The sequence below is a fragment of the Pristiophorus japonicus genome, chromosome 10 (genome assembly GCF_044704955.1).
Source record: "Pristiophorus japonicus isolate sPriJap1 chromosome 10, sPriJap1.hap1, whole genome shotgun sequence".
NCBI classification, from domain to species: domain Eukaryota; kingdom Metazoa; phylum Chordata; class Chondrichthyes; family Pristiophoridae; genus Pristiophorus; species Pristiophorus japonicus.
The window spans coordinates 156,915,829-157,204,186 of NC_091986.1; the positions used below are offsets into that span (position 1 = coordinate 156,915,829).

At 45.6% G+C, this 288,358-nt stretch overlaps 1 long non-coding RNA gene and 1 pseudogene across 1 annotated transcript; one reads left to right on the plus strand and one right to left on the minus strand.

The window, feature by feature from the left end:
- Positions 1–9,441: 9,441 nt before the first annotated feature.
- On the minus strand, positions 9,442–212,849 carry LOC139274836 (uncharacterized). The gene is made up of 6 exons (XR_011595623.1): positions 212,756–212,849; positions 140,167–140,268; positions 139,901–139,961; positions 12,413–12,494; positions 9,748–9,900; positions 9,442–9,537 (listed from the first exon to the last, which is right to left on the minus strand). It is a non-coding gene; the product is annotated as an uncharacterized lncRNA (long non-coding RNA).
- LOC139275406 (5S ribosomal RNA) lies at positions 107,166–107,274 on the plus strand (annotated as a pseudogene).
- Positions 212,850–288,358: the final 75,509 nt, after the last annotated feature.

Consider the following 288,358-nt stretch of genomic DNA (forward strand, 5'->3'; position numbering starts at 1 on the left):
AAAGACAAACGTAGGTCCCCTGCAGTCAGAATCAGGGGAAGTCATAACGGGGAACAAAGAAATGGCAGACCAATTGAACAAGTACTTTGGTTCGGTATTCACTAAGGAGGACACAAACAATCTTCTGGATATAAAAGGGGTCAGAGGGTCTAGTAAGAAGGAGGAACTGAGGGAAATCCTTATTAGTCGGGAAATTGTGTTGTGGAAATTGATGGGATTGAAGGCTGATAAATCCCCAGGGTCTGATGATCTGCGTCCCAGAGTACTTAAGGAGGTGGCCTTGGAAATAGCGGATGCATTGACAGTCATTTTCTAACATTCCATAGGCTCTGGATCAGTTCCTATGGAGTGGAGGGTAGCCAATGTAACCCCACTTTTTAAAAAAGGAGGGAGAGAGAAAACAGGGAATTATAGACTGGTCAGCCTGACATCGGTCGTGGGTAAAATGATGGAATCAATTATTAAGGATGTCATAGCAGCGCATTTGGAAAGAGGTGACATGATAGGTCCAAGTCAGCATGGATTTGTGAAAGGGAAATCATGCTTGACAAATCTTCTGGAATTTATTGAGGATGTTTCCAGTAGAGTGGACAAGGGAGAACCAGTTGATATGGTGTATTTGGACTTTCAGAAGGCTTTCGACAAGGCCTCACACAAGAGATTAATGTGCAAAGTTAAAGCACATGGGATTGGGGGTAGTGTGCTGACGTGGATTAAGAACTGGTTGGATGACAGGAAGCAAAGAGTAGGAATAAATGCGTACTTTTCAGAATGGCAGGCAGTGACTAGTGGGGTACCGCAAGGTTCTGTGCTGGGGCCCCAGCTGTTTACATTGTACATTAATGATTTAGAAGAGGGGATTAAATGTAGTATCTCCAAATTTGCAGATGACACTAAGTTGGGTGGCAGTGTGAGCTGCGAGGAGGATGCTATGAGGCTGCAGAGTGACTTGGATAGGTTAGGTGAGTGGGCAAATGCATGGCAGATGAAGTATAATGTGGATAAATGTGAGGTTATCCACTTTGGTGGTAAAAACAGAGAGACAGACTATTATCTGAATGGTGACAGATTAGGAAAAGGGGAGGTGCAACGAGACCTGGGTGTCATGGTACATCAGTCATTGAAGGTTGGCATGCAGGTACAGCAGGCGGTTAAGAAGGCAAATGGCATGTTGGCCTTCATAGCGAGGGGATTTGAGTACATGGGCAGGGAGGTGTTGCTACAGTTGTACAGGGCCTTGGTGAGGCCACACCTGGAGTATTGTGTACAGTTTTGGTCTCCTAACTTGAGGAAGGACATTCTTGCAATTGAGGGAGTGCAGCGAAGGTTCACCAGACTGATTCCTGGGATGGCGGGACTGACATCAAGAAAGACTGGATCAACTAGGCTTATATTCACTGGAGTTCAGAAGAATGAGAGGGGATCTCATAGAAACGTTTAAAATTCTGACGGGTTTAGACAGGTTAGATGCAGAAAGAATGTTCCCAATGTTGGGGAAGTCCAGAACCAGGGGTCACAGTCTAAGGATAAGGGGTAAGCCATTTAGGACCATTGAGGAGAAACTTCTTCACCCAGAGAGTGGTGAACCTGTGGAATTCTCTACCGCAGAAAGTTGTTGAGGCCAATTCACTAAATATATTCAAAAAGGAGTTAGATGTAGTCCTTACTACTAGGGGGATCAAGGGGTATGGCGAGAAAGCAGGAATGGGGTACTGAAGTTGCATGTTCAGCCATGAACTCATTGAATGGCGGTGCAGGCTAGAAGGGCTGAATGGCCTACTCCTGCACCTATTTTCTATGTTTCTATGTTTCTGTGTTTCTAGGGCTAGCCTTGAGGCCTTGCTGCACCACAATTTATCGAAAGTCTTTTTGCTCGCGCCAATGTCCAGCTCCATTGACACCGGGTGTCCATTTAATTCAACCTTCAGCATTATCGGGGGACACTTTGTGGTAAATGTGTGCACCCATATACCTCTGCCTCCTCGGTCTGAGGCTCTGGCTCGCCGTGATCCGCTGTGGATCTGTCCTCCTGTGCAACATGGTGGTTTGCAGGATTAGCAGGTTTTGCAGCTCGCCTGCACATATGTTGGAGGTGTCCCATTGTTCCACAGCCCTTGCAAACGTATCCTTTGAAGCATCATGAATGGAAATGATGATTACCCCCGCAGCGCCAACAAGGTGTTAATGGCCTGGCACTCATCACCCTTGATGGTGGACTCTGAGACATCTGCGGATGTGAAGCTGCAGTCATGTGAGGCCTGCCCTGTATGCTGCGATTCGAAAACAACATTACTTTGTTCACAGTGCCAGTAGCAGCACTCGTGTGCTGAGAGATTTGCTTGGTATTGTCACTGGTGGTAATGAACGCCTGGGCTATCGCTATTGCTTTACTCAAGGTTGGGGTCTCTACAGTCAAAAGTTTGCGAAGTATCACTTCATGGCCAATGCCAAGTACATGTGCTCCAAATGTCCTTCAAATTTGCAATGTCCTGCAAGGCATCTTAGCTCGGTGACATTGCTCACCACTTCCTGGCCTTCAGACCTTTGTACATGTAAAACCGGTACCTCGCCATCAGGACGCTTTCCTTTGGATTAAGATGCTCTCAGACCAGTATTCACAAATCATCATACGATTTTTCTGTGGGTTTCGCAGGAGCAAGCAGATTTTTAATGAGGCCATATGTTGGTGCCCCGCAAACGGTGAGGAGGATTGGCAGCATTTGCTTCTCCTTCCAGCTCGTTGGCCACAGAGTATTGGTTGAGTCTCTTTACCCAGGTTTCCCAATCATCCCCCTCCGAAAATTTCTCCAGGATGCCCACTGTTCTCTGCATCGTTGTGGTGGGGTTCATCATCTGTATCATGTCGCCAGTTGTTATGTATGAATGAAGAGTCTGACCAGATACTGTGAGCTCAAAGTAAAGCGTGACCGTAGTCTTTTATTACAGGTGTCCAGAGTGCCTATCCAGCCTGTGAGCCCTCCTTAAGTACAGGTTTTCCAAGGGATTGTTGGATCCCTTGGGACTCCAGGGGATGAGCCCTCTGGTGGTTAAACATGGTATTTACAGGTTTACATATATGACAAGAGTGACTTCCAAAGTTGTAGAAATTGCCTGCAAACTCCTGAAAGCAAACTCAGCACAAATGGTGTTAGCAAGAGCCTTTCCTTTCAGCAAGGAAGCAGGTCTGAGGTGCGAGTATTTATGTGATTTTTTTTTTAACTGTCATTTGTTCAGCTCCCACAATGGCCGTCTACTCTCGCTTTGCTTTCACTGGCGAGGTTCAGCAAGCCCGGGAATCCCATGGACAGCCAGTAAAAGCTCCAACAATAGGTGAAAAAGGCTGTTTTTAAATTTCCAGTATTTGCAGGGGTTTTTTATGCCCCGATCTCTGAGGCCAGAACTAAATCTGCATTCTCACAAGACCAGGGTACGATCGATCTTTTACTTCGTTATTTCTTCATTCCAGACTGGTGGTTTGATATTGAATCATGTCATTTTTTTATTTGATCTTTATCCTATGAGCATTTAATATAATGTATAATGCATTTGCAAAAATAACCGCTGAATATATGTAACATTATATATTGGTGTATATTATAATGCCATTATCCATGTCAGTCACTTTCATTGCTTTATTTGATAGCTAAGCTGTAAAAATACCTGCCTTGAAAATGCATTCCAAATATTGCGACGTTACACAAGATAAATATACCCTTAAGTTATGCTTTGATTTTTGAATCCTAAAATAACAGTGCCAAAGAATAGTATGCTTTCAGCAAATAAAAAGATGATGTTTTTGTGAGCTTGAGTCTGTGGAAACCAAGGTATTGTTTCCAGCCCGAGTAATGGTTTAGTTTAACCACGCAGTTTCATAAAAGCCACTATATCTGAGAGTGCTGCAGCCCACTGCATACCTGTCTGTCTGGTCAAAGTTTGACACAGCTCTTCCCTGAAACAGCAAAATCTTATAACAAATACAGACTGTTGGCCCTAGACCACAGTGTAAGTATGGCAGGGAATACTTAAGCAGAGCCAGAGTCAAAAATAAAACTAAAAAAAGGAACTGGGAGTTTATTAAACTAAATATTTAACTTTTGACAGTGTGTCATAGAATAATCATTTGCCTTAATCGCTTTGCCAGTGCTATTATACAAAGTAAGAAACTTATTACTGTTGCCGAAGAATAGGCCTGAGACGAAACAGTTAAACTGCTTGTGCTATTTCAGGTCTGGACCATTTTATCAACCCAAATAATCATTACTTATTTATCTGACTCTTCAGATTTTGCTCAGTGCTGATTTCATTAATTCTTCCGCAATGTGGCCAAACTAACAAGATTTCTTATCGGAAACACTTCTGGGGTTTGATTCTAATCAACACCCAATGACTGTGCCGGGGTATTTGTGTTAGGACAAGAATTTTCCAGTATAGCTGCAACACTGGTGCATTAAGATGCGTAAAGAATTTACACGCTTATTGGACCAGTGGTAATTTATGTTGTGTCAAGAATAAACCAATTTGATTTATGTCATGATCAGACTGGAATTCTAGAATACAATTACCTCACATAATTATAGTAAAAACTCTTTAGAATCATTTAAAATCATCTGCTTAAGCTCAACTTTGAAACTACTACAATATAATGGCGCAGAAATTCTGCTTTCTCCTTCCCGCAAGCGTTCGACTAGATTTTAGAGAAAATATGCACCCGCTCGAGTTCCCGATCCACAGGCCTCCTCTCCCTGCGTGTGCTCGTAGGGACGTCCGTAAGCTGGAGTTGGAGTCACATGGCTCTGGCCAGCCAATCAAGGTACAGTATTTTCTCATTCATAATAATGGGAACTCCGTAAGTTCCCATTATTATGAATGAGAAACCTCCCCAAACACCCAAAACATTAATAAAAAATAGAAAATATGCACTACATATTTAAGATTCATTTAAATTAAAGTTATTAATGTCATAAAAAAAATATTTTCCCGATTTTTAACAATAAAATATGTTTTCATAACTTTATTTGAACATGTTTTTGTGTGTTTTATGCGCCTGCGCAAGATTTTTGAGGACATTTTTCAGGCGCAAGATTTTTGAGGACATTTGCTGGGCTTGACAGATTGGAAAAGCCGGTTTTCAGCGTATGCACATTGCGCGCTGAAAGCCAGCTTTTCCGATGCCTTCCCGGGTCCGTAGAAACTTCGTACCCCATTATTTAAATACAGTTTGATCTATTATAAAGCGTACTTCTGTTTTATAAAAAAACCTTCACTGGCATAATTTGCTTGAACTTATTAAGGATTTACATTACTATAATATTCTTTTATGATGGGGATGTTTGCTTTAAAATTATCGAAATAAGTAGTATGGTAATTGTCTGGATAAATCAACAGGCAATTGGCTTCAGAAAAATAGATTGATACATTACAAAATTTTAATTAGGGCTAGAAATTTGGCAGGTTTGCGCCCAATTATCGCTGTTTTACCGCCGTTTTTGGGCGGAAAAGTAAATTTTTGGGTGGTAAACACGACGTACAAAATTTAGCGCTGAGGCAGAAAATTCTCCAGCGGTTATGCGTGGTAAATCTCCGCCAGCCCTTTTTTCCCGCCATTTTTATGACGGCAATCTGTGTGCCCCGCTATTGCCGCGGGCAGAAAATTCACCGATACCGCCATTTTTACGACCGGCCAAAAAACCCGCTGTGAAATCTCAAGTCTTACCTGCTCTGACTCACATCACACCCAGCGCTAACGATGCCATTTTGAAAAACGGAGCAGAAGTTCAGTGCAAAGAAGAATTTTGAGAGAAAGCTGCGTTTTACACACTGAGTTTTATGTGAGTTCATAGATCGTTTTAAGTCTATTTGAGGCTATTTGAGACTATATTGGAGGACATTTTGAGGACAGTTGAGGACATTTAAAAGAATGGGGGCTATAATATCGCTGCTAATAATGCTGGCTGCTTTTTCTATGCAGCATAGAGCTGGAAGAAGGCTTATTCAAGAGTATTATGAGCGTAATCAAAGAGGTTGCAGTTGTATGGGGAGGAGGTCGTACCCCCCCACGAGTTTACAGGGAACAGCGCTCATACCTGCAGCTGTCTGAGGCACAGTGCGTTCAAAGGCTGTGTTTTCAAAAAGAGCTGATCACAGAGATATGCCAGCTCATAAAGGCAGACCGACAGCCTACAGCGGCAACAGCACTGCACTGCCTATCGAGGTGAAGGTGACTGTGGCATTTGCTTTCTTTGCCTCCCGCTCCTTTCAGGCATCAGCAGAGGACATATGCTGCATCTCGCAGTTCATTACACATAGCTGCATTCGCTAGGTGACTACTGCACTGTACGCAAGCAGGATGGACTTTATAAAGTTCCCAATGACCAGGGAGGCACAGAATGAGAGGGCTGTAGGTTTTGCATGAATTGCTGGCTTCCCCAAGGTTCAGGGTGCCATTGACTGTTCGTACATCACTCTGCGAGTACCTTTAGAGGAGCTAGAGTTTTACTGAAACCAAAAAGGATTCCAATCGCTGAACATACAGATCGACTGCGACCATATGCAGGAAATCATGGCAGTCAATGCCCAGTTTCCAGGTAGCATTCGTGATGCTTTCATCTTGCGTGAGAGTACTATCTCGCGCACGTTCCAGCGCCAATCACAAGGCCAGAGCTGGATGGGGACAAAGGTTACGGCCTCGCCACCTGGCTCATGACCCTGCTCCGGAATGCTCAGACAGAAGCCGAGCATCGCCACAACAACAGCCATATAGCCACACGCAATATCGTCAAAAAGACATTCGGACTGCTCAAGCAGCGCTTCCAATGCCTGGACCACTCTGGAGGCTGCCTACAATATTCCCTTCAGCAGGTCGCTGAGTTCATTGTGGTGTGCTGCGTGCTACACAACTTAGCCATCATGAGGGGACAGGAATTACCAATGGGGACTGCAGGACCAGCTGAGGAGAGAGGGGAGGAGGAGGAGATGGAGAGGGAGGAGGAGGAGGACAAGGAGGAGGAGGAGGACGAGAAGCCTGGTGATAAACCCATGCCACCACCCCCACCATCACGACAGGGGGGCCTCATGGAGCTTTCAGCACTGCAAAAGTCTTACGATAACAGCTCATAATTCAATGCTTTGCTTGAACAGTGAAAGGCATGTTTCACTTTGCCTGCCCACTCTATCCCACCATGTTGATTATTCCCCCTCTTATTCTACAAATGAGACACTGCACAAAAATGGTTACGTTGAACAAAAGAATTTATAAAACATTGCTAAATTTATGAAACATTTGTACATTGTTGAAACTTGGTAAACTTTAATTGTGAAACTTAAATACATTTTTTACTTGAAACAATTTGTAAAACTTTTATAAAATAATCAAAACAAACAGCAACAACAACAACAACAATCCGCCCCCCACCCCCCCCGACACCGAACTATTTAACTGCGGCCACCTTTCCCCCTGATTTTAAACCCCACCCTCCCTCGCTTCTTGCCCCTACCTCTACCCGTGTTGGGACCGAGACGGTGTGCAGCAAGGAGCACAGGGCACTGCTGTTGTTGGGGAAGAGACAATGGAGACGCCATTGGATCCCTGGAGAAGCTCGGGGTATGGAAGCCCGGCTTCTGAGTCGGAAGGCTCTTGTTCTGCCTCCCCACTCACAGGTGCTGTCGGTCTGGGTGGTATGAATCTGGGGATTGCAGTGCCAAAAGTCGAGACCATCAATTGCTGCAGGGCATTGACAGCCTCAGTGTTCTCCCGGATCGCAACAGCAATCGGCGACATGTCCGCAGATTGTGTCGTAGGTTGTGCGGCAATGTTGCCGGAAATGCCACCCAGGGCCTGGAGGAGCTCTCGACCGAGGTCGATGCTCTCCCTTGACAGACCCACCACGTCCAGGTGTGCGTCGGCCTGTCTTTCAGCCGACTGGCTTTGCCAACTCAACATCCGCAGAGACGACATACAGGGTTCAACCCTGGGGGTGCGTTGCTGCACACGACTTGGACCCGCTGCCTCGGATGGGACAAAACCTGTAAGTGTGGCTTCCTCCAAAGAACTTGTGGCCACAGCTAAAAGACATGCTGACTGTATCGCTCTTTCCACCCCCACCACTGTAGGATTCACAAAATTCTGGGACCCCCTACTCAATGGACATGTGTCTGGAATTTAAAAGGGAACTGTGTTAGACTTTTGGAGGAGAAATGTTGACAGAAATATCTCACTATTAGGTGCCTTTGGTTTAAACTCGGGCCTTTTAGATTGAGTTTGGACATTTTAAATTGTATGCTGGGTCTGCATAGGGAAATGGGATCCTTATAGGGCTGCTAACCCATCTGGGAGGCAGGCCCCAGGGAGACATTAGCAATCTAACAAAAGCCCACTTACCAGGGGCCCAGATACATACATATTTTAATAGTTCTTAAAACGGCTATACAGAAAAACCCTGGCATCAGCAAAACACACAATGGACAGTATCAAGACGTGATTACATTCTAACAGCACCATTTGAAAACCCCATCAACACCTTTGGGAATCTTGTATTATGCTGATGCTCAATCAGCCCACCAAAATTCTCACAAAGGGATCACATTAGCATTGATCAGCCTGCCAAAATCACACAAAAGCAGCCATCAAAAATCAATTGTGCACCCGAGTTTTGGCGCGAAAGTTTAAGCAGCCTCTCAGGTATAACTGGGGGCCTTGCTGGTAGCTTGTGTGGTAACCTTTGGGCTGAGGAAACACTTTTGAGGAAACGTACCCAAGAACACTCTGGAAAAGCACTTGGACTCTGGGCTCTTTGACTCTGACTTTGAAACGTCTAACTTGCCACACGAGGTTACTGCAACGCAACAAGAAGAACCCAACAAGAAGCCTCGGAGTCACTGACAAACCAACAATCATCCAGCGCAGACTCAAGGAAAAAAACGTATTTACTATCAGAACGTCGACCAGTGCTAATACCGAAGACACCGCAACCAGCCAAAGAATCCACAAGATTGAGGCGAGAGAAAGCAGTGTGCAACTGGTCTAAACTGTGGAGAAATCCTTTGGTGAGCACAGTCCCTGCAAATTCAGAGCCTAACTTAGTTAGTGTAGTGGTGGGAGGTTTTTTTTTTCACTGCATAACCTCTGTACTTGTTGCGTATACGTTTTCCCCCTTTTTCTGTACATTTTGTTATATGCTATTAAGTCAATTAGTGTGGTGTGCCATTTTCTAAATAAAATATTTATTCTTGCACCAAACAGTTGTCTGTCTACATCTATCACATCCCCTAAATAACTCCAAGCCCTTGAACCAGGGAGTGGGACGATTCGAACCGTCAAGGTCAGAAAAGGCTGACAAACCCACCACCCACCTACACCACCCCCACCACCTCCTCCACCCCCACCAACAACAGCCCCCCCAATCTGCCCCGCTACAGCTTCATGATGTTATTCCTCCCATGGAGGGTCCTCAGCGCGCCCCTCATCTTCCTCTTTGACCCACACACGATGGGCTGAAGTGGAGGCTTGCATAGGACGATGTGGAGCCTCAGAATCCTCATCTGCAAAATAGATAACAACAGATGAGTGGTTAGCAGTAGAGGAGGGGGTAGGGTGACATGAGTAAGGTCACATAGTGCAGGCTTATTTGAAGGACCACCACTACTGCATTATATGTCGTCAAGAGACACTGCATGACGTTACCCGAACCCAAGTCCACAGACACTACATGACATGACCCCAACCCAGACCGGGGATTTTGCAGGACTTACCCTCAGATCTGAACAAGGGCTCAGCACCCACATGGGTAGTTGACCTCCCATGGACACTAATGCCATGTGTTCCTCCAGGTCAGTCAAGGCATATGTATTGGGTTGTCCACCGCCTGTCCGTCGCTGCTCGCGCCGATTATGTGACAGCTTTTTCTGCAAAAATGACATAGGAATGGTGACCAGAGTGCCTTTCTGCTCCTATGGCACACACAGATAGCCATCAAAGCACTTAAACCATACTGTGTGCATTTAATGCAGTCCTCTGGTTAATATCCCTGGAAGCTGCATGTGGTTCATGAAGAAGACATTGAAGTGCAGAAACATCTTTTAAGATCTCAGAAAGCAATCTTAATAATGTGTAATGATGTTTCATGGCAAATAACGTGCAACACTAAGCTTACCTACAGCAACACGTGTCAGATTTACAATTTAAGTAATCAAGGAGTGCATGAATAAAAATATTACTTACTCTCACGACCCTGCAATGGTTATTCCATCTCTTCCTGCATTGTTCGTAGCCCCTGGGAATGTCATCCACTGAGGACACCTCCTCAGCAACAGCGGTCCAAAATCTTTTACAATGGGTGGGGTGGATTTACCTCGACCCCGCCTATTAAACTCTCCCCATCTACTCTCAATAGCTTGTTATAAGTGCCTCATTCGCATCACAGCTAAATTTCCTGGCCCTCTGCCTGCTCTGATTAACATGCTGCATCTTCTCCTGTGTCTGAAAAATCAATGATTGAGAGCTGGGTGTACTGCGCATGCACGGGCGCATCCAGACACTTGACCAGAATCGCAGAAAAAAATTAAATCGGAAAAAAAAAATCGGTGAAAAAAAAACATTTGTGCATGCGCAGAAGGTCTGTTTTTTTTCATATCGCTGAATTTGGCTCCAGCGCACAAATTCCATCATGCAAGACCGGATTTTACCACTACCGCTATCGCTGGTCACTGTTTGGCGAATTTTGCGGCCTATCGTCATAGTGGTAGTCCGGCGGTAAAAAAAATCGAAATCCTCAAATATTGCCCAAAAACCGGTCATAGTGATATTTTCCGAAATTCTAGCCCTAAATCAGTTAGGTAATATTTGGTATTATCTTCTTTTAGTATTAGTGCGTATTCCTTATGCCTTGGAATAATATAACCTGGCAGAAGGTGTGTGAAATCTAGTTACCTGATGGACCATTAAATTGAAGCATCCAATCAATAGCCCGAAGGGAAATTTCAGTTTGTGGATTCAGCATATTGATTCTAAAGAAGTGACCTTCCATTCCCAGATTAGACTCTTACATTGGGGAACCAAATCAAGCTGAAAGTCTCAATTGATTTAGATTGGCCTATGCAAGTCTTCCTTTTTTTTTTAAATAGTCACTGCGATGTTCAATTACTTATCATTCAAAAAAATCTAGGCTGACACTCCAGTGCACTACGGAGGGAATCTTTTGGATGAGACGTTAAACCAAGGCCCTATCTGTCCTCTCAGCTGGATGTAAAAGATCCTATGGCACTACATCGAAGAAGAGCTGGGGAGTTATCCCTGGTGTCCTGGCCAATATTTATCCCTCAATCAACATCACTAAAACAAATTATCAGGTCATTATCACATTGCTGTTTGTGGGAGCTTGCTGTGCACAAATTGGCTGCAGCGTTTCCCACATTACAGTAGTGACAACACTTCAAAAAGTACTTAATTGGCTGTAAAGTGCTTTGGGAATTCCGGTGGTCATGAAAGGTGCCATATAAATGTAAGTCTTTGGGGTGAAATTCGGTATTGGTGTGTTCGGGGACAGTAACATTCAGGAGGCGTGAGGCTTAGTGCCAGGCGCGGAAGTCCCGCCCCTCCTGAAAAATTCAGGTTACCACCCCCGGAAGGAAGTGGAACAAGTGCTTTCTGGGTCGGTAATGGGTTGGTCGCCACAGCAACTGCCAAGTCCAAGGGGCCCTCCCCTCAATTAAAGGCAAGGGCTCACGTTGCCAGCTCTGCAAAAGAAAAAGGCACCTATCGGGACCACCAGGGAGCTGGGATTCCGCACGATCAGCCAGCACTCAAGCAGAGGAACCACATCAGGGGCGGCAACCACAAGATAAGTATTTTTTCATTTGCTATTGGCTACCTCGCCGTTAATTTTCACCCCTGTTGCGTCCCACCGCCCGATGCATGTCCCCTGCAGCTGTTGGTTTTATCGCGGGGCGCAGCTGCAGAGGGCGAAAGCCAATTTCAGGGACAGGGCACTAACTGGGCGATGCGCACGGCAATTATGTCACGATCTCTGGGCGCAGGAGATCGGGGTGCAACGCTGTAGCGCCGCCGCTAAACTCCCGCCAATACGGTGGGCGTCGTTGCCAGTGTCGTACCCGGGTGGTAGGGCATTTGCACCCCATTAGTGCCCCCAGAGGCACTAACGGTAGGTGCAAATGCACCGAATTTCTACCCCAAATTTCTTTCTTTTTTCTTCCGAGAAGTTAGCTTCAGATGCCCCGTCTGAAATCTAATACCAGGAACATAAGAACAGAAGTAGGCTATTTAGCCCCTTGAGCCTGTTCTTCCATTCAATTTGATCATGGCTGATCTGCGACCTAACTCCATATTCCTGCCTTTGCCCCAGATCACTTAATCCCTTTGGTTAACAAAAATCTATCACTCTTAAAATTAACAACTTACCTCGCATCAATTGCCATTCACGGAAGAGAGTTCCAAACTTCTACCACCTACATTACAACATATGTTCCGATGTTCCTAGGATCTGTGGAGAGAACAGATGAATTATCTTTATAGGTGTGACCGATTTGTCAGAAATGGAAGATATTACAGATGATTTTCTAATGGGGGCATTATGAGAGGCAGAAGAAGGTGTAACCACCAACTTGTTCCTTGAGCTGAGGGCTGTGATATTTTCAGTACTCACAGACACACACATAAGCCTTAAGATGGCAGAACATATCAGAACTCAACCTGTTCCCTTTATTATAAACAACACTGGCTACAGTGCCACAAGAGTCCACAGGTGGAGCTATATATATTACAACTTCTCCCTCCTTAATGAAGAAGTAATTATAACAAAATAAGCATCATACATAACTTGCATGGTTATACATAACAAAGGATATGGACTTATTTTGCCATATTTACAAATCAAGCTTAACTACTTGTTTCTGTTTCGAAGAGGATACCTTCACTCTCGAACAGAACCTTCCAAACATGGTGCCGAATTTAAACTCATTCAAGGCTGATTCTGAGGAAAATTTTCCTCCAGGGGATGCCCTTGATTTCCATTTGAACTCACTCTAACTTCAGACTGTTTGTCTGCCTGACTCGGACTCAGACTTAAATTCTGACTTTCTCTTGGATTTGTTTCCAGTACATTGGATGTAGGATATGCTACTGGTGTATCAAAACTATCTGATGAGTCAGAAATAATTGAATCATTCCCACATTCAACTACTTCCATGTCTATAGGTAAAATATGATCAATGTGAACAAACCTAACCTGTTCATGATAAAACATTTTGACCACATATTTTCACCACTCTTCCTGGTAACCACTTTAACGATTTATGGTGATGGTTCTTCACTCTCACCTTCTGATTTAATTTCACACTTCTCTCTTTTACTCTACCTCTATCATGATTCTCTTTCTGTCTTAATTGTGTCTCTTCTATGGGCTGTGCCAAGTTTGGTTTTAATAACGAGAATCTGGTTCGTGGCTGTCGTTTGAGAAACAACTCTGCTGGTGTTCTACCAGTAGTTGTGTGAGGAGTATTACGATACGTAATTAGAAAATTAGCCAATTTGTGTTCCAATGACAACTGTCATTTCTTTGGATTTGGATCCAACATCTGTTTGATGAGGGCACGTTTTACAATTTATACAGTGCGCTCTGCTGCACCATTTGAAGCAGGGTGGTATGGTGGAACCTTGGTATGTTTCATACCATTTTTGCTCGTGAACTGTGCAAATTCTTCTGAACGAAATTGTAGTCCATTATCAGAAACAATTTCTTCTCGGAGGCCAAATGAAGAAAATAATCTTCATAAAATGTCTAATGTTTTACTTGTTGTTATTTTCCACATTGGAAACACCTCGACCCACTTCGAATGGCTATCAATCACAATGAACAATTGTTGTCCTTCTAGCTCAGCAAAATCAATATGTAGCCTTTGCCACATCCTGGGAGGCCATTTCCATGGCTGTAATGGCACTGATGGTGGTTTCTTCCTTACCGATTGACATGTCGTATACTAACTGACGACATACTCTATATCTTTATCAAGACCTGGCCACCATAATAACTGTGCAAAACTCTTGGTCAAGCACATTCCCAGGTGCTGGTCATGGAGGTCTCCTAATAATTTGGACCTGAATTTATTTGGTATAACTATTCTTGCACCCCACATGATACAATCTTTATTGACTGATAATTCATTCCTACGAATGAAGAATGGATGAATATCTTTGTCTGTTACCTGATTTGGCCAGCCATTTGCAATATAATCATACACCTTTGACATAACTGGGTCACGTTTGATTGCTCTACCAATCTCTTCAGCTGTGACTGGCAGTTCATCAATGTATGAAAAATAAAACACTTCTTCCCTATCGGGTGTAACTTGTGATAGGGAAGGCAATGTAGACATAGCATCAGCATTACTGTGATCAGCTGATCGCCTATATTCAATATCATATGTATATGCTAATAAAATCAAAGCCCATCTCTGCATTCGGGCTGCAGCTAATGTTGGAACTCGGACTTTGGATGGAGGATTGCTGTCAGGAGCTTATGGTCCGCAATGATGGTAAACTTACGACCATACAAGCATTTGTGGAACTTCTTGACCCCAAAAATTAATGTCAAAGCTTCCCTTTCGATTTGCACATAATTACACTCACTGGCACTGAGAGTGCGTGAAGCGAAAGCAATTGGTCTCTCATCCCCATTACGTAATACATGAGAGATTACTGCCGCAACTCCATAAAGAGAGGCATCACATGCTAGCTTGATCTTCTTAGATACGTCAGTGAACTAACATGGTGCTCTCCACCAATTTGCTTTTACACTCCTTGAATGCTGTATCGCATTCTTCTGACCACTTCCAATGGACCTGTTTTTTCAATAGTTCATTCAGTGGATGTAATACTGTAGCCAAATTTGGTCGGAACTTCCTATAATAGTTCAAAAGACCCAAAAATGATCGAAGTTCAGTGGCATTCTTGGGAGTGAGTGCATTTCTGATTGCATCCAGCTTTCCCTTGGTTGGATGTAAACCATCTTTGTCTACTCTGTACCCTAAGTACTCCACTGAGTTTTGAAATAACTCACACTTGCGAGCAGACACTCGTACTCTGTGCTTCTCTAGCCGTTTGAGGCTGAAATTAGTATGTCATCTAAATAACATACTACCCCTTCAATACCTTGCAAAATCTGGTTCATCACCCCTTGGACTATGGCACGGGAAGAAGACACTCCAAATGGTAGCCTATTAAATTGATATAGGCCTAGATGAGTATTTATAGTTAAGCATGACTTGGACTCCTCATCTAGTTCAAGCTGTAAGTAGGCATTCGTAAGGTCCAGCTTTGAGAAGATTTGACCACCTGTCAGTGTTGTGAACAAATCTTCTACATTTGGCAATGTATTAGGGACATTACCCTCTAGAACCTGGTTTACCGTTACTTTATAATCACTGCACAATCTTACCTTACCATTGGACTAAGGTACAACAACAATGGGTGCAGACCAATTACATCGATCTATCTTAGAAATAATGTTCTCAGTCTCTCGTCTTTGTTCTTGCTCAACTTTCTCCTTGAGAGCATATGGTATGGAAAGTGGCTTGCAATAAACCGATCTAGCGTCCTTCTGTACCCTGACACTCGCCTTGAAGCCTTGGATCAGACTGCCTGTTTCGCAGAACACCTTTGGATAATTCTTGATGACGTCATCCTTTGATGCAAATCTCATTTCAATACGAAAAATCTCACTCCAATCCAGCTTCAGAGATCCCAACCAATTTCTTTCTAGTAAGGCAGGCTTGTCTCCTGCCACTACTAATAGAGGCAAGCTCTGAAATTGATCGTTGTATTTTACCGGTACGGTGATACGACCTACCACAGGAATGTTCTCTCCCGAGTAGCCTCGCAGCTCTATCTTGGATTTCTCCAATGGGAAATCACACAATTTATCGAGGTATAGCGTCTCCAGTACTACACTCACGGATGCACCAGTGTCGATTTCCATGGGTATCTTGGTTCCTGCAACATCTATGTGGATTATGATACTTTTCGAATCGCTGTTTGTTAATTTCATGCTCCTGATGATGTTTAGCTCTAAAATCTCCTCGTCCTGTTGTTTTTCTTCAATGCTGTGTAGTCTCTGGGAATTTCTACTGATAGCTTTGAAAGCTGGTTTACCCTTCAGTCGGCATGCCTTTGCAAGAATGCCCAGTTTTCCTGCAGATGAAACATTCTGTCTTCACATATGGACAACTTTGAGCAATGTGTTGTCCCAGGCACTGATAGCAGGACTTCAATGCTCTGCTACCATTGCCAGGTTCTGAGACTTTGGGGCCCGACTGCCTTTTACTTTTAACCTGCAGGCGATTCACCTCGGTTGTCTGATGACTGAAAATAATATGAAATTCTCAGGAATATTGGTCGGCCATGTTCATTGACATAGCTGTCTGACAAGCTAAATCAAAAGTCAAGTTAGGAGTTGTCAATAACTTTCTTCTGATCGCATCATTTTTCATCCCACAAACACAGTGGTCACGCAATGCTCGGTCCTGAAAGTTTCCAAAATTATAGTATTCCAAAAGTATTCCAAAAGTGAATAGATAGCTTTTTTAATGCTACAATATGCTCACTGATATTTTCTTCAGTTAACTGATCTCGTATTCCGAAACGATAACTTTCAGCAATTTCCAGGGGCACCCGGTTATGGTATTCATCATTGGGGACTTTGATGATATTATTTGCGGTGAAAAACATTTCTAACCGCTCCACATATGTTCTGAAACTTTCACAGTCGTGCTGAAACTCCCCCAAATGTCCTATTATTCCCATAGGCACAGTCATCTGGACTCTGGCAGTTCAAAAAAGTGTGTTTGTAATTTACCTCAGATTTGTAGCTGTTAATCAAAACAGAGAAGCTCTCAAAATCTCTCTGTCGGTTGGCTGAATCCTCCACCGACAAAAATTTCAGCTTTTTTTCCCCGATAATTCCAGCCTTGTCGCCATTGTGATATTTTCAGTAGCTCACAGAAACACACACAGCCTTAAGATGGCAGAACATACTGGAACTCACCAGTCAGGTGACCTGTTCCTTTTATTATAAACAGCACTGGCTGCAGTGCCACAGGAATCCACAGGTGGAGCTACATATATTACAAGGATCAAAAATGGAGAGGTACTCATCAAGGAGAGAGAAGCAATCAGTGCCTGCTGGAAGGAGCACGTTGAGCAAACTGTTGTATCAGGCAGCGATAGCAGGACTTCAATGCTCTGTTACCATTGGAAGGAAGGTAGTGCAGGGGTCCCCTGCGGTCATCCCCCTCCAAAACAGATACACTGTTGGGGGGAATGACTCATCAGGGGAAGGCAGCAGCAGCCAAGTTCATGACACCATGAGTGGTTCTGCTGCACAGTTGGGCAGGAAGAAGAGTGGGAGAACTATAGTGGTAGGGGATTCTATTGTAAGGGGAATAGATAGGCGTTTCTGCGGCTGCGATCGAGACTCCGGGATGGTATGTTGCCTCACTGGTGCAAAGGTCAAGGATGTCTCAGAGCAACTGCAGGACATTTTGGAGGGGGAGGGTAAACAGCCAGTTGTCGTGGTACATATAGGTACCAACGATATAGGTAAAAAATGGGATGAGGTCCTATGAGACGACTTTAGGGAGCTAGGAGTTAAATTAAAAAGTAGGACCTCAAAAATAGTAATCTCAGGATTGCTATCAGTGCCACATGCTAGTCAGAGTAGGAATCGCAGGATAGCTCAGATGAATATGTGGCTTGAGCAGTGTTGCAGAAGGGAGGGATTCAAATTCCTGGGACATTGGAACCGGTTCTGGGGGAGGTGGGACCAGTACAAATCGGACGGTCTGCACCTGGGCAGAACCGGAACCAATGTCCGAGGAGGAGTGTTTGCTAGTGCTGTTGGGTACGAGTTAAACTAATATGGCAGGGGGATGAGAACCTATGCAGGGAGACAGAGGGAAACAAAATGGAGACAGAAGCAAAAGATAGAAAGAAGAAAAGAAAATGTGGAGGGCAGAGAAACCCACGGCAAAAATCAAAAACGGCCACATTACAGCAAAAGTCTAAAGGGACAAAGTGTGTTAAAAAGACAAGCCTGAAGGCTCTGTGCTTCAATGCAAAGAGTATTCGTAATAAGGTGGACAAATTAACTGCGCAGGCAGCTATTAATGAATATGATACAATTGGGATTACGGAGACATGGCTCCAGGGTGATCAAGGCTGGGAACTCAACATCCAGGGATATTCAACATTCAGGAAGGATAGAAAGAAAGGAAAAGGAGGTGGGTAGCATTGCTGGTTAAAGAGGAAATTAACGCAATAGTAAGGAAGGACATTAGCTTGGATGATGTGGAATCTGTATGAGTAGAGCTGCGGAATACCAAAGGGCAGAAAGTAAATGTTGGTCCCTTAGAAGATGAGAAGGGGGATTTAATAATGGGAAATGTGTAAATGGCTGAGACCTTAAACAATTATTTTGCTTCGGTCTTCACAGTGGAAGACACAAAAACCATGCCAAAAATTGCTGGTCACGGGAATGTGGGAAGGGAGGACCTTGAGATAATCACTATCACTAGTGGGGGTAATGCTGGACAGGCTAATGGGACTCAAGGTAGACAAGTCCCCTGGTCCTGATGAAATGCATCCCAGGGTATTAAAAGAGATGGCGGCAGTTATAGCAGATGCATTCGTTATAATCTACCAAAATTCTCTGGATTCTGGGGAGGTACCAGCGGATTGGAAAGCAGCTAATGTAACACCTCTGTTTAAAAAAGGAGGCAGACAAAAGGCAGGTAACTATAGGCCGGTTAGTTTAACATCTGTAGTGGGGAAAATGCTTGAAGCTATCATTAAGGAAGAAATAGCGGGACATCTAGATAGGAATAGTGCAATCAAGCAAACGCAACATGGATTCATGAAGGGGAAATCATGTTTAACTAATTTGCTGGAATTCTTTGAGGATATAACGAGCATGGTGGATAGAGGTGCACCGATGGATGTGATGTATTTAGATTTCCAAAAGGCATTCGATAAGGTGCCACACAAAAGGTTACTGCAGAAGATAAAGGTACACGGAGTCAGAGGAAATGTATTAGCATGGATCGAGAATTGGCTGGCTAACTGAAAGCAGAGAGTCATGATAAATGGGTCCTTTTCGGGTTGGAAATTGATGGTTAGTGGTGTGCCACAGGGATCGGTGCTTTGACCACAACTGTTTACAATATACATAGATGACCTGGAAGAGGGGACAGAGTGTAGTGTAACAAAATTTGCAGATGATACAAAGATTAGTGGTAAAGTGGGTTGTGTAGAGGACACAGAAAGGCTGCAAAGAGATTTAGATAGATTAAGCAAATGGGCTAAGGTTTGGCAGATGGAATACAATGTTGGAAAGTGTGAGGTCATCCACCTTGGGGAAAAAAAAACAGTAAAAGGGAATATTATTTGAATGGGGAGAAATTACAACATGCTGAGGTGCAGAGGGACCTGATCCCAAAAAGTTAGTTTGCAGGTGCAGCAGGTAATCAGGAAGGCGAATGGAATGTTGGCCTTCATTGCGAGAGGGATGGAGTACAAAAGCAGGGAGGTCCTGCTGCAACTGTACAGGGTATTAGTGAGGCCGCACCTGGAGTACTGCGTGCAGTTTTGGTCACCTAACTTAAGGAAGGATATACTAGCTTTGGAGGGGGTACAGAGACGATTCACTAGGCTGATTCCGGAGATGAGGGGGTTACCTTATGATGATAGATTGAGTAGCCTGGGTCATTACTCGTTGGAGTTCAGCAGGATGAGGGGTGATCTTATGGAAACATTTAAAATAATAAAAGGGATAGACAAGATAGAGGCAGAGAGGTTGTTTCCACTGGTCGGGGAGAATAGAACTAGGGGGCACAGCCTCAAAATAAGGGGGAACCAATTTAAAACTGAGTTGAGAAGGAATTTCTTCTCCCAGAGGGTTGTGAATCTGTGGAATTCTCTGCCCAAGGAAGCAGTTGAGGCTAGCTCATTGAATGTATTCAAATCACAGATAGATAGATTTTTAACCAATAAGGGAATTAAGGGTTATGGGGAGCAGGTGGGTAAGTGGAGCTGAGTGCATGGCCAGATCAGCCATGATCTTGTTGAATGGCGGAGCAGGTTCGAGGGGCTAAATGGCCTACTCCTGTTCCTAATTCTTATGTAAAATGCTAGTGGGAGTTGTGTACAGACCACCAACCAGTAGTAGTGAGATTGGGAACAACATCAAACAAGAAATAAGGGATCCGTGCAATAAAGGTACAGCAGTAATCATGAGCGACTTTAATCTACATATAGATTGGGCTAACCAAACTGGTAGCAGTACAGTGGAGGAGGATTTCCTGGAGTGTATTAGGGATGGATCAATATGTCGAGGAACCAACTAGAGGGCTGGCCATCCTAGACTGGGTGATGTGTAACGAGAAAGGACTAATTTGCAATCTTGTTGTGCAAGGCCCCTTGGGGAAGAGTGACCATAATATGGTAGAATTCTTTATTAAGATGGAGAGTGACACAGTTAATTTAGAGACTAGGGTCCTGAACTGAAGGAAAGGTAACTTCGATGGTATGAGACGTGAATTGGCTAGAATAGACTGGCGAATTATACTTAAAGGGTTGACCATGGATAGGCAATGGCAAACACGTAAAGATCACACGGATGAACTTCAACAATTGTACATCCCTGTCTAGAGTAAAAATAAAACGGGGAAGGTGGCTCAACTGTGGCTAACAAGGGAAATTAGTAATAGTGTTGAATCCAAGGAAGAGGCATATAAATTATCCAGAAAAAGCAGCAAACCTGAGGACTAGAAGAAATTTAGAATTCAGCAGAGGACGACAAAGGGTTTAATTAGGAGGGGGAAAATATAGTATGAGAGGAAGCTTGCTGGGAACATAAAAACTGTCTGCAAAAGCTTCTATACATATGTGAAGAGAAAAAGATTAGTGAAGACAAACGTCGGTCACTTGCATTCAGAATCAGGTGAATTTATAATGGGGAAGAAAGAAATGGCAGACCAATTGAACAAATACTTTGGTTCTGTCTTCACGAAGGAAGACACAAATAACGTTCTGGAAATACTAGGGGATCGAGGGTCTAGCGAGAAGGAGGAACTGAAGGAAATCCTTAATAGTCAGGAAATTGTGTTTGGGAAATTGATGGCATTGAAGTCCGATAAATCCCCAGGGCCTGATAGTCTGCATCCCAGAGTACTCACGGAAGTAGCCCTAGAAATAGTTGATCCATTGGTGGTCATTTTCCAACAGTTTATCGACTTTGGATCAGTTCCTATGGACTGGAGGGTAGTTAATGTAACACCACTTTTTGAAAAAGGAGGGAGAGAGAAAACGGGGAATTACAGACCGGTTAGCCTGACAACAGTAGTGGGGAAAATGTTGAAATCAATTATTAAAGATGAAATAGCAACGTATTTGGAAAGCAGTAACAAGATCGGTCCAAGTCAGCATGGATTTACGAAAGGGAAATCATGCTTGACAAATCTTCTCGAATTTTTTGAGGATGTAACTAGTGGAGTGGACAAGGGAGAACCAGTGGATGTGGTGTATTTGGACTTTCAAAAGGATTTTGACAAGGTCCCACACAAGAGATGAGTGTGCAAAATTAAAGCACATGTTATTGGGGGTAATGTATTGACGTGGATAGAGAACTAGTTGGCAGACAGGAAGCAGAGAGTCGGGATAAACGAATCCTTTTCAGAATGGCAGGCAGTGACTAGTGGGGTGCCGCAGGGCTCAGTGCTGGGACTCCAGCTCTTTACAATATACATCAATAATTTAGATGAAGGAATTGATTGTAATATCTCCAAGTTTGCAGATGACACTAAGCTGGGTGGTGGTGTGAGCTGTGAGGACGATGCTAAGAGGCTGCAGGGTGACTTGGACAGGTTAGGTGAGTGGGTAAATGCATGGCAGATGCAGTATAATGTGGATAAATGTGAATGGGAGGTTATCCACTTTGGTGGCAAAAACACGAAGGCAGAATATCATCTGAATGGTGGCAGATTAGGAAAAGGGGATGTGCAATGAGACCTGGGTGTCATGGTACATCAGTCATTAAAGGTTGGAATGCAGGTGCAGCAGGTGGTGGAGAAGTCAAATGGTATGTTGGCCTTCATAGCTAGGGGATTTGAGTATAGGAGCAGGGAGGTCCTGCTGCACCTTTACAGGGCCTTGGTGAGGCCTCACCTGGAATATTGTGTTCAGTTTTGGTCTCCTAATCTGAGGAAGGACGTTCTTGCTATTGAGGGAGTGCAGCGAATGTTCACCAGACTGATTCTCGGGATGGCAGGACTGACATATGAGGAGAGACTGGATCGACTGGGCCTGTATTCACTGGTGTTCAGAAGAATGAGAGGGGATCTCATAGAAACATATAAAATTCTGATGGGACTGGACAGGTTAGATTCAGGAAGAATGTTCGCGATGTTGGGGGAGTCCAGAACCAGGGGACACAGTCTAAGGATAAGGGGTAAGCCATTTAGGACTGAGATGAGGAGAAACTTCTTCATTCTGAGAGTTGTTAACCTGTGGAATTCCCTGCCGCAGAGAATTGTTGATGCCAGTTTGTTAGATATATTCAAGAGGAAGTTGGATATGGCCCTTGTGACTAAAGCGATGAAAGGGTATGGAGAGAAAGCAGGAAAGGGGTACTGAGGTGAATGATCAGCCATGATCTTGTTGAATGGTGGTGCAAGCTCGAAGGGCCGAATGGCCTACTTCTACACCTATTTTCTATGATTCTATGTCTTTGTTTCTATGTTTCGAATATCTCGGCTCCATCACGCAGCATGCTACCCGCCAGCAACTCAGAACAGCGCCAGCCCGGCATGAGGTTGAAAAGACCATCCAGCAACTGAAGAACAACAAGGCCTCAGGAGCAGATGGAATCCCCGCCGAAGCATTAAGCATGGCGGAGAAGCACTATTGGTATGAATCCATTAACTCATTTCTCTTATTTGGAAGGAGGACAGCATGCCAGGGGATCAGAGAGACGCTGTAACCGTGACCATCTTCAAGAAAGGTGACAAGTCCGATTGCGGTAATTCAGAGGAGTTTCCCTGCTGTCTGCCACAGGGAAAGTCATTGCAAGAATCCTCCTCAATCGCCTTCTCCCAGTGGCTGAAGAGCTCCTCCCAGAGTCGCAATGTGATTCCGCCCATTAAAGGGCACAATGGACATGATCTTACCATGCGTCGAATGGAAGAAAAATGCAGGGAGCAGTACCAAACTCTGTGCATGCCCCTATTTAGAAAAGGAGGCAGACAAAAAGCAGAAAACTATAGACCAGTTAACTTAACATCTGTGGTTGGGAAAATGTTAGCGTCCATTGTTAAAGTAGCAATAGCAGGACATTTGGAAAAGCAAAATTTGGTCAGGCAGAGTCAGCATGGATTTATGAAGGGGAAGTCATATTTGACAAATTTGCTGGAGTTCTTTGAGGATGTAACGAACAGGGTGGATAAAGGGGAACCAGTGGATGTGGTGCATTTGGGCTTCCAGAAGGCATTTGACAAGGTGCCACATAAAAGATTACTGCACAATATAAAAGTTCACGGGCTTGGGGTAATATAGAGGATTGGTTAACTAATAGAAAACAGAGAGTCGGGATAAATGGTTCATTCTTTGGTTGATAACCAGTAACTAGTGGGGTGCCGCAGGGATCAGTGCTGGGACCCCAACTATTTACAATCTATATAAACGACTTGGAAGAAGGGACTGAGTGTAACATAGCCAAGTTTGCTGACAATACAAAGATGGGAGGAAAAGCAATGTGTGAGGAGGACACCAAAAATCTGCAAAAGGACATCGACAGGCTGAGTGAGTGGGCAAAAATTTGGCAGATGGAGTATAATGTTGGAACGTGTGAGGTCATGCATTTTGGCAGAAAAAAATCAAAGAGCAAGTTATTATTTAAATGGAGAAAGATTGCAAAGTGCCGCAGTACAGCGGGACCAGGGGGTACTTGTGCATGAAACACAAAAGGATAATATGCAGGTATAGCAAGTGATCAGGTCGGCCAATGGTATCTTGGCCTTTGTTACAAAAGGGATGGAGTATAAAAGCAGGGAAGTCTTGCTACAGCTATATAAGGTATTGGTGAGGCCACACCTGGAATTCTGCGTGTAGTTTTGGTTTCCATATTTACGAAAGGGTATACAGGCAACTCTCGATTATCCGGGTCCCTCGGGAATCGGGCTATTCTGGGTAAACAATTTTACTGCTCGGGCGAGTGCACATCTCAGAGCTGAAATTTGAAGGTGATAGAACCAACCACGAAGACTTAGTTCGTGTTATTATAGCGTGAAGGTAATAAAATACATGACAATGGATTCATATCGTCTGTGTTAGTTATGTTTTATTTTTAAATGCCCCTGAAATTTGACTGTTCAGTACTTGGCGAGAATGTTTGGGTCCCAAATTTGATCCGCGGTCTTTCACATGGAGAGAAAGTAAAACCACGGAGAAGGACACGGTGAAGCCTATTGTGTTGGAAGCGGATATTTTTAAACTCTCTGGAGTGGGAACATTCAATAAATAATTCATTGCACCCAGGGCTGTAAGAGCGCGTTAAAGACCAAAAATGAATAGTTTGGACAGGAGCTTTGCGCTGCATTCTGTTGCACTTGGGATCAGCTTGTTATCCGGTGCTGAGATTAGAAAAACAGCGAAAGGTCCATCTCGGTGCAGCTGTACACGGGACACTATCATGTGTATCGGAACTTCATCTATCTCAAGGATCCCCCCCAATGATTTAACCTCCCTGTAAATAACCAGAACCGACTGCAGTATATGTTTTATTTTTCATCTGTTCCTGACGGGGGACGAAGTGACAACCCTCATTAATGATCTTATAGATTGGTGGTGCAGGCTCGAAGGCCGAAATGCCTACTCCTGCACCTATTTTCTATGTTTCTATGTTTCTATGTCAGCTGGTATTCACTTGTGCGACAGTTTTTAAAAGTGCCGTTGCAGCGGGTTCTCTGTTAGATCCGTGTACGGATAATCGAGAGTTGCTTGTACATGCTTTGCAGGCATTTCAGAGAAGGTTCACTCGGTTGATTCTGGGGATGAGGGGGTTGACTTATGAGGAAAGGTTGAGTAGGTTGGGCCTCTACTCATTGGAATTCAGAAGAATGCGAGGTGATCTTATCGAAATGTATAAGATTATGAGGGGGCTGGACAAGGTGGATGCAGAGAGGATGTTTCCACTGATGGAGGAGACTAGAACTGGAGGGCATGATCTTAGAATAAGGGGCTGCCCATTTAAAACAGAGCTGAGGAGAAATTTCTTCTCTCAGACGGTTGTTAATCTGTGGAATTCGCTGCCTCAGAGAGCTGTGGAAGCTGGAACATTGAATAAATTTAAGACAGAAATAGACGATAAGGGGATAAGGGGTTATGGGGAGTGGGCGGGGAAGTGGAGCTGAGACCATGATCAGATCAGCCATGATCTTATTAACTGGTGGAGCAGGCTCGAGGGGCCGTATGACCTACTCCTGCTCCTATTTCTTATATTCTTATGTTCTTATGTTCTTATGGCCTTCTTTGACCTCAAAAAGGCTTTCGACACTGTCAACCGGGAGGGATTATGGAGTGTCCTCCTCAAATTCGGCTGCCCTCAAAAGTTCGCCATGATCCTCTGCCTGCTTCACGATGACATGCAAGCTATGATCCTGACTAACGGATCCACCACAGTCTCAATTCACGTGCGGACCAGGGTCAAGCAAGGCTGTGTCATCGCCCCAACGTTCTTCTCGATCTTCGGAAATTAACGCAATAGTAAGGAAGGACATTAGCTTGGATGATGTAGAATCTGTATGGGTGGAGCTGTGGAATACCAAGGGGCAGAAAATGCTAGTGGGAATTGTGTACAGACCACCAAACATAGTAGTGTGGATGGGGACAGCATCAAACAAGAAATTAGGGATGCGTGCAATAAAGGTACAACAGTTTTCATGGCGACTTTAATTTACATAGAGATTAGGCGATCCAAACTGGTAGCAATACGGTGGAGGAGGATTTCCTGGAGTGTATTAGGGATGGTTTTCTGGACCAATATGTCGAGGAACCAACTAGAGGGCTGGCCATCCTAGACTGGGTGATGTGTAATGAGAAAGGACTAATTCGCAATCTTGTTGGGTGAGGCCCCTTGGGGAAGAGTGACCATAATATGGCAGACTTCGTTATTAAGATGGAGAGTGACACAGTTAATTCAGAGACGAGGGTCCTGAACTGAAGGAAAAGTAACTTCGATGGTATGAGACGTGAATTGGCTAGAATAGACTGGTGAATGATATTTAAAGGGTTGACGGTGGATAGGCAATGGCAAACATGTAAAGATCACATGGATGAACTTCAACAATTGTACATTGCAAAAATAAAACGGGGAAGGTGGCTCAACTGTGGCTAACAAGGGAAATTAAGGATAGTGTTAAATCCAAGGAAGAGGCATATAAATTGGCCAGCCAACCTGAGGACTGGGAGAAATTTAGAATTCAACAGAGGAGGACAAAGGGTTTAATTAGGAGGGAGAAAATAGAGTATGAGAGGAAGCTTCCTGGGAATATAAAAACTGACTGCAAAAGCTTCTATAGATATGTGAAGAGAAAAAGATTAGTGAAGACAAACGTAGGTCCCTTGCAGTCAGATTTTTAAAAAAGGAGAGAGAAAGCAGGGAATTATAGACCGGTCAGCCTGACCTCAGTAGTGGGTAAAATGATGGAATCAATTATTAAGGATGTCATAGCAGCGCATTTGGAAAATGGTGACATGATAGGTCCAAGTCAGCATGGATTTGTGAAAGGGAAATCATGCTTGACAAATCTTCTCGAATTTTTTGAGGATGTTTCCAGTAAAGTGGACAAAGGAGAACCAGTTGATTTGGTATATTTGGACTTTCAAAAGGCTTTCGACAAGGTCCCACACAAGAGATTAATGTGCAAAGTTAAAGCACATGGGATTGGGGTTAGTGTGCTGACGTGGATTGAGAACTGGTTGTCAGACAGGAAGCAAAGAGTAGGAGTAAATGGGTACTTTTCAGAATGGCAGGCAGTGACTAGTGGGGTACCGCAAGGTTCTGTGCTGGGGCCCCAGCTGTTTACATTGTACATTAATGATTTAGACGAGGGGATTAAATGTAGTATCTCCAAATTTGCGGATGACACTAAGTTGGGTGGCAGTGTGAGCTGCGAGGAGGATGTTATGAGGCTGCAGAGAGACTTGGATAGGTTAGGTGAGTGGGCAAATGAATGGCAGATGAAGTATAATGTGGATAAATGTGAGGTTATCCACTTTGGTGGTAAAAACAGAGAGACAGACTATTATCTGAATGGTGACAGATTAGGAAAAGGGAAGGTGCAACGAGACCTGGGTGTCATGGTACATCAGTCATTGAAGGTTGGCATGCAGGTACAGCAGGCAGTTAAGAAAGCAAATGGCATGTTGGCCTTCATAGCGAGGGGATTTGAGTACAGGGGCAGGGAGGTGTTGCTACTGTTGTACAGGGCCTTGGTGAGGCCACACCTGGAGTATTGTGTACAGTTTTGGTCTCCTAACTTGAGGAAGGACATTCTTGCTATTGAGGGAGTGCAGCGAAGATTCACCAGACTGATTCCCGGGATGGTGGGACTGACCTATCAAGAAAGACTGGATCAACTGGGCTTGTATTCACTGGAGTTCAGAAGAATGAGAGAGGACCTCATAGAAACGTTTAAAGTTCTGACGGGTTTAGACAGGTTAGAAGCAGGAAGAATGTTCCCAATGTTGGGGAAGTCCAGAACCAGGGGTCACAGTCTAAGGATAAGGGTTAAGCCATTTAGGACCGAGATGAGGAGAAACTTCTTCACCCAGAGAGTGGTGAACCTGTGGAATTCTCTACCACAGAAAGTTGTTGAGGCCAATTCACTAAATATATTCAAAAGGGAGTTAGATGAAGTCCTTACTACTCGGGGGATCAAGGGGTATGGTGAGAAAGCAGGAAGGGGGTACTGAAGTTTCGTGTTCAGCCATGAACTCATTGAATGGCGGTGCAGGCTAGAAGGGCTGAATGGCCTGCTCCTGCACCTATTTTCTATGTTTCTATGTTTCTATGAATTTATAATGGGGAACAAAGAAATGGCAGACCATTTGAACAAATACTTTGGTTCTGTCTTCACGAAGGAAGACACAAATAACCTTGTGGAAATACTAGGGGACCGAGGGTCGAGTGAGAAGGAGGAACTGAAGGAAATCCTTATTAGTCAGGAAATTGTGTTAGGGAAATTGATGGGATTGAAGACCGATAAATCCCCGGGGCCTGATAGTCTGCATCCCAGAGTACTTAAGGAAATGGCCGTAGAATTAGTGGATGCATTTGTGATCATTTTCCAACAGTCTATCGACTCTGGATCAGTTCCTATGGACTGAAGGGTAGCTAATGTAACTCCACTTTTTACAAAAGGAGGGAGAGAGGAAACGAATAATTATAGACTGGTTACTCTGACATCAGTAGTGGGGAAAATGTTGGAATCAATTATTAAAGATGAAATAGCAACGCATTTGGAAAACAGTCAGCATGGATTTCTGAAAGGGAAATCATGCTTGACAAATCATCTGCAATTTTGTAAGGATTTCTCTAGTTGAGTGGACAAGGAGAACCAGTGGTGTATATGGACTTTCAAAAGCTTTTTGACAAGGTCCCACACAAGAGATTGGTGTGCAAAATTAAAGCACATGCTATTGGGGGTAATGTACTGATGTGGATAGATAACTGGTTGGCAGACAGGAAGCAGAGAGTCGGGATAAGTGGTTCCTTTTCAGAATGGCAGGCAGTGACTTGTGGAGTGCCGCAGGGCTCTGTGCTGGGACCCCAGCTATTTGCAGTATACATTCATGATTTAGATGAAGGAATTGAGTGTAATATCTCCAAGTTTGCAGATGACACTAAGCTGAGTGGTGGTGTGAGCTGTGAGGAGGATGCTAAGAGGCTGCAGGGTGACTTGGACAGGTTAGGTGAGTGGGTAAATGCATGGCAGATTCCAGTATAATGTGGATAAATGTGAGGTTATCCACTTTGGTGACAAAAATACGAAGGCATAATATTATCTGAATTGCGGCAGATTAGAAAAAAGGGAGGTGCAATGAGACCTGGGTGTCATGATGCATCAGTCATTGAAAGTTGGCATGCAGGTACAGCAGGCGGTGAAGAAGACAAATGGTATGTTGGCCTTCATAGCTAGGGGATTTGAGTATAGGAGCAGGGAGGTCTTACTACGGTTGGACAGGGCCTTGGTGAGGCCTCACCTGGAATATTGTGTTCAGTTTTGGTCTCCTAATTTGAGGAAAGACATTCTTGCCATTGAGGGAGTGCAGCGAAGGTTCACCAGACTGATTCCCGGGATGGCAGGACTGACGTATGAGGAGAGACTGGATCAACTGGGCCTGTATTCACTGGAGTTTAGAAGGATGAGAGGGGATCTCATAGAAACATATACAATTCTGACAGGTTAGATGCAGAAAGTATGTTCCCGATGTTTGGGAAGTCCAGAACCAGGGGACACAGTCTAAGGATAAGGGGTAAGCCATTTAGGACTGAGATGAGGAGAAACTTCTTCACTCAGAGACTTGTTGATGCCAGTTCATTGGATATATTCAAGAGGGAGTTGGATATGGCCCTTACGGCTAAATGGATCAATGGGTATGGAGAGAAAGCAGGAAAGGGGTACTGAGCTTAATGATCAGCCATGATCTTATTGAATGATGGTGCAGGCTCGAAGGGCCGAATGGCCTACTCCTGCACCTATTTTCTATATTTCTATGTTTCCTTGCTGCAATGCTCCATCTCACCCTCAATAAGCTCCCCGCTGGAGTGGAGCTAATCTGCAGAACAAACAGACAACTGTTCAACCTCCTTCACCTCCAGTCCAGATGCAAGGTCGTCCCATCCTCTGTCATTGAATTGCAGTGTACAGACGATGCCTGCGTCTGCGCACAATCGGAGGACGAACTCCAAATCATTGTCAACACCTTCACCGAAGCGTACAAGAGTATGGGCCTTGCACTAAACATCCGTAAGACAAAGGTTCTCCACAAACCTGCCCCTGCCACACAGCACTGCCCCCGATTATCAAAATTCATAATGAGGCCTTGGACAATGTGGACTATTTTCCATACCTCAGGAGCCTACTGTTAACAAGGGCAGACATCGATGACGAAGTCCAACACCGCCGCCAGTGAGCTAGTGCAGCCTTCGGTTGTCTAAGGAAGATGGTATTTGAAGACCAGGGCCTCAAACCCAGCACCAAGCTCATCGTCTACAAAGCAGTAGTGACACCCGCCCTCCTATATGCTTCAGAGACATGGACTATGTAGAGCAGGCACCTATGCTACATCCACAAGACCCTGCAAATCCATTGGCAGGATAGGCACACCAACGTCGGTGTTCATGCTCAGGCCAACATTCCCAGCATCGAAGCGTTGACCATGCTCGATCAGCTCCAATGGATGGGCTACATCGCCCGCATGCCCAATACTAGACTTCCAAAACAAATGCTCTACTCAGAGCTCCGACACGGCAAGCGAGCCCCAGGTGGGCAGAGGAAACACTTCAAGGACAGCCCCAAAGCCTCCTTGAAAAAGTGCAACATCCTGGGAATCCTTGGCCCAAGACCACTCAAAATGGAGGAGAAGTAGCCGGGAAGGTGATGAACACCTCGAGTCTCTTCCGGGAGCACATGGAAGCCAAGCACAAACATCAAAAGGGGCGTACAACCCAAGCACCCCACCCACCCATCCTTCCAACCACCGTCTGCCCCACTTGTGACAGAGGCTATAGGTCCCGCATTGGACTCATCAGTCACCTGAGAACTCATATTAGTGTGGAAGCAAGTCATCCTTGACTCCAACTGCCTAAGAAGAAGAGATGGGGGACTGAAATTTCCGGTCTCAGAAAGATCCGTTACTGCCTGTTTGCGGCGGCCATGCGGCGGAATCCAGTGGCCACTGCTTTGTGGTCAATTGGCTGCCCCGATCCAAATTCAGGTCGGGGATTTTTCGTCATCGACATGATTCCACCCCAATGCTGATGACCACTGCAAGTGCGTCATCAAGACGCACACCGCCGCTCTCCCTCACCTGAAAAATTCAGCTTAACATATCGCTGCCCCACCGCGCGGTGTCCCTGACAGCTTTCTCTGTCAGTGCACCTTATCTGGATTGTGTGTGGCTCAGCAGTGCGGTGGCCCTACAAGGGGAGGGTCCACTGCCGCGGCCTCCATGTACAGCCGGCAAGATAGTATCCACGGGTTCGGCCGGGACACCAATGGGCAGCCTGGCACCCCCTCTTGGGTGCCAGGCCGCTGGCCCAGCCGAAACTCTCCCTGGTGGCCCAGTGGCCGAAGATAAAAAATGACTGATTGTCTTCCCTTTAACGGAGGGGAGAGAGCGTGATGTCAGCACCGCTCCACCGTTGAGTGACAGTGGCGAAGTCCCGATCCCAACCCAAATTCAGCCCCTCAGCTTGCCTTTCTGTCAATCTCCCGCCCCCACTATGACCGACTTCTGATCCGACTTTAAAAAAATGTCATAGTCCTGAAAATCGATCGGAAGGGTTCCTTCCCAGCAGTAAAACCAGGTAAACAGTCATAGGTGCGCCAGCTTTCTGGTGTACCTGAATTTCGGCCCCAGGAAGTGCCAATTGGGCAGGAAGACAGATTAAACTGAATAGTGCATTTATTCTGTGGCACTAGAATATAAAACAAATATATAACTCTTGTTTGCTAATACTGTAATATTTATTTTGATGTCCTCTTGAAAAAAATTGAATAAATCAGCATTATAACTTTGGTAAGAACTGTGCTAATAATCTTTCTGTTTCTTCATTCTGTAATGCATAACAATAAAACAGCTAGAGCACAGCAAGCTACATCTTAACCTTGACTAGTCTTCACATCAACAGCAGGTAGGCAGGCCATTTTTGGTACGCAAACTCTTTTTAATCAATTTAGCGCTGCATTCACTTTGTGCAAAATATTTTTGCAAACTTTTTATTTTGTTTTAGGACGAAGGCGAATCAAAAGAACCATGTAACATTTTCTCTGTAAGTGATGCGACAATATATTTTGTTGCAACTTCTGTCACTGCCTTGATAGTAAAGAAAAATGTGTTGCCAAGCATCTTTTTGCTCGAAGATGATAGCCCTTTAAAATTAAGATGTAAGCATTTCAGAATTCCCTGCAGACAGCTTAAGCAGTGAGAAGCAGAGTCGCCAATGCTTGTCAGTAACATACAATGTTGACACGTGTAAAGTCTCCCTCCCCATCTTTTAATGGATACAAAAATACTCGTATGACAAAACTAATAACACTTTATTTTGTCATTGACATTGAAACATTCATTTAAAATATATAGTTTCCTGAAACTCAAACAATCATGAAAAATTAGGAATATAGATTGTTTATGTATTTTGTTTAATATATTCCAGGCTAAAGATGAGAAAATATGAAAAATTTAAAAAACCTACAATTATGAAACAGTCAGTATATTTTGTTATATTGCTCCAAGTTTGTTTTTGCAGGTGTGTTGAATCCAATAGATGGAGGAATGGGCAGGCTTCAAGAGGCAAGGCTCAGTCTTTAAACTTAATTACTGTTATCATGGTAGCAGTTCTCAGAATTTGAATGGTCTGAAAAAGTTACCTAGTCATCAATTTGAAAGATCTTTTATTTATATTTTAGAAGTATTTTGCTTAAATGATCTAGTCCCAGTGAAGCTTTCATTCCTTCAATGTATGTCTCACTTCCTTTTGTGACATATTTGTTATAAAAAGCCAAGGTTCTTACCCTGTGCTGTTTGTGCTGGCAACACTTCAAAAGAGCGCAACTGCTGTACAACCATGCCAACTGCTGTTTGTGGTAGCGAGTAAGAAGTTCTCTCATCAGTTCATTTATATCAATTTAACCTTTTAATATAGATCTATTTCAACACTTCTCAAAGTTCAGCAGCATGATTTTAGAAAGCGTGGATGTTGCAGGTTGTTGAATTATGTAGAAGTGCTCCCTCTAGTGAAATGTCGTTATTTATTGTCTGGCAAATAACGTCCAATTTTAAAATACTTAAAGGGAAGGTAAATCTTTATCTAAATGTATGAATATTTTTGGTTTACCTGAATTCCTGTTTGCGCTAGAGCATGATTATCATCAAGATCCCTTGTATAACACCAGTTGCTTTTGAACATTATTTATTTGTTATTTCAGCAGCGATAAACTTCTAAGTCATTTCTGAATTCATACTTGATCTAAGTTATATGAATGTGAATTTAATAATATTTGATCACAATTCTTTCCACTTTATATCCTTCCCAGCTGCACCCTGGATATAGACTAAGGTGAGAAACAGGTGCTGTAGCCATCTCACGATGGTTCTGGAATGAGTATCGAAGTGCAGTCCAGGTTAGAATTGTTGCCAATTTTACTCCTTCCACTTGACTACACAGCTTTACCAGCACGGCACAGGGCACTAACCCACTGCAAACCTGTAAAACTGAAACGCTGACGACGAAAACCTCCAACTAATATGAATTTTTGCAATGTTAAGGAAACTGGATTTCGATTTAGATTACTGAAAAGCAGAAACAGAAATACAAATTCAATTAGGAGTCACCCAGAACAGCCCAGAAATGTTCTGTTTTGCCCCCCTACCCCACCCTCCAGCAAAATTGTTTTAATTTCGAGAATTGTTTGACATCATAAAATGGGTCATGAGAGTTATGGACTGGGGATGTTGTTAGACTGCGGTGGTTCATTGGAAGGAAGTGCCCACCACCCTAAAATTCCTTCTGGCAGACTGCTGTCAATGTTGATTTCATTAGAAGGGGCTGTATCTAATAGCAGAGGGAGAGCGGCGGTGTGCGTCTTGATGACGCACTTCTTCTTCTGTGCTATTGGATCATAATGCAATAGTGATAAATCCAAAATATGCACAACTTTACTTCAATTTGGAGAATTTAAAAAAAATCTCTTGTTAAAACGTAAAGTTCATGGTGAGACCAAAGTCCATCATTAATAATACCAAAGTCCACCATAAGTACATAATCAATGTTCTTTAGAGCCTGAAATGTATATTAAGAAAAGTAGGAAGAATTAACTTGGAAAGCAACTGTGTCAATATTACCTAAACTTCAGACAGGCAAAACCCAATTATTCATTCGTAACCTGGGAAGATTGTGATGGAACTATCGAATGTCAGTAGTGGAGTTTGGAGTGCATATTGACAGAACTGAAGCATCAGCTCAGGTATGACTATTGGGTTAAATTTAAGATGGAGGAAGCTATTACTGGAGAATTAAGTAATGGAGATGTGGAGGTTAAAGTAAATAAATAAATAAAAATAACATAATTTTTTTTTAAAGTGCTTATGGGACGGGGACAGAGAACTATTACCTGTGAGGACACCCGCTTTGACCTACAGTACCACCTCAATTCATTATGCTGTTCCAGCAGCAGCAATGCTGGCATTTTGGGAATACTGTTAAGAGCAGTAGTGACAGGAATTGTGAAAAGCCCATTTTCAGCATGTTTGAGAGATTTTGAATAGTTTCACACAGGTACAACTGTGTCTTAAATCCAGGACCACTTGTTCATCTGAGCACACAATGGAATTAATTGCTATTGTAGTTGATTTGAACAGCACCTAGGAGTAAAACATCTTAGCTAGACCACCAGAGAAATCTAGGATGATACTCATGATGTACCCAATCACGTTATCTTGCGGACGACACTCCAGCACCAACCTGATTTATGATGCTAAATAGTTATTGTAAGCAACGGGAACGAAACCATATTGATAGCTGTCACACTACAACCACATATCAAGGAGCAAGAATTGCTGCATGAATCATGAAAGCAGTTATATTTAACTCAGCAGTGGGAAAACTTGTAATGAATCAAAAGTCTCATTCAGTATTTTGTTAACCAAAGCATTGTAATTTATACTTACTGTGTTATTTGTTTCTGGCTCGGAGCACGTTCCCACCTTGGGACCGTCCTCTCCCGTATCCGTCCAAGCAGCGCTTCAGCCATCACCATCGCCCCCCCCCCCACCCCACTCAATGCAGCATCGCCTGAGGACCTCCTCGGCCAGGCGGCTTTGAGTCAGGAGGGGAAGGGGAAGGGGTAGGTAGAGGTGGGGAGGTGGGGAGGAGGAACGGGGCTTCGGGGGTGGGGGAGGGGGGGAAAGGGTTGGTTTGTACAGAAATACTGATGATTTCAGACTAATGTTCGGTTTAAATGTTTTTTATTTAACAAAACCTTGTAGTGCATTGGCTCAGATAGCTGCACCGTTACACACTGGTGATTCCTTAACATCAAAGGGTATAATCACACTTAACTTCAATCAACTTAAATTTTAACTGTCACCAAGGCGATGCCCACCATTGATGTATGACCTGCACACCCAGCAGTGTGTCAGCCTTTTAAATAGCACCAACGTTCTTTCAGGCAAAGCGATCATTGATGAGCTCCTGATGTAAGGCTCTTGCAGCTATCATGCCACCACAGGCCCTTTCATGCAGTCTACAGAGGGGTGGGGGCATGGCTTCAGCATCAGCCTGATTGTGTGGGCCGATGTCAGCGTCCGTCTCCTCATCCTCCTCTTTCTCTCTCTGGTGAGGTGGACTGTCAGACTCATCAGGCAATTCTTGTCCCCTCCTGATAGCCAAGTTGTGCAGCATGGAGCACACCACCACGAATTGAGCTACCTGCTCAGGGTGGTATTGGAGCTCACCTCCTGAGTGGTCCAAGCATCTAAAGTGCTGCTTCAGCACTGCAATGGTTTTCTCCACCATATTGCGAGTTGCTCTATGGTTCTCATTGTATTGCCTCTCGGCTTCAGTGTGAGTGTCACACAGGGGGGTCATCAGCCAGGTGGCGAGGCCATATCCTTTGTAACCAAGCATCCAGCTCCAGCATTGACCTCATGACCCATTGTTAAACAAGTCAGAAACAGCACTCTCACGCAGGATGTGAGCATCATGGATGCTGCCCGGAAATTGAGCATTCACTGCCAGTGTAATTTGCTGGTGGTCGACAACCAGTTGGACATTCAGGGAGTGGAAACCTCAGCATCCTGAAAAGGTGCCCACATCGCGATGTGCATACAGTCTATTGCTCCCTGCACCTTGGGGAAGTTTGCAATTCTGGAGAATCCTAGAGCCCTCTCACTCTGTGCTTCCCTGGTCATAGGGAAGCTGATCAAGTCCCTCCTCACTGGTCTTCAGTGACCTGTCTAATGCAGTGATGTGTGGCATGCTGAGAAAGTCCGCAAATATCTCCAGCTGTGGCCTGAAAAGAACCTGAGGTATAGAACGACAGTGCTGTGGTGACTTTGACCTCGATGGACAGTGCAGTACTGATGGTGCTGGCAGGCTGCAGATCTGCCCGTATCAGCTGGCATACCTGAGTGATAACCTCTTTATGGAAGCGCAGTCTTCGAAGGCAGGTGGTGTCGGGCAAGTCAAGGTAAGAATGCTTCTTCTTGGACTTGTGGGGGGGTGTAACGTCTAGTCCTCCTCATCTGTCTGTCACGTCTTACATTGGGCACATAATGCAGTGGAATGTTCCTTCGATGATGTCGAGTCTGCTGCATGTATTTGGTCACTAAGAGAGGGTGAGAAAGGACAGGCCCCATTGCAGTAGCTCTTTGTTTGTTTTCCACCGATTGGTCACAAACAAGGAATGTCCCAACGAAGACACCTATTCAATTCCAATCGGTCACAGTATGGTCAAGATGTTTTTGCAGACGTTCATATCAACTCCAACGACCTGCAGAGTACATCCGAACTCCGCCGAGGTTGAAGCACAGCAGCCTTTTAAAAGACGCGACATGTGATGTAGAATATGAGGTCCATAACGCTGTGATTCGTTCAGGTTAGTTCCACTTTTTCTGGGCGTTTTTTTGGGCGAGTGCTATTGTGGGCGATATGTATGCGAGGTGGTTAAATTGACTCTGGGCGATCTCATGGCCGCTAGTTTCGGTAAATATGCTCTTTACGACAAAAAAAAGTGGGCGATCGTTAATATTGAATCTCGGCGTTAAATCCGTGCGGAAAGTAACGTTGGGCGATATAATGGGCGTCGAATTCGCCCATTCTGATGATTCCGCCCAAAAAAAGTGGGATGGTGGTAATATTTTTTCCCGGCGTTAAGCACATGGGGAAATTAACGCTCAGCGATAAGTTTCCAAAAAATGTCCGCCAGTTTCCATTTTGTGCCAAAATGGGCGATATATGGATATACGTCATTTCAGCGGTAAAATGGGCATTAAGTGGGCGTTAAGCATGCAAAAAAAGTGGAGGTTCTAGCCCTACGTCCCCTAGTTCTAGTTTCCCCTATGAGTGGAAATATCCTCACTGCATCCACCTTGTTGAGCCCCCTCATTCTCTTATAAGGGAAATTTATTTTGATATTTGTGCTGTCAGTGTTCTATACCATGAAGGTGCTGCAAACATTGCAAGCACTGTACAAAGGTGCAGGGCTGCACCCAGGCTCTCCCATGATTCCCATGAAGTTACTAATCTTTCATCACAGATGCCATTGCATACCTACTGCATTGAGCATCCTGGTGCTTGATACATGCCATGACACCAATCAGCAGCAAAAATAAAACAAGGTGAAAAATTAATAAAACTGTTCCTTGAACTCCATAAAATGCAGTAATGATACATGAGAGTAATTTCAAGATAGTAGTTCCATTATGTACTCCAATGTTTAAAGTTGAGGTTGTAATGTCATCTGAATTGTTTACTGATATTATTGCCTTGAAACCACTTGGATGTCCATTGTTGGCTATATAATATCTAAAGATTGTACATTTGAACCAACCTGTGTACTGGCTCCGCATGGGGGCCATTGGAATTGATCAGGCCCCGACTGGCGAGCTGCATCGTGATAACCAATTGGCATCTGATGCTCGCCGGTTTAATGCAAATAAGACCCAAGGGCCAATTTCGACCGAGCCTCAAGCCCATGAGCCTTATATCTTCAGACACAATCAAGTTGTCCATTTTGCACCAGAAACTGGCGTGCTTTGAATTTCTCTGCCAAGGTTGTAGAAAGAAATACTTTTACATTAAACATATATTCACTAATAACTGCCGGCATGGGCCTCTTCCATGCGTTAACCATTCTATGATTCTCAGAATTTATCTTTATGTTCGTTCCATAAGCAAATGGAGGGAATCATGGGAGAGCCTGAATGCGGCCATGCACCTTTGTGCAGTGCTTGTCAGTGTTTGCAGCACCTCCATGTTGAGCGAGCCGAATAAGCCCAATTGGGAAAATCGTTTTTTAGCGCGGGCTGGAGCCAACAACGAGGCCGGGACGTCGCCCACCATGAACCCGCCGAGATTGGTAAAATCCAGCCCAGAGTTAACGTTTCAGGTCAATGACCTTCCGTCAACTAGTTTACAAACTAGTCGACACAAATTAGTCACTCCACAAAAATATCATGCAAATAAGGTCATGAATTAAGTTTTAATCTCTGTTTTTGTTCTGATTCTTCTCCTTAAATGGATGCTAACTTCTTTAAAATTGTACATATTGGAACCTCAACCAGTGCACTGAAAATAATGCCCAATAGAATTTCAAGACCAAACTAAAACCAATGTGTCTAAGAATTAATGGTGGCAGCACTACTTCACTCTATAATGGAAAAGGGGTCTAAATATGTCATAGGACCTCAATTTATTCATTAAACTCCCACCTGTTTCCGGCGAGTGCGCTGGCCGCCTAAATTGAGGACTGCCTGAAAATCGCATTGGGTAGGTCTCGGGTGGTAAGTCGTAATTTTCCTAATGCGATTTTCAATCTGCTACTGCCCCATTCAAACTGAAAAATAGGGCAAAAGCGAGACAAAACCTGCCCCAATGTTTTTTTTCATAAGGAACAAAGCACGCAAAGCAAATTGAACAGCATGTAACGAATGGAAACTCTTGCCTTTCAAGCTTTGCAAAGTATTCTTTTTATTCCCTGTAAATAACATAATTATAGACAGACCTATACTAGATAGTATCTGGCTAGTAACAAGTATTTGGTTCCAAGCCAGCACCTGTAATAGTAGGCATTGGTACTAAGCAACAAACCCTGGAGATACCAGACTGCATAGAATTCCTTTTATATATTTCGTATATCACCTGTGGTCTTTAAGTGGGAATTAGTCACTACAAAAGGAGCATTTCTTTATGTGTCCTATATTCGCAAAGGCTTGGAATGTGGAAAAAGTTTCATATATCCATAAAAAAAACATAGGGATGAGTTCCTTGCATCTGCGGCTAAGTGACCTGGACCACCTGGGTGCAGTGCATATTAGAAAATTGGTCAGGTAGGAGTGCACTCTGTAAAGGAATCTACTTAATTTTCCTTTCGCTCATTTAAATAGAAGCAAAATCTGGTGGTTTCCTTTACAGGCATGGACTTCGACGTGCCCAATTTTCCAATCGTTACTATGCTCAGCCCATCCAATGTACCTGGACATAGGTGGCTCAGGCCATCCAGTGTACCTGGGCATAGGTGGCTCAGGCCATCCAATGTACCTGGGCATAGGTGGCTCAGGCCATCCAATGTACCTGGACATAGGTGGCTCAGGCCATCCAGTGTACCTGGGCATAGGTGGCTCAGGCCATCCAGTGTACCTGGGCATAGGTGGCTCAGGCCATCCAGTGTACCTGGGCATAGGTGGCTCAGGCCATCCAGTGTACCTGGGCATAGGTGGCTCAGGCCATCCAATGTACCTGGGCAGAGGTGGTTCAGGCCATCCAGTGTACCTGGGCATAGGTGGCTCAGGCCATCCAGTGTACCTGGGCATAGGTGGCTCAGGCCATCCAATGTACCTGGGCACAGGTGGCTCAGGCCATCCAATATACATGGGCAGAGGTGGCTCAGGCCATCCAATGTACCTGGGCAGAGGTGGCTCAGGCCATCCAATGTACCTGGACATAGATGGCTCAGGTCATCCAGTGTACATGGGCATAGGTGGCCCAGGCCATCCAGTGTACCTGGGCAGAGGTGGCTTAGACCATCCAATGTAACTGGGCAGAGGTGGTTCAGGCCATCCAGTGTACCTGGGCAGAGGTGGCTTAGACCATCCAATGTAACTGGGCACAGGTGGCTCAGGCCATCCAATGTAACTGGGCACAGGTGGCTCAGGCTATCCAGTAACCCTGGGCATAGATGGCCCAGGCCATCCAATATACATGGGCACAGGTGACTCAGGCCATCCAATATACATGGGCAGAGGTGGCCCAGGCCATCCAGTGTACATGGGCATAGATGGCTCAGGCCATCCAGTGTACATGGGCATAGGTGGCCCAGGCCATCGAATATACATGGGCATAGGTGGCCCAGGCCATCCAATATACATGGGCATAGGTGGCCCAGGCCATCCAGTGTACCTGGGCAGAGGTGGCTCAGGCCATCCAATGTACCTGGGCAGAGGTGGCTCAGGCCATCCAATGTACCTGGACATAGATGGCTCAGGTCATCCAGTGTACATGGGCATAGGTGGCCCAGGTCATCCAGTGTACCTGGGCATAGAGGCAGGAAAATCGGCCCCCAAATGACTGCTAAATGATCTTCAGAGTTGGATCACTTAACAAGTTAATTAAATGGCAACGCATTTATATAGAAATTCAAATTACGATTGAATTGTTTGTCTGGCATAGATTTTATAATCATTGATACATTCAATGAGTTACTGCAAATGGAGATCATGAAGTAAACTCACATTGATTTTTTTTTTGCATCTATCTGAAATGATCATGTAAGAGACTTAAACAAAAAAGAACTAGAATGTCATTAAAATGACTGGAAGGGAATTTTTAAAGCTAAATTTGTAAATAAACAAGATACAGTATAAGATGCAATTGAATGGATTTAGCTCTATTTAATTTGTCCACCAGAAAAATTGCAAGTTATTCAACCACATTTCTAGGTGGTTTATATTTCTTTTACGATGGAGCTCATCTCCATTGTGTCACCTATACTGGAGCAAATTAACATTAGTGGAAGTGCAAATAAAACTGATACTTTGTAAATGTGTTACTACATCACGGGGGGGGGGGGGGGGTGAAAATGATGACCTCTCATCTTCTCGTTTTGGTAGATCTTTATTTAAAGGCTTCATTTATTTTTGTTGTAATCAGGATATATTAGATGAAAATGCTTAACAAGGTTATTTTGTTTCAATGGGCTTTCCTGATAACTTAATCAAAATGTTGATTATCTATTGTATAAATAGTCTTTTGTGAATTGTCCGTATACTTCTCATTTTTGAATTAATCTTGGTACTTTTCATTGATGGTCTTGATCATCTTGAAGACGTACATTAGATAACTTTGTAGTCTAATCCTTTCCAATAACAACAATCCTCAACCTTTCCTCATGACCCACAATTCTTGAGTCCTGGGATGACTTTGATTGTTCCATCCTCTACCCACTGTAATATTTTTCTCTGGCATAGTGATGACCATTGGTGCCATTTCATGGCTTCCTTTTGTGGCTTTTATGGGTGAGTGAAGGCTCCAAACTGATTCCAAAAGATATCCTGTCACTTCATGACTTTATTCTGGAGTTTAGAGTCACACATGCTGTGGCCCTGCTTGAATCACTTTTTATTTGAATTTGTTTGCATGTTATTTATGGATTTATTTTCATTGGCTGGCTTTATGGTATTATAAACATGCAGCAACGACTATATGTCCCGATCAGATGATGCTAACTTGGGTAGATTTACTACCTAAAACACGATCACCCACTGACCGGACTCCTTTGCCAGGAATATTTCAGTATATTTGTAAATAAAGAAATGTCATGTTGAGGAATGGACTGACTTGGTATAAATGTGAAACTAGTACATTATGTATAAAGTCACCTTACTAAGGTAAAGGTACTTTCAATTGGGAAAGAACCATCTTTTAATTTGTGCCTTTGGCTGTCCTAACTTTTTCCATTATTCATTTTTATCTCCAGTTTAGTGCCCATTATTTTTCTTAGCCCTATAAAGCACTTTGTGACATTTATCTGTACTAATGAGCACTGTAGAAATAACATTTCAAAACCTTTGCTGTCTCCCATTCCAGATGTTCCTCCTGGCATGGCCCCATCTTCACTGTCTCAACTCCAAGGGATGTAGACTTGAGCATATCTGACACACAACTGGCTTAGCCATCCATCACCAGAACTGGCTGATCAAACTCCAGCAGGCCTTACTCTCCTCTGCTAAAACCACCCACCAATTTAGGATCATCCTGAAGAGCAAAGGTAACCCAGCTTCGTTCTCCATCACTAAATATTTCCTTAAACTTCTTTCTCCACCATCTCCACTTTCATCTTGAACAAATGCAAAAAGCTGATTGTTACCAAGATAGAGACCGTCCATTCAGCTTCCTCTGTGCACCCCAGCCCTCACCCTTGCCCACAAAGTCACACATCTCCCCAGACACTCAGTACTCGAGCCCTGAACCACTGTCACTTCTTTCTCTCCTAACTCCCCCACATTTCCTCTCTAAGTTCATATTATCTATGAGGCCCACTTCTTGCTCCCTCGAACCGATTGCCACTAAACTGCTGACCATCCAACTTCCCTTCCTGGCCCCATGCTAGCTCACATTGTAAATGGTTCCTTCTCCTCGGGCAGTACTCCCCTCCCTTTCAAAACGGCTGTCTTCAACCCTTCTCCAAAAAGCTTGAACCTTCTGTCCTTGCAAACTACTGTCTCATCTTCAACTTCCCTTTTCTCTGCAAACTCCTTGAATATATGATCACCTTCCAAATCCATGCCAATCTCTCCTGCAGCTCCCTGTTTGAATCCCTCCAATAGGTTTTCCCCTCCCACGGCATAAACAGCCCTAACCAAAGTCAAAAAAGAATTCTCTCTGGCTTTGGTGCGTTGTTGCTCTATGACTTCTCTACAGCCTTTGACACTGTCATCCACACCAACCTCCTCCAATGCCTCTGCACTGCTGTCCAGCTCAGTGAGACTGTCCTCATTTGTTTCTACTCTTACATCTCTGATTATAGCTAGTGCATCTCCAGCAATGTAATCTATTCCTGCCCCCACATCATCACCTCGGGATTTTCCCAGGAATTCATCCTTGGCCATCTCCTCTTCCTTATCCACATACTGCCATTTGCCAGCATCATCGGCAGATATGGGGTCAGCTTCCATATGTAGTCCAATGACATCCAGCTGCACCTCTCCACTACCTTGTTCAACTCTTCCCTGCTGCAGTGCTGCCAAGCTGTTTGTCTAATATCCAATCTTGGATGAGCTAATAAACATTGGGAAGAGCAAAGCCATCATCTTCAGCTCCTGCCACAAACTCCGTACCCTTACTGTAGACTCCACTTCCCTCCACAGCCACTGTCTCAATCTGAATCAGACCAGCTGCAACCTTGATGTCCTATTTGACCCCATCTTATCTTCCGACCTCACACCATCTCCCTCACAAAGATTGCCTACTTCCACCTCTCTAACATCGTCCGCCTCCAAGATCCTGCCTCAGCTATGACAACAACTTGCTTTTAATAGCGCCTTTATCATAGGAAACGTCCCAAAGGCACTTAATGGGAGTGTAATCTCACAAAAAATGAGCCACTCCAAAGAAGGAGATGTTAAGAAGGGTATATAAAAGCATGGTCAAAGAGATGGGTTTTAAGGAGGTTCTGAAAGGTGGAGAGGGAGGTAGAGAGGATTAGGGAAGGAATTCCAGAGCATAGTGCCTAGATACCTGAAGGCACGGCTGCCAATGGTGGAATGAAGGTCATGGGGATTGCACAAGAGGCCAGAGTTGGAGGAACATAGGGCTAGAATTTCCAAAAATACACCACCGCCGGATTGTTGCCCAAAATACCGCTAAGATTTTAAAATTACCGTGGGCGAAAAATTCCACAAAAAAAAGAAAACAAATTCCGCCTGGTGGAAAAACTGGACTTTACACCTCGATTCTCGGCGGCAATCCTGGGCCGATTGGGCGAAACTTAATCTAATTGGGCGGTACTTACTAAAATTTAGACCGAGGCTGCGGGTTGGGCCTAGGGATGGAGGAAAACACTAATAATAATTTTTTCAAAATACAAAAAATAAATAATAACAATACACTCTCAGGCCCCTTTTACATATAATCGCTGAAAAAGAAAGTGAAAGAAAACTTTAACTTATCTTTTTTTGCAGGGCTTCATACTTACCGCCCAGCTCAGGTTGGTTTCTCAAGGGCGTTTTTTTTACTTACCTACAGGTCACCACTTGGATGGTGCTCGCCGGCGGACTGCTCCCCAGCGGTACTTTGAAACCACCGGCAGAACTGTTTTCCGAAATTTCCGCCGGGTGATTTTCCTCCCAAACCGACCAGTACTGCCGAGAAACCGGGCGGAGATGCTGTGGAAATTCCAGCCCATGGAGTTTTCGGAGGGTTGTAGTACTGGATAAGGTTACAGCAGTGGGAAGCGGCGAGGCCATGAAGGGATTTAAACACGAGGTTGTGAAATTTAAATTTGATGCATTGGGGGACTGGGTGCCAATATTGGTCAGTCAGCACAGGGGTGATCACAGAAGAAGAAGAAGGGATGGATGAGTGAAATTTGCTGTAGGATAGGACATGGGCAGCTGAGTTTTAGATGAGCTGAAAGTTAAGGAGAGTGAAAGATGGGAGGCCCGAGAGGAAAGCATTGCAATAATTGGGGCCGAAATTGGTGACGAGCAAGGGGCGCCCAAATGCCGCCGAGGGTGGAGTCGGGCCCATGGAGGGTCAAAGAGCTGCAAATAAAAAGCATAAAAGAAAAAACATCGGAAAACTTTCAGGGGACCCCATCAATGTAAGTCGCTGTAAAGAAAAAATGTTAAAATTGTTGACTAACCTTTTTTTTCAGCTCTTCATACCTACTGTCAGGGACAGACCAGCCTCCTTGCAGCGGTCCACCTCCGTTCTGGCGCCAACTCCTGCCGACTCGCACCCACACCAATCTGGAATCTCGGCGGGCGAGAGTCAACTTACGCCACTTGGCTGTCAGCAGGCAGTTCCCGGCGGTTCTCCCCTCCCGCCCGCTCCAGCCCAAATCGAAACTGGCACTGGGCGCAACTCGAGGAGGAATGTCGGTGGCAGTGGGCAGAAGTCGGTGACAGTGGGCGGTAAGGCCATCAATTTCCGCCCCATTGAGTCTGAAGATACATCTGTTTTATATGGGAAGAATGAGTACATCACACATAAAGATTTCAATTTTGTGGGCTTTCTTCTTTCATCAATATTCTTTCATATAACAAACACAAAAAGGCTAATCATTGCAACAGAGTCATTAAATTGTTGGCCATTAGCACTCAGTTGCTGCCAATGTAATCTTTTACACCGACAGCAATGTCTAGGCTATAATCTAGAAATTGTCTCTGCATTGATACCACAGAAATGGTTAAAATGATGGTATAAAAATGTTGCAGAAAAGAATTATGTCGTGTGCAATTCTTTACTCATGAGACATGATGGACTGAGTCAGAACATAAATCTTGTGCGATATCATAACCAGTAATTTATTGGAGGGAGCTAGTCTAACTGTGGAGCTATTCATCATATCTGATTGGTCTATTTATTAGCATAACAACCTTTAACACATGATTTTATAGGATGTTTTTTCCTGAAAATAATGTCAGCTATACTAAGGATATTTGAATGTTACTGTGTGAGTGTAATCTGTCTGCAGGAGGGTGTGTGAGAGTAACCTGCGTACTTGAAAATGTGAAAGGTTCTTTATTATGGTTGTTTCCTCAATTTTCTGCAATGGTTTCAGTGTTGGTTTGTGGCATTTTTTTTAATGTAGCTTTATGCATAAGATGCACATAATAATGCAGACATGTGCTGTATTTTTTTTGGTTTAGCCTGAAGTGCAGCTCATGATTTGCTTCACCTGTGTGGATCTGTACATAGATTTGTAAAGTTATTCCAGGCTCTATCAAGTTTGTTTTGTGGGTATGTTTATATTACCGTATGAAGATGCTTGTGAAACTGTTTAACCAGTTATGGAACTGTATTAAATATATGGCAACAGCATCAGTATTTCTAAAATCTGCATTAATTTTAATATCAATGACCAATAAAAGAGAGTAAGTAATTCTGCTGAGGGGTGACATTCTGATTTGATCATTTACTAGCAATTGCTTGTATAAATGCCATGCACTGATATAATAAGGCTGACATCCAATAATGTTTCAATATTTCTTATGGCTTAGATGTTTCCAATACAACTAAAACATTTATAAAGATAAATTGTCCCGCGCTGTATTTGAGGCGGTCATTTCGCTGAAAGTGATTTTTTTTGCATCAGCCCTGTTGCGGAAAGCACCACCCCCGTCATGGATTTGGGCTCTTTGATGAAAAAAAAAGTTGCCTGCAGTAACGGAGCGTTCCGCCGGTGTTCCCCCGGCAATCCCGCGGTGCTCGCGGGTGAGACACTCAGCGCCACGCTCAGCACATCAGCGCTGCACTGATGATGTCACGCTGACGCCTCACAATGTCCCGTCTCTTGAAAAGAACTTTGCAGCCTCTTTAGTGGCGCCCACTGGGCCACCAAGGAGAGTGTCGGCCGGGCCGGTACCATTATCGAGCTGACTGAACAGTCGACCGACAGAAAGAAGATGGCGGCCGCCGCACTATTACCAGCCGGGATACCACAGCCACCACTGCTTCTCGCACCAAGAAGCTATCGCTGGCATCGCCCCTCGCCAACCTCGCGTCCCTGAGGCAATTTCCCCCGAGGGGTGCAACGGGGTCGGCGCGCATGGCGATGATGTCATCACCATGCCTGCACCGTGCCAGTGTTCTAATCATGGGCCGCGTGCAAACAACTTTACGCCAGCGGAGCCCCAGAGGCAATTTTGCACGAGTCGATGTGGCCGCTCCGCCCACGTACTAATTCATTAGCGCTCTGTTAATGCCGGCCAGCAGTGCTAACTGACCCTGCGCAAAGGGGCAATTTCGGCCCCATATTATATTTTGTAAGGTACTTGTGTGATTTGCAATCAAAAATTGATTTTGCTTCATCCTATTATTCTGCTTTCAATACAATCTTTATGAGCAGGTTTTAAATTGCCATTCCCTCTAAAATGTAGTGCTCAGGAATTGTGTTTCAGGGAAACCTTGAAATGTTGTAATTGTTTGATGGCCTTGATGGGGGCTCAATTTTCTCACATATTTAAAAACACAGATTTTGGGAAAAGAAAATTCCCAGCCATGGTTGCGTCAGCTGACAGATTCCCACCAGCATCCCTGTGCCAGCTGGGTTATGTATTCATCTACTCCTTGGCCAGCACTCAAGTACAACAGAAAATTTAAGCTGCAGGATTAACCTGCAGATTCTTACCAAAACCTCTGCATCTGGTTTTCAGGAATGGAAGGCTGGCATTTAATTACTCCTTAATCAAATAAAAGGAATAGCTAGCTGCACTGTAATGAATTGGAGTTATGGCATAATAACGACTAAAGGTTTATGACTCTATACACCTGATTGAAGGTCTTATTAATATGAGTCAAACAAAAAAATTGTGAAGCATTTGTATAGCATTTCTTTTGGAGACACATTATTCCTGAGAAACGCAAACCAATGAAACTGAACCCTTGCAGAATTAATTGACTTGCAGTATAATAACAAGCATCAAAGTTGTTTCCTCAAATAAGAAAAACCTGTTCTGCGAGAAAGGAATTCCTTTGGCAGTAAGTCTTTTAGCTTCCAATTTAATTTTGCCTCCAAGCACGAAAACAGCAGTAGTTAACTTTCTCAAAAATGTCACAGTCCCCTCACTCCAGTGTCTGCCTGTAATGTAGAAATGAAGGCCATATGTCTCCCCATTCACACTGTACAGTGGAGACCAGATGTTTGAACACATTACCAACACAGGGACATCTCCAAAACAACTAGCAGTGTTAACTGAAGGGATATATTAGTATTTTAATGCCTGACTCTATTGTATGCGGGGCATACTGACTTCAAGAAAACTATATTGATATTTTTTGGGAATCATAGATTACTCACAACAGTCTTTGTGCTACAGGTAATATATAAATTTCAATGTTGAGCTATGGAAATTGCACAGCATTGAAATGCACACTTAGAATGTTAGCTATGATACTTTTTCCCCACACATTATGAGATTTCAAATCTCCACAAAAGGAAGTAACATATTTATATATGACACTTATCTAAGGCAACATATTAATATCCGATCCTCCAAAAAGAATATTAGTTTCAATTTTAGTTGAAGACAAATTCCTATCTTCTGGTGTTAATTAGGTAAGCTTTGGAGCTCACCAAATTACTACCTGCAGGAGTGCCTGTTATATATTTTAATGAACACTTTCCTTCAAACATTTCCCTGGGTACCTCAGGAAAATTCCAAGCCTTCATTTGAAACAATAAGCCCATTACAAAAATAACAGTATTGACATTTGACAATGCACAGTATTTCAACAAGGATACATCATTGAACCAAATATGTGTGAGTGATGGATAACCAGTTATTAAGCCTTGAGAATAATCAAATCTGATTTGTGATATGGAACCAGATTTTAATACTTTAAAAAGAATCTGATACAGGGGTACTTGTCTAATTCTGAGTGGCTGCACATGTGCAGATGTAACCCAAGAAGACCTAGGTTTTTGATTATTTAAGTAACTGAGAAGTGTAAGGACTCACATGTCCCGAACTCAATTTGGAAATATTGGGCCTGGAATTTTGGTGCAAAAGTGGTGTAGTTCTGGTGTAGGAGACAGAAATTTGGGGCATAAGTCAGACATGCCAGAGTGACACACGTTCTTAAATGCTTGCAAATTCCAGTAGAATTCAATGCTGGCTGAAGCTGCTCCCACCCCCAAAGTGGTGCATGGACACAAAAAGGCAGGATAAGGTCAAGTTGGAAATTCAGCCATTTACAACAAAGTTCCACCTGACTGAAGTTTGTAGAAATGAGGAGTAAGTTACGTGCAAGGCTTTTCAAACCAGGAAGAAGATGAGTTCACAGGCAGAGCATGAGGAGGAGGAACAGGAAATGACACATGCTACATGAAATGAGAGAAAAAGCACTCTTTCACCAGAGTCTAAAGGCCATACTGCTCTCTTTAGGCTGTTTCAAAAAGATCTGCTTAAGAAGGCAGCCATTGCAAACTGAGCTCCAAATATCCCATCATACACAACAAACAAAGAACAGAGTAGCTTCAGAACACTGGGCTTCCTATTACAAAGTGGTTTTACTGAGCATATATATATATATATAGTGAGTGCTTCTTATTACTATCGTGCTTACTGCAGTACCTCATAAACCTATTCTGGTGCTGTGCTGAGGTGATGTCTGAGAGCCAGGGATGCCAGGGATGCCAGGTATGCTTGGTTTCACTGCGGTGAACTCATGAGCCTCTTTTGACCAAGGCAGACCTGCCTCCTGAAGGTTCTGAGTTATGGGAGGGCTTCTCAACAGGCTGCATGGGCAGCCTAATCCTGTAACTGAGACGGCTAACTAGAAAGGTCACACAAGCTACCATCAGGAAAGAGGACGGCATCTTGAAGGAAAATTCTAAACACCAATCTTATGTTGGGTCCTTGGTCTGAGTGCCCACAGATCAGCAGGAGGGAATACCTGATGGTACTAGTTAGATCTTGCTGACTCTGAGAGATATTGGCCCAAAGCTCTTGGAGGCTGATTTCCATCCTCTCCAAATGGTCTCCCAATACCTGAAGACTACTAGTTAAGGTATTCGGATCTAGTGGCCTCTCTGTCAAGGGGGATGGATGTGGATGTTTGTGGTGCCACCACCTGCTCTAGGTAGCACTGCATTCTGTTGAATTCTTCTTAGATATTGGCACTGAGGATGGCATTGGACTTTGCCATGATCCCATGCCATCTGTCTCAGACCCTCCGAGATAATCCTCGGTGTCTCCATCTGAGTCTGATGTTCATTGACCGTCGGCTCTAGAGCAGATCCCCAGAAATCTAAGACCATAGGCTGTAGAGCTGGGGGCTTAGAAGCCTCTGCTCCCCACTTTCAGATTCCATTTTCATCTCCGACTCCTCTGGCACATTCAAGCCAATGAATAAAAGAGTACGACACATATAAAGAGCCTATGAGGAAGGAGCAGAAAGAGCAGATTGCTTACCTTGGCTCTGTGAGAATGTTAAACATTTTCCTGCTCTGCAAAGGGGTCCTGAGTTTCAAGGAGTGACATCCCTCCACAAAATGCGCGCCACCCTCTTGTTGGGTCTCTGGCCCCTGAGCCCAAACAGGCCACCTGTGCATCTCCAAATCTCTGTTATGAGCCATGCAGGTCCCGTTCCATTAAATTTCTTGCTCATTTCTTCAATCCAGCTGTCTTTTTTCTCACCCAATTTGCCCAATTCCTCCAGTGCTACTTTCGCCTCTTTTAACAGCAGCAAGCTTCATATCCTGCTGTCACACCAGGTGACTGACTTAACTGGATATGGACGCGAGTCGCAGAGGTGAAAGAATGATACTACATGCCGTTATCCTGCCAATCGTAGAATCATACAGCACGGTAGGAGACCATTCGGTCTATCGTGCTTTTGGTGACTGCCTCATCTGCCTGCAGAAATCCCACAGGTTAATATCGGAGATGAATGGGAAGGGTCAAGGTCCGAGCTGGTAAGTCACCTGCATCTGGTTTTGAAACTGCCCACCTGCCTGATTTTTGCCAGACAGGCAGAGTTAAAATCGACCCCAGTGTCTCCTCTACAGAATTATAGGGCTCAATTTTGGTCAGGAGTTGCTCCATTTTTTTTGGAGCAACTTGATTTTTCTGGAGTATCTTAAGAAAACCCATTTTGCACATTCAATTTGTGCCAGTGTAAGTGAGTTAGTTAGGAATTTTTTAGTTTTGTTTTTTTTCTCAAAAGGGGGTGTTACCAGCCACCTACGCCAGTTTTGGCCATTTAGGCCACTTTGGCCAGCTAATAGTTACTCCAAATCTACTTAGGCCAGCGTATGTGGCCACTTCAGGAAACCCTTGCGGAGAGTTAAGAAATCAGCGCAGGTCGGTACATCAGAGGCCAGCAGAACTTAATGACTTGACTAAAAAATGTGCATAGGATCAAACAGCGGTACACGACATCATATGACAAACTTCACAAAGTTAATTTATTATACAACAGAAGCATTCATGGAAGCTTAAACTACAAAAATAAAAGAAGTAAAAGATAGTTGAATTAAATTGCCCTAATATCACAACTAATTGAAACAACTATTTGTTTGCAATGATTATACTGGGCCAAAATTGAGCCCATATTATCAAAATAAAGTCTACTTCAAAAATAAGATATTCTCTCAGTGTTCCTCCGTCACTTATGTTCTTCTTTCACAATAGCACCAGATGAATAGGCTTGACAAATGGTCACCGCTATTCACAAGAGACAAAACATATTTACATAATTTTTTCAAAATATCCATAAGTCCAGGAAAATGACAAGCCATTAAGAAAGTTTAAAAATAGCTACAGGGCATAAAACTTCAAACCTGAGGTCGATCGCACCGGGAGGCCACTCAGCGGACACTCCACTGTGCATGTGCAGACGTCCCGGCACTGCTTTCAGCGCAGTTCGCTGGCTCCGCCCCCGGCCCGACTGGCCACGCTGCGCAAAGACCGAGGAGAGGCCGGGCAGCGGCCAAAGTGGGGAGCGTTTTTTCAGCGCACTTATCAACAGAGAAAAGCAACGCATCTCCGGTAAGTGCACCGAAAAAGGGGGTGGGCCAAATTTGAGCCCATTGAATCATACAGCACAGAAGGAGGCCATTCTGTCCATTGTGCCTGTGCCGACTCGCTGAAAGAGCTCTCCAATTAGTCTCAATCCCCTGCTCTATCCGCTTTGCCCTGCAATTTTTATCTTTTTAAGTATATATTTCATTTCCTTTTGAAAATTACTATTGAATCAGCTTCTACCACTCTTTCAGACAGCGCATTCCACATTATAACAACTCGCTGAGCAAAAACATTTCTCTTCATCTCCCCCTGAATTAAATTTCCCAACTTGCCATGGTGGGATTTGAACACACAACCTCTAGATTTCTAGTACTATAACCACTAGGCACCGTGCCCACTTAGTTCTCTTAGTTTTATTAACACACTGCAGTAAAATACAAGGAGCTAATTTTTCATCTTTTTGCAAAAAAGCATTAAATGCCCTTTTTTTTAAGTATCAAATAACTTCCTCGAAAATGTGGGAGCAAGCACGTTCCTGCATGTGTTTTGTGAAATCAAATTTGTTAGCAAGAATGATGAAAACCAGACAATGATGACACACATGTCATAATGCTCCTTTCACACTTGTCAAATAGCTGAATAGTCACTTAACAGTTATATCTGACAAAACATTCTGTAATCCAGCTGTCCAACACACAATGTTTGTGTATAATACTTCCATGAAAATGGAGAAAATGACAATTTACGCACGAGGCTGAGTCTTCAGTAAAAGGAAGTTCGAAGTCTGAAACAATTGTGTTTCCCAGTGCAGAGAAGCTGTTCTTCAGCCTACTGGATACAGTCTGATGGTTGTTTTCACACACCAATGACCACATGCATACTTTTTCTCTGGATGATATGGAATCTATATGGGTAGAGCTGCAGAACACCAAAGGGCAAAAAACGTTAGTGGGAGTTGTGTACAGATCTCCAAACAGTAGTAGTGATGTTGGGGAGGGCATCAAACAGGAAATTAGGGGTGCATGCAAGAAAGGTACAGCAGTTATCATGGGTGACTTTAATATGAATATATATTGGGCTAACCAAACTGGAAGCAGTAAGGTGGAGGAGGATTTCCTGGAGTGCATAAGGGATGGTTTTCTAGACCAATATGTCGAGGAACCAACTAGGGGGGAGGCTATCTTAGACTGGGTGTTGTGTAATGAGAGAGGATTAATTAGCAATCTTGTTGTGCGAGGCCCCTTAGGGAAGAATGACCATAAAATGGTGGAATTCTACATTAGGATGGAGAATGAAACAATTAATTCAGAGACCATGGTCCAGAACTTAAAGAAAGGTAACTTTGAAGGTATGAGGCGTGAATTGGCTAGGATAGATTGGCGAATGATACTTAAGGGGTTGACTGTGGATGGGCAATGGCAGACATTTAGAGACCGCATGGATGAACTACAACAATTGTACATCCCTGTCTGGCATAAAAATAAAAAAGGGAAGGTGGCTCAACTGTGGCTATCAAGGGAAATCAGGGATCGTATTAAAGCCAAGGAAGTGCCATACAAATTGGCCAGAAATAGCAGCGAACCTGGGGACTGGGAGAAATTTAGAACTCAGCAGAGGAGGACAAAGGATTTGATTAGGGCAGGGAAAATAGAGTACGAGAGGAAGCTTGCAGGGAACATTAAGATGGACTGCAAAAGCTTCTATAGATATGTAAAGAGAAAAAGGTTAGTAAAGACAAATGTAGGTCCCCTGCAGTCAGAATCAGGGGAAGTCATAATGGGGAACAAAGAAATGGCAGACCAATTGAACAAGTACTTTGGTTCGGTATTCACTAAGGAGAACACAAACAACCTTCCAGATATAAAAGGAGTCAGAGGGTCTAGTAAGAAGGAGGAACTGAGGGAAATCCTTATTAGTTGGGAAATTGTGTTGGGGAAGTTGATGGGATTGAAGGCCGATAAATCCCCAGGGCCTGATGGACTGCATCCCAGAGTACTTAAGGAGGTGGCCTTGGAAATAGCGAATGCATTGACAGTCATTTTCCAACATTCCATTGACTCTGGATCAGTTCCTATGGAGTGGAGGATAGCCAATGTAACCCCACTTTTTAAAAAAGGAGGGAGAGAGAAAACAGGGAATTATAGACCGGTCAGCCTGACATCGGTAGTGGGTAAAATGATGGAATCAATTATTAAGGATGTCATCACAGCGCATTTGGAAAGAGGTGACATGATAGGTTCACGTCAGCATGGATTTGTGAAAGGGAAATCATGCTTGACAAATCTGGAATTTTTTGAGGATGTTTCCAGTAGAGTGGACAAGGGAGAACCAGTTGATGTGGTATATTTGGACTTTCAGAAGGCTTTCGACAAGGTCCCACACAAGCGATTAATGTGCAAAGTTAAGGCACATGGGATTGGGGGTAGTGTGCTGACGTGGATTGAGAACTGGTTGGCAGACAGGAAGCAAAGAGTAGGAGTAAATGAGTACTTTTCAGAATGGCAGACAGTGACTAGTGGGGTACCGCAAGGTTCTGTGCTGGGGCCCCAGCTGTTTACACTGTACATTAATGATTTAGACGAGGGGATTAAATGTAGTATCTCCAAATTTGCGGATGACACTAAGTTGGGTGGCAGTGTGAGCTGTGAGGAGGATGCTATGAGGCTGCAGAGTGACTTGGATATGTTAGGTGAGTGGGCAAATGCATGGCAGATGAAGTATAATGTGGATAAATGTGAGGTTATCCACTTTGGTGGTAAAAACAAAGAGACAGACTATTATCTGAATGGTGACAGATTAGAAAAAGGGGAGGTGTAACGAGACCTGGGCGTCATGGTACATCAGTCATTGAAGGACGGCATGCAGGTACAGCAGGCGGTTAAGAAAGCAAATGGCATGTTGGCCTTCATAGCGAGGGGATTTGAGTACAGGGGCAGGGAGGTGTTACTACAGTTGTACAGGGCCTTGGTGAGGCCACACCTGGAGTATTGTGTACAGTTTTGGTCTCTTAACTTGAGGAAGGACATACTTGCTATTGAGGGAGTGCAGCGAAGGTTCACCAGACTGATTCCCGGGATGGCACTACTAACATATCAAGAAAGATTGGATCAACTGGGCTTGTATTCACTGGAGTTCAGAAGAATGAGAGGGGATCTCATAGAAACGTTTAAAATTCTGACGGGTTTAGACAGGTTAGATGCAGGAAGAATGTTCCCAATGTTGGGGACATTCAGAACTAGGGGTCACTGTCTAAGGATAAGGGGTAAGCCATTTAGGACTGAGATGAGAAACTTCTTCACCCAGTGGTGAACCTGTGGAATTCTCTACCACAGAAAGTTGTTGAGGCCAATTCACTAAATATATTCAAAAAGGAGTTAGATGTAGTCCTTACTACTAGGGGGAATCAAGGGGTGTGGCGAGAAAGCAGGAACGGGGTACTGAAGTTGCATGTTCAGCCATGAACTCATTGAATGGCGATGCAGGCTCGAAGGGCTGAATGGCCTACTCCTGCACCTATTTTCCATGTTTCTATATTTCTATAAGGTCATTCATTCTTCAGATTGCTCCTGGGCTCATGGAGAGAGCCTGTGATTTGCTATTAAATATGGCTGTTAGAAATAGTGTCAACCTGCAGTTAGACTCTCCTAAGGGTTAAGTTATCCTGTGTTTGAGGTAATACTCATAGTTAGTGTGTACGAAGGAGTAGTAATGTTGGGTGCTAATGAATAACCTTTCCTCATGCTTCTAAAATTACTCTAGGGATTAAACGGCATTGTTAATGCAAAGCCCCTGTGTTAACCTTTTGTTGCTTGTTAAGCAGCAATTAACTAGATTTACATGAAATGAATCAGGCTTGACTTCAATTCTGCATTGTAGTACTGAAACCTGAATAAAAGTTGATGCTCAAACAATGCAGAGAGGTGGCAGAGGCTCAGCATGGAGTAAAGCAGTAGGCCTTCAACTGTTTCAGTGCACACAGGAACAAGTGAGCAGTGAGCTCGCTCGGCTGAACATGTTGGAGAAAGTTGAACAGGAACAACAGGGAATGAAGGCCAAGGAGGTTCAAAGTCATAGGAGAAGGACCACCAGGACTTGCTGCTGCCTCGGCAACATACCTAAAACGGATAGCAAGACTACCACAACCTCTGAAGGATACTGTGTTAAAAGAGGTTACGCCTCACCAGGGATACCACTGAGAAACTGTGGCAACTGCTGGAAGTTGCATTTATATAGCTCCCTTAATATAGGACCATGTCCTAAGGCTCTACACAGTGGTATGAGGAAAAACAGATAATAAGCCAAAGATGGAGAGATTTCGAAGGGTGAATCAAAGATGTGGGTTTTATGGAGGATTTTAATGGAAGAGAAGAAGGTGGAAATGCAGAGTGGTTTAGGAAGGGAATTGCAGAGAGTGGGACCTAGGTGGCTGAAAGCACAGGTGCCAGTGGTGGGGTGAAGGGAAGGTGGGATGCACAAGAAGCTGAAGCTGGGGGTGCGGGAGAGGTTATTGGGCTGGAATACAGAAATAGGGATAGAATGGAGCTTCAGTCAAGAAGCAATGTCAACTCTATGCTTTCAGTTTGTTTATGTCACTGACTGTTAATGCCATAAAATTCTTCAAGGTACCACAGGAGATCTCAAAGTGATCAGCCAGTTAGTGGTTCACTCCCCCGCTGCCCCGCTCCCCCCCCTCTGCATTACCAAAGTCGGACATTTCCTGCTTTGATGCTGGGATGCGGCAGTAGCTGGGGGTGCGTACAGGATTCTTTGAACCATGTGGCACTCAAATAAAAGGGATACTACTACATGAATATCCAGACAACTCTCCATGCTAATGTGCCTCTCGAACAAATGGGCAAAATATCTGCATCTTTGGAATTTTGGGTTCATCATGTAGTCCACGGTGACTAGAGGGTAACTGCTTGACATGTCAAAGATTCGGGTTAACAACTTGAAAACTGGCTCATGGCATCACTATGCAACCCCTCTCCCTCGTCCTGTGACAAACGGTAAAGTAATCCACTTGCAAGAGGCAGAAAAATATTGCAAACAGACATTTGGCCTGCTCAAACAATGATTCAGACACTGAATTTAATGGGAGTGCCCTACAATCTGCTTTGGGGCAAGTTGGCACAATGGTACTGGTTTGTTTCGTGATGAATAATCGTTCCATGGAAAAAGGTGCGTACTTGGTGCTGCATCAGAGCAGCCACAAGCCAGGCCATAGTAGTAGGAGGAGGATGAGCCAGCAGAAGCAGAGAAGCCTTGAAGGCAGCAGTATGGATTCACCACTCTATTATTGATGAGTTTTCCATTGAGACTTGCAAAGGAATTATCAAGAGTAATGTTATGAACTTCCAAACATCTATTTTTAATTTCACATTCTTTTGTCATTATTAACTTATGGTTTTCAACCATTTCATTTTTCTTTTGTTTAATCTAATAATGATTAACAATTTTCAATTAATATGAAATTATTTTAATTAAGTAATTGAATATCTAGCATCTGCTTTAATATAAACTGCCAAGCTTTCCCTTATGAAACAAGTACTAGTTTGCAATGACCTTGTCACTGTATTACTTTCAAGTGATGGTTTATTGGAAGGAGGGTATATTCAGGCTTACTGACAGATTTCCTAATGATCTTCTAGTAATTGTGTTAGCTGCTTATTGCTACATGTTTTAAATCTGGGAATTTTGCCTTTGTGCTAGGGATATTGTGAGAGAAATTGGTCAGTGTTGCACCAATTTTCCAGATGGAAAATGTTGTGTATGAATAAAGAGTCTGGTCAGATACTGTGAACTCAAAGTAAAGTGTGACCTTAGTCTTTTATTGCAGGTCTCCAGAGTGCCTCTCCAGCCTGTGAGGCCTCCTTAAGTAAAGGTGCTCCCAAGAGATTGTGGGATCCCTTAGGACTCGAGGGGATGAGCCCTCTGGTGGTTAAACAAGGTATTTACAGGTTTACATATATAACAAAACTTCCCCCCCAAAGTCAATAGTGTAACTATTTATAAGGCGAGTCGATCTGGGGCCTTTCTTTCCCTGGTTGATCGTCTCGGTGCAAATGCTGGTTTTAGCGAGTCGTTTGTTGGGCCCTCGCTGGGCTGCTGTGCAGCTGGCCTTGCTGGGCTGCCTGGTGTGGTGAGTCCTGCTGGGCTGCTGCGGGTGATGGGTTCTGCTTCATGGTCAACCGCTGTGTCGGTTGCCACTGGTGTGTGTGTTGGGGGGTCAAAAAAGGTAGGGTCTAATGTGGGTTGCTCTGGATAGTCCGTGAATCTGAGTTTGGTTTGGTCCAAGTGTTTCCTGTAGATGAGTCCATTTGAAAGTTTGACCCGAAACACCCTACTCCCCTCTGACCACGACAGTGCCACGAAGCCACTTGGGACCTTGTCCATAGTTCAACACAAATACAGGATCATTAATTTCAATTTCGCGTGACACATTTGTGCTATCATGATATGTACTTTGTTGAAGCCACCTGCTCTCTACCTGTTCGTGTCGATCAGGGTGGACTAACAAGAGCCTTGTCTTAAGTGCCCTTTTCATGAGCAGTTCAGCGGGTGGAATCCCAGTGAGTGAGTGGGGTCTCGTGTGGTAACTAAGCAGGACTCGGGATAGGCGAGTCTGCAGTGAGCCTTCAGTTACCCTCTTCAAGCTCTGCTTGATTGTTTGCACTGCTCTCTCTACCTGACCATTGGATGCTGGTTTGAACGGGGCAGGTGTAACATGTCTGATCCCATTGCGGCTCATGAACTCTTTGAACTCGGCACTGGTGAAACACGGCCCGTTGTCGCTCACAAGACCATCAGGCAGGCCGTGCGTGGCAAACATGGCCCGCAGGCTTGCAGTGGTGGCAGCGGACGTGCTTGCCGACATTATCTCACATTCAATCCATTTGGAGTACGCATCTACAACCACTAGGAACATTTTACCAAGAACGGGCCTGCATAGTCGACATGGACCCTAGACCACGGTTTGGAGAGCCAAGACCACAAACTTAGTGGCGCCTCCCTGGATGCATTGCTTAACTGTGAACATGTGTTACATTTGTGCACGCAGAACTCTACGTCCGCATGGATACCGGGCCACTACACGTGGGATCTGGCTGTCGCTTTCATCATTACAATGCCTGGAGATCACTAATGAACGTGTCCCTGCCCTTTTTGGGTACCACGGAAGGCAGTCTGCCCGTATAGACATTTCATCTTTGCACCACTGGTACGGCTTTATCTCTTCCTGCATTTCTAATGGGACACTGGACCAGCTCCCGTGAAGCACACAGTTTTCTCCTAAGGACAGTAAGGGATCCTGGCTCATCCAGGTTCTAATCTGTCAGGCAGTAACGGGTGATTGCTCACTCTCGAATGCTTCCATTACCATGACTAAATCTGCGGGCTGTGCCATTTCCACCCTCGTGGTGAGCAATGGCAGCCTACTGAGAGCATCAGCATAGTTTTCTGTGCCTGTCCTGTGGCGGATGGCGTAGTTGTATGCGGCCATCTCTGGATGTGAGCCGATACATTCGTATTTATCCCCTTACTTTCAGAGAAGAGGGATATCAGTAGCTTATGGTCAGTTTCTAATTCAAATTTGAGCCCAAACAGATATTGATGCATTTTCTTTACTCCATAAACACACGCTAACGCTTCTTTTTCAATCATGCTGTAGGCCTTCTCAGCCTTAGACACATTTCTGGATACATAAGCAACCGGTTGCAATTTCCCAGATTCATTAGCTTGTTGCAATACACACCCGACACCATATGATGACGCATTAGTACCAAATGCTTACATGGATCATACAACACAAGCAATTTGTTTGAGCATAACAGTTTTCTAGCTTTTACAAAGGCATTTTCTTGGCTTTTACCCCATACCCATTCATCTCCTTTATGCATTAAGGCATACCATGGTTCTAACAGTGTGCTGAGACCCGGTAAGAAGTTACCAAAGTAGTTCAGTAGTCCTAGAAATGACTGCAACTCCGTCACGTTCTGTGGTCTCGGTGTGTTCTCGATTGCCTCCGTCTTCGAATCGGTGGGCCTGATACCATCCGCCGTGATTCTTCTCCCCAGGAACTCCACTTCAGGTGCCAGGAAAATGCACTTCGAGCATTTTAGCCTGAGCCCCATGCGGTTAAGCCGACTAAGAACCTCCTCCAGGTTCTACAGATGCTTGATTGTGTCCCGACTTGTAACCAAGAAGTTGTCCTGGAAGACCACGGTGCGCAGGACCGACTTCAGTAAGCTTTCCATGTTTCTCTGGAATATCTCTGCGGCTGATCGAATCCCAAATGGGCATCTGTTGTAAATGAAGAGACCTTTGTGCGTGTTGATGCAGATGAGGCCCATCGATGATTACTCCAGCTCCTGCGCCATATAGGCCAAGGTCAAGTCCAGCTTCGTGAACGTCTTTCCTCCCACCAGCGTCGCAAATAGGTTGTCTGCCTTTGGAAGTGGGTATTGATCCTGCAGGGAGAAACGAATGATAGTTACTTTGTAATCACCACAGATTCTGATGGTGCCATCTCCCTTGAGGACTGGAACAATCGAACTGGCCCAGTCGTTGAATTCGATCGGCGAAATGATGTCCTCTCGTTGCAGCCGGTCTAGCTCGATCTCCACCCTCTCTCTCATCATGTACGGCACTGCGCTCGCCTTGTGATGGATGGGTCGCACCCCCGGAATTACGTGGATCTGCACTTTTGATCCTTGGAACTTTTCGATGCCTGGTTCGAACATCGAGGGGAACTTGTTGAAGACTTGGGCAGATGAAGTTTTGTCGACGGATGAGAGCGCTTGGACGTCATCCCAGTTCCAGCGTAAGTTTCCCAGCCAGCTCCGGCCGAGCAGGTTGGGACCAACGCCCTGTACCACCCAGAGTGGTAACTTGTACATCGCTCTATTGTAGGAGACCTTTACAGTAGCACTGCCAACTATGGGAATCAGTTCCTTTGTGTAAGTTCTCAGTTTAGTGTGAATGGGAGTCAGGACTGGCCTTGAGGTCTTGCTGCACCATAATTTATCAAAAGTCTTTTTGCTCATAATGGACTGGCACGCGCCTGTGTCCAGCTCCATTGATGATGGAAGTCCATTTAATTCAACCTTTCACATTATCGGGGGACACTTTGTGGTAAATGTGTGCACTCCATATACCTCTGCTTCCTCGGTCTGAGGCTCTGGTTCATCATGATCTGCCGTGGATCTGTCCTCCTTTTGCAACATGGTGGTTTGCAGGATTAGCAGGGTTTGCAGCTCGCCTGCACATATGTTGGAGATGACCCATTGTTCCACAACCCTTGCAAACGTATCCTTTGAAGCATTATGAATGGAAACGATGATCACCCCCGCAACACCAACAAGGTGTTAATGGTCTAGTATTCATCACCCTTGATGGTGGACTGTGAGACATCTGCAGATGTGCAGCTGCAGGCATGTGAGGCCTGCCCTGTACGTAGTGATTCGAAAACAACATTACTTTGTTCACAGTATTGTAGCAGCACTCGTGTGCTGAGAGATTTGCTTGGTATTGTCACTGATGGCAATGAACGCCTGGGTTATCACTATGGCTTTACTCAAGGTTGGGGTCTCTACATCAAAAGTTTGCGAAGTATCACTTCATGGCCAATGCCAAGTACAAAGAAGTCCTTCAAATTCGCAATGTCCTGCAAGGTGTCTTAGATCGGCGATATAGCTCGCCACTTCCTGGCCTTCAGACCTTTTGTATGTGGAGAATCGGTACCTCGCCATCAGGACACTTTCCTTCAGGTTAAGATGGTCCTGGACCAGTGTGCACAAATCATTGTACGATTTCTCTGTTGGTTTTGCTGGAGCAAGCAGATTTTTCATGAGGTCATATGTTGGTGCCCTGCAAATGGTGAGGAGAATCACCCTTCGTTTGGAAGCATTCGCTTCTCCTTCCAGCTCGTTGGCCACGAAGTATTGGTTGAGTCGCTCCACGAAGGTTTCCCAATCATCTCCCTCCGAAAATTTCTCCAGGATGCCCACTGCTCTCTGCATCATTGAATTCGTCATCTGTATCTCGTCGCCAGTTGTTGTGTATGAATAAAGAGTCTGACTAGATACTGTGAGCTCAAAGTAAAGTGTGACCTTAGTCTTTTATTACAGGTCTCCTGAGTGCCTCTCCATCCTGTGAGGTCTCCTTAAGTACTGGTGCTCCCAAGGGATTGTGGGATCCCTTGGGACTCCAGGGGATGAGCCCTCTGGTGGTTAAACAAGGTATTTACAGGTTTACATATATAACTGAAAGCAGGGGCAAAAATGTCCAATTTTGGAGAGCTATGCCTTGCCCGTCAAGGATGCCTGAACAATATAGCTTCAGACAATTTTCAGGAGTCCCTGCATATACTATTGAGGGGCCCAACATCTGTTTTAGAACCCTCTGAAAAACTCGGCCTGTTCTGCTCAGGCTGTACTGGCATGGATATGGCCTAGGAGCCCGCTGCCACTGAAAAGGTAAATGTCAATAATTTGTTGTTACATTCATGTAGAGTCAGGAGGAGCAGGAGTGTACTCCTGCCAACTGCAATCCCCACTCTCTCGCTGTCCTTCTCCCTGCCACTTACCTGGGGGCCGATTTTGGCGAGGCAGGCAGCCTGGAATTTGCTCCAGTGCCAGCACCACGGTGAGCTGCCTGAGGTGGCACGACCGGCACTTGCAGCTTGTCCGGATTATTTAGTTGAGTCCTGAGACCCAAAGGTGGTGGTGGGCTTTCTTCTTGAACTGCTGCAGTCCCTGTCATGAAGGTGCTCCCACAATAATGTTAGGTAGGGAGTCGACGATTTTGACCCAGCGATGGTGAAGGTGTTGCGATCCATGTCTTCCCCAATTTCTGCCAACTCACCACAGGCGGCATTTGCTTCCTCACTCAGAGGCACCAGCTCAGATTCTTTTACCCTGGGGGATTAGATAGTGGTAATGAGGATGTGCGAAATTACTGCCCTTATTCATATGTTGCTGCCTGGATATTTTTTAGCTGGTGATAAATTGCATGAAAAGAACAGCTAGTGCCCCCCAAATATAATTATTTCAAGGCCAACTTCCATTTTTTTAATAAGTAAAAAGCAGAATGATTACTGTTATGGGCATCAGCTAATGCCATCTGGGTACATCAGGTTTCCCGAAACTTTTACCTGAGCCAGTCAGAACGCAAAACGTTAGAGGATTACACACTACACAGGAAAATTAGTCGACTTATGAAATTTTGAGTCAATTAAATGTATCATTAACAGTCTAACAAGTGGCTCAGCAGCTATTCTGCAGGCACATTCTGACTGGCTCCTGTGCTGATTGCAATGTATCCTACCTCACAGAAAAGTGCATTGAGTAAAGTCACATGGACCTGCCTGTCTGCTAAAACAAAAGAAAGAAATTAGCTCTTATTCAATGCACTCTCTGCGCTATGAGGAAATAAAGCCCAAACCATCCTGTCATGTACCATAAACTAAATAAGTATCTTTTACATTCAGAGTGAGAAAACAAATAAATCAATGGTTATGTAACCGGACATAGAAGGACATAGAAAAAAGATATGTATCAAAATGTTTATGAAGCTTCAATACTGACTTGAAATGGACTTTTTTTTCATTCCCATTCTCCCCGCCACCCCAAAAGATAAACATTCGATTGTGACTGAAAGTAGGTGTGTAGGGGTCTAGCATGTAGGGGTGGGTGTGTAGGGGCAGGTGTATAGGGAGTGAGTGTGGAGGGGTGGGTATGGAGGGGGTGTGTGTGTAGGGGCGGGTGTGTAGGGGGTGGGTGTGTAGGGTGTGTGTGTAGAGGCGGGTGTGTAGGGGTGTGTGTAGGGGGTGGGTGTGTAGGGGGTGGGTGTGTAGGGTGTGTGTGTAAGGGGCGGGTGTGTAGGGGGTGTGTGTGTAGGGTGTGTGTGTAGAGGCGGGTGTGTAGGGAGTGGGTATGTAGGATGTGTGGGTGTAGGGGCGGGTCTGTAGGGGTGTGTGTGTAGGGGGTGGGTATGTAGGGCTGGGTGTGTAGGGGGTGGGTGTGTAGGGCTGGGTGTGTAGGGGGTGGGTGTGTAGGGTGTGTGTCTAGAGGCGGGTGTATAGGGGGTGTGTGTGTAGGGGGTTTGTGTGTAGAGTGTAGTGTATGTAGAAAGAGTCAGACTGTACACTATGAGCTCAAAGTAAAGTGTGACCTTAGTCCTTTATTGCAGGTCTCCAGAGTGCCTCTTCAACCTGTGAAGCACTTTTACATACCTGTGCTCCCAAGGGATTATGAGATCCATTGGTACGCCGGGGAATGAGCCCTCTGGTGGCTGTACAGAGTATATACAAGTCCAGATACATAACATAAGGGATGGATGTGTAGGGCTGGGTGTGGAGGGGGTGTGTGTGTAGTGGATGTGTGTGTAGGGGTGGATGTGTAGAATGTGGGTGTGTAGGACTGGGTGTGTACGGGGTGTGTGTGTAGGGGCTGTGTGTGTAGTGGGTGGGTGAGTAGGGGTGGATGTGTAGGAGTGGGTGTGTAGGAGTGGATGTGTAGAATGTGGGTGTGTAGGGCTGGGTGTATAGGGATGGGTGTGTAGAATGTGCGTCTGTAGGGGTGTGTGTGTAGGGGTGTGTGTGTAGTGGGTGTGTATGTAGGTGTGTGTATGTAGGGTGTGTGTGTGTAGGGGTATGTGTGTAGGGGTGTGTGTGTAGCGGTGTGTGTGTAGGGGTGGGTGTGTAGGGGGTGGGTGTGTAGGGGTGCGTGTGTAGGGGTATGTGTGTAGGGGCGGGTGTGTAGAATGTGGGTGTGTAGGGGTGTGTGTGTAGCGGTGTGTGTGTAGAGGGTGGGTGTGTAGGGCTGGGTGTGTAGCGGTGTGTGTGTCGGGGGTGGGTGTGTAGCGGTGTGTGTGTAGAGGATGGGTGTGTAGGGGTGGATGTGTAGCGGTGTGTGTGTCGGGGGTGGGTGTGTAGGGGGTGTGTGTATATGGGTGGGTGTGTAGCGGTGTGTGTGTAGGGGATGGGTGTGTAGGAATGGGTGTGTAGTGGTGTGTGTGCAGGGGGTGGGTGTGTAGGGGTGGGTGTGTAGGGGTGGGTGTGTAGAGGTGGGTGTGTAGGGGTGTGTGTGTAGGGGTGAGTGTGTAGGGTGTGTGTGTAGGGGTGGGTGTGTTGTGGGTGTGTGTGTAGGGGTGGGTGTGTAGGGGTGTGGGTATAGGGGCAGGTGTGTAGGGGCAGGTGTGTAGGGATGTGTGTGTAGGGGGTGTGTGTGTAGGGGTGAGTGTGTAGGGGGTGTGTGTATATGGGTGGGTGAGTAGGGGTGTGTGTATAGGAGCGGGTGTGTAGGGGTGTATGTGTAGGGGTGAGTGTGTAGGGGGTGTGTGTATATGGGTGGGTGTGCAGGGGTGTGTGTATAGGAGCGGGTGTGTACGGCGGGTGTGTAGGGGCGGGTGTGTAGATTGTGGGTGTGTCATCACCATAGGTGGTCTCTCGAAATCGAGGAAGACTTGCTTCCACTCCAAAAGTGAGTTCTCAGGTGACTGAGCAGTCCAATATGGGAATTACAGTCTTTGTCACAGGTGGGACAGACAGTCGTTGAAGGAAAGGGTGGGTGGGGAGTCTGGTTTGCCGCACGCTCCTTCCGCTGCCTGTGCTTGTTTTCTGCATGTTCTCGGCGACGAGACTCGAGGTGCTCAGTGCCCTCCCAGATGCTCTTCCTCTATTTAAGGCGGTCTTTGGCCAGGGACTCCCAGATGTTGGTGGGGATGTTGCACTTAATCAAGGAGGCTTTGAGGGTGTCCTTGAAACATTACCTCTGCCCACCTGGGGCTTGCTTGCCATGTAGGAGTTCCGAGTAGAGCGTTTGCTTTGGGAGTCTTGTGTCCGGCATGCGGACAATGTGGCCCACCCAACAGAGCTGGTCGAGTGTGGTCAGTGCATCGATGCTGGGGATGTTAGCCTGATCGAGAACACTGATGTTGGTGCGTCTGTTCTCCCAGGGGATTTTCAGGATCTTGTGGAGACATCGTTGCTGGTATTTCTCCAGCGATTTGAGGTGTCCACTGTATATGGTCCACATCTCCGAGCTATACAGGAGGGCGGGTATCACGACAGCCCTGTAGACCATAAGCTTGGTGCCAGATTTGAGGGCCTGATCTTTGAACACTCTCTTCCTCAGGCGACCGAAGGCTGCGCTGGTGCACTGGAGGCGGTGTTGAACCTTGTCGTCGACGTCTGCCCTTGCTGATAATAAGCTCCCGAGGTATGGAAAGTGGTCCATGTTGTCCAGGGCCACACCATGGATCTTGATGACTGGGGGACAGTGCTGTGTGGCGGGGTCAGGTTGGTGGAGGCCCTTTGTCTAATGGATGTTTAGTGTAAGGCCTATGCTTTCGTACGCCTCGGTGAAGATATTGACTATGACTTGGAGTTCAGCCTCTGAACGTGCGCAGACGCAAGCGTCGTCCAACGTACTGCAGTTCGACGACAGAGAATGGGACGGTCTTGGATCTGGCCTCGATGTGACGAAGGTTGAACAGGTTCCCACTGGTTCTATAGTTTAGTTCCACTCCAGCGGGGAGCTTGTTGAGTGTGAGGTGGAGCATTGCAGCAAGAAAGATTGAGAAGAGGGTTGGTGCGATGACTGTGCAAGGTCTTGGTCAGCCTCGAACAATCCTTGTCCCGCATCCCTACGGATGACAAACTGATCCTCCTTGGCAACTTCAACACCAGAGTCGGTGAGGACACAGACCTCTGATGAGGCGTGATCGGCAGAGAGCGTGTAGGGAAAACCAACTCCAGCGGTACCCTGCTCCTGACAAAATGCCGAGAACACAACCTTGTCATCACCAACACCTTGTTCCGCCAGAGGGACAAGTACAAGGCATCGTGGCAACAGCCTCCGTTCCAAGCATTGGCACCTGCTCGACTACGTCATCGTTCGAGCGAGGGATCGTAAGGATGTGCGCATCACCTGCGCCGTGACAGGAGCCGACAACTGCTGGACGGACCACCGCCTAATCCGTTCCATCATTAACATCAATATAGCCCTAAAGCGACGACGGCAACAGAAGCAGTGCTACAGAAAAATCAACGCGGGGACACGCAAAGACTCAGCTAAGAGAGCCCTATACAGCCAGCACCTCACCTTGATGACCCCGAGATACAGAGTGCCCACAGCATTTGGTCTGCCCTCCAGGCCACCATAACCAGTGCCTGTGAAGAGAAGCTTAGTCACTCAATCAGGTGGGTGTGTAGGATGTGAGGGTATAGCGGGTAGGTGTGTAGGTGTGGGTGTGCAGGGGAGGGTATAGGACACTGCCCTGAGGAACTCCTGCAATGATGTCTTGGGGTTGTGATGATAGACCTCGAACCACTACAACCATCTTCCTTTGTGCTAGGTATGACTCCAGCCAGTGGAGAGTTTTCCCCTTGATTCCCATTGACTTCAGATTTACTGTGCTCCTTGATGCCACACTTGGTCAAATGCTGCCTTGATGTCAAGAGCAGTCACTGTCACCTTACCTCTGGAATACTGCTCTTTTGTCCATGCTTGGACTAAGGCTGTAATGAGGTCTGGGGCCGAATGGTCCTGGCCGAACCCAAACTGGGCATCGGTGAGCAGGTTATCGGTGAGTAAGTGCCGCTTGATAGCACTGTTGACGACACCTTCCATCACTTTGCTGATGATTGAGAGTAGACTGATGGGGCGGAAATTGGCCGGATTGGATTTGTCCTGCTTTTTGTAGACAGGACATACTTGGGCAGTTTTCCACATTGTCGGATAGATACCAGTGTTGTAGCTATACTGGAACAGCTTGGTTAGGGGCACGGCTAGTTCTGGAGCTCACGTCTTCAGTACGACAGCCGGGATGTTGTCGGGGCCCATAAACTTTGCTGTATCCAGTTCACTCAGCCTTTTCTTGATATCACGTGGAGTGAATCGAATTAGCTGAAGATTGGCTTCTGTGATGGTGGGAACCTCAGGAGGAGGCCGATATAGCTGAAGATGGTTGTACTCACGCACTGGGCTCTGCCATCATTGAGGATGGGGATATTCATGGAGCCTCCTCCTCCTGTTCGTTGTTTAATGGTCCACCACCATTCACGACTGGATGTGGCAGGACTACGGAGCTTTAATCTGATCAGTTGGTTTTGGGATCTCTTAGCCAGTCTGTAGCATGTTGCTTCAGTTGTTTAACATGCATGTAGTCCTGTGTTGGATGATGGTTAGCACAAACCTGTGCATAGATGCTTTTAAAGTGGGAAGGCCGGTGCACAGGGGCGGTCCCACTCTCTCCTCCGCAGAAGCCGGGTTTCAGTGGCTCAAAATTTGGTATAACTGAAGACTTCGTTGGCTGCAGTGGATGGCCATGACGTCTTTCATGCTCTGCCATGCCCTATATACTCCACTGTGCATTATTGCTGTTCCACCTTCGTCGCTGTTGGATCAAACTTGATTTCCTCCGCCCAATCCACCGCAACAGACTTCACATGCTGGGGTGAGCAAGTCCCGAAAGTCACCGAGAGATAATACCCATGGGCTACCCTCATCTGGTTTAGCCTGCCTGTCGAAGCAGTTTACCGGGGTGTGGCCGCTGTGCATGCTACAGCTACTTGGAGCCACAGATGAGAGTTGGATGCCAGGTGGGGACCAAGGCAGAGGAACTACTCCGAAGAGCATGACAAGTCCACTGTCAGAGGTGTTACCCCTCCCAGACACCCCAGACACCACCGGCCTTCCCACTTTAAAAGCATCTATGCACAGGTTTGTGCTAACCATCATCCAACACTTCAAGTCCTGCGGTGATGGGGGAGGGACGAAGCGACAGGTGGAGGTGATCATTGGGAGTCGTAGCCTCAAACCTGCACGTAGGCAGCCTGCGAGCAAGTGGTCATTTGACTCTTGTATCCAGGGCAGCAGAGGAACCCGGCAGCAACCCAGGCGACTGAGCAGCCCTCTTTAGGACAGCACTGCTCACCCTTTATAAGGGAGGGGCCTAGAAAACGTGGCCCAAACATTGCCTGCCCTTCCATTAACTGACCAGTATATCGCGGCTGGCAGTTCAACCCTTTCTGCGGTCGAAAATACAGCAACAGTCGAAAATTTCATAACACAAGAAAACTTCTTCTCGGACAGTGGAACGTTCGCACACTCTTAGACAGAGCTGACACTACAAGACCGGAAAGAAGGACTGCCCTTATTGCAAGAGAGCTGCAGCGTTATAACATCGATATAGCGACTCTGAGTGAGACAAGACTTGCAGAGGAGGGCTGCGTGAGTGAACTAGGTAGCGGCTACACCTTCTATTGGAAAAGCAAGGCAGAGAATGAGAACAGGATCCACGGAGTTTGCATAGCAGTGAAGACTTCTCTGATGCCAAATCTGCCTGAAGGGATTAACGAAAGACTTATGAAACTGCGTTTCCCCCTGAATGCCAAGCGCCACATCACCATTATAAGTGCTTATGCACCCACCCTTCCAAGCCCCGATGAGATGAAAGAGAGGTTCTATGAAGATCTAGACAGACTGTAAAACCGATGTTGTGGATTGGTCGGCCATTATAGAAATTGCTTGATCTTCATTGCTATTGATTTCCATCCAGTGGTTTCTATGACAGGTGCCCAATCCACAACTCCAGTTTTACACCCAGGCAAAAAGTTGAAAATCTACCCAAAAATAACTTGCATTTATATAGTGCCTTTAAATAGCAAAACATCCCAAAGCACTTTACAGGTGTGTTAGCAAACAAATTCTGACACTGAGCCACAAAAGGAGATAGATGATCCAAAGCTTGGTCAAAGAGGTGGGTTTTAAATAGTGTCTTAAAGGAAGAGAGAGAGGTAGTGAGGTGGTGAGGTTTGGGAGGGAATTCCAGAACTTAGGGCCTGGACATCAGAAGGCACGTCCACCAATGGCAGGGCGAAAGAAATCGGGGATGTGCAAGAGGCCAGAATTGGAACACGGAGACATCTTGGAGGGTTGTCGGGCTGGAGGAGATTACAGAGATAGAGAGTGGCGAAGCCATAGAGAGATTTTGAACACTACTAATCCAGTAGCATAACCAGGCTACCATAAGCAGCTTTTACAGGCAACCCTTGCACTGTGGGTGGACTATTGACTGAACTTTTAAACTTCATGGCCTAAAACTTTCACACTGAATGTTAATATTTAAATGCTTGTTGGTCATGTGGCTCCATTACTTGGCCCTAAATATTGCTTTGTAAAATTGGCCATGCAACAAATTGATTTACCGCTAGATTATGGCATTGTTTGGAAGGAATGAAAACATAGTAAATTATTTAAGTCCATCTCCAGTTGACAGATCCAGGTCACAGTAATGTTTTATGATGTTTCGATTTCCCTGTAGTCAGGAAGTTGTGTGATAAGCAGTGAACACGATGCTTGGACAAATCTTTGTGGATTCACTTCACCGATGGAAAATATACAGGACATGAACAAGCTAGCTCACCTAAAGTATTGAACTGAGACCCGAAGCCTAATTTTGGGCTGGTCTCAGACCTCCCTGTTTGGGGCATGGGCTCCATGTGCACTGTCAGTTACGGATCCAAAAACAGGCCATAACCAATTTCCACTCCATTATCTATAACTCATTCTTGTTTATACATGAGATCGGTTTTGTTGCTCTTTGTGTCCCGACCAGTTACAGTGGAGCTCTGCACACCCATGATGAGCATCGAAATTGGAGCGAGGGTACTGAAAAAGGCCTGCTTTCCAAAATAACTCCGGAGTACAAATCAAAGAAAATTTAACTGTGGGTCTGCTAATCCAAGCTTTGGAAATTGGTTCTAAAGGGCGTAGTCGTTAATCAGACCAAGTGACTCTTCCTAAATGCTGTGGGAAATATGTTTGATTGATTGAGCACGTTTTTACACAAGGGTAGGTTCTAAAATGTATGAAAGCACTTAAGGCAGACTGACACCTCCCCCTTGAGATATAGAAAAAGAAAAAAAATGCTTCTCTTTGATCTGCCGACATTATGAAACACTTCGCTTTCTCCTCTGTCATGCACATACATTTAAAATCCCAAATATCAATGATATCACATCCTTTTCCAATAATTGGAACAAAACTAGCATCTAGTTGCACACAAACTCAATTATCAACCTAGTTTAACCTCCTCAGCTGCATTTATTCCAACTCCAGCTGACCTTCCTCTAGCTGATGGCTATTCACATGCTCATTTCTCAGCACTAATGTGGTATTTTGCATGAGTAGCAGCCACACTATCATCCCTTACACATCCAAGCTGGCACCATTTATTTTTTCCATGGCCGCAAATTTCCTTGGAGCTGTCCTCTCTCCGCGGAGTTTCCGCCGTACTTCCAACGAAGTAACGGTAACGTGGCGGGAGCAGCTCTAAGGAAATTTCCCTTTCACAATGTAGTTCAAAGGCTAACTTCCATCCATACCCTTTGGTAAAAAATGCCCTTTATCCTTAAGCATTGATTCAGTCTATTTCAGCCTTTAGCATCACATATTATAGAAGAAAGTTAGCCTGTCTCATGAAACAGAAGATGATGGACAGTCACATCAGACTGGATACAACCATTAATTGGGTTGGTAGTATTTCAAGTATTATTTTTTCTGCTGTGATAAATCCTACTCATAGTTCCACTTGGAAAGTTCGACAATTCTGTTTATTTATAACAAAGATCTTTTTGAAATCAATAGCATTAAAAGATCTATGTTCAAAACAATCACAGAAATAGTATGTTGCTCTTTATTTTACGGGTGTTCATCATCCTGTGCTCTGCAGCTCTGATATTATGGGCTGGATTTTCCTCAGACCGGCAGGTTGGTGGCGAGGCCAGGCTTCCAGTCCTGGGATACGCCTTATTCGAGGAGAGTTTGGAGTGCTAAAACTACTTCTCATTGCATAACCATTGTTGGGAGGGAGAGAAACTGCAAAGGTTGAAACGCTGAAGCTCCTTAAAAGAGCACACTTTCTTTGGGAGAAAGCAACAGCAAAATGCAACAATAAACCAGGAAGGAGCAGTCTTGGCAGAGCAGGGTCTGCAGTAGTGAACAGCCCCAAACCTTTCACGTGCACCAATTGATGACTTACATGAAGGGGGCAACTCCTGGAGCCTGAAGATAGGAAGCTCCATAAGAGGGGATGCAGACTTTGTGGAAGGAAGTGGCTGATGTAGTTAGTCAACCATCACTCCAATTTCTGCCACACATTGCAAGGAGATGTTTAATAACCTTACAAGCATGACTTGGGCACATTGTGTCAGGATCATAGATGCATGCCTTAACTATCACACTGTGCCGTTAACTGGGTGAAATGAAAACAGCACTATTCACAAGAAACCTCTCGAACTAATAATGCACATTTTGACTATGTGCACACTGATTAACTGCCAGAAGAGGGTTGTGCTAATTTCAAAGGAGAGGTGATTAAAGGGAGCCTACACTTACAAGCATTATAATCATGGTAGAAAATAAATTGCCAATCTGTGGGCAAGTGGGAAGTAGGAGGCAAGAAGATGATGTAAAGACAGGGAAAGGGTACAACAAATTTGGTTTCTACTTTATGTGGAATTTCAGAGTACAGTTTGATTATGACTCAGTTGCTATTTGTTCAACAAGATGTGTCTACACAGCGGAAACAATATTAAATATTTTTAACGTCCGAGGGGATTCCATGGAGTAAGAAGAGAACTGCTCAGATGAGCAGCCAGGATTATCAGGCTCCACAAATCCGGCCCCATGCACACTAATTCTATCAGGGCAGTTGAGGTATTCCAGCACCAGCCCAGATAGAAACATAGAAACATCGAAACATAGAAACATAGAAAATAGGTGCAGGAGTGGGCGATTTGGCTCTTCGAGCCTGCACCACCATTCAATAAGATCATGGATGATCATTCACCTCAGTACCCCTTTCCTGCTTTCTCTCCATACCCCTTGATCCGTTTAGCTGTAAAGGCCATATCTAACTCCCTCTTGAATATATCCAATGAACTGGCATCAACAACTCTCTGTGGCAGGGAATTCCACAGGTTAACAACTCTCTGAGTGAAGAAGTTTCTCCTCATCTCACTCCTAAATGGCCTACCCCTTATCCTTAGACTATGTCCCCTGGTTCTGAACTTCCCCAACATCGGGAACATTCTTCCCTCATCAAACCTGTCCAGTCATGTCAGAATCTTATATCTTTCTTTGAGATTCCCTCTCATCCTTCTAAACTCCAGTGTATAAAGACCCAGTCGATCCAGTCTCTCCTCATATGTCAGTCCAGCCATATCAGTCTGGTGAACCTTCGCTGCACTCCTTCAACAGGAAGAACATGCTTCCTCAGATTAGGAGACCAAAACTGAACACAATATTCCAGATGAGGTCTCACCAAGGCCCTGTACAACTGTAATAAGACCTCCCTGCTCCTATACTCAAACCCCCAAGCTATGAAGGCCAACATACCATTTGCCTTCTTCACCGCATGCTGTGCCTGCATGCCAACTTTCAATGACTGATGAACCATGACACCCAAGTCTCGTTGCACCTCCCCTTTTTCTAATCTGCGGCCATTCAGATAATATTCTGCCTTCGTGTTTTTGCCCTCAAAGTAGATAAACTCACAATTATCCACATTATACTGCATCTGCCATGCATTTGCTCACTCGCTTAACCTGTCCAAGTCACCCTGCAGCCTCTTAGCATCCTCCTCACAGCTCACACCGCCACCCAGTTTAGTTTCATCTGCAAACTTGGAGATATTACACTCAATTCCTTCATCCAAATCATTGATGTATATTGTAAAGAGCTGGGGTCCGTGCACTGAGCCCTGCGGCATCCCATTAGTCACTGCCTGCCATTCTTAAAGGACCCGTTTATCCTGACTCTCTGCTTCCTGTCTGCCAACCAGTTCTCTATCCACGTCATTAAATTACCCCCAATACCACGTGCTTTAATTTTGCACACCAATCTCTTGTGTGGGACCTTGTCAAAAGCCTTTTGAAAGTCCAAATACACCATATCCACTGGTTCTACCTTGTCCACTCTACTAATTACATCCTCAAAAAATTCCAGAAGATTTGTCAAGCATGATTTCCCTTTCATAAATTCATGCTGACTTGGACCAATCCTGTCACTGCTTTCCAAATGCACTGCTATTTCATCTTTAATAATTTATTCCAACATTTTCCCCACCACTGATGTCAGGCTAACTGGTCTATAATTACCCGCTTTTTCTCTCCCTCCTTTTTTAAAAAGTGGTGTTACATTAGCTACCCTCCAGTCCATAGGAACTGACCCAGAGTCAATAGGCTATTGGAAAATGATCACCGATGCATCCACTATTTCTAGGGCCACTTCCTTAAGTACTCTGGGATGCAAACTATCAGGCCCCAGGGATTTATTTGCCTTCAATCCCATCAATTTCCCTAATGCAATTTCACGCCTAATAAGGATATCCTTCAGTTCCTCTTCTCACTAGACCCTCGGTCCCCTAGTACTTCCGGAAGGTTATTTGTGTCTTCCTTCATGAAGACAGAACCAAAGTATTTGTTCAACTGGTCTGCCATTTCTTTGTTTCCCATTATAAATTCACCTGAATCTGACTGCAAGGGACCTACGTTTGTCTTCACTAATCTTTCTCTCTTCACATATCTATAGAAGTTTTTGCAGTCAGTTTTTATGTTCCCTGCAAGCTTACTCTCATTATTTTCCCCCTCCTAATTAAACCCTTTGTCCTCCTCTGGTGAATTCTAAATTTCCCCCAGTCCTCAGGTTTGCTGCTTTTTCTGGCCAATTTATTTGCCTCTTCCTTGGATTTAATACTATCCTTATTTCTCTTGTTAGCCACGGTTGAGCCACCTTCCCCGTTTTATTTTTACTCCAGACAGGGATGTACAATTGCTGAAGTTCATCCGTGTTATCTTTAAATGTTTGCCATTGCCTATCCATCGTCAAACCCCCAAGTATCATTTGCCAGTCTATTCTAGCCAATTCATGCCTCATACCATCGAAGTTACCTTTCCTTAAGTTCAGGACCCTCGTCTCTGAATTAACTGTGTCACTCTCCATCTTAATAAGGAATTCTACCATATTATGGGCACTCTTCCTCAAGCGGCTTCGCACAACAAGATTGCTAATTAGTCCTTTCTTATTGCACATCACCCAGTCTAGGATGGCCAGTCTATTTGGTTCCTCGACATATTGGTCTAGAAAACCATCCCTAATACACTCCAGGAAATCCTCCTCCACCTATTGCTACCAGTTTGGTTAGCCCAATCTATATGTAGATTAAAGTCGCCCATGATAACTACTGTACCTTTATTGCACGCACATGGGAGGATTTGATGAGCAAGTCAAAGCAATTTACACTGGGTGAAACTCCGAGTACCAGTGAGCAGGAGGGCCTGGAGATGGAAGAGAGTCATCAGGAATTTCCGGGAGGCGTTCTCCCGATCGGTCACTATAACTTCGTTTAAGTATCTATCCAATGTTTCCCCATATCTCTCACCAAAGGTACAGTAGCTGATCGGGAGAACACCCAAGGAAATTCCCGGTGAATGAGAGTCATTCATTCTCAGAGGGTAGAGAAATTACCATCCTTGGCTGTGGAGTTTGGAATCCAGAACACAGGGGCCGAGTCTTGAAAAGGACAATGATTTGGTTTGATTGGTCTCATGTTCAGGCCGTGGATTCCATGTATGTGGTTGAGATTGTGGAAAATGAGAGGAGCACAGTGCAGGAAGTTTTTCATGGCCTGCAGAACACACAGAGACTGGAGAGTGTGGCAGTCCAGGAGATATAATCGACAATACCCCACAGGAGGAGGTAATAAGGATAGTGGTGGTTTCTGGAATGGCAGCTGCAACAGCTTCAATAGATGCTTTAAAACAACAACTTCACAAGGTTTTCAGGAATAATTTGGACCATTCGATCTGTTCTCACACTGACCAATAGCACATCTGAGCCCGAGCCTGGCGCCAGTGGACTGCAAAGAGTGGTCATCCCACATGTTCTCATTTTGCTGTGATTGGTGTTAATTGTTAGATCTGGGCCACTCAGTGTGGCAGTGAGCAAGATATATCAGTTCATAAGAGATGCTTAAAGCAGATGTGTTTAAACTGTTTAAAGGACAAAAATACATGAGAAGAAGCCTGAACCATAATAGTGTGAGCACTCCTGGCTGGCCTCCCACGCTCTACCCTATGTAAACTTGAGGTCATCCAAAACTCGGCTCTCCATGTCCTAACTCACACCAGGTCCCGCTCACCCATGACCCCTGTGCTCGCTGACCTACGTTCGCTCCCGCTTAAGCAACGCCTTGATTTCAAAATTATTATTCTAGTTTTCAAATCCCTCCATGGCCTTGCCCCTCCCTATCTCTGTAATCTCCAGCTCCACAACGCCCGAGATATCTGCACTCCTCTAATTCTCCCCTCTTGAGTATCCTTGATTATAATTGCTCCACCATTGGTGGCCATGTCTTCTGTTGCCTAGGCCCTAAGCTCTGGAATTCCCTGCCTAAACCTCTCTGCCTCTCTACTTCTCTTTCCTCCTTCAAGATGCTCCTTAAAACCTGCCTTATTGACAAAGCTTTTGGTCTTCTGCCTTAATTTCTCCTTATATGGCTTAGTGTCTAATGGTTTGTCTTATAACACTCCTGTGAAGTGCCTTGGGACATTTTACTATGTTAACGGTGCTATCTAAGTACAAGTTGTTGTTATGTGAGTAGTTCTGTTTAGGAGGACAAGGAATACTATTGAAGGGTAACTTATATCAGTGGAATGCACAGAGAAGTAAGGAGGAGTGTTTAGGTGTTGAACAGTTTCAGTTTGGAAGCACGTGAATCCTCACCTGAAAATAAACATCGTAGAAGTTACCTTTTCTCTTTTCAGATGCTGATAGATATGTTGTGCATTCTAAATGCTTCAGCCTAGATTTTCCACTTTGGTTTGTTTGCCTCCCTGAATGGGAAACATCCCTGAAACAGAGCTTATGCAGCTCATACAAAAGCAAAGTATTGCGGATGCCCCACTTTTCGGACAGCAGGTGTTGGTAATGATTCTGCTATTCCCATTTACACCTCTTCCAGACCCATCTTTTGATTTTTTACTTGTTCCATTACAACCCCCTTTTGCCTTGCACCATCAAACCTTTTTGTCATGTATCTAACCTTTATGTAACAACACTGCAATACTGTATATACGTAAGAAATGCACACCTTGACCACAGGGGGTGAACTTGTTGGAGACACTTCTCACCTGGTCATCCAGGTATATAAAGGGAGGTCCCACGCAGGGTCATCACTTCTTGGTCCTGTGAATAAAGTCTCAGGTCATGGAGTGACCATGTCCATAGAGTGTGCCTCGTGTGGATTTGTGGTATTGTGTAAGGACTTTACAGTGGCGACGAGAAACGGGAATCAACGACCCACGAGAATGGCCACTGGCAGCACAGATGAACGGTACTGTGTTGGTGAAGACTGGGACGATTTCATTGAGAGGCTTCAGCAGAGTTTTGTCACGAAGGACTGGCTGGGAGACGCAGCGGCCGACAAGCGAAGGGCTCATCTGCTGACCAGCTGTGGACCTAAGACTTACGCACTCATGAAAGACCTGCTAGCACCCAAAAAGCAGGCGGACAAAACCTTTGAAGAGTTCAGCAAACTAATCGGTGAGCACCTCAAACTGGCGAGCAGTGTACACATGGCCTGACACAGATTCTATACCTGCCGACGTCGGGAAGGACATAGCATACCGAATTTCGTTGCGGACCTCCGGTGCTTGGCCAGCCTCTGTAAGTTCACAGACGCCTGCAGGGGGGAGATGCTAAGGGATTTCTTTATTGAGGGTATCGGTCATGCTGGGATTTTCAGAAAGCTAATTGAGACCAAGGATTTGACCTTGGAAGCGGCGGCGTTGATGGCTCAGACTTTTATGGCGGGGGAGGAGGAAACCAAGATAATATACGCGCGCTATTCTGCCTCCAACGTGGCGATGGGTCAGGGAGTCAATATCATAAACGCAACACAGAGCCCCGCAGGCAGGCAAGGGCAGTTCGACACACCCCAGGCAGCAATAGACCCAAGAGTAAGTCTCCAACAGAGACAATGGCAGGCTGTACGGACATTTACACCCCCCAGTGGACAATGCAGCCCGGGATGGGGCCATTGACACCCACTAACATGGTGCTCAAGATCAGTCAAAGGGACAATCAGCGAGGAATGCCTTGTAACAGCTCTTTTGTTCACAACAATGGAAATCTCAGTTCATGCTGGAGGTGTGGGGGCAGACATGCTGCTAGGACATGCAGTTTTCAACAGTTCGTCTGCAGAAATTGTAACCTCAGTGGCCATTTAGTCAGAATGTGCAGAAAGCCTGTAACCAGGCTGCTATACAAGGCGGATGAACCAGATAAGGGGTCTGCGAGGCAGGATGACGTTTGGGGAAAATCAATGGACGCTGAAGTTCAGCGGGTTCATGTGGCAAACATTCACAGCTCATATACCAAAACGCCACCCATGATGATGAAAGTCCTATTAAAAGGCACCCCTGTACTCATGGAGCTGGACACGGGGGCCAGCCAGTCACTCATGAGTGTTCAACAATTCGAAAAGCTGTGTCTACTCAAAGCCACCAGACTCCAGTGCTAGGCAGTGCAATGTTGGCAGTCACACACAATGGATCAGTGAACCGGCTGCCACTCTGGATTGTCCCAGGCAATGGTTCCGCACTGTTGGGGAGGAGCTGGTTAGCTGAGATGAACTGGAAATGGGGGGGGATGTGCACGCCATGTCATCTGTGGAGCGAAGTTCATGCTCGCAGGTCCTACAGCAATTTTAATCACTATTTCAACCTGGCATCGGGACGTTCAAAGTTACCAAACTAGTGGTACGCATCACCCCGGACGCCAGACCAGTGCACCACAAAGCCAGAGCTGTGCCGTATGTGATGTGGGAGAAAATTGAAAGCGAGTTGTACCGGTTGCTGAGAGAGGGCATCATCTCGCCCGTTGAATTCAGCGACTGGGCGAGCCCCATCGTTCCCGTCCTAAAAGCAGATGGCTCGGTCAAGATCTGTGGCGACTACAAGGCCACTATCAACCGGGTGTCCCGACAAGACGAATACCTGCTCCCGAGAGCAGAGGACCTTTTGCCACGTTGGCAGGCGGCAAGCTGTTCACCAAGTTGGACCTCACTTCAGCCTACATGACCCAAGAACTGGCTGATGAATCAAAACTACTGACCACTATCACCATGCACAAGGGACTGCTTGTTTCTAACAGGTGTCCATTTTGCATTCGATCAGCGGCTGCGATTTTTCAAAGAAACATGGAAAGCCTGCTCAAATCCATTCCCGGAACAATTGTATTTCAGGACGACATCCTCATCACCGGTCGTGACACCGAGGAACAACTCCACAACCTGGAGGAGGTGCTACGCCGACTGGACCGGGTAGGCCTGCGACTCAACAAATCTAAATGTGTGTTTTTGGCTCCCAAGGTCGAGTTTCTGGGCAGGAGGGTTGCTGCAGATGGGACTCAGCCTACCGAATCCAAAACGGAGGCGATTCGATGAGCGCCCAGACCCTGCAACACATCGGAGTTTCTGGGACTCTTGAACTATTTCGGGAATTTTCTGCTGAACTTAAGCACATTGTTGGAGCTGCTACACGTGCTCCTTCGTAAGGGTTGCGATTGGTTTTGGGGGGACTGTCAGGAACAGGCTTTCAACCGGGCGCGGAACCTACTTTGTTCAAATAAGTTGTTGACCTGTACGACCCCCGTAAGAAATTGGTTCTTCCGTGTGATGCATCGTCCTATGGGGTTGGGTGCGTGTTGCAGCATGATAATGCTGAGGGCCAACTACAACCTGTGGCTTATGCCTCCAGGTCGCTCTCTCAAGCTGAACGGGGATATGGGATGGTTGAGAAGGAAGCACTCGCATGTGTCTATGGGGGGAAAAAGATGCATCAGTACCTTTTTGGCAGGAGGTTCGAATTAGAAACGGACCACAAGCCGTTAACATCCCTGCTGTCAGGCAGCAAGGCTGTCAATGCCAATGCGTCAGCTCGCATACAGTAATGGGCTCTTACGCTCGCAGCGTATGACTACACCATCCGGCACTGGCCCGGCACCGAAAACTGCGCTGACGCACTCAGCAGGCTTCCACTGGCCACCACTGAGGGGACAGCGGAGCAAAGCGCTGAGATGGTCAAGGCTGTCGATGCCTTTGACAGCGCAGGCTCCCCCATCACAGCCTGCCAGATCAAAATCTGGACCAACAGAGATCCCCTCCTAACTTTGATTAAGAAATGTGTCCTGACTGGGGATTTGGCGCCCGCACACGGAGCATGCCCTGAGGAGGTCAGACCGTTTCACAGATGGATAGATGAGCTCTCCATCCAAGCTGACTGCCTACTATGGGGCAGCCGGGTAGAGGGGCAGGGAAGCATTCATCAGGGAACTCCACAACGAGCACCCAGGCATCGTGCTGATGAAGGCCATTGCCTGGTCATATGTGTGTTGGCCGGCAATTGATTCAGACCTGGAACACTGTGTTCGCAGGTGCACAACGTGTGCCCAGCTAGGTAATGCCCCCAGGGAGGCCCCGCTCAGCCCGTGGCCCTGGCCCACCAGGCCATGGTCACGTATTCACGTAGACTACGCGGGCCCATTCATGGGAAAAATGTTTCTCATTGTGGTTGATGCGTACTCGAAATGGATCGAGTGCATCATTTTGAATTCATGCACGACCTCCACCACCTGTGGAGATTCTGCGCGCAGTCTTTGCGACCCACGGCTTGCCGGACATCCTTGTTAGCGATAATGGCCCATGTTTCACAAGCTACGAATTCTGGGAGTTCATGTTGGGTAATGGCATTAACCATGTCAGGACTGCACTGTTCAAGCCGGCCTCTAATGGCCAGGTGGAACGTGCGGTCCAAATCATAAAACAATGCATGCTCTGGATTCAAGGACCCTCCCTTCAATGCCGCCTATCACGCCTCCTCCTGGCCTATAGGTCCCGACCGCACTTGCTCATGGGGGTCCTGCCTGCGGAGCTACTCATGAAACGAACACTCAAAACTCGGCTGTCCCTCATTCATCCAGTCTTGTCCGACATTGTTGAGGGCAAGCGCCAGTCCCAAAACGAGTACCATGACTGAAATTCAAGGGGGAGATGTATAGAAATTGATGTCCCCTTTTTGTTCTCTATCACGCTTTGTGGCCCAAATGGCTTGAGGGTACTGTAATAGACAAAGAGGGGAATCGGGTCATAGTGGTTAAACTTAACAATCGGCAGATATGCCGCAAGCATCTGGACCAAGTAAAAAAAAGGTTCAGCATGGACACTGAGGAACCTGAGGAAGATCATGAGATGGTATTCACACCACCGTCAGTGAACAAGCAACAAGAACATTCAGCAGCATGCACAGTCCCTGCGGTCAGCCCGGACAGGCCGGAATCACCACAGGTGACAGACACGCACACCAAGGCTCAACAACCAGAGCCCCAACTGCGGCGCTCCACGAGAGAGCGCAGACCACCCGAGAGACTTAACCTATGATCCCAATAAGATGTTGAGGGGGAGTTGATGTCATGTATGTAACCTTTATGTAACAACACTGCAATACTGTATATATGTAAGAAATGCACACCTTGACCACAGGGGGTGAACTTGTGGGAGACACTCCTCACCTGGTCACCCAGGTATATAAAGGGAGGTCCCATGCAGGGTCATCACTTCTTGGTCCTGTGAATAAAGCTTCAGGTCATGGAGTGACCTTGTCCATAAATGTGCCTCATGTGGATTTGTGGTATTGTGTAAGGACTTTACACTTTTGTTGTTTAATCTCTCCTGCCTTCCACCCTTCACAGACCTCCCTTTTGTTGTTTCCTCCCTTTGCCCCTTTCCCTGCTTCTGCACTTGCTTAAATCCTGTTACATCTCTAACTTTTTCCAGTTGTGATGAAAGGTTAAGTTTGTTTTTCTCTCCAAAGATGCTGCCTGACTTGCTGAATATTTCCAGCATTTTCTGTTTTTATTTACATATCTCATAGTGTGTATGGTGGTGTTCTTTAATGTGGGTGAGTTGGGGAAGAATAACATGAAAGGCTGTTACTAGCCCGGAGCTTTGGGGAATCCTCTCGACTCACTATGGTCTATGTACATCTTCTTCTTAGGCGGTCCCTCCTTTCGAGGATGACTTGCTTCCACACTAAAAAGGGATGAGTTCACAGGTGTTTCGATGAGGACCTGATATTCCAGGTCCCAAACTACGTGTTGAAGGGTGGAAGATGCCTGTGCGTGGATTTTTTTTAACATGTGGTGGCCGTTGCACACCAGCCACCACATGGGCTTGACAGAGCTAGGTCATGGTCCAGTGGCAAGGATTACCCAAGACAACTGGAGACCTGCACTGCTGCACGAACTTAGTTCGCGCACACACTGCAGTGTGGGCTGACCTGTGCTGTCCCTGGGCCACACCTCTTCAGGGCCCCGAACTCATGCATCTCCTGAGCCCCGATCATGTTGCTCGTGGGCCCCAATCTCTCGCCGCACCTCCGCTCCGATCATTCGTTGCACCTCTGCTGTACCTGGGCCCGCCGAAGTTCCTGCCCATGCTCCAATTGGTGACCTGGGTTTTGGTGATGTCACCCAGTCACCCTCCTCGAAGCCGTCACCCTCCTGGAATGGCTCACGCGGTATCTTAAAGTGGCTACTCCTCTTATACCCCCGACATGCGGCTGGTGTTTCCTCGCAGGTCGGGGTGCGACATAATGATCTCATGTCCCACTATAACTGTTGTATATGAATAAAGAGTCTGACTGGATACTGTGAGCTCAAAGTAAAGTGTGAACTTAGTCTTTTATTGCAGGTCTCAAGAGTGCCTCTCCAGCCTGTGAAGCCTCCTTAAGTACCTGTGCTCCCAAGGGATTGTGTAATCCCTTGGGACTCCAGGGAATGAGCCCTCTAGTGACTGTAAAAAAGGTATATACAAGTTTACATACATAACAACACTCCCCGCCAAAGTCAACAGTGTAACTATTTACAGGGTGAGTCGATCTGGGGCCTTGCTTTCCTTGGTTGATCGTCTCGGTGCAAATGCTGGTTTTGGTGAGTTATTTGTTGGGCCCTCGCTGGGCTGCTGTGCAGCTGGCCTTGCTGGGCTGCCTGGTGTGGTGAGTCCTGCTGGGCTGCTGTGGATGATGGGTTCTGCTTCGTGGCCAACCGCTGTGTCGGTTGCCACTGGTGTGTATGTTGGGGGGGTCAAAGAAAGTAGGGTCCAAAGCTCTGGATAGTCCGTGAATCTGGGTTTGGTTTGGTCCAAGTGCTTCCGGTGAATGAGTCCATTTGAAAGTTTGACCCGAAACACCCTACTCCCCTCTTTGGCCACAACAGTGCCGGTAAGCCACTTGGGACCTTGTCCATTAGTCAATACAATTACAGGATCATTGATTTCAATTTCGCGTGACACATTTGCGCTATCATGATGTGTACTTTGTTGAAGCCGCCTGCTCTCTACCTGTTCATGTAGATCAGGGTGAACTAACAAGAGCCTTGTCTTAAGTGCTCTTTTCATGAGCAGTTCAGCGGGTGGAATCCCAGTGAACAAGTGGGGTCTCGTGCGGTAGCTAAGCAGAACTCGGGATAGGTGAGTCTGCAGTGAGCCTTCAGTTACCCTCTTCAAGCTCTGCTTGATAGTTTGCACCGTTCTCTCTGCCTGACCGTTGGATGCTGGTTTTAACGGGGCAGATGTGACATGTTTGATCTCGTTACGGGTCATGAACTCTTTGAACTCGGCACTGGTAAAACATGGCCCGTGGTCGCTCACAAGGACATCAGGTAGTCTGTGCGTGGCAAGCATGGCTCGCAGGCTTTTAGTGGTGGCAGCGGATGTGCTTGCTGACATTATTTCACATTCAATCCATTTGGAGTACATATCTACAACCATAAGGAACATTTTACCCAAAAACGGGCCTGCATAATCGACATGGACCCTGGACCACGATTTGGAGGGCCAAGACCATAAACTTAGTGGCGCCTCCCTGGGTGCATTGCTTAACTGCGAGCATGTGTTACATCTGTGCATGCAGGACTCTAAGTCCACATTGATACCGGGCCACCACACGTGGGATCTGGCTATCGCTTTCATTATTACAATGCCTGGGTGGGTACAATGGAGGTCACTGATGGAAGTGTCTCTACCCTTCTTGGGGACCACAACCCGATTGCCCTACAGAAGGCAGTCTGCCTGTATAGACATTTCATCTTTGCGCCGCTAATACAGCTTTATCTTTTCCTGCATTTCTACTGGGACACTGGACCAGCTCCCATGAAGCACACAATTTTTTACTGGGGACAGTAGAAGGTCCTGGCTCATCCAGGTTCTAATCTGTTGGGCTGTGACAGTGTTTGCTCACTCTTAAGTGCTTCCAAACCATGACTAAATCTGCAGGCTGTGCCATTTCCACCCCCATGGTGGGCAATGGCAGCCTACTGAGAGCATCGGCACAGTTTTCTGTGCCTGGTCTGTAGTGGATGGCATAGTTGTATGCGGATAACGTGAACGCCTATCTCTGGATGCGGGCCGATGCATTCGTATTTATCTCCTTACTCTCGGAAAACAGGGATATTAGTGGCTTATGGTCCGATTACAATTCAAATTTTAGCCCAAACAGATATTGATGCATTTTCTTTACCCCATAGACACACGCTAACGCTTCTTTTTCAATGGTGCTGTAGGATCTCTCAGCCTTAGACAGACTTCTGGATGCATAAGCAACCGGTTGCAATTTCCCAGATTCATTAGCTTATTGCAATACACACCCGACGCCATACGAAGACGCATCACATGCTAGTACCAAACTCTTACATGGATCATACAACACAAGCAATTTGTTTGAGCAGAACAATTTTCTCACTTTTACAAAGACATTTTCTCAGCTTTTGCCCCATACCCATTCGTCTCCTTTACACAGTAAGGAGTGCAGGGGTTCTGACAGTGTGCTGAGACCTGGTAAGAAGTTACCAAAGTAGTTCAGGAGTCCGAGAAACGACCGCAGCTCCGTCACGTTCTGTGGCCTCGGTGCGTTCTCGATTACCTCCATCTTCGAATCGGTGGGCCTGATGCCGTCTGCCGCGATTCTTCTCCCCAGGAACTCCACCTCAGGCGCCAGGAAAAAGCACTTCGAGCCTTTCAACCTGAACCCCACGCGGTTGAGTCGACTAAGAACCTCCTCCAGGTACGGCAGATGCTCGACTGTGTCCCGATCTGTAACCAAGATGTCGTCCTGGAAGATCACGGTATGCGGGACCGACTTCAGTAAGCTTTCCATGTTTCTCTGGAATATCGCTGCGGCTGAACGAATTCCAAACGGGCATCTATTATAGAAACATAGAAACATAGAAAATAGGTGCAGGAGTAGGCCATTCGGACCTTCGAGCCTGCACCACCATTCAATAAGATGATGGCTGATCATTCACCTCAGTACCCCTTTCCTGCTTTCTTTCCATACCCCTTGATCCCTTTAGCCGTAAGGGTCATATCTAACTCCCTCTTGTATATAATCCAATGAACTGGCATCAACAACTCTCTCCCGGTAGGGAATTCCACAGGTTAACAACTCTCTGAGTGAAGAGGTTTCTCCTCATCTCAGTCCTAAATGGCTTACCCCTTATCCCTAGACTATGTCCCCTGGTTCTCGACTTCCCCAACATCAGGAACATTCTTCCTGCATCTAACCTGTCCAGTCCCGTCAGAATCTTATATGTTTCTATGAGATCCTCCCTCATCCTTCTAAACTCCAGTGAATACAGGCCCAGTTGATCCAGTCTCTCCTCATATGACAGTCCAGCCATCCCGGGAATCAGTCTGGTGAACCTTCGCTGCACTCCCTCAATAGCAAGAACGTCCTTCCTCAGATTAGGAGACCAAAACTGAACATAATATTCCAGGTGAGGCCTCACCAAGGCCCTGTACAACTGCAGTAAGGCCTCCCTGCTCCTATACTCAAATCCCCTAGCTATAAAGGCCAACATACCATTTGTCTTCTTCACCGCCTGCTGTACCTGCATGCCAACGTTCAATGACTGATGTACCATGACATCCAGGTCTCGTTGCACCTCCCTTTTTCCTAATCTGCAGCCATTCAGATAATATTCTGCCTTCGTGTTTTTGCCACCAAAGTGGATAACCTCACATTTATCCAGATTATACTGCATCTGCCATGCATTTGCCCACTCACCTAACCTGTCCAAGTCACCCTGCAGCCTCTGACCATCCTCCTCACAGCTCACACCGCCACCCAGCTTACTGTCATCTGCAAACTTGGAGATATTACACTCAATTCCTTCATCTAAATCATTGATGTATGTTGTAAATAGCTGGGGTCCGAGCACTGAGCCCTGCGGCATCCCATTAGTCACTGCCTGCCATTCTGAAAAGGACCCGTTTATCCCGACTCTCTGCTTCCTGTCTGCCAACCAGTTCTCTATCCACGTCAGTACATTACTCCCAATACCATGTGCTTTAATTTTGCACACCAATCTCTGTGTGGGACCTTGTCAAAAGCCTTTTGAAATTCCAAATACACCATATCCACTGGTTCTTCCTTGTCCACTCTACTGGTTACATCCTCAAAAAATTCTAGAAGATTTGTCAAGCATGATTTCCCTTTCATAATCCATGCTGACTTGGACCGATCCTGTCACTGCTTTTCAAATGCGCTGTTAATTTCATCTTTAATAATTGAAGAGACCTTTGTGCATGTTGATGCAGGTGAGGCCCTTCGATGATTCCTCCAGCTCCTGCATCATGTAGGCCGAGGTCAAGTCCAGCTTCATGAACATCTTTCCTCCCGCCAGCATAGCAAAAACGTCGTCAGCCTTTGGCAGTGGGTATTGATCCTGCAGGGAGAAATGATTGATAGTTACTTTGTATTCACCACAGATTCTGACAGTGCCGTCTCCCTTGAGGACTGGGACAATCGGACTGGCCCACTCGTTGAATTCAATCGGCAAAATGATGCCCTCTCGTTGCAGCCTGTCCAGCTCGATCTCCACTCTTTCTCTCATCATGTACGGTACTGCTCTCGCCTTGTGATGGATGGGTCGCGTCCCCGGAATCAAGTGGATCTGCACTTTTGCTCCTTGGAACTTCCCGATGCCTGGTTCGAACAGCGAAGGGAACTTGTTTAAGACCTGGGCACACGCAGTATCGTCAGCGGACGAGAGCGCTCAGACGTCGTCCCAGTTCCAGCGTATCTTTCCCAGCCAGCTGCTGCCGTGCAACGTGTGACCATCGCACAGTACCACCCAGAGTGATAGCTTGTGCACCGCTCCATCGTAGAAGACCTTTACAGTAGCACTGCCGATTACGGGAATCAGTTCCTTTGTGTAAGTTCTCAGTTTCGTGCGAATGGGAGTCAAGACTGGCCTTGAGGCCTTGCTGCACCACAATTTTTCAAAAGTCTCTTTGCTCATAATGGACTGGCTCATGCCTGTGTCCAGCTCCATTGAAGTCCAGGAGTCCATTTAATTCAACCTTCAGCATTATCGGGGATACTTTGTGGTAAATGTGTGTACCCTATATACCTTTGCCTCCTCGGTCTGAGGCTCTGGTTCGTCGTGATCCGCCGTGGATCTGTCCTCCTCTGCAACATGGTGGTTTGAAGGATTAGCAGGGTTTGCAGCTCGCCTGCACATACATTGAAGGTGTCCCATTGTTCCACAGCTCTTGCAAACGTACCCTTTGAAGCGACGTGAATGGAAACGATGATCACCCCTGCAGCGCCAACATTGTGTTAATGGCCTTGCAGTCATCACCCTTGATGGTGGACTCTGAGACATCTGCGTACGTGCAGTTGCAGGCAAGTGGGGCCTGCCCTGTACGTTGCGATTTGAAAACAACATCACTTTGTTCACAGTACTTGTAGCAGCACTCATGTGCTGAGAGATTTGCTTAGTATTGTCACTGGTGGCAATGAACGCCTGGACTTTACGCTATGGTCTTACTCAAGGTTGGGGATTCTACAGTCAAAAGTTTGCGAAGTATAATTTCATGGCCAATGCCAAGTACGAAGAAGTCTCTGAGCATGTGCTCCAAATGTACTTCAAATTCGCAATGCCCTGCAAGGCGTCTTAGCTCAGCGACATAGCTCGGCACTTCCTGGCCTTCAGACCTTTTGTAGGTGTAGAACCGGTACCTCGCCATCAAAACGCTTTCCTTCAGGTTCAGATGCTCCCGGGCCAGTGTGCACAAATCATTGTATGATTTCTCTGTGGGTTTCGCTGGAGCAAGCAGATTTATCATGAGGCCATACGTTGGTGCCCCGCAGACGGTGAGGAGAATCGCCCTTCGTTTGGCAACGTTCGCTTCTCCTTCCAGCTCGTTGACCACGAATTATTGGTCGAGTCTCTCCCCGAAGGTTTCCCAATCATCTCCCTTTGAAAATTTCTCCAGGATGCCCACTGTTCTCTGCATCGTTGGGTTCTTCCCCTGTATCTCGTTACCAGTTGTTGTATATTAATAAAGAGTCTTTCAGGAGATGGTGAGCTCAAAGTAAAGTGTGACCTTAGTCTTTTATTGCACATCTCCAGAGTGCCTCTCCAGCCTGTGAGGCCTCCTTAAGTAAAGGTGCTCCCAAGGAATTGTGGGATCCCTTGGGACTCCAGGGGATGAGCCCTCTGGTGGCTGTACAAGGTATATACAAGTTTACATACATAACAATAACCATGATGGCTTCCTCATATTGGCTGAGGATTCAGGGTTTAATACACGAACAAGAAACTGGCAGTAGTCTGCATACGTTGCCCATCTACTTCATATAGAGCAATGCTGACTTGCCTTACCGTGGCAAACTGCTATTAAGTGCTTTTCTCACCTGCCCCCTCCTTGATGTAGGAGACTGCAGTTACTGTGACAGCTGCCTCCTGCAAAGCAATGAAACATTTCTTCTGAGAGGGGATATGATGCCAAAGAGTGCAACACTCCTTTGATACATTTCTTTGAAGTGAGCTTCCAAATATCCATCGAAGATTGGAGCAGAGTTACCCTTTCCTTGAGTCGTTCTTCTTCTCTGCCCACCAACAGTTAAAATGCCCTTAAAAATAAAAGGCTGCACACTATTTTTCATTCCCCACGCATTGCAAGTTCCCACAGGCAAGTCTAATCTGGGCCAGAAGCTCTCCATGAATATGCAATAAGGTTGATCTCTGTAACTCCTGTGAGATCAGCCCAACACAATTTTGGTGAATATTATATTAATTATTTCAATACCTTCCTGTTTTAGCATCCTCAACCAGGCCAGCAGGAGGGCAGGAAAAAGAATGGGAGAGCGATAGTGATAGGGGGTTCAATTGTAAGGGGAATAGATAGGCGTTTCTGCAGCCGCAACCGAGACTCCAGGATGGTATGTTGCCTCCCTGGTGCAAGGGTTAAGGATGTCTCGGAGTGGGTGCAGGACATTCTGAAAAGGGAGGGTGAACAGCCAGTTGTTGTGATGCATATAGGTACCAGAGATAAAGGTAAAAAACGGGATGAGGTCTTACGAGACGAATTTAGGGAGCTAGGAATTAAATTAAAAAGTAGGACCTCAAAAGTAGTAATCTCAGGATTGCTACAAGTACCATGTGCTAGTCAGAGTAGGAATCGCAGGATAGCTCAGATGAACACGTGGCTTGAGAAATGGTGCAGAAGGGAGGGATTCAAATTCCTGTGACATTGGAACTGGTTCTGGGGAGGTGGAACCAGTACAAACCGGACGGTCTGCCCCTGGGCAGGATCGGAACCAATATACTAGGGGGAGTATTTGCTAGTGCTGTTGGGGAGGAGTTAAACTAATATGGCAGGGGGATGGGAACCTATGCAGGGAGACAGAGGGAAATAGAAGGGGGGCAGAAGCAAAAGATAGAAAGGAGAATAGTAAAAGTGGAGGGCAGAGAAACCCAAAGCAAGAGCAAAAAGTGCCACATTACAGCAAGATTCAAAAGGGGCAAAGTGTGTTTAAAAGACAAACCTGAAGGCTCTGTGCCTCAATGTGAGGAGTATTCGGAATAAAGTGGATGAATTAACTGTGCAGATAGCAGTTAACGGATACGATGTGATTGGCATCACGGAGACATGGCTCCAGGGTGACCAAGGCTGGGAACTCAACATCCAAGGGTATTCAGCATTTAGGAAGGATAGATAGAAAGGAAAAGGAGGCGGGGTGACGTTGCTGGTTAAAGAGGAAATCAATGCAATTGTAAGGAAGGACATTAGCCTGGATGATGTGGAATCGGTATGGATGGAGCTGCGGAATTCCAAAGGGCAGAAAACGCTAGTGGGAGTTGCGTACAGACCACCAAATAGTAGTAATGAGGTTGGGGACAGCATCAAACAAGAAATAAGAGATGTGTGCAATAAAGGTACAGCAGTAATCATGGGCGACTTTAACCTACATATAGATTGGGCTAACCTAACTGATAGTAATGTGGTGGAGGAGGATTTCCTGGAGTGTATTAGGGATGGTTTTCAAGACCAATATGTCGAGGAACCAACCAGGGAGCTGGCCATCCTAGACTGGGTGATGTGTAATGAGAAGGGACTAATTAGCAATCTTGTTGTGCGAGGCCCTTTGGGGAAAAGAGACCATAATATGGTAGAATTCCTTATTAAGATGGAGAGTGACAAAGTTAATTCGGAAACTAGGGTCCTGAACTTAAGGACAGGTAACTTCGACAGTATGAGGTGTGAATTGGCTAGAATAGACTGGCAGAGGATACTTAAAGGGTTGACGGTGGATAAGCAATGGCAAACATTTAAAGATCACATGGATGAACTTCAGCAATTGTACATCCCTGTCTCAAGTAAAAATAAAACTGGGAAGGTGGCTCAACCATGGCTAACAAGGGAAATTAAGGAAGGTGTTAAAACCAAGGAAGAGGCATATAAATTGACGAGAAAAAGCAACAAACCTGAAGACTGGGAGAAATTTAGAATTCAACAGAGGACTAAGGGTTTAATTAAGAAGGGGAAAATAGAGTACGAGGGGAAGCTTGCAGGGAACATAAAAACTGACTGCAAAAGCTTCTATAAATATGTGAAGAGAAAAAGATTAGTGAAGACAAACGTAGGTCCGTTGCAGTCGGATTCAGGTGAATTTATAATGGGGAACAAAGAAATGGCAGATCAATTGAACCAATACTTCGGTTCTGTCTTCACAAAGGAAGATACAAATAACCTACGAATATACTAGGGGACAGTGGGTCTAGTGAGAATGAGGAACTGAAAGATATCCTTATTAGGCGGGAAATTGTGTTAGGGAAATTGATGGGATTAAAGGCCGGTAATTCCCCGGGTCCCGATAGCCTGCATCCCAGAGTACTTCAGGAAGTGGACCTAGAAATAGTGGATGCATTGGTGATCATTTTCCAACAATCTATCGACTCTGCATCAGTTCCTATGGACTGGAGGGTAGCTAATGTAACGCCACTTTTAAAAAAAGAAGGGAGAGAGAAAGCGGGTAATTATAGACTGGTTAGCCTGACATCAGTAGTGGGAAAAATGTTGGAATCAATCATTAAGGATGAACTAGCAGCCCATTTGGAAAGCAGTGACAGGATCGGACCGAGTCAGCATGGATTTATGAGAGGGAAATTATGCTTGACGAATATTCTAGAATTTTTGGAGGATGTAACTAGCAGAGTGGACAAGGGAGAACCAGTGGATGTGGTGTATTTGGACTTTCAAAAGGCTTTTAACAAGGTCCCGCACAAGAGATTGGTGTACAAAATCAAAGTGCATGGTACTGGGGTTAATGTACTGACATGGATAGAGAACTGGTTGGCAGACAGGAAGCAGAGAGTCGGGATAAATGGGTCCTTTTCAGAATGGCAAGCAGTTACTAGTGGGGTGCCGCAGGGCTCAGTGCTGGGACCTCAGCTCTTTACAATATACATTAATGATTTGGATGAAGAAATAGAGTGTAATATCTCCAAGTTTGCAGATGACACTAAACCGGTGGCGGTGTGAGCTGTGAGGAGGACGCAAAGAGGCTGCAGGGTGACTTGGACAGATTAGGTGAGTGGGCAAATACATGGCAGATGCAGTATAATGTGGATAAATATGAGGTTATCCATTTTGGGGGCAAAAATACGAAGGCAGAATATTATCTGAATGGTGGCAGACTAGAAAAAGGGGAGGTGCAACGAGACCTGGGTGTCATGGTTCATCAGTCACTGAAAGTGGGCACGCAGGTACAGCAGGCGGTAAAGAAGGCAAATGGTATGTTGGCCTTCATAGCTAGGGGATTTGAGTATAGGAGCAGGGAGGTCTTACTGCAGTTGTACAGGGCCTTTGTGAGGCCTCATCTGGAATATTGTGTTTAATTTTGGTCTCCTAGTCTGAGGAAGGACGTTCTTGCTATTGAGGGAGTGCAGCGAAGGTTCACCAGACTGATTCCAGGGATGGCTGGGCTGTCAGATGAGGAGAGACTGGATCAACTGGGCCTTTATTCACTGGCATTTAGAAGGATGAGAAGAGATCTCATAGAAACATATAAGATTCTGACGGGACTGGACAAGTTAGATGCGGTAAGAATGTTCTCGATGTTGGGGAAGTCCAGAACCAGGGGACATAGTCTTCGGATAAGGGATAGGCCATTTAGGACTGAGATGAGGAGAAACTTCTTCACTCAGAGAGTTGTTGACCTGTGGAATTCCCTGCCGCAGAGAGTTGTTGATGCCAGTTCATTGGATATATTCAAGAGGGAGTTAGATATGGCCCTTACGGTTAAGGGGATCAAGGGGTATGGAGAGAAAACAGGAAAGGGTACTAAAGGAATGATCAACCATGATCTTATTGAATGACGGTGCAGGCTCGAAGGGCTGAATGGCCTGCTCCTGCACCTATTTACTATGTTTCTATGTTTCTATCCCCAGCACTGAAGAACTGATCACACTCGACCAGCTCCGCTGAGCGGGCCACGTTGTTCACATGCCTGACACAAGACTCCAAATGCAAGCGCTCTACTCGGAACTCTTACACGGCAAGCGAACCCCAGGTGGGCAGAGGAATCATTTCAAGGACACCCTCAAAGCCTCCCTGATAAAGTGCAATATCCCACTGACACCTGGGAGTTCCTGGCCAAAAACCGCCCTAAGTGGAGGAAGTGCATCCGGGACGGCGTTGAGCACCTCGAGTCTCATCGCCGAGAGCATGCAGAAATCAAGCGCAGGCAGCGGAAAGAGCGTGCGGCAAACCTGTCCCACCAACCCCTTCCCTCAACGACTATCTGTCCCACCTTTGACAGAGTCTTTGGTTCTCGTAGTGGACTGTTCAGCAACCTAAGAACTCATGTTAAGAGTGGAACCAAGTCTTCCTTGATTCCGAGGGACTGCCTATGATGATGATGTTTTAGACAAAGAGGGAGAAATGGACTCTTTTTATAGCACCATTAGTGCCTCCAAGGGAACATAAGAAATAGAAGCAGGAGTAGGCCATTTGGCCCCTTGAGCCTGCTCCACCATTTAATAAGATCATGTCTGATCTGATCATGGACTCGCTCCACTTACCTGCCGGCTCTCGATAACCCCTTATTCCTACAAGATCCTACAAATCCCCTGGCACTAACATTACTGTCCTCGACCAAGCCAACATCCCCAGCATTGAAGCACTGACCACACTTGATCAGCTCCACTGGGCAGGCCACATCGTTTGCATGCCAGTCACGAGACTCCCAAAGCAAGCGCTCTACTCAGAACTCCTTCACGGCAAACAAGCCAAAAGTGGGCAGATGAAATGTTACAGAGGCACCCTCAAAGCCTCCCTGAAAAAGTGCAACATCTCCACTGACACCTGGGAGTCCCTGACCGCCCTAAGTGGAGAAAGTGCATCCGGGAGGGCACTGAGCACATCAAGTCTCATCGCCGAGAGCATGCAGAAATCAAGCGCAGGCAGCGGAAAGAGCGTGCAGAAAACCTGTCCCACCAACCCCTTCCCTCAACGACTATCTGTCCCACCTTTGACAGAGTCTTTGGTTCTCGTAGTGGACTGTTCAGCAACCTAAGAACTCATGTTAAGAGTGGAACCAAGTCTTCCTTGATTCCGAGGGACTGCCTATGATGATGATGTTTTAGACAAAGAGGGAGAAATGGACTCTTTTTATAGCACCATTAGTGCCTCCAAGGGAACATAAGAAATAGAAGCAGGAGTAGGCCATTTGGCCCCTTGAGCCTGCTCCACCATTTAATAAGATCATGTCTGATCTGATCATGGACTCGCTCCACTTACCTGCCGGCTCTCGATAACCCCTTATTCCTACAAGATCCTACAAATCCCCTGGCACTAACATTACTGTCCTCGACCAAGCCAACATCCCCAGCATTGAAGCACTGACCACACTTGATCAGCTCCACTGGGCAGGCCACATCGTTTGCATGCCAGTCACGAGACTCCCAAAGCAAGCGCTCTACTCAGAACTCCTTCACGGCAAACAAGCCAAAAGTGGGCAGATGAAATGTTACAGAGGCACCCTCAAAGCCTCCCTGAAAAAGTGCAACATCTCCACTGACACCTGGGAGTCCCTGACCGCCCTAAGTGGAGAAAGTGCATCCGGGAGGGCACTGAGCACATCAAGTCTCATCGCCGAGAGCATGCAGAAATCAAGCGCAGGCAGCGGAAAGAGCGTGCAGAAAACCTGTCCCACCAACCCCTTCCCTCAACGACTATGATATTTTCTTATCGCTCAAAAATCTGTCTATCTCCGTCTTAAATATATTCAATGAGAACACCTCCACAACTCTCTGGGGCAGAGAATTCCACAGATTTACAACCATCTGAGAGAAACATTCTTCCTCATCTCAGTTTTAAATGGGCGACCCCTTTTTCTGAGACTATGCGCCCCTTAATTTTAGTTTCCCCTATGAGTGGAAATATCCTCTCTGCATCCACCTTGTCACCTTGTTGAGCCCCCTGATTATCTTATATGTTTCGATATACTCCAATGAGTATAGGCCCAACCTACTCAACCTATCTTTGTAAGTTAATCCCCTAATTTCCGGAATCAACCGAGTGAACCTTCTCTGAACATGCAAGTATATCCTTCCTTAAATAGGGAGACCAAAACTGAATGCAATACTCTAGGTGTGGCCTCATCAATACCCTGTACAGTTGTAGCAAGACTTCTCTGCTTTTATACTCCATCCCCTTTGCAATAAAGGCCAACATTCCATTTGCCTTCCTGATTACTTGCTGCACCTGCATACTAACTTTTTGTGTTTCATGCACAAGGACCCCCAGGTCCCTCTATACTGCAGCACTTTGCAATTTTTCTCCAATTGATTTATAATTTGCTTTTCTATTTTTTCTGCCAAAGTGGATAACCTCACATTTTCCCACACTGTACTCCATCTGCCAAAGTTTTGCCCACTCACTTAGCCTGTCTATATCCCCTTGCAGATTTTTTGTATCCTCCTCACAATTTGCTTTCCCACCCAGCTTTGTATCAGCAAACTTGACGACATTATATTTGGTCCCTTCATCCAAGTCATTAATATAGATTGTAAATAGTTGAGGCCCCAGCACCGATCCCTGTGGCATCCCAGTAGTTACTGTTTGTCAACTGGAAAATGACCCATTTATTCCGAGTCTCTGTTTTCTTTTGGTTAGCCAATCCTCTATCCATGCTAATATATTACCTCCAATCCCATGAACTTTTATCTTGTGCAGTAACCTTTTATGTGGCACCTTGTCGAATGATTTCTGGAAATCCAAATACACCACATCCACTGGTTCCCCTTTATCCACCCTACTCATTACATCCTCAAAGAACTCCAGCAAATTTGCCAAACATGATTTCCCTTTTTATAAAACCATGCTGAATCTGTTTGATTGAATTATGCTTTTCCAAATGTCCTCTTACTGCTTCCTTAATAATGGACTCCAGCATTTTCCCAACGACAGATGTTAGGCTAACTGGTCTATAATTTCCTGCTTTTTGTCTGCCTCCTTTTTTAAATAGGGGCATTACGTTTGTGGTTTCCCAATTCGCTGGAATCTCCCCAGAATCCAGGGAAGTTTGGTAGATTACAACCAATGCATCCATTATCTCTGCAGCCACTTCTTTTAAGACACTAGGATGTAAGCCATCAGGTTCAGGGGATCTGTCCGCCTTTAGTCCCATTATTTTACAGAGTACTACTTCTTTAGTGACATTGATTGTATTAAGTTCCCCCCTCCCTATAGTCCCTTCATTATCCACTATTAGGATGTTTTTAGTGTTTTGTACTGTGAAGACCGATACAAAATATTTGCTCAACATCTCTGCCATTTCCCTGTTCCCCATTATTAATTCCTCAGTCTCATCCTCTAGGGGACCAACATTTACTTTAGCCACTCTTTTCCTTTTTATGTACCTGTAGAAACTTTTACTGTCTGTTTTTATATTTCATGCTAGGTTACTTTCATAATCTATCTTCCCTCTCTTTATTATTTTTTTTAGTTGTTCTTGGCTTTTAAAAGTTTCCCAATCCTCTGGCCTCCCACTAGTCTTGGCCACATTGTATGCCCTTGTTTTCAATTTGATACCATCCCTTATTTCCTTAGTTAGCCATGGATGGTTATCTCTTCTCTTACAGTGTTTCCTTCTCATTACGATATATTTTTGTTGAGAGTTATGAAATATCTCCTAAAATGTCTGCCACTGCTCATCAACCGTCCCACATTTTAATCTATTTTCCCAGTCCATTTTAGCCAACTCTGCCTTCATACCTTTATGGTCTCCTTTATTTAAGCTTAGGACAGTGGTTTGAGATTCAACTTTCTCACCCTCCAACTGCATTTGAAGTTAACCATATTATGGTCACTCATTCCTAGAGGATCCTTTACTAGGAGATCATTTATTATTCCTGTCTCATTAAACAGTACCAGATCTAAGATAGCCTGCTCCCTGATTGGTTCTGTAACATACTGTTCAAGGAAACTATCCTGGATATACTCTATGAACTCCTCAAGGCTACCCTGGCCAATTTGCTTTATCCAATCAATATGAAGGTTAAAATCGACTATGATTATTGCCGTTTCTTTTTTGCAAGCCTCCATTATTTCTTGATTTATACTCCGTCCAACAATATAGCTACTGTCAAGGGGCCTATAGACTACGCCCACCAGTGACTTTTTCCCCTTATTATTCCTTATTTCCACCCAAACTGATTCAACATCTTGGTCTTCTGAGCCAAGATCGTTTCTCACTAACACACTGTTCTCATCCTTTATTAACAGAGCTACCCCACTCCTTTTCCTTTCTGTCTGTCCTTCTGAATTGTCAAATACCCCTGAATATTTAGTTCCCAGCCTTGGTCACCTTGCAACCACGTCTCTGTAATGGCTATCAGATCATACCCATTTATATCTATTTGTGCAGTCAACTTATCTATTTTGTTACGAATGCTGCGTGCATTTAGGTAAAGAGCTTTTAAATTTGTTTTTTTTACCATTTTTTCCTGCTTTGACCCCACTTTCTGATTCACTCTTATGTTTATACATTCTGTCCCTTCCTGTCACACTCTGGTTTTCATTTTCCCCAGTGCTACCCTGCTCCATTGCCTTGTCCTTATTCTGTGACTTTTAAAATTTTCGCTCACCTGAACTCTCGCTCCCACTAATTAGTTTAATTCCCTCTCTACAGCCCTAGTTATTTAATCCGCCAGGACTCTAGTCCCGGCACGGTCTAAGTGGACCCCGTCCCCATGGAACAGCTCCCTCTTACCCCAGTACTGGTGCCAGTGCACCATGAACCAAAACCCATTTCTCCCACACCAGTCTTTGAGCCACGTGTTTAACACTTTGATCTGATTTACCCAATGCAAATTTGCTCATGGCTCAGGTAGTAATCCAGAGATTATTACCTTTGTGGTTCTGATTTTTAATTTGGCCTTTAGCTGCTCATAATCCCTCAGCAGAACCTCTTTCTTTGTCCTATCTATTGTCGTTGGTACCCACGTGGACCACTACAACTGGATCTTCCCCCTCCTACTCCAAGTTTCTCTCCAGTCCAGAGGAGATGTCCTTAACCCTGACACCGGATAGGCAACACAGCCTTCGGGACCACGCTCTCGGTTGCAGGGAACAGTATCTATCCCCTTAATGATACTGTCCCTGACCACTACAATGTTTCTTTTTACTCCCCCACTTGAATGGTGCTGTGGTAAGTTTGCTCATCCTCCCTGCAGTCCCTGCTCTCGTCCACACAGGGAAATATAGAAACATAGAAACATAGAAAATAGGTGCAGGAGTAGGCCATTCGGCCCTTCGAGCCAGCCCCACCATTCAATAAGATCATGGCTGATCATTCACCTCAGTATCCCTTTCCTGCTTTCTGCTTTCTCTCCATACCCCTTGATCTCTTTAGCCATAAGTGACATATCTAACTCCCTCTTGAATATATCGAATGAACTGGCATCAACAACTCTCGGCGGCAGGGAATTCCACAGGTTAACAACTCTAAGTGAAGAAGTTTCTCCTCATCTCAGTCCTAAATGGTCTACGCCTTATCTGAAGAGCCTCAACCATGGTGGGCTGAGGCTCCTCCATCACTACAGCCTGGATCCCCATACCTTCCTCACTTGTAGTCACACCCCCCTGTCCCTGACCACGTAACAAATTTGAATTAATTAATCTAACTGGTGTGACCACCTCCTGGTACGCAGCATCCATATAACTCTCCCCCTCCCTGATGTGTTGCAGTGTCTGCAGCTCGGACTCCAGCTCCTCAACATGGAGCCAAAGTTCCTCGAGCTGCACGCACTTACTGCAAATATGGTCGCTGTGGACCTCAATGGGGTCAACCAGCTCCCACATGCCATAGCAGAAAAACATCTCCTCTCCTGCCAGCCTAATGTATTTCATTCAATAAGTTTTCCAGTTTTATTTTTAGTCCCAGCTCTTCATTCAAACCAATGCCCAGAAAAGAGAGAAAAACTCACCAACCAATCACTTACCTTCTTTTCTGTGAGGTTATGTTTTGATTTTGGTTCTTTTAGTTGTGTATCTGTAAAGCATGCACTCCCATGTTCCACCACCAGGGAGTGCATCCCCTGAAGTCCCAAGGGATCCCAGCATCCCTTGGGAGCACTGCATATAAGCCGGCCCCTAAGGCCCGTTCCTCACTCTGGAGTGTCTTAATAAAGACTGAGGTCACTGTTACTTTTACCTCCCTGTGTACAGCCTCATCTGTGTTAGGAACACAATAACTGGCGATGAGTATACGAATCCAACACAAAGATGCAGCAAACTGTGAGCACCCTGGAGAAGTTCTCGGAGAGTGAGGATTGGGAAGCCTATGTCAAACGGCTAGACCAGTACTTTGTATCCAACGAGCTGGACGGAGAAGGAAGCGCTGCAAAAAGGAGAGCGGTCCTCCTTAAGGTCTGCGGGGCACCGACCTACAGCCTCATGAAGAATCTTCTGGCTCTGGCGAAACCCACAGATAAGTCGTATGAGGAGCTGTGTACACTGGTTTGGGAGCATCTTAACCCGAGGGAGAGCATGCTGATGGCGAGGTATCGGTTCTACACGTGCCAGTGAGCTGAAGGTCAGGAAGTGGCTAGCTACGTCGCTGAGCTAAGGCGACTTGCAGGACAATGTGAGTTTGATGGCTACCTGGGGCAAATGCTCAGAGACTTTTTTGTACTGGGCATTGGCCATGAGACCATCCTACGAAAACTTTTGACTGTTGAGACACCGACCCTCAGTAAGGCCATTGCGATAGCACAGGCGTTTATGTCCAGTGATAACACCAAACAAATCTCTCAGCACACAAGTGCTAGCAATGTTCATCAATTAACTGGAACTGTGTTTGCGAGCAGAAATGTACAGGGCAGAAACCACGAGTCTGCAAATGCCAGCAGGCCTCAGGTGACCCAGATGACCCAGAGTCCGCAACAAAGGACGAATGCAAGGCAATTCACACCTTGTTGGCATTGTGGAGGCTTCCATTCAGCCTATTCATGCCGCTTCAAAGGGTATATTTGCAAGAGCTGCGGAACAATGGGGCACCTCCAACGAGCTTGCAGACGAGCTGCAAATTCTGCAAAACCTGCTAACCACCATGTGGCAGCGGAAGATCGATCCATGGTGGATCAAAGCAATTTTGAACCTCAGAGAGAGGAGGCAGATGCTGAAGTACACGGGGTGCACACATTTTCGATGAAATGTCCACCTATAATGCTAAATGTAAAATTGAATGGCCTACCCGTAGCCATGGAACTGGACACTGGCGCTAGCCAATCCATCATGAGTAAAAAGATGTTTGAGAGACTGTGGTGCAACAAGGCACTCAGACCAGCCCTGAGCCCCATCTACACAAAACTGAGAACGTACATCAAAGAGCTTATCACTGTCCTGGGCAGCGCCATAGTCAATGTCACCTATGAGGGCACGGTCCACGAACTGCCACTCTGGATTGTCCTGGGAGATGGCCCCACACTGCTTGGAAGGAGCTGGCTGGGCAAAATCCGCTGGAACTGGGATGACATCCGAGTGCTATCACATGTCGATGAGGCCTCATGTACCCAGGTTCTTAACAAATTTCCTTCCCTTTTTGAGCCAGGCATTGGAAACTTTTCCAGGGCGAAGGTGTGGATCCACTTGGTCCCAGAGGCACGACCCAACACCACAAGGCGTGAGAAGTACCTCACATGATGAGGGAGAGAGTGGAAATCGAGCTGGACAGACTGCAACGCGAGGGCATCATCTCCCCAGTGGAATTCAACGAGTGGGCAAGCACGGGTGTTCCAGTACTCAAAAGTGATGGCACGGTCAGGATTTACGGCGATTATAAAGTAACTATTAATCGTTTCTTGCTACAAGACCAATACCCGCTACCTAAGGCAGACGACCTATTTGCGACGCTGGCAGGAGGCAAGACGTTCACCAAGCTCGACCTGACTTCGGCCTACATGACGCACGAGCTGGAAGAGTCTTTGAAGGGCCTCACCTGCATCAACACGCACAAGGGACTGTTCATCTACAGCAGATGCCCGTTTGAAATTCGATCGGCTACAGCGATCTTCCAGAGAAACATGGAGAGCCTACTCAAGTCGATACGACACACGGTGGTTTTTCAGGACGACATATTGGTCACGGGTCGGAACACCGTCGAGCACCTACAAAACCTGGAGGAGGTCCTCCAGCGACTGGATCGCGTAGGGCTGCGACTGAAGAGGTCGAAATGCGTCTTCATTACAACAGAAGTGGAGTTTTTGGGGAGAAAGATTGCGGCGGACAGTATTCGGCCCACAGACGCCAAGACAGAGGCTATCAGGAACGCACCCAGGCCACAGAATGTCATGGAGCTGCGGTCGTTCCAGGGACTCCTCAACTATTTTGGTAACTTCCTACCGGGATTAAGCACCCACTTAGAGCCCCTACATGTGTTATTGCATAAAGGTGAGAACTGGGTATGGGGGAAAAAAAACAAGTAATTGCTTTTGAGAAAGCCAGAAACATTTTATGCTCCAACAAGCTGTTTGTATTGTATAACCCGTGTAAAAGACTTGTGCTAGCATGTGATGTGTCGTCGTACGGATTCGGGTGTGTATTACAACAAGCTAACATTGCGGGGAAGTTGCAACCTGTCGCCTATGCCTCCAGGAGCCTGTCTAAGGCCGAGACGGCTTACAGCATGACTGAGAAAGAGGCATTAGCATATGTGTACAGGGTAAAGAAAATGCATTAGTACCTGTTTGACCTCAAATTTGAGCTGGAAACCAATCATAAGCCCCTCATATCGCTGTTCGCTGAAAACAAGCGGCTAAATACTAATGCCTCAGCCCGCATACAAAGGTGGGCACTCGCGCTATCAATGGATAACTATACCATCCGCCACAGGCCAGGCACCGAGAACTGTGCGGATGCTCTCAGTCGGCTACCATTGCCCACCACGGGGGTGGAAATGGCGCAGCCTGCAAACTTGTTGATGGTGGCGCAGCCCGCAGACTTATTGATGGTCATGGAAGCGTTTGAAAATTATAAATCACCTGTCACGGCCCGCCGGATTAGGACTTGGACCAGCCAAGATCCTCTGCTGTCCCTAGTAAAAAACTGTGTACTGCATGGGAGCTGGGCCAGCATCCCCGTTGAAATGCATGAGCCAATCAAGCCGTTCCAGCGGCGAAAGGACAAGCTGTCCATTCAGGCAGACTGTCTGTTGTGGGGTAACCGCGTAGTGCTACCAAAAAGGGCAGGGAGACGTTCATCTTGGATCTCCACAGCACACACCCGGGTATAGTAATGATGAAAGCGATAGCCAGATCCCTCCTGTGGTGGCCCGGTATTGACTCTGACTTAGAGTCCTGTGTAAGGCAATGCAGCGTGTGTGCTCAGTTGAGCAACGCGCCCAGAGAGGCACCACCACATTTGTGGTCTTGGCCCTCCAGACCATGGTGAAGGATCCATGTCGACTATGCGGGCCCGTTTCTCAGTAAAATGTTCCTGGTGGTGATGGATGCTTTTTCAAAATGGATTGAATGTAAAATAATGTCGGGAAGCACCGCCACCGCCACTATTGAAAGGCTGAGGGCCGTGTTTGCCACCCATGGCCTGACTGACATACTGGTCAGTGACAACGGGCCATGTTTCACCAGTGCCGAATTTAAAGAATTCATGACCCGCAATGGGATCAAACATGTCACCTCGGCCCTGTTTAAACCAGCCTCCAATGGGCAGGCAGAGCGGGCAGTACAAACAATCAAACAGAGCCTTAAACGAGTCACAGAAGGCTCATTCCAAACCTGCCTGTCCCGCGTACTGCTCAGCTTCCGCACGAGACCCCACTCGCTCACAGGGGTGCCCCCGGCTGAGCTACTCATGAAAAGGACCCTTAAAACCAGACTCTCGCTGGTTCACCCCAACCTGCATGATCAGGTAGAGAGCAGGCGGCAGCAACAAAATGTAAACGATGGTCACGCCACTGTGTCACGGGAAATTGATCTGAATGACCCTGTGTATGTGCTGAACTATGGACATGGTCCCAAGTAGATCGCGGGCACGGTGATCGCTAAAGAAGGGAGTAGGGTGTTTGTAGTCAAACTAGACAATGGACAAATTTGCAGAAAGCACCTGGGCCAAACGAGGCTGCGGTTCACAGACTGCCGTGAACAACCCACAGCAGACACCACCTTTCTCGAGCCCACAGCACACACCCAAAGGATCAACGACACCACCCCAGATCAGGAAGTCGAACTCATCACGTCCAACAGCCCAGCAAGGCCAGGCTCACCTAGCAGCCCTGCAGGGCCAACAACATGCCAACCCAGCGAGGGCATAGCCAACACACCAGAACAGACATTTGTACCGAGGCAGTCCACCAGGGAAAGAAAGGTTCCCGACCGCCTTATCTTGTAAATAGTTTTCACTTTGACTTTGGGGGGGAGTGATGTTGTGTATCTGTAAAGCATGCACTCGCATGTTCCGCCACCAGGGAGTGCATCCCCTGAAGTCCCAAGGGATCCCAGCATCACTTGGGAGCACTGTATATAAGCCGGCCCCTAAGGCCTGTTCCTCACTCTGGAGTTTCTTAATAAAGACTGAGGTCACTGTTACTTTAACCTCCCCGTGTGCAGTCTCATCTGTGTTAGGAACACAATACTTTTTACTTCTTGTTTTCAGCTCCCATTCTGCCCTGCTGGGCCATGCTACTCTCCTTCTGTCAGCACTGGCTCTCTTTATGATCCGCTGGGCTCTGCTGCGGATGCCAAGGGAGGGTTGTGCTACCGCCTCCCGGAAAATTGCCCATGACAGTGCCACACCCCACGGTTAACACCCCAGGCCGTCACGCAACCAGCGATTACATCATCGCCGTGCACAGTGACCCCTCACCATCCTGCGCCATCCCCTATCTGCTCTGCGGGGGAAACTGCCCCGTGGGCAGCGAGGCTGGTGCAAGCGGATGTCAACACCATCTCGCGGGTCACGAAGCTGGCCGACATCCGCTCTGGTGGCGGTACTTAAAAGGAAGGACGCCAGCGCCCCGGGTCGCCAACTCTTTTTTGTCGGCCGACTCTCAGGTCAGCTCAACGATGACGGCCCTAGTGTGGTCTGGGCCATCATAATGCAGCTCGGCACTCTGTCTTGGGTGCCAGGCTGCTGGCCCGGTTGCATGCTACTCTGGTGGCCCAGTGGAGTCCATTAGAGGCCATGCAGAGTGCCCTCCCCTTTAATTGAAGGGGAGGGGCGTTGAAGCGCGACAGCTCTACATGGAGCATCCGTGTGCCGCTTGACTCCCCATCCCAGTAGTGACCCGGGAACCGCCCCCAAAGGAAGTGGTGTACAGGAGATTGTGCTCCCCTTCCTTTCAGGGGCGGTAAGAGTAATTCTGCAGCGGGGGCGAAACTTACTTGTTGGGCACTAAAAATCCCAACCCCAGAAGGTTGCCACCCCCAATCAGGGCGCAGGCCAATTTTGCCCCCAATGTTTATGGACAATCAAAAGCTGTAAATTCAATCATTTCCTGGTTTGACAAGTCATGCAGGTAACTCACTTTTTTCTACAGACTGAATTGCAATTAGCTACAATTCTGGTAGAATTTCTCGGACAGCAGCTTTGGCCCTCTTTCTCCAGTTATTTTCATACATAGACACGCACCATTATGGGGGCTTGTGGATCTTCTGCCAGCAGCCAGATCTACCAGTGTATATTTTAGAACAGGTCCAACTCTGGCCGCTCTGACTTACACCCTAAATTTTATCCCCATCACCACTTTTGCACCCAAAAAATTTTATTTAAAGCCCATTCTATGTTATGTGGATAGGACATATCTTGGAAATATTTACATTGTTGGGTGGATACCAGGGTCATATCTGTACTGGAATAGATTAGTTAGGGAAGTGACTAGCTCTGGAGCACAGGTCTTCAGCATTGGAGCTGGGATGCTGCCAGGGTCCGTAGCCTTTGTTGCATCCAATGTACTCATCCACTTCTTAATGTCATGTGGAGGGAAGGAAATTGGTCGGACACAGGCATCTTTGAAAATGGAGACCTCAAGAGGAGGCTAAGTAGGATTATTCACCCAGCACTTTTGGCTCGAGGTGCTTGAAAACACTTGAGCCTTGTTTTTTTTCACACACATGTGGCGATCCACCATGGTTGAGGATGGGAATGTTCATGAGTCTCCTCCTGTTAGTCCATCGTTCTTGACTCCAGTGCTTAGCTCTGATCTGCTGATTGTTTGCCTCGGTCTATTGCCTGCTGCCTTTGGTGTTTTTAACATGTAGGTTGCCCTGTGTAGTAACTTCACTAGGTTTATGCCTCATTCTAAGGTATGTCTGAACATAACAACATAAGAACATAAGAAATAGGAGCAGGAGTGGGCCCCTCGAGCCTGCTCCGCCATTTAATACGATCTTGGCCGATCCAATCATGGACTCAGGTCCACTTTCCTGCCCACTCCCCATAACCCGTTATCGGTTAAGAAACTGTCTATTTCTGTCTTAAATTTACTCAATGTCCCAGCTTCCACAACTCTATGAAGCAGCAAATTCCACAGATCCACAACCCACTGAGAGAAGAAATTTCTCCTCATCTCAGTTTTAAATGGGCGGTCCCTTATTCCAAGATTATGCTCCCTAATTCTAGTCTCCTCCATCAGTGGAAACATTCTCTCTGCATCTACCTTGTCAAGCCCCCTCATAATCTTATTCATTTCGATAAGATCACCTCTCAATCTTCTGAATTCCAATGAGTAGAGGCCCAACCTACTCAACCTTTCCTCATAAGTCAACCCCCTCATCTCTGGAATCTACCTCGTGAACCTTCTCTGAACTGCCTCCAAAGCAAGTATATCCTTTCGTAAATATGGAAACCAAAACTGCACGCAGTATTCCAGGTGTGTCCTTACCAATACCCTGTATAACTGTAGCAAGACTTCCCTGCTTTTATACTCCATCCCCTTTGCAATAAAGACCAAGATTCCATTGGTCTTCCTGATCACTTCTTGTACCTGCATACAAACCTTTTGTGTTTCATGCACAAGTACCCCCAGGTCCCGCTGTACTGCGGCACTTTGCAATCTTTCTCCATTTAAATTATAACTTGCTCTTTGATTTTTTTCTGCCAAAGTGCATGACCTCATACTTTCCAACATTATACTCCATCTGCCAAATGTTTGCCCACTCACTTAGCCTGTCTATGTCCTTTTGCAGATTTTTTGTGTCCTCCTCACACATTGCTTTTCCTCCTATCTTTGTATCATCAGCAAACTTGGCTACATTATACTCAGTCCCTTCTTCCAAGTCATTAATATAGATTGTAAATAGTTGGGGTCCCAGCACTGATCCCTGCGGCACCCCACTAGTTACTGATTGCCAACCTGAGAATAAACCATTTATCCCGACTCTCTGTTTTCTGTTCATTAGCCAATCCTCTATCCATGCTAATGTATTACCCCAACTCTGTGAACTTTTATCTTGTGCAGTAACCTTTTATGTGGCGCCTTGTCAAATGCCTTCTGGAAGACCAAATACACCACATTCACTGGTTCCCCTTTATCCACCCTCTTCGTTACATCCTCAAAAAATTCCAGCAAATTTGTCAAACATGACTTTCCCTTCATAAATCCATGCTGACTCTGCCTGACTGAATTTTGCTTTTCCAAATGTCCTGCTACTTCTTCTTTAATAATGGACTCCAACATTTTTTGGCGCTATCTGGCATTCCCTTCTACACTCCCCAATGAACCAGGGTTGGTCTCCCAGCTTGCAGGTGATCGATGAATGTGGGATGTACCAGGCCATGAGGTTACAGATTGTGGTGGTATACAACTCTGTTACTGTCACTGGCGCACTATTGGGACGCTCGGTCTGTTCTTCATCTGTCCACTTAGCACAGTGGTGGTGTCACATTGTACGATGGAGATGGGACTCTTTCTAATCAAGGACTGTGCGATAGTCATTACTGTTAGATCTCATGGGGTTATAGGACAGTTATTATATTGGGCAGGTAGCTGCTTGAAATCAGGTAAGCACATGAATGTTTGGGGCCGGGTTGCAAGCCGAGTTCTGCAAGGCTCTATATTAGGGCCATTGCTATTCATTAATGATCTAGAGGGAGGCTTAGATTGAACCACTCTTAAATTTGCAAATGTTAACAAAACTATGCCTGGAGTTTAGTGATTCAAAATCAATTTAAAATAGGTTCCGGTTTGATTTAAGGTCTCTGTGAACAATGCAATCATGCACTTGTGGTTAGGAAACTCCAGGCATATTAACTCCATGCAATAGTACCTATTACATGTAATGGAATAAGGAAGAGACCAGTATGTCATAGGTAAGCACTTATTGTCGAAGTTTAGCCACTGCAAGGCTACAACAGGAAAAGCAAATAGGCTCTTGTACTCAGTGGTCCTTGTACATTGTAAGGCTTTTTCACACTTGGAGTAATTATCCACTTCTGGATCCTGCACCTGGTGAAGGATATTAAAGACTCTGTTGGTATCTCAGCCTACGGCCACACTAGTCTGAAAATGTCTGATCTCGGAAACCAAGCAGAGTGAGGCCTGGTTAGTACTTGGATGGGAGACCGCCTGGGAATACCAGGTGCAGTCGGCTTTTCCTCTCCCTGCGTTTGTCACCAAGATACAGAAGAAGCTGGTGGACTTCTTCTGGAACAACAGGAAGCACTGGGTCTCTGCCGTGGTCTTGAGGCTCCCACTTGGGGAGGGCTGTCAGTCGTTGGTGTGCGTCAGCACCCAGCTCGCGACTTTCCATCTTCAAACCCTGCAGAGATACCTTTACGTCGAGCCCCCTCCTAGGTGGCGTGCTCTGGCGACGTATTTCTTCCGCCAGCAGCACGGCCTCAACTACGACACGCAGCTCCTGTTTGTGAGCTTGGGGGGCGTCAGGACCGCCTTCCAGGAGCTGCCTGTCTTTTACAAGGAACTCACCAGGGTCTGGGACAAAGTCTCCATCAAGCGCAGCTCTCCACCGGCTGGAGTGGCGGCTGTCCTGCACGAGCCGCTGCTCGGGAATCCGTACCTCCACTACCGAGGTGTTAGGTGGCAGTTGGACGAGAGGGCTGTGGCTGGTGAGGTGACTAGGGTCAGGGACCTGCTCGATGGCGGAGGAGCGGGCTGGATGGCGCCAGACACGCTGGCACGGTGCCTAAATACGGCCGACGTCCGCCGCGCGGCCGATGCCATCGAGTCGCTAAAAACAGCTCTGGGCCCTGACTCCGTTAGGTGCATCGAGGAGGCTCAGGCACGTGGGGAGATACCGTCCGAACTGACCCCCGTCCGGACGGAATTCCTCACCGGCGCCAAACCCCGAAATCTCCCTCGGGAGCCGGCGCCTCACAACTTGAGCCGCCTCAGGGAAATCCCCTCCGTGCCTTTCAGTTCCGCGCGGAGGGGTTTCCTGTACGGGCTGCTCCTGCACACCCTCATTTTGCCATCCTTGCCTGCCGTCCGGACATGCCATGGCGTACCATCTTGCCGTCCGGAGGAGGCGAGGGCCCCAATGGAGGGCACTTTACGCGGGAGTCCTCCCAGTATTTATCGGGGACTTGGCCTGGAGGGTGGTGCACGGAGCAGTGCCGTGCAATAAATTATTAAGCCGGTTCACGGACTCCCAGGCCGCCTGCAATTTCTGCGGTCTGGAAGAATCCGTGTTCCATGTTTTTATCGAATGCACAAGGTTGCAGCCCCTGTTTTATTATTTAAAGGGGCTGCTCCTGAAATTCTGGCTGTACTTCAGTCCCACACTCCTGATCTTTGGGCACCCTGTGCGGAGGGGAGCGGGTAGGTCCGAGGGCCTCCTCGTAGGACTGCTCCTGGGCACGTCCAAGGGTGCCATCAGCCGGTCCAGGCAGCGGGCAGTCGAGGGGGTCGTTCAACCTGACTGCCTGCCTCTCTTCCGTGCGTACATCCGCGCCAGGGTGTCCTTGGAGATGGAGCACGCGGTGTCCACTGGTACGCTCGTGGCCTTCCGCGAGAGGTGGGCACCGGAGTGACTGGAGTGCATCATCACGCCCGGCAACCAAATTTTAATTTGATTTTATGTTTTAAAGTTTAATTTGTTTTAATTGCCGGTGTTTTTAGTGTCCCCCTCCCCTTTTATAGGGGGCACATGGAGAAAAAATATGATTTTAGTGCCCAAAAAAAAACTTAAAAAAAAAACACACAAAAATAACAAAAAAAAAACACACAAAAAACCCCCCAAAAAAACAAAAAAAAAGAGCCTTGTAAATGTTTGGTGCGTCCCCCAGATCGGGGGGCCACGATTTAATGTTTTTGTTTCCTCCCAAAAGAGTTCTATTGGTATCTCAATAGTAATTGAGGTAGGACAATAGACAATGGAGGGGAGTGCATTGATCCACTTTATTTTGTGCATATGGACAGACTGAAATGTATTGGGTTAGACAGGCACTTAAGCGAAGTTCTTGTCAATTAGAGCCTGCCTTAAAATTCTTCCTGTCCTTAACTCGGGTTCAGCAGGCATGTCTTCAGATTCTTTCTCAGTATCCCCTTCTCTCAATGGATGTGACTGAGCATCCTCTTGCACCTGTCCCATGGTAATGGTTCTATGTATGAAAAAGTGGCGCTGGAGGGAGTGCATCGTTACCCCCGGCAACCAAATTTTTATTTGATTTTATATGTTTTAAAGTTTAATTTGTTTTAATTGCCGGGTTTTTAGTGTCCCCCTCCCCTTTTATAGGGGGCACTTGTAAATTATGGTTTTAGAGCCCAAAAAAAAAACAACAAAAAAACTAGAAAAAAAAACAAACAAAAAAAAGGGCTTTGGAAATGTTTTGAGTGTCCCCCAGATCGGGGGGCACGTGATTTAATGTTTATGTTTGCCCCAAAAAGAGTTGTATGAAAAAGTGGCGCCGGAGGGACTGGAGTGCATCGTTACCCCCGGCAACCAAATTTTAATTTGATTTTATATGTTTTAAAGTTTAATTTGTTTTAATTGCTGGATTTTTAGTGTTCCCCTCCCCTTTTATAGGGGGCACTTGTAAAATATATGGTTTTAATGCCACCAAAAAAAAATCCTCCAAAAAAACACAAAAAACAAAAAAAAGAAACAAAAAACATTTTAAAAAAAGGGGCAGTTAAGTGTCTGGAGTGTCCCCCAGATCAGGGCGCACTTGATCTAATGTTTATTTTGTTCCCCCCCCAAAAAAAAAGTTGTATGAAAAAGTTGTGCATCATCATCATCATAGGCAGTCCCTCGAAATCGAGGAAAATTGCTTCCACTCTAAAAGTGAGTTCGTAGGTGACTGAACAGTGCAATATGGGAATTACAGTCTCTGTCACAGGTGGGAAGACAGTTGTTGAAGGAAAGGGTGGGTGGGGAGTCTGGTTTTCCGCACGCTTCTTCCGCTGCCTGCGCTTGCTTTCTGCATGCTCTCGGCGACGAAATTCGAGGTGCTCAGCGCCCTCCCGGATGCTCTTCCTCCATGGCCGTCTCTGGCCAGGGACTCCCAGGTGTCGGTGGGAATATTGCATTTTTATCAAGGAGGCTTTGAGGGTGTCCTTGAAACGTATCTTCTGCCCACCTGGGGCTCGCTTGCCGTGTAGGAGTTCCGAGTAGAGCACTTGCTTTGGGAGTCTTGTGTCAGGCATGCAAAAATTGTGCAGTATGTAACAGACTACCAAGAGGTCTGAGATTTTGATGTGGCTACAATTCAACAACCCCCTGAACTCTTCAAGCATCTTTGTTTAATTATTCCATTGATACATTCCACCATGTTCCTGGTGGCTGCATGTCCTTCATTATATTGCAGTTCATTCTTTTGGCCGTGATTTTGCCTACCGAGGTGGGTTCAGTGCAGCCGAGGTAGATGGCGGGTTGCAACCCGCTCCTGGTTCCATGCTGGCTTACCCCATGGCTTTCCCCTGATGGGGCGTGTTAACCCCCCCGCCCCCCAGCAAAGTTCCCATCCAATTAAAAGGAAGTGGGTCTGATAACGTAATTTGATGATGTGTCATCAGCTGGTTTCCTTAAAGGGAGCATAGCCACATTGAACTTGACAGTTGTGCTATCAGTGTTCTACAGCATTGAGGTGCTGCAAACACTGACAAGTACTGCACAAAGGTTGCTCTCAGGCTCTCCCATGACTCCCTCCATATGCTTATGGAGAGAGTCACAGCACACAGGGAGGTTCTCTTCCCTTCCAATGAGAGGAAGAGACATCCCCAGGACACCACGCAGCCTGGTTGCACACTGCACAGGAGGGCACAAGCAGAGATGTCATTAGGAAGAACAGACTGCAGTGGCGCAAACCTTTCAATGATCTCAGCAGATCACAAAACGTTACTGCAAAGCCACTCTCAACCTCAGCCTACCGTGCCACTCATCACAGTCCCATCACTCTGCCTTCCCTACCCTACTCCTGCACATTCTTACTCACACCAACTTACCTTGCACCTCCACCCATCCCTCTCTCTCTATCTGCATTACTTCCCCATCTAACGAGCCACCCCTCACACTCAACCCCATCCTTGTCCAATCATACCAACTAACAACACACAAGGGTAGGAACTTAGCTAATGTTCATGTCGAGTTTCTGCTAATGTGTTGTCAAACATTGAAATCTTTATTTTGAATACTTTTCCTTCTTGGGCAGATTTGTATGCACCTTTGGAAGTGGCGTAGTGAGTTGTAGTGAATTGTGAGACATAAATGTAACCCCTGAACGGTGATGAATGTGAAAGAAATGGCTTGGGCATTGGTGTTGGTGAGGGGTGGTGCCAACCTGGCGCATAATGTGGCAGCCATGGTGTGCAGCATCAAGTGAAGTAAATCTGGCCATGGGAAGGCCATCCCTGTTCCCCCGGGCAGCAATGTGGTCATGTGCTGATGCCCTGTGTCTTGTGCAGCATCAAGTGATTATGGAGAAGGTTGGTGGTGTTGTTGGTGCTGCTGGTGTGCCTGGTGATGTTGGTGTTGGGGCTGATTGTGGTGAGATTCTGAGGACCAAGTTGAAATTGTTTCAAGGACAATGATGCTGCTGGAATAGATGGCAGCTGAGGTGGAGATGACAGAAGCGATCTGTCAGTGGTGAGAGAGGTTGCTCCAAGGAGGTGACACTGGATAGAGACTTTACTCCAAACACTTCCAACCTTCCTGAAGCTGAAAAGTGTATTCCAAATCCTGAAGGTTCCAGCTTCTAACATTGGAAACGGAATATCTGTGAAATGGTAGCATTTATGCCACTTTTGCAGCTGCCAGCTATTCAGAGGAATGGAGAGTCATTGAAAACCCGAGCTATGTACCTGATGTGATCCCCAAGCACCATGAAACTCTTCAAAAGCTGCAAAAATGGTAAGTTGATAGTAAAATGCTGTTTAAATACCTTTAAACTATCTCTTAACTATGTCAATTGGCTCGCCTGCCGCTTGATGTCGGGTCTGTAAAGCGCTGGTAGACCTGGCACTTGTGAAACTGACACGGAGGCGGGTTCACAGCGGGATCTTGACCACTGTCAATCTTTTAGATTTTGACAGTGGACCCGCCTCCGAGCCCACCCTCTAAGCGCCGGCAAAATCCCAGCCATTGTGTGGCTGTCTCATAAGCTAGGGCTGAATAGGATATCTTTGGTATCTGAGGAGACACCTGGCCCTTTGAGTTGAGTGATACCATAGACTGATATAAATTAAAGGCATCATGACTGTACCAAAGTGGTGGGTATTCATATGCATAATTTTGTGCATGTGGTCACAAGCCAGTTGCAAAATAATGGAATGACATGTTTTTATGTTTTTGAAGATTATGGGATTGGGGCTAGGAGCCATTGTGGCCACATCCATGCCATCAATAATTTGGGAAAACTTGCCACATGAACAAAGTGCAGTGCTATGTCATGTTGTTGGCAGCTATCCATGAGGAAAATGATGAAAGAGTTTGTTATGTATGCAACTATGTAATACTTGCCACCAGAGGGCGCGACTGTTGGAGTCCTAATGGTCACCTGCATATGTGCAGGGCCAGTATAAAAGGTTAGCTGCCATGTTGTTTAGGCACTCTAGAGTTGTAATAAAGAAGTCTAATGTCACACTAAGTTTAGCTCACAGTACTCAGCCTCGTGGTGTCCTTGTATACATCATAATTGGTGACGAGTAACAGAGTATGAACCTTCACGCAACCATGGCTGCCATTGGAATATTAGAGAGATTCGTAGAGGGTGATGATTGGGAAACCTTCGTCTAGCGTCTCGACCAGTACTTCGTGGCCAACGAGCTGGAAGGAGACACTAACGCGGCCAAGCGCAGGGTGGCTCTCCTCACTGTCTGTGGGCCTAAAATATACGGCCTCATCAAGAATCTGCTCGCACCGACAAAACCAATGGAGAAGGAATATACAGAGTTGTGCACGCTGGTTCGGGACCACCTGAAGCTGAAGGAGAGTATCCTCATGGCCAGATATCGTTTTTACACGCACCATCGCTCCGGGGGCCAGGATGTGACGGATTATGTCCTGAGACGCCTCGCGGGACCTTGCGATTTTGGAGCTGCGTTGGGGCAAATGCTGCAGGACTTTTTCTTGCTGGGCATCAGCCATGAGGTTATTCTTCGAAAGCTGCTGGCTGCCGAAACCCTAGACCTGAGCAGGGCCATCGCGATCGCCTAGGCATGCATGGCCACGGACGATAACACCAAACAGATATCTTCTCAACATCGAAGTTCACCGGCAAGTACTGTGCATAAAATAACGTCGCTAGCAGGCCGAACTGCATATGGCAGGGCTTATACGTCTGCGGCTGCAAGACCTATGACGACTCAGAGTCTGCCATCGTGGGTGAATGTGAATCCATTAGCACCGTGTTGACACTGCGGGGGTAATCATTGGGCCCATCAATGTCGATTCAAGCACTACATGTGCAAAGGCTGCGCAACAATGGGGCACCTCCAGCGAATGTGCAAATGTGCTGTGGCACACCATGTGGCAGAGGATGATTGATCTGGCGTGGATCACGCAGCACAGGAAACTCAACCTGAGGAAGAAGTGTATGGGGTACATACCTTCACCACCAAGAGCCCTCCATTAATGCTGAAAGTCAAATTAAATGGAGTACCAGTATCCATGGAGTTAGACACGGAAGCAAGTTAGTCAATTATGAGCCAGAAGGCTTTCGAGAAACTGTCAGGTAATATGGCACAAAGGCCCAAACTGAGGCCGATTAATGCAAAGCTGCATACCTACACCAAAGAGCTCATACCAGTCATTGGAAGTGCGGCAGTGAAGGTATCATATGATGGAGCTGTGCATGACCTATCATTGTGGATTGTTCCAGGCAATGGCCCAACGCTGTTCAGCAGAAGCTGGCTAGAAAAGATTAGATGGAATTGGAACGACATCAAAGCACTATCTTCAGTGGATGATGCCTCGTGTGCTCAAGTGTTGAGCAAGTTTCCCTCAATAATCAAACCAGGCATCGGCAACTTCACAGGCGCCAAGGTACAGATCCATCTAGGCCCCGATGCACGGCCCGTCCATCACAAGGCTCGGGCAGTTTCGCACATGATGAGGGAGAAAGTCGAGATTGAAATGGACAGACTCCAACGTGAAGGAATCATATCACCAATCAAGTTCAACGAGTGGACCAGTCTAATTGTTCCGGTGTTGAAAAGCGATGGCATGGTCAGAATCTGCAGAGACTACAAGGTAACGATTAACCGAGTCTCACTACAGAACCAGTACCCACTGCCCAAGGCAGATGACTTGTTCACAACGTTAGCGGGGGGGGGGGGGGGGGGGGGGAACGTCGTTCACCAAGTTGGACCTAACCTCCGCCTACATGACACAGGAGCTGACTGAATCTTCGAAAAGACTTCAACACACACAAATTGCTGTTTATATACCACAGGTGCCCTTTCGGGATTTGCTCAGCTGCAGCCATTTTCCAGAGAAACATGGAGAGTTTACTGAAATCTGTTCCGCACACCGTTGTGTTTCAAGACGACATCCTGATCACCGGTCATGGCACCATTGAACACTTACACAACCTGGAAGAGGTTCTAAGTCACCTGGATAGAGTGGACTCAGGCTGAAACGCTCCAAATGCATTTTCCTGGCGGCAGAAGTCGAATTTTTGGGGAGAAAAATTGTAGCAGACGGCATCAGGCCCACAGACTCAAAGACAGAGGCCATCAAGAATGCACCCAGACCACAGAATGTGATGGAGCTGCGTTCGTTCCTCGGACTCCTCAACTATTTTGGTAATTTTCTACTCAGGTTGAGCACGTTGTTAGAGTCTTTGCACATGTTGCTACGCAAGGGTGATGACTGGGTTTGGGGAAAATCTCAAGGCACAGCCTTTGAGAAGGCCAGGAACTTGCTATATTCAAATAAGTTACTTGTACACTATGACCCATGTAAACGTTTAGTGCTAGCTTGTGACGCCTCATCGTACGGGGTCGGCTGTGTGTTACAGCAAACCAATGTATCGGGCAAGCTCCAACCGGTTGCATACACGTCTGTGTAAGGCTGAGGGCCTATAGAATGGTCGAGAAAGAGGTGTTAGCATGTGTATTTGGGGTTAAGAAAATGCACCAACACCTATTTGGACTTCGGTTTGATTTGAAACTGACCACAAGCTGCTCATTTCGCTGTTTTCAGAGAGCAAAGGTATAAATACCAATGCTTCGTCCCGCATCCAAAGATGGGCGCTAACATTATCCGCTTATGGCGATGTTATCCGCCACAGACCAGGCACTGAAAACTGTGCCGATGCTCTCAGCCGGCTACCATTACCCACCACTGGGGTTGAAATGGCGCAGCCCGCAGACCTGCTACTGCTCATGGATGCTTTTGAGAGCGTTGCTCACCTGTCACGGCTCGCCAGATCAGGACCTGGACCAGCCAGGATCCTGTGCTATCATTAGCAAAGAGTTGTGTCCTAAATGGGAACTGGCTGGCCATTCCCAGGGAAATGCAAGATGAAATTAAGCCGTTCCACCGAAGCAAAGATGAAATGTCCATCCAGTCAGATTGTCTCTTTTGGTATAATTGCGTGGTTTTGCCAAAAAAAAGCAGGGAAATCTTTACACGCGACCTACACAGTACCCACCCAGGCATTGTCATGATGAAGGCAATTGCCAGGTGGCATGTTTGGTGACCCAGCATTGACTCGGACTTGGAGTCATGTGTGCATCAGTGCAACATTTGCTTGCAACTGAGCAATGCACCAAGGGAGGCTCCACTGAGTCTGTGGTCATGGCCCTCCAAACCGTGGTCCAGGATCCACGTAGATTTTGCCAGCCCCTTTCTAGGAAATATTTTTTTAGTAGTGGACACTTACTCCAAATGGATTGAATGCGTAATCATGTCATTCAGCACGTCCACAGCCACCATTGAAAGCCTCCGGGCCATGTTCGCCACCCATGGCTTGCCCGACGTCAACGACAATGAACCGTGTTTCACCAGCTCTGAATTCAACGAGTTTATGATCCGCAATGGCATCAAGCATGTCAGGTCTACTCCGTTAAAGCCCGTGTCTAACGGTCAAGCAGAGCGGGCAGTCCAAACAATCAAGCAGTGCTTGAAACGCGTGACGGACTGCTCCCTGCAGACCCGCTTGTCTCGCATTCTGCTCAGTTACCGGACGCGACCCCACTCGCTCACCGGGGTTGCCCCGGCAGAATTGTTAATGAAGAGAGCCCTCAAAACCAGGCTCTCCCTCGTCCACCCGGATCTTAATGATCACATGGAAACCCGGCGACACCGGCTGTTTCACGTGACATTGATGTTAACGACCCTGTATTTGTCCTGAATTATGGTCATGGTCCCAAGTGGTTTGCTGGCACTGTTTTGGCCAAGGAAGGGAATAGGGTGTTTATAATCAAACTGTTAAATGGCCAAACGTGCAGAAAGCATTTAGATCGGAACAAATTGCGATTTACTGACAACCAGGAACGACTTGAAGAGGACATCACCATCGACGATCCACCAACACACACCCAACCAGCAATCGACCTCGCCGTCAGTCATGAGGATGAACCCACCGTTCCTGACAGTCCGGTCAGACCAGCCGCGGTGCAGTGCAGCAATGGTCCGACCATCTCACACACGCCAAGGTTTGAACTTAGGCGATCAACCAGGGAGCGAAAGGCACCGGTTCGCCTCAAATTGTAAATAACTTGTACTGAAGACTTTGGTGGGTGGGGGGGTGGGCAGGGAGCTATGTTATGTATGCATCATCATCACAGGCAGTCCCTCGGAATCGAGGAGGACTTGCTTCCACTCCCAAAGTGAGTTCTTTGATGGCTGAACAATCCGATACAAGAGCCACAGACCCTGTTACAGGTGGGACAGACATTCGTCGGGGGAAAGGGTCGGTAGGGTTGGAGAGAAAGCAGGAAAGGGGTACTGAGGGAATGATCAGCCATGATCTTATTGAATGGTGGTACAGGCGCAAAGGGCCAAATGGTCTACTCCTGCACCTATTTTTCTATGTTTCTATGTTTCTATGTTTCTATGGCGCGCGCTCCTTCCGCTGCCTGCGCCTGCCCTCTTCATGCTCCTTGCGTCGAGCCTCAAAGAGCTCAACGCCCTCCCGGATGGACTTTCTCCACCTCGGGCGGTCTGCGGCCAGGGTCTCCCAGGTGTCAGTGGTGATGTCGCACTTTACCAGAGAGGCTTTGAGGGTGTCCGCTGTTTGGCTTGTTTACCATGAAGGAGCTCTGCATAAAGCATTTGCTTCGGGAGTCTCGTATCTGACATGCGCACTATGTGGCCTGCCCAGTGAAGCTGATTGAGTGTGGTCAGTGCTTCAATACTGGGGATGTTAGCCTGGTCGAGGACACTGATATTGGTGCGTCTGTCCCCCCAGGAGATTTGCAGGATCTTGCGGAGACATTGTTGGTGATATATCTCCAGCGACTTGAGGTGCCTTCTGTACATCCTCAGACCATACAGGAGGGTGGGTATTATTACAGCCTCAGACCATACAGGAGGGCGGATATTACTACAGCCCTGTAGACCATGAGTTTGGTGGTAAATTTGAGGGCCTGGTCTTTGAACACTCTTTTCTGCAGGCGGCCGAAGGCTGCGCTGGCGGCCTGGAGGCGATGCTGAATCTCCGCATCGATGTCTGCCTTTGTTGATAAGAGGCTTCCGAGATATGGGAAATGGTCCACGTTGTCCAGGGCCACGCCGTGGATCTTGATGATTGGAGGGCAGTGCTTTGCGGCGATGACAGGTTGGTGAAGGACCTTTGTCTTACGGATGTTAAGCGTAAGGCCCATGCTTTCATATGCCTCAGTGAATACATTGACTATATCCTGGAGTTCAGCCTCTGAATGTGCACAGACGCAGGCGTCGTCCGCATACTGCAGCTCAATGACAGAGGTTTGGGTGATCTTGGACCTGGCCTGGAGGCGGCGTAGGTTAAACAGCTTCCCACTGGTTCTGTAGTTTAATTCCACTCCAGCGGGGAGCTTGTTGATTGTGAGGTGGAGCATGGCGGCGAGGAAGATTGAGAAGAGGGTTGGAGCGATAACGCAGCCCTATTTGACCCCAGTCCGGACATGGATTGGGTCTGTAATGGATCCGTTGGTAAGGATCACGGCCTGCGTGTCATCGTGAAGCAGGCGAAGGAGGTTGACAAACTTTTGAGGGCATCCGAAACGGAGGAGGACACGCCATAGTTGCTCCATATGTATGCAACTATGTAATACTTGCCACCAGAGGGCGTGACTGTTGGAGTCCTAATGGTCACCTGCACACACGTGCAGGGCCAGTATAAAAGGTTGGCTGCCATGTTGTTTAGGCACTCTGGAGTTGTACTAAAGAAGGCTAAGGTCACACTAAATTTAGCTCACAGTGCTCAGCCTTGTGGAGTTCTTGTATACATAATAATTAATAGAGTTTGTGTTGGCAAACAAGGCATCTATCACCTGCTTTGCATATCAGTGCACTTCTGATTGAAATATTTGGCATCCATCCCTTGGTGTTGCTTGAAAGGATTCAGTAGTGTAAAAGTCCAGGACTGGACCATCAGTAGAGGTGTCCTATAGTGGAATTTATCTGAAGGTCTGGCTTGAAGACACAGCATAATCTAATTAACTGACTTCCTGGTGATGCGTAGACGGTGAAAACAGATCTCATCAGAACGATTTAAGCAGCTGTGCTTTCGTCTATAGACATTGTGGTGCAGGTTGAGGCAGTACACCTCGGATGTAAACAGACCTCTCCATTATTTATCCCTCAGATCCTCCTTTTCCTTCTCCAAAAATAGCAGTGAAGCTATACAGTAATGCCAACTCTTGCGAGTTAATCGCGAGACACACGATTTTTGATGAAAATTCACCTTAATTTATGATCTTGCGATTTGACTGTGAAATGTCATGATTTTCTCCTACTTTATTAATCTTTGTTATGCCTCCTGGTCATTGGCTCCTCTGGGACACGTGGGTTTGGTCAAGCTAATTAGCTGTAAGATTATTTGATTGTGCTGTTCACAGGTCTGGTAGTTAATTGACAGCAGAGGGAACCAATCACATGGTGAAGTGATGTGGAGTAGCCAATGGAAGTGCAAGGAACGCGGTGTCGCGGCCACCATTTTGTGAATTGGGGGCAGTTGGAGTCAGGCTCTGTGTTTCTCCCTTCCCCGGGCCGAGCTGTGTTGTGCATGGTGAGGATGATGAAGCTCTTCATGGGGAAGCTGCCCCCAGAGGTGCGGCAGGATGAGGTCCAGCCATTGTTCGAGCAGTTCGGCAGAGTCAGCGAGTGCGATCTGGTGAGGGTGAGAGTTGGGTGGAAGGAGGAGAGATGGTGGAGAGTGACAGGGAGATGGGGTAGAGAGAGAGGAATGGGAGAACAATGGAGGTAGAGAGAACGAGCTGGGGAAGAGTGACAGGGTGAAAGAGTTAGTAGCACAGAGAAAGATGGGAGAGGTAGGCAGAGAGATGAAGGTACCGAGAGAGAGAGAGAGAGTGATGGAAAAGAGTGACAGAAAGTGAGAGAGAGAGATGGAGGTACAGAGAGAGAGAGAGGGTGAGACATTGGGGAGGGAGGAAGAGATTAAGACCAGTGGAGGGGGAGAAAGAGAGGGATGTAGCAGCGAAAAGAAGAGATTAATGCAACTGGGGGGGGGGGGGGGAAAGAGTGTGGGAGAGATTAGGGTAGTAAAAGAGAGAGACTGGGCAGATAGAGAGAGGAGTGGACATGGAGGCCAAGAGATAGTGAGATACAGGAAAAAGAGGAAGCGGAGCCAGTGGTGGGGGCGGTGGTGGGCAGAGATGAGAGAAAGAAACAGAGCTAGTGCGAAAAGACTGAGAGAGACAGGGGGAAGTGATTGACGAAGAGATGTGAGAGAGAGAGAATGGATGGAGTGGACAGAGGAGAGAAACCAGAGTGGTTGGGGATCGAGACCAGAGCCAAGGGGGAGAAAGAAAAGGGAAAGTGACAAAGGGGGGAGGGGAGAGAAGAGATGGAGAAGGGAAGAGACGGATAGCTGGATGGGAAGACAGGGAAGAGGAGGGCAATGAGGAGTGCGTTGAAGTTTTTAGTCTGCACCAGATGGTTTTCCTGAGTGCAGTGACAAAAATCATTCCTGTAGTTAAGCCCACATGCCCAGTTAACGGAAGTGACTTTATCGGCCAATATCCGGTAGCATTGCCCAAGGTCAATCAGAACACTGATTGTTCAGTGGGTTGTTGTAATTTGCTAATTGGATAATGGAAGAATAATCCAATGGTTTTCAAATTGGGGTCCCCGCAGAGAGTCCTGTAAACAGCAGAGGGGGAAGAAAAAAACCCTGATGCACTCAGCAGCTGTGCAGTGGGTAGGTGGGCGGTGGAGAATTACATGTGAAATGGTGCCTGTGTCCCCAACCAGAGCCACTGAGCATAATCCCACTCCAGGAAGAGCAGGGAGATGTCGTGCGGTGAAGTATTCAACAGGTCTGTTGTAGCTGTAGGGTTGCCTTTCAGCTGAGGGAAGATAAAGATTTTCACATCAATGTTCACTGGGGGTGACCATGACTCCTGTCTCCATGGGAAGGTGCTTCGAATTTTTTTTCCCAAAACTTACCTTTGGTTGGCAGCTGTAGGGTGGCAGCTGTGGGATGGTGATTGTGTTGGGGACCAGGGGAAAGGTGGTGATAACGGGTAGGATTTTTTAAAAGGTTTTTTGTAATGCATTTTCAGATGCAGTAATCTAGTTTTACTAAAGAGCTGTGACTTGTTAGAAATTAAATAAAGCCACTAATGAGGTTTATAAACCATAAACTAGCAACTCATGATTTCATATCAAATCTCATTATTTTTAATAGGTTGTCACATGACTTATGAGATGGTGGGGTTGGCAATAATTTTGGATGAGACATTAAACCAAGGCCCCATCTGCTCTCTCAGGTGGCACTATTTTGAAGAAGAACAGGGAAGTTATCCCTGGTGTCCTGGCCAATATTGATCTCTCAATCAACATAACAAAAACAGATTATATGGTCATTATCACAATGCTGTTTGTGGGAGTTTGCTGTGCGCAAGTTGGCTGCTGCATTTCCCACATTACAATAGTGATTACACTCCAAAAGTAAATTTGCTGTAAAGCGCTTTACGACGCCCGGTGGTTGTGAAGGGCGCTATATAAATGTAAGTCTTTCTTTGTTTTCCTTTACATACAATGAGGAATACTGATCTTCTGAACTATGGTCGTGCTGCCACCAAGTCAGAGATGGAAAATAAGCTCTGTAAATGAATTCAACTAAAGCAAAAACCAGAGCAAAAGGCAAACTGGCAGTAAATATGATGACACAAGCAATTCAAAAATGAGCACTGCAGCAAAACACACCTCTGCAGCTAATAATGACACTCACTTTAAGAGTGCAATCTGCAAAAGGGCTGAACATACCTTAAATCAGTGCTCTGTTTAAATGAGCGCTGAAGAACTTCAGTGTAGTCCTGCTAAAACAAAACACCAATTGCAGGTAACAGGTAATTTATAGAGTAGATTTTACAAATTTACTCTTTGAACTTCCTGTTCTGAGAGTGCGTGACAGGAATTTGGGTGGGATTTGGGGGTCAGTGGGTACCCAAAGGTTTGCCTGTCCATTACAGAAAATCCTGCCGAATCTGCTGACCTTGTTGTCAGAACTTTCAATATCTGCTGCTGGCACATAAATTCAGAAAATCTACGCTTGCATGCATAGAGTTTGATGGTAAAATGAGGCTATTGTATCAAATGCGTAACAGGCTTCAGCATATGATATAGGGCCTAAGTAGACGATACTGCTCTCTGTGTATCAGGTGAGAAACAGGTCAAAGGCTCCCTTAGCTGACTCTCTTACCTTGAGTTGCCCGATTGGTGTGAGTACTCTCCGTGTACGTGATTGGGGAATCAACCCTCATATCATAACTGTGTAGAAATCTGCTCTTGGCTTCTTGTCAGTGCTACTCTATAATCAATGGTGAGAAGATGGTGCTCCAAAACTAGTTCTTAAATTCTCAGCCACTAGTATGAGGAAACGCAGGGTTAATTTTAACCTTACTTGCTCGGTGTAAACCAATTTGGTGGACAGTTAAAAATGAACAGATGATTTACCAGCTCCAACCCAACCATTTCCAATATTAACCTGCAGAGTTTTGCAGGCAGGTAAGATGCCTGCCTAAAGTATGTGGGAACCTCACAAATTTACAGGAATTGGGGTCCTATTATGTCAATTATACCCCGATGCAGTTTTGCAGCTGATTTGCGGACAGAAGAGGTGCTTCATGGAAGCTGATGCTCCTGTGGACACCACAAGGAAAGGCCCAGCCTTCCCTGCCCCAGGATCCTCCCCCAATCCCGCCCACAAGACTCACCCAAAATTCCCTTCTTGCTACTTAGCCGGAAGTAGCCAGGCGGCCAAAGATTTTCCCGAGATTCGTCTGCCGGCAGCCACTCTGCACCCTCATTCTGGTTGGGTGGTGGACCACAGCATTTAAATGGGGGTTTGTCATTAACATCACCGTAGCCTCCTGCTGCATCTGTCGGGCGGGAATCAACTTACTGGAACAATTTTCTGCTGGAAGCTTGCACCGTTAAAATCCACCCGAGGAGGAATTTTATCACCTATGTGTGGAATCACAGATGTGAACTCCATTCCTGCATTGGAACTCTACTGCACTGCATCACCATACCACTCAACAGGTTAAATTTAAATATCAGAAAGATTGTTAACTACTTTCTATTTAATATGTTATTTTTCCCAGCAGGGTATACCCATCCTTATTGGCCACTGCCCCTCCCCCATACCACATGCTAATCTAGCAACCAGAAAACTCTTTCAATCTGTGTCTAATATCTAGATTTTCCAAACACCCAAGCAGCATACTAATTTGGAAGTTGTGTCAGCTGCTTCTATCAATAGTTAATCTAAGACTGAACCTAAAAAGATTTCCATTTGCTCACCTTAATCAAAATGCAGAAACTCAGATTGAATCCAGGGCTCATCTAATCATGTATCTCACATTGCACGAGATCAGAATCAACGTTTGGAAGACAACTCAAAAGGCAATTGTGTTAAAAGGAAAATACCAGTGGAACAAGATTAATAATAATCGGCAAAGCAAAGCAAGTGAGACTAGAAATTGCTTTGAGCTAAATGGATGTACTGGGCTCATTTTCACCAGCACAATCTGTTTCACACTGCGCATGGTACAGTGTTAAATATTCATATTCTGTGCCAGTGAAAACTATTAGTGCTGTTCTTATCTGCTGTAATTTGTGGCATCATTTTTTTAAATAGGAATGGGACACAAAGCACTTTCATTTTGTTAAAAAAAAAGCTGACTAAAAATACTGAAAGAATGAAGCAGCAATGCTTGAAAATATTTCATACTTTACAAAGTTAGAATATTCATGCTACTTTATCAGAGAAAACATTGATTTATTTTTCAAGTGTTAATCAATTGTTTGTCTGTTCTTACCTAACCACATAGCTGCACTGTAATGCCTCCCCCCTCTCTTACATCCTTTTGCAGTGAGAATAATTGACTGAGCTAACCAGCTGCTCTCTGTGCCACCCGATGCTGGAATCCCTGGTACAAACGCACATTCTACCAGGCTGTGGCACTGTGTTTCACAGCACTCATGTTCTCTGCCATTGGACAGCCCTATAAAGGCTCTCCCTCTGCCAAATATATCAGTTCCATTTTATTCAGATGTAGTGCCTGATTGATCAGGAACAAAGGAGTGGAAAGTACAAACTGTGCAACTTCATTGCAAACAGATACTGACTTGTGCTTTTTTTCTGTGCGCATGTGCCAAAAATCAAATCTTTTGTACTGAAAATGTGTGGCACAATTATAACAATTTAAATTGGGCCCACTGTGTGCAATGCTGGTGCCCCTATGCACGTACCAATTTATTTCTTGTCTGGCACTCTTATGCATATTATGTCATGGTAACAACACGTAAACAAACAGAGTAGCCAATTTCTGCACACAATAAAAGATCCAATCGCTCCATACATCCCCCACTATGCACAACACCTGGTGCATGAAGTCATCAAAATCATATACTTATTCCATTAGTGACAGACTGGTACCATGGTTGACTGCTCCAGTCTGTTCTGGTACATTTTATTTGCGTAATAAACAGTAGATTTTATATTGGCATTAGCCATGCATCAATCTACCTCAATTATATAGCCATGAAAGGACACTTCAGATGACCAGTATACAAACCTAACATGCATGAAAGAAGAAAAAGGTAGGATTTGTGGAGCAATAACCCACTACCAGCATATCCAATACCAGAGCCAGTGGAGCTCTTTAGATCTGTGCCAGCCACTATACTGGTGATATCAGATAAGAACATCGTGTGTGGCAAATCAATCAGCCAAGAAAACAAAGTTCCTTTGATCAACTTGAATGTAATTTATTGAAGTAAACCTGTACCAGGATTGTGGAAATGTCCTTAATAAAGAAAAATGGATTGATGTTGAAAAGGAAGCTTTTAAATAACTTATTTTTAAGGTTATAAAGTAGATCTGTACACAGTTCATTTAGTTATTGACAAGACAAGTGCTAGAAATAAGACTATGAGTTTAGAGTTTATTTTTTTGATAATTCAGGCTGAGCAGGTGACAAGACTTAGCCCATCTCTGGAGGAACACAGCAGACAGGACCAACAACAAAACAGCAGAGCGTAGGCTGTGGAATTTTACGGAGCTTAGTTGGCACGCACAAGAAACGGACCCACCAGGGACTTGGCACCACTCACTGTTTTATGTCTAAAATCATTTAAGCAAAACAAAGATCATTAAGTTGAAGGGCACAATTGCTAGAAATTGGCACAGGCACGGCCTCTGTAAGGTTTGAGTTGCTTCTCGATTTATGATACGCTAGAAGTTGCACAGTATTGTCACTCTCAGGAGCTGTCACTCTGACCACATTAACCAATTTATAAGTCCAAGTAAAGTAACCATTTATTGTAATGGAAACACAATAAGTCAGGTTTTTTATAACAATCATAATAAACCAAGAAAGGCATAGTAGCATCAAAAGGATCCTTAAAAAGCACTGTGCCCTCAAAGTCTGCATAACTGTGCCAACAATCTGAATATATTCCCCGACAAGTACTGTGCGATAAAACTTAATGTCGGTAACTTTCTGAATGAAAATAATTTTTAAAAATTGTTGGTGTATTACTTGCCAGTTGACCTGATTAAGACTCATTTGCCGATGGACACTTTCACATACAACAGAAAACAATGCAGGAAATGTGTGCCTTTGTGGATTCAAGGGTGGAATTAAGTGCTGAAGAAGTAATCAGACAAAGTGAATTTATGAGATAAAGCAATCACATAAACCAAGGACTTTTAGAAGAGAAAAACACAGTTTCTTTCAAACGGCTATGAATGTTGCCACTAATTGGTGACCACACAAAAACCTTGATATTAGAAATGGCCTTCAGTTCCATACATTTCTTCTGTCTTACGTCAAAATTTCAAGCATCGGTTTATTAGAAATTATTTTTTATGCCAGAAAATGTTCATATTTGGGAAGCTGTTCAGTATTAAAACAATCAGGATTGCTGTCCAATATGGAGGGGGACCAGAATAAAACTCCAGCCAACTTAGTTATTGGTTTAAAATGATACAGATGGTTAAAGACGTTTCAAGCCATTTTCCTTCAATGGCTTAACATTCTGTTTTGTAATTTTCAGCATGGTGGCGGAACATTTAAAAGCAATAGAAAAAGCAAGTTCAGGATAGCTGTTTGTGGATGGTCCTTTCTATTATTAATTCACGGGATATGGGCATTGCTGGCAAGGCTAGCATTTATTGCCCATCCCTAATTACTCTTGAGAAGGTGGTGGTGAGCTGCCTTCTTGAACCGCTGCAGTCAGTGAGGTGAAGGTACTCTCATGGTGCTGTTAGGAAGGGAGTTCCAGGATTTTGACTCAGCCACGATGAAGGAATGGCAATATATTTCCAAGTCAGGATGATGTGTGACTTGGAGGGGACCTTGCAGGTGGTGGTGTTCCCATGCGGCTGCTGCCCTTGTCCTTCTAGACGGTAGAGGTCCCGGGTTTGGGAGAAGCTGTCGAAGAAGCCTTGGTGAGTTTCTGCAGTGCATCTTATAGATGGTACAAACTGCAGCCACGGTCTGCCAGTGGTGGAGGGAGTGAAAGCTTAACATAGAAACATAGAAAATAGGTGCAGGCCATTCGGCCCTTCGAGCCTGCACCACCATTCAATAAGATCATGACTGATCATTCACCTCAGTACCCCTTTGCTGCTTTCTCTCCATACCTCTTGATCCCCTTAGTCGTAAGGGCCGTATCTAACTCCCTCTTGAATATATCTAATGAACTGGCATCAGCAACTTTCTGCGGCACGGAATTCCACAGGTTAACAACTCTCTGAGTGAAGAAGTTTCTCCTCATCTCAGTCCTAAATGGCCTACCCCTTATCCTTAGACTGTGTCCCCTGGTTCTGGACTTCCCCAACATCGGGAACATTCTACACAGATCTAACCTGTCCCGTCCCGTCAGAATCTTATATGTTTCTATGAGATCCCCTCTCATCCTTCTAAACACCAATGTATAAAGGCCCAGTTGATCCAATCTCTCCTCATATGTCAGTCCAGCCATCCCGGGAATCAGTCTGGTGAACCTTCGCTGCACTCCCTCAATAGCAAGAACGTCCTTCCTCAGATTAGGAGACCGACTGAACACAATATTCCAGGTGAGGCCTCACTAAGGCTCTGTACAACTGCAGTAAGACCTCCCTGCTCCTATACTCAAATCCCCTAGCTATGAAGGCCAACATACCATTTGCTTTCTTCACCGCCTGCTGTACCTGTATGCCAGCTTTCAATGACTGATGAACCATGACACCCAGGTTTCGTTGCACCTCCCCTTTTCCTAATCTGCCACCATTCAGATAATATTCTGTCTTCGCGTTTGTGCCCCCAAAGTGGATAACCTCACATTTATCCACATTATACTGCATCTGCCATGCATTTTCCCACTCACCTAACCTGTCCAAGTCACCCTGCAGCCTCTTAGCATCCCCCTCACAGCTCACACCGCCACCCAGTTTAGTGTAATCTGAAAACTTGGAGATATTATACTCAATTCCTTCATCTAAATCATTAATGTATATTGTAAATAGCTGGGGTCCCTGCGGCACTCCACTAGTCACTGCCTGCCATTCTGAAAAGAACCTGTTTATCCCGACTCTCTGCTTCCTGTCTGACAACCAGTTCTTTATCCACTTCAGTATATTACCCCCCATACCATGTGTTTTGATTTTGCACACCAATCTCTTGTGTGGGACCTTGTCAAAAGCCTTTTGAAAGTCCAAATACACCACATCCTCTGGTTCTCCCTTATCCACTCAACTCGTTACATCCTCAAAAAATTCCAGAAGATTTGTCAAGCATGATTTCCCCTACATAAATCCATGCTGACTTGGACTAATCCTGTCACTGCTTTCCAAATGCACTGCTATTTCATCCTTAATAATTGATTCCAACATTTTCCCCACCACTGATGTCAGGCTAATCGATCTACAATTACCCGCTTTCTCTCTCCCTCCCTTTTTAAAAAGTGGTGTTACATTAGCTACCCTCCAGTCCATAGGAACTGATCCAGAGTCGATAGACTGTTGGAAAATGATCACCAATGCATCCACTATTTCTAGGGCCACTTCCTTAAATATTCTGGGATGCAGACTATCAGGCCCCAGGGATTTATCGGCCTTCAATCCCATCAATTTCCCTAACACAATTCCCCGCCGAATAAGAATTTTCTTCAGTTCCTCCTTCTCACGAGACCCTCGGTCCCCTAGTACTTCCGGAAGGTTATTTGTGTCTTCCTTCGTGAAGACAGGACCCAAGTATTTGTTCAATTGGTCTGCCATTTCTTTGTTCCCCATTATAAATTCACCTGAATCTGACTACAAAGGACCTACGTTTGTCTTCACTAATCTTTGTCTCTTCACATATGTATAGAAGCTTTTGCAGTCAGTTTTTATGTTCCCGGCAAGCTTCTTCTCGTACTCTATTTTTCCCCCTCTTAATTAAACCCTTTGTCCTCCTCTGCAAAATTCTAAATTTCTCCCAGTCCTCAGCTTTGCTGCTTTTTCTGGCCAATTTATATGTCTCTTCCTTGGATTTAACACTATCCTTAATTTCCGTTGTTAGCCATGGTTGAACCACCTTCCCCGTTTTATTTTTACTCCAGACAGGGATGTACAATTGCTGAAGTTCATCCATGTGATCTTTAAATGTTTGCCATTGCCTATTCACCGTCAACCCTTTAAGTATAATTCGCCAGTCTATTTTAACCAATTCACGCCTCAAACCATCGAAGTTACCTTTCCTTAAGTTCAGGACCCTAGTTTCTGAATTAACTGTGTCACTTTCCATCTTAATAAAGAATTCTACCATGTTATGGTCACTCTACCCCAAGGGGCCTCACACAACAAGATTGCTAATTAGTCCTTTCTCATTACACATCACCCAGTCTAGGATGGCCAGCTCCCTAGTTGGTTCCTCGACATATTGGTTTCGAAAACCATTCCTAATACACTCCAGGAAATCCTCCTCCACCACATTACTACCAGTTTGGTTAGCCTAATCAATATGTAGATTAAAGTCACCCATGATAACTGCTGTACATTTATCGCATGCATCTCTAATTTCTTGTTTGATGCTGTCCCCAACCTCACTACTACTGTACACAACTCCCACTCGCGTTTTCTGCCCCTTGGTATTCCGTAGCTCCACCCATACTGATTCCACATCATCCAAGCTAATGTCCTTTCTTACTATTGCATTAATTTCCTCTTTAACCAGCAATGCCACCCCATCTCCTTTTCCTTTCTGTTTATCCTTCCCAAATGTTGAATACCCCTGGATGTTGAGTTCTCAGCCTTGGTCACCCTGGAGCCATGTCTCCATGATGCCAATTACATCATACACATTAATTGCTGTCTGCGCAGTTAATTCATCCACCTTATTCTGAATACTCCTCGCATTGAGGCACAGCACCTTCAGGCTTGTCTTTCTAACACACTTTGCCCCTTTAGAATTTTGCTGTAATGTGACCCTTTTTACTTTTTGCCTTTGGTTTCTCTGCCCTCCACTTTTACCTTTCTCCTTTCTATCTCTTGCTTCTGCCCCCATTCTACTTCCCTCTGTCTCCCTGCATAGGTTCCCATCCCCCTGCCGTATTAGTTTAACTCCTCCTCAACAGCACTAGCAAACACTCCCCCTCGGACATTGGTTTCGGTCCTGCCCAGGTGCAAACCGTCTGGTTTGTACTGATCCCACCTCCCCCAGAACCGGTTCCAATGTCCCAGGAATTTAAATCCCTCCCTTCTGCACCACTCCTCAAGCCACGCATTCATGTGAGCTATCCTGCGATTCCTACTCTGACTAGCACGTGGCACTGGTAGCAATCCTAAGATTACTACTTTTGAGGTCCTACTTTTTAATTTAACTCCTAGCTCCCTAAATTCGTCTTGTAGGACCTCATCCCGTTTTTTTACCTATATCGTTGGTACCTATATGCACCACGACAACTGGCTGTTCACCCTTCCTTTTCAGAATGTCCTGCACCCACTCCGAGACATCCTTGACCCTTGCACCAGCGAGGCAACATACCATCCTGGATTCTCTGTTGTGGCCTCAGAAACGTCTATCTATTCCTCTTACAATTGAATCCCCTATCACTATAGCTCTCCCATTCTTTTTCCTGCCCTCCTGTGCAGCAGAGCCACCCACGGTGCCATGAACTTGGCTGCTGCTGCCTTTCCCTGATGAGTCATCCCCCCTCAACAGTACCCAAAGCGGTGTATCTGTTTTGCAGGGGGATGACCGCAGGGGACCCCTGCACTACCTTCCTTGCACTGCTCTTCCTGTTGGTCACCCATTCCCTATCTGGCTGTTTACCCTTTACCTGCGGCAAGACCAACTCACTAAACATGCTCATCACGTCATTCTTAATGTGGTGGATGGGATGCCAATCAAGAGGGCTGCTTTGTCCTGGATGCTGTCGAGCTTCTTGAGTGTTGTTGGAGCCGCACTTATCCAGGCAAGTGGAAATTATTCCATCACACTCCTGACTTGTGCCATTTAGATGATGGAATGGCTTTGGGGAGTCAAAAGGAGAGTCACTCGCTGTAGTATACTCAGCTCTGCTCTCGTAGCCACAGTATTTAAGTTAAGTCTCTGGCTAATGGTGACCCCCCCAGGATGTTAATGGTGGGGTATTCGACGATGGTATTGCCACTGAATGTCATAAGAATATAAAAAATAGGAGCAGGAGTAGGCCATTTGACCCCTTGAGCCTGCTCCGCCATTCAATAAGATCATGGTTGATCTGATCTTGGCCTCAACTCCAGGTCCCTGACCGCTCCCCATAACCTTCCACTCCCTTATCATTCAAAAATGTGTCTATCTCCACCTTAAATATATTCAATGACCCAGTCTCCACAGCTCACCTGGGTAGAGAATTCCAAAGATTCATGACCCTCTGAGAGAAGAAATACCTCCTCATTTCTGTTTTAAATGGGCAACCCCTTATTCTGAAACTATTATCCTCTCGTTCTAGATTCACCCACGAGGGTAAACATCCTCTCTGCATCCATCCTGTCAAGCCCCCTCAGAATCTTGTATGTTTCAATAAGATCACCTCTCATTCTTCTAAACTCCAATGAATATAGGCCCAACCTGCTCAACCTTTCTTCATAAGACAACCCCTTCATCTCAGGAATCAACCTCGTGAACCTTCTCTGAACTGCCTCCAATGCAAGTATATCCTTCCTTAAAAAAGGGGACCAAAACTGTACGCAGTACTCCAGATGTGGCCTCACCAATACCCTGTGCAGTTGTAACAGGACTTCGCTACTTTTATACTCCATCCCCCTTGCCTTTCTAATTACTTGCTGTAGCTGCATGCTAACTTTTAGTGTTTCATGCACAAGGACCCCCAGATCCCTCTGTACCACAGCATTTTGTAATCTCTCCCCATTTAAATAATAATTTGAATTTTTTTTCCTACCCAAGTGGATAACCTCACATTTTCCCGCATTATACTCCATCTGCCAACGTTTTGCCCACTCACTTAGCCGGTCGATATCCTTTTGCAGATTTTTTGCATTCTTCTCACAACTTGCTTCACCACCTATCTTTGTGTCATCAGCAAATTTGGCTCATGGTCCCTTCATCCAAGTCATTAATATAGATTGTAAGTAGTTGAGGCTGATATCTGTGGCACCCCACTAGTTACAGTTTGCCAACCTAAAAATGGCCCATTTATCCCAACTCTCTGTTCTCTGTTAGTTAGACAATCCTCTATCCATGCTAATATATTACCCCCAACCCCGTGAGCTCTTATCTTGTGCAACAACCTTTTATGTGGCACCTTATTGAATGTCTTCTGGAAATCCAAATACACAACATCTACTGGTTCCCCTTTATCCACCCTGCTCATTACATCCTCAAAGATCTCCAGCAAATTTGTCAAACATGATTTCCCTTTCATAAAACCATGCTGACTCTACTTGACTATATTATGATTTTCTAAATGTCCTGTTACTACTTTCTTCATAATGGACTCCAGTATTTTCCCAATGACAGATGTTAGGCTAACTGGCCTATAGTTTCTTGCTTTCTGTCTCCCTCCTTTCTTAAATAGGGGTGTTACGTTTGCGGTTTTCCAATCCAGTAGGACTTCTCCAGAATCCAGGGAATTGCGGTAGATTACAACCAATGCATCCACTCTCTCTGTAGCCACTTGTTTTAAAACCCTAGGATGCAGGCCATCAGGTCCAGGGGACTTGTCCACCTTTAATCCCATTAATTTGCCTAATACTTTTTCTCTAGTGATTGTTTTAAGTTCCCCCTCCTAATAGTCCCTTGATTATAAATTATTGGGATGCTTTTAGTGTCTTCTACCGTGAAAACCGATACAAAATATTTGTTCAAAGTTTCTGCCATTTCCCTGTTTCCCATTATTAATTCCCCAGCCTCATCCTCTCAGGGACCAATGTTTACTTTAGCTACTTTCTTCCTTTTCATATACCCGTAGAAGCTCTTACTGACTGTTTTTATTGTTCTTGCTAATATACTCTCATAAACTATCTTCTCTTTCTTTATTATTTTTTTAGTCGTCCTTTGCTGGTTTCTGAAAATTTCCCAATCCTTTGGCCTTCCACTATTCTTCGCAACATTATATGCCTTTGTTTTCAATGTGATACCAACTTTTACTTCCTTAGTTAGCCATGGATGGTTGATACTTCTCTTAGAGACTTTCTTTCTCATTGGAATATATTTTTGCTGAATGTTATGAAATATCTCCTTAAATGTTTGCCACTGCTAATCTACTGTCTTACCCTTTAATCTATTTTACCAGTCCACTTTAGCCAACTCAGCATTCATACCTTTGTAATTGCCTTTATTTAAGTTCAGGACATAAGTTTGAGACCCAGCTTCCTCACCCTCAAACTGAATTTGAAATTCTATCATGCTATGATCACTCATCCCAAGAGGATCCTTTACATGAAATCATTAATTAATCCAGTCTCATTACACATTACCAGATCTAAAATAGTCTGCTCCTTAGTTGGTTTCATAATGTACTTTTCTAAGAAACCATCACAACTACACTCTATGAACTCTTCCTCAAAGCTACCTTTGCCAATTTAATTTGTCCAATCAATATGAAGCTTAAAATCACCCATGATTTTTTGATTTATACTCTGTCCTACAGTGTAGCTACTGTTAGGGGGTCTATGGACTACTCCCACCAGTGACTTCTTTCCCTTATTGTTTCTTATCTCTACCCAAACTGATTCTACATCTTGATCTTCTGAGCCAATATCAGGCTTGGGCTGATAAGTGGAAAGTAATATTCGCACCACACAAGTACCAGCCAATGACTATCTCCAACAAGAGAGAGAGAGAGTCTAAACATGTTCCCTTGACAAGTTGTCCAGGTCTTGCTGCATGTGGGCACCAACTACTTCATTATCTGAGAAATTTGCCTCATACTTTTTCTCTAATGACAGTGATTGTTTTAAGTTCCCCCTCCCAATAGTCCCTGTTGTCCAGGTCTTGCTGCATGTGGGCACGGACTGCTTCATTTTCTGAGGAATTGAACACTTGGCAATCATCAGCGAACATCCAATATCCCCACTTCTGACCCAATGATGGAGGGAAGGTCATTGATGAAGCAGTTGACGATGGTTGGGCCCAGAACACTCCCCTGAGGAACTCCTGCAGCGATGTCCTGGGGCTGTGATGATTGATCTCCAACCACCACAACCATCTTCCTTTGTACTAGATATGACTCCAGCCAGTGGCGAGTTTTCCCCACTAATTCCCATTGACTTCAATTTTACTAGGGCTCCTTGATGCCACACTCGGTTAAATGCTGTCTTGATGTCAAAGGCAGTGATTCTCACCTCACCTCTGGAATTCATCTCGTTTGTCCATGTTTGGACCAAGGCTGAAATGAGGTTTGAACCGAATGGTCCTGGTGGAACCCAAACTGAGCATTGGTGAGCAGGTTATTGGTGAGTAAGTGCCGCTTGATAGCACTGTCACTTTGCTGATAATTGAGAGTAGGCTGATGGGGTGGTAATTGGCCAGATTGGATTTGTTCTTTTTTTTTAATGGACAGGACATCCTGATGTGCATTCCAGATTTTAAAAATTGGCTAGTCTGGAATGTGCACAATAGAAATTGTGCCAGGATGCCACACCAGTACACAGTGCCATCCCGTTTTAAGCCCTATCTCTTGTGCTTTTGTTTAGTAAATCTAATTTCACAATAATCAGATGTTGTGTAAATGAAAAGCATTTAAAACAGGTGCGGATTCAAATTAAATTTCAACCAAAGGTCTTCTTAAAAAAAATCAGTTAGAGATGCTATGAATTCTCAAACACACCTGCAGATCTTCAGTCTGTCTGTCTATTTGTCTGTCTATCTATCGATCTATCTTTCGATCTATCTATCCTTGTTTGATGAGGGTAACATTTTTGTTATTTCTCCCTTTTTCCCAGTTGTCTTCTGTCTGCGTCATACACTTCATTCCCAGCCTAGCTCTATGTATTTGCCTATGTTCTTTGGAAATAGTCACTAAAAGAAAGAAAGACTTGGATTTATATAGCACCGTTCACAACCACCGGACTCAAAGTGCTTTGCAGCCAAAGAAATGTGGTCACTGTTGTACTGCTGGAAACACCATGTACAGCAGACACCTCAAGCCCCTGGTGATATATCATCAACGATCTCTCCGCAAGATCCTACAAATCCCCTGGGAGGACAGGTGCACCAACATCAGCGTCCTTGTCCAGGCTAACATCCCCAGCATTGAAGCACTCACCACACTCGATCAGCTCCGCTGGGCAGGCCACATAGTTCGTATGCCAGACACGAGACTCCCAAAGCAAGTGCTCTACTCGGAGCTCCTTCATGGCAAATGAGCCAAAGGTGGGCAGAGGAAAAATTACAAGGACACCCTCAAAGCCTCTGAGATAAAGTGCGACATCCCCACTGACACCTGGGAGTCCCTGGCCAATGACCGCCCTAAGTGGAGGAAGTGCATCCGGGAGGGCGCTGAGCACCTTGAGTCTCAACGGCGAGAGCATGCAGAAATCAAGCGCAGGCAGCGGAAAGAGCGTGCGGCAAACCAGTCCCACCCATCCCTTCCCTCAATGACTATCTGTCCCACCTGTGACAAAGTCTGTGGCTCTCGTATTGGACTGTTCAGCCACCAAAGAACTTACTTCAGGAGTGGAAGCAAGTCTTCCTCAATTCTGAGGGACTGCCTATGATTATGATTAGAAACACAGCAGCCAATTTGCGCACAGCAAGCTCCCACAAACCGCAATGTAATAATAACCAGATAATCTGTTTCTGTTATGTTGATTGAGGGATAAATATTAGCCGGACACCGGCTTTTCTTCGAAAGAGTGCCACCTGAGGGAACAGATGGGGCCTCGATTTTGCATCTCACCCGAAAGACGGCACCTCCGACAGTGCAGTGCTTTCTCAGTACTACACTGGAGTGTCAGTCTAGATTTATGTGTTTAAGTCCCTAGAGTGGAACTTGAACCCACAATTTTCTGAATCAGAGGCAAATGTGCTACCCATTGAGCCACAGCTGACACACCAGGATGTGTGTGAGAAAATAGTACATGGAAAATGGACTCTATCACTTTACTTCTCATTGCTGCACTTGGTCTCTGCTCAGTGAGTCCCACAGCAATGAATCTGAAATTGGTAACTCTGCATTAGAAGATAGTGGGTGGGACTCATATCCTGCTGTTTGGGGTGCCAGCATGGTGCTTCATGCTTTGCCTTGCCGTACAGCCCATACCGAATGTTAAAAACAGAGTATATGTTAGGTAAACATATATATTGCTCTGCACAAAGGATTAGTTAGGAAATAGTCACTATATGTGTTTTTTTTCTTTTTTCTCTCATTTTCAACAGTCCTGGATTTCAATTTATGTCAAACATATCACAGTCCCTTATCAGTACTATCACCGTATGTCTTCTAGAAAGTTCTCTGTGATATTCTTGGCATAAGAGCTCTCTTTTCTGCAATTTTGGAGCAAACTACTTGATATATCAAGAAGCTCATACTTTACATACTTTACATGAAATAATGTCATTTGTCATCAACGGTAGATAAAGAGGGAGAGAAGAGATAAAACCCCTTGGTTTATACAGATAAGGTGTGTGTGGCATTGCTCATTCCTCCGGTGCCTGGTTCAACAGACTGTCAGCCATTGACAGAATTCAGCTGCTTGAATCCAGCATTAGTAAAGTGTATTTGAATAAAGAGTCTAGAAAATAATATTTCTGAAGAGATTTAAACACAGATTACACAGGCCACATTTAAGATGAAAGAAAACTGGAAGTACTCTGGTAATAAAATAAAATATTGGTTGCATTAATTATGCAAAAAACAGACTTATTAAATCAAATTTATCTAATTTAATATCATTAATGTAAAGAAAGTAATGGTTTTCGCATTTTCTTTGGAGTCTTTCCCGGCTATTCTGCAAAACCTTCAGAATAGAAATGAACCCAAGGTTAGGATGATCTCACTTATGTTGTTCAAACTGGAAGCTCAAACTCCCTTCATAACATTTTCGCTGAAACTTTTAAATGATGGAGCTGTTTGTATCAAAGGCAATCATTGATATATGCATTTTCCCGGGGGAATCACAGTCGTTTGTCTAAATTCCAATCATGTGACATAGTTGTTCTGGGGAAATTACAATCATATAGTCTGGCTCTCATCTCTAATGCAGTATGGTAAAACTTCACCCAGGGCTGTCATGATCCACTTAAACTAAAAAAGAAGGGGGAACTGGAAATCGATTACATTGCAGAATGTAACTAATAAATCCAAGCTTGTAGAAATATATATAAAAATGAAAAAATCCCCACAAATAACAGAAACTAATCAACAAACAATATATTCACACACAGCATTCAAATACAGCGGTCATAATCCACAGTGGTACAAGATGACTTCAGACTACCATTACCATAGCAACCACACCACAAAATGAATAATAACGTAGAAAAGGAGCACAAGATAACACTGTTATGTCTTAACCCTTCTTACTCTAGATATTTTTGGCTTATGTGTTTCAGACTTTTGTAGATGAGCCCTTGCTCCCTACATCCTCAAGAGTATTTGCACTTGGCCTGATACCTAGACAAGTTTTGTAGAAGCACCAGAATATTAAACAGAAAATGCTTCTTTGATTGCTTTAGCTAACGATTCTATCCTATACCTCCAAAGGATCTTCCATATCTTTGAGAAGTGGGAAAATGACAGATTTATAGGGGAGAATTTCAACTAGTGCCACAGGCTTCATTTGCATTTGTCAATTGAGCATCCTGATGCAGCTTGCCTGTCGGAGCCTGACCAATTCTGGCTAACTCTGGTGCTGTGCCAGTCTGCAGGTAGGTCCCGGGGAGGGTGAGGGAGGCAAAGTGGAGGGTAACAGGGCCAGGCCAGGAGCAACCCATAGTATTGTTGTGGAGGCCAGAGGAGAAACCTGCTCCACCTGGCTTCAGAGAAATGAAATTATTAAAAGGTTTGCTCCCCTTTTTTGAGCATCTCCTGTGGTCTCTCTGCTTTGTGCCTGGGGAACATTCAATTCCTGGGCAAAGGCAGCGAAAAAAGGGGTGGGGACATGTAACGTTGGATTCCACCCTCTTTCCTTCCTGGAGATTTCCGTGGTTTCTTCTGGGATGGATGGAGGGCTTGGGGTAGAGTTTCTGCTAGGTTGCGCTATTTTCCCAGTGCAAGTCACCTGAATTCGGCCAAACCAGCGCAAAAGATCAAGGAATTTCAAATTACCTCCAGCACAAATCGATTTTCCGCGATCTTTTGCACTGGTTTAAAAAACATCACATTGGAAGCTAGCCCCACCCACAAAACTGGCCCTGCTGCCAGATTGAATTAATCACCATGGTGAGTTTCCACTAATTGTGCCCATTTGTGGCCCTTCAAGGAGGCTCTTAAAATTAAGCTTTAATTTTGGGTGGCAGGGCACTAATAGGCATAACAGTCTTCACCGACTGAGTGATAATCTGGTTCGTATACCTGACACAAGACTCCCAAAGAAAGCGCTTTACTCGGAACTCCTACACGGCAAGCGAGTTCCAGATGGGCAGAGGAAATGTTTCAAGGACACCCACAAAGCCTCCTTGATAAAATGCAACATCCCCAAAGACACCTGGGAATCCCTGGCCAAAGACCGCCCTAAGTGGAGGAAGTGCACCTCGAGTCTCGTCGCTGAGAGCATGCAGAAAACAAGCGCAGGCAGCGGAAGGAGCGTGCGGCAAACCTGTCCCAGCCACCCTTCAAGGACTGTCTGTCTCACCTGTGACAGAAACTGTAATTCCCTTACTGGACTGTTCAGTCACCTAAGAACTCACTTTTAGAGTGGAAGCAAGTTTTCCTCAATTTCGACGGACTGCCTATGATGATGATGGTAATCTGGTAGAGCAGATCGTCTGCCCGTTATAGAACCCGCCAAAAATCAATACAATGAAAATCTACCCCATGGCATCCAAATTTTAAGATGCAATCATAGCCAGCATCAATCCATTTACACAATAATTATAGGCAAACATGATGGCGGGATTTACAATATGCATTAATGATTTAGATGAAGGAATTGAGTGTAATATCTCCAAGTTTGCAGATGACACTAAGCTGGGTGGCGGTGTGAGCTGTGAGGAGGACGCTAAGAGGCTGCAGGGTGACTTGGACAGGTTAGGTGAGTGGGCAAACGCATGGCAGATGCAGTATAATGTGGATAATGAGGTTAGCGACTTTGGGGCAAAAACATGAAGGCAGAATATTATCTGAATGGCGGCAGATTAGGAAAAGGGTGGGTGCAACGAGACCTGGGTGTCATGGTTCATCAGTCACTGAAAGATGGCATGCAGGTACAGCAGGCGGTGAAGAAGGCAAATGGTATGTTGGCCTTCATAGCTATGGGTTTTGAGTATAGGAGCAGGGAGGTCTTACTGCAGTTGTACAGGGCCTTAGTGAGGCCTCATCTGGAATATTGTGTTCAGTTTTGATCTCCTAATCTGAGGAAGGACGTTCTTGCTATTGAGGGAGTACAGCGAAGGTTCGCCAGACTGATTCCCGGGATGGCAGGACTGACATATGAGGAGAGACTGGATCGACTGGGCCTGTATTCATTGGAGTTTAGAAGAATGAGAGGGGATCTCATAGAAACATATAAGATTCTGACGGGACTGGACAGGTTAGATGCAGGAAGAATGTTCCCGATGTTGGGGAAGTCCAGAACCAGGGGACATCGTCTAAGGATAAGGGGAAAGCCATTTAGGACTGAGATGAGGAGAAACTTCTTCATTCGGAGAGTTGTTAACCTGTGGAATTCCCTACCGGGAGAGAGTTGTTGATGCCAGTTCATTGGATATATTCAAGAGGGAGTTAGATATGACCCTTATGGCTAAAGGGATCAAGGGGTATGGAGAGAAAGCAGGAAAGGGGTATTGAGGTGAATGATCAGCCATGATCTTATTGAATGATGGTGCAGGCTCGAAGGGCCGAATGGCCTACTCCTGCACCTATTTTCTATGTTTCTATGTTTGTATGTTTCTATGATTCTGAAATCTCTTAGATGACCATTGTTCTATGCTCCGACAAGCATGTGGGCATCGTGAGAAATTGACTTCCAACAATGGCATGAATGGGGTGACACAGAAGTAGCTTAACCACACTCATATACAGCAGTTCTGGGTCATTCCGTAGTTCATATAAATGACAGTAGGCATTGCATATGGAAGCAATGAGCCCCGAGCGATTGCAGCTCTGAAGCAGGTGCATGTCGTTTAATCACAGATACAGAACATGGCCCTTCTCCATTCTCGGAAGCTCAACATATGGCTGCGTAGTCATCCGTTTCAGCTATCCCTTCACCACAGGGATCATTTAGTAGAAAGACATGTGTACAAGATGGAAAAGTTCATTGCACATGAGGGCAAATGTGCCAATAAAATATATTGAACATGTACACCACAAGCACTGAAAAAAAGTATCCTAGTAAATCTTGTGACATTGTTAATATATACAAGTTAAAAAGAACATAAATAAATCTGTGCTACTCATGCATCCCAGTTAAGTAGATGAGTAAATGTTCATTCATATCATTACAAAACTAAAGACAAAATTAAGTAGTAAGTAAGTATCAACTTAGCTCAGTTGTTAGGATTCTCACCTATGAATGGGAAGGTTGTGGGTTCATACCGAGGTGTCTAGGCTGACTCTTCAATGGGGTGCTACATCATAGCATAAATATAAGAAGAATCACTTTAGGATAAGAAGTCAAATTGAAACCCTGCTTATTCAAGTATCATTTAAAGAGGAGCAGGAAGTTTTCCCAGCATCCTCTGCTATGTGATCTGCATGTCATTCCCAGTTATGCTCTTGAGCAGAAGATTTCTCAGTATAATTCACTTTTTTAATTGCTGTAGTGATACTTACAAATGTTCCTTTTCTCGCAGCAGCTTTGACCTGGAATTTAATACTCGCTTGTTGATTTGATTCCGCAGCTTCTGAATGTTTCATGGGTCCATCAGTAATGACCTTTAATATGCAAAAAATTGACTTTTTAAATTCATTTCATCATTGTTTGTAAATTACCTTTTGGTGTGGTAGAAATCAGAGCCAAACACAGGCCAATTTTAGCATGTTCTCTCTTTTTACTTTTCACTCACGTCTAAAAGTAGCGGAGAAAAACGATGGTGTTTGGTGTCACTTTGTGGCTGGTTGTGTGCTGTGGACTTGTGCACATAAAGAATAAAGAATGGGCTTAAGACTGCCCAACCCTATTTCAGTATTAGAACTCTTTCATCTGGCAGAAAGAGAAGACTTTCGATATACCAGCCAATGATGAAGTTAAGCTAAAGTGCCAGAGCTGAATGAAAAAGGTGCAAACTCACTACACCTTGCAGTCTTTTGCTTGCACAGAGATCAATTTAAAGAATCCTTATAAACAGAGAAATGTGCAGCTTGCACACCATTCCTGATAAATATGCAAATTCCAGAGTATCCAGCAGCTTCCTATCTCTTCAGTATCCTGCATGATCAACATTTTTACATTATGTTCAAAATGAGTTTGCTTTTGTCATGAACAACACCTTTGATGAATGTGCTTGATTCAAGCACCATTTACACAGCAGTTATGTGAAGAATGCTAGTGGGAGAAAGGTACTGAAAGAAGGGATCAACCAATAGTAAAAATAATGCTGGTGTTGCTTCTTTTGATTGTGGTCTAACCAAAGGCAGATACAAATACTGCACTTCCAGCAAAGAAAATCTTGTGCTGTCCTAAAAAGTGTCTGAAAGCCTGTGGTGATTCTTATCATTGGTTTATTATAATTAAAAGGCAGGGGTGGAGGTTGAGGTGAATGTGCAGCAAGTAAAACTATGTCAGAGGATAAAACCCATCCATAAATGTTCCTTTTTAAAATTTCCCCTTCATGTGTATGATCAGTTGCAGATGTTACTTTGCTAAGTATTTCAGCACCTTTTTTAAAGAGGCAGTGCCATCAGTTTGCACTCAGCTCATAATTGGAATTTAACTGAATAAATGGACATTTATGTAGCATGTTAAATCTTTTCGGCACTGCGGCTCATTGTGAGAACAAGACGTTGGTCCGTTATCAAGCCGAAAGCTTTTTGGAGTACCTTGACACTGTCAAGATCTAATCAAATTTATTTCCCTTGGCTGGAAGGAAAGTTCTTTTGCACTCCTTAAGCAGAATTCCAGAACTTCCAAACTTGTTTTTGGCATGTAGTTTTCCATTTTTAAAGATTCTCAAAACATCAAGTGAAACCTGTGATTTGACATAAAAATTTCAAAAGATATTTGTGTGCAATGTTTTCATACAGTAATGTATTACATTAGCCAAACATGCCACAAGCTCAATAGCATATTGTTTACACTACCTGAGCAGTAGAGTGAAGTGGTACCTGACACCTTTAAATGAATCCTATTTCATGTTGAGTTTGTCACCTCAAGGCTGGGATTCTGGATGGAAGTAGGTTATGCAAAATATCCTCCCACACCATCGGTTTTGTCCTGCTTTAATCATGGTTCTTGGTGGATGAGTCACACAGATTCATTGCAATTAGAATCATGGAAAAGCTTATGGCCTGCTCACTATTCCCTCCTCAAACTACCGTAATTCAGGATAGGAATTATAAAAGGAAGAAAATATTTCATAAAAATATTGATTAAAGCCAAGTTTTATCAAAATAAGATGCAGTATAGTCTGCTGTGACAGCTTACTAATAAGGATGAAAACTTTGAACCAAAGGAAAAAAGTATTTTAACCCAAAAGCCCATTTCTTTTTGATCAATTTCATCCCCTCCAACCATACCCCCCACCATATCCTTCAATCCTTTCACTTTCCAGGAATGCATCTAATTATCTCTTGGAGCCGACTTATACTGTAGACTCCAATGACCTTCCCTGGTAATTGGTTCCATAAGTGTATTCCCTTCAGAATAAAGCGTAATTTGCCTGATCTCCCTACTCGAGACCCTGAGCACAGGCTTGTCTATGGAAGCTTCGGCAGCACTCACAAATAGAATATTTGGAGAGGGTACGAGTTGAAAAAATAAGATTCAGAATCTGGATTTCAATAGGGAGAGGAGGGCAGTGTAACAATGTGGTCACACAGGAGCTCTCCTACCTCATCTGTGGGGTGTACTTTTAAACTTGTATCCCATTGGCATGTGAAGCTTTCAACAATTATAAATAATTTTGCCGGAATCACCTTTGTCAGCTCTCCTCATAATCTTGAAACCTTCAAACTTTAAAGCCTCCTAACTTTGAAAGAAAATGAATCCAGTTTGCATATGAGAAAACTTCCATTGAAAGAAAACATTTGTTCAGCTGATTCATTCCCCCTACAGTTGACTGTGTTTGATAACATATGTATTTGCCATGAGGGTGCTCCCCCTTTAAGAGGATTCATTGCGTTCCATCACTTCAGAATGGATGATCCACATAGTCTTTTCTGAATGATTAATTATGAGGAAAAAATGTTTTATTCTGGGAGCATACTAAAGAGTGATGCCACATAACCTATTTTTCTTAGTTCTGTCAGTATAGGGAGTCATTAATACATCATCATGTTCTTAATCAGGAATGTTATGTTGCAAAACACATACTGGGAGCTATTGCACTGGTCTGACATAGTGAGTAAACTTTATACAGTGCACTCGATTCTGTTTATTGTAGAACTGAATGTATGACACTGTTTCTGCACCCGTCAAGAGAGGGTCACTTAAGAGGAGCTCGTAGAATCCTAGGTACAAAAATTAAGGAATTTGATAAATGGCGGTTCTATTGGACCAATTTTCAAAACTCGAATTTGATGGTTTTATTTTAGTGCAACATACTCACTGTGTAGCATAACACAAGACTGTTCAGTTGAACTAAAAGGAATCAGAGGATTGTTAGCATCACAGAACCACACCCTAGCAGGAGTCGGGAAAAAAATTAATAGCTCTGCTAATCCCCTTAAAGGAAAGTGAAGACACCTGTCTGCTCCCCTTAAACGCGGTGTGGCCGTGCACTTCCTTTTCTCATTCTTGGCTTCAACTACAGAATGCAAGCTATTTATCTTTTTTGCAATCCCCTGATTTTATTAATATTTTTCAAGGCTTTGTGTCTTAATGCAAGGAGTATCCGCAATAAGGTGGATGAATTAACTGTGCAAATAGATGTTAACAAATATGATGTGATTGGGATTACGGAGACGTGGCTCCAGGATGATCAGGGCTGGGAACTCAACATCCAGGGGTATTCAACATTCAGGAAGGATAGAATAAAAGGAAAAGGAGGTGGGGTAGCATTGCTGGTTAAGGAGGAGATTAAGGCAATAGTTAGGAAGGACATTAGCTTGGATGATGTGGAATCTATATGGGTAGAGCTGCAGAACACCAAAGGGCAAAAAACGTTAGTGGGAGTTGTGTACAGACCTCCAAACAGTAGTAGTGATGTTGGGGAGGGCATCAAACATGAAATTAGGGGTGCGTGCAATAAAGGTGCAGCAGTTATAATGGGTGACTTTAATATGCACATAGATTGGGCTAACCAAACTGGAAGCAATACGGTGGAGGAGGATTTTCTGGAGTGCATAAGGGATGGTTTTTTTTTTTAGACCAATATGTCGAGGAACCAACTAGGGGGGAGGCCATCTTAGACTGGGTGTTATGTAATGAGAGAGGATTAATTAGCAATCTCGTTGTGCGAGGCCCCTTGGGGAAGAGTGACCATAATATGGTGGAATTCTGCATTGGGATGGAGAATGAAACAGTTAATTCAGAGACCATGGTCCAGAACTTAAAGAAGGCTAACTTTGAAGGTATGAGGCGTGAATTGGCTGGGATGGATTGGCGAATGATACTTAAGGGGTTGACTGTGGATGGGCAATGGCAGACATTTAGAGACCGCATGGATGAACTACAACAATTGTACATTCCTGTCTGGCATAAAAATAAAAAAGGGAAGGTGGCTCAACCGTGGCTATCAAGGGAAATCAGGGATAGTATTAAAGCCAAGGAAGTGGCATACAAATTGGCCAGAAATAGCAGCGAACCTGGGGACTGGGAGAAATTTAGAATTTAGACTGGGAGGACAAAGGGTTTGATTAGGGCAGGGAAAATGGAGTATGAGAAGAAGCTTGCAGGGAACATTAAGACGGATTGCAAAAGTTTCTATAGATATGTAAAGAGAAAAAAGTTAGTAAAGACAAACGTAGGTCCCCTGCAGTCAGAATCAGGGGAAGTCATAACGGGGAACAAAGAAATGGCGGACCAATTGAACAAGTACTTTGGTTCGGTATTCACGAAGGCGGACACGAACAACCTTCCGGTTACAAAAGGGGTCGGGGGGTCTAGTAAGGAGGAGGAACTGAGGGAAATCCTTATTAGCCGGGAAATTGTGTTGGGAAAATTGATGGGATTGAAGGCCGATAAATCCCCAGGGCCTGATGGACTGCATCCCAGAGTACTTAAGGAAGTGGCCTTGGAAATAGTGGATGCGTTGACAGTCATTTTCCAACATTCCATTGACTCTGGATCAGTTCCTATGGAGTGGAGGGTAGCCAATGTAACCCCACTTTTTAAAAAAGGAGGGAGAGAGAAAACAGGGAATTATAGACCGGTCAGCCTGACATCGGTAGTGGGTAAAATGATGGAATCAATTATTAAGGATGTCATAGCAGTGCATTTGGAAAGAGGTGACATGATAGGTCCAAGTCAGCATGGATTTGTGAAAGGGAAATCATGCTTGACAAATCTTCTGGAATTTTTTGAGGATGTTTCCAGTAGAGTGGATAAGGGAGAACCAGTTGATGTGGTATATTTGGACTTTCAGAAGGCGTTCGACAAGGTCCCACACAAGAGATTGATGTGCAAAGTTAGAGCACATGGGATTGGGGGTAGTGCACTGACATGGATTGAGAACTGGTTGTCATACAGGAAGCAAAGAGTAGGAGTAAATGGGTATTTTTCAGAATGGCAGGCAGTGACTAGTGGGGTACCGCAAGGTTCTGTGCTGGGGCCCCAGCTGTTTACACTGTACATTAATGATTTAGATGAGGGGATTAAATGTAGTATCTCCAAATTTGCGGATGACACTAAGTTGGGTGGCAGTGTGAGCTGCGAGGAGGATGCTGTGAGGCTGCAGAGCGACTTGGATAGGGTTAGGTGAGTGGGCAAATGCATGGCAGATGAAGTATAATGTGGATAAATGTGAGGTTATCCACTTTGGTGGTAAAAACAGAGAGACAGACTATTATCTGAATGGTGACAGATTAGGAAAAGGGGAGGTGCAAAGAGACCTGGGTGTCATGGTACATCAGTCATTGAAGGTTGGCATGCAGGTGCAGCAGGCGGTTAAGAAAGCAAATGGCATGTTGGCCTTCATAGCAAGGGGATTTGAGTACAGGGGCAGGGAGGTGTTGCTACAGTTGTACAGGGCATTGGTGAGGCCACACCTGGAGTATTGTGTACAGTTTTGGTCTCCTAACCTGAGGAAGGACATTCTTGCTATTGAGGGAGTGCAGCGAAGGTTCACCAGACTGATTCCCGGGATGGCGGGACTGACCTATCAAGAAAGACTGGATCAACTGGGCTTGTATTCACTGGAGTTCAGAAGAATGAGAGGGGACCTCATAGAAACATATAAAATTCTGACGGGGTTAGACAGGTTAGATGCAGGAAGAATGTTCCCAATGTTGGGGAAGTCCAGAACCAGAGGTCACAGTCTAAGGATAAGGGTTAAGCCATTTAGGACCGAGATGCGGAGGAACTTCTTCACCCAGAGAGTGGTGAACCTGTGGAATTCTCTACCACAGAAAGTTGTTGAGGCCAATTCACTAAATATATTCAAAAAGGAGTTGATGAGGTCCTTACTACTAGGGGGATCAAGGGGTATGGCGAGAAAGCAGGAATGGGGTACTGAAGTTGAATGTTCAGCCATGAACTCATTGAATGGCGGTGCAGGCTAGAAGGGCCGAATGGCCTACTCCTGCACCTATTTTCTATGTTTCTATGTTTCTATGTTTCTATGAAATGTGTACGTGGTGCTTATTTCCATCTGTGAGTGGCTATGTTGACAACACATATAAGTAACAATACTTCTGCTAAAGAGTATTCTGTGGGCAAAAAGGAAGTAGAATTTGATTACTTGAACCTGAATCTGATATATTATTTGACAGATTGACTGCTCCCTTGATCAGACTATTAAAATTTACACAGCGGGTGTGATATTTATACATTTTGATGTCCTGCTGTGCATCCTGATAAAAATGTTAAAGCACACCTTACGCATCCATTGTAAATATGTTTAAAAGTCATTGTTGGAGATAGATTGTAAATCAGAAAAATAAATGCCAAAGGCTACCATTTTCTCATGGTAATAGTAGGAAATGGTCATAGTAACAGGGGAACGGCATTGCATTTGAGCACCAGCAGTAACTCCACAATGTTAGCAAGTATGGAACTTTCTCTGTTCTGACCACTGATGCGACAGAGCTGCCGTTGAGCCCTGATGAACAGGAAGATCGCTGGTACAATTCACAGGTGGGCTGGATTTTAGGCTTTTCTGGTTTCGGGGTGAAAACAGAGGTGGGGCGGGAAAGTTACCGGCCGGGAATAGTCTGCGCTTTGGTAAGCAATTTTCGCCATCTTGGCCCTGTGTCGGGGGCGCAACGTGAAGGAAGGCGTTGTACACTTTTCGAGGCACAAAAATGGGAAACTCGCAAATTAAATTGCCGGGCTGTGTGTGTTCCGAGAGAGGCCTGGGGTGATGGTGGTGGGTGCGGGGGGGACCCACAAAAACATTCCTAAAACATTTTCCACACCACCACAACAAAAATCGCTGAAAAAATGTAAAGAACAAACAATCGCACTTACCTTCGGAGTACTTTACCTTTCTCACCGCTGCCAGCATGGCTGGACTGCACTGATTTCCCAGACGGTGATTGCGGGCAAACTTCCGGGTGGATGGATCGGGCAAGTGGCCAAACTACTGCCGGTATCGCAACGAGAGGCATTGCACACCCCGCACAGTTCTTCCTGGCGGTGCTGCTCAGCGCTGCCGCAAAAACGGATCGGAGGATCGCGACGGGGCGCAGGAGACCTGGATGCCGCATTTCACACCGCTCCAGGGCGAAACCCGGAGTGCAAAGGACCAGAAAATCCAACCCAGAGAGTGCTAAGGAAATGCATTTATCTAACTTCAGTATAAATGAGATGGGAATCCTAATGGCTAAAAGAGATCCACAGAAATAAATTCCCACAGATAGATGATATTTATCGCAGAGTGTTGAAGGAAACTCAATAATCAGTTAGGAGGGTTACAGCCTTTACTCTGGCATGCGAGTACTGTGCAAAGGGCCATCGACTGTGTTTATGCTGCAGCCCTGAGAGGCCAGCAATAATCTTCTGTGCCATGCTTTCCATAGAGAAAGAGGCAAAGCAGAATGACCGAACCTTGGAACTTGTGCATATGCTAAAAAACTTATTTTGCATCAGCCCCCAGGCTCACTGGAGCTGGGAGATGGTCTGACCTGCACAGCCACCTCCTTCCAAACAGCTTGCACAGATGCATTTACAAGGGTATGGCCCTTTATCCCGAGCTTTGCTGCACCTTCCTCAGCAGGACCTGCAAGACTTTGTCAGTCTTGGGTATGTTCCTCCTTCCAGTCAATAATTCTTCCCTTCAGCTATTGCCGTTGACAACCAAAAAGTTTCTCTTCTTTAAGGGCAAGTACCCTCTCTTTAAATATAACCGGTTGGCCCAATTCAGTTTTGCAATTAGCAGCCAGCAAGATTGCAGAACTGCCTGCCTGAACACCTTTTCCTTGTGCTGGAAGCTGAGCCCAATGAGGGGGTCATTATCATAATCGATGCTATTAGAACATAGAACAGAAGAATTAGGAGCAGGAGTAGGCTATTCGGCCCCTCGAGCCTGCTCGGCCATTCAATAGGATCATGGCTGATCTTCTACCTGAACTCCACTTTCCTGCACTGTCCCATATCCCTTGATTTCCTTAATATTCAAAAATCTATTGATCTCTTTCTTGAATATACTCAACGCCTGACCTTCCACGACCCTCTTAGGTAGAGAAGTTCAAAGATTCAGCACCCTCTGAGTGAAGAAATTTCTCCTCATCTCAGTCCTAAATGGCTGACCCCTATTATATATTATTTTAAACTGACTAGTATGACATTGCATTTATCATGAATATCCTTATTTGAGAACCACTTTTAATTAAATCTTGGGTCTCAGTAGTATCTCAACTGTTCATTTGTTTGTGGTTCACATTGGAAAACACCTGGGGCTGGAATTTCCAATGGCTGACTGCCCGGTTTCTGGGCGGTATTGGCCATTTTGGTCACTAAGCAGGTAAGTGGAAAATTCCCTACTTGAGTTACGCTGGCGGTTTTGAGGTATCGCTGGGGAGCGGACCGCTGGCGTACACCGTCCTCAGATTGCCCTGACTTGATATTTGGCTCAGCGGTAACCCGTAGGTAAGTTTAAAAAAAACACCCACGAGGATCAGTGGAGCTTGGCTGTAGGCGAGTATCTCTGCAAGAAACATAGAAACATAGAAAATAGGCCATTTGGCCCTTCGAGCCTGCACCACCATTCAATAAGATCATGGCTGATCATTCACCTCAGTACCCCTTTCCTGCTTTCTCTCCATACCCCTTGATCCCTTTAGCCATCAGGGCCATATCTAACTCTGTCATGTATGTAACCACAATGTAACACCACTGTATTACTGTATACACTCAACCTAGATGCACACCTTGACCACAAGGGGTGAACTTGTGGGAGACACTCCTTACCTGATTACACAGGTATAAAAAGGGAGGTCCCACGCAGGGTCATCGTCTTTGGAGTCCTGTGAATAAAGAGTTAAGGTCACAGAGTGGCCTTGTCCCCAGAATGTGCCTTATGTGGTTTCATGCTGTAGAGTAAGGACTTTACATTGGCGACGAGAAACGGGAATTCACGACCCATGAGAATGGCCACCGGTGGCACAGAGGAACGGTACTGTGCTGGGGAAGACTGGGACGATTTTGTTGAGAGGCTTCAGCAAAGCTTCGTTACGAAAGAATGGCTGGGGGATGCAGCGGCCAATAAGCGAAGGGCTCATCTTTTGACCAGCTGCGGACCAAAGGCTTACACGCTCATGAAGGACGTACTAACACCCGAAAAGCCGGCGGACAAAACCTTTGAAGAACTTAGCAAATTGATCGGGGAGCACCTCAAACCGGCGAGTAGCATACATATGGCCCGACACAGATTCTACACCCACTGTGAAGGACAGAGCATACCGGACTTTGTAGCGGACCTCCGGCGTTTGGCCAGCCTCTGTAAGTTCACAGACGCCTGCAGGGGGGGAGATGCTGAGGGACTTCTTTATCGAGGGCATTGGTCATGCGGGAATTTTCCGCAAATTAATTGAGACCAAGGATTTGACCTTGGAAGCGGCGGCGTTGATAGCTCAAACTTTCATGGCGGGGGAGGAAGAGACGAAAATAATATACGCGCACAATTCTGCCTCTAACGCGGCGATGGATCAGGGAGTCAACATCATCAATGTGACTCAGAGCCCCGCAGGCAGGCAGGGCAGTCCGACACTCCCCAGGCAGCAATAGACCTCAGAGTAGGACTTCAAACAGAGACAATGGCAGGCTGAACGGACATTCACGCCATCACAGTGGACAATGCGGCCTGGGATGGGGCCATTGACACCCACTAATAGGGTACTTAAGAGCAGTCAAAGGGACAGTCAGCGCGGAATGCCTGGCCACAGCCCCTTTGTTCCCAACAATGGAAACTTTAACTCATGCTGGAGGTGTGGGGGAAACACTCGGCTAGATCTTGCAGATTTCAACAGTTTGTCTGCAAGAACTGCAATCTCAGTGGCCACAGGAAGTCTGCAACCAGACTAATATATGAGGCGGATGGACCAGAAGAGGGTTCTTTGAGGCAGGATGACTTTTGGGGCAAATCGATGGACGCCGAGATTCAGCCGGTCCATGTGGTGAATATTCACAGTTCATACACCAAAACGCCACCAATGATGATGAGGGTTTTATTAAACGGTACCCCAGTACGCATGGAGTTGGACACTGGGGCCAGCCAATCACTCATGGGCGTTCAGCAATTTGAGAGGTTATGGCCACTTAAAGCCAGTAGACCCAAATTAGCACGTATTGAGACACAATTACGGACTTACACTAAAGAAATCATTCCGGTGCTAGGCAGTGCAATGTTGGCTGTCACACACAATGGGGTAGTGAAACGGCTGCCACTCTGGATGGTCCCGGGCAATGGTCCTGCACTGTTGGGGAGGAGCTGGTTAGCCAAGATGAACTGGAAATGGGGGGATGTTCACGCAATGTCCTCGGTGGAGCGAAGTTCGTGCTCACAAGTCCTACAACAATTCGATTCACTATTCCAACCTGGAGTCGGGACTTTCAAAGGCACTAAAGCAGTGATACATATCACCCCGGATGCCAGGCCATTGCATCACAAAGCCAGAGGTTGCCATATGTGATGCGGGAAAAGATCGAGAGCGAATTGGACCGGCTGTTGAGAGAGGGCATTATCTCGCCTGTTGAATTCAGCGACTGGGCGAGCCCCATCGTTCCCATCCGAAAAGTGGATGGCTCTGTCAGGATCTGTGGCGACTACAAGGCCACCATCAATCGGGTGTCCCTACAAGATCAATACCCACTCCCGAGAGCGGAGGACCTCTTCGCCACGCTGGCAGGCGGCAAGCTGTTCACCAAGTTGGACCTCACTTCAGCCTATATGACCCAGGAACTGGCCGACGAATCTAAACTACTGACCAGCATCACCACGCACAAGGGACTGTTTGTTTATAACAGGTGCCCATTTGGCATTCGATCAACGGCCGCGATTTTTCAAAGAAACATGGAAAGCCAGCTTAAATCCATTCCTGGAACGATCGTATTCCAGGATGACGTCCTCATCACGGGTCAATACACCGAGGAACACCTCCACAACCTGGAGGACGTGCTATGCCGACTGGACCGGGTAGGCCTGCGACTCAAGAAGTCTAAATGTGTGTTCTTAGCTCCTGAGGTTGAATTTCTGGGCAGGAGGGTTGCTGCAGATGGGATTTGGCCCACTGAATCCAAAACGGAGGTGATTCGACGAGCACCCAGGCCCTGCAACACATTGGAGTTGCGTTCATTCCTGGGACTGGGGAACTATTTCGGGAACTTTCTGCCGAACTTGAGCATATTGTTGGAGCCGCTACACGTGCTCCTGCGTAAGGGTTGCGATTGGTTTTGGGGGGACTGTCAGGAACGGGCTTTTGATTGGGGCGCGAAACCTACTTTGTTCAAACAAGTTGTTGACCCTGTACGACCCCTGTAAAAAATTGGTTCTGACATGTGATGCATTGTCCTATGGGTTTGGGTGCGTGTTGCAGCAGGGCAGTGCTGTGGGTCATCTACAACCTGTACTTATGCCTCCAGATCGCTCTCTCAAGCAGATTGGGGATATGGGATGGTCGAGAAGGAAGCGCTTGCATGTGTCTATGGTGTAAAAAAAATGCATCAGTACCTCTTTGGTAGAAAGTTTGAATTAGAGACGGACCACAAGCCATTAACATCCCTGTTGTCAGACAGCAAGGTCATCAATGCCAATGTATCAGCTCGCATACAGCGATGGGCTCTCACGCTGGCTGCTTATGACTACTCCATCCGGCACTGGCCTGGCACTGAAAATTGCGCTAACGCGCTCAGCAGGCTTCCACTGGCCACCACTGAGGGGGCAGCGGAGCAAAGCGCTGAGATGGTCATGGCTGTCGATGCCTTTGACAGCGCAGGCTCCCCCATCACAGCCCACCAGATCAAAATCTGGACAAACAGAGATCCCCTCCTATCCCTGATTAAGAAATGTGTCCTGATTGGGGATTGGGCACCCGCATACGGAGCATGCCCTGAGGAGGTTAGACCGTTTCACAGACGGATGGATGAGCTCTCCATCCAAGCCGACTGCCTACTATGGGGCAGCCAGGTAGTTATGCCCCAGAAGGGCAGGGAGACATTCATCAGGGAACTCCACAGCGATCACCCAGGCATTGTGCTGATGAAGGCCATTGCCCGGTCACACGTTTGGTGGCCTGGAATTGATTCAGACCTGGAACACTTTGTTCGCAGGTGCATGACATGTGCCCAGCTGGGTAATGCCCCCAGGGAGGCTCCGCTCATCCCGTGACCCTGGCCCACCAGGCAATGGTCACGCATGCATGTTGACTACGCGGGCCCGTTCATGGGAAAGATGTTCCTTATTGTGGTAGATGCATACTCGAAATGGATCAAGTGTATCATTCTGAATTCATGCACGTCATCCACCACCGTGGAAAGCCTACGTGCGATCTTTGCAACCCATGGCTTGCCGGACATCCTGGTTAGTGATAATGGCCCATGTTTCACAAGCTACGAATTCCGAGAGTTTATGTCGGGCAATGGCATCAACCACATTAGGACTGCGCCGCTCAAGCCGGCCTCCAATGGCCAGGCGGAACGTGCGGTCCAAATCATTAAGCAAGGTATACTCAGGATTCAAGGACCTTCCTACAATGCCGCCTATCGCATCTCCTGCTGGCCTATAGATCCCGACCGCACTCACTCACGGGGGTCCCGCCCGCAGAGTTACTAATGAAACGGACACTCAAAACTCGGTTGTCTCTCATTCACCCAGTCCTGACCGACATAGTTGAGGGCAAGCGCAAGTCACAAAACGAGTACCATGACCATAATTCGAGGGGGAGATGTATGGAAATAAATGATCCTGTATTCCTCCTCAATCACACCACGGGGCCCAAATGGCTTGAGGGCACTGTAATTGACAAAGGGGGGAATAGGGTCATCATGGTAAAACTCAACAATGGTCAGATATGTCGTAAGCATCGGGACCAAGTAAAAAAAAGGTTCAGCATCGACACGGAGGAACCTGAAGAAGACCCTGAGATGGAGCTCACAATGCCGCCAGTGAACGAGCAACAAGAGCAATCAGAAGAATGCACAGTCCCTGCGGTCAGCCCGGACAGGCCGGAATCACCACAGGTGACAGACACTCACGTCGATGTCCAACAACCAGAGCCCCAACTGCGGCGCTCCACGAGGGAGCGTAGACCACCTGAAAGACTAAACCTATGATCCCAATAAGACTTTGGGGGGGCGGGGGGAGAGGTAATGTCATGTATGTAACCACAATGTAACACCACTGTATTACTGTATACACTCAACCTAGATGCACACCTTGACCACAAGGGGTGAACTTGTAGGAGACACTCCTTACCTGATTACACAGGTATAAAAAGAGCGGTCCCATGCAGGGTCATCGTCTTTGGAATCTGGTGAATAAAGAGTTAAGATCCCCAGAATGTGCCTCGTGTGGTTTCATATTGTAGAGTAAGGACTTTACAAACTCCCTCTTGAATATATCTAACAAACTGGTATCAACAACTCTCCACGGTAGAGAATTCCACAGGTTAACAACTCTCTGAGTGAAGAAGTTTCTCCTCATCTCGGTCCTAAATGGCTTGCCCCTTATCCTTAGACTGTGACCCTTGGTTCTGGACTTCCCCAACATCGGGAACATTCTTGTTGCATCTAACCTGTCTAAACCCATCAGAATTTTATATGTTTCTATGAGATCCCCTCTCATTCTTCTAAACTCCAGTGAATACAGGCCCAGTCGATCCAGTCTCTCCTCATATGTCAGTCCTGCCATCCCGGGAAAGGTTACTAATTGATTTTTTAATAATTATTTTAAAAATCTGTTGTGGTTATTTAGTTTAAAAGGGTCTTGAGAATGTTGCTTTGATTTTTTTACGTGATGTTTTTTGAAAAATTATTTTTATTGTTTTTCTGCTGCTAGGCCCAACCCGTAGCCTCGGGGTGAATCTTTATTGATTTTTAAAAATTTATCGACCATTTTCTTTAGGAACCGCCCAATCGGCCCTAAATTGCACTCTTTCGCCCAGAATGGGGATGCAAGGCCCATGTTTTTCGCTTGGGGGATTTTTTTATTTTTTGAGGGGAAGTTTTCGCCGGCAATAATCTTCCCAATCTTAGCAGTCTTTTGGGTGACAATTGGGCGCTGGCGGGCTGATAGGAAATTCTAGCCCCAAAAGCCTGACTGTTGGAAAATCTAAATCTAAAAATCTAAATGTTCAGTCTTATTAGCAGAGCTCAAAGTCGACAGCACCAATGTTCAGAGACACTGGGCTCAACGTTTTTCAAATGCATCACAGGATGATCCTGTCCAAACCGTAGGCACACCTGTTTGCACCCAGCTTCACTGGCAATGTAGAAGTCTATTAAGTACTCCAGCTGGTAGACCACAGGAATGAGAATTACACTGTATCATGCTCACAGGTGCCTCCATAAAAAGTTATCACGGTCTTGCTGTGCAGTGATGATATTTTATTTTGGAATAAGATGCTAAGTATTTAAGAAATAATATCTTCCTAAAGCAATAATTTCTACACTCATGAAACAGCCAAAATAAATATCGAATTTACTGTGTGCTATGATAAACAAAAAAACAGAATATCAATTTGCACGTAGCAGATTCAGACAGTCTTACTAAAGCTGATCATCTCTTTCTGATTAACATTCATAGTTTTCATGTATCTCTGTGTTGATAAATGAAGCCCTTTCACACAGGAACAGAACAATTTGCTTCAACTATGCTTTGCAAAGCTATGCTGGGAGCAACTTGGTTACTGTAAGAATTACATTTCAGGTATTCAAATGCCATTGAACATTTTAGGCAATCATCGATATGTGAAAATTTACTTTCTCCACCAAGAGAAAGTCTAACCACACTCCTTGACATTCCGTGGCATTACCATAATTGAATCCTCCACCATCAACATCCTGGGGGTGACCATTGACCAGAAACTTAACTGGACCAGCCACACAAATACTGTGGCTACAAGAGCAGGTCAGAGGCTGGGTATTTTGCAGTGAAAATCCAACTGTTAATCTATTCCGAATAGATCTCCTGCAGCACACGATACACTGGGGTAGATTGCTACTTTCGGTGATGGCAGTATTTGGGATCAGCTGCCAGTTATACACCCTGCCACAATGGAGAATCAGGTCGGGCATGTAACAGGCAACCGATCTGATACTGCCTGTTTTACACCACCATCAGAAGTATAAATCTACCCACTGTTTCTTTAACAATTGGGGTATTTCTGCCCTATATGGGATAACATCAGGACCACTATTTACAGCAAGTGAATAAATCGAATTCCATTAAAAAAAGATCTATATTAGGATTTTCATTGGTGCATTGAGGATTGAATTTCACAACTTTGTCCATTATTCTGTGTAAACTGAAAATGAGTGTCCTTTGTGTTATATATATTCTTTTACCTTATCTGTTTAATTTTTATCTCATATAGAAAGCGCAGGTATGCAAGAGGCACCAATGGAGGTTGATATCTGGGCCTGGACATTCATTGGGCGTGCAACCCTGGCTGTTTTGCTGCTGGGATTGTACCCATCACCGAATTCCATTGATGACCATGCTGATGTTTGCAGGATCAAGGGAAGAGGCCTTTGGCGAGTCAGGGTGGAATTTGTAACAATGCCCCACCGAAGAGACTGAAAACAACAGCCAAAGCAGGGTCTACCACAGAGAGGTACACATTCTGCCCCCCCGAGGGCTGCTTTAAAAATAATATTTTAAAAATTGTATTTCTGATCTTTAGGTCAGGGCAGATTCCTGGTCTAGATGCCAGGTGAGATCCCAGTTCCGTCAGGTATTGATAAGTTGTGCCTGGTGAGATGGTGCACCTGCACCGCTGCTACGCTGGGTCCCGATGGAAAGCCAGAGTGTGGGACCTCCCCACTCTGGCACCATCCCACTTGGGCTGATGGCCTTGTTGGTTGGTAGCCCCAACAAAGCACTTCTGGAAACTTGGAATTAAGGCAACATGATCTGGGTCCTGACTGCACATGAGGCCCTTCCAGCAGACTCCTGCTTAACTTGCAAGGTGTTCAATTCACTCCATGCCTGAGGAAATTTAACATTTTTTAAAGAAGGGTTCTCTTGGCAGTACTGCCCCGTGGGTGACCAGATCTGCTGTGTTACTGCAGGTGCCCGAGGCTTGCAGTAACCATTGTACACCACCACCCCACCTCCCCGCAAATGGGGAATCCCTTGTCTGCCTGGAACATAATACTGAGCTGATACTGAGAAATTCATCGGGGCCAGCGGTGACAATATTGAATAGCTGCAGAGCTCGCATTTGCCACCTTTTCGCTGTGTATCTGACAAAACGAAAAATGGCAGTCACATCTTTAATCTTGCTATCTTTTTAATTTTCTACACTACAGACTTTAACAAATATTTAAAAAATGCGATAGTGATAGGGGATTCAATCATAAGGGGAATAGATAGGCGTTTCTGCGGCCGCAACCAAGACTCCAGGATGGTATGTTGCCTCCCTGGTGCAAGGGTCAAGGATGTCTCCGAGCGAGTGCAGGACATTCTAAAAAGGGAGGGAGAACAGCCAGTTGTTGTGGTGCACATTGGTACCAACGACATAGGTAAAAAAAGGGATGAGGTCCTACAAGACGAATTTAAGGAGCTAGGAGCTAAATTAAAAAGTAAGACCTCAAAAGTAGTAATCTCGGGATTGCTACCAGTGCCACGTGCTAGTCAGAGTAGGAATCGCAGGATAGCACAGATGAATACGTGGCTTGAGCAGTGGTGCAGCAGGGAGGGATTCAAATTCGTGGGGCATTGGAACAGGTTCTGGGGGAGGTGGGACCAGTACAAACCGGACTGTCTGCACTTGGGCAGGACCGGAACCAATGTCCTAGGGGGAGTATTTGCTAGTGCTGTTGGGGAGGAGTTAAACTAATATGGCAGGGGGATGGGAACCAATACAGGGAGACAGAGGGAAACAAAAAGGAGACAAAAACAAAATACAGAAAAGAGATGAATAAAAGTGGAGGGCAGAGAAACCCAAGGCAAGAAACAAAAAGGGCCACTGAATATAAAAGGGCTGCAGGAGGGGTCAAAACTAAAAATCATGGTTTAAAAACTAGGATGAAAACACTCTACCTAAATGCACGCAGCATTCGAAATAAAGTAAATGAGTTGATGGCACAAATCATTACAAATGGGTATGATTTGGTGGCCATTACAGAAACATGGTTGCAGGGTGGCCAAGACTGGGAATTAAACATACAGGGGTATCTGACGATTCAGAAAGATAGGCAAGAAGGGAAAGGAGGTGGGGTAGCTCTGTTAATGAAAGATGATATCAGGGCAGTTGTGAGGGATGCTATTGGCTCCAATGAACAAAATGTTGAATCATTGTGGGTGGAGATTAGAGATAGTAAGGGGAAAAAGTCACTGGTCGGCGTAGTTTATAGGCCCCCAAATAATAACTTCATGGTGGGACGGGCAATAATCAAGGGAATAATGGAGGCATGTGAAGTAGTCATGGGGGATTTTAACCTACATATCGATTGGTCAAATCAAATCGCACGGGGTAGCCTGGAGGAGCAATTCATAGAATGCATACGGGATTGTTTCTTAGAACAGTATGTAACAGAACCTATAAGGGAGCAAGCCATCTTAGATCGAGTCCTGTGTAATGAGACAGGAAAAATAAATGATCTCCTAGTAAAAGATCCTCTCGGAATGAGTGATCACAGTATGGTTGAATTTGTAATACAGATTGAGGATGAGGAAGTTGTGTCAGAAACGAGCGTACTATGCTTAAACAAAGGGGACTACAGTGGGATGAGGGCAGAGTTGGCTAAAGTAGACTGGAAACAAGGACTAAACGGTGGCACAATTGAGGAACAGTGGAGGACTTTTAAGGAACTCTTTCATAGTGCGCAACAAAAATATATTCCAGTGAAAAAGAAGGGCAGCAAGAGAAGGGATAACCAACCGTGGATAACCAAGGAAATAAAGGAAAGTATCAAATCAAAGACCAATGCGTATAAGGTGGCCAAGGTTAGTGGAAAACTAGAGGATTGGGAAAATTTTAAGCAACAGCAAAGAATGACTAAAAAAGCAATAAAGAAAGGGAAGATAGATTACGAAGGTAAACTTGCGCAAAACATAAAAACAGATAGTAAAAGCTTTTACAGATATATAAAACGGAAAAGAGTGACTAAAGTAAATGTTAGTCCCTTAGAAGATGAAAAGGGGGATTTAATAATGGGAAATGTGGAAATGGCTGAGACCTTAAACAATTATTTTGCTTCCGTCTTCACAGTGGAAGTCACAAAAAACCATGCCAAAATTTGCAGGCCACAGGAATGTGGGAAGGGAGGACCTTGAGGCAATCATTATCACTAGGGGGGTAGTGCTGGACAGGCTAATGGGACTGAAGGTAGACAAGTCCCCTGGTCCTGATGAAATGCATCCCAGGGTATTAAAAGAGATGGCGGAAGTTATAGCAGATGCATTTGTTATAATCTACCAAAATTCTCTGGACTCTGGGGAGGTACCAGCGGATTGGAAAGCAGCTAATGTAACGCCTCTGTTTAAAAAAGGGGGCAGGCAAAAGGCAGGTAACTATAGGCCGGTTAGTTTAACATCTGTAGTGGGGAAAATGCTTGAAACTATCATTAAGGAAGAAATAGCGGGACATCTGGATAGGAATAGTGCAATCAAGCAGATGCAGCATGGATTCATGAAGGAGAAATCATGTTTAACTAATTTACTGGAATTCTTTGAGGATATAATGAGCATGGTGGATAGAGGAGTACCGATGGATGTGGTGTATTTAGATTTCCAAAAGGCATTCGATAAGGTGCCACACAAAAGGTTACTGCAGAAGATAGAGGTATGCGGAGTCAGAGGAAATGTATTAGCATGGATAGAGAATTAGCTGGCTAACAGAAAGCAGAGAGTCGGGATAAATGGGTCGTTTTCCGGTTGGAAATCAGTGGTTAGTGGTGTGCCACAGGGATCAGTGCTGGGACCACAACTGTTTACAATATACATAGACGACCTAGAAGAGGGGACAGAGTGTAGTGCAACAAAATTTGCAGATGACACTAAGATTAGTGGGAAAGCGGGTTGTGTGGAGGACTCAGAGAGGCTGCAAGGAGATTTGGATAGGTTAAGTGAATGGGCTAACGGTTGGCAGATGGAATACAATGTCGGAAAGTGTGAGGTCATCTACCTTGGGAAAAAAAACAGTAAAAGGGAATATTATTTGAATGGGGAGAAATTACAACATGCTGTGGTGCAGAGGGACCTGGGGGTCCTTGTGCATGAATCCCAAAAGGTTAGTTTGCAGGTGCAGCAGGTAATCAGGAAGACAAATGGAATGTTGGCCTTCATTGCGAGAGGGATGGACTACAAAAGCAGGGAGGTCCTGCTGCACTGTATAAGGTATTGGTGAGGCCGCACCTGGAGTACTGCGTGCAGTTTTGGTCACCTTACTTAAGGAAGGATATACTAGCTTTGGAAGGGGTACAGAGACGATTCACTCGGCTGATTCCGGAGATGAGGGGGTTACCTTATGATGATAGATTGAGTAGACTGGGTCTTTACTCGGCGTTCAGAAGGATGAGGGGTGATCTTATAGAAACATTTAAAATCATGAAAGGGATAGACAAGATAGAGGCAGAGAGGTTGTTTCCACTGGTCGGGGAGACTAGAACTAGGGGGCACAGCCTCAAAATACGGAGGAGCCAATTTAAAACCGAGTTGAGAAAGAATTTCTTCTCCCAGAGGGTTGGGAATCTGTGGAATTCTCTGCCCAAGGAAGCAGTTGAGGCTGGCTCATTGAATGTTTTCAAGTCACAGATAGATAGATTTTTAACCAATAAGGGAATTAAGGGTTATGGGGAGAGGGCGGGTCAGTGGAGCTGAGTCCACGGCCAGATCAGCCATGATCTTATTAAATGGCGGAGCAGGCTCGAGGGGCGAGATGGCCTACTCCTGTTCCTAATTCTTATGTTCTTATGTTCTTATGTTCTTATGTACAGGACGCAGGAAAAAAATGGTTTTGAAAAAGCTGAGGTTAGTTTGTTTGGGGTGCACATCATACTTTCAATCAGCAATAGCTGCAATCAAGTCTTATGAAGGCCTGTGTAACTCTGCTAGAGTGGAAAGAGGATATGAGAGGACGATATTGTAGTAATTCTAACAGATGGAAATATATTAACAACATTGCAATATTTTTAAAAATTCGTGTGATAAATAAATCTCGTCAGAGGCGTCTCAAAAAGTTACATTATATTTCCTTCCAGCCGGTACTGTAATTAGAACTATAAAGCCTTACATCAGTTTTCATTAAATAGTTAATCTATGATTTGGATAAAACATTAGTTTAATTATGTCAAAATAATTTCTCTATTGAGGCTTTTTATGCAGTACAACCATTATCTTTAACTGCAGTTATTTATATGATACCTTAAACAGTGCAAGTCATGGAGGTGAGATATTTCATCAGCCTTAGATCTGTTGTTTTTGGATTAACAAAGTGCTATTATGTCTTAAACAGGTGAAGGTCTTTATCCTTGTTCTGTTGCTTAACCTGAATTAAGCATAACCTGAATTTTCACTTCTGACTCTGCAAACTGGCTCAATGTCCTTCCAAAACAGATTTATAATGCTCTATAACGATCTATTTGACTGTCATCTACGGAACTTCATTATGAATTTAATTGCATTCTGACAAAAGAATCCAGTTATTTTCTAAACCATAATAATCCATTATTAATGGATTAATCCATTAGTAATAATCCATCATTAATAACCCTTCCTTGTCACCTGGTACTCGTGGTGCATGCCTGCGAACTTAAGAAACGAGCCTTTAGCATTTAATTTCAGAGCTAATCCAATTCCGCTCCTCAGCTAAAATGGAATAGGATTTTCAGTCAGCACTCTCAAACAGAAGAGCGCACTTTGCAAATCTAGGATTTCATACCAAAGAGGCTCGTTGACAGATACACTATTTTGTTCATAACTATAAAGAGAGGATTTATTTTTCTTGTTTCTGGTTCAATAGAAACAAGGAAAACTTTTTAGTTGACTTTCAAAATGACGAGATTTCAGAATTAGTAATAATGATATTAGTCATTATCAAGGAAGTATTTTACTTCTTTGGTCCAGTACGTTTCATTATAAGTCTTTATAGCAGAGCTCACTTTCCAGTGCAAAAGCTAGGATGATACAAAGGGTATTTTACAAAATTATTGGTTCAGAGTGAAGTATTTGGGTTGAGACTATCCGAGCTGTATCCTTCAACAGGATTTAATCTACATTCATAATCAAATTGCCAACTCAAGAACACAGACTTGCTGACTTTGACATTTCATCTCCGATTTTACTTCCCTTCCAAACCTACACAAGCCTCCGTCTGAGCTCGAGTCAGGCAGAGTGCAGTTGAAGTGAGGCTTGCCTGACTTGAACCCACCCGTCTTTGCAGGTTCAGCTAATTTTATTGCCCCAAATGCTCCCCTGAAAATAGGGTAGGAATCGCAGGATAGCTCAGATGAATACGTGGCTTGAGGAGTGGTGCAGAAGGGAGGGATTCAAATTCCTGGGCATTGGAACCGGTTCTGGGGGAGGTGGGACCAGTACAAACCGGACGGTCTGCACCTGGGCAGGACCGAAACCAATGTCCTCGGGAGAGTGTTTGCGAGTGCTGTTGGGGAGGATTTAAACTAATATGGCAGGGGGATGAGAACCTATGCAGGGAGACAGAGGGAAGTAGAATGGGGGCGGAAGCAAAAGATAGAAAGAAGAAAAGTAAAAGTGGAGGGCAGAGAAACCGAAGGCAAAAAGCAAAAAGGGCCACATTACATCAAAATTCTAAAGGGGCAAAGTGTGTTAGAAAAACAAGCCTGAAGGCTCTGTGCCTCAATGCGAGGAGTATTCGGAATAAGGTGGACGAATTAACTGCGCAGATAGTATGATGTAATTGGCATCACAGAGACATGGCTCCAGGTTGACCAAGGCTGGGAACTCAACATCCAGGGATATTCAACATTCAGGAAGGATAGACAGAAAGGAAAAGGAGGTTGGGTGGCGTTGATGGTTAAAGAGGAAATTAATGCAACAATAAGGAAGGACATTAGCTTGGATGATGTGGAATTGGTATGGGTGGAGCTACGGAATACCAAGGGGCAGAAAACGCTAGTGGGAATTGTGTACAGACCACCAAACAGTAGTAGTAAGGTTGGGGACAGCATCAAACAAGAAATTAGTGATGCATGCAATAAAGGTACAGCAGTTATCATGGGTGACTTTAATCTACATATTAATTGGGCTAACCAAACTGGCAGCAATGCGGTGGAGGAGGATTTCCTGGAGTGTATTAGGGATGTTTTTCTAGACCAATATGTCGAGGAAACATAGAAATAGAAAGTAGGTGTAGGAGTAGGCCATTCGGCCCTTCGAGCCTGCACCGCCATTCAATGAGTTCATGGCTGAACAACTAGGGAGCTGGTCATCCTAGACTGGGTGATGTGTAATGAGAAAGGACTAATTAGCAATCTTGCTGTACGAGGCCCCTTGGGGAAGAGTGACCATAACATGGTAGAATTCTTTATTAAGATGGAGAGAAACTAGGGTCCTGAGCTTAAGGAAAGGTAACTTTGATGGTTTGGGGCATGAATTGGCTAAAATAGACTGGCGGGTGATACTTAAAGGGTTGACAGTGGATCGGCAATGGCAAACATTTAAAGACCACATGGATGAACTTCAACAATTGTACATCCCTGTCTGGAGTAAAAATAAAACAGGGAAGGTGGCTCAACTGTGGCTAAGAAGTGAAATTAAGGATAGTGTTAAATCCAAGGAAGAGGCATATAAATTGGCCAGAAAAAGCAACAAACCTGAGGACTGCGAGAAATTTAGAATTCAGCAGAGGAGGACAAAGGATTTAATTAAGAGGGGGAAAATAGAATACGAGAAGAAGCTTGCTGGGAACATAAAAACTGACTGCAAAAGCTTCAATAGATATGTGAAGAGAAAAAGATTAGTGAAGACAAATGTAGGTCCCTTGCAGTTAAATTCAGGTGAATTTATAATGGGGAACAAAGAAATGGCAGACCAATTGAATAAATACTTTGGTTCTGTCTTCACAAAGGAAGACACAAATAACCTTCCGGAAGTACTAGGAGACCAAGGGTCTAGTGAGAAGGAGGAACTGAAGAATATCCTTATTAGGCAGGAAATTGTGTTCGGGAAATTGATGGGATTGAAGGCCAATACATCCCCGGGGCCTGATAGTCTACATCCCAGAGTACTTGAGGAAGTGGTCCAACAAATAGTGGATGCATTGGTGATCATTTTCCAACAGTCATCGACTGTGGATCAGTTCCTATGGACTGGAGGGTAGTTAATGTAACACCACTTTTTAAAAAGGGAGGAAGAGAGAAAGCGGTTAATTATAGACCGGTTGGACTGACATCACTAATGGGGAAAATGTTGGAATCAATTATTAAATTTGAAATAGCAGCGCATTTGGAAAGCTGTGACAGGATCGGTCCAAGTCAGCATGGATTTATGAAGGGGAAATCATGCTTGACAAATCTTCTGGAATTTTTTGAGGATGTAACTAGTTGAGTGGATAAGGGACAACCAGAGGATGTGGTATATTTGGACTTTCAAAAGGCTTTTGACAAGGTCCCACACAAGAGATTGGTGTGCAAAATTAAAGCACATGGTGTTGGGGATAATATACTGACGTGGATAGAGAACTGGTTGGCAGACAGGAAGCAGAGAGTCGGGATAAATGAGTTCTTTTCAGAATGGCAGGCAGTGACTAGTGGAGTGCCGCAGGGCTCAGTGCTAGGATCCCAGCTCTTTACTGTTGTGTATCTGTAAAGAATGCACTCCCATGTTCCGCCACCAGGGAGCTCATCCCCTGAAGTCCCAAGGGATCCCAGCATCCCTTGGGAGCACTGTATATAAGCCGGCTCCTAAGGCCTGTTCCTCACTCTGGAGTGTCTTATTAAAGGCTGAGGTCACTGTTACTTTAACCTCCCTGTGTGCGGCCTCATGTGTGTTCGGAACACAATAACTGGCGACGAGAATACGAATCCAACATAAAGATGCAGCAAACTGTGGGCATCCTGGAGAAGTTCTCGGAGGGTGAGGACTGGGGAGCCTATGTCGAACGGCTGGACCATTACTTTGTAGCCAACGAGCTGGACGGAGAAGGAAGCGCTGCAAAAAGGAGAGCGGTCCTCCTCACAGTCAGCGGGGCACTGACCTATAGCCTCAAGAAGAATCTTCTGGCTCCGGTGAAACCCATGGATAAGTTGTATGAGGAGCTGTGTACACTGGTTCGGGAGCATCTTAACCCAAGGGAGAGCGTGCTGATGGCGAGGTATAGGTTCTGCACGTGCCAGCGATCTGAAGGTCAGGAAGTGGCGAGCTACATCGCCGAGCTAAGGCGACTTGCAGGACAATGTGAGTTTGATGGCTACCTGGAGCAAATGCTCAGAGAATCTTTTATACTGGGCATTGGCCACGAGACCATCCTATGAAAACGTTTGACTGTAGAGACACCGACCCTCGGTAAGGCCATTGCAATAGCACAGGCATTTATGTCCACCAGTGATAACACCAAACAAATCTCTCAGCACACAAGTGCTAGCAATGTTCATAAATTAACTGGAACTGTGTTTGTGAGCAGAAATGTACAGGGCAGAAACCATGAGAGTCTGCAACTGCCAGCAAGCCTCAGGTGACCCAGATGACTCAGAGTCCCCAACAAAGGATGAATGCAAGGCAATTCACACGTTGTTGGCATTGTGGAGGCTTCCATTCAGCCTATTCATGTTGCTTCAAAGGGTATGTTTGCAAGAGCTATGGAACAATGGGGCACCTCCAACGAGCTTGCAAACGAGCTGCAAGCTCTGCAAAACCTGCTAACCACCACGTGGCAGAGGAAGATCGGTCCACGGTGGATCAAAGCAATTTCAAGCCTCAGAGAGAGGAGGCAGATGCTGAAGTACATGGGGTGCACACATTTTTGATGAAATATCCATCTATAATGCTAAACGTAAAATTGAATGGCTTACCCACAGCCATGGAACTGGACACTGGCGCTAGCCAATCCATCATGAGTAAAAAGATGTTTGAGAGACTGTGGTGCAACCTAGGCATTCAGACCAACCCTGAGCGCCATCCACACGAAACTGAGAACGTACACCAAAGAGCTTATCACTGTCCTGGGCAGCGCCATGGTCAAGGTCACCTACGAGGGCACGGTGCTTGAACTGCCACTCTGGATTGTCCCGGGTGATGGCCCCACACTGCTTGGAAGGAGCTGGCTGGGCCAAATCTGCTGGAATTGGGATGACATCCGAGCACTATCACATGTCGATGAGGCCTCATGTTCTCAGGTTCTTAACAAATTTCTTTCCCTTTTTAAGCCAGGCATTGGAAACTTTTCCGGGGTGAAGGTGCGGATCCACTTGGTCCCAGAGGCACAACCATTCACCACAAGGCGCGAGCGATACCTCACATGATGAGGGAGAGAGTGGAAATCGAGCTGGACAGGATGCAACGCGAGGGCATCATCTCCCCAGTGGAATTCAGCGAGTGGGCAGCCCGATTGTTCCAGTACTCAAAAGTGATGGCACGGTCAGGATTTGCGGCGATTATAAAGTGACTATTAATCGTTTCTCGCTACAGGACCAATACCCACTATCTAAGGCAGACGACCTATTTGCGACGCTGGCAGGAGGCAAGACGTTCACCAAGCTCGACCTGACTTCGGCCTACATGATGCAGGAGCTGGAGGAGTCTTGGAAGGGCCTCACCTGCATCAACACGCACAAGGGACTGTTCATCTATAACAGATGCCCGTTTGGAATTCGGTCGGCTGCAGCGATCTTCTAGAGAAACATGGAAAGCCTACTCAAGTCGGTACCACACACGGTGGTCTTTCAGGACAACATATTGGTCATGGGTCGGGACACCGCCGAGCAACTACAAGATATGGAAGAGGTCCTCCAGCGACTGGATCGTGTAGGGCTGCAGCTGAAGAAGTCGAAATGCGTCTTCATTGCAACAGAAGTGGAGTTTTTGGTGAGACAGATCGCGGCGGATGGCATTCGGCCCACAGACGCCAAGACAGAGGCGATCAGGAACGCGCCCAGGCCACAGAACATCATGGAGCTGCGGTTGTTCCTGGGACTCCTCAACTATTTTGGCAACTTCCTACCGGGGTTAAGCACCCTCTTAGAGCCCCTACATGTGTTATTGCGTAAAGGTGAGAACTGGGTATGAGGAAAAAACAAGTAATTGCTTTTGAGAAAGCCAGAAACATTTTATGCCCCAACAAGCTGCTTGTATTGTATAACCCGTGAGAAAGTCTTGTGCTAACATGTGACGCGTCGTCGTACGGAGTCGGGTGTGTATTACAACAAGCTAATGTTGCAGGGAAGTTGCAACCTGTCGCTTATGCTTCCAGGAGCCTGTCTAAGGCTGAGAGGGCTTACAGCATGATTGATAAAGAGGCATTAGCGTGTGTGTTCAGGGTAAAGAAAATGCATCAGTCCCTGTTTGGCCTCAAATTTGAGCTAGAAACCGATCACAAGCCCCTCACATCCCTGTTCGCTGAAAACAAGTGGATAAATACTCATGCCTCAGCCCGCATACAAAGGTGGGCACTCGCGCTATCAGTGTATAACTATACCATCCGCCACAGGCCAGGCACCGAGAACTATGCGGATGCTCTCAGTCGGCTACCATTGCCCACCACGGGGGTTGAAATGGTGCAGCCTGCAAACTTGTTGATGGTGGCGCAGCCCACAGACTTGTTGATGGTCATGGAAGCGTTTGAAAATGATAAATCACCTGTCATGGCCCGCCAGATTAGGACTTGGACCAGCCAAGATCCTCTGCTGCCCCTAATAAAAAACTGTGTTTGCATGGGAGCTGGGCCAGCATCCCTGTTGAAATGCAAGAGCCAATCAAGCCGTTCCAGCGACAAAAGGAAGAACTGTCCATTCAGGCAGACTGCCTGTTGTGGGGTAACCGCGTAGTGCTACCAAAAAAGGGCAGGGAGACATTCATCTCGGATCTCCACAGCACACACCCGGGTATATTAATGATGAAAGCGATAGCCAGATCCCACGTGTGGTGGCCCGGTATCGACTCTGACTTAGTGTGTACGGCAATGCAGCGTGTGTGCTCAGTTGAGCAACGCTCCCAGAGAGGCACCAGTAAGTTTGTGGTCCTGGCCCTCCAGACCATGGTCGAGGATCCATGTCGACTATGCAGGCCCGTTTCTCGGTAAAATGTTCCTGGTGGTGGTGGATGCTTTTTCAAAATGGATTGAATGTGAAATAATGTCGTGAAGCACCGCCACCGCCACTATTGAAAGCCTGAGGGCCATGTTTGCCACCCACGGCCTGCCTGACATACCGGTCAGTGAAAACGGGCCATGTTTCACCATTGCCGAATTTAAAGAATTCATGACCCGCAATGGGATCAAACATGTCACCTCGGCTCCGTTTAAACCAGCCTCCAATGCGCAGGCAGAGCGGGCAATACAAACAATCAAACAGAGCCTCAAACAAGTCACAGAAGGCTCACTCCAAACCCGCCTGTCCCGAGTACTGCTCAGCTACAGCACGAGACCCCACTCGCTAACAGGGGTGCTCCTGGCTGAGCTACTCATGAAAAGGACACTTAAAACCAGACTCTTGCTGGTTCACCCCAACCTGCATGATCAGGTAGAGAGCAGGCGGCAGCGACAAAATGTAAACGATGGTCGCGCCACTGTGTCACGGGAAATTGATCTGAATGACCCTGTGTATGTGCGAAACTATGGACATGGTCCTAAGTGAATCGCGGGCACGGTGATAGCTAAAGAAGGGAATCGGATATTTGTAGTCAAACTAGACAATGGTCAAATTTGCAGAAAGCACCTGGACCAAACGAGGCTGCGGTTCACATACTGCCCTGAACAACCCACAGCAGACACCACCTTTTTCGAGCCCACACCACACAGCCAAAGGATCAACGACACCACGCCGGGCCAGGAAATCGAACCCATCACACCCAACAGCCCAGCAAGGCCAGGCTCACCTAGCAGACCTGCAGGGCCAACAACACACCAGCCCAGCGAGGGCACAGCCAACACACCAGAACAGACATTTGTACCGAGGCGGTCCACCAGGGAAAGAAAGGCTCCTGACCGCCTCACCTTGTAAATAGTTTTCACTTTGACTTTGCGGGGGGACTGATGTTGTGTATCTGTAAAGCATGCACTCCCATGTTCCGCCACCAGGGAGTGCATCCCCTGAAGTCCCAAGGGATCCTAGCATCCCTTGGGAGCACTGTATATAAGCCGGCCCCTAAGGCCTGTTCCTCACTCTGGAGTGTCTTATTAAAGACTGAGGTCACTGTTACTTTAACTTCCCTATGTGCAGCCTCATCTGTGTTAGGAAAACAATATTTACAATATATATCAATGATTTGGATGAAGGAATTGAGTGTAATATCTTCAAGTTTGTAGATGACACTAAACTGGGTAGCGGTGTGAGTTCTGAGGGTGAAGCTAAGAGGCTGCAGGGAGACTTGGACAGGTTAGATGAGTAGGCAAATGCATGGCAGATACAGTATAATGTGGATAAATGTGAGGTTATCCACTTTGGGGGCAAAGGCGCAAAGACAGAATATTATCTGAATAGTGACAGATTAGGAAAAGGGGAGGTGCAACGAGACCTGGGTGTCATGGTTCATCAGTCATTGAAGGTTGGCATACAGGTACAGCAGGCGGTGAGGAAGGAAATGGTATGTTGGCCTTCATAGCTAGGGGATTTGAGTATAGGAGCAGGGAGGTCTTACTGCAGTTATACAGGGCCTTGGTGAGGCCTCACCTGGAATATTGTGTTCAGTTTTGGTCTCCTAATCTGAGGAAGGACATTCTTGCTATTGAGGGAGTGCAGCGAAGGTTCACCAGACTGATTCCCGGGATGGCAGGACTGACATATGAGGAGGGACTGGATCAACTGGGCCTTTATACATTGGAGTTCAGAAGGATGAGACGGGATCTCGTAGAAGCATATAAGATTCTGACGGGACGGGACAGGTTAGATGCGGGTAGAATGTTCCCGATGTTGGGGAAGTCCAGAATCAGGGGTCGGCTATTTAGGACTGAGATGAGGAGAAACTTCTTCACTCAGAGAGTTGTTAACCTGTGGAATTCCCTACTGCAGAGAGTTCTTGATGCCAGTTCATTGGATATATTCGAGAGGGAGTTAGATATGGCCCTTATGGCTAAAGGGATCAAAGGGTATGGAGAGAAAGCAGGAAAGGGGTACTGAGGGAATGCTCAGCCATGATCTTATTGAATGGTGGTGCAGGCTCGAAGGGCCGAGTGGCCTACTCCTGCAGCTATTTTCTATGTTTTTATGTTTCTATTTCACTGATGTTCTTCAGTGAAGCGAACCTGCCACCTCCACCAGGTCTGGCCTACAGGTGACTCCAGTCCCACATGGTTGACTCCTGATGCTCTCAGGGCACCTCGGGATAGGCAATAAATCTGGCCTTGCCAGTGTTGCACACAACCCAAGAATAAAAATATTGAAAGCTCCCTGTGGAAATTCACCTCCTTGGTGCATATCTCACTATATCAGTCTAGTTCTGAGGGATTCTGCATCTTTCACCTCAGTCTTCATAAAAATAAGCGGGAAATGGTGGACAAAAAAGTTACAGTTGCTGGGTTTTTGAAACGAATAACAAAACATCCGAGTTCTTCATGTACTGATTAGTAGCTGGTTGGTGTAGTGCCAACAGTTTAGTCAATTCAACTTAAGGTAATCAGGAATGTATCAGGTGTGCATAATTTGACTCATCCCCATTAACCAGTTTCTTAGGAAAGTTTACGGAAACAGCTTTCCAGTGGAACACCAACGTTGAACAATGCTACTGACGACTGTTGTCAACTAATCATCAGCTGAAATTGTATCGTGGGAAGGAAGCCTTTTAGCATGCACAAAATAAACTGCAAATCTCATTCAACCTTCGTCTGCTGAGAGACCACAGTGACAGTCATGGCCAAAGCACCTGTAAAAACCAGAGTTACTGCTCTCACTCCCTTTCTTCCATACACTTGTTCTGCCGACTATATAAATCAGTATTTAATATGCTTATTGACTAGGTTAAAACCCAAAATGTGACCTGGCAAGATAAGTTTGTGTTGTCATAGGACAAGTGTTTTCGAGGTGCTTGTTCAGCAGTTTGACCTGCACAGTAAGGATGTTGCAAGATCAGCGCCAATTTTCTTTCCAGGTGCAAAGTTGAAAATTTAACCCAAAATGTTATTAGGATAGAAGCATTCCACCAGACCGATCAGAGTTCAATTGTTATTTCGTGACTGAAATATATTTGTAGGTTTCAGAGTCCAGGTCAGAAATATACAACATTGAGTGACTGGCTTTTTTTCTTTTTTGTTTAACATTGTTTTGCATTGGTCAGAGTATGATATGTAGAATATGATGTCTGGAGCATGGTGGACAAAAGACAAATTGGACACAACTGCCAGTATTTTCTGCTGGACGAGGTCCAGTGGAATGCAGTAGGAAATTCTTCAGGAATCTGTTCGACTGATCCCTACTTCCATGTGAACTAGGGATTCTCCCGTGGCCTTGTTCATTCTAAATCAGAGATGGTCATAGAATCATAGAAGATTACAGCACTGAAGGAGGCCATTTTGGGCCATCGTGTCTGTGCCGGCCAACAAGAGGCTATCCAATCTAATCCCACTTTCTAACTCTAGGTCCGTAACCCTGCAGGTTATGGCACTTCAAGTGCATATCTAAGTACTTTATAAATGTATTGAGAGTTTCTGCCTTGCCCACTCTTTCAGGGAGTGAGTTCCAGACCCCCACAACCCTCTGCGTGAAGAAACTTCCCCTCAAATCCCATCTAAACTTCTCCCAATTACTTTAAATGTATGCCCCCTGGTCGTTGACCCCTCTGCTAAAGGTAATAGGCTCTTTTTATCCACCATATCTAGGCTCCTCATAATTTTATACACCTCAATGAGGTATCCCCTCAGCCTCCTCTGTTCCAATGAAAGCCAACCCAACCTATCCAATCTGTCCTCATAGCTAAGATTCTCCACTCCCTGCAGCATCCTCTTAAATCTCCTCTGTACCCTCCCCAGTACAATCACGTCCTTCCTGTAATGCGGTGACCAGAACTGTACGCAGTACTCCAGTGTTTTATAAAGTTCAAGCATAACCCCCCTACTCTTGTATTCTATGCCTCAGCTAATAAAGGCAAGCATTCCATACGTACGCCTTCTTAACCACCTTATGTACTTGGCCTGCTACCTTCAGGGATCTGTGGACATGCACTCCAAGGTCCTTTTATTCCCCTACACTTCTCAGTATCCTACCATTTAATGTGTATTCCCTTTCCTTGTTAGCCTTCCCCAACTCCATTACCTCACACTTCTCTGGATTAAATTCCATTTGCCACTGTTCTGCCCACCTGACAAGTTGATTGATATCTTCCTGCAGTCCACAGCTTGCTTCTTCATTATCAATCACACAGCCGATTTTAGTATCATCTGCAAATTTCCTAATCATACCCCCTATATTCAAGTCTAGATCATTGATGTATATCACAAAAAGCAAGGGACCTAGTACTGAGCCCTACGGAACCCCACTGGAAACATCCTTCCAGTCATAAAAACACCCATCAACCATTATACTTTGCTTCCTGCCTCTGAGCCAATTTTGGATCCAACTTGCCACTTTGCCCTGGATCCCATGGGCTTTTACTTTTGTGACCAGTCTGCCATGTGGGACCTTATAGAAAGCTTTGCTTAAATCCATATACACTACATCATACACGTTGCCCTCATCGACTCTACTGGTTACCTCCTCAAAAAATGTTATCAAGTTAGTCAGATCATTAAGAACCTTTCCCACATCTTCCGGTTTCACACACAGATTACCCTCATGGTCTCTAATAGGCACGACCTTTTCTTTAGTTATCCTTAACAAATCCGTGCGGACTATCCTTGATTAATTCATGGGCTAGAACCTCCACTTTTGAGCTTATCACCCAAAAATGGGCGTTATTTCAGGCATGGGCGGTAAAAAAGGGTTTCCAGGTCGCCGGCTTCTCACCCATTCTCAAAACACCTAGTTTTCTTTTTGAAAATGGACATTACCATAAGCGATATCAAATGGGCGGTAGTGTTAAATTTTTTTGACCTCCTGCCGCAAAATGTGGCCGTCCTTAGCAACGGCATGGCAACGCTCAATTCCCGCGATTCTGGAGGTCAAGAGTCACCATGACATGCGCAGAAGAGGAGACAGAGAGAGTGGGAGCTCAGAGGGACTGAAGGTGTGGCTGGGTGTGGTGTGGCTACTTTGGGAGGAAGGAGGGAGATTTTAGAGCTTCACAGCAAGTAGGCAAACAAAAAGTAGCTGTTACCAGCCACATATTTGACCAAATTTGGCCTATAATGGAGAGGAGGAGCTATCACAGCACGTTGTGGAGACTGACGCTGGAGAGAGCAGTGAGGTGGGAGAGGAGCACATTGGAAGCCGCAAAAGAGCCAGGAGGCTCTCGGACAAGACAAATGCCTCTCTCCTGCAGGAGGTCGAGTCACGCTGGGGTGATTTGACACAGTCCAAAGGCCTACCAGAGGATATGGACAGAGATAGCAGAGGTGGTCTCGTCGGCGACCAACGAGGTGCGTGAGGGCAACCAATGCCGCAAACTATGGAACGACCTTGTGGGATCCGCATTAGTATTACATTGATTTTCATGTACTTATGTTATTTTATATTATTTGATTTGTAACAGTCATGAGTGACTATCAGCAGATGTGAGGTCTTGCACTTTTACCGGGAATGTTTTACTCAAAGCCTGTGGTCACAGTGTACGTCTTTAGATAAAGAATGATAATAATCATAATAATCATGATTACATCTGTCAGTTATGTGTTGTATCAGTCTCTGTGACAGTACCTAGCAATGATATCACGCAATGATCTCATGCCATGTCATCCTGTCACCTTTTACAGAAGAAGCTATCGATGATGAGATCATGCAGAGGCGAACGGGTGGGGAGCCACCAGTCCCCAGCGACATCACAGAGATGGAGGAGTGAGTGCTAGCACTCATGGGGAAGCACCCCCGGACAGCCACGGACGCATCTGTAGACCCTGAAGTGATGCCACGTGAGTAAAGCTTACATCTTTGCGTGATGTAAAGTCAATAGGTGCCACTCCAACTTATATCCGACCAATCATATATGATAGATGATTTCTAAAAGTGTCATCGAAATAATGCTGGCCGAATGAAAATCATTGCAATGCACAATGTGTTAATGGTCATGAAATGTGATGTCTGCGATGATTTTGAGAGCGGTGATGCTTTTGTCATGCATATGCTGTGTGTAGCGCTGGACTCACCTCGTCACCCCAGCACCCCCTTCTTCTCAAACAACCTCATTTGTGTCTTGCAGCTCAGCCAGCAGCGCAGCCCCAGGCAAGGCCACAGAGGCCAGAAGGTGGGGACGCGAACAATCCTACTACATCTGGTGCTGAGGAGCTCCGATTGTCGCCCGTCAATCCGCTGGGTCTGTTCTCGATGGATGAGAGCGCGGACTTCGAAGAACCTGTATCGCCACGCTTCAGAACCCATTCCACGCCCAAGGTCATCTATTGGTCCTCCAGTCATTTCCACCTCCACTCTGGAGGTGCCGGCCCCAAGCACCTCTTCACAGGGCACCGCATTTGTCCCCAGGACAGCGCTGACCCCGCGGAGGTATCATGGACATGGCAGGTCTGTTCCACGAGCGCGACATGACAGCGGAGAGATGGTACAGTTGTCCAGGAGGACTGTAGACATTGGTGACCAGCTTATCGAAGCTTTGGGGAGCATATCCCAATACCTGGCCACCATGACCGAGTACATTCCGCGCATGGTGAAATCCCTGGATGCGATAGCGAGGAACACTGCTGCCACAGGCCTCCCAGTGGTCCCAGAGTGCGGCACTCCACCCCTAGGTTCTGCACCACCATTGCAAATGACAGATGAGAGCAAGGACCAAGATTCTGCTTCTGCATTAGAGAATGTTGCCCCCTCAGCACCCCCCATTCCCATACCCATCCAACCAGCGCATCTGCCTTCATCCCCCCCAATGAGGCACCGCCTGAGGAGCTCCTCGGCCAGGCGCCATGGAGCGAGGAGGGAAGGGGTAGAGATGGGGAGAAGAAGGAGAGTGGGGAAGGAAAGTGAGGTACATGTGCGCAGGTGATGGCTGTGTTATATCTCCATCTGGGTGTATGCAATTTGTTGCAATGTATGGGGCTGGGGACCACGCTCCTGCTTTGCCTTTGTATTCTGTGTTACTGGACATGTTGGACATGTGATTGATGTCAAAGGTGGAAAAAGTGGTATGTGGGCAGGGGTTGGGTGTTATTGGGTGTGATACTTATGATTTCAGTCCAATGTTGGTATTAAACTTTTGTTATTGAACATAACCTTGTTGCACATTATCTCACATAGCTGGACCATTACATACTGGTGATTCCTTACCATGAAAGGGTTAAATACAACTTAACATCAATCAACGTAAACTTTAACTAGCACCAAGGTGATGGGCACCATTGATGTCTGAGCTGCACACACACAGCAGTGTGTCAGCGTTGTCATTCACATCAGTGCTCTTTCAGTCAAATCGTTCCGATATCAGCTCCTCACGTAAGAATGGGAATTAACAAATGCCAGCCACACTGCTGGCGTTCATTCCGATTAGTTCCACTTTTTGTGGGCGTTTTTTTGAGCAAGCTATATTGTGGGCAATATGTGTGCGAGGTGGTGAAATTGAAGATAGGCGATCTCCATGGCCGCTAGTTTGCGTAAATATGCTCTTTACGACAAAAAACAACTGCCGGGTGTTAACATTGAATCTCGGCGTTTATTCCGTGCGGTAAAAAGGGTGTTAAGTTTGATTTAAGCATACAAAAAAGATGGAGGTTCTAGCCCCATGTCTTTCTAATTGAAGATTTATCCTGTCCTTCAGAATTTTTTCCAATAATTTTCCCACCACTGAGGTTAGGCTGACTGGCCTGTAATTACTCGGTCTATCCCTTTCTCCCTTCTGAAACAAAGGTACCACATTAGCAGTCCTCCAGTCCTCTGGCACCACACCTGAAGCCAGAGAGGATTGGAAAATAATGATCAAAGCCTCCACTATTTCCTCTTTTGCTTTGCTTAACAGCCTGGGATACATTTCATCCGGGCCTAGGGACTTAGCCACTTTCAAAGCTGCTAAACCCCTTAATACCTCCTCTCTCACTATGTTTATTTCATTTAATATTTCACACTTCTCCTTCTCGATAGTAGTGTCTGCATCGTCCCTCTCTTTTGTGAAAACAGATGCAAAGTATTCATTAAGAACCATTTCCACATCTTCCGTCTCCACGCACAGATTACCCTCATGGTCTCTAATAGGCCCTACCCTTTCGTTAGTTATCCTCTTGCTCTTAGGGGCCAAAATTCATCACCCCACTGCCCACTGCCGCCGACTGCCACCCACTGCCGCTGGCATTGCTCTTCTTGATCCGCCCAGTGCCACTTTCGAGGTGGCCTGGAGCGGGTGGGAAGGGAGAGCCACCGGAAACCGCCTGCTGACGTCAGCGGACGGCCGAGTGGCGCAACTGACCTCCCGCCCGCCGAGCTCCCAGATTCCTGCAGGCGGGAGTCGGCGGGACTTGGCGGCAGAATGGGGGTGGACCATTGGCTGGAGGCTGGTCTGTCCCCAACGGTGAGTATGAGGAACCTGAAAAAAAGGTAAGTGAACATTTTTTTTAAAATTTCCACAGCAACTTACCTGCATGAGGTTCCCCAAAGGTCTTCCAATAGTTTTTTTATTTTTTACTGCTGCTTTTTTTTTCAGTTCTTCGCCCCTCCATGGGCCTGACTCCATCCTCAGTGGCACTTGGGCGGCAAGCGCCTCTGCCGACGAGAATGAGACCTCCCGTCTGCTGCTGCCCAGATTGGCGGTGTATGTCTTGAATGCACTTTAGGAATTCCGTACCCTCTATAAAATTAATCTGGGCCACTGCTGCCTTGGGACTCCCCATCCTCCATGATTGCAACCCCTCTCCTCCCCTGCAACTTATCTTGCTGACAGCCACCCTAGCCCAATCTTGAAACCTCATTCGAGAAAGTTGCACCGGTGCGCCTGTTTGGCACATCATAGCTCGCCTGCCAAATTTACATCAGGTCGAGGTCTCAAAATGCCGGAGGCCTCTTCACTGCCGGAGCATGTGACCGACCAGCAGCCATCCATCCAAAGGTCAAACTCGACTCCCTCAGGTGCTCTTTGCCCAGATGTTGTCTGTGAGGTAAAAATTGAACAGTGCACAATAAAAAAAGGAGCAGTTGTTCATATTTCAGATGTGAAACTTGCTTGAAATAAAGATTAGAGAATACCAAATCCAGTTTGGTCAAAGTCTTTAGGAAAAAATAAAGAGGCTCATGAATCTTCACAGGATGAGGGCAAACACGGTTTTACTTAAACTGCAACTAACTCATTCATTCTGGAAAATTCTGTAAACTATGCACTTTCAGAATCCCCAGATGTAGTTGGTAACAGCCTTTGTTCTGAAGAAAACATTTCCTGCTGAAGCCCAGGCTTTTGAGATAGGCTGAGGAATCGAAGCAAGAGCCTGACTGAAGTTATTAAAGATATAAAAGGCAATTCAATGGGTACATTTTATCATGCGATTGTGCAATGTCTTGGGAGCAGAATTTCCATTGGCGTTCTCCTGACTTCCTGCTGTAAGTTTGACGGAAGATCAGTGGAAACCCTGGAGATAAGGTATAAATGGCCTTTTATGCTGTTTCTCCATGGTTTCTGGCAAAGTCATGGTGGAAGGGCGAGAGAATTGCACAGGAATTCTACTCCATGGTGTTTTGATTTTGTGTCATTTTGGACATCAAAAATTTGAGTTATTGAGAAAAACAATGGCAAAGAATTTTTCTCAAAATGTGTTTGAACGATTTCATTGGTTCATCTTTCTTTAATTTGCAAATTTGGTCGACTTATAATTCAGAATTGGCTGCTTCCATAAGTCCTGAATAGCTTCTCATTGATCTTCTTCCAGCTACTCTCCTCACTTTTTTGAAAAAAAAAGGAAAGACATTTGTATAGCGCCTTTCACAACCACCGGACGTCTCAAAGCTCTTTACAGCCAATGGAGTACTTTTAGAGTGTAGTCATTGCTGTAATGTGGGAAATGCAGCAGCCAATTTGCACATCAACTCCCACAAACAGCAATGTGATAATGACCAGATAAAGTAATGTTTTTGTTATGTTGATTGAGGGATAAATATTGACTCCCCTGCTCTTCTTCGAAATAGTGTCATGGGATCTTTTACGTCCACCTGACAGGGCAGACAGGGCCTCGGTTTCTTGCGGAGGCAGCGTTCGTGGTACTTCTCCAGTGCTTTGAGGTGCCTGCTGTATATAATCCATGTCTCTGAAGCATATAGGAGGCCAGGTACCACTACTGCTCTGTAGACCATGAGCTTGGTGCCGGGTTTGAGGTCCAGATCTTCAAACACTCTCTTCCTCAGGTGACCGAAGGCTACACTGGTACACTGAAGGCGGTGTTGGACTTCATCATCGACGTCTGTCCTTGTTGACAGTAGGCTCCCGAGGTATGGAAAATGGTCCACGTTGTCTAAGGTCTCGTCGTGGATTTTGATAGTCAGGGGGCAGTATTGTGTGGCTGGGGCAGATTGGTAGATGACCTTTGTCTTCCAGATGTTTAGTGTAAGGCCCATACTCTCGTATGCTTCGGTGAAAGCGTTGATGATGGTTTGGAGTTTGACCTCCGAGTGTGCGCAAATGCAGGCATCGTCTGCATGTTGTAATTCAATGACAGAGGATGGGACGACCTTGGATCTGGACTGGAGGTGATTGAGTGTTGAACAATTTTCCGTTTGATCTGTAGATTAGCTTCACTCCAGCGAGGAGCTTACTGAGGGTGAGATGGAGCATTGCAGCAAGGAAGATCGAAAAGAGCGTTGGTGTGATGACACATCCTTGCTTGACCCTGGTCCGTATGTGAATTGGGTCTGAGATGGATCTGTTGGTCAGGATCACGGCTTGCATGTCATCGTGAAGCAGGCGGAAGATGGTGATAAACCTTTGAGGGCAGCCGAATTTGAGGAGGGCATTCCATGATCTCACACAGTTGACAGTGTCAAAGACCTTTTTGAGGTCAAAGAAGGCCATGTACAGCGGTTGCTGCTGCTCGCTGCATTTCTCTTGCATTTGACGCACGGTGAAGATCATGTCCATTGTGCCCCTTAGTGGGTGTAATCCGCATTGCGACTCTGGGAGGAGCTCTTCAGCCACTGGGAGAAAGCGATTGAGGAAGATTCTTGTGATGACTTTCCCTGTGACAGACAGCAGGGAAACTTCTCTGAAAATACCGCAATCGGACTTGTCACTTTTCTTGAAGATGGTCACGATTACAGCATGCTCTCCTCCTTCCAGATAAGAGAAATGAGTCCATGGATTCATGCCAATAGTGCTTCTCCGCCATGCTTTAGTGCTTCGGCGGGGATTCCATCTGCTCCTGAGGCCTTGTTGTTCTTCAGTTGGCCTTTTCAACCTCATGCCGGGCTGGAGTTGTGCTGAGGTGGTGGTGGGTAGCATGCTGCAGGATGGAGTCGAGGACACTCACATCGAAGACAGAGTCTCGGTTAAGGAGATCTTCAAAGTGCTCCTTCCAACGGGCACTGACTGCCTCTCTGTCCTTGATGAGTACCTCTCCATTCTTGGCCCACAGTGGGGTAGGACCTTGGGTACTTGGGCCGTAGGTGATCTTGACTGCGCTAAAGGATCCACGCACGTCGTGGTTGTCGGCTAGTTGTTGGATCTCCTGCGCTTTCTCCACCCACCATCTGTTCTTTAGGTCGCGGGTTTTATGTTGGACCTCGGCCTTCAGACATCTATAGAGCTGCTTTCTTGCTCTTGAGTTGTGTTTCTGTTTCTGGTTCAACAATGCCTTGCACTTGCGACTTATTAGCTCCTGGATCTCCTGGTCATTCTTGTCGAACCCGTCTTGATGTTTCCTGGTGGAGTGACCGAGCGTCTCTTCACAGGTGCTAATTATGGAGGCCTTGAGGGCAGACCAGGCACTGTGGACACTCTGCCTCTCTTTCGATTTGAATATTAATGAAGTGTCACTCCAGCAGAACAGCAAGAACTTCTACATTATTATCTTTGTGTAATAGGAACTGCTGTGCTAACAAATATATCTGTTTATTGCAGCATAGTATATCAGCAACATTCTGATGGCATATTTGGTGCATTGCAGTACTTAGTGCTGCAATAATGGCAACCATACAGTAGAATGCTCGGGATTTGACAGAATGTTAGGTCCAGTTAGTGAAATCAGCTGGAGTAGGTTGTCTTCATATCACTGCAGGCAAAAAGAGATGCATCAAAGAATAGCCTTCCATGGATAAACAGAGATTAAAAATAAACTGAAAGTTAAATGGAAGGCATATGATAACAGCACGAAAGATAATCAGCCGTGAACCCTACAGTAATGGTAGGAGGCCCCATCTCTCCAGCGCTGACCTGCTCGTGTTTGTGAGGTCAGTTAGAGTGCACCTCATTTGCACGTGCCTAGTAGGTGCTTATTTGCTTCATGCTGCTGATAATCTGAGCACCCTGCTACCATGCATGGGGAGACCCCTCCCCCTTGAACCCTGTTCAAATAAGCCAATCAATAACAGTTTTTGTGCCATGTGGCCTGCAGAGTTGGGTGTCTACGAAGGTTTTCACAACAAACATCTGTGTAGCACTGCAAGACCATCTGACCAACCTGCAGATCACTATGGAGCATGTGGCCACTTTCAGGTCCTCTGCAGTGGACCTTTTCTTGGCTGAGGTCCTAAGTTCAACCAAGGAAGAGGCATATAAATTGGCTAGAAAAAGTAACAAACCTGAGGACTGGGAGAAATTTAGAATTCAACAGAGGAGGACTAAGGGTTTAATGAAGAGGGGGAAAATAGAGTACGAGAGGAAGCTTGCAGGGAACATAAAAACTGACTGCAAAAGCTTCTATAAATATGTGAAGAGAAAAAGATTCGTGAAGACAAACGTAGGTCCCTTACAGTCGGATTCAGGTGACTTTATAATGGGGAACAAAGAAATGGCAGACCAATTGAACAAATACTTCGGTTCTGTCTTCACGAAGGAAGACACAGATAACCTTCTGAATGTACTAGGTGACCGAGGGTCTAGTGAGAAGGAGGAACTGAAGGATATCCTTATTAGGTGGGAAATTGTGTTCGGGAAATTGATGGGATTGAAGGCCGATAAATCACTCGGGGCCTGATAGTCTGCATCCCAGAGTACTTAAGGAAGTGGCCCTACAAATAGTGGATGCATTGGTGATCATTTTCCAACAGTCTATCGACTGTGGATCAGTTCCCATGGACTGGAGGGTAGCTAATATAACACCACTTTTTAAAAAGGGAGGGAGAGAGAGAACGTAATTATAGACCGGTTAGCCTGACATCAGTAGTGGGGGAAATGTTGGAATCAATCATTAAAGATGAAATAGCAGCGCATTTGGAAAGCAGTGACAGGATCGGTCTAAGTCAGCATGGATTTATGAAAGGGAAATCATGCTTGACGAATCTTCTGGAATTTTTTGAGGATGTAACTAGTTGAGTGGACAAGGGAGAACCAGTGGATGTGATGTATTTGGACTTTCAAAAGGCTTTTGACAAGGTCCCGCACAAGAGATTGATGTGCAAAATCAAAGCGTGTGGTATTTGGGGCAATGTACTGGCGTGGATAGAGAACTGGTTGGCAGACAGGAAGCAGAGAGTCGGGATAAATGGGTCCTTTTCAGAATGGCAGGCAGTGACTAGTGGAGTGCCGCAGAGCTTAGTGCTGGGACCCCAGCTCTTTACAATATACATTAATGATTTAGATGAAGGAATTGAGTGTAATATCTCCAAGTTTGCGGATGACACGAAACTGGGTGGCAGTGTGAGCTGTGAGGAGGATGCTAAGTGGCTGCAGGGTGAATTGGGCAGGTTAGGTGAGTGGGCAAATGTATGGCAGATGCAGTATAATGTGGATAAATGTGAGGTTATCCATTTTGGGAGCAAAAACACAAAGGCAGAATATTATCTGAATGGCGGCAGATTAGGAAAAGGGGAGGTGCAATGAGACCTGGGTGTCATGGTTCATCAGTCATTGAAAGTTGGCATGCAAGTACAGCAGGCGGTGAAGAAGGCAAATGGTATGTTGGCCTTCATAGCTAGGGGATTTGAATATTGGAGCAGGGAGGTCTTACTGCAGTTGTAGAGGGCATTAGTGAGGCCTCACCTGGAATATTGTGTTAGTTTTGGTCTCCTAATCTGAGGAAGGACGTTCTTGCTATTGAGGGAGTGGAGTGAAGGTTCACCAGACTGATTCCAGGGATGACTGGACTGACATATGAAGAGAGACTGGATCAACTGGGCCTTTATTCACTGGAGTTTAGAAGGATGAGAGGTGATCTCATAGAAACGTATAAGATTCTGACAGGACGGGACAGGTTAGATGCGGGAAGTATGTTCCCGATGTTGGGGAAGTCGAGAACCAGGGGACATAGTCTTAGGATAAAAGGTAGGCCATTTAGGACTGAGATGAGGAGAAACTTCTTCACTCAGAGAGTTGTTAACCTGTGGAATTCCCTGCCGCAGAGAGTTGTTGATGCCAGTTCATTGGACATATTCAAGAGGGAGTTAGATATGGCCCTTACGGCTAAGGGGATCAAGGGATATGGAGAGAAAGCAGGAAAGGGGTTCTGAAGGAATGATCAGCCATGATCTTATTGAATGGCAGTGCAGGTTCGAAGGGCCGAATGGCCTACTCCTGCACTTATTTTCTATGATTCTATGTTTCTATATTGTCTGTAATGTATTAGCTTCATAGGTTCTTTGCTTAAGAATTGATATACATTGCTATTTAAGAACTAGTTGGTTTTTTAATAAAGGTTTAACAATCACACTACACATTACCAGTTCAGCCACTAGGCTCACAACTGCATACCTCATCGTGGATGACATTGACCAAACTGACTTTGGTTTTATTGAGTCTTGTGAACATCATGTGACTGGCTAAGCCACTCACAATGCAACAGCTCTACAACTCTTTCGTAGGAAACAAAATAAACAGTTAAATCAAGTACCCCCTGATCTGGGGGACACTTCAAACACTTATCAAGGCCCTTTTTGTATTTTTGGGGTTTATTTTTTGTGTTTTTTAAAATGTTTTTTTGGCCAATAAAACCATACATTTACAAGGGCCCCCTCTAAAAGGGGAGGAGGACACTAAAACCGGCAATAAAACAAATTAAACTTTAAAACATATAAAATCAAATTAAAATTTGGTTGCCGGGGGTAATGATGCACTCCAGTCCCTCCGGTGCCCACCTCTCGCGGAAGGCCGCGAACGTACCGGTGGACACCGCGTGCTCCATCTCCAAGGACACCCTGGCTCAGATGTACTCATGGAAGAGAGGCAGGCAGTCAGGCTGAATGATCCCCTCGACCGCCCGCTGCCTGGACCGGCTGATGGTACCCTTGGCCGTGCCCAGGAGCAGTCCTACGAGGAGGCCTTTGGACCTACCCGATCCCCTCCGCACAGGGTGCCCAAAGATCAGAAGTGTGGGACTGAAGTGCAGCCAGAATTTCAGGAGCAACGCCTTTAAATAGTGGAACAGGGGCTGCAACCTCGCACATTCCATAAAAACATGGAACACGGTCTCCTCCAGACCGCAGAAACTGCAGGCGGCCTGGGAGCCCGTGAACCGGCTTAAAAATTTATTGCATGGGACTGCTCCGTGCACCACCCTCCAGGCCAAGTCCCCGATAAATAGTGCGAGGACTTCTGCGTAGAGTACACTCCATCGGGGACCCGCCTCCTCCGGACAGCAAGATGGTGCGCCATGGCGTGTCCAGACGGCAGACGAAGATGGCAAGGTTGAGAGTGTGCAGGAGCAGCCCGTACAGGGCAACAGCTCTACAAACCTGTGAGCATACTCACAAGTGCATACATTGTACTGTCCATCACTGGGGCTGTCGTATACCTTGGGTTTCAGTCTGCCACACTCTGTCTGATATTACTGGGAAACCAGACTGAACCACAAGGCAGATTTCAAAAACCTGGTTGCCGTTTATTGGTCTCTCCCTGACAGATCTCTGGGCATACTGAGGATGTGCCCAGCATAGGAGAATGACAGGACCTTGTACAGATGATGGAGGTGTCTCTCAGGACAACGCCGCATCTGTATAATCCGATATCATCTGAAAACGCAGAGTCAGTTTCCACATGTACACTGACGACACCCAGCTCTACCTCTCCACCACTTCTCTCAACCCCCTATGGTCTTTAAATTGTCAGATTGTTTGTCCGACATCAAGTACTGGATGAGCAGAAATTTTCTCCAATTAAATATTGGGAAGACCGAAGCAATTATCTTTGGTCCCTGCCACAAACTGCGTTCCCTAATCACTGACTCCATCCCTCTCCCTGAAACATAAGAACATAAGAAATAGGAGCAGGAGTAGGCCATACAGCCCCTCGAGCCTGCTCCACTATTTAATACAATCATGGCTGATCTGATTATGGGACTCAGGTCCACTTCCCTGCCCGCTCCCCATAATCCCATATTCCCTTATCTGTTAAGAAACTGTCTATCTCTGTCTTAAATTTATTCAATGACCCAGCTTCCACAGCTCTCTGAGGCAGTGAATTCCACAGATTTACAACCCTCTGAGAGAAGAAATTCCTCCTCATCTCTGTTTTAAATGGGCTGCCCCTTAATCTAAGATCATGCCCTCTAGTTCTAGTCTCCCCTATCAGTGGAAACATCCTCACTGCATCCACCTTGTCAAGCCCCCTCATAATCTTATACGTTTCGATAAGATCACCTCTCATTCTTCTGAATTCCAATGAGTAGAGGCCCAACCTTCTCAACCTTTCCTCATAAGTCAACCACCTCATCTCTGGAATCAACCGAGTGAACCTTCTCTGAACTGCCTCCAAATCAAGTATATCCTCTCGTAAATATGGAAACCAAAACTGCACGCAGTATTCTAGGTGTGGCCTCACCAATACCCTATATAACTATAGCAAGACTCCCCTACTTTTATACTCCTTCCCTTTGCAATATAGGCCAAGATTCCATTGGCATTCCTGATCACTTGCTGTACCTGCATACTATCCTTTTATGTACCTAGCATCAATCTGAGGGTGAACAAGACTGTTCGCAACCTAGGTGTCATATTTGACCCTGAAATAAGTTTCCAGCCACATATCCGTGACATAACTAAAACTGCCTTTTTCCACCTCCGTAACATTGCCCGCTTCCGCCCCTGCCTCAGCTCTTCTGCTGCTGAAACCCTCATTCATGCCTTCGTTACCTCTAGACTTGACAACTCCAACTCACTCCTGGCTGGTCTCCCACATTCTACACTACGCAAACTTGAGATCATCCAAAACTCAGCAGCCCGTGTCCTAACTCACACCAAGTCATGATCACTCATCACCCCTTGCTTTCTGACCTACATTGGCTCCCGGTTAAACAACGCCTCGATTTCAAAATTCTCATCCTTGTTTACAAATCACTCCATGGCCTTGCTCCTCCCTGTCCCTGCAATCTTTTTCAGCCTCACAACCCACAAGATGTCTGCGCTCCTCAAATTCTGGCCTTTAGAACATCCCTCATTATAACTGCTCAACCATCAGTGGCAGTGCCTTCAGCTGTTTGGGCCCTGAGCTCTGGAACTCCCTCCCTAAACTGCTCCGGCTCTCTACCTCTCTTCCCTCCTTTAAGACGCTCTTTAAAACCTACCTCTTTAAACAAGCTTTTGGTCATCTGCATTCATTTTGTCTTTTGTGACTCGGTGTCAAATTTATCTGTTTTGTCTTGTGACACTGTTGTGAAGCGCCTTGGTGATGATGATGGGACGTTTTACTGTGTTAAAGGCACTATATAAATAAAAGTTATTATTTTTATTATTAATAACCCAGCCACTTGGCTCAAATGACTACGGACTTGTCCAGTAGTGCACTGGCCTGGACAATATCCTCGTCAATACCTATGATGTCTGTAGTTGCAGGACAAACTACTGCCATAGCACAAGGAGGTACTGGAGCACCTCCATCTTTAGCAATAGACCTCCAGCTTGCATCCAAGTCACTTCTTCCTCCCAGTAGGGAAGCACGCAGTTAAGAAGCACAAACAGAAGATACACACCTTGCACTGTCAGAAAGGTGACCACTGGAATAAAACACACTGAATACACTTGTCCCACGCAGATAGGTTTAATAAAGTTTGCCTCAACTAGAATTATCATGAGAGTTAATTTGGGAAAAGTGCATATTCATGTCGTATAGAGTGTTACTCAAGTGATCGTGACCATCTTGAAAAAAGGGGACAAGTCCGACTGCGGCAACTACAGAGGAATCTCCCTGCTATCAACCACTGGGGAAGTTGTTGCTAGAGTCCTCCTCAACCGTCTTCTCCTTGTGACCGAGGAGCTCCTCCTGGAGTCACAGTGCAGATTTCGTCCCCTACGGGGCACAACGGACATGATTTTTGCAGAGCAGCAGCTGCAGGAAAAATGCAGGGAACAGCACCAGCCCTTATACATGGCCTTCTTTGACCTTACAAATGCCTTTGACACTGTCAACCGCGAGGGTCTTTGGAGCATACTCCTCCGTTTTGAATGCCCCAAAAAGTTTGTCAACGTCCTTCGCCTGCTCTATGACAACATGCAGGCCGTGATTCTTACCAATGGACCCATTACAGACTCAATCCACGTCTGGACCGGGGTCAAACAGGGCTGTGTCATCGGCCCAAACCTCTTCTCAATCTTCCTCACTGCCATGCTCCACCTGACAGTCAACAAGCTCCCCGCTGGAGTGGAACTAAACTACAGAACCATTGGGAACCTGTTCAACCTTCGTCATCTCCAGGCCAGGTCCAAGGCCACCCCAACCTCTGTCGTCGAGCTACAGTACAGTACTGCACACATACAGAGGCTGAACTCCAGGACATAGTCGATGTATTTACTGAGGCATACGAAAGCATGGGCCTTACGCTAAACATCCGTAAGACAAAGGTCCTCCACCAGCCTGTCTTCGCCGCACAGCACTGCCCCTCAGCCATCAAGATCCACGGCGTGGCCCTGGACAATGTGGACCATTTCCCATACCTCAGGAACCTCTTATCAACAAGAGCAGACATTGATGACGAGATTCAACACCGCCTCCAGTGTGCCAGTGCAGCCTTCGGCCACCTGAGAAAAAGAGGGTTCGAAGATCAGGCCCTCAAATCTACCACCAAGCTCATGGTCTACAGGGCTGTATTAATAACCGCCCTCCTGTATGGCTCAGAGACATGGACCGTGTACAGAAGACACCTCAAGTCACTGGAGAAATACCACCAACGATGTCTCCGCAAAATCGTACAAATCCCCTGGGAAGACAGATGCACCAGCATTAGCATCCTGGACCAGGCCAAGATCCCCAGCATCGAAGCACTGACCACACTTGATCAGCTCCACTGGGCAGGCCACATTGTCTGCATGCCAGACACTAGACTCCCAAAGCAAGCGCTCTACTCGGAAATTCTTTATGGCAAACGAGCCAAAGGTGGGCAGAGGAAACGTTACAAGGACACCCACAAAGCCGCCCTGATAAAGTGCAACATCTCCACTATCACCTGGGAGTCCCTGGCCAAAGACCGCCCTAAGTGGAGGAAGTGCATCCAGGAGGGCGCTGTGCACCTCGAGTCTCATCATCGAGAGCATGCAGAAATCAAGCGCAGGCAGCGGAAAGAATGTGCGGCAAATCTCTCCCACCCTCCCTTACCCTCAACAACTATCTGTCCCACCTGTGACAGAGATTGTGGTTCTCGTATTCAGCCACCTAACGACTAATTTTAAGAGCGGAAGCAAGTCTTCCTCGATTCCAAGGGACTGCCCATGATGATGATGATACTCAAGGGTAATCAAGTGAGGCTGAGGGTAATGGTAGGGTAACTGTTTTTGGGCAGATGATTGTTGTGCATGGGTATAAGCATGAAGATAGCATCAATAAGACCCTGCTTCATGCCTCCTGCAAAGGACATGTATCTCTTCAGTTTCCTGCTGAGAAACCTCTTCTGCCACTGGTTCAACCTGCTCTGGAAACTGCTTCATGGCAATGCCCCTTGGCAGGATGAATTTGTGTAAGGCAAATACATCACAATAATTTTAACCACCTAGACTGTTGTAAGACTCCCCCAGATCTGTCATTACATTGGAACTTTTGCTAGAGCATCCAATAGTAGAGTATGCTCCAGCAGACTCAGGTGGTTGTGTGTGCCTTGTTATGTCTCTCTTTAGAGGTAATTAGCCAGGGCAGCAGTGTTTAGCCTTGGTCATCCAGCAGCCATCCATTCTGGCTGCTGGCCCTTCAAATAATGGCGGAAGCATCGTTTGCTACAACATGATTGAATCATGAGGGTATGATTCTATGGACTAGAAATTTGGGTACTTGCCGCCACCTAATAAGGCCCATTTCATGAAAGAAAATGGCAGCCGCCTCACTCCTGCCTGCCTCTGGCATGAGACACACCGACCGCCATTTTAGTGAGGGCCATAGAGCTGCCATCAGCACCACTGGCCCTTGACATGCAAATCTACAGAACATGACGTCAGTCGTTGTGAAACACCAACCTGATGCCACACTCTGTGAACTTGGACCTTTGCACTGAGTTTAACACTTGGTCCTAAGCTCGCCATGAAAACTCAGTGTGCAGCAGACCTACAGAAACACTGTCAGCACTACGTATAGGGACACACACATCTTTCAGGTAGAAACATAGAAACATAGAAAATAGGTGAGGAGTAGGCCATTCGGCCCCTCGAGCCTGCACCACCATTCAATAAGATCATGGCTTATCATTCCCTCAGTACCCCTTTCCTGCTTTCTCTCCCTATCCCTTGATCCCTTTAGCCATAAGGGCCATATCTAACTCCCTCTTGAATATATCCAATGAACTGGCATTAACAACCCTCTGTGGTAGGGAATTCCACAGATTAACAACTCTCTGAGTGAAGAAGTTTCTCCTCATCTCAGTCCTAAATGGCCTACCCCTTATCCTAAGATTGTGTCCCCTGGTTCTGGACTTCCCCATCATCGGGAACATTCTTCCCGCATCTAACCTGTCCAGTCCCGTCAGAATCTTATAAGTTTCTATCTCATCCTTCTAAACTCCAGTGTATAAAGGCCCAGTCGATCCAGTCTCTCCTCATATGTCAGTCCCGCCATCCCGGGAATCAGTCTGGTGAACCTTTGCTGCACTCCCTCAATAGCAAGAATGTCCTTCCTCAGATTAGGAGACCAAAACTGATCACAATATTCCAGGTGAGGCCACACCAAGGCTCTGTACAACTGAAGTAAGACCTCCCTGCTCCTATACTCAAATCCCCTAGCTATGAAGGCCAACATACCATTTGCCTTCTTCACCGCCTGCATGCCAACTTTCAATGACTGATGAACCACGACACCCGGGTCTCGTTGCACCTCCCTCTTTCCTAATCTGCCGCCATTCAGATAATATTCTGCCTTCGTGTTTTTGTCCCCAAAGTGGATAACCTCACACTTATCTAGATTATACTGCGCCTGCCATGCATTTGCCCACTCACTTAACCTGTCCAAATCACCCTGCAGCCTTTTAGCATCCTCCTCACAGCTCACACCGTCACCCAGTTTAATGTCATCTGCAAACTTGAAGACATTACACTCAATTCCTTCATCTAAATCATTAATGTATATTGTAAATAGCTGGGGTCCCAGCACTGAGCCCTGCGGCACCCCACGAGTCACTGCCTGCCATTCTGAAAAGGACCCGTTTATCCCGACTCTCTGCTTCCTGTCTGCCAACCAGTTCGCTATCCACATCCGTACATTACCCCCAATACCATGTGCTTTGATTTTGCACACCAACATCTTGTTTGGGACCTAGTGAAAAGCCTTTTGAAAGTCCAAAAACACCACATCCACTGGTTCTCCCTTGTCCACTCTACTAGTTACATCCTCAAAAAATTCCAGAAGATTTGTCAAGCATGATTTCCCTTTCATAAATCCATGCTGACTTAGACCGATCCTGTCACTGCTTTCCAAATGCGCTGCTATTTCATCTTTAATAATTGATTCCAATATTTTCCCCACTACTGATGTCAGGCTAACCGGTCTATAATTCCCTGTTTTCTCTCTCCCTCCTTTTTTAAACAGTGGTGTTATATTAGCTACCCTCCAGTCCACAGGAACTGATCCAGAGTCGATAGACTATTGGTAAGTTTGCATTTAAGCTTTTGAACTGGATTTTTTTGATTTTTCTAAAGTAGTGCAATATATATTGAAAGTTTTTAAAGTGTGCATGGAGTACTGCTGGATGCTGGCAAGGTCTCAGATGGTAAAGGAAGACCTCTGAGAAGACAGAAAATGCTGCAACTACTGAGCAGGTCAGGCAACATCTGTGGAAAGAGAAAAAGATTTCACTTGTCAGGTTGAAATGCTACTTGACCTGCTGAGTATTTCCAGCATTTTCTGCTTTTATTTCAGATTTCCAGCATCTCTCACAGAGGGTAGAGAGATGCAGAAAGGAAAATGCAGAAGAAGAGGAACCAGAAGGAAGAAGCAACACAGCCAGCCACTTTCTGACTCGGATATCCGGGATGGAATCATCTGCCTGCGGTACCAGTGACCACAACCCCCTTTCAACATTTGTCCCACACCTTACCTCCCCTCTGTTACTGACCATCACTGCATCCTCTTGGCAACGATGCTGAAACTTTATACATCTTTAACAATATTCCAACAGTCGATAGCCAAGGGGCTACAGGGGGAGAGGAACTTAACACTATCACAATCACTTAGGAGCTGGTACTCAGTAAGATAATGGGACTAAAGGCAGATAAATCCCTTGGACCTGATGGTTTGCATCCTAAGGTCTTAAGAGAAATAGTGGCAGGTATTGTGGATGCATTGGTTGTAATTTACCAAAATTCCCTGGATTCTGTTGAGGTCCCAGCAGATTGGAAAACTGCAAATGTAACGCCTCTATTTAAAAAAGGAGGCAGACAAAAAGTAGGAAACTACAGACCAGGTAGCCTAACATCTGTGGTTGGGAAAATGTTGGAGTCCATTATTAAAGAAGCAGTAGCAGGACATTTGGAAACGCAAAATTCGGTCAGGCAAAGTCAGCATAAAGGGGAAGTCATGTTTGACAAATTTGCTGGAGTTCTTCGAGGATGTAACGAACAGGGTGGATAAAGGGGAACCAGTGGATGTGGTGTATTTGGACTTCCAGAAGGCATTTGACAAGGTGCCACATAAAAGGTTACTGCACAAGATAAAAGTTCACGGGTTGGGGGTAATGTATTAGCGTGGATAGAGGATTGGCTAACTAACAGAAAGCAGAGAGTCGGGATAAATGATTCATTCTCTGGTTGGCAACCAGTAACTAGTGGGGTGTCACAGGGATCAGTGCTGGGACCCTAACTATTTACAATCTATATTAACGACTTGGAAGAAGGGACTGAATGCAATGTAGCCAAGTTTGTTGATGATACAAAGATGGGAGGAAATGCAATGTATGAGGAGAGCACAAAAAATCTGCAAAAGGACATAGACAGGCTAAGTGGGTGGGCAAAAAATTGGCAGATGGAGTATAATGTTGGAAAGTGTGAGGTCATGCACTTTGGCAGAAAAAAAAATCAAAGAGCAAGTTATTATTTAAATGGAGAAAGATTGCTAAGTGCCGCAGTACAGCGGGATCTGGGGGTACTTGTGCATGAAACGCAAAAGTATGCAGGTACAGCAAGTGATCAGGAAGGCCAATAGTACCTTGGCCTTTATTGCAAAGGGGATGGAGTATAAAAGCAGGGAAGTCTTGCTACAGCTATTGATGAGGCCACACCTGGAATACTGCGTGCAGTTTTGGTTTCCATATTTACGAAAGGATATACTTGCTTTGGAGTCAGTTCAAAGAAGGTTCACTAGGTTGATTCCGGTGATGAGGGGATTGATTTATGAGGAAAGGTTGAGTAGGTTGGGCCTCTACTCATTGGAATTCAGAAGAATGAGAGGTGATCTTATCGAAACGTATAAGATTATGAGGGGGCTTGACAAGGTGGATACAGTGAGGATGTTTCCACTGATGGGAGAGACTAGAACTCAAGGACATGATTTTAGAATAAGGGGCTGCCTATTTAAAACAGAGATGAGGAGAAATTTCTTCTCTCAGAGGGCTGGAAATCTGTGGAATTCGCTGCCTCAGAGAGCTGTGGAAACTGGGAGATTGAATAAATTTAAGTCAGAAATAGACAGCTTCTTAAACGATAAGGGAATAAGGGGTTATGGGGAGCGGGCAGGGAAGTGGAGCTGAGTCCATGATCAGATCAGCCATGATTGTATTAAATGGCGGAGCAGACTCGAGGAGCTCTACTCCTGCTCCTATTTCTTATGTTCTTATATTATCTATCCATCCAATATGACATCAAGAAATCAACTTATCGGACTTATGCATTCCTCTAGTGACTGTCTTGTATGTGCCTTTGTCTATCCTACTGATGTCACGCAATGCTACCCCAGTGGCTGCAGCATGGCTGCTGTAAAGCTGCTGATTTTCAGTGGGGACACTGCAAATGGTCTTGCAGGTCGACCTTGAGAAGCTGGTGGCTGTGAGTGTCAAATCTAGTGATGGTGTTTCTTCTTCTTCAATCTCCCCTCCCTCTTCTTGGTCAACCATTGTCTGGGCAGGCTGCATTTCTTGGGTGTGTGAAATGAGGAAGGCACAAGGGTGGAGTTGTGGTGAGGGGTAGGCGGGAGGGCAAGAGGTCCATGCCAGAAGGAGGATAACATATGAGGATACCAGCATCTTGCAAACTTTCAGCCCTGCAACTGGCCAAGGGCTCAGCCATGCCCTGCCAAGAATGGCAAGCAAATGGCATCTTCGCCAAGGGGTTGAGGTGAATCTCGGAATGTGAGGTGTGCCTCACATTTGGTACAGGTTGTTGGTAAGTTAGAGATTTTTTTCGGGGGGGAAAGGTTGAGCAGTGTGTGAGGCTGGCGGTGCAGCTGGTAGGAGACTGCTTTTGAAGATGCATTTACTGACCTTGATCAGTGTTCTGAGGTCACGAAACCTCTTTGCACGCTGGAGCCAGGTGGTGGGGGTGACACTGCTGGCAGTGACACTCTCGGTGATGTGGACCCACATCGTTCTATCTGGAGGGCCTCCAGGCCCCCTGTGGATAGAGGACCTCTCTGACAGTGTTGATCCCCTGCAAAAAGCTGGATTGCTGCAAGCAAGACCCTGGATGCCCCTTCTCTGGCTTGCTGAGCCATTTGTGTTAGTGCTGAAGCAATTTTCCCATATTTTTAGGTGAGGAATGCAGTTCAGCTTTAAGAGCTGAAGGCTGCCATTTGGGAACTCTTTTTAACGTTTTTTTTTCAGACGATAGTTGAGCTCTAAGGGCTAAAAACTGCCTAATTCTAAATGATTTTTATTTTTTTTTGAATTAGTGCCCCTTTAAGGGCTCGAGACTGCTTTCTAACATCACAGGTTATCTTTAATAGAACCCTGTTCATGTTCCAGGGGCGTTACGGCCATGTTACATTGGGCCTCCTGCTGAGACCACTGCCCGAAAACCAGCCTTACACAGTAAGTTTAGCGCTGCGCTAATTTTAATTCGCAAATAGCACTAATATACCGGTGCTGCCAGCCCGATTAATTCTGGCGGCCATTAACAGCGGCGCGTGATGGCACAGGCAGGTTTCTGATGCTCTGGAATTTTTAGGCCTATAACACACCAGCTGTGCATGAATATAATGGAAGCCCCTTCTGTTCATAAAAGAAGGTAACGTTAGGATTGGGGCTCATGTGGCCACAGGTACCAGCAATAATATCTTATATTGGGAGGAAGCCAGTTATATGTCCCTTCTGAAGACAGAACAAGAACAAATTGTTTTCTGTGCTATAATTTGCTTTTTTCCCCTTCAGTACAAACAATTACAGAATCCGCCTGCAACTCAGAAACTCAAAGTTATTCCTTTTCTGGTTTCAAGTTAACTAAGCTGATATTGAAACTCAGCCACCGCAGTGTTTCAGTGGCTGAATTTTCCCTGTTCTCATCTACACTGGGGATAGGGCATTTACTACAGACTCTTATTTATTTTGTGAGCCGTGCTTTGAGGTAGCACATCATTATTCTGAATTGTAGGCAAACATCTTTATCTGTACCAAAATAGTTCAGCCAGTTTTGCTTACCCCCACCTGAATTTAGGATTATCTTGTCACAGTATCAGGATGAGGATGTCCACATTTGTTTTGCTGTCGGAAAGGGTGTGGTACATTCTATGCTTTTGGACATGCTTGGAATGGAAAACTTCCTTTCATCTAGTGATTTGCAGACCAAATTTCAGCTGCAGGCTAAACACACCTTGTTGTACACTGCTGGCAGCAGCTCTGAGAGGCTTTCAGGCAGTTTCTGTGCAATAAACCTTTGACCTTTTCACACTGTTTTAGAGCTAGAAATCCCTGTACGTAAAGCTTGAACAACTATATGCAGTGTGTACTTTCGTTACGGTTTAGTTCTAAGTTTGATTACGGCCATCACTATTACTGCTTAAGCAATACATAATGATCTGGCAGTATTAATGACATGTGTGGCAAGATATTGGAGGGACTGGCATAAGCTACAGTTCTGTTCGATTAACAGGACATCAGTTTGCAGAAAACCAAGCACTGACAGCTGTAAAGCTCGAGTTTTCTCAAAATTCAAAGACTCCCCCTCTGTGGAAAGAAACCCAAAGGAAAAATCATTTTGGACTTGCTTAAAATGAACTTTGGGATTGTTAAAAGATGCATGGGTCTGCAAGGGAAAAGGACTGCAAAACCAGGGGAATACTAACCTCTGAAAAGACCAGTTTTGGGTATTGGAGCTGTCTGGGATATTGAAGCGAAACAAATTGTCTGGGGAGTTGTGTAAACTCCAAAACTCTGCTCCCCAGGAGATAATAACATCGCAATAATTGACCCAGAGATAGTCAGCCATAGTTCTAAGCATGAAACCCATCCAGCACATGCATAATGTTAATCGCCTATCCGGCCTGCATGGAAAACCCAGGCCTAGGCAGACAACGTAAACACCAAAAATAATTTGTACAATCGCAACTCGAATTCAACCGATCGACATATCCTAAACAAGTTACTGTTAACGAGCCCACCAAAATCCAAGAAAGAATTACCAAGCCCACCAAAACTAAGACAAAGAATCGGGTTTGATTTGGCATGCAGATTAGGAAGGCTCTCAAAGTATAATTGAGGCCCTGTTTTTCGGTTTAATCAGCCTTCTAAGGAGCTCGCTACCCAGCCTTCTAGAGCCTTCTGAGCCTTGGCGTCCTCGGCCTTGACAGCACTCCTGGGTTACACTGCTCTGTCACCGGAGAAGAAGGAAGAACATCATCAAAAGGCAGAGAAAAGCAGTTCCCAGTAACTTAAGACATCACCTACTCATCGTGGCAACAAACTGACCACAGCCAACATGTTAACATCGAACCACCGCGATCGACAAATCCTAAAAAAAAAACTACTCAAGAAGAAACGGAAGATTCGAAAGTTTTCCACTCTACAATCTATACCAGGCTTACAACGGGTGTAACATTACCTAAAGTAACCCAAAGTCCTACTCCTACAAGAAGAAAGTGGGTACTCACCCCATAAATCCAATATGAGCCCTACCGCATCAGCGGACACTACCCAACTGAAGACTACGCGGTAAGACGTCTTCCACGACGTTCGGGGTACGGCAAGCAGAACCTAGAGTCCAGTGAACCCCGAAATCGCGAACCACTGCTAACTGTGAATAAGAGGATTGGTGAGCATTATCCCTGTTACCCTAGAGTTTAACCTAGTCAGATTTAGGTATTGGGAGGTGGAAGGTGTGGTGTCCCTGCACCTTGCTACTGAATCACACGAGGCATATATTGCAGACGCAATCACTGCGTGACCGTCCTTTATTCTCAGGACCAAGAAGTGATGACCCTGCGTGGGACCTCCCTTTAAATACCTGAGTGCCCAGGTGAGGAGTGTCTCCCACAAATTCACCCCCTGTGGTCAACGTGTGCATTTCCAGGACATATATACAGTGTACAGTGTGGTTGCATGAAGGCTACAGTTACATGAAGGTTACAGTTGTATGAAGGTTGCATACATGACATCATCTCCCCCCTCACGTCTTTTTGTGTCAAAGGTTAAGTCTTTCAGGTCGTCGACGCTCTCTCGTGGAGCGCCGCAGTTGGGGCTCTGGTGGCTGAGTCTTGGCATGCATCTCTGTCACCTGAGGTGATTCCAGCCTGTCCGAGCTAGCTGCAGGGACTATGCATGTTGGTGAATGTCCTTGTTGCTTGTCCACTGGCAGTGGTGTGGGTAACATCTCATGCTCTTCCTCAGGTTCCTCAGTGTCTATGCTGAACCTTTTCTTTACTTGGTCCAAGTGTTTTCGGCATATCTGCCCATTGTTGAGTCTGACCACTATGACCCTATTCCCCTCTTTGCCAATTACGGTGCCCTCAAGCCACTTGGGTCCCAAAGCATGGTTAAGAACAAATACCGGGTCATCAATTTCAATATACCTCCCCCTTGCATTTCGATCATGGCACTCGGTTTGGGACTGGCACTTACCCTCAATAATGCCTGCCAGGGCTGGATGAATGAGGACAGCCACGTTTTAAGCGTGCATTTCATGAGTAGTTCCGCTGGCGGGACTCCTGTGGGCGAATGCGGGTGGGACCTGTAGGCCAGCAGGAGGCACGATAGGCGGTGCTGAAGGGAGGGTCCTTGGATACGGAGCATGCCCTGTTTTATGACTTGGACCGCACATTCTGCCTGGCCATTGGAAGCCGGCTTGAACGGCACTGTCCAGACGTGTTTGATGCCATTACCCGACATAAACTCCTGGAATTCATGGCTGGTGAAGCACGGGCCATTGTCGCTGACCAGAATGTCCGGCAAGCCGTGGGTCGTGAAAACCGTGCGCAGACTCTCCACTGTGATGGATGTCGTGCACAAGTTTAATATGATGCACTCGATCCATTTCGAGTATGCATCGACAACGATCAGGAAAGTTTTTCCCATGAATGGGCCTGCGTAGTCTACGTGAACGCGTGACCATGGCCTGGTGGGCCAGGGCCATGGACTGAGGGGGGGCCTCTCTGGGGGCATTGCCCAGCTGAGCACACGTCGTGCACCTGCGAACCCAGTGTTCCAGGTCTGTGTCAATTCCCGGCCACCATACATGTGACCGAGCAATGGCCTTCATTAGCATGATGCCAGGGTGCTCGCTGTGGAGTTCCCTGATGAATGCTTCCCTTCCTTTCTGGGGCGTGACTACCCGGCTGCCCCATAGCAGGCAGTCGTCTTGGATGGAGAGCTCATCCATTCGTCTGTGAAATGGTCTGACCTCCTCGGGGCATGCCCCGTGTGCGGACGCCCAATCCCCAGTCAGAACACATTTCTTTATCATGGACAGGAGGGGTTCTCTGTTGGTCCAGATTTTGATCTGGCGGGCTGTGATGGGGGAGCCTGCGGTGTCAAAAGCCTCAATGGCCATGACCATCTCAGTGCTTTGCTCCGACGCCCCCTCAGTGGTGGCCAGTGGGAGCCTGCTGAGCGCGTCAGCGCAATTCTCAGTGCCTGGCCGGTGCCGTATGGTGCAGTCATACGCAGCCAGCGTGAGAGCCAATCGCTGTATGCGAGCTGACGCATTGGCATCGACAGCCTTGCTGTCGGACAACAGGGATGTTAACGGCTTGTGGTCCGTTACTAGCTCGAACCGCCTACCGAAAAGGTACTGGTGCATCTTTTTCACATCGTAAACACAAGCAAGTGCTTCCTTTTCGACCATGTCGTATCCACACTCTGCCTGAAAGAGCGACCTGGAGGCATAAGCCACCGGTTAGAGTCGGCTATCGTCATTACTCTGCTGAAACATGCACCCAACCCCATAGGATGATGCATCACACGTTAAAACCAGTTTTTTACAGGGGTCGTACAAGGTCAACAGCTTGTTAGAACAAAGGAGGTTCCATGCTCTATTGAAAGCCTGTTCTTGACTGTCCCCCCAAAACCATTCACAACTTTTACGCAAGAGCACGTGTAATGGCTCCAACAATGTGCTTAAGTTCGGCAGAAAGTTCCCAAAATAGTTCAAAAGTCCCAGGAATGATCGCAACTCCGATGTGTTGCTGGGCCTGGGCGCCTGGCGGATCGCCTCCGTTTTAGCTTCGGTGGACCGAATCCCGTCTGCGGCAACTCTCCTGCCCAAAAACTCGACCTCTGGGGCCAAAAACACACACTTGGGCTTTTTCAACCGCAAGCCTACCCGGTCCAGTCGGCGTAGCACCTCCACCAGGTTTTGGTGGTGTTCCTCGGTGTCTCGACCTGCTATTAGGATGTCGTCTTGGAATATGCTCGTTCTAGGAATGGATTTAAGCAAGCTTTCCATGTTCCTCTGAAAGATAGCGGCCGCCGAATGAATGCCAAACGGACACCTGTTGTAGATAAATAGCCCCTTGTGAGTCATGATGGTGGTCAGAAGCTTGGATTCTTCAGCCAGTTCCTGAGTCATGTAGGCCAAAGTGAGGTCCAACTTGGTGAACAGCTTGCCACCTGCCAGCGTGGCAAAGAGGACCTCCGCTCTCGGAAGCAGTTATTGGTCCTGCAGTGTCACTCAGCTGATGGTGGCCTTGTAGTCGTCACAAATCCTGACCGAGCCATCCACTTTGAGAACAGGAACGATGGGGCTTGCCCAGTCACTGAATTCAACTGCCGAGTTTATGCCCTCTCTGAGCAGCCTGTCCAATTCACTTTCAATTTTCTCATGCATCACATACGGCACCGCTCTGGCTTTGTGGTGCACTGGCATCCGGGGTGATGCGTATCACTACTTTGGTGCCCTTGAAAGTCCTGACACCTGGTTGAAACAGTGCCCCGAATTTCTGTAGGACCTGTGAGCATGAGCTTCGCTCCACAGATGAAATGGTGTGCACATCCCCTCATTTCCAGTTCATCTTGGCTAGCCAGTTCCTCCCCAAAAGTGCGGAGCCTTTTCCCGGGACAATCCAGAGTGGTAGCCGGTTCTCTGACCCTTTATGTGTTACCACCAATTTTGCACTGCCTAGCACTAGGATGATCTCTTTGATGTACGTCCGTAGTTGCGTGTCAATGTGTTCCAGTTTTGGCCTGCTAGCTCTGTGTGGCCATAGTTTCTCAAATTGTTGGGCACTCATAAGGGACTGGCTGGCTCCTGTGTCCAGCTCCATGCGCACCGGGATGCCATTCAATAAAACTTTCATCGTCATGGGTGGAGTTTTGGTATATGAGTTGTGGACGTCAGCCACATGAACCCGCTGAACTTCAGCATCCATGGCTTTGCCCCAAGCATCATCCTGCATTGCAGACCCCTCATCTGGTTCCTCTGTCTCGTAGATTAGCCTCGCTACAGCCTTCCTGCACATTCTGGCCAAGTGTCCACTGATGTTGCAATTCTTACAGATAAATTGCTGGAACCTGCAGCTTTTCGCAGTATGTCCACCCCCACACCTCCAGTATGAGCTGAGGTTGTTGTTAACAAAAGGGCTGTTACCAGGCATTCCTCTCTGATTTGTCCTTTTGGTTGTTTCTAAGCGTTCTGATGGTGGGTGTCAATGGTCCCATCACGGGACACATTGTTCCTCAAGATGGCGTGAATTGCCGATCCCCTTTCCATTGTCCCTGTTGCGGGCCCACCCTAGCGTTTGTTGCTGCCTGGCCAGTTTCAAAATGCCCTTGCCTGCCTGCGGGGTCCTGAGCCGCGTTCACAATGTTAACTCCCTGGTCCATCGCCATGTTGGAACCAGAGCTGCGTGCGTAAATTTGCTTGGTCTCCTCTGCCATGAAGATCTGAGCTATCAACGCCGCCCCTTCTAAAGTCAAGTCCTTGGTCTCTATGAGTTCCCTGAAAATCCCGGCATGACTAATGCCCTCAATGAAGAAATCCCTTAACATCTCTCCCCTACAGAGACTGGCCAAGCGCCGCAGGTCCACAACGAAGTCCGAAATGTTTTGTCCCTCCCGACGCCGGTGTGTGTAGAACTGGTGCCGATCCATATGTACGCTACTCGCCGGTGTGAGATGCTCACTGATCAGCTGGCTGAGCTCTTCGAAGGACTTGTCCGCCGGCTTCTCGGGTGCGAGCAGGTCTTTCATCAGCGCATACGTCTTTGGTCCGCAGCTGGTCAATAGATGCACCCTCCGCTTGTCAGCCGCTGCGCTCCCAGCTAGTCCCTCGTGATGAAATTCTGCTGCAGTCTCACAACGAAGTCGTCCCAGTCCTCACCCACACAGTAATGTTCCTCTGTGCTACCGGTGGCCATCCTCGTGGTTCGGTGATTCCCGTTTCTCGTTGCCAAATGTGGTGTCCTGTACCTTGCTACTGAATTACACAAGGCATGTATTGCAGACACGGTCACTGCGTGACCTTCCTTTATTCCCAGGACCAAGAAGTGATGACCCTGCGTGGGACCTCCCTTTAAATACCTGAGTGCCCAGGTGAGGAGTGTCTCCCACAAGTTCACCCCTTGTGGTCAAGGTGTGCCTTTCCAGGACATATATACAGTGTACAGTGTGATTGCATGATGGTTACAGTTACATGAAGGTTACGGTTGTATGAAGATTGCATACATGACAGGAGGTATAATATCTTCTGTAACCCCTTTTGTATGTGTAATAAAGTGTTCCTTATTCTAGAGATTGTGAGTTTTGGCATTGTGCTTTCTTTCCTAAATAAAATCAAAGTTTCTTGCACCAAAACCAGTTGTCTGCTGCACTTTGTCACATCCACAAATAAATCCAAAGTCTAGAACCCAGGGAGTGGGAGCGATTCGAACTGCTCAGAAGGTCAGAAGTGAACCGAACCCACACACCGCCCCCTACACAGCCACACTGTGAAATTGGCCACTACTGGCACACAATGTTTCCCTGAAGCTGCTGACACCTCGCTAACAAAATGACAGGGGAGAGATGTGTGTTACGGTGCTGTTGGATTTAATTACTTTGCTATTGTTCGTACACTCACACTGTTTGTACAGGCCTGTGGATTTGCTAGGATCGTAATTAGTTAACCTCTGAATATTCTGGTTCCAAACTACAATATATAAGTACTGGTGTGCTAATGTCAAACCACAGACACAGAACAGCTTCCCTTACTGCTCCATCTGCAAATCTGCAGATTTTGTATGTTGAGTAATGAAAGCACATTTAAAATCTAAATACATTGAGTGTGTTGCCTTTTGGACCGGGAGACTGTTGATCAGCATTTAATTGCATTGTTGATGGCATTAGGCATGTTGGAGCACTTAACAGAGCACTTAACACGTGAGATTACCATCTTCCTCTCCAAGACCTGATCATAAACCCTACGAATCAATCACCCGGCTTCCCCATGTTATATAAAATATGGGTCAGTGCAACCTCCTGCTACATAAATGGAAGATGAAGGATGGCCCGATGTGTGATAGTAGAAAGGCTATCCAAACTATTGAGCATCTTGTGAACTATTGATAAGAACATAAGAAATAGGAGCAGGAGTAGGCCCCTCGAGCCTGCTCCACCATTTAATTAGATCATGGCTGATCATTCCCATATCTATATTAACCCAGAGATGGGACCGGAGACTGGGGGGTGGTTAGTAGCAGGTGAGGAGCCCATAAAACATTGTGAGACAAGGAAGTCGGACCGATTTCATTTGAAGTTTGCTTTTAAGTTTGGCGTCTCCATGAGGCATCAGCGAGCAAATATATATATTCCAGTGAAAAAGAAGGGCGGCAAGAGAAGAGATAACCAGCCGTGGATAACCAAGGAAATAAAAGAAAGTATCAAATCAAAGACCAATGCGTATAAGGTGGCCAAGGTTAGTGGGAAACTAGAGGATTGGGAACATTTTAAGCAACAGCAAAGAATGACTAAAAAAGCAATAAAGAAAGGGAAGATAGATTACGAAGGTAAACTTGTGCAAAACATAAAAACAGATAGTAAAAGCTTTTACAGATATATAAAACGGAAAAGAGTGACTAAAGTAAATGTTGGTCCCTTAGAAGATGAAAAGGGGAATTTAATAATGGGAAATGTGGAAATGGCTGAGACCTTAAACAATTATTTTGCTTCCGTCTTCACAGTGGAAGACACAAAAACCATGCCAAAAATTGCTGGTCAGAGGAATGTGGGAAGGGAGGACCTTGAGATGATCACTATCACTAGGGAGGTAGTGCTGGACAGGCTAATGGGACTGAAGGTAGACAAGTCCCCTGGTCCTGATGAAATGCATCCCAGGGTATTAAAAGAGATGGCGGAAGTTATAGCAGATGCATTCGTTATAATCTACCAAAATTATCTGGGCTCTGGGGAGGTACCAGCGGATTGGAGAGCAGCTAATGTAACGCCTCTGTTTAAAAAAGGGGGCAGGCAAAAGGCAGGTAACTATAGGCCGGTTAGTTTAACATCTGTAGTGGGGAAAATGCTTGAAACTATCATTAAGGAAGAAATAGCGGGACATCTGGATAGGAATAGTGCAATCAAGCAGACGCAGCATGGATTCATGAAAGGGAAATCATGTTTAACTAACTTACTTGAATTCTTTGAGGATATAACGAGCATGGTGCTTAGAGGTGTACTGATGGATGTGGTATATTTAGATTTCCAAAAGGCATTCGATAAGGTGCCATACAAAAGGATACTGCAGAAGATAAAGGTACGCGGAGTCAGTGGAAATGTATTAGCATGGATAGAGAATTGGCTGGCGAACAGAAAGCAGAGAGTCGGGATAAATGGGTCCTTTTCCGGTTGGAAATCAGTGGTTCGTGGTGTGCCACAGGGATCAGTACTGGGACCACAACTGTTTACAATATACATAGATGACCTAGAAGAGGGGACAGAGTGTAGTGCAACAAAATTTGCAGATGACACTAAGATTAGTGGGAAAGCGGGTTGTGTAGAGGACTCAGAGAGGCTGCAAGGAGATTTGGATCAGTTAAGCGAATGGGCTAAGGTTTGGCAGATGGAATACAATGTCGGAAAGTGTGAGGTCATCCACCTTGGGAAAAAACACAGTAAAAGGGAATATCATTTGAATGGGGAGAAATTACAACATGCTGTGGTGCAGAGGGACCTGGGGGTCCTTGTGCATGAATCCCAAAAGGTTAGTTTGCAGGTGCAGCAGGTAATCAGGAAGGCGAATGGAATGTTGGCCTTCATTGCGAGAGGGATGGAGTACAAAAGCAGGGAGGTGTTGCTGCAACTGTATAAGGTGTTGGTAAGGCCACACCTGGAGTACTGCGTGCAGTTTTGGTCACCTTACTTAAGGAAGGATATACTAGCTTTGGAAGGGGTACAGAGACAATTCACTAGGCTGATTCGAGAAATGAGGGGGTTACCTTATGATGATAGATTGAGTAGACTGGGTCTTTACTCCTTGGAGTTCAGAAGGATGAGGGGTGATCTTATAGAAACATTTAAAATCATGAAAGGGATAGACAACATAGAGGCAGAGAGGTTGTTTCCATTGGTGGGGGAGACTAGAACTAGGGGGCACAGCCTCAAAATACGGAGGAGCCAATTTAAAACCGAGTTGAGAAAGAATTTCTTCTCCCAGAGGGTTGTGAATCTGTGGAATTCTCTGCCCAAGGAAGCAGTTGAGGCTAGCTCATTGAATGTTTTCAAGTCAAAGATAGATAGATTTTTAAGCAACAAGGGAATTAAGGGTTACGGGGAGAGGGCGGGTAAGTGGAGCTGAGTCCACGACCAGATCAGCCATGATCTTATTGAATGGCAGAGCAGGCTCGAGGGGCTAGATGGCCTACTCCTGTTCCTAATTCTTATGTTCTTATGTTCTTATGAGCATGCTGCCAACCCACATGACACAATTTCCCAGTGCCTATTTAACGGCTCAGTGCAGCACTGATACCACGGATAAGGTTAGGAGGTTTCTACTGAGAGGAAAGGAGAAGAGGAACGGCGAGATGGGTGTGAAGTGGAGGGAATATTGCCTCTGTTTCACAGATGCCTTCTTGATGTTTTGCTTGGTACTGTAAGGACCAGAAGGGAGGTGCTGTTTCCCGCTAATGGAATAAAGAAACCTGCAGCCACCATGAAGAGGGCCTGGGTGGAGGTGACAGAAGAAGTGAACAGCAGGAGTGTGACCATGATGTCTTGAATTCGGTTCTGCAAACAGGTCAATGACCTGACTAGGTAAGGAAAAGTAAGAATATGGCTACATTCACCTAAATCCTGCAAGCCTACTCCATTCACACCATCCTCAGCCCCACATCACCACATCAAAACCAGCTCGATGCATCTCGTCTGATCCTCACTCCCTTTGCATGCTCAACTCCCATTTCCTCCCTCTACCACTGCCAATAGCCACAATCTTCATCTCATAGAAACATAGAAACATTGAAAGTAGGTGCAGGAGCAGGCCATTCGGCCCTTCGAGCCTGCACCACCATTCAATATGATCATGGCTGATCATGCAACTGCAGTACCCCATTCCTGCTTTCTCTCCATACCCATTGGTCCCTTTAGCCGTAAAGGCCACATCGAACTCCCTTTTGAATATATCTAATGAACTGGCATCAACAACTTTCTGTGGTAGAGAATTCCATAGGTTCACAATTCTCTGAGTGAAGAAGTTTCTCCCATCTCGGTCCTAAATGGCTTATCCCTTATCCTTAGACTGTGACCCCTGGTTCTGGACTTCCCCAATATCGGGAACATTCTTCTTCATCTAATCTGTCCAATCCCGTCAGAATTTTATGTTTCTATGAGATTCCCTCTCATTCTGCTAAATTCCAGTGAATATAAGTCTAGTCAATCCAGTCTTTCTTCATATGTCAATCCTGCCATCCCGGGAATCAGTCTGGTGAACCTTCGCTGCATTCCCTCAATAGCAAGATGTCCTTCCTCAGATTAGGAGATCAAAACTGCACACAATACTCAAAGTGTGGTCTCACCAAGGCCCTGTACAACTGCAGTAAGACCTCCCTGCTCCCAAACTCAAATCCCCTCGCTATGAAGGCCAACATGCCATTGGCCTTCTTTACTGCCTGCTGTACCTGCATGCCTACCTTCCATGACTGATGTACCATGACACCCAGGTCTCGTTGCACCTCCCCTTTTACTAATCAATCACCATTCAGATAATATTCTGCCTTTGTGTTTTTGCAACCAAAGTGGATAACCTCACAAATATCCACATTATACTGCATCTACCATGCATTTGCCCACTTACCTAACCTGTCCAAGTCCCCCTGCAGCCTCCTAGCATCCTGCTCGCAGCTCGCACTACCACCCAGCTTACTTGGAGATATTACACTCAATTCCTTCGTCTAAATCATTAATCTATATTGTAAATAGCTGGGATCCCAGCACTGAACCCTGCGATACCCCACTAGTCACTGCCTGCCATTCTGAGAAGGACCCGTTTATTCCCACTCTTTGCTTCCTGTTTGCCAACCAGTTCTCTATCCACGTCAATACATTACTCCCATGTGCCTTAATTTTGCACATTAATCTCTTGTGTGGGATCTTGTCAAAAGCCTTTTGAAAGTCCAAATACACCACATCCACTGGTTCTCCCTTATCCACTCGATTAGTTAAATCCTCAAAACATTCTAGAAGATTTGTCAAACATGATTTCCCTTTCATAAATCCATGCTGATTTGGGCCGATCCTGTCACTGCTTTCCAAATGCGCTGCTATTACATCTTTAATAATTGATTCCAACATTTTCCCCACTACCGATGTCAGGCTAACCGGTCTGTAATTCCCTGTTTTCTCTCGCCCTCCTTTTTTAAAACGTGGTGTTACATTAGCTACCCACCAATCCATAGGAACTGAAGCAGAGTCTATAGAATGTTGGAAAATGACTACCAATGCATCCACTATTTCTAAGGCCACTTCCTTAAGTACTCTGGGATGCAGACTATCAGACCCTGGGGATTTATCGGCCTTCAATCCCATCAATTTCCCTTACACCATTTCCTGACGAATAAGGATTTCCCTCAGTTCCCCCAACTCGCTAGACCCTCGGTCCCCTAGTATTTTCGGGAGGTTATTCGTGTCTTCCTTAGTGAAGACAGAACCAAAGTATTTGTTCAATTGGTCTGCCATTTCCTTGTTCCACATTATGAATTCCCCTGGTTCTGACTGCAAGGGTCCTACATTAGTCTTCACTAATCTTTTTCTCTTCAGATATCTATAGAAGCTTTTGCAGTCAGTTTTTAATGTTCCTTGCAAGCTTACTCTCAAATTCCATTTTCCCCCTCCTAATTAAACCCTTAGTCCTCCTCTGCTGAATTCTAAATTTCTCCCAGTCCTCAGGTTTGCTGCTTTTTCTGGCCAATTTATAAGCCTCTTCCTTGAATTTAACACTTCCCTAATTTCCCTTGTTAGCCACGGTTGAGCCACATTCCCTTTTTAATTCTTACGCCACACAGGGATGTACAATTGTTGCAGTTCATCCATGAGATATTTAAATGTCTGCCATTGCCTATCCACCATCAACCCTTTAAGTATCATTCACCAGTCTATCCTAGCCAATTCACGTCTCATACCATCGAAGTTTCCTTTCTTTAAGTTCTGGACCCTAGTCTCTGAATTAATTGCGTCACTCTCCATCTTAATGAAAAATTCTACCATGTTATGGTCACTCTTCCCCAAGGAGTCCCGCACGACCAGATTGCTAATTAATCCTCTCTCATTACACAAGACCCAGTCTAGGATGGCCTGCTCTCTAGTTGGTTCCTCGACATATTGGTCTAGAAAACCATCCCTTTTACACTCCAGGAAATCCTCCTCCATAGTATTGCTACCAGTTTGGTTAGCCCAATCAATATGCAGATTAAAGTTACCCATGATAACTGCTGTACCCTTATTGCACGTGTCTCTAATTTCCTGTTTGATGCCATCCCCAATCTCCCTACCACTGTTTGGTGGTCTGTACACAACTCCCACTAATGTTTTCTGCCCTTTGGTGTTTTGCAGCTCTACCCATATAGATTCCACATCATCCGTGCTAATGTCCTTCCTTACTATTGCATTAATCTCCTCTTTAACCAGTAACGCTACCCCACCTCCTTTTCCTTCCTGTCTGTCCTTCCTGAATATTGAATACCCCTGGATGTTGAGTTCCCAGCCTTGGTTACCTTGGAGCCATGTCTCCGTAATCCCAATTACATCATATCCATTAACAGCTATGTGCGCAATCAATTCATCCACCTTATTACGAGTTCTCCTCGCATTGAGACTCAGAGTCTTCAGGCTTGTTTTTTGAACACTCTTTGTCCTTTTAGAATTATGTTGTAATGTGGTCCTTTTTGATTTTTGCCCTTGGTTTCTCTGCCCTCCACTCTTGCTTTTCTCCTTCCTACCTTTTGCTTCTGCCCCCTTTTTACTTCCCTCTGTCTCCCTGCATAGATTCCCATCCCCCTGCCTTATTAGTTTAAACCCTCCCCAACAGCACTAGCAAACACTCCACCTAGGACATCGGTTCTGGTCCTGCACAGGTGCAGACCATCTGGTTTGCACTGGTCCCCCTCCCCCCAGAACCGGTTCCAATGTCCCAGGAATTTGAATCCCTCCCCCTTGCACCATTCCTCAAGCCACGTATTTAGCTGAGCTATCCTGCAATTCCTAGCATGTGGCATTGGTAGAAATCCTGAGATTACTACCTTTGAGGTCCTACTTTTTAATTTAACTCCTAGCTCCCTAAATTCAGCTTGTAGGACCTCATCCCGTTTTTTACAATATCGTTGCTACCTATACGTACCACAGCAGCTGGCTGTTCACCCTCCCCCTCCAGAATGCGCTGAAGCTGCTCGAGACATCCTTGACCCTTGCACCAGGGAGGCAACATACCATCCTGGAGTCTCATTTGCGGCTGCAGAAATGCCTACCTATTCCCCTTACAAAGAATCCCCTATCACTATAGCCCTCCCACTCTTTTTCCTGCCCTCCTGTGCAGCAGAGCCACCCCTGGTGCCATGGACTTGGCTGCTGCCGCCTTCCCTAATGAGTCATTTCCCCCAACAGTACCCAAGGTGGTGTATCTGTTTTGGAGGGAGAAGCCCGCAGGTGACCCCTGCTCTTCCTGATGGTCACTCATTCCCTATCTGCCTGTGTAACCTTTCCCTGCGGTGTGACCAACTCACTAAACGTGCTATTCATGACATCCTCAGCATCGCGGATGCGCCAAAGTGAATCCATGTGCAGCTCCAGTGCCACAATGTGGTCTGTCAGGAGCTGCAGCTGATACACTTCCTGCACATGTTGTCTTCAGGGACACTGGAAGTGTCCCTGACTTCCCACAGAGCACAGGAGGAGCATGACATGGGACTGGGCTCTCCTGCCATGACTTAACCCTTAAATTTCTTCATTTGGCAACAATGCCAAAGGTTTCTTACTCATATGATCTCATTCATCTCCACCCACTCTCATCCCACATACTGAGATGGCACCGTGACCACAACCATCAGCATTCCCAATCCTTATGCATCTGCCTGATTCTCACCATCCTGTATGCAGTGCCTCCATCGGATGTACGCATTCCTCAGAGCCATGCTTAGGTCTGTCGTACCACCCTTGCAGGAGAAGAGTGCACAGAATGCCAGGGAGACGACCAGGACTGATGAAGGGCCACAGGAGATCATCGATGATTTGCCAGTGGAGGAGGCGGCACTGGAGATCAGCGGCATCTCAAGCGCCCTGAACATTGTCGATGGCAAGGCTGATAATCCAGCGGAGCATGGTGACAGCATTAGTCTTTCAGACCTGCATCTCCTCCACAGCAACATCACCTTCAGTGGACTTCAGAACATTAACAACTCTGATCAAGTGTTTCATGTGCATATCAACATTCTCAAAGTGCTATCATTAAATCTTATCCTTATCTTCCCTCCTCCAGGGCCATCACAAGACCATGAGCACCTGCCCGGAGAGGACAAAGACTCCTCAGAGAAGCTTATACCTGCTGAGGATGCCCCCTCAAAGGAAACAAGTGTTGCAGGCACCAGTGCAGATACCAACGCATCAGTTGGGTCTGTTAGTCAGGAAGATGGGACGGCACAAGTGAGCACAAGCAGAGAATGGTGGCAGGGACAACTGAAGAGATTACGCACTGGAGGGCGCCATCCTCACCAAGCTCTGCTGAACAGGACAGAGATGAAGAACCCTTGGGGGCAGCAATGAAACGAAGAATGCTGGAGGCATTGTAGCAACTGCACAAGGTATTGGTAGTCCTGCAATGCACACTGTCCAAGGTGGCAGAGAGGATGAAATAATCCAACCCTGGAATATGTGACGTGATGTCGCAGGGTTTACAACTCTGCAATCCACCATGGATGGTGTGGCGAGCAGGGCACTCACATGAGTCATTGCTACCAGCTGTTGTGGCCTGCCTGCAGGATCAGATGGCAGCTTTTCAGCCTCTGGGCTTGAACATCTCTACCAGATTTGACAAGCTGATAGACAGACAAGATAGAGGCTTCCACAGCAACACTGATCTCCTCCACTCTGCTCTTCTACAGACAGGTAGGACTGATGTCCTGCAGATCCAGGGGAGAGAGGATGACAGAACTGGCGAGGCAAATGCAGACTTCTCTCTGAGCATCTGCATGTCTGATCCAGTGCCATCCCCTTAACCAATACCTGACATGTGCTTCTCTGGGCAGCACCAGGAAACCTAGGTCCCCGAGCTTTCCTTCCCTATTGTAATCCATTCGTTACATAATGTTACATTCACAGAGCCACCTACATGTGCAGAATCAAAAATGTGCCACTCAACGTTTTTAATATGTAATAGATAAATAGATGTGCTTATGTAGTACAGGTTGAACCTCGCTTGTTTGGAACCCTCTGGATTTGGCCTGTTCTGGATAAGGGATTTTTCTGGACGAGGGGTCACGTTAAATTCGATGGTACAGTTACTAAGCAAGGGGATGTTGAGGCTGGCTGGCTTGGGGCTGGGAGCGTGGCAGAGAGATCATGGGGAAGGGTAGGGTGGGGGGGAGGTGGTGGATCGCGGGGTCAGGCCAGCGATTGAGGAAGAACTTCAATTTGTTCATATCGGAGTTCTGCGCATATGCCATCTGGTGGCCGGGAATGGTTCTGAACGAGGGGTAGTTCCGGATAAGGGAGTTCTGGATAAGGGAGGTTCAACCTGTATAAGAATATTGTCATATAACATCATATCATCCAACTTACCATAAGCAACTGTATGGGAGATCTGCATCCATACAGACACACACACAATCATTGTGCATGCATACTTGTGAAAAGCAAGTAGGGAAGTCTTGCACAAGTTCCTGGTAGAGATTTCTAACATCAAATAAGATCTCAGGCTTTGTCAATAGCATTTTCTAAATTACTATCAGAGCTATTTAGCAAATGACTATAATTATTTTTACATATTCCTTACAAAAAGGGGAAATGCAAGTGTGCCAGGTAATTACAAGGACATTTGTTCTCTATGTAACCTGAGCTTACTGCCCTGACACATTTTTCTTAATATAAGGCTGTCATAATTTAGACTTCTGTAAGCTATAATATATGTGAATACATGCTTTGATGACAGATAGTTCTTTCAAGAAAAATATTAAGTTGATAAGTTTCCTGTCATTGAAACGTATGCTGAGAAGGATTGGTTTTGGACCAGTAAAAATGTGCATTTGCTGGCCCTTGAATAAGGAATTGCTATGTGGAAGATTCAGCTGCAGCAGTAAACCAGTAAGTTCCTTTGAGTATCGAACAATTTTGTTGTCTTCCTTTTCTCCTTTCCATATAAATATATACAGGATCAATTTAAATTGCTCAGGAATCTTAGCATCAACTTTGACATTATTCATAAAAAATAAATACCTACAGTGAACAACACTGAAAGAATATGCATTCTATTGAACATCAGGTCACAGCAAGCCAATCATGCTTATTGCAGACAATAAACCTCCTATTCGAATTTGTCTCTATCTGAATTGAACTCCTCTCTATTTTCTTACACATATAAGAACAAGCAATAGTGGTAAAAGTATTAAAAAATGACCTGACATTTCAGAGGAGCATTTAGGTTTCTTAGTCAATATTTCACTTTAAAGATTAAGGCCCTGGAAATTTGCATTTGTAGTGGTGAGTTTGGAGCACAATGGCAGCACCACATAAATTGAAGACTCTTGGAATCATTTTGTGCCATTGTTCTGGCAAAGTTTATGGTCCAGGTGGGAGGTGGCAGTTGCTATGTCCATCTCTTTGCTGACTACACTTCAAAAGTACTTTATTGGCTTGAAGCATTTTGCGATGCCCTGAGATTATAAATGCAAGTTCTTTCTTCCTTCTTGAGTGTTAGGATGGCTTCTGGGAGACAAGGAGTACCTCTTGCTTCCATAGCTCATCATCCCACTTTGACTGCCAAACTCATAAGCAGAATATCACTGCAACGAGACCTATGCATCCACCGGAGTGGTGATTGAGAGAAATATAGGGGTCCTGAAAGCAAGGTTTCACTGCCTTAATAGATGACGAGAGTCTCTTTAGATGCTCTCGAGGAGGTTGCTCACATTGTGATTGATTGCTGTACCCTTCACAATTGAGAAAGGACAGAACATCAAATGGCAGAAGGAAGTGGACCTCGATGCTAAAGATGCTGAGGAATCAGGAGATGCCAAGAGGATTAGTTCTTGGAGGATTCTTCCATTTCAGCTGCCAGGAACATTCTTGGGAATTTGATTAGAAATACTTTTTCCTCAGATTAAAGTGTCAGCCTTAACAACTTTCCAATACATCTCCCCTGCTTTTGCACTAATTCCAATCATTCCACAGTTAAACATCTGTCCTTCTAGCCCTCATTAAGAAAAGTGACACATAACCATCTACCACAGCTTTTGAGACTTCATAGTATAATAGAGCTGCAGAGCCAGATTAAAGTGCAGTGTCATCTTTGTTTTATAGGGCTCAAATTTGGCCCACTCCTTTTCTTGGCGCACTTGCTGGAGAATGCCCACTTTTCTCCGTTGATAAGTGCGGCGAAAAAAATCGCTCCCCACTTTGGCCACTGTCTGGCCTCTCCTCGGTCTTCACGCAGCGTGGCCAGTCGGGTCGGAGGCGAAGCCAGTGTCCTGCGCTGAAAACAGTGCCGGGACGTCTGCACATGCGCAGTGGAGTGTCCATGCATGTGCAGTAGCTCTTCACCCCCAGCCTCTCTGAGTGTGTGCTGCAGCTGCTGTGTGTGTAGGACCCGATGCCCGCCCCTATCCCTGGCCCGAGTAGCCTCCCGGTGCAATCGACCTCAGGTTTGAAATTTTATGCACTGTAACTATTTTTGAACTTTCTTAATGGCTTGTCATTTTCCTGGACTTTTGGATATTTTGAAAAAATTATGTAAATATTTTTTGTCTCTTTGAATCGTGGTGACCATTTATCAAGCCTATTCACCTGGTACTGTTGTGAAAGAAGAACATAAGTGACGGAGGAACACTGATTTTATTGAAGTAGACTTTATTTAGATAAGATGGACTCAATTTTGGCCCAGTATAATCATTGCAAACAAATAGTTGTTTAAATTAGTTGTGAGATTAGGGCAAGTTAATTCAACTATCTTTTACTTCTTTTATTTTTGAAGTTTAAGCTTCCATGAATGCTTCTGTTGTATAGTAAATTAACTTTGCAAAGTTTGTCATATGATGTCCTGTTTGATCCTATTCACATTCTTTAGTCGTCATTAAGTTCTGCTGGCCTTCGATGTACCTACCTGTGTTGATCTATTAACTCTCCGCAAGGGTTTTCTGAAGTGGCCACATATGCTGGCCTCAGTAGATTTGGAGTAACTATGGGCCCAAGTTTCGGCTCGAGTTGCTCCTATTTTTTTGGAGCAACTAGTTTAGTATGAAGTATCTCAGAAATCGCAATTCTCGGCATTTACTTTGCTCCAGTTCTAGTTAGTTGGAATAGTTTCATTTTAGTAGTTTCTTTTCCAAATGGGGGCATTACCAGCCACTTACGCCTGTTTTGCAAGTTTAGGCAGTGAAAAGTTACTCCAAACTAACTTCGAACGGAGTAAGTGTCGATTTTTGTATGCTCAGAAAAACCTTGCCTACACTTTATAAATTAGGCGCAGGTAGCGAGAAATGGGGCGGGTGGGGGGGGGGGGAGGGAAGTTAGAGGGAAGTTAGGGGATTTTACAAAACATTAAACACTTCACTTTTACTAATAAAGAGCCATCATCAATAACAAATGATAAATAAATCAATAAATCAACCAATAAATCAATCAAAAAAAAAAATTAATAAAAAATCAATCAATAAATAAAAAATGTAAAGTTTCTACTCACCTACTGCAGCCTGCTGAAGAGCTTGTCGGGCAGGGCCTTGCCGCCGATGAGGTGCTGCTCGGGCGGGCCCCGCCGATGACAAGATACTCGGGCGGGGCCCGCCGACGATGAGGTGCTGGTCGGGCTGGCCCCGCCACCAAGGAGGAGTTCGGGCGGGGCCCGCAACCGAAGAGCTGCTGGTCGGGTGGGCCCCGCCACTGAGGAAGTAAGGGCAGGCAGGCCACTCGGCCCGGGATAGGGGTGACGTCCCTTCGGCCAGGGATAGACTCGCCTAGAGACAGGACGCGCTGGGAGGGCCAGAAGTTACTGCGCACGCACGCAGCTGCCGGTACTCTTTTTGATGCAGGGCTGCAGCTCCGCCCCCAGTTGCTTGTGTTGCATTGCGTTGACTGTGAAACAGGCCTGCTGGACTCGGAGAATCACGAGGTAAGTTTTAGGCGCATTTTTTATTCTAAAAAATAGGCAGGTCTCTTGGCGTGCGCTGTTCTGGGAGGACATCCGAAATTTGGGCCCTATTAGATGGTCAAAGTGGCCAAAATGGCCAAAACGGGCATAGGTGGCTGGTAACGCCCCCTTTTGAGAAAAACTAAACTAAACTGAAAAATTGGAACTAACTCACTTACATTAGCGCAAATTGAATGTGCAAATTGGGGATTTATAAGATACTCCAGAAAAATCAAGTTGCTCCAAAAAAACCAGAGCAACTCCTGGCCAATTTTGAGCCCATAATAACTATGACAAACTACTTGTGATCACCATATTTCCCCTGGGTGCCTAGGTCAATGAAGATGTTAACAACAATGTCAACAACAACAACTTGCATTTATGTAGTGCCTTTAATGTAGAGATGCAATCAGAAATGGTCCTGGAGCCAAATGGTCCTGAAGATGAGTTCGGTTTCATGGTCAACCGTGATGTCTGTTGCCACTTGTGTGTGTGTCGGAGGGTCGAAGTTGGTGATGTCCTCTTCAGGTTGCTCGTGGCAGTCTGTGAATCGCAGTTTGGTTTGGTCCAAATGCTTTCTGCAAGTTAGTCCATTTGCGAGTTTGACCTGAAACACCCTACTCCATTCTTTGGCTATGACAGTGCCAGCATGCCATTTGGGACCATGTCCATAGTTGAGTACAAATACAGGGTTATTGACTTCAATATCGCGTGACAAATTTGTGCGATCATGGTACATGCTTTGTTGATGCCGCCTGCCCTCTTCGTGATCATGGAGATCAGGGTGGACGAGAGAGAGCCTGGTTTTGAGTGCCCTTTTCATGAGCAGCTCGGCTGGGGGAACCCCGGTGAGCGATTGGGGTCTGGTGCGGTAGCTGAGCAGGACTCGGGACAGGCGGGTCTGCAGGGAGCCTTCCAACACGTGTTTCAAGCTTTGCCTGATGGTTTGGACTGCCTGTTCTGCCTGGTCATTGGATGCGGTCTTGAACGGGGCAGATGTGACATGCTTGATCCCATTGCAGGTCATGAATTCCTTGAATTTGGCACTTGTGAGGCACGGCCCATTGTCGCTGACTAGGATGTCGGGCAGGCCGTGCGTGGCAAACATGGCTCGTAAGCTTTTGATGGTGGCAGTGGACGTGCTTACAGACATTATTACACACTCAATCCACTTTGAATAAGCATCCACAACAACCAAGAACATTTTGCCTAGAAACGGGCCAGCGAAGTCAACGTGGATCCTAGACCACGGTTTGGAGGGCCATGACCACAAACTTAGCGGTGCCTCCCTGGGTGCATTGCTCAGTTGAGAGCAAGTGTTGTATTGGCGCACGCAAGACTCCAAATCTGAGTCGATGCCGGGCCACCACACATCGGATCTGGCTATAGCTTTCATCATTACTATGCCTGGGTGGGCACTGTGTAGGTCGCATATGAACGTTTCCCTGACTTTCTTGGGCAAAACCACGTGATGACCCCACAAAAGACAGTCCGCCTGTGTGGACATTTTGTTTTTACGCTGCTGGAACGGCTTGATCTCTTCATGCATCTCCGTTGGGACGCTGGACCAGCTCCCATGGAGGACACAGTTTTTTACAAGGGACAGTAAAGGAGCTGGTTGGTGCAGGTCCTGATCTGGCGGGCTGTAACGGCTCACTTTTCGTTTTCAAATGCATCCATCACCAAGAGCAAGTCTGCAGGCTGTGTCATTTCCACCCCGGTGGTGGGCAATGGTAGCCGACTGAGGGCGTCAGCGCAGTTCTCTGTGCCTGGCCTGTGGCTAATTACATAGTTATATGTGGACAACATGAGCGCCCATCTTTGGATGTGAGCAGAGGCATTGGTATTGATACATTTGCTCTCTGAGAATAGCGATATGAGCAACTTATGGTCAGTTTCTAACTCGAACTTAAGCCCAAACAGATACTGATGCATTTTTTTTACCCCGTAAACGCATGCCAGAGCATCTTTTTCAATCATGCTGAAGGTCCTTTTGTACTTGGACAAGCTCCTGGATGCATAAGCGACCAGTTGCAATGTCTCCGATTCGTTTGCTTGTTGTAACACACACCCGACCCCGTACGAAGACGCATCGCAAGCTAGCAATAAACGTTTACAAGGATCATACAAGACAAGCAGTTTGTTGGAACATAACAGATTTCGGACTTTCTCAAAAGCTGTCTCTTGTGATTTCCCCATACCCAATCATCTCTCTTGCGTAGCAACACATGTAAAGGTTCTAACAAGGTGCTTAACCCGGGTAGAAAATTACCAAAATAATTGAGGAGTCCCAGGAACGACCGCAGCTCCGTCACGTTCTGTGGTCTCGGTGCGTTCTTCATGGTCTTCGTCTTGGCATCGGGGGGGTCTGATGCCGTCTGCCGCGATTCTTCTCCCTAAGAACTTGACCTCTGGTGCCAGGAAAACAAACTTCGAGCGTTTCAACCTGAGTCCCACATGATCCAGCCGAAGTAGAACCTCTTCCAGGTTCTGCAAGTGTTCGATGGTGTCCCGACCTGTGACCAGTATGTCGTCCTGGAAAACCACGGTGCGCGGAACCGACATTAGCAGACTCTCCACGTTCCTTTGAAAAATAGCCATGGCTGATCAAATCCCGAACGGGCATCGATTGTAGATGAACAGACCTTTGTGCGTGTTGATGCAGGTGAGGCCTTTCGAAGATTCCGCCAGCTCCTGCGTCATGTAGGCCGAGGTCAGTTCCAACTTGGTGAATGTCTTTCCTCCTGCCAGCCTCGCAAATAGGTCATCTGCCTTGGGTAGTGGGTACTGGTCCTGCGGCAAAAAACGGTTAATCGTTACTTTATAGCTCCCGCAAATTCTGACCGTGTCATCACCCTTGAGAACCAGAACAATCGGACTGGCCCACTTGTTGAACTCCACCGTGCGATGCCCTCTCATTGCAGCCTGTCTCACTTGATCTCCACTTTCTTTTGCATCATATATGGCACCTCCCGTGCCTTGTGGTGGATGGGTCGTGTACCGGGAATCAAGTGGATCTGCACCTTCGCCCCCGAGAAACTTCCAATGCCTGGCTCAAGCAACAACGGAAACTTGCTCAGAACCTGGGCACATGAGGCGTCGTCAACGGATGAAAGCGCACAGATGTCATCCCAGTTCCAGTGGAGTTTACCCAGCCAGCTTCTGCCGAACAGTGTGGGGCCATCTCCTGATACTATCCATAGTGGTAGTTTGTGCACTGCTCCATCATAGGAGACTTCGACTGCTGCACTGCCAATTACAGGGATCAGCTCTTTAGTGTAAGTTCTCAGCTTGGTGTGAATGGGGCTCAGCTTGGGCCTGTGTGCCTTGTTGCTCATCATGGATTGACTTGCACCCATGTCCAATTCCATGGATACTGGAATTTCATTCAGTTCAACTTTTAACATGATCGGTGGACATTTCGTGGTGAAGGTGTGTATCCCGTACACTTCTGCCTCCTCGGTTTGAGTCTCTAGTTCATTTTGATCCGTCATGGATTGATCCTCCTCTGCAACATGGTGGTTTGCAGGGTATGCAGCTCATCTGCACATTCGTTGGAGGTATCCCATTGTTCCACAGCCTTTGCACGCATGGTGTTTGAAGCGGCATTGATGGGCTCAATGATCACCTCCGCAACGCCAACAAGGTGTTAACTGCCTCGCATTAACACTTGGTGGCGGACTCTGAGTCATCTGAGATCATGCAACTGCAGGCGTGTATGTTCTGCCATATGCATTCCTGCCTGAAAACGACATTACTTTGTGTACAGTACTTGCTGAAACATCTTTATGCTGCGAGATTTGTTTGTGTTATTGCTGGTGGACATAAATGCCTGGGCTATCCTTATGGCTTTGCTCAGGTTTGGTGTTTCAACAGTCAATAGTTTGCGAAGGATAACATCATGGCCAATGCAAAGCACAAAAAAGTCTCTTAGCATTTGCTCCAGAAATCCATCAAATTCGCAATGTCCTGCAAGGCGCCTTAGTTTGGCGACGTAGCTCGCCACTTCCTGGTCTTCAGACCGTTGACATGTGTAAAATCGATACCTTGCCATTAGAACGCTCTCCTTCGGATTTAGGTGCTCCCGGACCAACGTACACAGTTCTTCATATGATTTGGTTGTTGGTTTCACCAGAGCAAGAAGATTTTTCATGAGGCCATAGATTGTTGCCCCGCCGACGGTGAGGAGGATCGCCCTTCATTTGGCAGCATTCACACTCCCTTCCAGCTCGTTGGCCACAAAATATTGGTCGAGTCGCTCCACGAAGGCTTCCCAATCGTCCCCTTCTGAGAATTTTTCCAGGATACCAACAGTTCTCTGCATTTTCGCGCGATGGTTTGTTATCTCATTGCCAGTTGTTATGTCCAGAATAAACTGATGTGATTGAGTACTGTAGACGTGAGTAAGTGTGACCTTATTCTCTTTATTCTAACTCCAGAGTGTTGGTACAGCATGGGAGGCCTGCTTATATATAGCATTCCCAAGAGATGCTGGGATCCCTTGGGACTCCAACAGATATGCCCTCTGGTTAGCGATAGAATGCTGGTTACATTGGGTTGCATATATAATATCCAGCATAGTTTTGGATGAACTGAAATTGATGGAGGATAGATGATGAGCGGCTCACCAGAAAGATTTGTGGAGTCTGGGGAAGGAATTTGTTCTCTCAGATGGTTGTAAATCTGTGGAATTCGCTGCCTCAGAGAGCTGTGGAAGCTGTGTCATTGAATAAATTTAAGACAGAGATAGAAACATAGAAACATAGAAACATAGAAAATAGGTGCAGGAGTAGGCCATTCGGCCCTTCTAGCCTGCACCGCCATTCAATGAGTTCATGGCTGAACATGCAACTTCAGTACCCCATTCCTGCTTTCTCACCATACCCCTTGATTCCCCTAGTAGTAAGGACTTCATCTAACTCCTTTTTGAATATATTTAGTGAATTGGCCTCAACAACTTTCTGTGGTAGAGAATTCCACAGGTTCACCACTCTCTGGGTGAAGAAATTCCTCCTCATCTCGGTCCTAAATGGCTTCCCCCTTATCCTTAGACTGTGACCCCTGGTTCTGGGCTTCCCCAACATTGGGAACATTCTTCCTGCATCTAACCTGTCTAACCCCGTCAGAATTTTAAACGTTTCTATGAGGTCCCCTCTCATTCTTCGGAACTCCAGTGAATACAAGCCCAGTTGATCCAATCTTTCTTGATAGGTCAGTCCCGCCATCCCGGGAATCAGTCTGGTGAACCTTCGCTGCACTCCCTCAATAGCAAGAATGTCCTTCCTCAGGTTAGGAGACCAAAACTGTACACAATACTCCAAGTGTGGCCTCACCAAGGTCCTGTACAATTGTAGCAACACCTCCCTGCCCCTGTACTCAAATCCCCTCGCTACGAAGGCCAACATGCCATTTGCTTTCTTAACCGCCTGCTGTACCTGCATGCCAACCTTCAATGACTGATGTACCATGACACCCAGGTCTCTTTGCACCTCCCCTTTTCCTAATCTGTCATCATTCAGATAATAGTCTGTCTCTCTGTTTTTACCACCAAAGTGGATAACCTCACATTTAGCCACATTATACTTCATCTGCCATGCATTTGCCCACTCACCTAACCTATCCAAGTCGCTCTGCAGCCTCATAGAATCCTCCTTGCAGCTCACACTGCCACCCAACTTAGTGTCATCCGCAAATTTGGAGATACTACATTTAATCCCCGCGTCTAAATCATTAATGTACAGTGTAAACAGCTGGGGCCCCAGCACAGAACCTTGCGGTACCCCACTAGTCACTGCCTGCCATTCTGAAAAGTCCCCATTTATTCCTACTCTTTGCTTCCTGTCTGACAACCAGTTCGCAATCCATGTCAGCACACTACCCCCAATCCCATGTGCTTTAACTTTGCACATTAATCTCTTGTGTGGGACCTTGTCGAAAGCCTTCTGAAAGTCCAAATATACCACATCAACTGGTTCTCCCTTGTCCACTCTACTGGAAACATCCTCAAAAAATTCCAGAAGATTTGTCAAGCATGATTTCCCTTTCACAAATCCATGCTGACTTGGACCTATCATATTACCTCTTTCCAAATGCACTGCTATGACATCCTTAATAATTGATTCCATCATTTTACCCACTACCGATATCAGGCTGACCGGTCTATAATTCCCTGTTTTCTCTCTCCCTCCTTTTTTAAAAGTGGGGTTACATTGGCTACCCTCCACTCCATAGGAACTGATCCAGAGTCAATGGAATGTTGGAAAATGACTGTCAATGCATCCACTATTTCCAAGGCCACCTCCTTAAGTACTCTGGGATGCAGTCCATCAGGCCCTGGGGATTTATCGGCCTTCAATCCCATCAATTTCCCCAACACAGTTTCCCGACTAATAAGGATTTCCCTCAGTTTCTCCTCCTTACTAGACCCTCCGACCCCTTTTATATCCGGAAGGTTGCTTGTGTCCTCCTCAGTGAATACCGAACCAAAGTACTTGTTCAATTGGTCCGCCATTTCTTTGTTCCCCGTTATGACTTCCCCTGATTCTGACTGCAGGGGACCTACGTTTGTCTTTACTAGACAGTTTCTTAACCGATAAGGGAATAAGGGGTTATGGGGAGTGGACCTGAGTCCATGATCGGATCAGCCATGATTGTATTAAATGGCGGAGCAGGTTCGAGGGGTGGTATGGCCTACTCCTGCTCTTATTTCTTATGTTCTTATGTTCAAAGGCATGATTGAAGGTTTTTAGTGACAGATGTGTGTAAGATATCGTACACAGGGGTGTTAGAAGAGTACCCTATTATAAACTAAACGAGATAAATGTATCTTTCGCTATAGAGCCATAGTGATAGGGGACGAGATAGATGTTTCTGCGGCCACAACCGAGACTCCAGAATGGTATGTTGCCTCCCTGGTGCAAGGGTCAAGGATGTCTTGGAGCGGGTACAGGACATTTTGAAGGGGGAGGGTAAACAGCCAGTTGCAGTGGTGCATATAGGTACCAACGATATAGGTAAAAAAACGGGATGAGGTCCTACAAGACGAATTTCGGGAGCTAGGAGCTAAATTAAAACGTAGGACCTCAAAAGTAGTCATTTCAGCATTGCTACCAGTGCCACATGCTCTTCAGAGTAGGAACCGCAGGATAGCTCAGATGAATACGTGGCTTGAGGAGTGGTGCAGGAGGGGGGAATTCCAATTCCTGGGACATTGGAACCAGTTCTGGGGGAGGTGGGACCAGTACAAACTGGACGGTCTGCACCTGGGCAGGACTGGAACCAATGTTCTAGGGGGAGTGTTTGCTAGTGATGTTGGAGAGGGGTTAAACTAATATGGCAGGGGGATGGGAACCTATGCAGGGAGACAGAGGGAAGTAGAATGGGGGCAGAAGCAAAAGATAGAAAGAAGAAAAGTAAAAGAGGAGGGCAGAGAAACCCAAGGCAAAAAGCAAAAAGGGCCACATTACAGCAAAATCCTAAAGGGGCAAAGGGTGTTAAAAAGACAAGCTCTGTGCCTCAATGCGAGGAGTATTCGGAATAAGGTGAACGAGTTAACTGCGCAGATAGCAGTTAATGGATATGATGTATTTGGTATCACGGAGACATGGCTCCAGGGTGACCAAGGCTGGGAATTCAACATCCAGGGGTATTCAACATTTAGGAAGGATAGACAGAAAGGAAAAGGAGGTGGGGTGGCGTTGCTGGTTAAAGAGGAAATTAATGCAATAGTGAGGAAGGACATTAGCTTGGATGATGTGGAATCTGTATGGGTGGAGCTGCGGAATACCAAAGGGCAGAAAATGCAAGTGGGAGTTGTGTACAGACCACCAAACAGTAGTAATGAGGATGGGGACTGCATCAAACAAGAAATTAGGGATGCGTACAATAAAGGTACAGCAGTTATCATGGGCAACTTCAATCTACATATTGATTGTGCTAACCAAACTGGTAGCAATGCAGTGGAGAAGGATTTTCTGCAGTGTATTAGGGATGGTTTTCTCTACCACTGTGTCAAGGAACCAACTATCGGGCTGACCATCCTAGACTGGGTGACGTGTAATGAGAAAGGACTAATTAACAATCTTGTTGTGCGAGGCCCATTGGGGAAGAGTGACCATAATATGGTAGAATTCTTTATTAAGATGGAGAGTGACACAGTTAATTCAGAAACTAGGGTCCTGAACTTGGGGAAAGGTAACTTCGATGGTATGACACATGAATTGGCTAGAATAGACTGGCGAGTGATACTTAAAGGGTTGATGGTGGATAGACAATGGCAAACATTTAAAGATCACATGGATGAACTTCAACAATTGTACATCCCTGTCTGGAGTAAAAATAAAACGGGGAAGGTGGCTCAACCGTGGCTAACAAGGGAAATTAAGGATAGTGTAAAATCCAAGGAAGAGGCATATAAATTGGCCAGAAAAAGCAGAAAACCTGAGGACTGGGAGAATTTTGTAATACAGCAGCGAAGGACAAATGTCTTTATTAGGAGGGGGAAAATAGAGTATGAGAGGAAGCTTGCTGGGGACATAAAAACTGACTGCAAAAGTTTCTATAGGTATGGGAAGAGAAAAAGTTTAGTGAAAACAAACGTAGGTCCCTTGCAGTCAGAATCAGGTGAATTTATAATGGGGAACAAAGAAATGGCGGACCAGTTAAACAAATATTTTGGTTCTGTTTTCACGAAGGAAGACACAAAAAACCTTCCGGAAATACTAGGGGACCGAGTGTCTAGTGAGAAGGAGGAACTGAAGGATATCCTTATAAAACGGGAAATTGTGTTAGGGAAATTGATGGGATTGAAGGCCGATAAATCAACGGGGCCTAATAGTCTACATCCCAGAGTACTTAAGGAAGTGTCCATAGAAATAGTGGATGCATTGGTGATCATTTTCCAACAGTCTATTGACTTGGTATCAGTTCCTATGGACTGGAGGGTAGCTAATGTAACACCACTATTTAAAAAAGGATGGAGAGAGAAAACAGGTAATTATAGACTGGTTAGTCTGACATCAGTAGTGGCAAAAATGTTGGAATCAATTATTAAAGATGAAATAGCAGCGCATTTGGAAAGCAGTGACAGGATCGGTCTAAGTCAGCATGGATTTATGAAAGGGAAATCATGCTTGACAAATCTTCTGGAAGTTTTTGAGGATGTAACGAGTAGAGTGGACAAGAGAGAACCAGTGGATGTGGTGTATTTAGACTTTCAAAAGGCTTTTAACAAGGTCCCACCAAAGAGATTGGTGTGCAAAATCAAAGCACATGGTATTGGGGGTAATGTACTGACATGGATAGAGAACTGGTTGGCAGACAGGAAGCAGAGAGTCGGGATAAACGGGTCCTTTTCAGAATGGCAGGCAGTGGCTAGTGGGGTGCCGCAGGGCTCAGTGCTGGGACCCCAGCTCTTTACAATATACATTAATGATTTAGACAAAGGAATTGAGTGTAATATCTCCAAGTCTGCAGATGACACTAAACTGGTGGCAGTGTGAGCTGTGAGGAGTACCCTAAAAGGCTGCAGGGTGAATTGGACAGGTTAGGTGAGTGGGCAAACGCATGGCAGATGCAGTATAATGTGGATAAGTGTGAGGTTATCCATTTTGGGGGCAAAAACACAGAGGCAGAATATTATCTGAATGGCGGCAGATTAGGAAAGTGGGAGGTGCAACGAGACCTGGGTGTCATGGTTCATCAGTCATTGAAAGTTGGCATGCAGGTACAGCAGGTGGTGAAGAAGGCAAATGGTATGTTGACCTTCATAGCTAGGGGATTTGAGTATGGGAGCAGGGAGGTCTTACTGCAGTTGTACAGGGCCTTGATGAGGCTTCACCTGGAATATTGTGTTCAATTTTGGTCTCCTAATCTGAGGAAGGACATTCTTGCTATTGAGGGAGTGCAGCGAAGGTTCACCAGACTGATTCCCGGGGTGGCGGGACTGATATATGAGGAGAGACTGGATCAACTGGGCCTTTATACGCTGGAGTTTAGAAGGATGAGAGGGGATCTCATAGAAACTAATAAGATTCTGACGGGACTGGACAGGTTAGATGCGGGAAGAACGTTCCCGATGATGGGGAAGTCCAGAACCAGCGGACACAGTCTTAGGATAAGGAGTAGGCCATTTAGGACTGAGATGAGGAGAAACTTCTTCACTCGGAGAGTTGTTAACCTGTGGAATTCCCTACCGCAGAGAGTTGTTGATGCCAGTTCATTGGATACATTCAAGAGGGAGTTGGATATGGCCCTTACGACTAAAGGGATCAAGGGGTATGGAGAGAAAGCAGGAAAGGGGTACTGAGGGAATGATCAGCCATGATCTTATTGAATGGTGGTGGAGGCTCGAGGGGCCTAATGGCCTATTCCTGCACCTATTTTCTATGTTTCTATGTTTCGAAAATGCCTTCCAATTGTTCTGAAGGTGGACTGTGAAAGCATTTGGTAACACGAGGCTTGATATGAATTGATGAGCTGCTTTATTTCACTGTAAGGTGAAATTACACAACTTATGATCAGACTTATTTGCATCATAGTACAAGTTAAAGAACATGCCACACTGCCACACTATTCCACATTAGCGAGTCATCTTACTTGACCCAAACAAGAGCACTTCTAACTGCCTTGCAGCATTTCTAACCAAATAGTGTTGCATCCTCTGCCAACCCTGACCGCCTCCTGCAACTTTCTGCATGTTTTGTTCCTGTTTACAGCTAATGGAGCAAGGTCTGTGAAACGTGCTCCATTGAGCGATTACCCAAAAGTCAAAATTTAAACCAACGAGTGTAAATGCCGCAGACAATTGAATTTGGGACAGGGTCAAAGGCGCATCCATGGGTCAGGCAAAAGTTCTGCCCCACCCCAATCCCTCTCGAAAGGTCCTCTCCTGGATATTTTCCCACTACATGTCTATGCCTCTGAAGAAGAAGAATGTACAAAATAAGAGGGAGAGTAGGAGGGCCGGCAACACAACAATTATCTTGGTATTCGAAAAGCCAACATAGCAAATTAAGGGTCGAAACTTGAATGGGAGAAGAGTAGGCATGGTCCCGGTTCAGGATTTGTAGAACAAATCATATTTCTTTACTTTTTGTGCAATGGATAAATGCTAGCACTTAGCCAGTTTACATTCACCAGCAAAACTGTGGTGACATTTAGGCAGATTTTCTTTGACCAAGTAGAAATGAATAACGGGGTTAGTTAGCATTGTCTGTATAAGTATGGACGAGGAGCTGGAGTTGGTGGCCAGTTCACTGGATGCTCGTAGCACCTCACATAGCACCCATCACTCTATCTCATTCAACCAAACAGCAGCCCAGATACAGCCACTGGAGGATGTATTTATGGCCAGTTCACTGGATGCTCGTAGCACCTCACATAGCACCCATCACTCTATCTCATTCAACCAAACAGCAGCCCAGATACAGCCACTGGAGGATGTATTTAATCAGTTTGAGGGCAGCACTACTGGTGGAGCACACAGCACAGAGGATCAGGAGTCAGTGGATGAATACTGGCGGAGCAGGAAGCAGGTGTCCAGCTTAAAAAAAAACAGATGCTTTTGTGATGTGACAATTTGCTGGAATTATTGGGAGAACTGCCACATGGCAGCTGGCATGGAGGGGTCCAGTGCCACATGTTTGAGGTTCTGATGTATGGCATAGAAACCTTGCACCCACCTTGGAGTACATGACGGCTGCAGTTCAGTCTCTCACAGCAGAGCCAGAGTTCCAGTCGTTGTATATTTCATGAATGTTATTTCTAGGAAGGTAACCAGTATAGCATTAATAATGTGGGTTGATAGTCTGAACTTTTGCTGGGGGCAGAACATTTCCTCGAGAGGTGAAGCCCAAATAGAACAGATTGTACATGGTCAGTGGAAGGATGGGCTTTTTGCGTCAAATAGCTTTTCCTTGTTCTATGCTTTTCTTAAGTTCCTGCTTAAAACGATAAGTTCTACTTCCAGTTATTATCACTGATTCAAAAGAGTTGGAAAATAGGCATCCACTGTGCTGACCTGCATCATAATAGTTTGGTTCACCGACATGGATGGCCAGCCATTACTGATGCTGGGGAAAGCATTTTACAGAGAGGCTCCTGTTGCCACAAGGCAAAACGCTGGAAAATAGGATGGTTGTCGATATTGATTGACAGATAATGCTCAGGTACAAATTATTTTCACTTTCAAATCTTGCTCGGACATTTTTCCCATCAATCAAATTTCATGCGACCGAACGACTCTGCAAATTTTATGCTGTGTGTTTTCTGAGAAGTTAATTGAAAGTCTGCTCCTCAGTCCATTGCATTTTACACGGCATATACTTTAGTAACAATGGCCCCAAGTTTCCACATGATTTGCTCCTGATTTTTAGGAGCAACTAGTGTAGAACGGAGTATCTTAGAAATCGGAATTCTCCACATTTAATTTGCTGCAGTTCTAGTCAGTTAGAACAGTTTCACTTTGGAACAGAATTTTTTTTTCAAAAGGGGGCGTGTCCGGCCACTTATGCCTGATTTCAAAGTTTCGTGAGTGAAAACTTACTCCAAACTAACTTAGAATGGAGTAAGTGAAGATTTTTGTACGCTCGAAAAAACCTTGTCTACACTTTAGAAAATCAGGCGTAGGTTACAAATTAGGCATAGGGAACGAGGTGGGGGGGGAGGGGGGGAAGGGAAGTCATTAAATTCTACAATCAATCCTTAGTTATACTTATACAAATATTATACAAATAAATCCAACCTGAATAAAAATTTATAAGCAAAGAAAAGATTAAATAAGCCATGTTCCTACCTGTGTGAAATAGCATCAGCCTTCGAGCTGCTGTGCTTCAGGCAGGCCTTTTATGTTGGAGACAGGCAGCGGTGTGGCGTCAGTGTCTCGACGGCAGTGGCAGCAAGCTTCGAGCTGAGCTGCAGTGCTTGAGGCAGGCCTTCATTCTCTTCGTGGCTGGCCGCGAAGAAGCAGCACCGGGCGGACCCGAGGCCATTCGGCCATGAGATAGCAGCGGCGTCAGTGGCTGGCCGGCAGCCGAAGAATCAACACCTGACACACGCAGCTCATTAAGGTTCTTGAGGCCATTCGGCCACGCTTTAGGGGCGGCGTCAGTGGCTGGCCGGCAGCCAAAGATACAGCAGCAGCCTTCGAGCTGTGAGGGGGACTGAGGCCATTTGGACAGGGAGAGGCAGCCACATCGACAGTTTTATATTTAAATTTGCAGAATGGGTGCTGGATTGTCAACACCACGTATTATGCAATGGTTTGCCATCAATTCACTGCATAGGAGAGAATTGATTAGAGCTCACCGCACCAGAAACGTCGTAGCCCGTAGGTTGATGGGCAGGAGGCCTTACCCATGTCGACAATATCGAACCAGGTGCTCGTACCTGGACATGAGCAAGGCTGATTGTGTGAAAAGGCTGCGTTTTCGCAGAGAAGTTGTCACTGAGATCTGTGATATGGTGAGAGCAGATTTGCAGCCCAGAAGCAGAAGGACAACTGCCTTGTCTGTTGAAGTGAAGGTAACAGCTGCACTTTCTTTCTGTGCCTCAGGATCGTTTCAGGCTACAACTGGAGATGTGTGTGCCATCTCTCAACGTGCAATACATGCGTGCATTTACCAGGTCACGGCTGCACTTTATGCGCGAAGGAATGACTTCATCAATTTCCCAATGACCACACAAGCGATCCATGAGAGGGCTGTGGGCTTCTTCAGGATTGCCGGCTTCCCAAAGGTACAGGGCTGCATTGATTGTACCCACATAGCCTTACGAGCACTCGTGGAGGAATCTGGGCAGTATCGAAATAGGAAAGGTTTCCACTCTATCATTGTGCAGCTTGTGTGTGACGACAAGCAGCGCATCGTGTCAGTCGATGCGAGATACCCTGGCAGCACCCACGATGCGTTCATCCTACGCGACAGCGTTCTATCTGACATGTTTGAGCAGCAGCCAGAAGGGCAGAGCTGGCTACTGGGAGACAAAGGGTACGGCCTGACCACCTGGCTCATGACGCCCATACGCGTGACACGGACAGAAGTTGACCGTCAATACAACATGGCGCACATTGCGACGCGCAGCATCATTGAGAGGACCATTGGCATATTGAAACAGTGTTTCCGATGCCTGGACCATTCCGGAGGACAGTTGCAATACTCTCCTCAGATTGTCGGTCACTTCACTGTTGTGTGCTGCATGCTTCATAACTTAGCCATCATGAGGCAGCAGGAGCTGGTAGTGGAACCCAAAGACCGACGTGAGGGTCCAGTGCATGATGATAGTATTATGGAAGACCAGGATGTGGATGATAACGACAATCAGGAAAGCATGCAAGTGCCTGATGCCGGAGCACGAGGTCGGAGGAGGGCCGTCCATCGTGCCCCTTTAACGATTGCTCGAGACTTGCGCCAGCAGCTCAACCATGAACGCTTCAACTACTGATGCCTGAGGGCTCTGCGACCACTTTTGCATATGGACATGTTTATTCTTTGCAGTTGTTCCTACGTTGTGTTGTGTTAATGGAACATGAAACAGTTTTAATGAAAAAATATTTTATTGAAAAGTTAACGTCACTCCAATAAAATATTTGTTGTATCAAACTATACTTTTTAATATGACTCTTGAAGATCACTTAAAAACTTTAAGATCACTTATAAACTTGTAAAGTTACAAAAGTTACAAAACACTTTCTATGTGAAAAATTTTACACTCTAAGATCACTTACACTTCAAGATCACTTTTTAGATGCAAAATTAAATAATTTACAGAATGTGAGAGCATTTACACTATAAGATCACTTGAAAACCCTGAGATCACTTATATGTTGTAAAGTTACAAAACTTACAAAGCAGTTTCATTGTGAAAAATCTTACACTCTGAAGAACACTTAAACTTCAGGATCACTTTTTAGGTGCAAAATTAAATAAGATACAAAAAAATGTGAGAGCATTTACACTATACATTTACACTATAAGATCACTTAAAAACCATAAGATCCCTTATAAGTTGTAAAGTTACAAAACTTACAAAACAATTTCAATTTGAAAAACGCTACTACAGCTGCATCAAGAACAAGAACAAAAGCTGCAAAGAAAGGCTGCAACCATGTCTCATCCATATCTCAGTGAATGTTCACTTCCTCATGGGGGTGTCATTTGATTGGCTGGGCTGTGTGCCCTTATTGCAGCAGCTACCTCAACCAGGCCCTCCCTGACGGCCTGTGCCGACACTTGCATACCCTCCCTGATGGCCTGTGCCAACACTTGCATACCCTCCCTGACGGCCTGTGCCGACACTTGCATACCCTCCCTGATGGCCTGTGCCAACACTTGCATACCCTCCCTGACGGCCTGTGCCGACACTTGCATACCCTCCCTGATGGCCTGTGCCGTCGATTGCACTCCCTCGGACATTCCCTCCCTAAGTTCCCGTGTCATTACTGCTATTTCTCCCGTCAGGACCGTCAACTCTTCACCTACTGCATTGACGCCACCGATGAGTGATCGGGTAAGCTCATTGGTCTCCATACCCAATGCCACAACCTGAGTCGCATCTGTTGCACGCTGCATCTCAGGAGAGCGTGTCTCCAATCTCCTTCTCCTCTGCCTGGGTCTGCCTTGTGGCACCACTACACTGGGAGGCGCGGGCACGGACTGTGGGACGCTCTGTGTTCCAGACGGCTGAACTGGAGGGAGAGGCTCGGGCTGGAATGGTGGGATGCTCTGTGTTGCAGACGGCAGAACTAGAGGGAGAGGCTTGGGCTGGAACGGTAGGACGCTCTGTGTTGCAGACGGCAGTACTAGAGAGAGAGGCTCGGGCTGGAACAGTAGGACGCTCGGTGTTCCAGACGACAGCACTCGAGTGCGAGCCGTGGGCTGGGATGTTGGACGAATGGGTGTAAACTGCTCCATGATATCAGCAGCAACACTGGGACCCGAAGCGTCGGAATCAAAACCATAGTAGGTGGAACCAGAACCTATGCGAGAGGGAGGCGCAGGCTGGGACGGTAGTGCACTGACTGTAGAATGCTGCATTATACCAGCAGCACCACTGGGACCCGCAACATCGGAAGCGAAACCATGGAAGGTGGAACCAAGACCTATGCTAGGGGTTGAAACTCTGATGCCCCTTGATGGGGGCTCATAAACATTAAATTGGAAGCTCTCCCCTGCAGACATTTCAGTCATCGCTGCCATCATCCAGTCTGGATCGTCCGCAGCTGGTTGTACTGATTCTTGTTCTGTACCCTCAGGATCTTCAGGGTTGGCAGCAGCAGCATCGTCATCATCATCATCATCATCATCATCATCATGTTCTGCAAAATACATCAGAACAGTCAAATGCTTAACAGCAAGGGAGGGGGCCGCATGGGTGGCATGAGTACTCTCACACATCGCAGGCCAGGCAGCAGGTTGATTTAAAGGGCCATGATGCATTTTCAGGACTTGCCCTCTTCCTCGCGTGCGGGCCCAGCTTGTGCTGTACCGATTGCTTTTCTCCATGTACGACTCATCATAGCAGCTACCCTTTGTTCCAAGGGTGTCAGTGGATGCAGATTGGGCACGCCTCCTCCTGTCCGAGTTGCCTCCCTTTTATTGTGGGCCAATTTCTTCTGCAAAGAGTAAAATATAACTTTTTACAGAGTGTGTCAGTCTGCAAGGTGGGACATACAGATAGCCAGGTTACAATTACGATTAAATTAAAAATGGGAAATATTACTTACACTAACTACTTGACCAAGGTCGTGCCATTTCTTTTTACACTGACTTCCAGATCTCCTGGTATGCACCACTGCGCAGTAATCTTCTGCAACTTGGTTCCAGCGTTTCTTCATTTCTTTTGGTGGCACTTTTATGCGACCTCTGTTGCTGGTATCTAGCTCCTGCCATCTCTGCTCAATTACGTTGACTAATATCTCCACTTCCTCATGCAAGAAATTCTTTGTTCTTGGTGGACGTTGATCCATTGCAAAGTTAAATTGGCACTCTTATTTCTCCAAACACACAGTCCTTAATTTGCATGCACCAATGCAGCACCGGTTCTGCAAGTTTAGCAGTGAAAAACTGAACTCACTGATTTCAGCAGGTGATTTATTCAGCAGTGCTGCTAAAAGCACTCCCTCACACACAGAAATATTAAAAAATATTAAATTACAAGCCTTTGCAGGGGTCCAAGAAACAAATCTTCACTTTTTCTGCAGTATTTTAAAAAGTGGCTGAGTGCCAATGTTTGTGTGAGACTGCGCGTGCGCGCACGCTCCAACGCGCACGCGCAGGGTTGCCGGCACCACGAAGGCTCATTTAAATTGTACCCGCCCCCTGCTACTTAGAAAATCGGCGCGAGTGTTAGGCTCCGCCCCCTGCTGCGAAGAGCACGCCGCGCCAAGCCGACATCGAGCTCCAAGGAGCTCGAGAATATCGGACTTTCTTTTAGGCGCAGTTTTCGGCGTGAAAAACAGGCGCCCAGCTCGGAGGTGCGCCGTTTTTGCCGCGGCACGAAACTTGGGGCCTTTGACTTTGGGAGATAGTGTAAAACGTGCGATATCAGATCAGCCACAGGCTGGACGTCACTCCCAATTTTTCATTTCCATTGAAGCCATGCTGGGTCCTCGAGGTCTTCATCTCTGTCCTCTGCAGTAAGGCTGGGATGTGAGGTCACCCTCTGGTGACATGCTTCCTGGCCTATCTTATCCACCTGCCCTTGTTCCTGCGCAGACCTCTCTACTCTCGTCTCTAAACTACATCGGGTGCCAGTCTCTGAGCTGGTGCTTGCTTGACTAAGGTTGAGTGGCACTACATCTTCTGGAGGGATGTTCTCCTCTTCTTTCATTCCTGCTCTACCCATTTGGGTTTCAGCAACTGAAAGGGAAGAAAGGGAAAAGGGTTGGCAATTATTGACAAGTGTAAGCAGAGACAGATGAATGGCTGCTGGAAGCATCAGCCTTTGTCATGCATAGTATGTGAGGATGAGATTTCTGTGAGAAGCGAAAGAGGGTGAGATGACCAAAAACCCTGCACGATGTTTCCTCCAGCCTCTCCAGAAGCCACGCTATCAATGTGCCCCCTGCTCAAAATGTCTATGACAGTCTCTTCCAGAGACAACAGGACATGTGTGGATGGTGCACCTCCTCCTGTTACTGTCTGCTCCCTGTTATTTGCAGCTATCTGTATGGAATTGAACACATATATGGGCTTTACATTTATATGGTATCAAATAATTAATTTAAGTTGCATTTCAATATTTAGCTACTATAGAACTAAAGCTTCACTCTGGACCCTCTGCTGAATCAAGTTATACTTGAAGCAAAATGGTCTTTGAAGGTAACATTCAAATCCGGCTTTGAAGGTTTCCAGGCTGAAAATAAATCACCGTTTGAAAAATAAGGATAGCTGATATGGTTTTGTGGGGAGTGCTAACATACAAAGTACACAAAAATTAATTATAAATTCAATTAAAATGAAATAGGCCATTGGTGAAATATACCAATCCACAGTGGGACAATGTGCTCATACTTGTTCATGCACAGGATTCCCATTATGGTGAGCTACCAATCTTACCTGGGCTGTCAAGGGAGGTCCAAATGCACCCTGATCGCTACACAACAATGAAATGTCTACCTAACATGTGAGCCCCATTTCAGTTGGCGACATAAACTGAAATTCTACATGCTGCATTATAAACTTGGCCTGGATACATCATTGGATTATGGTGTGGAGGCACACATCTGTCCCTGGAGACTCCAGTTGTTACAAAGGAGAGAATGTAAAATCAATCCTTTGTATATCAGAGCCTTCTGCGGGTTTGGCAGAAAACAGCGGAGGGGGCCATTTTTCCTCGGAGCAATTCACTGTGATGTTAGATTGGAAATTTGGTGTCAAAATTATGGCAATGGCAAAATTAGTTCAGTATTTCGAGGTCGTATAGCAACAGCACAAGGAATTTGTTGCGAAATGCCAGTGTAGCACAATTGTAATGGCTATAATGGGGAACAGTTGTGAACCTATTGGAAATCCCACTAAGGTTTACTTGTGTGCCTGACATGCAACATCTGAATAGATCAATAATGAAATTACAACTACTCATTTAACAACCTAGGATTCAAATTCATACAGACACTAAACAGCACTGGTTGGCAAATGGACTAAAACCAAGCTTTTTTCTTGAAAAATTGAGTTTTAGCCATTTAACAGAAATGTTTACGACAGTCATTTATTATTTTAATTGATTATAGAGTTGGTTTCTGTCCTGTGGTGTAGGTCAATCACAAGGCTTGTAGTCAACTATGAAGAATTTAAACCCAAACCATCTGGGCTGGAATCCATAACAAAATTGTTACTCTGCCAAAAGGGTCCCACGTCAATTTTCCCAAACTCAGTGGATTATCCATTGAATAAATAGAATGTCAATATGATGTACCCAGCTCTGTCTCTGTTTGTGATAAAGAAACAAAGCAATCCCATTTTTTGTCACTAGGCACTGGTAGCTAGTTGTTTAATTAATAATTTACTGGGGACAGAAAATAATGCAAAATGGCTTTGTGATCATCATCAAACTCGGAAAATTCCAGCTGCTGCTTGAATTGGAAATTTGACATTTGTACAGCTAGGGGCCTAAATTGCTGCTCCGGATAAGGCCTCTGACTGCCTGAAAGCGGCACCAGATGATGGCACCGAATGGCCGCTGAATCTCTGCAGAGGGGCCGCCATTTTGGAAATTGCCCTTCGTGAGTTTTGGAGTGGTGCCCTGGACCACTCCGCCCGTTTTCCTGCCGCGGCGTGCATGCGCCAACACCTTACCAACCAGTGGGGACCCCCTCAGGAAATTGCCCCTTTCCCGGTATTGCCCCGCGGGAATGGCCCCGCTGCAGATTGGTGCCCCCGACAACTTTTGCTGTCAGTATGCTCTCTGTGGCATGGCGGCACAGCCGCCCTTAAAGGAGAGGGCACACTGCCACAGCCCCCATGTTATTTTTTCTTGTCAGCCGTCTGCTCGATCCATCTGACAATTATGGCCATGGGTTCGGCCTGGCCACCAACAGACAGCCTGGCATCCCCACTTGGATGCCAGGCCGTTGGCCTGGCCGAAACCCTCCCTAGTGGCCCAGTGTTTGCCACTAAAGTGGCTGCAGAGTTTACAGTGGCTCTCCCCTTTAACTGAAGGGGAGGAACGTTGTGATGTGCCAGCACGATGACATTATCAGCACGGTGTTGATGACTGACAGCCTCGGCTGCTCCACCCCGCCCGCGCTTCCACCTCACTATTGACGGCCGCTCCCTCCGCCCCAACTTCCGTCCCCATGATGAGACACCGGTCAAAAAAAACCCCACAAAGTACTGAATTTTGATGGTTAGGCTGCCCCAGTGCATGGGGCTGCCAGAACACATCGAAACCAGTAGGTGCGCCTCGTTTCCGGCGGTGGGCAATTTCGGCCCCCTAACCTTTAGCAGGGCAGATTTTTCTCTTTAGTATCTGGGGAAACACAGGAAAATAGGAACAGGATTAGGCCATTCAGCCCCTCAAGGCTGTTCCCCACCATTCAATTAGATAAACGTTGATCTGAACCTCAACTCTATTTACCCACCATTGCTCCAAACCTCTTGTTACATTTACCTACAAAAACCTATCGATCTCAGTCTTGAAATTTCAATTGACACAGCATCCATAACATAAGAACATAAGAATTAGGAACAGGAGTAGGCCATCTAGCCCCTCGAGCCTGCTCCTCCATTCAATAAGATCATGGCTGATCTGTAACCTTTTGAGAGAGAGAGTTCCAGATTTCCACTATCCTTTGTGTGGAAAAATTGCTTCCTGATTTACTCCTAATTGGCTTAGCTCTAATTTTAAGATTTTGCCCCCTTGTTCTAGATTCCCCAACAAGAGGAAATATTATCTTTCTATCTACCCTATCATTTTAAACACATCGATTAAATCACTCCTCAACCTTCTGAACTCAAGGGAATACAAGCCAGGTTTGTGCAACCTGTTTCATAATTTAACCTTTTAAGCACTGTATTACTTTGGTGAATCAGTGTAAGGCCAATATACCCTTCCTGAAGTTCAGTGCCCAAAACTGAATGCAGTACTCCAGATTGGGATCTGACCACCAACACTACGGTACATAAGCTAACATTGGATGAGTGCAGAAGAGATACATCGAGTAAGGTCCTGTAAGATGATCCCCCAAACTTGTGATCAGAGGCTGGAGTTGTGGTGCAGGTATGAAGCTAAGCCTAGTCATCTTGGTACTCAGACAGGGCTTAAAGTTTGTTGGCCACACTGGTTGACAAGCTATCTGTAATAGGTTCTGCAGATAGATTTTGTTTCATTCATCTAGCCTGGATAACAACACTGTTATATATGTAAACCTGTAAATACAATCTTTAATCACCAGAGGGCTCATCCCTTGGAGTCCCGAGGGATCCCATAATCCCTTGGGAGCACAGGTATATAAGGAGGCCTCACAGACTGGAGAGACACTTTGGAGACCTGCAATAAAGGACTACAGTCACACACTACTTTGAGCTTACAGTATCTGGTCAGACTCCTTATTCAGTACATAACAAACCCCACTTATTTTTGATTCAAAATACATGAAATGTCACAACAGTAATATTTGCACACCGATTAACAGAAAAGGCAATGTTTGTTTGGAATTTCATTTTACACCAATCACCTTATAAACAACTATGATTTTTACCAAATGCGTTACCAGATTGCTTTCTTTTCTGGAGCATTTTGGGGTAGATTTTGAACTTTGTGTGACAGTGTAAAATGGATGACAGTCCATTTAACACCTTTCCTGATTTGTTCCTACAAAAGTTTTAGCATGCTTTTTTAATTTACAGAATCACAATTTGAAAAGGGATCTTACAAAATTCATCAGTTAGCAAATTTAAAACTAGACCAATTTGTGTTAAAAATAAAAGAAAATACTGCGGAGACTGGAAATCGTAAATAAAAACTGTTTGGCACAATTATCTTTTCATTCTGAGCAGAATTGGGGCTTAATTTTTAAGTGTACTATTGCCATTTGAATGAGCATGAAGAGTTGAGTATGTATCATTTCCAGTATCTGTGTGGTGTGGATTTGAGTGCGAGCACATAGTCCTCAACTTCAAATGAAAAGTGTAGATGAATAAATAGTTAGGCATAGTGCACGCACCTTGTTGATAATCAACAACTGATGGCGGCGGACCAATTTTCCATGGTGTTGCTGCCCTCATTTGGCACATGCAGTGTAGGCTTCGGCAGGACCACGTCCAGATTTGGGTGTGATTCGAGTTCTGGGCTAGCATGTCCATTCATTTAACACAAGAAGCTGAAGACAAGTGGCAGAAAATTGATTTATTTTATTAAAAATATGAACTTACACAAAAAATTAAAGGACACAATGAAATTGAAAAGAGTCAGGGTTGAAAACAAAAGGACTGATTTAAAGATTAAAGCTTAGTGAATGTGGCACTTGGCCTCAGTAAACTGTTAATTACACTATATAAACTCCCCCAGGTTATTAGATTCATGGCTATTTTTCTATTAACATAATGAAGCACGGTTTGTTTTTGCATTTTTAATTGTTTCACCTCAGACATATGCGTTTTGGATTGTTTGGGGTTTTCTAATTTAACTAGTTCAAGTCCCTTGGTATGGCTCATGGGTTGACAGATTGGGACTAAGCAAGCACGCATGCTTGTAAGACGAATGATCAGGCTGAATTTTCAACAGCCGGGCAAGAGCTCAGATATTTATATGGAAAAGAGAAAGAACAACAAAAGAGAGCAGAAAAATCAGGCAAAGAGAAGAATCAAAGCACACTTCAAAATGTTGGGAATTGAACCGGAAAAACTGTCCATTTTGCACCACCAGAGTTCATTTCTTTCTTCAAAAATTTCTCAATCCGCTAATGAAAAACAAACACTTTTCTGTATCTTCGAGGGGACTTCTAACCCCGCCAAAAAGGTGGATTTGGATCGGGTGAGAAGTAGAAATGTAAAAATCTAAACACGAACCCAACCCTCCCTCAAACCTGCCAATTTCCGGTTTTAATGTGGGCGGGGGGGGAGGGGGGGTTGGCTTTAGCGGGTGTCCAACCTGCTCACAGGAGGCGGGGCGCTCATTTAAATATTTTAATGAGGCTGCGTGCTTCAGATATTTTCCCTGGTCCAGCTGTAATGCTGGCCAACTGGGTTTCCCGGGTGTCGGGAAAACCGGCAGCAGGGAGGGACAGGTAAGTGCTTTTCCATTACTGTTTGTGGGCCTGGAGGAGCTGGAGTGCTTCTGCCCAGACTCCCAAGCAAACCTGTTAGTATCCCCCCACCGCCCCCCAAGTCATCCACAAGCCCCTTGAGATCTTCTCTCCTCCTCCCTAATCTCTCCTGCCCCCCACGATCTTCACCCATTCTCCCCAATCTCTCTGTCCCTCCTCCCTGCATCGATAATCCCTGACGATCCCTGATCTCTCCAGTCCTCCCATCAATGTCCCCCTGGCCCTCCATTTCACCTGATCCCCATTGATGGCCCCCACTGACCCCAAATCTCTTTACCCCCACATCAATGTGCCCCCCCCAGAGCCCAGATCTCTCCCTCCTCTCCCTCCCCAATCTGTGGAGTCCAAAAATGGTAATCAGGATCTGTCATTAAATTCGTCAGGAGCTGAGGGAAACCCTTTCTTCCGGGTTATCTGACTGCAAAACTGCCCACCTGCAACCTCCCCACCTCCCTTTTAATAGCGGGGCCTTAGTTTCTCCCATTGAATATAGCTGCAGCTTAAGCCATAACAAGCTCATGTTCCACTGCACTCTCATTGTAACTAAGTATTTTTGTATGCCATACATGATGTCATTGGGTTTCAGTTTTCACAGAAAAACAAAGTGAATTGCGGAATGTGATCCCAAAACACCAATAACAATCCTGAAGTCCAGTGCAATAAAAATGGATTTAACTCATTCAATCACTTTGAAACAGCAGCGCTGGTCATAGACTATGGTGGAGCCTCATTTGGCCGACTGAAGTCAGGAGTTAAACTTGAAGTTTGGCCGCTTGGCAGGGAGATGACTGAGCTGGGAAATGGGGAATGTCGAAGATCGAGCTGGGAACCATGTTGAATTGCAGGCCAAACCAGAAGGCTAAAGACAGGTGACAGAGGTTCCTGAGAGTGAATTTACGTAGTCCTCCAAAGTCGTATTGGCCAACCTCAAAAATGATTGAAGAGGTTATGACCCCTCCTATCAAATAGTTATAGGCCTTTATTTGGGACTATTTTTCAGTTGTTCTTTTTCATTTGCCAGCTTTTTTGGAGGCTGTATTGTTTTTTTGAATTTTGTAGGTTGGTTTGTATGGTGTCGTGAGGAAGTGATGAATGTGCACATGGTACTTCAGGTGTCTTTGGATGTGCAGGTGATGTCCTGTCATAAAGTGGTTAACACAGGGGTTGGACTTTACTCTGAAATTGGGCAGAAAAATGGGAAAAATGTAGCAAAATCAGGTAGAGGCCAACTGCCACATTCGCACCCTACACAATTTCCTTTTCTGCTCAGGATAGCCCCTGGCTACCCCTTCTCTTGTCAACTGAGGCCTAAAAGAAATGTTGATGTCCTCTTCAGGGCTGTTTCATCCTCTTTAAATGGCTGGACACCTCTATGGGTGTTGCTTTAAGGGGCCTTGCTAAGAAGGCCTTGCCTGTTCTGCTGATCATGAGCCCAATTTTTAAGGATGAAGCCAAAGCTGTAGGCACTTCTTATTGATATAGGTGCATTAATTATGTTTCGAGTCAGCTTGAAGTGCAGGCCAACATTCCTGTACTACAATTAGCATTGGACCCCGATTTGAATAACCAAATCAGACCTACATCTGTTTCTGCAAGGTGACTAAAGGTCATGTGAGATGCTCTTCAGAGTAATTTGTGCATGGGAGATCGCAACTCAATTTTGGACCCCATTTTGCCTATCTGATAACCTAAAAACAGGTGCATCAGTATCTAATTTCTTGCCCGGTATCTCTTAACATAGATGCCAATCAAAAATGTGCTGGTGTCCAGAGAATCCCTCAGTCTCAGTCTGCCAATTTGATGTGCTGCTCAGCAGTTCCCCAAAGCACAAAAAAAATCCAAAATATGCAGGAAGTCTTGATTAATGGGCAAATCTTTTGCAGGCAGTGAGCACATTAACAGGGATCACTTCTGCTGAACAGGTCAACCATGAGAAGGTTATACCTCATTTATCTACGTGTAAGTTACATCAATGGTGTCTAATGGAGCCATGAATGAGACGAATTCTGACACCTCACGCCATGCGTGTCATTTGCATATACACGCAATGAAGAGGCAGACATTGAACATGGGCTTTCCCACCTGGACTGGAAACCTCGGTGAGTAGGAAAATGAGCGTAACATTAATGGGAGTGGGCCCTGCTCAAATATCCAACGCTTAAAGCTTTATTGTGTTGGTATCTTGCTTCTTTCTCATCAAAACAAGTGCAGATTGTCAGTATTTGTCTAATAATTGTGAAGCAGGGAACCTCCACACTGATTTATGTGAGTAATACAGGTAAATCTGGAGTGCTCCTCCTCCCTTTTGCAATTCCAGCCAGCAAGAAATAAAGACTTGCATTTATATAACGCCTTTCCCAACCTCAGGATACCCCAAAGCACCTTACAGCCAATGAAGTATTTTTGAAGTGGAGTCACTGTTGTCATGTAGAAAATGCAACAAGCTCCAGTTTCTGAATTTAGGTAATTATCCTGTGCATCGGAAAGGGGAATAATCCTGGATTAACACATTATGATGTCGTTATAATTACTTTATGGTGCCCAGAGATTAGATCTAGTCCTTGGCATCATTCCAGTTTATTTTATTTGTAAAATGTGATAGGTAAATGCCTAGGATGAGTGTTTATGGAAAGAAGGGCTTGAAAGAAGAAAAAAAAAACGAATAAAAGAATGGAATAACTTACAATTATAATGGCTTTTACAACCTCAGGACATTCCAAAATTGTTTCATAGTCAGTGTAATCACAGTTGTAATATGAGGAAATACGGCAGCCGATTTGCACACAGCAAGACCTCACAAACAGCAATGAGATAAATGACCAGTTAATCTGATTGAGTGATGTTAATTAAGAGATAAAAGTTGGCATTGAATTACAGTATGCAGATGATGCTTGCGTCTGCGCACACTCAGAGGTCGGACACCAAACCATCGTCAACACCTTCAATGAAGCAGACCAGAGCATAGGCCTTACACTAAACATCTGGAAGATAAAGGTCCTCTACCAACCTGACCCCGCCACACAATACTGCCCCCTGATTATCAAAATCCATGACGAGGTCTTGGACAACGTGGACCATTTCCCATACCTCAGGAGCCTACTGTCAACAAGAGGAGACGTTGATGACGAAGTCCAACACCGCCTTTAGTGTGACAGTACAGCCTTCGGTCGCCTGAGGAAGAGAGTATTTGAAGACCAGGACCTCAAAACCAGGCACCGAGCTCATGGTCTATAGAGCAGTAGTGATACCTGCCCTCCTATATGCTTCAGAGACATAAACCATGTACAGCAGGCACCTCAGAGCACTGGAGAAGTACCATCAACGCTGCCTCCAAGATCCTGCAAATCCAGTTGCAGGATAGGCACACCAACGTCAGTGTTCTCGCTCAGGCCAACATCCCCAGCATCGAAGCATTGACCACACTTGATCAGCTCCGCTGGACGGGCCACATCTTCCGCATGCCCGATACTAGACTCCTAAAACAAACAAGCGCTCTACTCAGAGCTGCGACACGGCAAGCGAGTCCCAGGTGCACAGAGGAAATGCTTCGAGGACATCCTCAATGCCTTCTTGAAAAAGTGCAACATCCCCACCGACACCTGCGAATCCCTGGTCCAAGACCGCTCAAAGTGGAGGAGAAGCATCTGGGAAGGCGCAGAACATTTCGAGTCTCTTCACCGGGAGCACGTGGAAGCCAAGCGCAAACAGCAGAAGGAGCTAATGACAACCCAAGCACCCCACCCACTCATCCCTCCAACCTCATTCTGCCCCACCTATGGCAGAGACTGTAGGTCCCGCATTGGACTCATCAGTCACCTGAGAACTTATATTAATGTAGAAGCAAGTCATCCTCAACTTTTGAGGGATTGCATAAGAGTGAGAAAGAGGAAAGTTGCCCAAAGCAACCCAGGAGAACTATCTGTGCTCTTTGAATAGAGCAATGGGTTCGCCTTGCTCACATCCTGAGATTAAAAAAGCTAAAACATCCATCAAAAAGGATCGACAGGGTTTTGGATTAACATCTTATCTGAAAGACAGCACCTCTGACAATGTAATACTCCCTCAAAACCACACTAAAGTGTCAACCTAGATTATGTGCTCAATTCTGCGGGGTGGGGCTTGAACCTTCTAACGCAGAAATGGAAGTGCTACCAATGGAACCAAGGCTGGCACTATGAAGAAAAATGAATCCCAGATCTGTCCATTTGCTCAGGACTTGATTAGGCTTAAACGTAAGTTAAAATTTCAGTTACAACTTGAATTTTTAAACATTTAGGGGGAGAAATTTGCTTGCACCTCTGTTGCGGCGTTAATCCAGGCGGAGCAGTACTTTTAGCGCCTTGAAAAAATTTGCACCTCCCGCCCAGAAATTACTCAGAATCAATCGAAGAGCTGACAGGGACGATAAATCAACCATTGCACATCACAGCTGGGAGGGTGATAGCGAAAGTTTGGTCGGTACATTTTGTGGACCCATTGCGCATACGCGGAACTCTGAATCAGATCCCGGGAAAAGTCGAGTCTTAAAGGCGCGGCATAGTAACGCACCCATTAATGTTTTCAAAATCACTTGTTTTCAACCTATATTGTTATGTCTGTCTGCCGTTGAAAACTTGAAAGCTCGTGCACCATGCTCTGTGTAAATGTTGCACTGACTGTGACCTCCGAGGGAAGCGCTTCCTCATCCCTTTAAGTAGACACCAGTTAACGACTCTGCAAGCCTGTACCGACTGTTGTTTTTGGCGGGTGCTCAATGAGGCGCACACACTGAATTTAGCGACCGGGACGCAAGCGTGTGCGTTGCACCAGGAATACGTCATGATCGGATTGATCGTCAGCAGCCAGGTGCTAATGGTTTACGTCCCCCCCGCCGGTGAGCCTCTAATGAACTTTCCTTCGGGACGCTAAAAGTTGCCGTCCGGTTGCTAAGCTCTAACGCTTATAGACAATCGAAAATTCAGCCCCACAGTTTCTTCAATTTTTTTAGTTAACCTTTCACCTTTTGGTGTAGCAGCTGCTTTCTGTGTTTATCACAAAATATAATTCTAGGGAACAGAATTGAATACTAGATTTATGGATGAGTAATGAACCAGAATTAGTTAACAAGCTGATGGTAAGAGGACATCCTACAAATAGTGACCATAATATATTTGAATATTAGGTTTGGGAGTGAGAAAGGAGAGTCACAAACCAAGGTTTGAAATTTAAGTAAGGCAACCTTCAAAGGGATGAGAAATAAATTGATCACAGTAAACTGAACTGAAATAGGTAAACTTGCAGACAGTGTGATGTATTAAAAGAAGTATTTGATATGATACATAACCAGTACATACCCTAAAAGGCAAAGTCTCCACTTGTATAGTTGAGCAACCACAAGCCAACAAGTGAGGTAAATGACAGTGTCATGCTAAAAGGAAGACTAACACAAATGGAAGGGAAAGTGGCAACCATATATAGTTTATAGGAAAACTATAAAAAGAAACAGAGGGATACAAACAAAGCAATAAGATATGAAAAATGGGAATATGAAAAACATGAAATCAAATCTAACAGCTTAAGATATAAATATATTAAGAGAAAGAGAGTGGTTAAGGGGAAGGTGGATCCGTTAACAATGGATGCAGGTAAAACTATAATCGATAATAAGCAATTGGCAGACTTGTTAATGGTACTTTGTACCCATTTTCACAGTGGAGGAAGAGAACAAAAGACATCAATCCCCCTTGGCGAAATAGCTGTTGAGGGTAAGGGAATTTCAATAATGAGCATTTTTCCATTTTTATCAACCTTCTGTTGCCACCTTACCTCTAACCGTGTCCTCTCCTACAGGTTCTGCCTGCCCATCATTTGCAGCTCCTTCTCTTTATTATGATCTCAGGGGTTTTAATACTGCTGCTCCTCCCTGGTTGTATTTCTTTTATACTGATTGTAGCCAATTTTTCCTCGGAGGAGACAAGGTAATATCAAGGGCACAACACGTGAGTACATGCATCTCATGAAGGTGAGCTGTAGAGATGCATTGTGCTTTAAATCAGGTGTCAAAGACTTGCAGTAGCCCTTGTGGCAGACAATGTGAGTTGGAAAGGAGGCTCTTGAGTATTTGTTGAGGTTGCCCTTTGCAAAATTGAGGATCTTTGACACCCAAATACTGAGAGAGAGTATGAGGTAAGGAGGTGAGCAAGTGGTAGAGGATGTACGTTCACAAGAGTGCCTAGACTGACTTGAGCTACCCTTGTGAAAATAAAGAAAGGAAGAAACTATAGGCCCTTTCACAACCTCAGGATGTTCCAAAGGATTTTACAGCCACTGATATACTTTTGAAGTGTTGTAATGTAGGAAACGCGGCAGCCATTCTGTGCACAGCAAGGTCCTATAAACAATAATGATGTAATGATCAGATAATCTGTTTTTTAGTGCTGTTGGTTGAGGAAAAAATGTTGACCAGGACAGCAGAAAATCTACCCTGCTCTTCTTCAAATAGTGCCATGGGATATGTTACATCCAACTGAGAGGGTAAATGGGGCCTGGGCTTAACGTTTCATTGAACCTCTTATGGTGAAAGAGGTAGAAGAGACTACCTCTGTGTCTCCCACCAGACGGCCTGTACCACCCTCTTATGGCACTGCCAGCATTCCGTGTCCAACAATCTTGCTCTTCTGCCTCTGACTTCTGACAAAAGGATGCGCCCAAGAATTTGGGAGCCCTTCCAGCTGCTGATATGCCCAAGGCTGTCGCTGTTTCAACCATTTTTGCAAAAGAGTGATGCCGCTCTTTAACTTTTAACGGCTGCACCAGAACTGTATTTCCCTTCCTCACAGCAGCAGTAAACCCATCAGGTGAGATATTACTGCTCCAAAGCCACCCAGCATAGCAAATGAGGGCCTTGGCAGGAAATTGCAGCGGCTTGGTTATGGATTCTGATTGGTAGGGGGTGGTCCCACTCCGCTGCTAACCTGCCAACGGGGGGGCGAATCCAGGCCATAAACTCCCAGTTTGTCTCAGCAGCTGCACCATATGGCTGTAAAAAAATTAAAACATTTGTGTGAACCCACTTTAATTTAAAACACACCACTGAAGTGCAACTCATTTCCAAATCCTCTCTGTGGAAAAATCGAAAAATCCCAAAACGTGACAGCAAGCAAAATCATATGATGTAACATGTAATTGTTTCATTACAGGGGATTAAAAAATAGCTTTTTGGGTAGCTCTTTACAATCTAAATCAACCAGAACCACCATTGATTTCTTCCACGTAAACCATAGTACTGACTTGAGATTTGATGCAGATGTCAGTAAATCTAATATAACTGCCATCAACTCTATTGTTGCAGCTTTGTAATGTTTTATGTCACTTTACATATGTCAAACTGTTGGATCCTGAGTATATTGAATGAATAACATGACAGACTTTTCTCCTAATCTTTTGCCTGTGCTACTTAATTAGACTAGCTTCTGCTTTTAAAAAAATATGTCATTGCTTTTCGACAATGTTAAGTACTGGTTTGAGTCTAGTATGACGTTAGAGTGATACAGGGTCAATAGATCCAAGTTATACTGATGGCTTCACCTCTCTTTTCATGGCCAGGGAAAATCGAGCGTATATATGCTTGGCTCACTGGAATGCAAATCCTAGTTAAATGTTAATATTAACAAAGACTAAAGGGCCAGTTGGTTCTTAGATTAGATTAAAAGAACTTAAACATGAAGGCAACCAAGGAACTTCAGCGTTGCACCAGTCACAGTTATATTGCAGCCAACATAAAACTACTGATAGCAGCTACTGTATCAGCATGGCTGCCCTGACTTGCGTGAGAACACCAGCGGCAAGTCGAGGCCATAAAAGGAATGGAGCTACAGAGCCTGGAACCAAAGTGGCGGCATACCACTTCAGGGAGCAGTGCGAGCTGGTGCAGGAGAGCGACGTCTTTGAGGAAGGCGACTGGATTGGACGTCACCATAACCCAGGTCGGTGATTGGAGCGTGGGCAGGTACAGTAGGAGCGGTGAGGTTGGGGTGAAGGAGCAGAAAATAATCGTGGAACAATGTGATCGTAGCCCAGGAGAGGTGTGAGTTCGGGGTCCAGTTGAGGCGAGATCCTTGGGGCAGCACGGGCCAGCCCACACTGCGATATGTGTGCGCACTAGGTCCGTGCAGCAGAGCTGGTCTCCAGTCATCTTGGTTAATCCTTGCCACTGGACCAAGACCTAGCTCTGTCGAGCTCGTGTGGTGGCTGGCGTGCAATGGCCACCACATGTCAAAAAAATCCACGAACAGGCATCTTCCACCCCTCAATATGTAGTTCGGGACCTGGAATTTCAAGTCCTTCATTGAAACACCTGTGAATTCATCCCTTTTTGGTGTGGAAGCAAGTCATCCTCGATACAAAAGACCGTCTAAGAAGAAGAAGACTATAGTATGAGATAATCTCCTTGAAGTAATCTCACATCCTTTGCTCAAATGTGAGCAGTTTGCGCTAGTGTCACAATATACGGTTTGTGTCATTAGCAAAGCCAAAATTACAACACTGTGGCACAAAATGAATATCATGACAGTTTTTAATTCCGCTGTCAAGAAGACTGTTAAAAGATCAACAAATAATTGCCTTTATATAGCGCACTTATATATTCACATGGCACACGGCGGATTACTTTTTGCTGTGTGATGAATAACTGCTGTTATGTAGACTGTGCTTGAAACGTTTTTAGCACTTCTGTGCTAAGCACTTTTCAGTGTACTAAGTGGGATTAGAGAACACAAAGGGCTAGGCCAATGTTAACATTAAATCATGTACCTGACTGGGTTCTAACCATAAACCGTAATACATTTATTTGGCTGGAATAAATTCATCCTTCACTGTGCAAAGTGTGTTTAATTTTGGCTGAAGTACTGCATGCCATCTATAATTGAAGAAATAATTCAAATTATATGTACAATAACATTTGTGCATTTCATAAATTCCTCCCTCTATCCTCCCTCTGAAATGCACTGATGATATACAGGGAACACTGGTACTACATCATAGTTAAGGACTAAAAGCGTTGACTATCAGACAAACAAGCACCAGTCGAGATTAACAGGGCACCAATTTATGAACCAGATGTTGCATCGATTCTCTGGTTGTTATTAAATAAGATTAGTTCACATGGAGTATGGTAATTATACCTCTATTGGCATAACCACTGTATCTGGAAAACAGAGCTCGCTCAACGTCAAGCAACAAGCGCATTTATTACTGATGATTTCTCGCTGCCAGTATTAAGAATTTAAGTGCAAATATATAGCAATTTCTCTTCAACTGCACTGATGAAAATATTAGACGTCTATTTAAGAAAAAAAACTGTTACAATGGTTACAAAAATTGGCCTGCTGTTATCCTGGCAATTATGCCCTCATCAAAGTACTGCAGCATTTAATCCACCAATGCTTGCACCAAAGACCCTGGAAACTCAGGAGGAAGTTAGCCAGTCTTAGGAGGTGGTGGGGGTGTGGCATTGTGGGATGGGGGGGGGGGGGGCAGTGTGCTGGATTTCTCCCCAGAAGACAGAGAATGGCAGCCCCAATAGCCTTGTGTGAGCGAGTCGATTTGACATTTTTTTTACTGGCCTGGAACTCCAAGGTGGCGTCCACTTGCTCCCTTCAAAAGGTTATCTTAATGGGTCTACTGATTTCCATACTCATGCCAGGTCCCAGCGAGCCCGAGGAAGTGAGAACTCCCAGTGTAGGGGTCCAGCTTGCTCCATCCCCTGACACCATGGACCATGTTTGGGTGGACAGAGGTCCCACCCCAGATAAGGCCCACTGGAAATTATCTGCACAGGTAGGGATCCAGTGTATCCAGGTCATTCCTGGAGTTGTTAGGAAGGGCCTGGATACACTGGATCAAAATCACAAATGACATCCTTTGTGGCTGTGACAAAGGCAAACTATCCCTCCTCATCCTTCTTGACTTGTCTGCAGCCTTTGACACGGTTGATCACTCTATCTTCCTCCAACGCCTCTCCACTGTCATCCAGTTGGGTGAGACTGCACTCACCTAGTTCCATTCTTATCTATCTAATCATAGCCAGAGAATCACCCACAATGGCTTCTCTTCCTGCCCCCGCATCGTTACCTCTGGTGTCCCCCAAGGATCTATCCTTGGCCCCCTCCTATTTAGCATCTACATGTCGCCTCTTGGCGATACATCCGAAAACACAGCATCAGTTTCCACATGTACGCTGATGCCACCCAGCTCTACCTCACTACTACTTCTCTCGACCCCTCCTCAGTCTTTAAATTGTCAGACTGCTTGTCTGACATCCAGTTCTGGATGAGCAGAAATTTTCTCCAATTGAATATTGGGAAGACTAAAGCCATTGTTTTTGGTTCCCACCACAAACTCCGTCCCCTAGTCACTGACTCCATCCCTCACCACAACTTCTGTCTGAGGCTGAACCAGACTGTTCATAACCTTGGTGTCATATTTGACCCGGAAATTAGCTTTCGACCATATATCCACAGCATAACTAAGACCGCCTATTTCCGCCTCCGTAACATCGCCGGTCTCTGTCCTTGCCTCAGCTCATCCGCTACTGGAGCCTTCATTCATGCCTTTGTGACCTCTAGACTGAACTATTCCAACGCAGTCCTGGCTGGCCTCCCACATTCTACCCTATGTATACTAGAGGTGATCCAAAACTTCGCTGCCCATGGCCTAACTCGCACCAATCACCCATCACCCCTGTGCTCGCTGACTTACATTGGCTCCCAGTTAAGCAATGCCTCAATTTCAAAATTCTCATCCTTGTTTTCAAATCCCTTCATGGCCTTGCTCCTCCATTTCTCTGTAATCTCCTTCAGCCCCACAACCCCCCGAGATGTCTGTAATCCTCTAATTCTGCCCTCTTGAGCATTCCTGATTATAATCGCTCAACCATTGGTGGCCGTGCCTTCTGTTGCATAGGCCCTAAGCTCTGGAATTCCCTGCCTATTGCTCTCTGTCTCTCTAACTCTCTTTCCTCTTTCAAGAAGCTTCTTAAAACCTACCTCTTTGACCAAGCTGATCACCTGCCCTAATTTCCTTATGCGGCTTGGTGTCAAATTTTTTATCTCATAATACTCCTGTGAAGCACCTTGGGACATTTCATTGCGTTAACTGCGCTATATAAATACAAGTTGTTGTTGTTGCGGAGGGAGGAAGGCAGAAAGCCTAACTATTTTCAGAGCCTGTGTGTCTATGTTTCTGGATGGTACAGTGGTTATGGAGGTGATAGTGACCATGATCTATAATCATACAGCAGGAAATGCATCAATGATCTACATTGATATATGGCAGTGAGATTGAGCCAATGATCCACAATACAGATGGGGCTGTACCAATTATATATAGGGCTGGATTTTGCAGTCGAAATAACAGCGTTCACAGTTATTAAAGTGCAAATTGGACACAACTGCCAGCAACTGTACATGTGGAGTTAAATGCGGAAATTCTGAAGTTGACCTGCTCCTCCAGTAGCTTTGCTAGAAAAGTACCTCACCGCGAGACTTGGCATTGAAATACATTGAATGGCATGAAGTTGCTGTACTTACCTGATATATACGCACTAAACTCGCCAGTAAAAGTTAGCGATTGTTCATTTCAGTCTAAATACCCCTTTAATGACATGGTAAGTCCTAATTACTACTCAAGTTCTAAACAAGCTCTCTGGCATTGAAAATTAACTTTAACAAATGTGGAGTCTCATTCCTTCAGATTTTAATTATTGGATATTTAAAAAAACAAAAAGATGTAAATAACTTTTTCGTTCTGTCTCTTTTATTTACTTCTCTTAATCCAATCTTTCTTTCCCTCTCTTTATTTTGTTTTCTGTACCTGATTTGACAGTGAATTCATTAATCTAACTGGCACTTCCAGGTTCAGACTCTGCGCTGCTCATTAACAATTCTTGAATCTGTTTGGTTAAGGAGATACAAAGTTGCTTTCCCTGTTCACACAGGTCTCTGTAGAGGGTGCTGCACTTTTTCGATGGTTGGCTGACAGGAACTGCCTGTGCAAAAGCCTATGGAAAGTCTATGGGAAAGTGCAGGAGTAACGAACGGCTAGTACCATTTGTTTGTCGCTGACAGCAAAATCTAGCCTATTTTCGTTTAACAGAATTTGAATCAATGATGTGTAACTATATAGCAAGGAAATTCATCAGTGATCTATAGTTACACAGCAAAGGATACCTTAATGATCTGTAATAATGAAATGGGGTGTGCATCAATAATCCATCATCATATAACAGGGTAGCATCAATGGTCTATAATCGTACAGCAGGGGCTGCATTAATGATCTATAGTCATATCACAGGGCATGTATCAATGATCTATACACATATAGCAGGGAGATACATCCGTGATCTCTATTGATAGCAGAGGATGCATTAATTATTGTTACAAATTTCTGAGGTCTGAAATTTCCAGTCCAGCAATATCTAAAATTGAAAGTTATCATCATCATAGGCAGTCCCTTGAAGTGAGGATGACTTGCTTCCACACCCAAAAAGTATGAGCTCACAGGTGTTTCAATGAAGGACCTAATATTCCAGATCCCGAACTACATATTGAAGGTTGGAAGATGCCAGTGCGTGGATTTTTTTAACGTTTGGTGGCCGTTGCACACCAGCCACCACACAGGCTTGACAGAGCTAGGTCTTGGTCCAGTGTCAAGGATTACCCAAGACTAACTGGAGACCAGCTCTGCTGCACAGACTGAGCGCGCACACATATCGCAGTGTGGGCTGGCCCGTGCTGCCCCTGGGCCCTCGCCTCTTCTGGGCCCCAGATTCACGCCTCTCCTGGGCCCCGGTCACTTCCCTCGACAAACTCTTGCCGCTCCTTTGCCCCTCCTGCAGTGCCTGCCCGCACTGCAATCAGCGACCTGGCTTTGTAGCCATCGCCCTCCTGCAGCAGCACGCGCTGCTCCCTGCAGTGGTATGCCGTCACACGTTGCTCTCTCCAATGGCCCCAGCCTGCTGATGGTCTTGCAGGTCGGGACCGCACCGATTTCCGGGCTGGACCGCGCACAAACACACACACACTCACACACACAGAAACACAGAAACACAGAAACACACACACACACACACACACACAGAAACACACACACACACACACACAGAAACACACACACACAGAAAAACACACACAGAAACACACACACACAGAAACATACACACACAGAAACAGAAACACACACACACACACAAACACAGAAACACAGACACAGAAACACACACACACAGAAACACTCGCACACACAGAAACACACACACACAGAAACACAGAAACACAGGCACACACACATACACAGAAATACACACACACACAGAAACGCACACACACACAGAAACGCACACACACACAGAAACACACACACACAGAACAGAACAGTCATACACATACAAGGAAACACACACACATACAGAAACACACATACACATGGAAGCACACACAGTAACATAGAAACACACACAAAGTAACATAGAAACACACACACACATAGAAACACACACACACACACATAGATACACACACACAAACACATACACACACAGAAACACACACACACATAGAAACACACACACATAGAAGCACACACACACACACACAGAAACACACACACACACGCACACAGAAACACACATACACACACAGAAACACACACACTTACACACAGAAACACACACAGAAACACACAAACACACACAGAAACACACACACAATACACACACACACACACAAACACACACACAGAAACACACTCACACACACACACACACAGAAACACACAATAATTTAAAGCTTCCTCTAACCATAAGCAGGCACCACTTGAGGTCTTGAATATTCAGTGCGGAACGTTGCTCAATGGCCGGACAGAGATTTTAATAATCCCTCCCTACTGCCCATACACACACACACACACGCACACATACAAAGATGTTCACAGAACACAAAGAAAGGCAGCGAGAAATTGGAAATAAAAATGATAACATTGCAGAAAGGCACAGCAGCTGGGTTGGACAGTGTTGAAAGTTATCATCCTTGTGTTCAATCCCTCCATACCCTCACCCCTCCCTATCTCTGTAATCTCCTTCAGTCCGACAACCTTCAAAGAACTTTGCATTCCACCAATTCTGGCCTCTTCCGCATCCTTGATTTAAATCGCTCCATCATTGGTAGAATTGCCTGCAGCTATCTACTTCTTTTACTACATTAAAGGCGCTATATAAAAGCGATTGTTGTTATTTGCGTTAGATAGTCAGTCTCTCAGGTTCAGCATCACCAGTCATTCCCATAAATGGACCTGCATCCCCTGTGATCAGGAGCATACTTTTACTGCAGGGGTTATATCGATAAGCTGTAATTATACAGCAGGGGGATGCATCAATGATTTGTAATTATATACTGTGGGAATGCACTACTGGTCGATAATCATATGGTGGGAAGACATCAGTGTTCTGCAGTTCATATTGCAGAGGACTACAATATTGATCTATAATCATGGAGTGGGGAATGCATCAAAAATCAAGAATCATACAGCAGGGATTACATGAATGAAATGTAATTATGTTGCAAGGATTGCATCAAAAATCTATAAACAAATGGCAGGGGTTGCATATATAGTCTATACAGCAAGGGATGCATTCATGATTTATAATGATATAGCAGGGAAGTGCTATCTCATTTTTGCCAGATCTGACCTGCCCATCATCTTCCCTGTTTATTTTGCTACTTTTCCCTGAACTCTCTTGGTCTTCTGGCCCACTCCTAAAAATATTTATTTTGTTAAAAGTTCCCCTCCAACCCCATTCCTGTGTGCCGACCCTGGTCACTGCCACTGCTCCCCTCCATCCCCGCTCCTGTGCTCCTGACCAAGGCCATGGCTACTGCTCCCGTCCAGCTGCGCTCCTGTGTGCCGACCCAGGCCACTCCACCACTCCCCTCAAGATGGTGGGGGAACAAAGAATAAGTGCGATCAGTAAAATTGGGGCAGAATAGAAGATGGAAAATCGGAACAGTAGCATAATGTTTATGTTACTGGACTAATGATCCAGAGACGTGAGTTCAAATCACACCATGGCAGCTGGGGAATTTAAATTCAGTTAATTAAATCTGGAATAAATAGCCAGTATCAATAATGATGACCATGAAACTATCGGATTGTCGTAAAAACCCATCTGGTTTACTGATGTCCTTTAGGGAAGGAAATCTGCTGTCCTTACCTGGTCTGGCCTATATGTGACTCCAGACCGATAGCAATGTGCTTGACTCTTAACTGCCTTCTGAAATGACCTAGCAGGCCACTCAAAGTAATAAACCGCTACGGAAAACAACAACAAAAATAAAACCAGACGGAATAGTTACCTTTTATCCCTACTCTCTGCTTTCTGTCTTGAAGCCAGCTAGCTATCCATTCTGCTACTTGTCCCCTGACTCTGCATTCTCTGACCTTGTTCATCAGTCTATTATGGGGTACCTTATCGAAAGCCTTTTGAAAATCTAGATAAATTACATCTACAGTATTACCATTGTCTACTTTGTTATCTCTTCAACAATTCACTGAGGTTGGTCAAGCAAGATTTTCCCTTTTGAAAGCTGACTATTCATTATTATATTTTTGGTTTCAAGATGTCCTTCTATTTTCTCTTTTGGTAGGGATTCCATTATTTTTCCTACTACTGATGTTAAGCTGACTGGTCTATAGTTCCCTGGACATGTTCTATCCCCCTTCTTAAATATAGGTATTACATGAGCTAATCACCAGTCCTCTGGTATTATACACCCTTTTCCAACAAATTCTTAAATATGCACAACAATGCCTCTGCTATCCCTTCGTTAGATTCTTTTAAAATGCATGGATGCAATCCATCCAGACCAAGGGTTTTATCCTCTTTGAGTTTGCTTCGTTTATTTAATATATCCACTCATTTCATTTTAAATGTACTTATCTCATTACTAATCTCATCATCCAATGTCATGTCCACCTGTTCTATCTCCCTGGTAAATACTGAAGTAAAATAATTATTTAATATTTCTGCCATCTCTCTATCGTTGGTATTATGCTGTCTATCCCTTAATGTTCCTATTCCCATCCCAACCGTTCTTTTTTATTGATGTGCCTGTAAAATATTTTATTATTTTGTTTTATGTTCCTTGATAATTTAATTTCATAGTTCCTCTTTGCCTTCCTAATTCTTTTATTGACTTCTCTCCTAATCTTTTTGTATTTTCCCTTATCATGCACTCCCCTGCTGTCTATCTGCTTAATGTATGACTCTTTCCTTATCTTCAATTGTTCCGTTATGGCTTTATTCATCCATGAAGTCTCATTAGTGCTCAGTCTGTTCTTTCTTTTTAGCAGAATATATTGTTCCTGCACTCTGTTGAACACTGTTTTAAATGTTTCCCATTGATGTTCTACATAATTTTTTTGCCAATATTGTTGCCCATTTTATTTTCACAGCCCCTCAAAATCAGCTTTTCTCCAATCCATTACCTTGATTTTTATCATACTTACATCCTTTTCAATTTTCATCTTAAAGTGTTCTATATTATGGTCACTTTTGCCTATATGTTCCCCTATTTTTACATCTCTTATCTGCTCTGCCTCATTCCCCATTATTAGATCCAATTGCGAATTCTCCCTTGTTTATATATTGGTGTAGAAAGGAGTCCTGTCCACATTGTAGGAACTCCATTCACTTATCCCCTTTAGCTACCTCTTCTGTCCAATTAATATCAGGGGAGTTGAAATCCTCCATGAATATTATTCAATGTTTTTTACTCATTTCCATAAATTGCCTACATATTTCTTCCTCCACCTCCCCTTCAATAGTAGGTGGTCTGTAGACAACTTGTATTAGTGTGATTGATTCTTTATTATCTCTTATCTCTATCCATATGGATTATATTTTTGTCTTGCTGAGAGCTCTGTCACTTTTTTTTACTGCCATTATGTTATCCCTAATAAGTATAGCTACTCCACCTCTCCTTTTTCTCTCTCCATTTTTTCTAAATATGTTATACCCCGCAATGTTTAATTCCCAGTCCTGATTTTTCTGTAGCCATGTCTCAGTAATTCCTACTATGTCTGGTTCCTCGCAATGCATGATTGCCTCCAGTTCTCCTGTTTTATTATGGACACTGTGTGCATTGCTGTACAGTTTAACTAATTTTTAATAGAATTTCCTCTCACTTTGTATGTTTAACCATCTTTTTAGACTCCTGTTCTATAACTATTTATCTCCTTGCCATCAATGTCCTCCCTTACTTTATTCTTTCCTATGCTCTCTTTTCCTGCTTTGTTTATGTCATTTATTCAACTGTCATTGTAACCCATATATAAGCTGATCTAAGTTGTATACCTTGAGAACACTGACCACAGGGGGCGAACTTGTGGGAGACACTCCTAACCTGGACTTTCCGGTATAAAAGGGGAAGCTCCACCCACCGTCTTGCTCTTGAGGTCTTGGTAATAAAGGTAACTGGTCACAGAGTGATCTTCTCTCAAGTATGGGCCTCGTGTGCATTTAAACTGTATAGTAAGGACATATTATTGGCTACGAGAAACTGGGATTTAAACCACGTGAGCATGGCCACAAGCAGCACAGAAGAGCGGTACTGTGTTGGTGATGATTGGGACGACTTTATTGAGCAAAGTTTAGTCACCAAGGAATGGTTGGGACAGGACTGGGCCGACAAACGCAGGGCTCAACTCCTGACGGTTTGTGGATCCAGAACATACTCCCTGGTGAAGGACCTTCTAGCGCCAGAGAAGCCGGCGGAAAAGACGTTCGAAGAGCTCAGTAAGTTGATTGGGGAACACCTTAAACCAGCGAGCAGCATGCACATGGCGAGACACCAGTTTTACACGCACCGGCGACGAGAAGGGCAAAGCGTTCCAGACTTCATGGCAGACCTCCGGCGACTGGCGAGCCTATGTAAGTTCCCAGATGCATGCAGAGTGGAGATGCTGCAAGACTTTTTTATTGAGGGCATCGGGCACGCTGGGATTTTCAGGAAACTGATTGAGACCAAAGACTTGACCCTGGAAACGGTGGCTTTGATGGCCCAGACAATTATCTCAGGGGAGGAAGAGACCAGAATGATTTATGGCAAAAATCTTGGCTCAAATGCGGCAAATGACCAGGGAGTCAACATAGTTCTCGAGGCAGACAAGAGCAATCAGACATGCCCCAGCATGCAGTCGAACCCAAAGGGGGAATTCAACAGAGACAATGGCTAGCTGAACGGCGATTCATGCCATCATAATGGACAATGCGGCCAGTCATGGGGCCATCAACATCTGTTAATGGTGCGCTTAAGGACAGTTACAGAGACAGTCAGAGATGATCGACTGGTAATGGACCTTTTATTTCCAACAATGGGGCCTCTAGCTCATGCTGAAGGTGTGGAGGCAAACACCCAGCCAGAGCTTGCAGGTATCAGCAATATACCTGCAGAAACTGCAATATCAGCGGTCACTTGGCGCGTATGTGCAGGAAGCCTGCAGCCAGGTTGATGTACGAGGAGGATGGGCCCGATGTAAGCCCTCCGAGGCCAAATGAACACTGGGGGAAATCGCTGGAAGCTGAAGTTCAGCGAGTTCATGTGGAGCACATATACAGTTCATATACCAGGACGCCACCGATAATAATGAAAATGCTCCTCTTTGGCATCCCAGTGTTAATGGAGCTGGATACGGGGGCCAGCCAGTCCCTAATGAGTATCAAACAGTTCGAAAGGTTGTGGGTGCCCAAGGCCAGGAGACCAAAATTATTGCCGATTGACGCACTGCTACGGACATATACAAAGGAGATCCTTCCGGTGCTCGGCAGCGCCACGGTAGTTGTGACCCACAAAGATTCGGAGAACAGGTTGCCACTCTGGATTGTCCCAAGGGACGGTCCCGCACTACTGGGGAGGAGTTGGCTTGCTGTCATGAACTGGAAATGGGCGATGTCAATGCAATTTTTACTGTGGAGCGAGTATCATGCTCACAGGTCATGGACAAATTTGACTCATTATTTCAACCCGGCACCGGCACTTTCATGGGGACCAAGGTAGTGATTCACATAAACCCAGACGTCAGGCCAGTCACCACAAGGCCAGAGTGGTGCCGTACGTGATGCGGGAAAAGATAGAATGCGAATTGAACCACCTGCTGAGGGAAGGCATCATCTCGCCAGTCGAATTCAGTGACTGGGTGAGCCCGATCGTGCCGTTGCTCAAGGCGGATGGGTCGGTCAGGATATGTGACGATTATAAGGCCATCATCAATCGGGTGTCATTCCAAGACCAGTACCCGCTACCGAGAGCGGAGGACCTCTTTGCAACGCGATCCGGTGGCAAACTCTTTTCAAAATTGGACCTGACTTCAGCTTACATGACCCAGGAGCTGGCGAGTGAGTCGAAGAAGCTGACCACCAGCACGACACACAAGCGATTGTTTGAGTATAACAGATGTCCGTTCGGGATTCATTCGGCTGCCGCGATCTTTCAGCAAAATATGGAAAGCCTCCTCAAGTCGATTCCAAGGACGGTGGTTTTTCAAGACGACATCCTCATCATGGGTCGCGATACTGAAGAACACCTCCACAACCTAGAGGAGGTGCTACGCAGACTGGACCGGGTAGGGCTGTGACTGAAAAAGGCAAAATGTGTCTTCTTAGCTCCAGAGGTAGAATTCCTCGGTCTGATTCCCAGGCAGCAGATGGGATCAGACCTGCTGCGTCCAAAATGGAAGCGATCCAGAGAGCACCCAGACCCCGTAACACGACGGAGCTGCGTTCGTTCCTGGGGCTCCTGAACTATTTTGGCAACTTTCTTCCCAAATTGAGCACGCTGTTAGAGCCGCTACACGTGCTCCTACGCAAAGGTCGCGATTGGTTCTGGGGGACAGCCAGGAAAGGGCTTTTGATAGAGCACGCAATTTGTTATGCTCCAACAAACTGTTAACGCTATATGACCCGTGTAAGGAACTAGTTTTAACGTGTGATGATGCGTCGTCCTATGGGGGCGTTGTGTGTTGCAGCATGTGAATGCCAATGGTCAGTTACAGCCGATAGCTTATGCCTCCAGAAGTCTGTCCCGGGCAGAAAGGGACTATAGGATGGTAGAAAAGGAAGCGCTAGCATGTGTATATGCAGTAAAAAAAGTGCACCAGTACCTGTTTGTCAGGAAATTTGAACTGGAGACAGATCATAAACCCCTAACGTCCCTTTTGGCTGACAACAAGGCCATAAATGCGAATGCATCGGCCCGAATACAGAGGTGGGCACTTATGTTAGCCGCCTATGACTACACAATTCAGCACAGACCGGGCATTGAAAACTGTGCCTATGCACTCAGCAGGCCACCACTAGCCACCACTGAGGGGGCAACTGAGCACGATGCTGAGAAGTTCATGGCTGTTGAAGCTTTCGAAAGGAAAGGCTGACCTGTGACAGCCCGTCAGATTAAAGTCTGGACAAACAAAGACCCGCTGCTGTCTTTAGTTAAGAAATGTGTCCTGAATGGGGACTGGGCAGCCACATACGGGGCATGCCCTGAGGAGTTTAAACCGTTTCATAGGCGCAAGGATGAACTCTCGATTCAGGCCGATTGCCTACTGTGGAGAAACCGAGAAGTCATGCCTCAGAAGGGCAGAGAGGTGTTTATCAGAGAACTTTACAATGAGCACCCGGGCATTGACATGATGAAGGGCATTGACACGTTTGGTGGCCAGGGATAGCTGCAGACCTGGAACTTTGTGTTCGCAGGTGCAACACATGTGCTCAGCTGGGCAACGCACCCAGGGAAGCCCCCCTTAGCCCCTGGTCCTGGCCCGCCAAGCCATGGTCACGCATCCATGTGGACTACGCAGGTTCTTTCATGGGAAAAATGTTTTTGGTTGTAGTAGATGCCTACTCCAAATGGATTGAGTGTGCCATTTTAAATTCAAGCACATCCTCTGCCAGGGTAGAAAGTCTATGGGCAATGTTCGCCGTCCATGGTCTACCGGATGTCTTGGTCAGCGACAATGGCCCGTGCTTCACAAGCACTGAATTCCAGGACTTCATGGCAGGTAATGGAATCAACCATGTCAGAACGGCACTGTTCAAGCCGGCCTCAAACAGCCAGGCAAAACGAGCAGTGCAGATAATCAAACAGGGGATGCTCAGAATCCAAGGGGGTTCCCGACAAAGCCACTTATCACGCCTCCTGTTGGCTAATAGATCCCGACCACACTCGCTCACAGGGGTTCCATCTGCAGAGCTGCTAATGAAAAGGATGCTCAAAACCAGGTTATCCCTTATACACCCTACTATGAAAGAAATTGTTGAGAGCAGGCGTCAGTCACAATGTGACTACCATGACAGGAATGCGAGGGCGTGATGTATTGATGTCAATGACCCTGTTTTTGTCCTTAATTACGCTGCAGGGCCCAAATGGCTCGCAGGCACTATGATTGCCAAAGAGGGGAATAGGGTTTTGGTAGTTAAACTTACCAATGGGCAAATCTGCCGCAAACACGTGGATCAAACAAAAAGGAGGTTCAGCAACCCCATAGAAGAAGCAGAGGAAGAACACGATGTAGAGTTCACTCCACCACAGGTGACCGAACACCGGAACCAAGTGGAGTAGAGCCCAGTCACTGTGGGCAGTCTGGACAGGCCTGAGGCACCGCAAACAGCAGACACTCAGGCCAGCGCCCAACAACCGGAGCCCCAACTCAGGCGCTCTACAAGGGAGCGTAAACCACCAGAGAGACTTAACCTGTGATCCCAATAAGACTTTGGGGGTTGGGGGGGGGGGGGGGGGGGTTGGTGATGTCATGTATTCAACTGTCATTGTAACCCATGTATAAGCTGACCTAAGTTGTACACCTTGACAACACTGACCACAGGGGGCGAACTTGTGGGAGACACTCCTAACCTGGACTTTCCGGTAAAAGGGGAAGCTCCACACACCGTCTTGCTCTTGAGGTCTTGGTAATAAAGGTAACTGGTCACAGAGTGACCTTATCTCAAGTATGGGCCTCGTGTGCATTTATACTGTATAGTAAGGACATATTAGTTTATATTTAGGCTGATTACGTTTCCTGCAGATCCCTCTTCCCACTGAACTTATTTAAAGCCTTTGCCACCTCCGTATTTACCTTTTCCGCTTGGACATGGGTCCCATCCCGTTTCAGGTGGAGTCTGTCCCATCAGTAAAGCTCCTTCCTGTCCGAGAACTGGTGTCAGTTTCCCATGGAAAGGAACCCCTCTTTCCCACACCAGCCCTTTAGCCACGTGTTAATTCTCCTGATCTATCTACTTCTATGCCAATTTGCACGTGGCTCAGGCAATAATCCAGAGATTATTACTCTCGAGGTCCTGTTTTTTAATTTAGAGCCTAACTCCTGATACTATTTCAACAAGATTCTCCTCCCTGTTCCTATCTATGTCGTTTGTTCCAACATGGACCACGACAACTGGATTTACCATCTCCCTTTCCAAGTTTCTCTCCAGTCGCCATGAGAAATCCCTTACCCAGGCACCGGGTAGACAACACTTCCTTCAGGATTCTTGGTCTTGGCTGCAGAGGACGCTATCTATCCCACTAACTATAGAGTCCCATGTCACTACCACATTTCCATTCTGCTCTTCCCCCCTTTGACAGCCTTCTGAGCCACAGTGCCTTGGTCTGCATTGTAGCTGAACTCCCTGCAGTGTTTCTCCTTGTCCTCACAGGTAGCAAGCACATCGTACCCATTGGACAGGACCAGTGTCTGCGGGACCTTCTTCTCAGCCACTTCTAAATCCCTGCTACTCAGCTCACTAACAGTCACACCCTCTCTTTCCTGAACCTGTGCTTTCCTCTGGTGTGTGAGTGTATTCTAGATAAAACCATCCAGAAATTCCTCCCCCCCCCCTTATGTGTCGGAGTGTCTCCAACTTGCACTCCAGCTCAATGACTCTGAGCCGGAGAGATTCGCGATGGAGACATCTCCTGTAGACATGTTTGCTCGAGACAGTCTCACTGTCCACAAACTCCCACATACTGCCGTCCAGACACACAACTTGCTCTGCCATATCCTAGTCTAGCCTTATTTTATTTATTTAATTAGTTAAAGACTTTACTCAATGATTATTTATAGTTATATTAATTAGTTTAACTAGTTAAGTTTTAACCCACATCTTTCACTAGACAGAGTTAGCTCTTGCACCATAGTCATCAACCGTGAATACTGTTCACCCTTGAGGGAGGTGAAATTCCAGAGGAAAAAGCCAATGCCTACTTACGCTAAGACAGGAAGTGGTGGCACTGGTCACCCGAACTTCGGCAGAATAGAAAGTGACTTCATCAACATGATTGCTTGGGGTTTGTGTGGATTTCTGCAAATTGAGTTTTCTTGTTGCAATTATACAGGGTCAAACAAAACAAGAATTGGCCCAAATTTTGCTGCTGTAATAACGGTGAAACTGTCAGCATTCGCCAGCATTACTCTGTGAAACTGTCAGCAACTTCTGGCGTCCGCGCGTGTGCAGGTAAATGCGGAAATCCAGATGTTGCTGTCAGTGATTGCCCGCTCCTCCACAGACAGCGCTGTTGAAGTTCTCGCAAATGGAAATCTTACAAATCACTTGAATTGATGCAAACTTCCATTTTTTATGCTCTAATATCGCTGTAAACCTCCCCCCCCGCAAAAAAAAAGTTTTGCCTTGCTGAATGAGTTGTGAAGGTTTTTAACGACTACTAAGTCATAATTACTGCTGAACAACCTCTCTAGCCCTGAAAAATTAATTTTAGATATGTGGATTGCCAAATTTCTCCATTATGATAAAAATTCTATTGATTTTTATAATAATTTGAAACATTTTTTATAAGTTTGTTTATGATATTTCAGCTTCAACCTTAATCCCATATGTATGTCCCAATCTATGGGCTGGATTTTACAAACCTCGGTGGGTCCGTGGCGGGTGACGTCCGTGGCGCATCCCGACATCGCTGCTGTCTCCACCCTGGCCTTTGAAATGAATCTCGCCTGATTGGGTTTGTCCATCCAGCGTATTTATCGGCCAATTAGACTAAGTGGGTTTGATGATGTTATTTGATAACGGGTCATCAGCCGGTTTCCTCAAAGGCAACTTTCTTTTAACATTTGTGCTGTCAGTGTTCTACAGCATTGAGGTGCTACAAACACTAACAATGTCTGCACAGAGATGCAGGGCTGCACCCAGGCTCTCCCATGACTCCCTCCATATGCTTGTGGAGGGAGTCACAGCACACAGGGAGGTTCTCTTCCCTTCCCATGGGCGGAAGATTCCTCCCCAGAAGATCAACACAGCCTGGTTGCACAATTTTTACAGAGGAGAGCATAAGTAGGGATGTGGTCAGGAGGACCAGGCTGCTGTGGCGCAAACTTTCAACGATCTCAATAGATCAGGAAACATTAGTACAAAGCCATACTCAACCTCATCCTGCTGTGCCCCTTATCACATCCTCATCACTCTGCCTTTCCTACCCTACTCCTGCACATCCTTACTTACACCAACTAACCTTGCACCTCCACCCATCACATCCCCATCTCACTAACCACCCCTCACAATCACCCTCATCCCAGTGCAATCATATCAACTAATGACACACAAGGGTATGCCACCTTTATGTAAAGTTTCTGTTACTGTGGTGTCAAACATTGAAATCTTTATTTTCAACATTTTGCGTTCTTGGACAGATTTGTGTGCCTCTTTGGAAATGGTTTAGTGAGTTGCAGTGGACGGTGGGCATAAGTGTCTCCCCTGCAATGGTGGTGAGTGTGAAAGGAACGGGGCTTGGGTATTGTAGGGATGCTTGATGGTGTTGGTGTGGGGTGGTGCCAACCTGGTGCATCATGTGGCAGCCAGGGTGAACAGTATCAAGTGAAGTAAACCTGACCATGGTGAGGCCATCCCTGGCTTCCCAGGCAACAATGGGATTGGGTGTTGATGCCTCTGTCCTGTGCAGCACCAGTTGATTGCGGAGAAGTTTGGTGTTGTTGTTGGTGCTGCTGGTGTGCCTGGTGGTGCTGGTATGCCTGGCGGTTCAGGTGTTGGGGCTGATTGTGTTGGGAGTCTGAGGATCAAGGTGAGAGAGTTTCAAGGGCACCAATGCTAATGGAATAGATGGAAGGTGAAGTAGAGATGACAGAATTAATCTGTCAATGTTGGGAGAGGTAATGAGGTCAGACTGGATGGAGACTTGTGTAAAGACTTGCAGCATTCTGAATCTGCAGTGGAAATGCAGTGTAGGGAAGCTAATGGTTCAGGGAACATTTCTCAATCAGCTGGGAGTTTTGACTTGACATTTGAAGCTGTCAACTAATCAGATCATTCAATGGCCACTGACCTCCCACTTCAGCTTTACAGACAAGGTCTAGGCATAGTGGGAAACTGGTGGGCAACCTGTCAAATCCAAAAAGCTGTGAAAAAACATTGATAAGTGGTTGTAAACAAGCCACTAATTATTTTAGTTGCCTCCCCTGCCGCTGGGGGTCGGATCTACTGACAGACCTGACATTTCTTAATGGCGCGTGGCGGCAGGTTCCCAGCGGTGTATCGACCCGCAGGGGAAATAAACACCTTCCCGCCTGATCTGCCACCGATCGCGCCCACCATCCCCACACCCCGCGCAAAATCCAGTCCTTTATTTCCCTCACTGTAAAATGATTAAAAAGCAAAGGATAATCAGTGCTTTTTACTTCCTGGTTTGCTGTATGTGAGAATTCTTTAATGTGATTGGCTGCTTAACATGCTTGATGACATCACTGTTGCTAGATGCCACAGATCCACCTATAGGTAGCATCAGAATGAAATTACCATTGAGATCGGTGAAATCCACAGCACAGAGATTGCCAATGCATTTTGTTGTAGTTTAATTTCTTCTGTTTATTCTGTTCATTTTAATCATCATGTTATTATAGTGACAGCTTCTCCTGGTCACTATTCAGGTTATAATAGCATCACAATGTTTGGGAACATCTAATTTAACTTTTCAGGATTATATAAGTATTGTTTCGCTTGTGCAAAACCACAGCCGATTGACCAGTGCCTGTAATCATATAGCAGGGAAATGAATCAATGATCTTTGTCATACAGTGAGGAACTGCATCATAGAAACATAGAAACATAGAAAATAGGTGCAGGAGTAGGCCATTCGGCCCTTCGAGCCTGCACCGCCATTCAATGAGTTCATGGCTGAACATGCAACTTCAGTACCCCATTCCTGCTTTCTCGCCATACCCCTTGATCCCCCTAGTAGTAAGGACTACATCTAGCTCCTTTTTGAATATATTTAGTGAATTGGCCTCAACAACTTCCTGTGGTAGAGAATTCCACAGGTTCACCACTCTCTGGGTGAAGAAGTTTCTCCTCATCTCGGTCCTAAATGGCTTACCCCTTATCCTTAGACTGTGACCCCTGGTTCTGGACTTCCCCAACATTGGGAACATTCTTCCTGCATCTAACCTGTCTAAACCCGTCAGAATTTTCAACGTTTCTATGAGATCCCCTCTCATTCTTCTGAACTCCAGTGAATACAAGCCCAGTTGATCCAGTCTTTCTTGATATGTCAGTCCCGCCATCCCAGGAATCAGTCTGGTGAACCTTCGTTGCACTCCCTCAATAGCAAGAATGTCCTTCCTCAAGTTAGGAGACCAAAACTGTACACAACACTCCAGGTGTGGCCTCACCAAGGCCCTGTACAACTGTAGTAACACCTCCCTGCCCCTGTACTCAAATCCCCTAGCTATGAAGGCCAACATGCCATTTGCTTTCTTAACTGCCTGCTGTACCTGCATGCCAACCTTCAATGACTGATGTATCATGACACCCAGGTCTCGTTGCACCTCCCCTTTTCCTAATCTGTCACCATTCAGATAATAGTCTGTCTCTCTGTTTTTACCACCAAAGTGGATAACCTCACATTTATCCACATTGTACTTCATCTGCCATGCATTTGCCCACTCACCTAACCTATCCAAGTCACTCTGCAGCCTCAAAGCATCCTCCTCGCAGCTCACACTGCCACCCAACTTAGTGTCATCTGCAAATTTGGAGATACTACAGTTAATCCCCTCGTCTAAATCATTAATGTACAATGTAAACAGCTGAGGCCCCAGCACAGAACCTTGTGGTACCCCACTAGTCACTGCCTGCCATTCTGAAAAGTACCCATTTACTCCTACTCTTTGCTTCCTGTCTGCCAACCAGTTCTCAATCCACATCAGCACACTACCCCCAATCCCATGTGCTTTAACTTTGCACATTAATCTCTTGTGTGGGACCTTGTCGAAAGCCTTCTGAAAGTCCAAATACACCACATCAACTGGTTCTCCCTTGTCCACTCTACTGGAAACATCCTCAAAGAATTCTGTAATACAATTGGAGAGGGCCAACAGAGGAAATGGAATACACAATAAACGATACGTTACTGAGAAGTGTAGAGGAACAAAGGGACCATGGAATGCAGGTCCACAGATCCCTGAAGATAGTAGGACAGGTAGATAAGGTGGTTCGGAAGGCATGCAGAATGCTTGCCTTTATTAGCCAAGGCATACAATACAAGAGCAGGGAGGTTATGCTTGAACAGTATTAATACACTAGTTAGGCCACAGCTAGAGGACTGCGTGCAGTTCTGGTCACCATGTTACAGGAACTATGTGATTGCACTAGAGAGGGTACAGAGGAGATTTACGAGGATGTTGCCTGGACTGAAAAATTTTAGCTATGAGGAAAGATTGGATAGGCTAGGGTTGTTTTCTTTGGAACAGAGGAGGCTGAGGAGAGACTTTATTGAGGTGTATAAAATTAAAAGGGGCCTAAAGTGGATAGAAAGGACCTATTTCCCTTAGCAGAGGGGTCAACAACCAGGGGGCAGACATTTTAAGTAATTGGGGGGAGGTTTAGAGGGGATTGGAGGGGAAATATTTTCACCTAGAGGGTAGTGGTGGTCTGGAACTCACTGGTAGAGGCAGGAACCCTCATCATATTTAAAAAGTACTTGGATGTGCACTTGATGTGCCGTAACCTACAGGGCTACAGACCAAGAGCTGGAAAGTGGGATTAGGCTGGATAGCTCTCTTTCGGACACGATGGGCTGAATGACCTCCTGCTGTGCTGTAAATCTCTAGGATTCCGTTATAATTTAGTATTCAGTGATTCAGCCATGCTGAAGTCCAGTGATACATTGAGCTTCCTGTACAACTTCTGTGACTAACTCTGATATTAATTATTTATTATTCACATGGCTAGGAAACTGCATCTATAACTATCTATTATGATCTTATAGTCAAATGTCTCCTTTGACTTTTGATGGATAGAAGGCTTGCGATGTGAACCCTGATCTTGGACGGGTGCTGTGGATGTTATTGGTTATTTATGGTGGATTTATTTTTTGAAGGGGTAGATTACATGCGAGCATTTACAGTCCCATCAGGTTGGTAGCTTTTCTGACAGTTGGAAATGGAAGATCTATCAAAATAAAATTAAAAAATGATACACAATGGTGTCAGATCTGCTCAGTTGCGCTGACCCAGATGCCTCAAATGAAATGGATAGCGGCTGAAAATGTCATTAATACTCCAATACCAGAGAGCTCCTGTTTCCCTGCCCAGCGATTCCACAAGACAAACACTAGATTTTGACTTCAGTAATGAATCCTGGGTTTTGTCCACACTGTATGATTGCAGCATTACCTTGCCACAGCTACACTGGCTCAAGACTTCTTGGGGTGTACAAGCCCAGATCTTCAATGGGATCCGGGGGTGCGGGGGGAGGAGGAATGTGCAGGAGAAAGAAACTGGCATATTTATCACAATAGACCAGCGCCTTATCCTGTCTCAGCAACATCTCAAAGTGCTTTACATACAACAAACTACTTTGAAAATGTCCAAACACAAGACTAACATTTTTGTTCTTATTCACATTTTATTTCAATTATTGAAGTTAAAAAATTATATCGGGGCGGAATTTCGGCTCCTCTCTCTTCCGTTTTTCGCCCCGGAGCGGCGACGGTGAGGTGTTCTGGGTGGGCGGTCAGCCTTCAGCGCCCCGCAGCGATCCTCAGGTCTGGTTTAGCGGCGCCGCCGCGGAGCAGCAGCATCAATTACTATTTTCATACAATAGGGGAATGGAACGATAATCTATCATCATATAGCGGGGAATGTATTGATAATATATAATCCATAGATACATCAATGATCTATCATTAGACTGTGTGTGTGTGGGGGGGGGGGGGGGGTGGGGGGAGGGGGGTAGGCATCAGTGATCTGTAATTAATCAATGAGAAATACGGCAAGGATCTATAATTATGGAGTGTGGGGCTGCATCAGTGATTTGCTGTTATATAACATGAATAGAAACAATGGCCCATAATCATATATTCTGAAAAAGGCGGGTGAACAGCCAGTTGTCGTGGTGCATATAGGTACCAACGATATAGGTAAAAAACGGGATGAGGTCCTACGAGATGAATTTAGGGAGCTAGGAGCTAAATTAAAAAGTAGGACCTCAAAAGTAGTAATCTCAGGATTGCTACCAGTGCCACGTGCTAGTCAGAGTAGGAATCGCAGGATAGCTCAGATGAATACGTGGCTTGAGGAGGTGCAAGATTCAAATTTCTGGGACATTGGAACCGGTTCTGGGGGAGGTGGGACCAATACAAACCGGACGGTCTGCACCTGGGCAGGACTGGAACCAATGTCCGAGGAGAAGTGTTTGCTAGTGCTGTTGGGGAGGAGTTAAACTAATATGGCAGAGGGATGGGAACCTATGCAGGGAGGCAAAGAGAAATAAAAGGGAGACAGAGGCAAAAGATAGAAAGGAGACTAGTAAAAGTGGAGAGCAGAGAAACCCAAGGCAAAAAACAAAAAGTGCCACATTACAGCAACATTCTAAAGGGGCAAAGTGTGTTAAAAAGACAAGCCTGAAGGCTCTGTGTCTCAATGCAAGGAGTATTCAGAATAAGGTGGACGAATTAACTGTGCAGATAGCAGTTAATGGATATGATGTAGTTGGCATCACGGAGACATGGCTCCAGGGTGACCAAGGCTGGGAACTCAACATCCAGGGGTATTCAACATTTAAGAAGGATAGACAGAAAGGAAAAGGAGGCGGGGTTAAAGAGGAAATTAATGCAATAATAAGGAAGGACATTGGTTTGGATGATGTGGAATCGGTATGGGTGGAGCTACGGAATACCAAAGGGCAGAAAACGCTGGTGGGAGTTGTGTACAGGCCACCAAACAGTAGTAGTGAGGTTGGGGACAGCATCAAACAAGAAATAAGAAATGTGTGCAATAAAGGTACAGCAGTTATCATGGACGACTTTAATTTACATATAGAATGGGCTAACCAAACTGGTAGCAATGCGGTGGAGGAGGATTTCCTGGAGTGTATTAGGGATGGTTTTCTTGACCAATATGTCGAGGAACTAACTAGAGAGCTGGCCATCCTAGACTGGGTGATGTGTAATGAGAAGGGACTAATTAGCAATCTGGTTGTGCGAGGCCCCTTGGGGAAGAGTGACCATAATATGGTAGAATTCTTTATTAAGATGGAGAGTGATACAGTTAAATCAGAAACTAGGGTCCTGAACTTAAGGAAAGCTAACTTCGATGGCATGAGGCGTGAATTGGCTAGAATAGACTGGCGAGTGATACTTAAAGGGTTGATGGTGGATAGGCAATGGCAAACATTTATAGGTCACATGGATGAACTTCAACAATTGTACATCCCTGTCTGGAGTAAAAATAAAACAGGGAAGGTGGCTCAACCGTGGCTAACAAGGGAAATTAAGGATAGTGTTAAATCCAAGGAAGAGGCAAATAAATTGGCCAGAAAAAGCAGCAAACCAGAGGACTGGGAGAAATTTAGAATTCAGCAGAGGAGGAAAAAGGGTTTACTTAGGAGGGGGAAAATAGAGAACGAGAGGAAGTTTGCTGGGAACATAAAAACTGACTGCAAAAGCCTCTATAGATATGTGAAGAGATAAAGAGTAGTGAAGACAAACGTAGGACCCTTGCAGTCGGACTCGGGTGGAATTATAATGGGGAACAAAGAAATGGCAGACCAATTGAACAAATACTTTGGTTCTGTCTTCACGAAGGAAGACACAAATAATCTTCCGGAAGTACTAGGGGACCGAGGGTCAAGTGAGAAGGAGGAATTGAAGGATATCCTAATTAGGTGGGAAATTGTGTTAGGGAAATTGATGGGATTGAAGGCCGATAAATCCCCGGGGCCTGATTGTCTGCATCCCAGAGTACTTAAGGAAGTGGCCCTAGAAATAGTGGATGCATTGGTGATCATTTTCCAACAGTCTATCGACTCTGGATCAGTTCCTATGAACTGGAGGGTAGTCAAAGTAACACCACTTTTTAAAAAAGGAGGGAGAGAGAAAACTGGTAATTACATACCAGTTAGCCTGACATCAGCAGTGGGGAAAATGTTGGAATCAATTATTAAGGATGAAATAGCAGCGCATTTGGAAAGCAGTGACAAGATCGGTCTAAGTCAGCATGGATTTATGAAAAGGAAATCATGCTTGACAAATCTTCTGGAATTTTTTGAGGATATAACTAGTAGAGTGGGCAAGGGAGAACCAGTGGATGTGGTGTATTTGGACTTTCAAAAGGCCTTTGACAAGGTCCCACATAAGAGATTGTTGTGCAAAATCAAAGCGCATGGTATTGGGGGTAATGTACTGGCGTGGATAGAGAATTGGTTGGCAGACAGGAAGCAGAGAGTCGGGATAAACGGGTCCTTTTTGGAATGGGAGGCAGTGACTAGTGGAGTGCCGCAGGGCTCAGTGCTGGGACCCCAGCTCTTTACAATATACATCAATGATTTGGATGAAGGAATTGAGTGTAATATCTCAAAGTTTGCAGATGAAACTAAACTGGGTGGCGGTGTGAGCTGTGAGGAGGATGCTGAGAGGCTGCAGGGTGACTTGGACAGGTTAGGTGAGTGGGTAAATGCATGGCAGATGCAGTATAATGTGGATAAATGTGAGGTTATCCGCTTTGGGGGCAAAAACACTGAGGCAGAATATTATTTGAATGGCGGCAGATTTGGAAAAGGGGAGGTGCAACGAGACCTGGGTGTCATGGTTCATCAGTCATTGAAAGTTGGCATGCAGGTACAGCAGGCGGTGAAGAAGGCAAATGGCATGTTGACCTTCATAGCTAGGAGATTTGAGTATAGGAGCAGGGAGGTCTTACTGCAATTGTACAGGGCCTTGGTGAGGCCTCACCTGGAACATTGTGTTCAGTTTTGGCCTCCTAATCTGAGGAAGGGCGTTCTTGCTATTGAGGGAGTGCAGCGAAGGTTCACCAGACTGATTCTAGGGATGGCTGGACTGACATATGAGGAGAGACTCGATCAACTGGGCCTTTATACAGCGGAGTTTAGAAGGATGAGAGGGGATCTCATAGAAACGTATACGATTCTGACAGGACGGGACAGGTTAGATGCAGGAAGAATGTTCCCGAGGTTGGAGAAGTCCAGAACGAGGGGACATAGTCTTTGGATAAGGGGTAGGCCATTTAGGACTGAGATGAGGAGAAACTTCTTCACTCAGTGAGTTGTTAACCTGTGGAATTCCCTGCCGCAGAGAGTTGTTGATGCCAGTTCATTGGATGTATTCAAGAGGGAGTTAGATATGGCCCTTACGGCTAAGGGGATCAAGGGGTATGGAGAGAAAGCAGGAAAGGGGTAGAACATAAGAACATAAGAATTAGGAACAGGCGGAGGCCATCTAGCCCCTCGAGCCTGCTCCGCCATTCAATAAGATCATGGCTGATCTGGTCGTGGACTCAACTCCACTTATCCGCCCTCTCCCCGTAACCCTTAATTCCCTTATTGGTTAAAAATCTATCTATCTTTGACTTGAAAACATTCAATGAGCTAGCCTCAACTGCTTCCTTGGGCAGAGAATTCCACAGATTCACAACCCTCTGGGAGAAGAAATTCTTTCTCAACTCGGTTTCAAATTGGCTCCTCCGTATTTTGAGACTGTGCCCCCTAGTTCTAGTCTCCCCTACCAGTGGAAACAACCTCTCTGCCTCTATCTTGTCTATCCCTTTTATGATTTTAAATGTTTCTATAAGATCACCCCTCATCCTTCTGAACTCCAAGGAGTAAAGACCCAGTCTACTCAATCTATCATCATAAGGTAACCCCCTCATTTCTGGAATCAGCCTAGTGAATCGTCTCTGTACCCCTTCCAAAGCTAGTATATCTTTCCTTAAGTAAGGTGACCAAAACTGCACGCAGTACTCCAGGTGTGGCCTTACCAATACCTTATACAGTTGTAGCAAGACTTCCCTGCTTTTGTACTCCATCCCTCTCGCAATGAAGGCCAACATTCCATTCGCCTTCCTGATTACCTGCTGCACCTGCAAACTAACCTTTTGGGATTCATGCACAAGGACCCCAGGTCCCTCTGCACCACAGCATGTTGTAATTTCTCTCCATTCAAATAATATTCCCTTTTACTGTTTTTTTTCCCAAGGTGGATGACCTCACACTTTCCGACATTGTATTCCATCTGCCAAACCTATCCAAATCTCCTTGCAGCCTCTCTGAGTCCTCTACACAACCCGCTTTCTCACTAATCTTAGTGTCATCTGCAAATTTTGTTGCACTACACTCTGTCCCCTCTTCTAGGTCATCTATGTATATTGTAAACAGTTGTGGTCCCAGCAGTGATCCCTGTGGAACACCACGAACCACTGATTTCCAACCGGAAAAGGACCCATTTATCCCGACTCTCTGCTTTCTGTTCGCCAGACAATTCTCTATCCATGCTAATACATTTCCTCTGACTCCGCGTACCTTTATCTTCTGCAGTATCCTTTTGTGTGGCACCTTATCGAATGCCTTTTGGAAATCTAAATATACCACATCCATCGGTACACCTCTATCCACCATGCTCGTTATATCCTCAAAGAATTCCAGAAAGTTAGTTAAACATGATTTCCCTTTCATGAATCCATGCTGCGTCTGCTTGATTGCACTATTTCTATCCAGATGTCCCGCTATTTCTTCCTCAATGATAGTTTCAAGCATTTTCCCCACTACAGATGTTAAACTAACCGGCCTATAGTTACCTGCCTTTTGCCTGCCCCCTTTTTTAAACAGAGGTGTTACATTAGTTGCTTTCCAATCTGCTGGTACCTCCCCAGAGTCCAGAGAATTTTGGTAGATTATAACGAATGCATCTGCGATAACTTCCGCCATCTCTTTTAATACCCTGGGATGCATTTCATCAGGACCAGGGGACTTGTCTACCTTCAGTCCCATTAGCCTGTCCAGCACTACCCCGCTAGTGATAGTGATTGTCTCAAGGTCCTCCCTTCCCACATTCCTGCAAATTTTGGCATTGTTTTTGTGTCTTCCACTGTGAAGACGGAAGCAAAATAATTGTTTAAGGTCTCAGCCATTTCCACATTTCCTATTATTAAATCCCCCTTCTCATCTTCTAAGGGACCAACATTTACATTAGTCACTCTTTTCCGTTTTATATATCTGTAAAAGCTTTTACTATCTGTTTTTATGTTTTACGCAAGTTTACCTTCGTAATCTATCTTCCCTTTCTTTATTGCTTTTTTAGTCATTCTTTGCTGTTGCTTAAAATTTTCCCAATCCTCTAGTTTCCCATTAACCTTGGCCACCTTATACGCATTGGTCTTTGATTTGATACTTTCCTTTATTTCCTTGGTTATCCACGGCTGGTTATCCCTTCTCTTGCCGCCCTTCTTTTTCACTGGAATATATTTTTGTTGCGCACTATGAAAGAGCTCCTTAAAAATCCTCCACTGTTCCTCAATTGTGCCACCGTTTAGTCCTTGTTTCCAGTCTACTTTAGCCAACTCTGCCCTCATCCCACTGTAGTCCTCTTTGTTTCAGCATAGTACGCTCGTTTGAGACACTACTTCCTCACCCTCAATCTGTATTACAAATTCAACCATATTGTGATCACTCATTCCGAGAGGATCTTTTACTAGGAGATCGCTTATTTTTCCTGTCTCATTACACAGGACCAGATCTAAGATGGCTTGCTCCCTTGTAGGTTCTGTTACATACTGTTCTAAGAAACAATCCCGTATGCATTCTATGAATTCCTCCTCCAGGCAACCCCGTGCAATTTGATTTGACCAATCGATATGTAGGTTAAAATCCCCCATGACTACTGCCGTTCCTTTTTCACATGCCTCCATTATTCCCTTGATTATTGCCCCCCCCCACCGTGAAGTTATTATTTGGGGGCCTATAAACTATGCCGACCAGTGACTTTTTCCCCTTAATATCTCTAATCTCCACCCACAATGATTCAACATTTTGTTCATTGGAGCCAATAGCATCCCTCACAACTGCCCTGATATCATCTTTCATTAACAGAGCTACCCCACCTCCTTTCCCTTCTTGCCTATCTTTCTGAATCGTTAGATACCCCTGTATGTTTAATTCCCAGTCTTGGCCACCTTGCAACCATGTTTCTGTAATGGCCACCAAATCTACCCATTTGTAATGATTTGTGCCATCAACTCATTTACTTTATTTCGAATGCTGCGTGCATTTAGGTAGAGTGTTTTCATCCTAGTTTTAAACCATGATTTTTAGTTTTGACCCCTCCTGCAGAACTTTTATATTCAGTGGCCCTTTTTGTTTCTTGTCTTTGGTTTCTCTGCCCTCCACTTTTACTCATCTCTTTTCTGTCTTTTGTTTTTGTCTCCTTTTTGTTTCCCTCTGTCTCCCTGTATTGGTTCCCATCCCCCTGCCATATTATTTTAACTCCTCCCCAACAGCACTAGCAAACATTCCCCCTAGGACATTGGTTCCGGTCCTGCCCAAGTGCAGACCATCCAGTTTGTACTGGTCCCACCTCCCCCAGAACCTGTTCCAATGCCCCATGAATTTGAAACACTCCATGTTGCACCACTGCTCAAGCCACGTATTCATCTGTGCTATCCTGTGATTCCTACTCTGACTAGCACGTGGCACTGGTAGCAATCCCGAGATTACTATTTTTGAGGTCCTACTTTTTAATTTAGCTCCTAGCTCCTTAAATTCGTCTCATAGGACCTCATCTCTTTTTTTACCTATGTCGTTGGTACCAATGTGTACCACGACAACTGGCTGTTCTCCCTCCCTTTTTAGAATGTCCTGCACTCGCTCGGAGACATCCTTGACCCTTGCACCAGGGAGGCAACATACCATCCTGGAGTCTCTGTTGCGGCCGCAGAAATGCCTATCTATTCCCCTTATGATTGAATCCCCTATCACTATCGCTCTCCCACTCTTTTTCATGCCCTCCTTACAACAGAGCCAGCCACGGTGCCATGAACTTGGCTGCTGCTGCTCTCCCCTGATGAGTCATCTCCCTCAACAGCACTCAAAGCAGTGTATCTGTTTTGCAGGGGGATGACTAGATGGGACCCCTGCACTACCTTCTTTGTACTACTCTTCCTGCTGGTCTTCCATTCCCTAGCTGGCTGTGGATCCTTCTCATGCGGTAAGACCAACTCACTACACGTGCCACTTATGTCATTCTCAGCATCGTGGATGCTCCAGAGTGAATCCACCCTCAGCTCCAATTCCGCAACGCGGTCCGTCAGGAGATGGAGATGGATACACTTCCCACACACGTAGTCGTCAAGGACACCGGAAGTGTCCCTGAGTTCCCACATGGTACAGGAGGAGCATATCACGTGACCGAGCTCTCCTGCCATGCCTTAACCCTTAGATGCCCTTAAATTGATAACAGCAATGTTACAGTTTACTTACTGATATAAAAAATAAAAAGAAAAGCTACTCACCAATCACGAGCCAATCACTTACCCCCTTGGCTGTGACGTCACTTTTTGATTCCTTTCTACTTCTTTTTTGCCTTCTCTCCCCGCTGTAGCTGCACAAGTACGCCTTTATAGGCCGCTCCAACGCTGCTCCCACCTCTCACCAACTGCCGCTGCCTGTGGAACACCCCCTGGGCCTTTTATAGGCCGCTCCGATGCTGCTCCCGCCTCTCACCAACTGCCGCTGTCTATGGAACACCCGCTGGGCCTTTTATAGGCCGCTCCGATGCTGCTCCCGCCTCTCACCAACTGCCGCTGCCTGTGGAACACCCGCTGGGCCTTTATAGGCCGCTCTGACGCTGCTCCTGCCTCTCACCAACTGCCGCTGCCTGTGGAACACCCGCTGGGCCTTTATAGGCCGCTCCGACGTTGCTCCCGCCTCTCACCAACTGCCGCTGCCTGTGGAACACCCGCTGGGCCTTTTATAGGCCGCTCTGATGCTGCTCCCGCCTCTCACCAACTGCCTTAGTTGTTCCTTAGTCCGGGTTGGCGACCTGCACCAGGTGTTTATGAAGCCCACCTGTCATGTACGTTACTCTCCTGCGCCCCGCAGATTCACGTTCAACTCCAAACTGTGTGTCCGGCCTCCGCCCGCTCACAGCCCGCGTCCGCTCTGAACCGAGGTGAAGGATCAGCCATGATCTTATTGAATGGTGGTGCAGGCCTGAGGGGTCCAAATGGCCTACTCCTGCACCTATTTTCTATTTTTCTATGTTTCTATGTTTCTAGGGTGATCTCCATTATCTACAGTCATTTAGCATGGTATATATGAAGAATCTATAAGTCTGTTAGCAGAATAATGCAATAATGATCTATAATCATATTGCAGGGGATTGATCAAAGATCTGTACTCTTATAGAGGGGCCATGCATATCTGATGTATAATGTTATAGTGGGGAGATCCATCAATTATCCATACATATAACGAGTAGGTATTAATGTTTTATAGTCATATTGCATCATTACATGAATGATCTATAATCATATAGCAGGAAAGTGCATCAATGATCAAAAATTGTATCTTGGAGGATGCTTAAGAGATCTATAAACATATAGCAGGCATTACAAAGATAATCTATGATGATGGATCAGGGACTGCTTTAGTAATTAGTAATTAGATAATGAAGGAATGTATCAATGATCTATTGTCATTCAGCAGGCGAATGCAATAATGATCTAGAATCATATGGCACAGAATGCAATGATTTCTAATAAAAATCTGGGGTAGTGTATCAATAGCTATTGAATATTAATACCTACTCATTATATTTATAGATAATTAATAGATCTCCCTATTATGGTTGGTGCTTTTTGACTGATTGTGGCCACCGTAGTTGTCATGACATTTTCCCACCATTGGGTGGAATTTTCCGATTGGACAGACAGAGGACAAAGAGAAAGAGAAAGCAGGGACCTGTCTCCATTTTAGCTAGAACTATCTGTAACTTTTGTTAATTAGAAACGTATCTTCTCTAGTAGCAAACCTTCCCAGAAGTACAGTTATGTAAGTAACTTCTCCTTATCCAATCATTCTGGAATGATTGTATTTTATCTTTGATGTCCAGTAAGAGATAAGTAACTTCTCTTTATTGTTGGTTACTGTTGTATTACAAGAATTCTAGATCTGTCTTTTCTTCTTTTTCAACAGTTTCACATTGCATTTATTAAATAATTTGGATTCTGAAGCTCTACCTTTAGCCATATTTCTTGGTGTAGTGTTGAAGCTAGCTGGAGAATCAGAGTTATCGCTTGCCATACGCTACACTTTAACAGAAACCAGTACACTCCCCACTATATCATTATACATCATGAACTTAAAATCATATATCAAAATTGCATCAATGATCTATAACAGGGGTGGGCAATTATTTGAGCTGGAGCACCACGTAACAAGTTTTGGTGAGCTGTTGAAGGCCGCACACCAATGATCCCCCTAAAATTGCGAGGTCCCGTTCAGACCACTCAACAGCTCACACCACTGGAAGAGATACTGTGCATGCAGTATTTTTAAGTGGCCCTCCATCCCTAATAATTGGCCACCCCTGAGTACGAGCTTTTGAAGCCAACCAGCTACATTTGCACTGGCTTTGATCAACCAGCTACATTAGCACATGTTTGACTGTGCAACTGGCCGTGTGCCATGTTATTTCCAGTACCCCATGCTGGTATATATTGTTCCTTATTTTGCTATCTGATTTCAAGGCTACCTCTGTACGAGGCTATTCTCAAGATGATTCAGTATGCAAAACCCTTTATCAGCCCCAGCACAATCCAGACTCAACAGAAATTACAATGAGAATGAACACTGACCCAGTGAGCAGAAATAAACCCACATCACAGTCCCCCAGCTACAGCAAGGTTGAAATGAAGAGCCCTCCATTACGACAGAAACAATATTGACCACAAAAATGCTGACAGACTAAACACGCTGCTCTATAAGCAATGAGGGCCTGTGCAGTATCTATAATTGTGTGCCATTACCTGGAATCAACTTCCGCCTCTAAGATAGCAATGAGGACCCCCTTGCCATCATGGAAACATAGAAACATAGAAATTTACATTGCAGAAGGAGGCCATTTCGGCCCATCGTGTCCGCACCGGCTGACAAAGAGCCGCACGGCCCTTGGTCAGCAGCCCTAAAGGTTACATATAAACCTATGAACAATGACGGAAAGGCAAAGAGCACCCAGCCCAACCAGTTCAACTCACACAACTGCGACACCCCTTATACTGAAACATTCTACACTCCACCCCATGTGATATCATGGGAGAGGCAAAAACCAGATGAAAACCCAGGCCAATTTAGGGAGAAAAAATCTGGGAAATTCCTCTCCGACTCATCCAGGTGATTGAAACTAGTCCAGGAAATCACCCTGGCTGTATTCTATTCCCTGCAGTATTACCATTATATCTGCGCCATCCAACAAAAGGTCATCCAATCTAATCCCAATTACCAGCTCTCGGTCCGTAACCCTGCAGGTTACTGCACTTCAAGTGCCAGTATAACTATCTCTTAAAAGTGGTGAGGGTTTCTGCATCCACCACTCTTCCAGGCAGCGAGTTCCAGATCCTCACAACCCTCTGCGTAAAGAAGCCCCCTCCCTCAAATCCCCTCTAAAACTTCCACCAACCACCTTAAAACTATGCCCCCTCATAATAGACCCCTCCATCAATGGAAATAGACCCTTACTCTCCACTATGTCCAGGCCCCTCAATATTTTGTACACCTCAATGAGGTCTCCTCTCAACCTCCTCTGTTCCAATGAGAACAAACCGAGCATATCCAATCTGTCCTCATAACTAAGATTCTCCATTCCAGGCAGCATCCTAGTAAATCTCCTCTGAACCCTAACTAGTTCAATCTAGTCCTTCCTATAATACAGCGACCAGAACTGCACGCAGTACTCCAGCTGTGGCCTCACCCAAGTATTATACAATTCAAGCCTAACCTCCCTGCTCTTATAGTCTATGCCTCGGCCAATAAAGGCAAGCATTCCATATGCCTTCTTAACCACCTTATCCACCTGGTCTGCTACTTTCAGGGATCTGTGGACAAGCACTCCAAGATCCCTTTGTTCATCTACACTATTAAGTGGCCTACCGCTTAATGTATACCCATTCCTTATTAGCCCTCCCAAAGTGCATCACCTCACACTTCTGTGAATTAAATTCCATTTGCCACTGCTCTGCCCACCTGACCAGTGGATTGATATCCTCCTGCAGCCCATGACCTTCCTCTTCATTATCAACCACACAACCAAGTGTCGCCTGCAAACTTCTTAATCATACTCCCTATCTTCAAATCTCATCATCATCATAGGCAGCCCCTCGGAATCGAGGAAGACTTGCTTCCACTCTTAAAATGAGTTCTTAGGTGGCTGAACAATCCAATACGAGAACAGCAGTCTCTGCCAGAGGTGGGACAGATAGTATCAAAGGGCCCAAGTTTCGAGCTGCGCCTAGAACGGCGCAGTCCTGACCTGGACGCCCGTTTTTCGCGCCACAAAGTGCGCCTAAAAAAAACCTCTGTATTCTCCACCTCCCTGCAGGTCCTCTGGCCCTCAGCGCAGCGCAGCAGGAGCTGTAGGGGGCGGAGCCAGGTCCCTGCGCTGAAAACAGTGCCGGGACCTCTGCACATGCGCGCTACAGTGGGCACACAAGTCCAGTAGCTCCAGGCGCCCAAAATTGTGAGGGAGGGGCCCGAAGCACGCAGCCCCCTAACCCTGGCCCAATGGCCTCACTGGGGCTGCGTGAATAGGGCTCCTCCCACGGCCAGTTCCTGCTTCCTCCCGACCCGACTCGACTCCCGCTTCCCGCCCCCCGCCCCCAGACCGGACCCGGCACCCGCTCCCCCCCCCCGCCCCCCGGCCCCGGACCGGACCTGACACCAGCCCCCGGACTGGACCCGACACCTGCTCCCCCCCCCCTGCCCCCAGACCGGACCCGACACCCGCCCCCCACCCCCGCCCCCGTCCCCGGACCGGACCCGACACCTGCTTCACCCCCCCCCCGCCCTCGGACCGGACCCGACACCCTCTCCCCCCCCCCACCCCCCGCCTCCGGACTGGATCCGACCTGACCTCCCTCCCCCCGACCTGACCTCCCGCTCCCTCCCTCCCCCCGACCCGAACCGAACCGACCTCCCTCCCACCCCCCCCCCCCGACCCGACCCAATGCCACCTACCTGTAAATCTGGTGCTGGGGACGGGCACGCTGTTGGAGGGCTCCCGGTGCTGCAGTCGGTAAGTAGAAAATGTTTTATTTATTGATTTAAAAAAATATATTTCTTATTAATTTTTTTGGATTGATTTATTGGTTAATTTATTGATGCATTTATCATTTATTATTGATGATGGCTCTTTATTTGTAAAACCGAAGTGTTTAATGTTTGTAAACTTCCCTTTAAACACCCCCCCCACCATTCCCTACGCCTGATTTTCTAATGTGTAGACAAGGTTTTTTCGAGCGTACAAAAATCTTCACTTACTCCATTCTAAGTTAGTTTGGAGTAAGTTTTCACTCACGAAACTTTGAAATCAGGCGTAAGTGGCCGGACACGCCCCCTTTTGAAAAAAAAATTCTGTTCCAAAGTGAAACTGTTCTACCTGACTAGAACTGGAGCAAACTAAATGTGGAGAATTCCGATTTCTAAGATACTCCGTTGTACACCAGTTGCTCCTAAATATCAGGAGCAAATCATGTGGAAACTTGGGGCCAATGCATCTAAGTTCCCGGGCAACTATGGTGGTGCAGCGTTCCAGCCTGTCGCTGTTGGAGTTGTCCATGAGGGTCCTGACGTTCCAGGTCCCGAACTTCATGTTAGAGAAGTAGAAGATGCCTGTGCGTGAGTTCTTTTAATGTGGAGTAGTCGTTGCACACTGGCTACCACATGGGCTTAGCTGAGCAAGGCCTTGATCCAGTGGCAAAGGTATCCAAGACAACTGGGGACCAGGCACTGCTATATGGGCCTAGTTGCCTACAGCGAAATGTTGGCCACAGACTCGCCGCTGGCTAGTACACCAGAGGTCTGGACTAATGATCTGGAATAAAAAGCTTGTATCAGTAATGGTGACTATGAAACTACGGGATTGTCTAAAAAAACCCATCTGGTTTTGTTTTTTTAGTTCAAATCTAAATCATTGATATATACCACAAAAGCAAGGGACCCAGTACTGAGTCCTGCAGAATCCCACTGGAAACATTCTTCCAGTCGCAAAAACATCCATCAATCATTGCCCTTTGCTTCCTACCTCTAAGTCAATTTTGGATCCAACTTGCCACTTTGCCCTGTATCCCATGGCTTTAACCTTCATGACCAGTCTACCATGTGGGACCTTATCAAAAGCCTTGCTAAAGTCCATATCTACTACATCGTACGCACGACCCTCTTGGTTACCTCCTCAAAAAATTCGATCAGGTTAGTCAAACACGATCTTTCCTTTACAAATCCGTGCTGACTGTCCCTAATTAATCCTTCCCTTTCCAAATGCAGATTTATCCTGTCTTTCCGGACTTTTTCCAATAATTTTTCCACCACTGCAGTTAGGCTGACAGGCCTGTAATTACTCGGCCTATCACTTTTTCTCTTCTTAAACATTAGCAGTCCTCCAATCCTCCGGCACCATGCCCAAATCCAAAGAGGACTGGAAAATGATGGTCAAGGCCTCTGCTATTTCCTCTTTTACTTCATCCAACAGCCTGGCATGCATTTCATCCAGGCCTGAAGACTTATCTACTTTCAAAGCTGCTAAACCCCTTAATACCTCCTCTCTCACTATATTTATTTCATCCAGAATATCACACTCCTCCTCGATAACAGTATCTGCATTGCCCCTTTCCTTTGTGAAAACAGATGCAAAGTATTTGTTAAGAACCCTAGCAACAACTTTCGCCTCCACACAAAGATTACCCTCATCATACTCTAGGTACCGGGAGAGGAAAGACACAGCACCAGTCTCTTTGGTAAAAGAGTTATGTAGATGAGCAGCCATGACTCGCTTCTAAAATGGATCGGGCATATATGAATATGCAGTGAGTTCTGGATGCAGACTTCTGCCATTGGGGCCCAGAATTGTGGAACAGATCCTTTTAAGATCGAGCCAGGGAGAATCACTTTTGTGAATTGATAAATTGGATTATTACTGTGTGTTCCCTGGCTGCACTTCAGGTCTGTCTCTGAGCCATGATAAGTGAAAGAGACTAATGTGCAGCTCGAGCTCTGGCTTGAATTCTATTTCTGCGCTATCCAGTAGGCCGGAGAGAATGACTTGGCAGGTTGCATATGGCCCACTACTGATCTATAACCATATGATGAGAGAATTTATCAATGTAACCATAATGTAACCTCCTCCCGTCCCACAACCCCCTGAGGTATCTGCGCTCGTCGAATTCTGCCCCCTTGAGTATCCCTGATTATAATCATAGGATTACATTAGATATATGGCACAGAAACAGGCCATTCGGCCCAACCAGTCCATGCCGGTGTTTATGCTCCATTCAAGCCCCCTCCCGTCTTTCCCCATTGAAATCTATCAGCGTAATTCTCTATTCCCATCTCCCTCATATGCTTATCTAGCCTCCCCTTAAATGCATCTATACTATTCACTTCAACCACTCCCCGTGGTAGCGAGTTCCACATTATCACCAATCTTTGGGTAATTAATTTTCTTCTAATCCTTATTGGATTTCTTGGTGACTCTCTTGTATTGATGGCCTCTAGTTATATTCTTTCCCACAAGTGGAAACATTCTCTCTCTATTCACTCCAACAAAACCTTTCATAATTTTAAAGTCTTCTATTAGGTTACCCCTCAGCCTTCTCTTTTCAAGAGAAAAGAGACCCGACCTGTTCATCCTTTCCTGATATATTTACCCTCGTATCATCCTTGTAAATTGCTCAACCATGGGCATCCGTGCCTTCTGTTGCCTAGGCCCTCAGCTCTGGAATTCCTTCCCTAAACCTCTCCGCCTCTCTACCTCCCTTTCCTCCTTTAAGATGCTCCTTAAAACCTACATCATTGACCAAGCTTTTGGACATCTGCCCCAATTTCTCCTTATGTGGCTTGGTGTCAAATTTTTGTCTGCTAATACTCCTGTGAAGCGCCTTCGGACGTTTTACTACGTTAAAGGAGCTATATAAATACAAGTTGTTGTTGTTGTTGTTGCATGCATCAATGATCTGTAACTGTATGGTGAGAAAATGCATCAATGATATAATCATATAGCGGATGGCAACAGTTGTGCTCTTTTGTTGCGAAGTGGGGTTTATAAGCATGTTCTGAAGTGATTTATAACCTTTCCTACACATAAATATCCACTTTCGTGTCATAGATTAATGAAGTGAAACTGTAAAAGATTGCAAAATTACAAACATGCAGTGGAGAAAATCTCAAAAATGACACGATACTCTATTAGACCATGTGAATTTTGCCAAAACAACACCTGTGTCATTTAGAAATTGTAATAGGTCTGTTTTATTTTACCAACTGTCAATTTTAAGACCCCCTATGCAATGAGATTACTTAACACTGCAGTGTGGGTGGCCCTAATATGAAGGCTCTTTTGATTAAGGAACGTTTTCTCTGCAAAAGTGAAAAATATAAACAATATTTAATCTTATGTTTGTTGAAAGTATATACAGTGCCTTGGGTAATGTGTGTAAAGTAACTGGCTGGGATGTGGGAAACAAAATTTCACATCTAAATAGATCACTAACAAGTGCCATCTTCTGGATTTGTGCATGTAGTACACTCGCTGGATTTGTGCATGTAGTACACTCGTTGGATACATACTGCACATCTCATTGAAACAAGTTTAGAATACATTGAATAAACTTAGAAGAATTCCAAAGATCCTTTGTCTAAATATGTTTTCTAAGATGCAAACAAAGATAAGATGTATTTGCATGCAAAACTGAGAGCAGACCAAATTCATAACCCAAAGTTGTGCCATGTTGGATTGCATCAAGAATGCCCAAATCATATTAATTTTGTCTTATTCAGGTTTGGCCTGCAAGTGTACAAAGAGACAAAAGGTTTCTATATGTATTTATATTGTAACTATTCACTTTTAGTTCTTGCTGCTGGGGTGGGAAGTAAATAAGCAACAAAGTGAAGTTTTAAAACAGTTGCACTTAGAAATTCCGTGGGGGTTCTGCTGATCTACTACTGTAACTTCAACAGAAAATCAGCAGATCCTTGGAAAACTAGCATAATGGCTAAAATGGCCATTTACACTATTTATTCAGGGTTACTGCCGATTTTCTACTGAGGTTACAACAGTAGATCGGGAGAACCCCCGTGAAATTTCTCTGCTTTTTAAAAAATATATTTTCGAAATGGTGGAGGGGGACTATCTGGGCAGTGGTGCAAATATACCAATACTCACTGGGTTCAGTGGGGTGCATTCAGTCTGGTAGCCAGTGTATGTGTCTGCTTTCCTTGTTGTTGTTGCAGGTTTGGGTGATCTCATGAGGGTGAGGTAGGATAATGTGATTGTATTTGATCCCTGCTAGTTTAGACATGATTGTAAGTAATGACGTAATGTGAAGTGATGGTTTATAGTCCTGAGTTCCCTATCTTGTCCTTATCACCTGAGGAAGGTGGCAGAAGGAAGATAGGTACTTCCTCACAGAGAGGGAACAAAATTCTGAAGAATTACTTTGGGATACCCTGACACACCACCTAGTGGGATTTGCAGTGGCCTGCAAGCATGTCCCCTTTCCACCTTGTCAGCACAGGAAATAGTGGGACAGAGATTAATAAGAACGAAGAGAGATTTTTAAAAAATCAAAAATGTTGAGTATTTGTCTGTTTTTTCTAATGGTAAATGATGGTGGCAGTGGTACATGTTATCCATAGATTATAATCAAACAACATGATAATTGTACATGCTCTATAATCATATAACGAGCTGGGTATATGCCCTGATGGTCTGGAGAGGATCATGCATTTGCATGTGATCAGACCTTTGGCTTAGAGAATAACTAACTCAAGTTCCTCAGAATCCTGATGAAACAATATCCTGAAAAAATATAAATGATCACCATTACTTGTACTTTATAATAATGCAAATACATATTCTATTTTGGTGCAACGTGCAAGCAATTGACTACTGCCATAAATAGCAAAAAGTGTCTCACGGTCAGAAGCAGAATTATCTAAATAGCCGACTGTTCTGATTTGATGTATTCCTTTCCTTATCTAAAAACATTTGTTTGCCTGCAAGCATATTATTAATACAAAAGGTAAAACCTGTAAACATTTCAGAAATATTGCTGCAGTGACATTTACATTTACCTGTAACTCAAAATGAGAGTGATAAATATACTTTGTGACTCAAATTTAATTTGAATGTCCCAATATTGACACATTCACTAACCCAGAACAACAATCACTCAGTATGAAGTAATGGGCTGCATCCTCCTCCCATTGGTGAGTTAGAGATGGGGCAGGGCTAAAGCCCACCCATGTGACTCCACAACTAACATGTTGAAAGTTCATCCCAAGCCCTCGTTATACATGCAGCATGGGTGTGTAATGGTAATACTGCTCTTGATAGGTTTACCACTGCTGGGACCGACGGAAATTTAGACACTGCAGCCATTTAACGGGTACAGGTGTTTCAGGAGAGGAGCAGACAGCAGTGGCCAAAATGTCTGACAGAGTAGCAGCCTTGTGAGTGTTAGCAGCGAGAAGCCCCCCTTCCCCTCCCCGCCCCTAGATTCTCGTATGCATCTGTGGACTTCTTCTTGAAAGAAGTGACGTCCAAAAGGGAACCACATTGACCTGCTCCCTGTTTGGGCATGCAATTACCACATGGGATGTAAAGAGGTTGGCGCGGGGCGATAAGGGGTTGGTATGCACAGCGATGACATCATTACCATTCTGCCGGGATGGAAAGTAATGGGTGCAGCGCAAACCCGTTTTCGCCCGTGGCATCCCGGGGGCAATTCCTGGTGGGTCACTTCTGTCGCCCGCCCCCGGGCGATAAATCATAAGCTGTTAGACAGTTAGTGCCTCCCGGAGGCACCAACGGGGCCATAACAAATTTTGGCCCCTAAGACTATTGGGCACTGAAAGCAGGAAAACCCATAAAAGGACTCTATGTAGAGAGATGGCAAAAGCAGTCAATGCCAACCTGTCTAGACACCATCCCTAGATCTGCGACATAGGGCAATGACCTTTCAAGCTAACTAAGATAAGTCGCGGCATCGGTGACTCTACACATGCTGTACTTCTCATATAGGTTCCATTCAACTCTTTACCTTTCATTCCCTTTCTGTCAGCACCTGGGTGTCAGAGAAGCTCAGCTATGCAAAGGGCAATCTCTGCAAATACTCAAGCATCATCTGAACGCACAACAATTCTGTCAACTCACAGTTTGCCACAAGGGCTCTTGCTAGTCTTCAAGGATACATAGTTTAAAAGGACAATGCACTTGCACCTCTTATCATCATGGGATGCATGCACTTATATGGGGCAAGGCTCCATGCCACTCACATTGTCTCCCTCCCTCCAAAAGAAAAAAATGCCCACAACCATTGTTTGAGAAATGCAAGGGATAGGGGAACCCCATCACTGAAAGCTCTGAGCCCGCAGCAAAAAGAGGCTTTAGACATCATAGACAGATGGTAGTGGGAGACAAGGTGGCAACAGATGGTTGGTAAAAGAAGGGCAAATCTCATTATATATAGGCACAGCAAACAGGCGTGTGATGGGCAGGGTGAACGCGGCTATCAGAAGTAGCAGGCGAGCCCTGCAAGTTTCCAGGTTGCTCCTCATTGACCTGTGGAAGGGGAGCTGACAGCACAAAACGTGGCCCCCCCAGAGGCAGCTTGTCAATTTAGAGGCAGAAAAACAGGCTGTGCAGTCACTTCTAATGGGTTGTAGCAGCAGCTTAAAGGAGAGGTGCAATGGCAGTAAGACACAGCATTGTGAAGCAATGAGTTCACAACCTAACCAACAACAGGCACTTTCAATTCTTTTAAGGTGTAAAAACCCACAAGCAAAATGTCTCCTAAAGCTCTAGACAGCTTTGCTGACAGCAGCTGACGATTTTTTAAAGTATTACTTCAAATGGCTGATTCCCAACTTGTAACAGCCATGGTTAATGGGCGGAAGCGGCAACTGATGGTAATAATATGGTAAGGGCAGCAAATGGCCAGGGTGAGATTCACAGCTAGTGCCACGTTATCTCCAATTCTGTCATGGCGTGTTATTCATGCACAAGCACAAGCTCAGAGACACCAACTCGGGAGGAAGTAATTAGTGAGTCAGATGGGCTGTCACTGGGTGAAGCACTGAGCACTCGTAACAATGAAAAACTTGGAGTGGAAAAATAAAGAAAGATTTGCATTTATACAGCACTATTCATGACCACCAGACGTCGCAAAGTGCTTTACAGCCAATAAAGTATTTTTGGAATGCAGTTACTGTTGTAATGTGGGAAACGCAGCAGCCAATTTGCGCACAGCAAGTTCCCACATACAGCAATATGATAATGACCAGGTAATCTGTTTTTTGTTATGTTAATTGAGGGATAAATATTGGCCAGGACACCAGGGATAACTTCCCTGCTCTTTTTCAAAATAGTGCCATGGGATCTTTTAAATCCAGCTGAAAAAGTAGGTTTAACGTCTTATCTGAAACATAAGAACATAAGAACATAAGAATTAGGAACAGGAGTAGGCCATCTAGTCCCTCGAGCCTGCTCCACCATTCAACAAGATCATGGCTGATCTGGCCGTGGACTCAGCTCCACTTACCCGCCCGCTCCCCGTAACCCTTAATTCCCTTATTGGTTAAAAATCTATCTATCTGTGATTTGAATACATTCAATGAGCTAGCCTCAACTGCTTCCTTGGGCAGAGAATTCCACAGATTTACAATCCTCTGGGAGAAGAAATTCCTTCTCAACTCGGTTTTAAATTGGCTCCCCCATATTTTGAGGCTGTGTCCCCTAGTTCTAGTCTCCCGACCAGTGGAAACAACCTCCCTGCCTCTATTTTGTCTATCCCTTTCATTATTTTAAATGTTTCCATAAGATCACCCTTCATCCTTCTGAACTCCAATGAGTAAAGACCCAGTCTACTCAATCTATCATCATAAGGTAACCGTCTCATCTCCGGAATCAGTCTAATGAATCGTCTCTGTACCCCCTCCAAAGCTAGTATATCCTTCCTTAAGTAAGGTGACCAAAACTGCATGCAGTACTCCAGGTGGGGCCTCACCAATACCCTGTACAGTTGCAGCAGGACCTCCCTGCTTTTGTACTCCATCCCTCTCGCAGTGAAGGCCAACATTCCATTCGCCTTCCTGATTACCTGCTGCACCTCCAAACTAACTTTTTAGGATTCATGCACAAGGACCCCCAGGTCCCGCTGCACCGCAGCATGTTGTAATTTCTCCCCATTCAAATAATATTCCCTTTTACTGTTTTTTCTTCCAAGGTGGATGACCTCACATTTTCCGACATTGTATTCCATCTGCCAAACCTTAGCCCATTCACTTAACCGATCTAAATCTCTTTGCAGCCTCTCTGTGTCCTCTACACAACCCACTTTCCCACTAATCTTTGTGTCATCTGCAAATTTTGTTACACTACACTCTGTCCCCTCTTCCAGGTCATCTATGTATATTGTAAACAGTTGTGGTCCCAGCACCAATCCCTGTGGCACACCACTAACTACCGATTTCCAACCTGAAAAGGACCCATTTATCCCGACTCTCTGCTTTCTGTTAGCCAGCCAATTCTCGATCCATGCTAATACATTTCCTCTGACTCCGCGTACCTTTATCTTCTGCAGTAACCTTTTGTGTGGCACCTTATCGAATGCCTTTTGGAAATCTAAATACACCACATCCATCGGTACACCTCTATCCACCATGCTCGTTATATCCTCAAAGAATTCCAGTAAATTAGTTAAACATGATTTCCCCTTCATGAATCCATGTTGCGTCTGCTTGATTGCACTATTCCTATCTAGATGTCCCGCTATTTCATCCTTAATGATAGCTTCAAGCAATTTCCCCACTACAGATGTTAAACTAACCAGCCTATAGTTACCTGCCTTTTGTTTGCCCCCTTTTTTCAGCAGAGGCATTACATTAGCTGCTTTCCAATCCGCTGGCACCTCCCCAGAATCCAGAGAATTTTGGTAGATTATAACGAATGCATCTGCTATAACTTCCGCTATCTCTTTTAATACCCTGGGATGCATTTCATCAGGACCAGGGGACTTGCCTTCCTTGAGTCCCATTAGCCTATCCTGCGCTACCCCCCTAGTGATAGTGATTATCTCAAGGTCCTCCCTTCCCACATTCCCGTGACCAGCAATTTTTGGCATGGTTTTTGTGTCTTCCACTGTGAAGACCAAAGCAAAATAATTGTTTAAGGTCTCAGCCATTTCCACATTTCCCATTATTAAATCCCCCTTTTCATCTTCTAAGGGACCAATATTTACTTTAGTTACTCTTTTCCGTTTTATATATCGGTAAAAGCTTTCACTATCTGTTTTTATGTTTTGCACAAGTTTACTTTCGTAATCTATCTTTCCTTTCTTTATTGCTTTCTTCGTCATTTTTTGCTGTCATTTAAAATTTTCCCAATCTTCTAGTTTCCCACTAACCTTGGCCACCTAAAACGCATTGGTTTTTAATTTGATACTCTCCTTTATTTCCTTGGTTATCCACGGCTGGTTATCCCTTCTCTTACCGTCCTTCTTTTTCACTGGAATATATTTTTGTTGAGCACTGTTAAAGAGCTCCTTAAAAGTCCTCCACTGTTCCTCAGTTGTGCCACCATTTAGTCTGTGTTTCCAGTCTACTTTAGCCAACTCTGCCCTCATCCCACTGTCGTCCCCTTTGTTTAAGCATAGTACGCTCGTTTGAGACACTACTTCCTCACCCTCAATCTGTATTACAAATTCAACCATACTGTGATCACTCATTCCGAGAGGATCTTTTACTAGGAGATCGTTTATTATTCCTGTCTCATTACACAGGACCAGATCTAAGATAGCTTGCTCCCTTGTAGGTTTTTAACATACTGTTCGAAGAAACAATCCCGTATGCATTCTATGAATTCCTCCTGAAGGCTACCCCGTGCAATTTGATTTGACCAATCGATATGTAGGTTAAAATCCCCCATGGCTACTGCCATTCCTTTTTCACATGCCTCCATTATTCCCTTGATTATTTCCCGCCCTACCGTGAAGTTATTATTTGGGGGCCTATAAACTACGCCCACCAGTGACTTTTTCCCCTTACTATCTCTAATCTCCACCCACAATGATTCAACATTTTGTTCATTAGAGCCAATATCGTCTCTCACAACTGCTCTGATATCATCCTTTATTAACAGAGCTACCCCACCTCCTTTCCCTTCTTGTCTATCTTTCCGAATTGTCAGATACCCCTGTATGTTTAATTCCCAGTCTTGGCCCCCCTGCAACCACATTTCTGTAAGGCACTTCCAACAGTACAGCACTCCCTCAGCACTGCAATGGAGTGTCAG